Source organism: Leiobunum rupestre, chromosome 8 (assembly GCF_980474605.1).
Source record: "Leiobunum rupestre chromosome 8, qqLeiRupe1.1.hap1, whole genome shotgun sequence".
In the NCBI taxonomy this organism is placed as follows: Eukaryota; Metazoa; Arthropoda; class Arachnida; order Opiliones; family Sclerosomatidae; genus Leiobunum; species Leiobunum rupestre.
Window position 1 is genome coordinate 27009488 of NC_143391.1, and position 270940 is coordinate 27280427.

The 270940-nt window shown below is 38.3% G+C and overlaps 15 protein-coding genes and 1 long non-coding RNA gene across 24 annotated transcripts; 12 read left to right on the plus strand and 4 right to left on the minus strand.

Annotated features, from left to right (window-relative positions):
• Nucleotides 1-15762: 15762 nt before the first annotated feature.
• On the minus strand, nt 15763-34820 carry LOC149932951 (uncharacterized). 2 transcript variants are annotated; one of them, XM_090155655.1, is made up of 5 exons: nt 33939-34820; nt 26584-26697; nt 22606-22773; nt 17479-17751; nt 15763-17321 (listed from the first exon to the last, which is right to left on the minus strand). In XM_090155655.1, the coding sequence occupies exons 1-5, from the start codon at nt 34363-34365 to the stop codon at nt 16570-16572; spliced, it is 1734 nt and encodes a 577-aa protein (XP_090011781.1). In that variant the 5' UTR covers nt 34366-34820; the 3' UTR covers nt 15763-16569. The 2 variants fall into 2 exon arrangements, with proteins under 2 accessions (XP_090011781.1, XP_090011780.1); XM_090155654.1 differs by having other exon boundaries at nt 22606-22815.
• Nucleotides 34821-38294: 3474 nt separating this feature from the next.
• LOC149932952 (transcription initiation protein SPT3 homolog) lies at nt 38295-58921 on the plus strand. Its single transcript, XM_090155855.1, has 12 exons — nt 38295-38509; nt 41643-41728; nt 57123-57207; nt 57282-57374; nt 57456-57552; nt 57721-57860; nt 57926-58001; nt 58062-58183; nt 58248-58415; nt 58483-58575; nt 58644-58754; nt 58833-58921. Exons 1-12 carry the CDS (start codon nt 38375-38377, stop codon nt 58875-58877), a joined length of 1251 nt encoding a protein of 416 aa, XP_090011981.1. The 5' UTR covers nt 38295-38374; the 3' UTR covers nt 58878-58921.
• LOC149932953 (lebercilin-like) lies at nt 58884-60976 on the minus strand. Of its 2 annotated transcripts, XM_090155854.1 has the most exons (8): nt 60672-60976; nt 60470-60579; nt 60245-60411; nt 60013-60184; nt 59808-59945; nt 59623-59736; nt 59151-59549; nt 58884-59057 (listed from the first exon to the last, which is right to left on the minus strand). In XM_090155854.1, the coding sequence occupies exons 1-8, from the start codon at nt 60760-60762 to the stop codon at nt 58962-58964; spliced, it is 1287 nt and encodes a 428-aa protein (XP_090011980.1). In that variant the 5' UTR covers nt 60763-60976; the 3' UTR covers nt 58884-58961. The 2 variants fall into 2 exon arrangements, with proteins under 2 accessions (XP_090011980.1, XP_090011979.1); XM_090155853.1 differs by having other exon boundaries at nt 58884-59549; nt 60672-60967.
• A 227-nt stretch (nt 60977-61203) lies between these two features.
• On the plus strand, nt 61204-62682 carry LOC149932954 (MAPK regulated corepressor interacting protein 2-like). 2 transcript variants are annotated; one of them, XM_090155858.1, is made up of 5 exons: nt 61204-61415; nt 61483-61558; nt 61672-61787; nt 61847-61948; nt 62025-62682. In XM_090155858.1, the coding sequence occupies exons 1-5, from the start codon at nt 61364-61366 to the stop codon at nt 62093-62095; spliced, it is 417 nt and encodes a 138-aa protein (XP_090011984.1). In that variant the 5' UTR covers nt 61204-61363; the 3' UTR covers nt 62096-62682. The 2 variants fall into 2 exon arrangements, with proteins under 2 accessions (XP_090011984.1, XP_090011983.1); XM_090155857.1 differs by having other exon boundaries at nt 61241-61415; nt 61669-61787.
• Nucleotides 62683-81647: 18965 nt separating this feature from the next.
• On the plus strand, nt 81648-83491 carry LOC149932955 (osteopetrosis-associated transmembrane protein 1). The gene is made up of 5 exons (XM_090156143.1): nt 81648-82461; nt 82521-82621; nt 82682-82819; nt 82881-83046; nt 83124-83491. The coding sequence occupies exons 1-5, from the start codon at nt 81975-81977 to the stop codon at nt 83177-83179; spliced, it is 948 nt and encodes a 315-aa protein (XP_090012269.1). The 5' UTR covers nt 81648-81974; the 3' UTR covers nt 83180-83491.
• A 256-nt stretch (nt 83492-83747) lies between these two features.
• Nucleotides 83748-85281, plus strand: Had1 (beta Hydroxy acid dehydrogenase 1). Its single transcript, XM_090156142.1, has 7 exons — nt 83748-83892; nt 83958-84192; nt 84262-84423; nt 84509-84703; nt 84768-84873; nt 84935-84999; nt 85058-85281. Exons 1-7 carry the CDS (start codon nt 83855-83857, stop codon nt 85202-85204), a joined length of 948 nt encoding a protein of 315 aa, XP_090012268.1. The 5' UTR covers nt 83748-83854; the 3' UTR covers nt 85205-85281.
• Nucleotides 85282-85608: 327 nt separating this feature from the next.
• LOC149932957 (guided entry of tail-anchored proteins factor 1-like) lies at nt 85609-86831 on the plus strand. Its single transcript, XM_090155972.1, has 5 exons — nt 85609-85842; nt 85935-86100; nt 86164-86231; nt 86290-86404; nt 86475-86831. The coding sequence occupies exons 1-5, from the start codon at nt 85720-85722 to the stop codon at nt 86546-86548; spliced, it is 546 nt and encodes a 181-aa protein (XP_090012098.1). The 5' UTR covers nt 85609-85719; the 3' UTR covers nt 86549-86831.
• Nucleotides 86832-93677: 6846 nt separating this feature from the next.
• Sobp (Sine oculis-binding protein) lies at nt 93678-161869 on the plus strand. 5 transcript variants are annotated; one of them, XM_090155477.1, is made up of 5 exons: nt 93678-93959; nt 94427-94733; nt 125438-125759; nt 158344-158567; nt 159229-161869. In XM_090155477.1, the coding sequence occupies exons 2-5, from the start codon at nt 94602-94604 to the stop codon at nt 161107-161109; spliced, it is 2559 nt and encodes an 852-aa protein (XP_090011603.1). In that variant the 5' UTR covers nt 93678-93959; nt 94427-94601; the 3' UTR covers nt 161110-161869. The 5 variants fall into 5 exon arrangements, with proteins under 5 accessions (XP_090011603.1, XP_090011602.1, XP_090011605.1 ...); XM_090155476.1 differs by lacking the exon at nt 93678-93959 and having other exon boundaries at nt 94227-94733; XM_090155479.1 differs by lacking the exon at nt 93678-93959 and having other exon boundaries at nt 94227-94733; nt 158344-158558.
• A 10137-nt stretch (nt 161870-172006) lies between these two features.
• On the minus strand, nt 172007-174781 carry LOC149932959 (arylsulfatase B-like). Its single transcript, XM_090157204.1, has 8 exons — nt 174668-174781; nt 174451-174610; nt 174274-174386; nt 174104-174214; nt 173913-174038; nt 173339-173465; nt 172189-172518; nt 172007-172122 (listed from the first exon to the last, which is right to left on the minus strand). Exons 1-8 carry the CDS (start codon nt 174779-174781, stop codon nt 172007-172009), a joined length of 1197 nt encoding a protein of 398 aa, XP_090013330.1.
• Nucleotides 174782-200512: 25731 nt separating this feature from the next.
• On the minus strand, nt 200513-208140 carry LOC149932960 (arylsulfatase B-like). Of its 2 annotated transcripts, XM_090156174.1 has the most exons (14): nt 208113-208140; nt 207962-208055; nt 207339-207571; nt 204252-204418; nt 203889-204005; nt 203654-203813; nt 203477-203589; nt 203307-203417; nt 203116-203241; nt 202560-202686; nt 201456-201785; nt 201194-201389; nt 200844-201096; nt 200513-200748 (listed from the first exon to the last, which is right to left on the minus strand). In XM_090156174.1, the coding sequence occupies exons 4-14, from the start codon at nt 204273-204275 to the stop codon at nt 200569-200571; spliced, it is 1737 nt and encodes a 578-aa protein (XP_090012300.1). In that variant the 5' UTR covers nt 204276-204418; nt 207339-207571; nt 207962-208055; nt 208113-208140; the 3' UTR covers nt 200513-200568. The 2 variants fall into 2 exon arrangements, with proteins under 2 accessions (XP_090012300.1, XP_090012301.1); XM_090156175.1 differs by lacking the exons at nt 207339-207571; nt 207962-208055; nt 208113-208140 and adding an exon at nt 204475-204534.
• On the plus strand, nt 205066-211272 carry LOC149932961 (uncharacterized). The gene is made up of 16 exons (XM_090157205.1): nt 205066-205118; nt 205194-205276; nt 205332-205405; nt 206578-206804; nt 206873-206955; nt 207018-207191; nt 207268-207599; nt 208682-208854; nt 209551-209636; nt 209696-209760; nt 209829-209937; nt 210004-210121; nt 210181-210263; nt 210391-210543; nt 210608-210936; nt 210991-211272. The coding sequence occupies exons 1-16, from the start codon at nt 205066-205068 to the stop codon at nt 211270-211272; spliced, it is 2424 nt and encodes an 807-aa protein (XP_090013331.1).
• Nucleotides 211273-217346: 6074 nt separating this feature from the next.
• On the plus strand, nt 217347-220172 carry LOC149932962 (uncharacterized). The gene is made up of 3 exons (XR_016472933.1): nt 217347-217409; nt 217622-217704; nt 220048-220172. It is a non-coding gene; the product is annotated as an uncharacterized LOC149932962 (long non-coding RNA).
• Nucleotides 220173-221020: 848 nt separating this feature from the next.
• Nucleotides 221021-223017, plus strand: LOC149932963 (glycine receptor subunit alphaZ1-like). Its single transcript, XM_090157206.1, has 5 exons — nt 221021-221095; nt 221376-221602; nt 221682-221764; nt 222072-222239; nt 222305-223017. The coding sequence occupies exons 1-5, from the start codon at nt 221021-221023 to the stop codon at nt 223015-223017; spliced, it is 1266 nt and encodes a 421-aa protein (XP_090013332.1).
• A 1757-nt stretch (nt 223018-224774) lies between these two features.
• Nucleotides 224775-235351, plus strand: LOC149932964 (uncharacterized). The gene is made up of 15 exons (XM_090157207.1): nt 224775-224868; nt 224954-225021; nt 225084-225307; nt 225378-225460; nt 225542-225703; nt 225764-226018; nt 230050-230120; nt 230191-230295; nt 230364-230491; nt 230556-230638; nt 230704-230871; nt 230936-231302; nt 234635-234717; nt 234788-234855; nt 234920-235351. Exons 1-15 carry the CDS (start codon nt 224775-224777, stop codon nt 235202-235204), a joined length of 2244 nt encoding a protein of 747 aa, XP_090013333.1. The 3' UTR covers nt 235205-235351.
• An 11795-nt stretch (nt 235352-247146) lies between these two features.
• On the plus strand, nt 247147-252284 carry LOC149932965 (glutamate-gated chloride channel alpha-like). The gene is made up of 9 exons (XM_090157208.1): nt 247147-247191; nt 247256-247453; nt 247569-247651; nt 248070-248352; nt 250984-251225; nt 251288-251370; nt 251450-251587; nt 251651-251982; nt 252051-252284. The coding sequence occupies exons 1-9, from the start codon at nt 247147-247149 to the stop codon at nt 252282-252284; spliced, it is 1638 nt and encodes a 545-aa protein (XP_090013334.1).
• Nucleotides 252285-265021: 12737 nt separating this feature from the next.
• On the plus strand, nt 265022-270083 carry LOC149932966 (uncharacterized). Its single transcript, XM_090157209.1, has 3 exons — nt 265022-265288; nt 265378-265926; nt 265992-270083. Exons 1-3 carry the CDS (start codon nt 265022-265024, stop codon nt 270081-270083), a joined length of 4908 nt encoding a protein of 1635 aa, XP_090013335.1.
• Nucleotides 270084-270940: the final 857 nt, after the last annotated feature.

Here is a 270940-nt window from a genome sequence, read left to right on the forward strand (position 1 = left end):
TATGAACAGAAATAGTAATAACATATTAAGATAAATAGTAATAACATATTAAGATAAATAGTAATAACATATTAAGATAAATAGTAATAACATATTAAGATAAATAGTAATAACATATTAAGATAAATAGTAATAACATATTAAGATAAATAGTAATAACATATTAAGATAAATAGTAATAACATATTAAGATAAATAGTAATAACATATTAAGATAAATAGTAATAACATATTAAGATAAATAGTAATAACATATTAACTGAAATAGTTAAAAATATGAACAGAAATAGTTATAAAATATTAACAGAAATAGTAATAACATATTAAGATAAATAGTAATAACATATTAAGAGAAATAGTAATAACATATTAAGAGAAATAGTAATAACATATTAAGAGAAATAGTAATAACATATTAAGAGAAATAGTAATAAAATATGAACAGAAATAGTAATAACATATTAAGAGAAATAGTAATCAAATATTAAGAGAAATAGTAATAAAATATTAACAGAAATAGTAATAAAATATTAACAGAAATAGTAATAAAATATTAACAGAAATAGTAATAAAATATTAACAGAAATAGTAATAACATATTAAGAGAAATAATAATAAAATATGAACAGAAATAGTAATAACATATTAAGAGAAATAGTAATAACATATTAAGAGAAATAGTAATAACATATTAAGATAAATAGTAATAAAATATTAACAGAAATAGTAATAACATATTTAGAGAAGTAGTAGTAAAATATTAACAGAAAAAGTAATAACATATTAAGAGAAATAGTAATAACATATTAACTGAAATAGTTAAAAATGTTAACAGAAATAGTAATAACATATTAACAGAAATAGTAATAAAATATTAACAGAAATAGTAATTACATATTAACAAAAATATCAATCAAATATTATCAGAAATAGTAATCAAATATTAACAGAAATAGTTAAAAAACTATAACAGAAATAGTTGAAAGCTATAACAGAAATAGTAATCAAATATTAATAGAAATAGTAATCAAATATTAACAGAAATAGTAATCAAATATTAACAGAAATAGTTAACTGAGTTAAAACCCGTCCGGGGGCAACCAGATTGCGTCCTCACGGCTCGTGCCTCGTGAAAGCAATTATATTCCTTCTCTTAGGTTAGTTGGTCCATGTTTATATTTAGGTTAATAATTATTCCCTCGCAATATTAATTTTCAACCTTTTATACAGGGTGTCCACTAAAAAACGATCCAGGGCAAATATCTCAGAAACCGTTTTCTCTAGGAATTTAAAATTTTTATGTTACGTAGCTCGTGCAGGGGGCCAAAGAAGAATGATAACCTCGATGACCTTGAACTGTGTCTTCAAGGTCATCCAAAAACTATCTCGAGAACCGTAAGTGTTAGAAAGTTGGTTTCAATTAGAAAAGTGTTCCCCGTCACGTTTTATGCCCACATAGCGTGAACATGATCGGATTCGACCAATAGTAAGTCGAGAAAAATTTTACCAAAATCACAAAGGTCGTTAAAGGGAAAATTGCAAGACAGCGCTAATAACTCCAAAACAAGTCGTGCTACATTATCGAAATTTGCTAGACAATCGCATCATGGTAGGATATTTTAATATTTGGAAAATTGTATGACCTTGAACCATGTTTTCAAGGTCATACTAAAATTATCTCGAGAACCATTAGATTTAGATCAAAAATTCCAATTAGAAATTATAATTTAAAGTTATTAATACTTAAAATGTGACGAAGAACAACTTTCTAATTGGAATTTTTGCTCTAAACGTAATGGTTTAATTTAATTTGCCTATTCTAAAGATTTTGTTATGATTGGAAATTTACCAAAAATATTATAATTTGTGTTTATACTTCGTAATTTTACTAGAAAACATGTTAAATTAATGCTCATTTGTGAAAACGGAAACAATTTATAAATTTAATAATTTAATTAAACGATCCTACATTGCCATTATTAAAATTAAAATTTATCATTCTTATTTTTCTTTGTAAATAAACACGGTGATATTTTTAATCACTAGCTCGGGTCAATTATTAAGTCATTGTTAAATAAAGAAAAAAACTAGTAGAAACTAATGAAGAATGGAAAATCCTAATTCTATAAAATACAGTGGCCTTCTATGGGGAGTTATATCACGGCCAGATTCAGTGACAACCCTAATTTCTACTGTCGTATTCAACAGGAAACGTAATAGAATTTCAATACTAAATGAAAGATAGTTGACAGTAGTTAAAGGCTTTAATTTAATTATGCCTAAATAAATATTATCATCACCGTTTTTAAATGTAGAAACAAATAATGATAATCAGCTAGGCCTAAGTCATTAAGCGACTTTTAAAGGTGGGGTGGCGGAGTGGTTAGCACTTTCACCTCGCAGCAGGAGGAGCCGGGTTCGATCCCAGCTTGTGGCACTGGGTGAAAACTCGGAACAACTCCTTCCGCGTTGAGTTTGCAAGTTCTCTCCTCACTGGTTTAAGGGGTTTCCCCCGAGCTCTTCGGTTTCCCCTTCCACAAAAACTTGTTGAGGTTAAAGGTAATAGTTAGTGTAGGGAGCTGTTGGCTCGATCGTGTGGCATGCAGGGCTTGCCACCACCCTCCTACGCATTGTAACCCGGCCACCTGAATTAAAGGTTTCAAAAGTCGCTTGATGACTTAGGCCTAAGGTGGTGCCTTGGGTATTAGCCTATCTGATTATTATTAAAAGCCATTCATTCAGGGGGCCGGGGCAAAATGGGTAGGAGGGTGGTGGCAAGCCACGTGAGCCAACACTAACTATTACCGTTAACCTCCTCAAGTTTTTATGGAAGGGGAAACCGAAGAGCACGGAGGAAAACCCTTTTTATCAGTTTGGAGAGAACTTGCAAACTTAACGCGGAAGGAGTTGTTCCGAATTTTCACCCAGTGCCACAAGCCCATACAATTCTATTAGTTCCTACATTCTAAGATCGCTGACTAAAAACTTGTTATTTCTAGTTCTAAAACACAGCTTACTGGAGGTTAATTGGTTAAATTTCATCTAAGAAATAGTTAATTTAGTCTAAGACTTTTGAGATTTCCGCTTCATGGCTCTCAATTAAGTACTCCTAATTATTACTTTAGATAACAGTACTATTTCAAAGATGATCTTAAACATCAAATAAATTATATTTATTTTAATCTTTTGTTTACTTAAATCTAAATCCGAGACAAACAATGCTTATACGGTGTAGTAAAAACAATTTCTCAATTCTCTGTTTTTTTCACGGTTTCTGAGTGAGCTGATAATATTTTAGTATGATAGAGAGAGAGGGTTATAAAAATTCCTGGTGTGAACATATCATAGCAAAAATATGATATTTGGGTCAGAATAAAGAGATATTTAAACAAAAATGCTTTTACCAAAGCAGTTTAAAGGCAGATATATTGGGGGTGGACTAACGACGTAAGTTGGGACCTATCAAGGATCAGTTATTCATGATATTTTAGATTTAGAGATATTTTTTGGGAATAGTTTAAAGTATATTTTAGTTTATTCATAAATGTTTGAAAATAATTGTAGTCAATTTTCGTCACCCTTTCGTAAATTGTTATTCATATTTATCAGATGGAAATGTATATATTTTAATACCCTTAAGTTTGAGCCTTGAAACCATAGTAGTAAATTGATGAAATATTAAATTGTAAAGGATTGTGTTAAATAGCAGCATTGAACTTCAATACATAAATAATTTCAACACATGCCTAAATTTAAATGTGGCTCTGTTACATAATTTATCAATTAAAATAATGGACGAAAATTAACTTGCGTATAACGTTGCAAACTCCTTAGCCGTTTAATTTATTTTATGTATCTAAATCTTAAATATCATTATTTTCTGATCCTTTGTTAGGTCGCAACTTAGTCAACAACAACCCCCACCCCCTTGATACCTGCCTTTAAACTGCTTTGGTAAAAGCATTTTGGTTTTAAGATAGTGACCCGTTGCTTACGTTTTTATAAAGGCCCACGCACACCTCCCGACAAGTTGGATCCATTTGAACGATGCGACGACTTGTTCCTTTGCTTATGATTCACGAAAGATGACTCTCTCATCTGGAATTAATAAGCGGTTTTCAAAATGTTAGGCTTAACCTTTTCTATTGAGACAAAACAAAAATGTATGTTAAATCCTAAATTCCGGGAATCAAACTTCTTTAAAATGCTAAAAAGGAAATTACATTATAGTTCTGTTATTATTTTTGTTATAGTTTTTAATTATTTCTGTTATAGTTTTTAACTATTTCTGTTATAGTTTTTAACTATTTCTGTTATAGTTTTTAACTATTTCTGTTAATATTTTATTACTATTTCTGTTAATATTTTATTACTATTTCTGTTAATATTTTATTACTATTTCTGTTAATATTTTATTACTATTTATCTTAATATGTTATTACTATTTATGTTAATATTTTATTACTATTTCTGTTAATATTTTATTACTATTTCTGTTAATATTTTATTACTATTTATCTTAATATGTTATTACTATTTATGTTAATATTTTATTACTATTTCTGTTTTAAAAGCATTCTTTAAAACAATTATAGTCTTTACTAATCAACTACTTAATAATAACCATAAATTTGTAGTTTTAATAAATTGGCATTTTCCACACGTATCTATTCAAAATCACACACAGAATAGATTATTATTACTTTGAAATAGCATATTTTTTTAAGGGTCTTGACTCTTGAAAGTTGGAACCTTGCTGTTGCCTAGGCATCATTGTCCAGAGAACCTAGTGGCCAGAATTGTCGAACTATAATTTCAGAAATAAATTGAATAAATTTCGTTGCACTGAGTAAAGGGCAATTTATATGTGCCTAAATTGAGGACAAGTTGCGTTAAGCTTATTAGCTCGAAGTAAAATCAACGGATTAAATACTTGAAAATTATAATGTTCGTTTATTAAAAATAATATTAGGATAAAATTCGTTTGGAACTTCTCAAAGTGGAAACAAATATTGTCAATTTTAAAGCTTGCCTATTCGCAGTTATTCGGGGAATTATACGATAGTTATTTCCATTATAAATATTCTAGCTTTAAAAGCTTAATTAACAGGAAAACTAATTTCGTACTTCGAATTTCTACATTTGTTTTTGATAATCATCATAAAATCTTTGGAGACATAACTCATAATTTGGAAAATATTACTTTGTTCTTACTAAAACTAGTTAATTTTTAATTTCCGTTAAATATAATAGTACTAAGGAACAAATAAATATAAAATTCCAAAAATGTTTTGGCTATTCTTCACATTTTATATTCATATTATCATTTTGTTTCGTTCAATCGAAAGGATTAGTAGGGAAATTATTATTTTGAAATATTTGGCGCATAGGCTCTGTCATAAAAACAGAAGCGTTTTCCAATACATTTATTTAAGAAACATTGAAATCACGACTTGTACGATTTTGTACGTGTACCATAAAAGTAAGAAATATTTAATAGTTATTTTTAATCAAACGCCAGGGAAAGAGCGCTACACCTCTAATTACGTTTCTCTTATTAAGCGATATTAAGCTATTTAAGTAACTACGTGAGCTATTACTATTAAAAAAAGGGTCTAAAGTGAATCGGATCTGGTGGTATTTCGCGTCCATTTGAACGTATTTCCGCAGTCGTTTTCCGTAGGCAACTAGAATAATTCGCGGGGTTAAATTTCTCCCGGACTTTGTAGGAGTCTTAAATGGTGTTACGAGTAATTAATACGATTCGTGTTTGGCATCACGCGACCCGAATTTGATTATAGTATAAAGTGAAGCGCCATTTTAATCGGCTTACTCCGGCGGCTTCCAGAAAAAGGTTTCTCGCCGACGACCCAAATCTGATTTTGATTCCATTCACGCTTTGCGGTACACTTTTTTTTGTCTCAATTCTTTTCTCGGTGGTGGCGATACCGAGGCGGTGGTGGGGGTGGTTCTCCGTTTAAGGATCGGGTATAGCGTTCGCTTCTCGCACGGAGTAATTACGGTCTTCGATGTTGCTTAGGCATTAATTATCATTAATTATTCGGCGGTTCTTAACCACTCATTTGCGGGCTCTCTCAGGTGCACGCTTGCCAAAAGCCGCTGGTCACGAGAACGAGGTCCGGTAATTGCTCGAATTTAAGACGGCCGACGCTGATGCGGGAACGCTATGCAAATAAGCCTCCTTTGACTGCTATCCTTTCCACTAGTACTCGGTCGCGGAGGAAGCCGAAGCGGATAGAACACGCCGCCTGGATATGGATGGCAGATATATACGGGCCGCGTCGGCGAGAGTGAAGCCGCTCGGTGCTCCGTAGGACGCGGATACATCGCGCGCTCCTAATTAGTCTTATTATTCTAGCGAGCTTCGTACTTATCGGCCGAAGTCCCGCTTACGAGCCTTTGTAGGAGAAAGGCCTCTCGACAGAGAACATCGTCTAAATGCCCGAAGAGCTCCCATTCGCCATTTTAGTTCGGTTTGACGCGCCGATGACGAAACCGAAATATTATCTAATGAGACTTTCGCGTCGTCTGCTTCAGCGGCTCAATAAGAAACGTCAATCAGCGGCTAGGCCTACTGGAAAGCCCCCCGCTTACCAATGCCGACAATGTCCCTAACGCTTCAAGCTGAATGTAAGAGAACGATTATCCGTAGTGATAAAAGATTAGAGTGGTTTAAATTTGTTTACGTTTGTGTCGCCGTCTCGCGTTGATACCTTTAAGTAATTTTAAGTACTTCCGCCGACGCTAATTTTGTTAAACAATAGTCTGTTTTGCCAATGATCTTATAAATCGTAACGTGGCTAAGGACTAACAACTCTCCCCGTTATAGTCTTTGGAACTAAAAAATCTCCGCCGTCAGTAAAGGCCTATTAAAAATTGTAACTCTTTCAAAAGTAAATTGAATTGGAACTATTATAAAAAAAATCCTTGGTTTTTTTATGTAGGTAGTTATAATAATAATAATAATAATAATAATAATAATAATAATTGTTTATTAGTCGATGAATTCTGTTACAATAGTGGGGTTGGGCTAAGTCTTACTAGACTTTTAAGCCCACACTTTATTGGTATAAAAAATAAATAGATTTGTTACATATAAAAACAGTTAATGGTAAAGATAAAGCTAGGGTTATGAAAAGTTTGTTACATATTCTTTCGCAATTTTTTTTAAAGCTGTACATGTTTTTACATCATCTAACTGTAGAGAATTAAAAAAATTTATACCTTTGTGAAAAACAGAGTTTAGTCTACGGATAGTTTTCGATTTTGTCACTAGTAGTACATTTTTTTGACGAAATTCATAGATTGTGTTGTTATTTTGTTTAAATTCATTGTGAATTTCGTTATTGACTGATTTATATATAAAAATTATAGAGTTGTAATTTATTATCTGGGTTATAGTTAGGATTCCAAGGGACTGGAATATTGGGCCCGTATGTTCATAGTAACTTTTTTGGTCTATGACTCTGACGATTCTTTTTTGTAAGATTAATAGCCGATTTAAATTTCCTTGAGAGGTGTTACCCCAAATAAAAGTGCAAAAATTAAGATATGGGTAGATCAGGGTATAGTACAAATTTCTCATAATTTGTTTATTAAAGATTAATCGATTTCTAGAGATAGCGTAGATACTACTGGAAATTTTTTTAGCAATATGATCTACGTGTGTTGTCCACGTTAATCGGTCGTCAAACCAAAGGCCCAGGTATTTGTAATGGTCAACTCTCTCTAAGATGCGGTTCTCAAGTACGATTTTGATATTTGGGGGCACATATATTTTCTTATTCGACATAAACATATATACAGATTTTGATTTATTTAATACAAGGTCATTATCTTTGAGCCAATTGTTAATATCTTCCAACTTTCTATTTGTTTTTCTGACTGTTAGTATGATGTTGTCTTCGCTATCCAGTAGGAGTGAGTCATCCGCATATAGAGTTAATGAATCATCATTGAACAGCATTAGGAGATCATTTATATATAGGTTAAAGAGTATTGGCGAGAGTATTGACCCTTGGGGAATTCCAAAATGAGAGGCTTTACAATCTGGGACCTAAACGCGTTTACCCTCGTATTTATCTTTTTCAAACTAACTAGGCATCAATTTTGCCAATGAAGGAAGTGATAAGTGACGAATTTCCCGTTAGGAAACGTTAACGCAATCGCTCTGCGACAGATTATCATTAACATATATCGTTCAGTGTCACGCTTATCGCTATTACTTTACTTATGGTGGTACACTATACTGTCTGTTGAAAACCAATCTTCATATGTCGTGTAGACACTTTTTTTAAATCAAAACTTCAAAGCATCGATTGATTACTTGTAGGTTTTTGATAATTTAAAATCTGAAAATATGACTATTTATAATAAAATTCACTGTACTTGGTTCGAGTAATATATTCGTAATAAAATAAGTTCTCATCGTGACAAATTCACCTTGACATAATCTGTGTGTAAAATCGAAAATATCTTGACGTAAAAATAGGCCTAGGTCACGAATTCTTCTTATCAAACTGGTATTACGAAAACCCCTCGTAGAGGTAGAGGAGAAAAAAAATCAAAATAGATTTTTTTCCTGCGGCCTTGTAGCGGTAACGCTGGTCGTAAGACTGCGGCTAACCTTTCATTTTCGGGCCGCTATAGTAGAGCCATCCTTACGGGCTGTCCCCATTGTGTCCTCTTCGTTTCCGAATCCTCGGATTCAGCCGTACCCCGACTGGGTAACACAATGACGTAAAAGCCCCTTAGATATCTTAGCCCCGTAAAAAGGACCTATTCGTTTCATTGTGGAAACTGTCCCCCTTTTTTCGGCGACCCCGCTTAGGGAGGCCCCTTATAATGGGCCCATTGTGAGATTCGGTCGCTGATACATAATAAGAGCTGCCTATATCATCCTCCCGTCTATAAAAGTTGGATCCAGTCATCTCTCTCTCCTTCCTAAGAGAAGCTATTATTTACATATTCATACTGGATCACAATAGTATTTCGCTCGACGGGCTTAAAAATTCGCTATTTTTCGTTGAAATATTATATTTTTCCCATTCAAATTTCTCCTTTTCCTAAATATATCCGACCCGTACGTCGTCGACTGTAATATCCCGGCAGATTTATTTCGATTGGCTATCCTCGCGTTCTTGATCTAGTTTTTTTACCATGCCATTCGAACATATGTCCGCGAATCCAACTCCTATTTTCCACTGATCTAACTTTTCTAAAAGTGATATCAGTGATCATTAAAAATCTTTCGTATGCTAAATCTGTATACATTTAAAGATAGTACTAATGATATTTTGTACACCAAATGGTCACTTATTTTAACAAGATCTTTGCTACTTCAATGTATTGTCAAGTTGGTAAGAGTAAAATACTAGAATACCGTCTACAACCCCAAAATTAGGATTTTTGAGAATTTTCAACTTTCATGTTTCAAAGCTGGCGACCATCTGTAATTCTTGTTGTAAACTACCTCAAAAAGAATTCTTAAAAATCTTGCAAAATCCATGACGTTAAGAAATCTTGCTTTCTTCCGAGTAATCTAATCATGACGTTAAACCATCTTGCTATTGTTTTGAGTAATCTAATCATGACGTCAAACAATCTCACTATTCTTCTGAGTAATCTAATCATGACGTCAAACAATCTCGCTATTCTACTGAGTAATCTAATCATGACGTCAAACAATCTCGCTATTCTACTGAGTAATCTAATCATGACGTCAAACAATCTCGCTATTCTACTGAGTATTCTAATCATGACGTCAAACAATCTCGCTATTCTTCTGAGTAATCTTATCATGACGTCAGTCGTTCTTATTTGCCATTTTAAAATGAACCATTTTTGCGAAATGTCGAGAAATCTACCTATTTTAAGAATTCTAATTAACTTGACGTACACTATCGCGTAAAATGTTCAAGTTGCATTTATTTCGATTATTTTAAGTAATGTCTCCACGTTTTGGAACATTGTTATCGTTAGATGTAAGCCATGTCGCGGAATATCTTCGATCAGGCTAATGCTGGGCCAGGGAAGAAATCGTATTAAACAGTCGTTACATATTCGTCGTTCAATTTGCGTGGCGTCCTATTCCAGGCGTTAAAAGCAATACGTAGCCTATTCACCGCAGCGCAGTCCTCAGTCTGTCACACGATCCGCGGGTCGGTTACGACACCGAAACCCTTCGTTGCAATTGGCTTTTCAGGCGCGAAGTTGCGAGTAAAAGAAAGTGTAAGTAGGGGGGGGAGTAATGGGGGACGAAGAAGAACAGTTAGAGAAGAGAGCCACCACCGCCGCCTTAAGATTGTCAAAACGTTAAAGAGTGGCGTAAAAACACCCTGTTTTTTGCCGGTTTCCGCAATGTCCCGGCCCTCACTCGGATCTATCTTCATCACTCATAAGTTTCGGGTATACCCCCAAATAGGCGCCTATACACCCCCGCCCCCCCGTGACAAAAAATTCAGCCCTCGCGTGCCCGGCCCAAAAAAAAGGGTGAAACCGAGGAAAGACGAGCGTCGGAAAATTTCTGGCAAACAAAAACTTCAATCAGAGCGATGAGATTATCCATTTAAAAGCGAGCTGTAGACGCCCGACATCAGCGGCGAAAGTCAAAAGTAGGAGACACGGACCAGGGCGGTGAAAAAAACGTTTTTTTTTCTGCCACTCCCGGCTCCCCCGTTAGTTCTCAACCCTTTTCCATTTTTTAGGATATTCCTTTAAAAAGCCTACACTCATCTTGGGCTCGTATTTACAGCCCATCTCTCCTTAACCCCTCGTCTCCATCAGCCTGGCGAGCCTTTTCAACCCTTTCAGTATTCCGGGGTTTTTTGCGGGGGAGGAGTAAGAGTGGGGGGTATGCTAAGCGTTTTTGTTTTGGCGAAAATCCCGACATAAGCCTTTTCCGCGCCTCTCCTCTCGTAACGACGTTTCGCCCTTTTCTCGCTAGGGGTCGCGAAATGAGAGAAAATCGCGCGACACTCAGACGAATATTAAGAGGGGGCGGCTGGCCCCTTTCACTCCTTTTTTGCCTAGTTTTTAGAGTACTAAAAGCCTAGTCATCATTCAAAACAAAATGCGAAAGGGGGCAGGCGACGATATAAGTTGACCCCCCCTTTACTGTACGTCTTCTCTCTTCCACTATTATTTTTTCTTACCCTTTCGCCTCTAACTCTTTGAGTACGCCCGCGTTGGTACGCATTCCCAGCCCACCCCTTCTCTCTCCCTAGATAGTCCTCTCTGGTGGACATTTTTTTATCCATCCTCTCCTCGGTGGTATGGATGAGTTATCCGGACAATTTCGGCTTCTAACCTTCTTCCAGCTTAACCCTAAAGCTATCCTACTTCCCGCTTAATCTACGGTACAGACTTTACCGTCGGTATCAACCTCGACTAAACTGTCACCTGATAATGAAAACGGTACGCTCTTACACGCTTCCTTTCCAAGCGCGTACTGGTATTGAAGTGGTATTCGTATCCTTGTCTGCGTGGGCATGCCAGTCTTAATGTAGTCATATAATGTTTTCCGCCTCTTTGAAGTTCAGAGAGCGGCTGCGGAATGGCTAGTTTCAACTCTCTCTTCGTACTCGCGATGGAAGCCCGGGGTAAATTTGGGCGAATGTAAATGTTGAGAAATGACGCCACTTTGCGATAGATCAAACCCTTTACTTTGGCGTATAGCGAAGGAAGGGAATGTCGAATTAGCCATAGGTATACGCGACAGTCGTTCTGAAAGGGGTGAAAAGGACTCTTTTTTCGCGACTGATAGGGTGACTTACAAATTTTCGTTCATTTTTCGCTCTTCCATCTTTGATGGCTTGGAAGAAATCGTCATCTTCTGATAACTCGGAGTGCGAAAAGTTTTATTCAGATGAGTTACGACTGCCATGGCTATATTTCGCCTAAGTAGACTACGCCATTTTGTAGCGAGCTGAAAGCACTTATACCCAGGCCTGATGAGATCGGGGAGGAGCCGGTACAAATTACCAGGGCTCGTGCAGCCTCGTGAGGCCTGCTTTGAGATTTTTCTCCAGTAATAACGGTGCTCTTCTATTTATATATCGGAGGCCCTTTCCCTTAAAAATTGATGGTCAAGCGGTACTGTCACCCGGTGTGGTAACTACTGGTGTCACCCCTTGGGCTCTATTCTTACTGCACCATAAAGCAACATGAATTAAATTTAAGATAAAAAAAATGTATTACGCGAATGTCACCCTTTCTGAATGACAGTGGTCAAGTTAACGAAATTTTTACGTGGACTATCCTTCTTGGTTTTCATAAAATCATTCAACCGACGTAAGTTAATCAGAAACTATTACTTGTCTGTGGCATTCATTACGTCTTATAACGACTTTCAGAATACGCTGTTTAAATCGAGTGCGAAAGAAGTTAGAAACAGAATTTTTCAATTTAAGTAGTAAGAATTCAATTATAATATTTAAATTACGACTTTTAATAATTTGACCCTAATTTGATGTACGCGAAGAGTGAATTATCAACCTCGATTTCTTTGGTAAGTAAATCTCACGAATTATTTTTAATAAATTGTAGTCAGCCTTTCAATTTTAATAATTGAATTTAATATTTGATTAATTTAAAATTGTATATCCGTACGCGGTTCCCCGAACTCTCTCGCGAAATACCTCCACCAACGAGGAACTCAATATTTGTTTCCCAACAAATCATACAGAAATGAGGATATTTTTTTGCGGAGTTCCCCTTCCATAGTATATTTCTTCCATCGAGGATTCCTTAATGTTTTTCATATCAAGAAAGATATGAAGGGCATCGGTCGTTTTCGTTCCATTCCTGGCGTCGTGGCGTCCGCGTATATACTTACCTTCCTACTCACTCTAGAAAAAGAATGTCTATCGGGAAAAAAACCTTCATTTTGTTCGTCGTCGTCCGAGAAACCATCATAGCGTCATTTTTTTGGCGTCGGTGGTGGCGGCCACGCAATTGCACGGTGCGGCGAGCAGGGCAGTTCAATAATAGGGGGCAGCCGTTGATCAGTCGTTTGTTTTGACGTCTCCCTGTCCACTTCTCTTCCCAATATCTATTTCTCCCCGCGCTGCCAAAGAGACCCCGCCATTTCGTTCATACACCGATATAGCCATAGAGAGAGAGAAAATCCTTCATAAGTCTCCCCAACTATATTTGATGGTGGGAGAGAAAAATCGGCCGTGTATTATTGAACCAAGGCCCGAGCAACGCGATAAAAATGCGCCTATATCCCCTCTTCCCTCCGCATAAAGCCTCCCTCTCTCTCTCTCTCTCCTTCGCTTCCAAACAGGACCATCATCGGAAAGCTAGAAATAAAAAATTACATCCATAGCGGTCGGTCTCGCTCAATATCGGTTCTCTCCTCTTCCGCTCTTTCACTCCACCGAACAAAAAAAATAACTCCCAACTATTCCCGGTCTTGTTCGCGCTTTTATTCTTAGTCTCGAAGGTGACGCGAATCATTTCTGATTATAGGCTGAACATATGGCCGAGTTACACGTAGAACGGGTCTTACTAACACTCTAAATAACTAAATATAATAATAATAATAATAATAATAATCAGCTAGGCTTATACCCAAGGCACCACCTTAGGCCCCAAGTCATCTAGCGACTTTTAATTCCATTAATTCAGGTGGCTGGGTTATATCGCGTAGGAGGGTGGTGGCAAGCCCTTCGTGCCACGCGAGCTTACAATAACTATTACCGTTAACCTCTACAAGGTTTTATGGAAGTTTTATGGCCGGGTTTCATTGCGGTGGAGGGTGGTGGCAAGCCCCTAATGCCACACTAACTATTGCCGTTAACCTCTACAAGGTTTTATGGAAGTTTTACTGCCGGGTTTCATTGCGGTGGAGGGTGGTGGCAAGCCCCTAATGCCACACTAACTATTGCCGTTAACCTCTACAAGGTTTTATGGAAGTTTTACGGCCGGGTTTCATTGCGGTGGAGGGTGGTGGCAAGCCCTTAATGCCACACTAACTATTACCGTTAACATCTACAAGGTTTTATGGAAGTTTTACGGCCGGGTTTCATTGCGGTGGAGGGTGGTGGCAAGCCCCTAATGCCACACTAACTATTGCCGTTAACCTCTACAAGGTTTTATGGAAGTTTTACGGCCGGGTTTCATTGCGGTGGAGGGTGGTGGCAAGCCCCTAATACCACACTAACTATTGCCGTTAACCTCTACAAGGTTTTATGGAAGTTTTACTGCCGGATTTCATTGCGGTGGAGGGTGGTGGCAAGCCCTTAATACCACACTAACTATTACCGTTAACCTCTACAAGGTTTTATGGAAGTTTTACTGCCGGGTTTCATTGCGGTGGAGGGTGGTGGCAAGCCCCTAATGCCACACTAACTATTGCCGTTAACCTCTACAAGGTTTTATGGAAGTTTTACGGCCGGGTTTCATTGCGGTGGAGGGTGGTGGCAAGCCCTTAATGCCACACTAACTATTACCGTTAACCTCTACAAGGTTTTATGGAAGTTTTACCGCCGGGTTTCATTGCGGTGGAGGGTGGTGGCAAGCCCCTAATGCCACACTAACTATTGCCGTTAACCTCTACAAGGTTTTATGGAAGTTTTACGGCCGGGTTTCATTGCGGTGGAGGGTGGTGGCAAGCCCCTAATACCACACTAACTATTGCCGTTAACCTCTACAAGGTTTTATGGAAGTTTTACTGCCGGATTTCATTGCGGTGGAGGGTGGTGGCAAGCCCTTAATACCACACTAACTATTACCGTTAACCTCTACAAGGTTTTATGGAAGTTTTAAAAATAGTTGCTCATAAGGTTTGAGCTAATTGGACTAATTGGAGGTTCTGCCTAAAGTTAAGAGCAGTAGCGTAGCCAGGATTTCGATTCAGGAGGGGAAGTGGGCTCAAGATTGAAAAACAAAATGTCATACATCCATACGTTTGGTATTGTAGATGATTCGGACGGTGATGGAACTCGGCGCGAGTGCGAACTGCATCGGAGGAACTTTTCCTTGGCTGGTTGGTCCCCATCACTCGTATGTAGGGTAAGTACGTTGGGAAGAAGGCTGGCGCGTTCCTCAAGAGTGAGAGGATGAGAGAGTGCAGAGAAAAGAGAAAAGGAGTCGGGGTCATTTCCACTCGCCTCTCTCTTCTCACACACTTCGAGCTCTTTTTTCCGGTTGTCTCTTGACGACCCATAGCGGCCCTTCCTCGTGTCTGCTCTGACGCCAAGATTCGCATCGAGATGTAAACTTCACCTTCTTAGAAACTTTGGCTCGATCTGTCCGGTGATCGTCATCGCTGCTATATATATAAATAAAAGGTCGACGGGGGGGGGGGGGGGGGAGAAAGAGATGTTAGCTCTCTCTCCGCCGTCGTTTCTTGGACTGTAGCGTTTTAGCGAACGAAAAACAACCATTACCGAGGGTTCGGTCAACTGGGAGGGTGGTCGGTCGGTCGGGGCGAAATGAATCGGGAAAAGCATTGCCACGAAAATATGGCAGATTCCTTGTTTCCGCCAACAATAACGGCGGTCATTATTTCTTCGAACCCTTACGACCCGCCGACTCCCTCTATATACACCCAACCCGATAACTATTTGTAAGTGTCCGTCCATTCTCTTTCGGCCTTTTCTCTCGGTCGAATTAGTCATTTTCTTCGGCGACCCTTACGGGAACCAGTAACGCCACCCTTATAGACCATAGCCGCTAGAAGACGCGAAAAAGAAAACAAGAAGCCAAGCTTTGACCAAAATTGCGTTTCTTTTTTATTATCGAAAAACAAGGAGAATCTTCTTTTAGTTTTATATTGTTGTTGACCGACATTGATAGACGTAAAATGGGGAAAAAAATGTCGGGGGAAAAGAAACGAAAAGAAGGGCTCGAAATAAAGGTACATGATTTTAGCCTCGCTCGTGGGCGAATGCGTTTGAAATAAGATATACATACGTTATTTTATTTAAATTCCCGTACGACTGTTCCGTATTTGTAGATTTGTTATACACATTTACGAACAAAGTCATATTTAAAAAGGGTCCCTTTACATTAAGAAAATTAACATTTTGATAATTTGTGTACGCGGGTTAAAAAAGGTTTCGTTGCAATTTCTTTCGCGATCTCCGTAAAGTAAATTTTAAACTTTTTAATAGAGAAATGAAGCACCGATAGAATGAATAACTAGCAACCCCACCTTAAAATATATTTATTTTTGTATTAATTTAAATTTGAAGCGTTCTCTTTTTTCGCAACATTTTTCTGTAAAATATTTCTTGACGCCGCGCTAAGGTATAACGTAGAAATTGAACGTAGTAAGGAAGGGTAGAAATGAAATGCAGTTTGTTTTTCTCTTCTTTGAGCAAATACTTTTATGATATTTACATGTTCTTTGAAATGAACGCGACTGTTTTTTTTTTCAAAGTTTGTCCAGAGTTCCGTGTTTTTTCTCTTTTTCGCGTATACGGGTGACGGCACTTTGTGGGGGAAATCGGCAGATCTGTTTTGAAAAATAAATATAGCCAGTCTTTCTATTTTATCCGCGACACGGTGGTCGTATACGCGCGACTGAGGCGGACGAGACTAATAAGGCCGCCATAGAGCCGAATCCGCGTGTCCGTTCGTGCCCGAACTAGCATTATTGTGGGACCTGGTCGTCGTGGTCACTACCGCACTCGCGGCACTTCCGGTACTACTGTTACTATTTCCGCCGTGGAAACTCGGCGTCTCGCTAGCCAGAACCGTTCTTTTGGGGGACTCGTCACTGTCGGAGGTCATGGCCACGTCGCTGTCCGCGTTGCTGCCCGGGTTGGGCCCCGATCCGGGCGGCGGGGGCGACGTCGAAGAGGGTCTCAGCGGCGGACTATTGCTGTTGGAGGCGTCGTGCAAGCCTTGTCTTAGTTCGCTGCCCAGCATATGTATCGAAGGGTGCAGTTGAGACTGCGAGACGGTCGCGTACAATTGAGGATAGAGCAGGCTGTGAGGAACGACGGGTGGACTCAAGTACATTCCCGCCGTGCCGTTGGCGCCGCCATTGACGGGTCCGCCGCCGCAGTAGCCGTGCGTCCCGAGAAGTCCGTAGCCGGCCGCCGCTGCCGACAAGTAAGGAGCTCCGTTGGTCAGTATCGAAACCGTGGTTGAAGGAGGAGGCTGAGGACCGTACGTCGTGTTGGCCAAACCGGACAATCCTTGACGCAGTTCCGAGATGCGATCGGACAGGGAGTCCGCCGCTAAACGCGACACAATCAGAGAAGGATCAGCGTTCTTCAAAGACAAGGGTGACGTCGTGGAATCGCTCAGAGGGGCTGGTCCGTTGCTGGCTCGCTCCGCAATTCCTGATAACGATAGAACGTAACTCGGCGTTAATTATGGCGTTATATCTAAATTTCAATTCCGTATAACGTATTCATTTCATCCCCACGAGATTTAGAAAAGCGAGAAGACGCGATGGATACGTTTCGGAGTTGAGACGTGATAGTCGTAAACACTTACCAGCCGGGATAGGCACCGATGACGTGGGACAGGCGGCGGTCCCAACGGACAGGGGGGTCGTGCCCGTCACCGGCGCCCCGGAACTCGGCGACTCCAGAGCGGCGGCGGCGGCGGCGGGGTAATGGACGGCAGCGGCTGCAGCGGCGGCGGCCGCGGCCGCTGCTGCCGAGAAGCCCGTCGGCGGGGGTAGAGCCGATCCCGCTCCCGCCGCCAGATACGGATAATGCGCTCCGTAGTGAGACCAATGTTCCGCTCCTAAGCCCAGAGACGGATCTACGGACAACAAACACCCTTTGTCAGTAATATTCGGAAAAAATCAACACTTCACTATTCTACAATATAATACGGTAATATAATATAATTAAGCTTAATTATAACAATCGATTCCGCGTTACCAAAAGTTGTCAAATTTGGAAGCGGTATTGATTCGCGTGTCGGGGTTTTTCCTCGACAAACCATCGAAACTAAATCAACGTACAACATTTCTTTCAGCCCACTTGTGGAGTCGTCGCTTCGGCCGAATATAATTTCGCGGAGGGAGGCGAGTGGGGTCGCGTTTATACCAACGTCAGTACCTAATTCAAAGTTTGCGTGAAACCTCACCGTTTGTTTTGAATATATAACATTAGCTTTCCTCTTCGCGACATACATACGCGTACGAGAGACGACGGAGTATAGGAAAACGAGTCGCCTCGAAAGCGAACAAAAAGAAAATGGAAAAAATTTAAGCGCGCAACCAAAATTCGTGTTTCTCGGGGTAGCCGAAAGCGGGGGGGGGGGGGCCAAGAAGCTCTTTGCCTGGTGCTGGTGGTAATGTTAGGCGAGGATTTTTGGTCGTTTTGCCCGAACGATAAAAGCGGCTCTCTCTCAGGCTCATGGCTCCTATAATATGGAAAATAGGTACACGGAAAACCTTTTTACGTGGTTTGTATTAGGTAGCCGGCTTTACCCTATTTCCCCGAGTAGAACGGGGGGGGGGGCTTAGAGGGGGAGGCACCCGTAAAAAAGCTGCCGGGCAAAAATCTCTCTTAGAAAGGAATAGAGGATTCTAGTGAGCTTGTAGCTAAAGTAACTCCCGACGAAATCGCTTTTGAGGTTTTTGAGAAAGTTTGGAGCCCTTTTTTCGCGCGAAAAAGGAGGGCTTCTCTTTTTAAACTCTATTATCGGAGCTATCTTATACGTATGGGGTTTCTCTAAAAATAGCCTTGAAAGGTTTGCCTAGAATTACGTAGTCCCTATATCAGACCCATTTTTATATTATCCGTACCGTATCTGTATTAAAAATATCTCGTTCTGCGGGTTACGTTGCTTTAAGCGCAATGTGTTTATGCTATTTCATATTCTTTAAATTTGATATATTCACATTCTACGCCCGTAAATAAACTTTACCCTGAACACCGTTCAGTCAGGGCTGTGGACACCACGGAGTCGGAAATAGACGAAATCGTCAACCTTCTAGGTTTTTCTATCGAACGGAACTGGGAAGCTATCAATTTAGCTAAAAACATTCTATTTGAGTGGGGTAAAGCGAGACTATCCCCCTAAATTTTCATTGTAAATTTTGTAAATAACCTAAAATTCGTAAAACAATTTTAACAAACCGTAACGCCTCCTCCTTGGTTTAAAAGGGAACATGTATTTGTGGTTAAATAAATATTCATTCATTCGTGCTCAATGTTCTAAAAGGGACCAAATATATTTTTATCTTATTTTTAGCGTTAATAAATCATTCATTCATTCAAACCTAAACTAAGGTTTTTGAACTAATCTATGGTATATTTTTTGTACATATCTCTTTTATTTTTCATTTTATTTTGTTCCATTTTGATTTTTATTACTTATAAAAATGTAAATAATACTGTGGGTTTAGCTCCTCCCTGTTGTAAAGGGACCCCAATTTGGGGTGGGAAAATAAAGAATCATTCAGTCCGCGGTTAGAACACTTCTACAGGCACCCGGTAACATATATATCAAACCCCGGATTGGTCCAAATATTTCATACTTTGGGGGAGGGAAAGGCGGCAAAATTAACTTCGTCGCCATATTATTGAGCGTTTTCTGATAAAGCTTGGTTAGGTCGAGCCTCATCAAAGGGGCCAAACCGCGAGAATAGCGAAAACTGGAGAGACGGGGGTAAAAACAAATTTAGTAAAAATTCCCCAAAGCGTATAGTTTGAAGAAAGATGACTCGCGCCTTATTAGCCTTTCTAGCCTGGAAACGCGGCTCTACGAAGGGGTGGTCGTCTTGATCAGGGACGTAGAGACCAAAAACGTATATACTAGCGGGGTTAACCCCCGATTTTATTGACAAAGCAATTTGGCAAGCGGAGGTTGGGAGCTTTTGAAGCAAAATCAAGCGACGAAAAGAGTTCGGTCTCACTCGGTCTTTATTAGCCGCACGAAGCTCTCTGGCGGCGCCTGATAAATGATGGGCCAAGTGTTACTTTTTTCGTTCCAGAGAAACCCTTTGGCTCCTTGGGAGAAACCAGTTCCGTTATTAACAATCCGAAACTCGCTTCTCGGTTAGCCAGCTAACCTCCCTCGTTCCATTTTTCATTCCAGTCTCTTTTAATGGGCCCCCATCTCTCCGTCTTGACGCCCCCCGAAATCGGTGGCCCGCCATTTACAAATCCCGCGGACATCGATCTCTTATTGAATCTTCTAATAATTCCGCTGACTGATTTTAATTTTATAACTGGAGGGGATTGCTAGTAAAATAATATTAACGACTTTTCCATTGGAAAATCTCTATACACCCTCTTTCGTAACTGAAATAATTGTCCTGGGAAATTAGGTAGAACAATTTGGTAAGTTTTCTTTGGCGCGATCCAACTTATAAACTTTTCGATCTTATTTAAATCCGATTCTTAATTTCTTGGCGAATTCCCGGTAGATGTCGCGCACCCGCGAGATTACTTTCGAAGAAACAAACTTTAGCGTAAATTTCTCGCGAGAGTTTCTTCATTTTCGGCGGTTAATCCCATTCCCAATGACTATAGACGCGATCAACACTCTTTGCAAATCCCTTCCACTTTCCCTTTTTTTCTTCGCGTACAACGCGAGCTATCAAATTCCCGCGTGGCTGAGATCCCAAAAAATCTGAAAATAATCCGGGATAATGCTACTCCCGGAAGAAAACGGGGAGGGCAAAGAGCCAAAAACCGAAAAATTTTCAGGTGAGAAATTTGTCTTAAAAACGTTTCCGAAGCCAATTTCGGGACATTGGAGACTCTTTTAATGGGAGGGGGCGCTGAGGTATTACCGGGCGCGCGAATGAGAAAGGAAGTAGCGGGGGGCGGACCGGTATTACCATAGGCGCCTCTCCTAATTCATACCCCACCCCACCCGTCTCTTATACGGCGAAGATCTTGTGTTCTCTTAACCAATAAGATAATCGCGTGTACTTTCAAGAGCCGGCAGTCTGGCTAATCTGATACCCGAGTTAACCTTTCCGTAACGTCGACTTTACCCCTCATTACGGTATAAGAGCGAATCGCGAGTTAGTCCTCGAAATCCGCTATAGATTTTTTCACCGTCGCTGGTATGAGGAAAGAGGTGGAACTAATGAGGGTTTTTTCCCCAGCGGTATGGACGTCCACCGGAGGAAAAAGGATGGAGGAAAGAGCCGGTAATTTCGTTCGGATCATTCCCGTATTATCAACCGAAGACGTGTATCTCTCCATCCTTCCAACTTCTTTCTCTCGGCTCCGTTTTTTTTTGGAGCCATCGTCCGCCCCCCTTTTAAGAAAGATTTAAACGTGGAACTACCGCTCGTATAATAATGGGGGCTAATTCCGCGAAAGAGAGCCAGAAAGATATAGGATGCGGCGGCACTCTGTTTCTATCGAGCCAAATTAAAGAAAACGGATACGTCTTTCTTAGAGTGGAGGCCTCTCTGTACGGAACTTCCAATTTGGAGCGCCCGTATTCTGGGCTGCGGAATCATATGCTAATTCTAATGAATAGTCGTAGCGGTACCCCTTTTTTATATCGGTTCCATTTCTCCTTTTAGGTGAGGATTCATTTGGTGTGACGGAGTGTGGTTCCTTAAATCGTCGCCGTTAAAACAAAACCACGTAACTTGAGATACGTGGTTTTGTCAAAATTTACATATTTAGTTTCTACACCCCAATTTACGTATATAACATTAAAAACATTAATAGGTTGCAATTGAATTTCTTTTTTTAAATCGAGAAAACATTTAAACGTATCTTTGATATTCACAACGCATTTCGCGCAGAAGCACGTTTCTCGCTTATTTTCAGCTCCTATTTCACTTCATGACGCGAAACCACGTATCTCTAAAAATTCCCCTTTAGCAAAATATTTTTAAATTAAAATCCTCATTAATTCAATATTGAAACGAAATTATTTAACTATAAAATTAACTCGCGTGTAAAAACCTAACACGTGATTTCACAAGTCCCTGCAAAATTAAATATCCATTTTTCTCAAAAAGGCCACCGAGAAGATACGTGGTTTTGTTTTAACGGCGACGAAATGCCCATTCTTAAGCATCGACTCGTTCTATATTATGTCTATCATCGCGTTCCGTACGCTTATTTTTTTCATTAATTTGTCGGGTCGCGACCATAAACATAATAAAGAAATAGAGACATCTGTAAAAGCATAAATTTTTACCAAAACTTGGATATTTAATTATAAAACATGTAACCTAAGTCGAAAACGTACTACCCGTTTTTCAAATTCACCAGTAAAGTGTTTGCGTCTTATTTTAAACCCGATAAATATCCTTAAGTGTTAGATGGTGCTTTACACGGAGTACCACAGGAACAACTGCCGGCTTGTCTGCTAGTTATCACTCCCGTATATTTTTGACAAATCAAACTCCGCGACTAACTACTTAGATTTCGTCTATAAAACGCCTGTAGAAGTGTTTCACCCTCGGTACACCGGTGTCTAGAGTGAATTTCATTTACAGGGTATTTATTTATCCCTCGTGAGAACCGTATGTTGACGCGATATTTAACGTTTCGTCCAATCGATGAAAAATCAGTCGATTCCGGGTGATAAAGACTTAGGTCTTCAACGCGATTGTAACGCGCTAGACCATGGTGCCCTCGTATGTCTTAACTTAGGTAAATAATAAAAGGCAGCGGTTCCTACCTGGTGGCGAGCCGGGGGTCCTGGCGCTCAATCTCCTGCAGGGAAGCTCCAGGGCCCACTGTTCGGCCGTTTTCCTCCGGAGATGTTCCCATTCTCTCAAGGGGTCCAAGAAAGGAGGTCGCTGGTGTCCGAACGCCGAGGCGAAGGCCCTCAGTTGCTGTTGCTGCCCTGCGTTCATGGGAAGCGGAAACGGGTGAAACTCGCGGCACACTGCGGCGAAAACGCATATTTCCGGTTTTTGTAAATCGAGATCTGTTTTTTGATGTCACCTTTATACATTACCCCGACAATTGTTTAGGCCTATAAGGAACGCGACAACCTTCGGACCCCGAATAGAAGTCGGCTTCTATTTCGGAGGAGAGGACAAAGGGTAACGACAACAACAAAAAACTAACTTCAAAGAGTAAAACGGAAGGCGCGACGAATAATAACAATGTCGTAATAGAGACCGACCAAAATGCTTTGACATAACTAATATCCTCCTCTCGACGCCGGGTCGCGACATTGTTATTGTTGTAACCTAATCCCTAGAATCCGCACCCCTACAGCTACCATCGCTTCGATCTTTTCCCATTGTAAAATGTGTCTAGGGCGGAATCTAACCCCAATGACCTAATAACGACGCCGGGGTCTAGATTTTTTTCTTAATAATATACGCGATATACTTTACACTCTGATCAAGTATATTAGGGCTGCTAATGTATTATTCCATTGTTTCCTCCGTTGTTTACATCGAACCGTTATCGCTAAATCGGTAATAGACCTATAATTATCCTGCTATTTTATTTATACCTAATAATTTCCACTCTTCGCTCTGGGCTGCTGGATGACAAGGGGGGGGGGGTCGAGACGGGGGGGGGAAGTGGGCAGAGAGCGACTTTAATATCTCGAAAATCAATTGTAGGCCTAAGTAGAGGAGAAAGTAGCTACTTGTCGAAAACAATCATTTGTTATCGGTTATAGTCGCGATTTCGCGAGACCTACCTCCTTAACCTTAACTTAAAAAGGCGTGACCTAAAGAGCCCGAGAGGTCCATTATCAGTAAGGAAATAATACCCCACTCCCCGACCCCCTCGATCTCCCCTGTTCGTACTCCGCACTCAATCCTCATAAAGTAGAGAGGCAGTGGCGCTCGAGCCCGTCTCGAGGGGTGTAGTCTGCGTTGAAAGCGTTCTCCGTGACGCCGCGGCTATAATACATCCAGTAGACGGTAAAACTATAAGATTATATCAAGGTAGAGGGAAAGAAGGGGGGGGCAGTCCTGACGATCGACGGTCTTATAAAGTTCGCCAATATAAGCATGGCCCTGGTCCAGCACTGGTCAGAAGCCGATAAACAAGATCATTGATCGACTAGCCATCTGCTCCTTAGAGGGCAGCACCACCGACACTCTAAACTCAGTCGGTATATAAGGGGAGAGTTTCCCTCATGGTCTGCGGACCAACACTCTCCCGCCGTTATCCTCCGCCAAGTTCAGCCTCTTACAATCCTCCACGCTGCTCACTCTACCGGCTATTCCGAGTTACGCAGACCTTACCCATTCCCTCGGTTTCGACTGTACCGTCTTTGGGCTCTCGAGTGTATTGTAGAACCGTGCGCGTGTGAGGAGAAGCCGACGCACCGAGGGGAAAACTTGTTATTGCTGAAAAGACGGATTATTAGGTCCTATAAACTGGGCAGATTTTATACCTGTATGTCTGGACACTACCTTAAGATAAGCTCCCGCCGTTTTCAAGGGTGCGGAAGACGGTATAATAAAAGGAAGACTAGGGTGGGATACGGGGTGGTCAGCTAAGGGCGATCCACGTCCGTTTTTGTCCACCGCTGGTCAGTAGAAGGAGTCTCTCTCCCCACCCACTTCATATTGGACCCTGGACCACCGAGGTTTTTTTATAAAGGACGTTTTATTTATTAAATTACCGGTACTTGAAAACTTTGGAGGACGCGGATGGACTGCCGGACAATACCCTTATGACACTGGGAAAATATTTTTTCCCCTTTTCAAATTAATAAATAGTTGAAATTTCTTCCACAATTTTCTTTATAAATCGAAGCATCTCCAATAGTTTATTATTTTGGGGTTAATTTCGACCCTGAAATAATTTTATTTTCTTGTTTTTTAACGAAAAACATCATCGCTGGAAGCGATATTTTGTTTTGTAACGAGGGGGAACCCTTAATATTATGTTTATCGCCCTCCGTCTTGATATAAAGCGCGTTTTGGAAATATATTGTACACGAGGCCGTCCCCTTGTTTGATGTTTTTCGGCGATTTCTGACGAATTTCTCCCCAAAAAATGAAGAGCGGTCTAGACTCGGGTGGGCCCACCCCGTCTTTTGGCCTCATTTATCACAATTTTCCGGTCAAAATACGAAGCCCGAAATGGCCCGCGAAACCAAACCCACAGACCCCATTACGGCCCTGACTCCCATCTTAGAATCGAACGCCACTTCTTCCTGCCTTAGCCTAGCCCCCTCCCCACCCCCTTTATAGTAACACCCTTTTTCAAAGGCCTAGCAACGTTTTGGGTTTTATAGAATATCTCAATTCGCATATTTAAGAATAGCCGCGATTAACGTTAACGAATTATTTTTTTTTTGTGTTAGGATCAAATTTTAAAAATATATTTCTGTAAATAAAACTTAACACTTAATTCGCACGAACATATACTATTATCAGAAAAATACATTACATAACTTCGGGGAAATATCGTTTTTAGACAATTTAATAATGATTTATGATTAGCAGGATTTATTGAATTTCATTAAAAAGTCGTTTGATAACTTCGGCCTAAGATACTTGCCTTGGGTATTAGCCTAGCTGATTATTATTATTATTATTATTATTATTAAATTATTGCCCAATGTTGAAAGTTTCCTCGAGGTGTTTTCAATTTAATGGTCTCTCGTAGGAGGATATTATAAACTATTAGTTATTTACAGATTATTGATTATTTATCAAATTTATCGACTATTAAATATTATTTACATTTATATTAAGTATAATATTTTCATTAACTTCGAGAACTTATCTAGATTTTTAGGTTTGGGACCGTCTCGAAGCCAACCTAAGCGTCAAAACCATTTCTCGATACAATCCTGAATGATCTCGGGCCAAATACTCGTATTGCAAAACAATGGTTTGACCACACCTTTAGGCAGACATCGAGCCCCGTTATTTCGTTCCAATTGTAATCGACGCTCTTTCGCATTTGCCGATAGAGCACGCGCCTCGCGGCGGGATACCCGGGCGCAACGCGTAAATCTAAAGAGTTGCGAGACTCGATTTTTAACCCTCTAACTAAAGTTCAAAGGTGGGGAGGGAGGGGCTATTTGGGAGTGGAGAGAGCCCCAACAAGCCGCCGCTAAAGACGGGCCTAAAAACCCCCAAATTATCGAGTAGGGTCCCCCCGTTCCTAGCTCGTCTCTAATAAGGACCCAGGCTCTAGTGACTATAATTAAAGATATTCAATCAAATGATCTTGTTGTTTTGGCTCCGAAAATATAGGTACTCTTTTTTTTGCGGTGGTACATTTTTCCCCCAACAGAAATCTAAGGTAATTTCTGTCCAAATTACAGTATAGACTCGGAAATTTTCAACTTAAATTTTTTTTCCGGTGGAAACAATGGTAAAAATCGAATAGAAGTAAATTACAATGTTTAAAACCAAACCCAAAAGCGTCTTATACGTTTAATATTGATGCTCTTGTTTTCGCGATTCTTAAAAGAATGTAGAAGATTTAGAAACCGCGCGAGGTCAATAAATAATATTATCGTTCTAAATATGGTAATTTTAAAGGAATGTCTAAATCGCTTTTTTCCGAATATCATAAATTATAAAACTATGTGGTATAAAGCTATAGGGTTCATTTTTACCAATTTATTTCGAAGTTTATTTTAGTTCAATAGGGGTCGCGAAGGTTGCCATATTTCACATTGAACGTAACAATGACAACGACAAAAAGTATAGAAACTTACTGGTTTTACTTCTGGGTTCTCTGGGTCCGTCGACGGTGACTTTGATGGCTTTATTGTAGGTGGCCATTTGAGGCGGACAAGTACTAATGGTGATTGTCAACGTAAAACTCTTCCCTGTTAAAGAAAAATGAATAACGAACTTTAGATACACATTTATTTTACTGGCGTTGTGTGTGTGTGTGTGTGTTAAATATATATACATATACACGAAAGATTTATTCTTTTACGGAAAAGCTTCAGGTTGGGTATTTTTTTTGGAGGGCCTTGTCATTTTCGGGGGGAACTCTTATTATGGGATTAGTCGCTAGCCAGTAATTACGCGACCTTACCAAAGCCAGCGGTCCTTTTTTGCCCTTGTAATAATATGTCAGTTTGATGGAAAGAGCTCCCGCCAACCGAGAGATATATCTTAGAGTGTGGCTCTCGAAAGATGTTCGCCCGAAACTGGTCAGGCGGAAAAAGTTTGGACGTCGTAACCGTCAAAACAACTCCGTCGGAGGATTAGACCCCGGCGCTCGCGTTAGTTAGCCGCTCTCTCGCGGGTACCCTTCTCGCCGACTGTACCCTTAGGCTTCCCTTTGCTCAAAATGTCCGCTAACACCGGGTACGAACGAGAGACAAATTCCGTTTCCTCGACAACGGCAATCCCAAACCGCATTGACCTCAGCCCGCGACCAATCTCGGTTACATTCTTTACGTCCTCACGACCCCGTCGTTTTTGTCTTCGGCAGAAAGTAGCTCGTAATAGAAGTAATTTCAAACAATTTAAACGGAGGAAACACGTGGATATTTATCAGGGTTGCCACAAAATTTTCAGATTCAAATTCCCTGACTATTCCCTGGCCATTTTAAAAGATTTTCCCTTACTTATTAAGGTCAAAATTTTTCTTTTATATTTTACTTTTATCAGAAGTTAATCAATTTAGATGGACTTATATTTCAGTAAAAAGGTTATTGCAATGTGGAAAAAATTAGCCAAACATTCAAGGAAATAAATGATAATCGTGGAATTTGTCATCGATCTAGAGTTAAATTACCTTCAAAAAGGGACCAATTCTTAAAATTCCCTGACATTTCCCTGACTTTTTAGGCCCATTTTTAAATTCCCTGACTTTTCCCTGATTTCCTGGTTTTCCCTGACGTGTGGCAACCCTGTTTATTTATTAAAGATTTTAAAATTGAGCTTTCAACCCGTGGGTTTTTGTCAAACAATTGTTTTTAAGTATATATTTCCATGGATCAAAATAAAAAAATTAATGTTTAGAAGTAATTTAATAATAATAATCAGCTAGGCTAATACCCAAGGCACCACCTTAGGCCTTATCATGCCTTTAAACAGGTGGTCGGTTACAATGCGTAGGAGGGTGGTGGAAAGCATTACATGCCACGTGAGCCAACAGCTCCCTACACTAACTATTACCGTTACCCTCAACAAGTTTTTATGGAAGGAGAAACTGAACCGCTAGTGGGAAAACCCCTTAAACCAGTGGGGATAGAACTCGCTAACTCAACGCGGAAGGAGTTGATCCGAGTTTTCTCACAGTGCCACAAGTTGGGATCGAACCCGGCTCCTCTCGCTGCGAGGCGAAAGTGCTAACCACTCCGCCACTCCAAATAAAATGTAAAGTTTTCTTTACGCAATAAATATTCAATATCTACGTCATCGTAAATTGAATCGTGGAAGCTGGAAACTTGGGGACGTTAGAAGTGTCCCAACCGCCGATGTCGAAGGAGAAGCTAATGTTAATATCGCGTTTCGGTAGGCGGGGGTCATTTGTCATTGAAATAACGTCCCCGGTAATATACCTCCCCATTACGTACGAGGCTCGCGAAATGACGTAAAAGTAGGCCCATATGTTCCCGAAACCTCTACACCCATTTCTCAAACCGATAAGTTTAGTCTAGCCCGCCCGTAATCGCCGATACAATGGCGTCTAACCAACGATACCTCATACATATTCTCCATCGCGAAAAGGACGCTCGTAAATACGGTGAAATTTACGACGAAAGTTGTAATTTTACGATATAAGAAACTAATAGTCGGGCGGCCGAGTCGCGTATAGAAACGAACGGAAGTTCTAGCGTTATTAGGAAGCGATCATAAATGTAGAGGTCGCTTCTCGAGAGGAGGGAGAAAGAGAAGTCTTTAGAAAAAGCGGATTAAAGTTTCCGAGTCGGAACGTTTTTTCTGCCCTTCCTCCTTTGGACGCGCCGGAGAAAAGGAGCGAATCGAGCTCACCCCGGACGGAGTTCGACGTCTACCTACTTGACCGGAAAATGTAATTCGCGGCTCCGATTAATCACCTTGTCTTCTCTCCCCGGCTCTTTTCTTTCCTCTATACGCCGACCCTTCTAAACTGACGTTCTCGACGGAGTTAGGCTTGTAGGTACGGGCTACGGCGGGTAACAGTCGGGGAAGGCGGATGGTATAAAAGTCTCTCATTCGGAAAGCGTAGAAGGACATTTCTTCCGTTTTCTGCCGATCGAGTCCCCCGGCTGCCAAATCGAGCTCGCATTTTATCTAGTGGTTTTGATAGATTCGGACGATGTGGGAAACGTAACTTCCCCCATCTGGCGGAGCCCTTTCGGAGTGACTATATAGTCGGTGGCCGTTCCAAATTTTAAACGAACAACGAACCCGTCTCAAATTGAAACGCCCGACTCTCAATTTTCATTCGCTAATTCACTCTCTATTGTTGACCAAATTAAGGTCTTTGTTGCTGGCCGCTTCTAATTGTTTGGTAGTGTCGAATAACTTAAAAATTAATTTCACGGACTATAAGGAAGCTAATGGGGATCAAATTTGGATTGAGCGCGTTTGGTCGCGCGTTGGGGGAGTTTAAGGTAAGATTTAATTGGAAGGGTTAAATTTCCGAACCTTAATTGAACTAATTGTCACGACGCGCGCGGATCCCTGTTTACTTTAATTAGTCGATTTCGGCGTCATTTTAAAAGGTAGACTGTATTTAAATTTTAATTCGATCGGTGGAATATCGAAATCGAAAGCGCCAGTAATTTCCCAACGGCGTCGCTTTTTGTGGCGCTTTGTTCTTATAACTCGACATATGCATAATGAATAGAAGGCCGAGGCTTGGCGGATTAGGCCTTGGCGGACTAAGCCTTGGCAGCCGATCTTCCCAATAGGGGGAGAAGAGGGCACTGAGGAGAGGACAAAAGGGGGGCACTAGAAGAGGGAGAGAGACCTGGTAAGCACGAAGAGAGGAGAGGTATTTTGGGCTTTAATTATTCAGTCGATCGAGGTGGAAATAGTGTTTGGTTTTATTAAGATATTAATTAGATTAATGAATGTGGTTGAGCTGTTTAGTCCCGTGACATTTGTAGCCAGCACGCTTTGTTACAACAGCCGGGTACACACCTTCAATCGCGCCAGCGCCACGTTACCGCGGTAAATAGCTTTCTTGGTAAACGTATGTGTCGCCAATTTTGCGGGCTGGTTCGATTAAATCCTTAGAGAGAAGTATTTCACTAACGCGAGGATGTGGCTCAAAAACGGAAGTGCACTGATCTTTGAATATTATTACATTTCCGCTTGAACTCCAAAAATAGGGCTGGACTAATCCAAGAATATAATTGTTCTTAAATACGCGCTTTTCGGTGAGAGAGCCGTGAGTCCTTTTAAACTTTCTTTCGTCCATGATCGAAAGATATTTTGTGAATAATTATTTTCAGTTCAGTTTTATCGACCCTTAATAGGGTATAAGGTATTTTACGTAAAAAGAAAATGTCCGAATTTGCTTTTAGTTCATTTTAGTTCCTGTAAACACTAAGTTTAGCAAACTATCTAAATATCAAATCTTAAAAATGACGAGATTTTAGCAATTAAATGTTGAAATTTCTAACATTCATGTCGTACATTTAATCTCGTAGAAACACGAACCTAAAATTGAGAGATTTCCTCGAATCTCTGACGTCGTCAACACACACTCGCTGCGAGGCCAAAATAGGTCGATTTGAACAGTGGCCTTTGTTAAATCACACATTTCTTTCTTGGACGACACGCGATGCTTCATTAGACAACGATTTTCCGTGGTTCTATTTACCTCAAATCGTTCCCGCGTTTCTTCCGTTCAAAGCCCGGGGGGGGGGGGATTTTAAAAGAGTGTCTCTCGCGGCGGTCTTGAAGGGTCTTCTTAGATGAGTTTGGCCGGAATCTGGTCATTTAAAACAACCGGGGAGGGTCGAGACAAATTTATCTCGCGTTCGATCCGGACCACCGCGTAGAGGGTTAGAGGGCAGCGCGACGCGGACTTGACTCTCTCCCCGCCTTCCACCTCGAGTATCGGATGACATCGGAGGCGTCCGTAGCGTAATGCGTTTTCCTCGGCTCGCATTTGGCGTTCGCGGCCATTATACGGCGGTGTATGGGATTTCTGTCGGTGACGCGGGTGATAGGTGCGCGTCGGAGGAGTCATGCACTCTATAAATGACGTACAAGCGGCCCTCTCCTTTCTAATAGTTCCCTTCCCGCGCATTAAGAAAGCGAACCAATCATTCGGGTTCTCCTCTCTCTTCCTTTTGTAGATTCTCTCTGGCGATTCCCCTCGTATTAGTGGCCAAAAGGTGGCGTCATTATCCGGCGGGCCACTCAATTATCATTCCCGTAGTCATTTACCAATATAAATCCTCTTTTTGTCTCTCTTCGCCTTCCCCATTTCCTCTCAAAATCCTCTTATATTCTCTAAGACGCGATACTATCCTGCCTGTACGCCAGTTACTCCGCTCGCTATGATCGGAGTGCCGCTATAAGGAGAAGAGGAACTCTGGGGGATTGCGCCGACTGTCGATATAGACCTTTTCGCGGGGAGATACGTCATTTAGCCACGGTCGCCCGGGTCTTAATACCGAACGCTTTTCGGATACCAAATTCCGTCTCCAATCGGGTAATAATGGTAGCGAACTAATGTCTTTCCCTATTTAAATAAAATTGGACTTTGAGAGGTGGGTATGATTCTTCGAAAGTCTTTTCCAGAACCCATTATCGTGATCCGTATAAGCTACGAATCGGACTTTCGATAAATCGTCAATTCTGTCCACATTTTTAATTCAAGTTTAGAATTTAACTTTTCCGGATACGGCATTTTCTGGTTTAAACTCGCGTGGTATTTACATTTATTTTAAAACGATAAATTAGTCATAATTTTTTTTATTTAATATATCTCACGCAAACATTATTCAGTAAAATTTAAAGTTAATTTTATAAGAATAATTAAAAAACGTTATAATTTTAAAGAATTCGTGTACATTTATTCTTTAAGAAAAGTATATTGATCTCTGCGTATATATAAAATTCTTCAACATTATTTAAATACAAATATCAATAAAATGGGATGTATTTTCTTCGATACAATTATACGGGACTTAACTCTCTTCGGATAGTATTCGTTATTCATATTTGCGTATCATAAATCCTTGTTATATACGGGGAATCTTCTTTTCATCGGCGTATTTCTTTGATCAGGGTATTTCGGTATCAGCCAAACGGGAGTTTGGACGTTTTATGGTAGCTTTTAAAACGAGCTTCCGCGTGTATGCGAGAGATACGATAGGGCCATATATTATTAAAAGCATCCCGTCCTCCCTAACAATATAATACGGCGTTATTTAGACTTTCACTTTATCTTTTTTTCCTCAAGATTCCGAAGAAAAATATAAGCGTACATACCCAGCGTGCGTTTATCGAAAGTTGCCGTTTCTTTTTCATATTTTTGACAAGGTAAAGAATGGCAAAAATGGACGAAAAATAACACATATATATATATATATATATATATATATATATATCTTTATAACCGGACTCTTTAGCGATAGCATCGCGTACCAGCTGACATTGAGGTCGAAAGTTTAGCGGGTATGGGGAGTCGTATCCTCGAAGACACATTTCTCTGGTAAGCCGCCACTCGGGAGAAAGATGGAAATCTCGCTGGAGGATGACCACTTTTGGCCGAAAAAGTCATAAATTACGCGTTACGCGTCTTGACAAGCGGGCTCGCGACGGCTTTTAATGGCGGTTCCAGAGAAGCCAGGCTGCAAAGTGCTGCGCTTCCATTGTCCTCCCCAGCGAACCGCATCAAGACGAACGAAATGGAAAAAATAACCGCTAAAAATGGGCCCAGCTCCGCCAAAACCGAACTGTCATAAACGTTGCTTTATGGAATGGACTATTTATAGTCTTAATGGTGCAGCTCGCTTTACCGCGATAGTTGGTTGGTTGCTGTTATATGGCCAGGGGGGAAAACGGCTTTAAACGGCCAGGCCGGACGCCAACAGGCCAACGAATAATTACACAAAAGGCCGGCTGTCGGTTAGCCCGGGGGTGAAAGGGTTTTCGAACGGGGAGAAAAAAAAACCCTTCTTATACCGGTACTGACCATTTGAAGGGACCGCGACATATTTTACGACCAACCAGGGAAAATTGGCTTCCCAAAAAATTCTAGAAGAAAGGCCTAGGAAATAGTGTGGCCGCTAAAATAGTCACTTAAGAAAATTTAGAACCATTTTGAAACCACCCTTTCCCCTTGGCTATTTTTTTAATAGCTTATATCGGTTCGCGGAGGGAACTATTTTTCGAGCTTTATGGGGGAAAAGGTTTACAGCTGACGGCTGTTTTTCAGATCAAGCGAAAATTTATCTCGTTTCGAAGGGAAACTTTTATTACCGGCACCCAAATTTTATTCACGTGGTTTTATTTTTGAAACTTTTACCATCATCATAGTCACTCAAGTTTTGATATTTAACCGCTTAATTTTGTATTTAAAAAATGTACAGTACTTATAGTATAAATATTATTTAGGTTTTATAAATTTCACTGTACTAACCCTAATATAACATTGAAACGGAATTTTAAGACGAGTAGTAAATAAATACTCTTTAAAATTCATGACAATAAGATAATTAAGTACGTTAAAATAAGCGCTCGAATTAATTAGAGTGAATTTGGTAAAGGAAAAAATAACAATTTTAAATTTTGTATAATTACCGTATTCAAAAATTAAATTATAGAAAAATATTATTATTTTAGGCCCTAAATATTTTCGTATTTTTTAATACAGAAATTAACAGTGCAGTACATTTTCATTTTAAAATTACTTTCACAATGGACCACAATATCAATTTACGACAGTTTCTGAAAATGCTTTCGAAGAAATAATACGAATAGATAATTAATTATAATTAATTAATTAATAATATAAAATTTTACATAGGTGAGTATTTTGGCAAATAATACGCTAATTCCCAGGGATATTTCCGTAGAGAAAGTAATTGTTGGGGAAAAAGCTAACGTACCGGTCAAGAAATCGTATCGGGAGGAAGAGCGACAAAAACCAGGTCCTTACCTCTTCCGCTGCGTCCGACGAATCGGAGGTCGTTAAACTTGGCCACTTGGTTCTTCATGACGGCCGTGGCGTTGCGCAGCTCGGCGCAGTAGTTTTCGTCGTTGCCGGCCCGGATCGAGACGATGGTGCCGTCACTGACGTCGCCCAGAGAGACCACCTTGAAGGCCATGGGCAAAGTCTTGTTGGACCTCCAGTGCGTGGGCAGCACCGAGCACACCAAGTTGGGGCTGCCCGTCCTCATCAACTCGCCCGGGTGCTCGCTCAGCACCTCCGTCAGCGTCCTCTCACCCGGAATCACCAGTTCCGGGGTCGAACCCGCTGCCGGCGTCGAGCTGGACGACGAGGAATTGCCGTTATTGCTGGATGAGGTCATAGTGTTGCCGCCGGGGTCGTTGAAGGACCCCGAACTGTCCGAAGGTAAATGCATCGATGTCACGATGACCACCGCGCTACGACAACATCCCCGATCGCGACGTTGTCAACGCGTCACCGAATGTTCCGCTTATAAACCAAATCAAAGTATGTTTCGCTTCTGAAAGGCTCTTTATTGACGCAAAACTCTCGATCCCTTCTCGGTATCAATTCGTCGTTATTCTTTTAAAAATAAAATCGTATTTGAGTCGGTTTCGGTTTCGAGTTGGTGGATGAGTAATCGTTGGGAGAGCGATATTCGGGGTTCCGCCGTGCTCGAGTATCGAAAAGGTTCTGGCAATCGCCTCCTTCGGTTCACCGGTGTACGGGAGAGAGAGATAGAGGAGGGGGGGACAGAGACCCGTTGGCTTTTGTGGTGGAGTGCCGCAAAAACCACGTCCGACCCCGCGCCAACCGAGCCAGCAGTATGGGGACGCGCTTAGATGAGTTCCCCGAGTCGCGGCTGACCACGCTTCGTCCGCTCTCCGAGTGAAGCCCGCCAACGTGTATTCCTCCGCCGAGCCAATTGCGTGCCAGCAGCGGCGGCGGCGGAGAGAGATCCTCCGAAGAGAGGCGAGGAGGGAGGCCCGCTTTTTGCGCGTCAGACGCGAATGCTTTCATTCGACGATCCGCGCTCTTCTCTCGCGCGCCACGCGGATCGAGGGCCCCGTGATCAGATCCCCACTCTCCTTTATTCTTTCGTCAACCCTTTCTTATTCGAAAAATGTTTCCAAGTCGCCGCTGTAGTTGGCGGAATATCCTCTTCATTTATATTTCAGGACGCGTTTTCGCTTTATCTCATACGCTCAACAACAACGTCGTTAATAGTTTCCGTTTTACCATTTAAACTTTTATATTAACGGGCGGTGTACGTGGATCAATATTTTCCGCACTCTCTGTCGCTTCTGTTTTCCCAGCCACGATTTTGGTCGAGCGGTTTTCCCGCGTGCGTGTACGCTCGGTTTGGTAATGGTCGCGACGTTGGTTTACCAGTCTTCGCAGATTGCGTTCGGATCATTCGAGTCCGCTTTCGGGATTTTTAAGCCGTAACCGCGCCTTCTCGGACGCTGGCAAATTTGTACTCGGCTTTCAAATTTTGGCGGTGACGCCGCGCGTTGCGGGAGAGTATAATAATAATAATACTGAACCCAAAACCGACCGGTTCATTTTGTCACGCGGGTAGCGTCTGGCGCGGCCGAGAAGGGGAAGTTGGTTTCCGCAGCACGTGCTACGTAACGTACTACCCTCGGCTGACGGTTCCCCGCGAAATGGACCCGTAACCGCGCAGTCTTTACCCGTCTTATCCCCGTTTCACTTAACAGTCAAGTCAAACGCGCGGAACTCGCGTCGAAAATGGACACAATGAAGCGAACCTAAACCCTTATACCCAGTGGGTTCGCTGGCGGGGTTGAAATGTTTTTTACGCTCCCACCGAGTCATTGTGCCTTCCCTTCCGCGCGCCAACTTCATCCCCGCACCCCCCTCCTCCTGATTTCGCAGCTTCCGCAATGCAAGCTCTCCCTTTTTGCCCCTAGTTGAAATAGTTTCTGACTGTCCCCGTATCTTTTCTCTACCGAAAACTGTTGTTTGAAAGCTTTGAAGACACTATAAAAGTCCCAAATATTTTACCAAGAACTCGTAAATGTACTCGTAAAACATATTCCGAGTGTTTCCAACATTTATTCATTAAAATAAGTAATTATTATTTAGCGCGTCAGTTGTCAGCGGTTCTTTCCATAAAAAAAATGTCCCTATTGTGACAGCTTACATTGTCGAATGATAAATTTTTTAAACCAATAGGCTTCGAGCTTAGGAAATATAGCGCCATCTGCCTTAATATCCTTCAACTAAATATGTGAAGAAATAGCAGACGACTTTTGAATTTCTGTGTTTTTCGGTATGTTCAGCTGTTGCGCAGAGATAATTTTGAACGTGCAGACAGCTTTCATATATTCAATTTTAAACTCGGCCGGTAGGCGGTGATACTTACGACCAAAATGTAAACTACGCACGAAGCCTATTCTGTAGCTAAGAGTCTAATACTACGTCATCGAATAAAATAAGTTATTTTTTAAAACAAATCAATTATTTGTAATTATAGACGATATATTCCTTTGATTTTTCGGTCGTGTATTTTATTTCCCTTTTGGGGAAAATTTTCCCTGGTCGGGCAATAAAGATATCAAATATGTAGAGAGTTCTTGGAAGGGAGTCGGCAGACTCGAGTAACGGAATAATTTAGAACCATTTCTACATTTTCCCCGAGGCTTTCGGGAGGGGGGGGGGATGGTGTACTTTTTCTCTTCTTTCTTTTTAAAGCGACTCGCGGTTTCGAAATTCAAGTGGATGATGGCTAGAGAGTTAAGCTTCCTCTAAAGGGCCTATACTACGATCCGGGATCAACCCAAACACCGATCCGAGGCGCTAGAGCCGATAAACCGAATTTTAACTCGAACGGAATCGTCGACTAAATCTCGGTTGTCGTATAGTCTTTCTTAAAAAGCCTGGATATCAATTCTTTTCTTTGGAAAAGTACCTCGGGTCGCGCGTAACTGGGTACACGCGGTTCAAATAACATTATCTATTAGGAGTTGATGCTCAGTATAGACGATTCTGATGCAGTTCTTCTCTAGCCCGGGCCTGTGGGCAGATTATACAACGAATGTGGAAATACTCTTCGTGCGGTTTGAAATTCAAGATTGCGACTGGGGAAATCCGATTTGAGGAAAGATTCTTTTTGAAAACCTCTTCATCCCCCGTCTATTTTACTTTTTTCGGACGTTTTTCATATTTTATTTTGGAAAAAAAAAATCATTCTCAGACCTGTAAGTAGCGTTGTTCTTCAGTAAAAATGAACTGTATTTTTGAACAGTCCGAAGTAGCTTTTACCACCTGATAAAGGGTCTTCTACTGGCGCGTTTCCCGAGGAGAGGGAATTGTATGTAATATGTATGGCTGGCGTTTTAAATGCGAAAAGTCCCACGGCGCGCCGCGAAACGAAAACTTCAGCGCAAAGTGCCGCCCTGCAAATTCGTCGTTTTATAAATTTAGAAGCGCGCTTCTTCTTGTGGAGAAGGAAGCGCTGGGTTGCCGTTTAAATTTTCGAATTAAATCCGTTTGAATCTTTTGAACGGGCAGGCTACGCTGGCTGCAGCCTCCAGGGCTTTAGCCTAAAAGAGTGTACGTAGTTCCTCCAGAATCGCCCAGACGGAATTAAACGACAACTCAACGACTTAATTTTAATGAATTATCGACGCTTTTCATCCACGCGACAAATGTTCGCTTTATATTCTTTTGATCGCGGCGTCTCTTAGATTTTCCAAGTTTATTTCAACCCGATCCGTTCCCAGACTTTATAAATAAACGGAAATGTATAGGAATACGTGTTAAATTTATTGATTTTGTTCTAACATCCGTATATTTTTTTATACTAATAAAATTTATAAATTATGATGCCTTTGAAATAAAACTGTAGATATAAGGCATTTAGTATTGAAAAGTAAATACAAACCCCGGGGTATTACAATTAAATTTTCTATACTAATATATTTGAAATAAATAAAAATATCTTTTATACAGCACGTATTCAACGTCACTGGGAACCACGGCGTAAAATATTTTTGATATTAAGCTATTTTCCCATGTATTTCTGGAGTTGAAATCTTCCCCTTTGATTGAAGCTCTCCGGCCACACAAACGGTATTTCGACTTCTCTAGGAGCTATCGCCATCTGTGGGCGAACGGGAGAACTATTATGTCCATAAAAATAAGCATTTTTGTGAGTTTTAAGCAAAATTACGTTCAGTTAAGATATTTTATTTAAACTCTATTGCATATAGGCATCTGAACCCATTTTTAAACATGTTTAAATGCCATTTTTTGCTAATATTTTTGAAATTTATTTTCAGATTCTTCGTAGATGAAGTCTGGCAACGCTGCTCTGACTTTCCAAACAACAAATATGGCGGCGCTCATAGTGAAGTGACAGTCGATATTAATACTGTATTTTCATTTTTTTTAGAATTATGCCTACTCAAGAAAAGAGTAATTTGGGTGAAGCTGCTGCTACGAATAATATAAATAAACCTGCTAAACCCAAACCCAAGAATAAGAAACCATCTACGGATAGCAAAGACGGATCCAACGACCCCGAATATAGGGTAAGCATCTTTAAGCCTTGTATAGAATGCTTTTTATATCTTTCCTCCGTGGTTTTTATTTACGGAGAAAAAAATGGGCTTCAAATATATGCCAATTTTAATTTTTGGAAAATGTGATTTAGAGTTTTTTACTGGGTCTAGATGTTCAATATTTTGCGTTGCTAAGCTAGATAACTACTTGTATATTAAACATATGTACAACTTCAACAAGTGTTAGTTAATTAATGGATTCCACCCCCACCCCCCCCCATCGCTTCTTTATCTATATTCTTAATGGTAGAATTTGTTAAAATATGTGTAGGAGGATATTTTTTTTACAATTTCCATAATCTGGTATATCACAAGAAAAATGTTATGTTGAGACTTCTTGCGGCTTGTTTCCACTGAAGCCTATATAATAGTCTCCCATAGCTGGTACCATTATTTATCCCATATTGTAGCAAGGCACCCAACTTTTCCCATTTTCATCGGAATGACAAGGACTCTAGTAGGAAGAGGCAAGGCGCATGATGTATGAGGGTGAAAGGTCACGCACCATTGGTCAAGCAGCCCTCCCGTTCTCCCCACTCTTCCATAATCAATGGGGCTGTAGCGTAAGCCCCGCATATATTTGGAAGGAGACTGACTGCCCTAGCTCTGAGTCACACGCACAGTGTTTTTTATGGCTGCTGGATTTTTAATCCAATTTATTATAGATTATGGGTCTGAAACTTTTATTTATAAACATGAGGCTTCCAAGCCTATTATATTACATTGGTGCGTTGCTTGAGATGCGTTGGAGATTGGGAGGAGAGTATATCACATGGTGAAGGGAGGGTTCAGTTATACAGGCTTCGGTGCCTGAAACGTTTTGACACCGTCGGTACGCTATTATAAATAATATATCTCTGGCTTAAAGTTTCAATTTTTATTTGTGAAGTTAAGATGTTTTTCTTATGGTTTCATATATCAATTTTGAGAATGCTATTTCATTATCAAAAGTCTTATCAGACTTTGGTCATTATCAAATAGACTAGTTACCTATTAATATTGAATTGGAAAAGTGCGGAAAATAGTGTAAAATTCCGGCCTGGACAAAAGTGAATTTAGTGGCCAATAAATATTTTTACCACTGAAAATTATAAAATAATAAAAAAGATATTTTAACACAGAAAATTTTAAAATAATAAAAAAGATATTTTAACACAGAAAATTTTAAAATAATAAAAAAGATATTTTAACACAAACTTTTAAAATAAAAAATATTTTAACACAGAAAATTATAAAATAAAAATATTTTAACACATAATTTTAAGATTTGGGCTGCTTAAGGCAAATATATATGCATAGGAATGGTCAGATTCTGATTAACATTAGAAAATTTTGAATAGTCTGTTAATTTTTTTGAATAATTAATTCTAACATTGTAAGTTCAGTGTAAACTAAGACATTTTTACAAGAAACTTCTTAAAAATTTCATTCCAATTATTCTTTTAAGCTTTGAAATGCAATTTTTTTTATTAGCCACTATTTTTCACTGATCTGAACTTATCTCCAAAAAGGTGGTTTTTAGGAACACTGGTTATAGCAAGATCTCCCCTCGTGCTCTAACAATTTTAAGTGTAAGATAAAAAAAAATCAAATCAACACTGTAGGTATCTCATTGGTTCTGATTGAAGAGCAGGCTGGTGACAATCCCCCCCCCCCGTTAATAAATTCATTAGTAATAAATAAATCTTAATACTAAATTAACAAATAAATAATAAAATTAAAAAGAAATGATAAATTAAAAAGAAATAATAAATTAAAAAGAAATAATAAATTAAAAAGAAATAATAAATTAAAAAGAAATAATAAATTAAAAAGAAATAATAAATTAAAAAGATATAATGATAAATTAAAAAGAAATAATGATAAATTAAAAAGAAATAATGATAAATTAAAAAGAAATAATGATAAATTAAAAAGAAATAATGATAAATTAAAAAGAAATAATGATAAATTAAAAAGAAATAATAAATTAATAATAATAAAATAATTAATAAATTAATAATAAAATAATAAATAAATTAATAATAATAAAATAATAAATAAATTAATAATAATAAAATAATAAATAAATTAATAATAATAAAATAATAAATATACTTATAATAAATAAAATAATTAATAAATAAACATAATAAAATAATTAATAAATAAACATAATAAATTAATTAATAAATAAATCTTAATCATAAATTAATAAATAAATGAATTAAAATAAATAATTAATTAAACTTGAATAAATAATTAATTAAAAATGAATAAATTAAAAATGAATAAATAATTAATTAATAATTAATTAATAATTAATAAATAATTAATTAAAAATGAATAAATAATTAATTAAAAATGAATAAATAATTAATTAAAAATGAATAAATAATTAATTAAAAATAAATAATTAATTAAAAATAAATAATTAATTAAAAATAAATAATTAATTAAAAATGAATGAATAATTAATTAAAAATGAATAAATAATTAAAAATTAATGAATAATTAATTAAAAATTAATACTTAATCAATTAAAAATTAATAATTAATCAATTAAAAATAAATTAATAATAAATTAATTAAAAATTAATAATAAATTAATTAAAAATTAATAATAAATTAATTAAAAATTAATAATAAATTAATTAAAAATTAATAATAAATTAATTAAAAATTAATAATAAATTAATTAATAATGAATAATTAATTATTTAAAAATTAATAACAAATTAATTAATAATGAATAATTAATTATTTAAAAATGAATAATTAATTAATTAAAAATGAATAATTCATTAATTAAAAATGAATAATTCATTAAATAAAAATGAATTATTAATTAATTAAACATGAATTATTAATTAATTAAACATGAATAATTCATTAATTAAAAGTGAATAATAATTCATTAATTAAAAGTGAATAATAATAAATTAATTAAAAGTGAATAATAATAAATTTAAAGTGAATAATAATAAATTTAAAGTGAATAATAATAAATTAATTTAAAGTGAATAATAATAAATTAATTAATAAATAAATATCGATCCCAATGCATTTTGATTTCGACGTGTAAACGGATTTGGTCTTAATTAAAATATGAATTTGATCGCAGCCGTTGGATGGTGGTGGATCACCTGGAACGCCTGGAAACAAAGTGTCGCCGACGGAATGGTTCACTTCGGAAATACAGGATATGATGTGAGTAGTTGATTTCATCTTGTTTAAACAAATCGCACACTGGACCAAAACAATCTTTTGAAAGTAAAATTATGAGCCAATTCCAGGGTTGGCAAAAAACCGTTTCTTTCTTGAAAAGTCCACTGGTATGGTTTTTTGCAAGTTAAATCCGGATTTTTCAATAATCATTTGCCTTGTTATTAAATAAAATCGTGTTATTTTCCGTCCTCCACTATGATGCCCACCCGCTTTTGGCATCCAACACCAGCCTTGGAAATAAGTTTTATTTTAAACTGGTCCTCATGAATTATAATAACAGTAAATTACTGTTATTACGCTTAATTACAGCAAATTTGGGATAGTTCCATAGACTAAACTGTATGTTTCCACCAATAAAAAGCTCTTTTTTTGGCTAAGTATAGAAACGTTTCTTAGTGATTTTTTTTAAAACAATGAGTTTTTGAAAAGTCCGGATTTTTTAATGTGGATTAATTTCGTTTAATCCACGTGGATAAAACAGGACTAGTTACCACCGTGCCAACCCTGGCCAATTCCCATTAGATCTTTCATTGTAAACCTCCAAATTAAGGCACTAAAATAATTGCCAACGCTGACAAAAAGAGACGATTGATGAACCGTTCATATTTTTCGCTTATCGTTCGGTTTTGCGGGGAGTTTAGACTCTCGTGTTTAATAATTTGAATTCCCCCATTTCTACGTTTTTCCTCCCCGTTTCTTTTTTACGTTCAAAGGAATGTTTTTCGTTAAGAGTCGGCCGTAAAATCCCCAACTCCCATCGCTTATTCATTGCAGTTTTGCCCCTCAGAGGCCATTACTAATTCTCCGCCCGGGTTGTTTTTTTCTCCGCCGCGCGGTACTTAATTCAGTTTGTTGCTGCTAAGACTTCCAAGACGGCGGGACGTTACGCGCCGATCGGTAGCGTATACCGGCATCGGTTCGCGAAGCCCGGAGTAGCGTCGAACGCCGATAGGATGGATTTTTTCAAGTCGCTTCTAGCGAAATCCGTCGTAGCGTGAAGCGCGACGCTCTCCCGTCGGAGCCGGAGAACATCGCCAAAAATAAGGAAAAGAAGCGAACATAAAGAAAGCTATTTGTCATTTTTTTCCGAAGCTCTCTCTCCTCATCCCGAGAATAGTCGAGCTTAGTTTATTCCGTCGACCTTTCTCCAATAAAAAAGCGCCATTTTTCAGCGGTGGCGAGGAATGGGTGTTTACAAAAAATTCGGGAGGTCACGTGACAATGTTTTGTCTACGTCACTTAGCTGTATAGCTCTTGAAGTTAGAGAGCACGCGCTGAAGTCGCGAGACCCGTCGGAATTTTAAACCCGCGTGCAAAACGCGCGTACCAATAAAGAATTAAAAAGCTTAAGGGGGAAAATACAGTAAAAACCTCTTTTTCGTTCAAGCTGAACGTTTCTGTTTTATCAATTACATCATTGAATTATATTTTTCTTATTAGGCTGAACCTTCCTCTAGTGCTTAAAATAATTTTGTTAATTCTAAGATTAATAGTTAACGAGATATAAGGTCCTAACTAAAGGGTAGTTTGGGCGCTTGCCCAACTTGTTTAGCTTCGGGAGTCCGAATTAAAACGTAATAACTTAATTACTTTTAAAATTAAAATTGTAAAAATTATTTTAAGCACTAAACAAATGGCTGTTCTCTACTTAAATATTAAATTTATAAGTTAAAATACAAAATTAAAAGAGTTCAGCTTGAAATAGCGCGAAAGTAGACAATGGCGACTATAATCTTCCCCCTTAAGCTCGTGACACGGATCATAAAAACATTTTATACTTCTAAATTTTTATTGTTTTATTTTTTGTAAACACCTAAATGGTGGCTACCTCGCAGCAACGACTAATATTCTAATTCATTCCGTCATGACACGTCGCCGAGTGTATCTTCGCGGCTTCGTTTCAATTTGTTTTACTACCCCGTATTCCGGCCGCAGTTAGCGGTGTTGTTGGCAGCCGGTATAAGCTACGGATTGAGGCGCTACGTCTTGGCAATGGATGCCGAGGTTCTAATGACGATGCTTCAATAGGCCGAAATAATCTCCCTAGTTGCCGGCTCTGTACTCCGCGCTAAGCTAAGTAGGCCTCCTTTCGTACGCTAGAGAGGGATCGCCCCCCCCTCCTTCCAAAACGGCTTAGCGGCCCTCTTTAGCCATCCGTGGATGGAATGCGTAAGCTTGACACAATCTTGACATTTCTGACGTCACGTTGCCCGCGGCCAAGTCCATATCGGAACCATTGGCGCGATTGGCAATAGCCCCAACTGGGCCCGAGGGGGTAGAAAAAAGAGGGGGGAATGAAAATCCGAGCGACTGCCAGTGACTTTTTTTTTCTTCAAAGACGGTACTTGATATTACGCTTATTGGTTTTCGTCCTCTTCGTTACCTTTCGCCGTACTATCGGGTAACCCGTTTATTATTGGCGCGCAGTTTGGCGCCATCTGTGTTTGTTAGCCCCAAATTTAATCCGCTGTCAAAACTATTCGCGTTGAATGCGGGGGGATTCTTTTCTCTGTACGGGTTGCTGCAGCCATTTACTTCTTTCGGGGCTGCTCCTCCTCTTCTCTCGCTTCCCGCTTAAGCCCCGACATCCCAAATTTGGCTAATTATGAAGAAGAGACTCGTACGGATAAAAAATGTACAGTTGGGGGGAGGAGGGGGGGCTTTGGAGAAATACGCCAATTGGCAATTCCACCCCTCCCGACTCTAAAAATCAGATTTTTAAGAGAAGGATGTCGCGTGAAGATGGAGGGCGGCAAAAGAGGATTTGCGAGAGGCGACCGTGTGTACTTCACAATTAGCAGTGTTGTAGACTTAGGGGGAACGGCGGCAGGGGTGGTTAACGGACGCGGCACTCGGAGAGTGATCAGCTTAAAGACTGCGGATTCCACTCGCTCTCGGTAGATCCGGTCAAGCCGTAATGAGCTGTCACCCGTCGATTTTCTAGCGAGTCGAGAGAAAGGTCTTTTTTAGATTTTTCCGGGCGTTTGTCGAGAACACTTGTATGGCGTCATTAGTGGTGCCCCCGCTCGAAGCCAGCCAAAGCGTGTCACTCTCTTTAGCTTCCTTTTTACGAAGAATTCCGGCTCCCACACTCTTTATTTTTTTTCCTTCTCGTCTCGCGGATTAGCTTCGTTTCCGAGTTTTTTTCCTATCATTACTGTTTAGGATCTTTCGCCAACGCAGCGAGGGAGATTGGCTAAAGTTAATGCCTTCTCGGGTTTTGGAAATATTACTATTTAACGAAGTGAAAACCGTCAATTTCGTCCTATTTCTTTTAACCCGAAAAGCAAAAATCAATTTTTGTTTCAAAATAATAATAATAATAATAATACGACTTTTGACAAAATCAAAGGGGAGTAAAGTCGGCTTACCCTCGTTACGTCGGTGTTCGACGGGTGGAATACTTCTACAGGCGTTAGTAGGTGAAAAGTAGACCAGATCGCTCCGTTAATAACTATAAGAACGTTTCTTTATGAAGAATCCCGCGATACTAAAAACCATTCGGAATATAGCCACGGCCGTAATATAGAGTAGGTTTTTGGGGTGGCCATAGTTCGTGGCAGTTGCTTAATCCGCTGTCTGGATGATAGTCACGTTCGTCCTCGGTTTGTCTTATTTTTTCTTGCTCAACGTCGTTCGTTCGGGGGATTCGGATGGAGGGGTGCCGTAAAAGGAGACTCGTCCGTAGAGAGGTCTTTTAAACGTTGGCCCGCTGGAGTGAAAAGAGGACAATCCCTTCTTCGTCTTTTCCCGGCGAGCGCTGTCTTTCGTCGTGATTAGAAAATAAAACTTTTCCAATTTTTCTCCGCTTTTAAAAGCAGTTTTAATCCGAAATATTTTGGCCGGAAGGAGGGAAATAACGCCTTTTAAGCGGGCTGGTAAATTGATTTTTAGCGTGTTTTAAAATATTTAGTCTCGAGGATTAAGGGCAAAATGTATTTTAGTGGGTGGAAAACGCTTGTCAAAATCACTCCGCCCTTTCTTAAAGCCCGTCTTTTATATTTACCCTCTTTGCTTTTTTTCAACCTTCAACCCGATATAAGAGGATCGACCTTTTGTACTTCCCATAATTAAAATATTCATAGTTGGGGTTTAGTATATTTTTTTAACAATTTATTTGGTAACACTAAACCTTTTTAGCGTAGTCTAACAAAAGTGGAAGATTTATAAGGTCATATTTCGTAAACGTGGCCGTATTTACTTTAGGTATCTTTTATTTATCCTAACACACGCGTATTTGGATTTGGAATAAATCTCGAGGTATTATAGGCGTTTGAAATATACAATGTTTAAGGTGTTTTCGAGAAATTTGTATAGTTTAAAATAGGGTTTTTTATTTTTTTCCAAGGGAGGGGGTCTCGTAATCCATTTTTCGCCACTGGCGGGGCCGTCATAGTTTTTGACTATCTCGAATGGACAGCAGTAGCCCAAGTTGATCCCCTCTCCGCCGAAACTGGCCATCCCACTCCATCTTGAGCGTCATTTGGTATGCGCCCAACTGGCTCCTGCCAAAAACCGATACCGAGTTTCGAAACCTCTCCCCCTTCGATGGCCAAATATCTCTTCACCGGCCTAGCTACCAAATCCGCCAGTTCCGTCTTTTCCCGCTAGTAGGATATTTTTTTGTCTCTCTAAATGTTTTTGAAATACAACGTAGTTCAAGAATATGAAAAGTTTACTTCTTATTAATTTTGTATTATTAGAATAATTTATAAAATTAAATTTAGGAATTTACAATTTTAAAGAATTAAATACATTAACGAAACATTTATATGTATAAAAAGATACGATACATTATGACTGAGATTTATTAAAATATTTAAGTTCGTCCTTTGTAAATATTTTTAAATACTTTAATAAATTTCAGTCATGAAGTATCGTGTCTTTTTATAGATATAAACGTTTCGTTAATAGTTTTACCATGACTCCTAAAAATTTTAGATTAGAAAATTAAATATATAAACTATTATTTAATTTTGAATGTTCATTATTACAAAACTTACAAGATTTCAACATTCTTTATCCATTTAATATAATACTTTCAGAAATGAACAATTACGTGTGATGTTGAGACACGATCGCTTTTGGTAAAAACATTCTTGGGTCTCAAATCTCCTCTTCCAATAATCCCGAATTTGCCCTCCCACGTGAACTCGTCGGGTTTTTTTTATCGCAAATTATTCATTCAGAAGTTACCGTACTCGAAGCTGCAAATAATTTATAAGGGTGTCTGTTTCGGGCTCCAATTTGCATTTCAAATTACTAGTAATTGGCAGCAGCGGAAATTTCTTCCCAGTGCTTTAGATTATTCTCGCCCTCCGTTTTTTTTTTTCGTTATAGGTCTCATCCACTCATTCTTGGCGCTCTCGGAGTGGAAAGGGTAAAAAAAGAGAATTTTGACTAACCCTTTTTTGATGAGAAGGTTGGTGGCGTTGAGTTCTTCCTCTCTCCCGCTACATTTTTTCCCTCTGCAATCGTTGCCTTGTTAGATTCCAGCCCGCGTTATAAATCTGGTTAGGTTCTCTATAATCTAGGCTAGTTTAGAATCCTCCAAATTCTAACCCCTTCCGCGTCCAATATATTTTTTCTATTCCCGCTTGATAATAAAGGGGTTTGGGTAAATCGAACCCGCGACGAAAAACCGGCTTAGTACCAAACGGATTGTACCCTATCGTACGCCTCTGATCGAACTGTCGGGTAATATAGAATATTTGACGCTATTCATCCCACGCGTGCCCTCCGAATTCGTTAGGCCTACTCTGATGAAGAATGATCGAAATTTTTGCGTTAAAAATCTATTCATTTCACGCAACTCCTTAAAAATGCCTCGTACCAGCCGATAGAATGTCTTTCGCCCCTTTTTTCCGCGCTGAAAATAGCGTTTTATTAGTGGAAATAATTCCCACTTCCAACCTCGCATTCCTAGTGTCATTTGTAACTGCGAGAATGCATTTATTAATTCTTTGGGAGAATTACTACGTTGAGATGATTGAATCCCCCCCCACCTGGTTCGAGAGGGGGGAAGGAAAAACGTCACCGCCGTGTGCTTCCATTAGGGGTGGAAAAAACCGCCTTTTAAAAGAATTTAAAATCCAGTATGCAGGGCCGTCTTTGAGGCCCTGGGCACATAAGAATAATGGGGCCCTATGACCTTGACAGAGCACTATTTTGTTAGAATAGATTTTTTCGAAATAAATATCGGTTATCATTTGACGATCTGGCAGGAACTAGGGGGCCCTATCGATCGCGTGGCCCTGGGCAAGTGCCCAGAGTGCCCAGTGGGAAAGAGGGACCTGCCACTGTGGTTTAAAATCGGCTGTAACTGGTGGCTTAAACCGATTAAAACCATTAATAAATTGTAAATATAATAGTAAATAAATAAAGAATTGAATTGAATTGAATGCTCAAATTGCTTATATCTAGCCCTCATTACAGTACCTTTACATTGTGAGGTATAGCAGACTTAATTACCCGCTTTTATACTCTAACATGGCGGCGTATTTTCACGCGCAGAATGAATTTCAAGATCCCCTAATTGCTTATATCTAGCTCTCATTGCTTATGACAAAAAGTGAAGTTTAAGTTTAAGTTTTAGTTTTTTCAATATTTCTATTTCGTTTCTCAATTATTTTTTTAATAAAAAAAAGTGGGTTTAGCCATGGATTTTATTCGGTGATGAAATCCGGCTTAAACCAGAGTGGTTTAAACCAGTCTGGTTTAAACCAGTCTGGCTGGTCCTTGCCAACCCTGCCTACCACCTTCGGGTTACCGTCCCAACGCCACTACCACTGGACTATCGAGGCCACGAGTAAACTGGCCAGTGGCGTAGCCAGGATTTGGTTTCGGGGGGGGGCGGGGGGCGGCACCATTTAAAAAAATGTGCCCCCCCTGGCTACGCCACTGCCTTGGGCATCTAATTTATGAATGATTCGAACGGGTTCGCTGATTTAACGGGATATATTTAACCAGTTTTTGACAGTGCCGTAGCATTTCAAAGTCAACGGTAACCCAAGGGTTGTAGGTTCGATTCTTGGCCGAGGTGATATGATTTTTTACAGAAACTCTGGTATGGAAACACGCGCACTATTCCTTGATAAAAAGAAACCAGGCTGACCGCATTTCCTATATTTTCTTTTTTCTCCTACAATTTCGTTAAATTTCCTATAATACCCTATATTTTAACTCATAAGTCTGAAGTAATTAAAATAGTTGATATTTTAATTTTGTTTTCGAAAAAGTTATATTTTTAATCAATATTGTAATAATAAAGAGGGTTCTTACTTTCAATTAATTTATTTTTTCGGTTATCAACTTCATTTTGAAGGTTATACCCCTTTTAAACAATTTTGACGTAATTATATAATTAATTTTCTCCCAATTTTCTTTCTATATTTTCATATATTTCACTGATAAATTTCCTATAATTCCTTTAAAGGATTTTAAAATATTCTTGGGTTACCCTGAGAAACTTCTATAATTTTAATAAAAATAAATACGTTCTTGGTACCGAATTCTAAATCAGTAGATATTAAATTATGATTTTTTTTATTCTATCGAAGATAAAAATCCGGTACAAATTAATATCTATTTGATTATACGTAGTAGAGAATTGTAGAGCGTATAGTTATCGCCTCCTATTTCAGACCCCAAACAAATATCGAATCCTTATCGGAAATGCCGCTGTATATTTTCTAAGCGTGTAAAAAGTTTTTGTCGGATAATTATGAACGCCTCGCTGGATTTGTCGCAGTTTGTATTTGACAATGTTTTTCTTTAAGGCTCCCCTTTGCTAAAATAGACCGTATAAATATATATATACAGTTCACGCGGGGAAGAAATTCTAGTCGGAGACTTCAGTCTTCAATATACTGGGGAGTCGCGGCTAAAAAGTACGTTTGAAACCTATAAAGACTAGAGACAAACACGCGGAGGGGTAATAAGAAATGTGAGTTTTTCAGGGGAAGAGAGCGGATTTAAAGGAGGGGGGCTGTAACCGGGGCGACCCCCCGACCAAACGCGCCAACCAAGGAGAATGACTATAACGGTGAGCGGGATTACCCGACTGTTTCGGATAGAGTCGATGGGCGGCGACTCTCCCTCTTCGCCGGCTCGCGGCGAAGTGTCGGGTGGGCGAGGTACGGGCCGGTAGGTTAGCTAGTGGCGTTTCCCTTATCAGGGTAAAAGCAGGCGCTCGATAGTGAGGGAATCCCCGACGATGAATCACTTCTGACCTTTCATCCGACCAAAGAGAAGAGAGGCGCTCTCCCCCGCACTTCATCGTCGGCAGCCACAAACATTGAAGGCGACTTCCCCACCAACTATCTCCGGGACCCGTTTACACCTTGCTTTTTTACTTCGCCCCCACCCAGAAAAACCGCGATGAAACTGTTCAGGTTATTTAAAGACCAACTTTAATTACGAACTGACAATTAAATATTAAACTGATTATCACACGAGGTTATAAAAAGTAGTTTAGTAACGAACCTCAATAGGCTATAGTTACATTTCTAATTTAGATAGTCTAGTGTAAAGCCAGGCGCTCAGTGTACTTCGTAACGTCTCTGTCCTACCTTTCACAAGCCTTGCTTCGTAACGGAGACAATGGCTTGTGGAAGGCAGGACGGATACGAAAACGGAGAGCCAGTGGGCGCCTAGTCTAAGGCGATGCGAAGTACTGTCTAATTTGTTCACGTACATCGTGGTTACTTTAGGTGGTTTCGCCTGTTCTCGGACTAAAAGTGTACTTTTTTTACCCTAAAAAGTTTTATTCGTCTGTTCCGGGGATGATAATTACCCCGCCCCATAAACTATTCGCTTGTTCCGAGGTATTAGGGCTACTCTTTTTATTCCTTCTGAAAAGGAGGTGTAAAGGAGCAAATCGGATAATAATAATAACCCAAGGCATTATCTTAGGCCTAAGTCATCGAGCGACTTTTAAAGCCTTTAATTCAGGTGGCCGGGTTACAATGCGTAGGAGGGTGGTAGCAAGCCACGCGAGCCAACAGCTCCCTACACTAACTATTACCGTTAACCTCAACAAGTTTATCCGCTGAAAAGGCCACAGGCAGCCATTTTGGAAAAACGTTTTTACTCCGACTCAAACTATTCGCCACTGCACAGAATCGGAGTATAATGACGTCATAGCCTTACTCTCGTTACCCTACTCCGAAATCCCGGAACAAGCGAAAAGAAACCACCTTTTTCCTCTCAGATTCGAATTTGAATGCGAACGCTTCCACAACCAATATCGTTATAGGCGCGTAAATGTAAGCTTTAGGGGTACAGATAGCGCCGCCGACTGAGGAGAAAAAATCCTCGAAATAAGAGTGTGCGCGCCAGAGACAAACACACGCAGAGAGAGCGAGAGAGGGGGGGATTTACTCGGGGAGTTTTTGGTGGTGGTTGCTTGGTTAGGAGAACTCCCGAAAATAACGATAGTTTTATTCAGCAAAAAAAAGATTGAAAGCGGCGTTAACAGGCAGTTCGTCGGAAGGAGAGCCCCCTTCCCGCGATATTAGAATAGTCTACACGAGGAAGGAAGTTTCTCCATCCAGTGATCCTGCGGGGAATTTAAAAAGGCACTTTTGGCCACGCCGTTGTTGCCGGCTCCCCAGTGCACTTATCACGCCGTGTTATACACTCGTAGCCGTATCAAAGAGAGAAATATCTTATATTTGTTGACTACTGTAAAAAAGGGTTCTTTTGAACTCTTCTTACGCTCGCTGATCTGCTCCAATGCAACCAGAGATCAAAATCGTATCAAAAAAGTGTGTATATTCGTTTTATCCAAAGAAAATATTTTTTCTACCAGTTTTATCTATAAGATTTATCCGGTTTTGGTGGTGTTGTTTTCCTTTGACCATTTGACCACGGATGTCTAAAATCCACGATGACAATAAAAGATAATTTTTTTCCTTGTACCGAAAATGGCCCTATAAAACAATTTATGAAATTTTACCGATTTTTTTCTGCAACAAATTTGGTCTAAAAGCTGCAATTTTATAGGTTTTTGCTCGCGTTTTTTAGTTTCACCACATTGCGTAATTAAATTTAAAATTTGCCAATGAAACGTAAAATATTTTTAGGAAATTTTCCTTTAAATATAAAACGAATTTAAAATTTACATAATTTGGTACATTTGTGACGGTTTTTACACACAATCCTAAAGAATTTGTGTATTGGACCCGCGTACAGTGTAGCCGATGTATTTTGGAGATCGGGGGCCCACAATTTGGTAATATCCCATTTTAGTACTTTTTGGCGATATCCGACTTTAAATATACGTACTTTTTTAAATTAAAACTGACTTGGTTGAAAATTATATTTTTAGTTATTACTGATCATTTCTGAACTACTTTTTCGGTCGGATTTTAATTTCAAGTGATAATTTTGGGTAATTCGAGTGATATTTGAATTTTGTACCAATTGATACAGGCGCCATCTAACTTCAAAAACATTTTATTTTCGCTACCTTATTTCCAAAAACAGGTAACTCGAAAAATTTTTTTTTCGATAAAATTAATTTAAATTAAGGTGTTCGCATTTCGCTACCTTATTCCCAAAGCCAGGTAACTCGAAAAAGTTTCGATAAAATTCGTCTTGGTTTATTAAGTTAATACACAAGATGATAGGAAATTTGTTCAAATTTAAAATATAGTTAATACATCGGGGGGGATCGTGTGTACTTAAATGTCCGTGACGTCTTGTTGAATGTCGCAGTGTTACAGTGTAGTCCTTCAGGCTGGTTTCAACATTTGTTGTTGGTCTATTCAGACTATCATGGCGAATGAAGCGGACATCTGTTATTTTACCATATTATTGTATACGAGAAATATCCCGAAATAAACTATTCTCGGCTTCCTTTTATCATTGACGCGGTGAGAGAGAGAAGTATTTTTTATGCCGGTGGTTTGTTTGCAGTCTTTTGGGAGTCCGGCGGAATCATTCTTGGGCGCGTGGAAAAGATGGGGCGCTTCGGGATCTCCGAAAGAGAGAAAGAGATCAGGCTGGGGTGGTTCGAGCCCCTCGGGTTGCTTCGCGCCGTTTCCAAGACGACGCGTTCGTTTTTCTACACCGCCTCGATTCCTCTCCGTCTTCTTTTCTCGCTTTTGGCCCTCTAAATCCTTATTTCGGCTTACGATCGGGGGCCAGGGAGGGGTCGTCCCTAAAAAAATGTCCCGCCGACGGGACTCGCCACACTCTCGGATCAAAGCGAAATGAATGCACGCTCCCCTCTTATTAGTGTTTGAGAAGAGGGTAAAGTAACGCCTAGTTCTCGACCCGCGATTCCGTAACGCGCGCCTCGTACTTGCCACTAGGTACTCGAAGGAAGGCGTAGAAGTACCAGTTCCGAAATTGCGTCGAGCGACGAGCCTAAAGAGAGAGAGAGGAAGGAAGAGAAGGAACTTTCCGTTGCCAGCTAGGGATTTGAGGTTTGCTTTCATTTCCTGAGGTTTTATCCAACCTGATGGGAAGAAGGGGCGCTGGGGGTTTGATTCGAAGCCAGGGGGCATAAAGGAGCGGGGGGGGCGCAGTCTGGAAAGCTCCGTCGTGCCCTTGTGGTTTGGCGCTTTTTGAGAACTCCGCAGCCTCCCCATCCTTCTCTTTTTTTTTCTTTCAATACACCTTTTTTTCCCGGGGATTCTTTTTCTCCGCATCCGATTCCGACTATTGAGAGTCGACGCTCATCCGGTACTCGGAATGGAGACGGCGAGAGAGGTAGAGTCTCCGTTACTTCTCTTTTGACGTGGCTGTCAACTAAAGGAACCGGATTTGACGCCGCGGGAGATAGAGACTTGAAAATGAGTCTAGGCGCTCTACCTTGTTAGGATTGCGTATTTGGCCCGCGCGCGTCGACCGGGGTACATCTTCCCCGGAAAGAAAAGGAAATATTTGGTGCAAACGGATTTGGAACGTTTTCTTTCTCCGGATTTCCAAGTACTTATAAAGCGGGCTTTCCTCCCTCTTTAGTACCGTGACTAGCGTCACCTTTTGGCGAAAATATTGCGCGCTATAGTTGTTGGGAAAGAGATCTCAGAGTGTTTTTTATTATTTTTTTTTCGCGGAACCTTTTGTCTCCGTAACAAGCGCCATCCCTCGGATACCTTGTTTTGAGACGTAACAAACGAAGACAAACATTACGTAACGATACCTTCGTACGATTTTCTGTCGAAAACGTATTTGATACGTGACACAGTTTTCTGACTAATGTATCGGTAAACAAAGACATCTCTATAATATTATTCAACCCACTCTTAAGATTTGTTCTCTCCGTAACTTTGAAATATTCTACTATATAAGCTCTTTGATTTGCTCTCGCGTCAGCCAAACGCTCCAGGGTGGAAAGGCGACTTTACAAGAGGTCATTTTTTTTTAAAAATCGCGCCTATTGTATCGCATCTCTATCGGCACCTCTTCAAACGGGAGAAAGAGAGAGAGAGGTGGCATTTAGGCGCGCTAAATTCTTTTTACTCTTTATAAGGTTCAATTCCCGCTACACCGGAAGCCACTTATACGAAACGAAATCCCGGCGGCGGCGGTCCCGCGCCAAGACTCGCGATTAAAGTTCGCCGTCTGCCGCGATTCCTCGACGTCTTTTCAAAGAAAGCGCTTTCGCCACGCTGACGAGACGATACCTTCGGGAGACGAGAAGGGATCCGTCTAGGAGTTTCGCCGCTCGATTAGGCTCGGCCAATCTATAAACTCTCTCTCTCTCTCGGAATAATTGACTGTTCGTCGCTTTTGACCCCTTCGGCCAGTGGCTCGTTAGGAGCGGAGACGCCGACAAACAGGGCCACGGTAAACTGCCGCTAAATGGGAAAGGTTCCTCGAGTTTTAGGGGCGATGTTAACATTGGCCGTTAAATTACGATATAAGTCCCTTCCGCTTTCGAAAACTCCGTTCTATATAATACAAAGAGAAGGCCAACCCTTCCTCTCTGGAAGTTTGCTCTGACAATGTTTGTACGCTGTGTACTGATTTTCCCTCAATTCCTCGGAGGTGTTTCGCGTATTTACCAAAAGCCCTTTCTGCACTCCTTTAATTTGTAAGAAAGGGGCGGCTCGCCTCGGTGTATATATAGTTTTGGGGGCGACTGCTTTCCCTCGATTTCCCGCTATTGCTTTTAAAACAGGGCGCGTTTTAATTCGACTGGAGCCCGATGTTCCGTCGGCCGGTAAATAGCCTCTAATTATCTAGAACTAATTGGCTGATAAAACGCGAACCCCTCGAAAAACAAACATTTATACCCTCGCCTCTTTGCACCCTCTCGCGATCGCCTCCGAACACGTTCGAAGTGGACTATTAAAAAGGCTAGGAAACCTCCCAAAAGTGGTACTTTTCGCGAACGAATATTAGGGTGAGGGTTAGATCTATTTTTGACCTACTAACGCCTGTAAAAGTGTTCTAGTAGCGATGCACCGATGTTCTGGGAAAAGTCAACATTTCAATTTACCCTTAAGTATTTACAGCGTCAATTTCGTATCACTTGACTAGAAGGAAATATCGGGTTTACAGTACGCGTAACCCTAAAATAGAAACAAACTTATCTTCTTTTTCAACGGGTTTTTCAGTCCTTTTTTTGTAGCTTCTACCTCGCTATCTCGTTTTCCTAAGTTCTTATCCGGTGAAATTAGTTAAGCCCTTCAATTTGGGGTTTTTTTCGGGCCAATCTCTTTAGTCTTATATCAAGTTGGTCGATCCCCGCCGCGGGTGGGCGCGCAGGGAGGGGATATATACGGGGCCGCTTTTTGGTGTGTCAGCGAACTGAAGATGAAGAATGGCCGGTGTCTGCCTCGGCGCTCCTTCTAATGAGGATAGATGCGACCCTCGAGACCCTCAACATCGCGCCACTAAACTCCGACCAGCGGGGCCTCCGTCTTTCCATCCTACCACCCAGGGCCCTCCGTCTCTCTCATATATATATTGTCTTTATAGCGTTAGTCTACGGACGAACTTATCTTCTCGGGGCCCGCTGGCCTCCGCGACCCATTACTCTCCTCCCCAACCGCTCTTCGTCTACGCCACCCCTTTCATCCCATTCCGAATAAACTTCCCAGGCCAGGTTGGTCGGTAATATAACCGATATCAATAAATTACGGACGAGAAAAAGACGGCGGAAGAAAAACTGGCAACCGAGCTCCGTTGTTACTCGTGCCCGCAAGAATAAAAGTTTCCCCCAAACCAGCGGTTGTTTCGCGGCGAAGGACTATTTTCCATTTTGGCTTCCACCAACAAAGAAAAAAGAACGCTATATAACTGTAATCGATTTTTCCAAGTTTCAGTCCATCATTCCTTCTTTCGATTTAGTGTCGCGCTTTTTATATACGAGAAAAGTAAGAACGACACGCGTTGTAGATGGACCATACCGCGTTTCGGGTTGACAAGGGTCGGCGAATTTTTAAATTTAGATTAAGTATCGTCCCGGCGTTTGTTGGGGTAATTCTATTTGCTCCAAATTTGTCACGTAGACCTTTTCTTTGGGCGCTCTCCGTTTCTGGGAAGAGAGTCGGGGATGAGAACGGAAGAGCCAAGAATGTTTCCAAATTGAGAAGGGAGTTCCTCCTTCTCTCCGCCAACTTTTGTTCCTCTGACCGGGGAAGATGGATCACTCTGCGTAATTAGTTGTCTCTTCTACGCTCGCCCTCTCTGTTGCTGGTCACATACGCGTCTCTCCTCCGAAAACGCTCGGACAGCGATTTTTACTAAGGGCATCAATCGAAAGACTCCGCCCCGTCGTTGAATGCTCACCTCAACTGAATTTCTAAATTGTTTTTTTTTCCCCATCTTTTCTTTCTAACTCGAGAGACGCCAATTCGTTTCCGTCTTGTACGCAGTCCGGAGAATGTTTATCGTACAGTTGAACACTTTGCGCTTTTTAATTTTTATTAGTGGCGCGAATAAAATCTCGAATTTCGATTTCTATTGACGGATTTTCGACTCTTTTTACAGCTTTTTAATTCGATTTCTTGTTAAGGAAAGTCGCGCTTTTGGAATTTTCCTTTCATCGCTATCTACGAAGATTGGCCCGGAGGGGGTTTTTTTTATGACATCCGTTTTTACTGTAGCCTCTTTTTGGTTGAAGAGACGCGTTATCTTTAAAAAAATTCAAACTGTCTATCTTTCCTTACACAATCCGAGTAATCAGACCCTTCAATTTTCAGATTTTACTCGTTTTTTTTTATGGAACAATTTGCAACCAAATTTTGGCAGATTTATTAAAAAAACTTTTTTCCCTAAAATTTTAAATTTAAAATAGTTCTTTTTATATAATGTTATTTCGTACGTCAATTTTTTTTGTATCTAAAAAGTATAAACCTACTAGGCCAATTGCAATTTAACAAAATATTTTATCAGTAAAATTTTAATTTAATTTAAGGTATGGATTTGGAGACTGTAGTAGCCCCATGATCGAATCAGCCCAGTTGATTGAAGAAATCGTGAGACAGCAAATGAGTTCGTTGGTAATTAATTTTTGTTTTTATCTAAATAGAAGCATTTGTCTAAAAACTAATTATGTATTTACTTTTTTTGCCAGTTATTACAAGGGACTGACGTAGCTCTTTTACGTAATAATTATTCTAAAGTTGTGGGGCCTGAAGATATTTTATTTTTGATGAGAAAAGACAAGGTAAAATTTTAATTACTTTAAAATAAATTAATATCCTCATTATTTCATAATGATAATTATATATTATTCAAATGTTTTTAGGTGAAACTTTATAGATTAATAAAATATATGGAAGTTAAAGATTTGAAAGGGGTGTATAGAAGTACTAGTATAGATGAAGAGGATGTGGAATCATTAAGTAGGTTTATTGTTTAATATTAATTTTTCTCATTCAATAATATATTTTATATAGGGGTTCAACAAAATCTATAAAACGTATAGGATTGTAATCTAAGGCTATGTCGGGATTCCTACACATTTTCCCTACTTTTCTAATGCGTGGTTAATATCTTTGTTTCCTCTCTAGATGATAATAAACAAGCGGTGTTCAAAAGTAAAAGGTTTAAATTATGTCAAGATTTTATTAACAATATTGATACAACTGGAGAACTTTCTTCTATGTTTGACGAGGAAGTTTTCGATGATATTAAATTTGAAAGAAATCAGGTGAGATATAATAACGCTTGATAATAAAATGGTCAATATAATTAAATATAATCAGTTTTTGATAGAGATTAGAGCAAAGAACAAGATGCATGGATCAACAGCAGTATTTGGAATTTTGCAAAGCGAGACAATCTTCTTTTTGTAAGTTTAAAAAAAGATAACGTAATTTTTGAAATTAACGAGAGTATTTTTCATATCTAGCCAAGAAATTTCGATCTACAAAGTTTAGAGATTGGTTAATGAAAGATAACCCCATGGAAATTAAAATAACCGCATCCGCTGTTGAGCTTTTTAACTTTATGGCTTTTGAAACTGTAGCCCAGGTTCGTTTTTGTACCATATTAAAAACATACATTTTTATTTTTAATCACCTTAAACGGATTTTAGATCATAGATTTGGCTTTGTTAATTAAAAAAGAATGTAGACCCGAGGGTGGTGACCCACTAAGCAGGTCCTCGACTGGAATATCCTACAATCCAGAGTTTCCAAGTGTTCATTTAACCAACTATACGAATAAACTCATTGGACCTCATCGACCAGATTCTCCAGCGCAGGTTCGTGCGTGTACTTTTACTTCTATGACCTATTTCGTGATAAATGCTTTGGTTATATATTTTATAGACTCCAAGTTCACCACCACTTTCACCTTCAATGAGTACGTCTCAAGGAACCAACCCAAGCTCTAGTAAATTCAAAGCTAAAAAAAGAAGAAAGGTGCTCTGTGTAAAATAGATATTTCAGTATATTTTACAGCCTTATGATAACTTTTTAAATATCCGTAGAGTGAAACCAAAAATTGGTGTGATAACCTTTCTGGTTGCGTAGAGCCTCACATGATAAGAGAAGCGATTCAAAGATATTTCAGACAATCTGGTGCTTTTTCTCTTTTTTCGGTAAACAGTTTTATTTATAATATAAAGTTGTGTACAAACTTTCACATTTTTTCATATATTTAAAATTTTTTTTTCCAGAAATCTCAACATAGCATTTTATCAACTAGACTAATGTGCTGTTAATCAGTGTTATTAAATTTTATGAATAAATTTACTTTGTATAAAAATCTGGAAAGAATTATTTGCAGCTTTAAATAGGAATTGTGTTTAAAAGATAGATTCGCCGCCGGAACCCCGGTTATTGCGCTTATTTCTAATTATGTCTGGATTTATATCAAACATTGAATCATTGTCCTTGGTACTCTGTTTTGGGGTAGAGGGTTTTCCAAAAAGGGATATCATTAGGTCACTTTTTTTCTTGTCTGAATTAAACGTATAATTTTCGGGTTTGCTAACATCATGCAGTATGTTTTCGTTGCTGTAACTAGAGAGGGAGCTTTTTCTTCTTGCCGAAGTTCTATTAGGATTTAATGAAATTGCGGAATTCACTGATACATCGGGCATAATATCGGAAGGTGACTTTGTTCGAGGGTAGGTTCTTTTAATGAATGCCGCCTCCGGTTGAGTGTCTACCCCATTTGTTTCGGGTTTTTCCTCCATTTCATTTAACTTTGCTAGTAACGTTTGTTTTTTTGTATAATCTATATTTTCTGGTGGGTTTTTTAAGGTATAATTATCTGGTAGAATATTTTTCTTAATTGGAGAAGTAATGGAAGTCATTGATATGGGAGATTCAGGATGAGAATCCTCGCTGGAGGTAAGCGAATAGTCAATGGTGGTTTTTGATGATTTGGCCTGAAAAGATAAAATTAGTTTAGTTATTTGTAGCTCGTTTTAATGTGATAATAATATTGAAAGTTTGTTATACGGATGCAATTGAGTTTTCTTTAGGAAAAGTGCTAGAGTTGATCATGATTCTCGATGATGCCCTGGCAATTGACATAGTATAGATATTTTGTTTGTCTTGGTTTTTTCGTAATTCCTAAGAGAATTGTAGATTTAGTAAATCTCCACTATAAAATGAGAGTATTTTGAATAATTATGGAAACTCACTTGATAATTTTGCTGTATTTTATCATAATTCTGTTGCAGGGATGCCAATTTTTTCATAGTGTCTTTGTTTCTCGCAACTTCACCAACTAACTCTTGACGGTGGCTCTTTGTAAGTATTTCAAGTTTCTTGTTCAAACTCTGGAAAAAATTGATGGTGCTTGCGTAATATTTGATGAGTATCCAACAATGAAATGCTGAAAAATACCTGATTTAACGCTTCTTTATCTTCTAAATCGCTTTTCAAATTTTTAACCATCTGCTTGAGACTCTCTTTCTCTACCAGTTCGTTGTCTCCCACTAGCTTCTGTAACCTTTGTAGCTCTTTCTTTGTATTTTGCAACTGGGTGTCTCTTAATTTCAATTTGCTCTCCACCTCTCTTTAATAATTGAATTATTTTTAAATTGATGTATAGAATGAAAAACTCAAGTGCACTTACAGTAATTTTTCTTTAGTTTGTTTCAATCTATTTTGCAGACCTCGCACTTCGTCATTGTGATACTCAAATAAATTTGGAATGATTGATTTCGAATTTTCATATTTTGACAGCTCTTTTTCCTGTCTAGCTTGAACTTTTTTCAGTAATTTATTTTCAGTTTCTTTTTCCTATAATTAACTCGTGTCATGTATAAATTATCTATTTTATAATTGTATAGCTAATTACTTTTAATTTAAGTTTCAATTCTTCAACTCTGTCTTGAAGTTCGTTTATTTTATTTTTCTTGGCAGAAGTTAATCTTTTAGTTAATGATGACATTTTTGGTTCATTATTTACTTCATAGAAAAAAAAATTAGCTTTAATACCTTCAAAGGTATTTTATAGTTTGTATGTTATAAATATTTGCAAATAAATTTTTTATAATTACTGTCATTGTCACTTTCAAGAGAATCATCTTCAAAATCTTCTAAATTATACGCGTAATTGTTTTCTTCGTGGTTATAAGTTACATTGGACATCAATGGATTTATTTCAATCTTGTAAATGAAAATAGAAGGCCCCTTAAGGATGATACTGTGAATTACTGTCTCTAATCAAAACACCGGTAAGTCTAACACACCTCAAGTGTTTCTAGCAACACTATCCACTTCATTTTTTATCATTAATAAAATATAATGGTCCTAAAGGGCAATAGCTCCGAGAAATGTTCTGGTTGGTAATTTTGAGATAGCTAATCAATAAAATTACACAATATATAGCACATGTGCCATTGATGGATCAATATTAACAAGTATTTTTTTTATAATATATTTCCATTATATTAAATTGCTTTAGCAAGTGCTTTATTATAAATAAATATAAATGCAAAGGTAATAGCAAAATATTTTATTAACATTTTTATTTTAAGCGATTTTGGTATCTTTTTATGTATGTGAAACTTGAGTACGCTGGTTGTTTATATTAAGAAATATACCATTTTCTATTTATATTGTTTGTACTTGTTACAAATTTTTAGGACTTTCGTTTTCATTAGCCCCCCTCATAGCCCGTTCACCCCTTTGACCCCGGAAGGAAAATTTCATTTTTCGCGTTAACTTTACGAGGATAAGTGTACGCAGGATGTATGCGTTGTCCAACAGACCTAACAAAATTTTAACAAATACACGAAGAGGTTAGTTTTATTGAGATTTATCGAAGATGAATTAAATTTTTTAATTAAAACTGGTTAATTATTCTAGCTGGAATTACTCAGAAGTTCGACAACCTTGACGCGAACCCGATAAAAAAAACTGGAGAGCCTACAGCTGATATGAGGTGATTCGCGATTTAAGCCTTGCCATTTTTGTTTAATATCCATAGCCCTTGGATTTCATTTCAAAGATAATAAAAGTTTTCAGTATCTAATTTTCTTATATTCTTTTCAGCAGTTCTCCGAGACCCGTATTTTATCAAGTTAATGGAAGGCGGCCACCTCATTACCAAAAAAATACGCAAGAAGTAATAACTCCGCAACATGAAGAGATTATCAAATATATTCATGAAAGTATGATGCAATGATCTTTAAGTTTAAGAATTTGAAGTTGATATTAAGTTTTATTTTAGCATGGCAAAATGTTCGTAGTGAATTAGATTCTTCAAAGCCAGAAGATGGAAAAGTGCCAACTGTTGTTTATTACCAAGATAAAAGTACAAATGCAACACCTAGTAAGTTTGAAGTCCTACGTTGTTTACGGAGATGCGTGTAAAATTTTAAACTGACGTTTTTAAATGTTTATTTCAGATTTTCAGCCTTTTGACTTGGAAACATTTTGGGGGCAACGAGTCTTTCAGAACATAACTCAGTCGACATAGTGTTTTGTTAATAAAACAAGTTCCGTTTGTCGCAACTGAAGATTTTATAGCAGCGAGTTTAGTCGGTTTACAAGCTAGAAATTTCCCCATTGCATAGCCGACAGACTTTTTTAATTTGTTTAGAAACCATTCCACGTGACTTTTATTACGGTGTCAAGATTGTTTTTAGAGCCACTAATTTTACATAAATGAAAATACTTAAGCTTGTTATAATATAACTGAACTGAATTTACCCGAGAGTTTTCCACTCATTTGTGGCATCTATAATTTTTAATGCGCGATATTTCTTTTACTGGGATTTAGTTTTGTGGATAAGTTAAAAGTGGCTTTCCTGCATGGTCGGCATTGTTTAAATTCCTTTTTATTTAAATTTACATTACGATTAGAATGTAGGAAAAAAAAATTAGAGAACTTTTCAAAGACAATTTGGAAGGTGAAAAAAGAATTACTTTTGAAACATATTTGAGGGGTTTATAACATGTATTTAATGTTTACATGAAGTTTGGCTTTTTTTGAAGCATGATGAACCACTTGAGTACTGTTATCAGCCACGTGGACATTAAAATTTTTTTAATACATCTTAAAATGGATTGAACTTTTTTCACAATTGGAATTCATAAAGGCTGATGTGAACTTATATCCAGGGAAGAAAATCATAATGCAAGATGGTATGCATAGGGTGTGAACAAAAAACGATCTAGTGCTAATAACTCAAATGTGTTTTAGCTAGGAATTTTAAATTTTCAGGACCTTGGAACTATATCTTCAAGGTCATTCAAAATTTATATCCAAAACCATTAAAGATACAAAGTTGGTTTCAATTAGAAAGTGTTTCCCACCATATGTAGCTTTGGCCATTCCTAATTTGACCAATGACTAGTCGAGGAATTTTAGATAAAACAAGGTTGTGATGAAAATATGTTACTAGAGACCGGGTTGAAGGGCTAATAATTCTAAATGTACTCAGTTTAGAGTATCAAAATTTGCTAGACATACTCATCTGGTAGAGGGTCTTTAAAATTTGTAAACTCTGATGACCTTGAACTCCTAGTTCAAGGTCCTTCAAAGATTATCCTGTGAACCAATAGATTTACAGAAATGGTTCCAATTTGAAAAAGTTTCATCATGGTGGTTTGCACCGGTTTAAAGATATTTAGACTTAAAATTTTAATTTAAACCCTTTTTAAATTAAAACCATTTCTCTAAATCATTGGTTCTCGAGATAAACCTTGAATGACATTGAACCATATGCGTTAAAGGTCATCCAAGTTTGCAAATTCTAAAAACCCCTACCAGATGAGAATATCTAGCAAATTTTTATGGATGAGTACTTTTCGAGTTATTAGCCCTTCAACCTGGTCTCTAGTAACATTATTTTCATCACAACCTTCTGGTTTTGTCTAAGATCCCTTGACCTGTTATTGGTCAAAGTAGGTATGCTGGAAACTATTTAGATCTAAAATTTGACGGGGAACACTTTTCTAATTGAAACCAGCTTTGTATCTCTAATGGTTCTTGAGATACATTTTAAATGACCTTGAAGACATGGTTCAAGGTCATTAAATTTTACGTTTCAAATGTCCCCTTGAACGAGTTACTTGACCTGAAAATTTCAAATCCGTACTAAAATTAAATTTGAACTTATTAGCACTGGATCGTATTTCAGTTTACACCCTGTATATTAGCTGAAAACTATTCGTGAGTTCTGAACCGTTAAGAGAACGGCTTAGGACTAAGCTGTGACGTCACGCAAAAGTTCTGGATAGTTCAGAACTTTTGGACGAATAGTTGTGATTCGTACGATTTGACGTACGCAGCCCGATGTGCAGACGAATTTTAGAGATTTCAACCTTGAGTTCCGGCCAGTACTTGCTCTTGAGCAGGTACCATTTAGAACGGTTCAACAAGAGGTTCTTGTCTGCGAATAGTTTGCATTTGGGTAGTTCTAGAATTTTTTTTGCCGAATAGTGCGCATGGGGACTGGTTGAACGGTTCAGAACTCACGAATAGTTTTCAGCTAATATCATTTTCTAGCAGAAAATAAACATTATTTAGCAAAGATATAGAATGGGAATATGAAAATGACTATTATAAACGCTTTGTTCTAGAGGTAATATTTTTCAAATATTATATCTAAAACGCAATTTTTGTGTAGTTCTTTCATTAGCTGAAAACTATTCGTGAGTTCTGAACCGTTCAACCAGTGGCAGACCAGTGATTAGATTCTTAGCTAAAACAACAGTAATACCATCTACACCACGCGCACGAAGCTTATTTTAACTAGTGATCAGGTCTACTATGTGAATAACGTAGGCACTGATGCAAATAACCATTTACAGGTGTTGTTGACTCATTAGTGGTCTTTTCCACTTTCTTAACGGTTTTAGCTGTAAGTACAAAGCGAGAGAAGGCTGCAACTACCCAGAATGTGGTTTTCGGATTCATATTTTTCGAAAGGTAAATACAGCATTTCTTTGTTATTTTACGAGATGATAGATTATCTTTTGAATAATTGTTGTAACTTATCTTTATTATTAAAAAAAAAATAGTTTACGGTATTTAGGGCTAGTTAGGCTTAGCCTTTGCTTTCTAATTCTGTCACTCTTGTAAGCTAATGTTATGCAATTATATGTTATCCAAAAGTTACATTTTTCTTCTCTGTTTGTTTGGGAATTTTACCTTGGTCGCATATTCACCTAACTATTTATAATAACTTAGTTTATAGTAGGTTTTCAGTTGGCTTCTGTTAAAATTGTTGCTTAGAGGAACTGTCTTTGCCATAGGATTATATAAGGTATTAACCAGGGACGGACTGGCGAGGATTTTGACTGGTGGGCAATTCTTAGTCGCGGCCCCTAAAACATTAGTCTTGCGGCCCCCCAATACCACCATTCATGAGAACCCAACTACAAATTGTACTATATGAATATGCACAGTAAATGTACCATAATTATTTTATTTCAAAATTGCACGTGTATTTTATTAAAAATATACAAACAAGAGAAACACACCTAGCTTATTTTTAATAGTGATCTCATCAGCTGTGATGAATTTATAATATATTCGAGAATATCAGTAAATGGTATGTTATTTGTCATTTCTCTTTCAACTGACATTACCATTAATGCTTCTAAATTACTTTGGTTCATAGTCGACCTTAATCTATTTTTAATAATTTTCAACTTAGAAAAGGCCCTTTCGCAGCTAACTTGACTAAATGACAACGTTAATAAATATTCGTACACTAGAAATAAATTCGTGTAAGCCGCGGAATGTAGATTGTACTTGTAAAGTAGGTGGTAGCAGCATACGAGACATCCTACACATTCTCCTTTCGAGCATGCCAATGTTGTAGAAGTAGTGTCCAATATCGCAGGTTGCAGTTTAAAAGTGGTCGTTTCAGATAACAGTTCCTCTTCAAGGGAAAATTCAGCCACAGAACTATTATCACTGTCCCAATCACCTATTCACCTTCACCGTGGTCTCCGTAGACCACTTCAACTCTAGAATTAATTGTGCCTTTTAAAACTTGATATATACCTGTAAAGGAAAGAAGCTCCTTTTTAGTTCCACATCTATATATATTTATATAGAGTGGGACTATTGTTTTCGTTAGAATGTTGTGAAGTGTCGTCGTCGTCGTCGTCGTCGTAGTCGATGGCGTCGTCCACCTTTTAAACACCTTCCATATCTTTTGAACGGGGTGACATAACCCCGCCGTTTTTTCTAAGAATACTTAATATGGTTGCCTCTATCTGCAGGCCCTCAAGGGGTCGGAGTGTGCAATAACTGGTGGCTTTACCGGGGAGTCGGGGTCCGGCTCTTGTAACCCGTAAGGGCGGTGGCGCACTGGGAGATGTTAGCTCCGTCCAAAGGGTCCTATCTCCAACCTCCGACTTCGGTCAGGTGTGGGCTGGATACTGGGCTTCGGCCCAGGCTAATGGAGAGGGGCCGGGCAAACTGGCCGCCTCGGCGGATTGGGTTGCCTGCTGTGGGGCTGCGGGCCTCCGTATGAGGGCGCGGCGGACCCATCTCCCGGCCTTTTGGATCACACCGGGATCTCCGGTGCCAGCTGTGCCGGGTTATGCGGGCTGCTGCGTGCCTGCCGCTCCCCTTTAGGCGTTCTCTCCAAAGGGCTTGGCTCCCTGCCTTTGTAGGTGGGGTGTCGGCCGGCGTTGCTAGAGCATCCGTTCTCTATCCCACTGCTGTGTGCGAAGTGGCGGGCTGGTCGTCCCATTGTTGCACCTTCTGCTGGGTTGAGCGGCTTGCGTCGAGGGTGCGACCATCAGTAGTGGGGTTCTGCTACCCATGCTGGTTTTGTCACCTGTCCGGGCTTGTGGACGCTGGCGTAGGGCATTCTGATGATAGGCCTCCGCTGGTGTGGTTTCTTGATTTTACCGGTACAGCGGGCTATAAATTCTGACAACATGCCTCTATCTGCACAACCAAGTTTCACGGGTTAAATTTAGTTAGCGGCGATTTGCCAGCCCCTTCTATCCGACCCCCCTTAGACACTTTAAAAAAAAATACGCAGTCTTACAATTTTGGATACGATTGACTTTTAAATTCCGTTTAATTTTTAATCTATATTACTGCTATACCTCTTCATTGTGTGCACGTTTCAGCTCTGTCAGGTAAACAGGGGGCGCAACAGCCCCCCTTTTCCGATTTTGAGCGTTGATTTACGCAGAGTACGAAAGTTCCCAAAAATCTCCCGGGTAAAGCGTTATTAATAGATTAGTTTCTATTGGATTTGAGATACTGAACCCAAACTTAGAAAACAGATAAAGAAGCTTACGTCTGACGCTATGCTTAACCCTTTTGACAAATGCCAAGGCTTAGAGAAAAATGAATAATCTTCGTAGTTCCTATTGGATTTGAAATATGGGGCTTATACTTCGAATATAGATAAAGGTGGTTACGTTTGGCACTATACTTAACCATATTAACACGCGCCAAGGCTTATCCTACACGAATTTTCTTCGTAGTTTGGACTGGATTTGAGATACGGGGCTCAAACTTTTAATACAGTTAAGAAGCTGAAGTCTGACCCTATGTTTAACTCTTTTAACCCGCGCCAAGGGTTAGTGAGCGTATGCGAATTTTATTCGTAGTTCCTATTGGATTTGAGATACGGAACTCAAACTTAGAATACAGATAAAGAAGCTTACGTCTGACGTTTTGCTTAAACCTTTTGACACGCGCCAAGGCTTAGAGAATAATTAATTAATTCATCCATGTGGAACTAATATTACGGCCTTGGCCGACTTGTTCAAAAGAACTTCATAAATTTTCGCTAGCTTCGCAATTTCCGAAAGTGCTTCCTGTGGTACACCTGAAACTTGTATTTGCGAAAAGTATCGAGGGGCGAAGTAGTGTGCGTCAGTTATTAAATTTTTGTTATTTGAGAAACGCTCTGTTAAGCTCAATTGAAGCTGATTTTGTATTGCGCGAAATACTTCAACTCTGTAGAGATCAGTTGAGTTGTCAAGCTTCTCATCATCGCATATTTCATCGTGTTGTTTTTTCTTTCGTGAAATAAGTCGAACCCCAAGTTAATTTTCCACTAAAATGTCATCTGGCAACTCGTAGAAGTTAAGGTTAAGGTTAGAAATATTCGAAAATTTCGTAGCCTTTTCAACAATTTTTATAAAATCAAGCTGAGTTATTTGGTGTTTTAGGTGCTCAACCATAATCCCCGCCTGCAAGAAAATCCAAATTCTTGGTTTGCAAGTATTTTGCGACTGGTCCAGCTTCGTCGAAAATTGACAAGAACACGTGAGCCGTAAAAATTATTTTGAAATCACAAAGCATGTGCAGAAGAGAACTAGCTTGGGAGGTACATTTTGGATTGAATTTCTGTGATTTAATTATAAAATGTAGAGCACTAATTACAGCCAAAAAAATAGAGGGTCATCTACTCCAAACACCCAATTTAGAGCCTTTTCGCGAGCCCACCATCTTGTTTCTCCAATTTTCTGAAGGCGTTTCTTTAGTCCAAACCGTCATTCTTTTGTAAGAGTCACCAAAGAAGGTTGCTAGCCTATTAAGAAATCCGAATAAGTTCTTTGCTTCCAAATTGTCGCAAATGCAAAGATTAAGCAAGTGACTGAAACACCAAATATAAACGCTATTTTCGTTTTCTTTAGCTATTTGCCGTCAGTTATGACTGTGATAAATGACGTTGACTGCAAACGCGTTTTTAATCGAAATATCAAAATATATATCATTTGAAAGCAAAATAGTCAATTTCACCTTCTGATTCAATAATTTATCATTATTTGGCCAAAGCCAGCGTTATTTTCATTTATAGAAACGTTTTAATTTTCAATGGGCTTTGACTTTGAGCTCGTGAAAGATATTATTCGTCAAAATTACCTGGATGTTACACAGAGCGGTGAAAGCGCCATTTTCGTTTGCGACATTACGTATGAACTACGTTATTGGGACGATAATTTTTTATAGCACGAACGAGGTTGCCAGCCCCTTTAAGTTATTTTGGTTATTCAGTAAAGTAGGATAAAATCAAAGATAATTTAAACTCGTACAATAGATTCGAATACTGAGAGCTTTCCCATTGACGGTTTTGTTACGAAGCGTTTACCCTTTTCCGGCACGTGACCTCAGAAAAATCGGGCTCCATCGGTTGTGGCACAGCCAACTTCGATCACGCGCTGCCGCGCTATATAGCGCGTAATCGAAGTTGGCCGTGGTTGCGGTAAGGCGCAAACCATGGAGCGAATTTTTTCTGAGTTCCGGCGGGAAGTGGGTAAACGCTATCGGCAACTCGCGAGAGAGTGATTTCGAATCTAGGGTACGAGTTTAAATTATCTTTGATAAAATGAAATCTTGTGTTTGAAAATTTCCATGTTTTCACCGTTTAAAGATGAGGCGTTGAAAGTTATGTACTTTCAAGTTTTGGAAAGACATTGCCTTTACTTCTGGTCCTGATTTCCTTGAAAAATATAACGGTGAGATTTCTATGATTCGAGCAGTAAAATTGTTTTTAGTTGAGTCTATTGTTCATTTGTTCTAAATCCATTTTCTTTGTTTCACATGCATTCTATTATTTCGTTCAATAAGCACCGTCATTTGAGAAATTTAACGAAAGACGATAGTTAGAAAGATTTTCTAAATTAAAAGAGACTTAAAACGGTTTGAAATTCCTCTGAAACGTTGGATTTTATAAATAAATATAATGTGAATTTCAAAGAGTTTTATCTCTTTAAATTTAGTTTTTCACAATATGCTTCTCTTAACTTCTATTAGATTTTCTAAACAAAAACTACCCAGGCCAAAAATTAAATTATGCAAACGAATTAATCTTACCTTAACAACTTGAAATTTGAACTACTAACACCAAAGACAACTAACCACGTTTAACGAATAACGATCTGCAATAAGAAATGTGTCTGGATACTTTTCAAAATTCAGTTAAGTAGGACTCCCTACTCTATGTTACTTCCACTATGTACGTTGTTCGGATATTTAGGCAACGATTATTCTGCTGTATTTATAAAGATTTTGGCGTAAACTATCGGCTTAAGAAACCTAAACAAATATTTGAAGCAAGCAAAACATTAAAGGGATCCATCACTCACAACAGGGGGAGGCAGAGGGGTAACATAAAATCCAGACTTGCAGTGTGCTTCAAAACCAGTTTTTTTGTGACCCCTATGCTTTCCCCTGTTGTGAGTGAGGGATCCCTTTAACTTGAGCCGCCAAGAGGAAAAACTAGATGAGGCCCCTCGCGGTTCCTCTGTACTCAGCCCCATAGGCAATTATGGGGCCCCATGGCGCCTGGGACCCTCCGCATTGCGGGGTCTGCATTGGCGATATCTACGCCACTGATTGCAGCCCCTGACATGTAACCACTAAAACTTAGTAAGGTGACCGGCCCCCTAAGTTAAATTTCAGCGCGGCCCGTAGGATTTTGCACACCTGCCCACCTGGCCAGTCCGCCCCTGGTATTAACCAAGTATATTCTTGCTGGCTTTGAGGTCTACATTTAGCGTTGAAATAATACACAATCTATATACTAATTTAATGTATTAAATATAATTTATTATACGTTTGATTCGCTCGCGTTCTACATGTCGAACAGTCTCATCGGTGTCGTGTTTTCTTTTCAAAGCATTGATACTGATCTTGTGAATTTAATCCTTACGGCAGTCAATATGAACTTAAATTGAAGTGACCCATTATTCCGACTTTCCCATCATTGTATCTCACACAACCTTCACAATAGCTTAATTATCAAGAGATTTATTGCATAAATAACAAGAGTTAGCTGGGTGGTAAATTTTAAACGCGGTTACATGAGAAGCGGCGGGCGAGTTTTAAGTCAACGAAGGCGCCAAATTGTAAAACGCGTTTCGGGTACAACGTTAAAACCGCGAATACGACACAACGATTGCTCGTATGTAAAATGTCCATAGAACATTTTTTGTAGGAAATAGCTGGGCCCTAATGTTCGTAATTGTGTTTATAGCCGTACATACAATACTAACGTAGATATTCGCGATAAACAATTACTGTGCACCGGTTTCCCTCATAATAATTGCTGGTAAAACAACTATTTCTAACAGTAACCTGTGAAAAGATGTTTTGTTTGAGTAATTACTCCTAAAATATTTAATTAACCATTCTTCATTTTTTATTTAAAAAAAACTAGCTTTCTATGATTTGAAAGAAACGCGTTTTCTAGTGCGTTCTTAGCGATTGGAAATTATGGTAAAAAGAAAACTATTTCTAACACTAACCTGTGAAAAGATGTTTTCTTTTGTGTATTTACTCATACATGATTTAATTACGCAATTTTGAGCCATTCTTCAACTTTAATTAAACATAAGTCGCTTTAAAGATGTAAAAAAACCGCGTTAGTGTCGAGCTAAAGTCGCCCATTTAATCTTAGGCCAAATAGAGTGTTAGTTCACCAGTGTCACAGTGTGGCGCCACGGCCAACTTCGATCGATCACGCGCTGTTCGCGCTATAGCGGCCATATCATTCGCGTAAGTTCCAATGTAATCGAGTGAGCAGAAAAACTCCCGCTAGGGCGTTCAAATCATACACAAATTATATCTTTTTTTATATTGGATAAAGGGGGGAAATTCGAACCTTTCGAATCAAAACTGTGTTTTCGTCGTTTTTACCCAAATTTCAATCACAAAAATTTTATTATTACTAAAGTAACATATTTAACATATTCTACCGAAATATTAACGCCAAAATATACCGAATATTTTAAATACCGTGAGAAAAACGCGTTAATAAGCCAAGTGGATTTTTTTTTGGCGGTGTTCTTGGCGCTATTTTTAAAGCATGTATATGGGAGACGCGTTTTTTATTTACCAAACATTGATATAAATTATGTAAAATCTTAAAGTTTTTTGGTCCACAGTTAGGTAAGATTAATTGCTGAATAATTGAAAAACTTTAAAAATGTGTTTTAATGGTTTTTTTGCATACTAATTAGAGAAAATGCCATCTTGTTGTGTGCCAAAATGCACATCCAACACGCGAAACAGCAAACATTTAGCATTTCATTATATTCCCACGGATGAAAATCTTCGCAAATTGTGGCTTAACAACATTAGAAGAAAAGACTTCTCAGTAAATGATAAAAGTGCATCAGATGTTGTATGCAGCTTGCATTTCTTGCCTTCTGACTACTGTGAAGGTTTGTGAATATTGCTTTATCCTACCTCTCTCCGTGAACCTTTATACCTGAACCATTTTATTATAACATTTAGACATTATAATTTTAAAATTTTAATATAAACATTTACATTAGCTAGATAAATATCATATTTATTTTAGGTCTCAAAGTACGTAGACTGAAAAAAGGGAGTATTCCAAGTATTTTCCCGGGATATCCTTCTTATCTCCAGCCTAAGATTCCAAAAAAGAGAAAACCGTTACATCGCGGTTCAAATCCAATACCAAAGAAACAAGTAAAACCTTCTTTAGCCTCCTCAGAGCCAAGTTCTTCTGACATTCCCCAAAATTTAAAAGACCCAAATTTAGATGCTGAGGAAGTTTCACAACTTCAGAAACAAGACTATGTAGTAAAACCTTCTTAGCCTCCTCAGAGCCAAGTTCTTCTGACATTCCACAAAATTTAAAAGACCGAAATTTAGATGCTGAGGAAGTTTCACAACTACAGAAACTCAAAATTACAATCCATAATCTGCAAACAAAAATATGGCGTCAAAATAAAAGGTTGCGAGACCAACAAGATCAGATTGACACCTTAAGAGAGAAAATTATAATATTTCAAAATAAGCCATACCAGAAACTATCAGACATAATAGAAGATGCTGAGCAGTCTGGGGAAGACGAAGCGATAGTTTTATTAGATCTAATTAAAAATTACAAAGCTAAGCGTCCTTCATGGAATACAACTACTGTGAGACTATGTGCTGTCTGGAATATTGGGTCTCCGAAAGGTTATAAAACACCTAGAAAACTGGGATTTATGAAACTACCTTCTAAGTCAACTTTACAAAGATATGTTGGTAAAATTGATGGTCAAACTGGTTTTACTAAAGCGATAAAAGAGAGGCTAGTATCTGAAGCAAGCAAGTTAGACCTACACGAGCTCTTTGTATCGCTAATTATAGATGAAATGGCAATAAAGTCTCAAATTATCTATGATAAAAAATTGGATCAAATATTCGGATTAAAAGACACTAAAAAACACATAGAAGACAAATTTGCTTTTGAAAACTCTGATGAATTTCAAACTGAGCAGCAAAAAGAACCTGTTGTCGCAAATCAGCTCTTGCTTTTTTTAATAAATGGTTTAGCAACATCTTTCTCTATTCCAGCAGCATTTTTCTTTTCGAAGCAACTAACCGGGCATGACCTGTATTTGTTAACTCTTTCTGTGATTAGAGAAGTAGAAAATTGTGGCTTTTATATTATTAGAATTGTCACAGACAATCACAAGTCAAATGTAGCTATGATGAGAAAGCTCGGAGGATCAAGAGATCTAAAACCAGAAATTCATCACCCATTGGACAATCAACGCACATTATTCCTTAGCTTTGATCCCAGCCACATTATTAAGAACTGCAGAAACAAATTAATGGACACAAAATCAGAAGAAGGATCAAAAGAAATTTCAGGGAAATATGTCAACCAACTTTATGAAATGCAGAACCACGGGAACATCAAAGCCGTGAGGAATTTGACCAGGAAATGTGTAGAGCCAACAAATTTCGAGAAAATGAATGTCAAAAGAGCTATTGTCATTTTTTCACCAGAAGTCATTGCAGCTCTAAAATACTTAGAAAAATACAGTTTTAGTCACCCTAAAGCAGCACATTTCAAAACCGCAGGACCTACTGTTATGTTACAAACATTCAAATATAGTACACATTCCCACCACCAGGGTGGCACATGGAGGAAAGAGAGGTGTAGAGGGTTGGCAGGGGAGAAAAGGGGCATTCTTCCCTTGGAGCCTCATAAGAGGCAGTAACACTTTTGTATCGTTCCAATAATATCATATTGTATATTCAAAGTAATTAAATATTAGTTGTAAGTAATCGAATAAGTACCGCTTCATTCATTCAAGTTACAAACACAACAAATGGCGACGGAGATGGGATTGATGAAAAAGGATTAATCGAAATCGAAACTGGATGCTATTCATTCTGCCCACGACGTACAAAAAAAAAAGGACAAGGGAAAATCCATAAAGAAAAGGACAAAAGGTTGGAAATCTTTATGTAAATAATACTTCTGAAGTCAAAATTCCATTCCGCGGCCGAATAAACGACCACGGAAACGAGAAAAAGGCCTAATACAAGAAGACAAGGAAGCAGCAAAGGCTTAAACCACTAAGCATTTTCACCACGTGTATAAATCGCCGTGGACGAAACTACGAATCAACATTCCAATATGGGAGATAAAGGAGCCAGATTACCAATGTTCGACAGCAGAGAAGAATCATGGAATCAATATTCGATCAGGTTAACTGAATTTTTTACTGTAAATGACACTAAAGACGAAAAGAAGGCTTCATATCTATTCACTGTCTTGGGAGCCACGGAGCTGTCCCTGTTAACCAATCTTGTCCTACCTAAAGACATAATGACAGAAAAATACGATGATCTGGTAGCAAAGCTAAAGGACCATTATAATCCGACACCATGCAAGTACGTTGAACGATTCAAATTCTCGAGCAGGAACCGCAAGGCTGGCGAATCTATAGCAACGTATCTATCTGAACTCCGCCGGTTAACACGCTATTGTGGATTTGAAGGAGATAATCTAAACGAACGCCTGCTGGAACAGTTGGTACTAGGAATAAACGATGTCCAGATGCAGAACAAGATATTTGAAGAATGCGAAAAAAATGCGAAAATAACGCTTGATGAAATAACTAAAGCTGTCCAAAGCATGGAGCTTGCATCGCAAAATACCCGTAATGTGGCAATACCAAATCAAAATCAAAACTTCAAAGAGACTTCTACAGATAGCGTAAATGCAATATCTCATCATCAGCATCAACACCGATCGCATCCAGCAACTCAAAGCAAAGTCAGCAATCACTCGCAACAACCACAAACTAAGAAATTGGGAAACAAAAAGGTCCAGAAACCAGGAGGCACCCGCCCATCTCAAGGACCATGCATACGCTGCGCTAGACAAGGCCATATTCCAAGTGAATGCCCGTACATAGACGAAATATGTCACAAATGTCAGAAAAAGGGGCATTTGGCAGCAGCCTGCAGAACGCCAGCGGAAGAGATTCAGCGACATTCCACCAAGGCTCCACGTCACAAATTCCATAGGTCAAGTCATTACATTCATGGGGGCGATCAGCTAAATAATACCCTCGGAGAATACGGATACCCGGTGTACAACATCACGAGCCAATCCTCAGATAGTACAACATTCTCCGAAGAAGATAATCACATCCCGCCAGCGGAAGTCGCCAAATTTGAGGTAAACAACACGATTGTACCTTTCGATCTGGACAACGGCTCAGGGCATGCAATGATCACCCACGAATGGTTCAGGAAGCTAAAATCAAAATCTGAAGTCACTCCTTATACAAGTGCACCTATTCAAGCATACACGGGACACAGCCTGAACATCATCGGTAGAGCGAAAGTCACCGTCACGTACAAGGAGAAGACCACAAATCTTCCAGTCCTCATAGTGGAGGGAACCGGCCCAAACCTCTGCGGTCGCAAATGGCTGTACTCCGAGCTACACATTCTACCTTCCATTTATTCCATATCCAAAATAAACAAGGTTTCGCACAAGACAGAGGAAAACGCTACATTGAAAGCTATCCTAGACAAGAACGCAGACCTTTTCTCTCATGGATTGGGAAAACTGAAGGGAGTCAAAGTACATCTTTACTTAAAGAATGGCGCACGGCCCAAGTACTGCCATGCTCGTACAATCCCCAATGCATTGAAGGCAGACGTCGAAGAGGAACTGCAAAGGATGGTCGACATCGGCATCCTAGAAGCTGTTGCATTTTCCAACTTCGCGTCACCTATCGTTCCAGTCCAGAAGATAAAGAAAATTGAAACCCAGGAACATGGAAAATCAACACCATCTACCTCACGCTCTATTCGAATCTGTGGGGATTTCAAAACAACTGTAAATCCGAACCTGGACACGGAAATATACCCCTTGCCACGGGCAGAGGAAATATTTTCAAGGCTAGCGGGCTGCAAGTTTTTCACGAGAATTGACCTCAAAGAGGCTTACAACCAGCTCGAGTTAGACGAAGAGTCACAAAAATTCACTGTAATAAACACTACAAAGGGGCTCTTCAGGTACAAAAGACTTCCCCAAGGAATCTCGTCTTCTTCAGCGATTTTCCAATGCCACATGGAAAACATTCTACAGAACCACAAGAACGTATCACCGTTTCAAGATGACATCTTGTTGGGTGGCAAAACGGAAAAAGAGCACCTCTCACACTTGGACGCAGTCCTGTCTACCTTAAAGGACCATGGACTGAAATTACGCATGGACAAATGCCAGTTTCTACAACCCAGGGTAGAATTCTTGGGGCACCTATTAGACGCAGAAGGATTGCACCCGCAAGACAGCAAAATGCTGGCCATAATGGACGCCCCGGCACCCACCAATGTAGAACAACTACGTTCGTTCTTAGGACTTTTAAACTATTACACCAGATTCCTACCGAACAACGCCACCAAACTAGCACCTTTATACGACCTGCTACAAAAGGACACCAAGTGGTCATGGGCAGAGGCACAGCAAAATGCCTTTGACGAAGTAAAGAGTACAATAAAGAACTCGAATTTACTCATACACTATGATGTTACCAAGGAGGTACATCTAGCAACAGACGCTTCTCCAGTTGGGGTGGGGGCAGTGATATCGCACCTCAATGCGGATGGCATCGACCAACCCATAGCGTTTGCCTCCAGAAGCCTCACCAAAGCCGAGCGAAATTACTCGCAAATAGAAAAAGAGGCCCTTGGAATCATCTTCGGAGTCCACAAGTTCAGGGATTACCTATACGGAAGGAAATTCATCTTGCACACAGATCACCAACCCCTAGTCACTCTTTTTGGAGAAAACAAACAAATTCCACCCATGGCAGCAGCGCGAGTTCAGCGCTGGGCTTTAATCCTTGCCGCATATGACTACGAAATACGGTTTCGAAAGGGATCACTGAATGGGAACGCTGATGCTCTCAGCCGGTTACCTCTGCCAACATCAATGATCAACACGCCACTGCCATCGGAGTACGTCTTGCTCCTAACAGCGATGAATGGAGGACCCGTAAGCGCAAAAATGATAGAAGAAGCTACAAAAAGGGACCCAATTCTTCAGGAAGTGTGGATAAACATGCAAAATGGATGGAGGAACCGAAACATACCAGCAGAAATAAAACCATACCACAGAGCACGGGAGGAGTTGTCAAACGTGGACAATATATTACTGCGAGGAAATAGGGTTGTAATTCCAAAGTCTCGCCAGCCAGAAATGCTGCAGGAATTACACAGCACCCATCAAGGCATTGTCGCTATGAAGAGTTCCGCCAGAGCCACGATCTGGTGGCCAGAAATCAATCATGATATTGAAACCACTGTACGGGAATGTGAAAATTGCCAAAACAATGCACCCATGCCGAAGTCAACGCATCAACCATGGCCCAAATCCACAAAACCATGGCAGAGGGTCCATGCCGATTTCGCAGGCCCCTTAGAGAACAAGTACATCTTGGTTACCGTAGACTCATACAGCAAATGGCTGGAGCTAGATATCACCACGAATACGTCCACTGAAGCTGTAACACGGGCGCTTCGCCAACACATAGCCAGGTATGGAATAATGCAGACGTTGGTCACAGACAACGGAACAAGCTTCACAAGCGGCAACTTTCAAGAGTTCACGGAACAAAATGGTATCAGGCATATCAAGACGGCGCCTTACCATCCTGCCAGCAACGGCCAGGCAGATAGATCAGTACGGACGGTAAAGGAGAGCTTGAAAAAAATAGGAGGAGGATCAAACGAGGCCATTGATGCCGTAAATGAAGGTCTAAGCAACTTCACAACGGGCAGCCTGGAAATCCGTTTGGCAAGAATTCTTCTAAATTATAGAAGGACCCCAACCGTTTTCAACAAATCGCCTGCTGAGCTCATGTTGGGTAGAACCATCATAACAAGACTCGATCTCTGCAACCCAAGGATACAAAGAAGAAAGGACGAACTGGAAAAACCTAAAGAATACAGTCTCAAAGGGCAACAGACAGGAAATCTAGTATTCGCCCGAAATTTCGGAAAAGGAGAAAAGTAGTTGAAAGGGGAAATTAAAAACCGAATTGGGACAACAATGTACGAAATTGAAACAAGTTCAGGAACTACAATTCGACGGCACAAAAACCAGATCCGCCAGATATACTCTGAGCAACAAATACACACCCCGGAACCAGTAGCTAATCCAGAGAACCGAGAGATATCGCCTAGATGGACTCCGGCACTTTTACCGCAGACCTCAGAACCAATTGGGATACCATTGAGCAGCATAGAGGAACAGTACACAACTCCGGCAAGCATCGCTGAACTCCCAGCAGTCGAAAATTCTCCAGCCAAATCATCCACGCTGAACCCGGTCGACAGAGAACACGGCACAATAAAGGTCCGCATGGATTTCGTTCCATCATTAAGGGCATCCGAACCACCAGACAAGCCAAACCCACCGAGAATGGATACAAACCAATCAGACGGAACACCAAGCGAAACACCAAAGCCGAAAACCGTTAACCCAAAGGATACACCGCTCAAGAAAAGAATGCAACCGGAACGCACTAAGAAAACACCTGCGCGTCTCCGTGATTAGCGTACAAATAAAAAAAAGGGGGGAAGGGTAGTGTTATGTTACAAACATTCAAATATAGTACACATTCCCACCACCAGGGTGGCACATGGAGGAAAGAGAGGTGTAGAGGGTTGGCAGGGGAGAAAAGGGGCATTCTTCCCTTGGAGCCTCATAAGAGGCAGTAACACTTTTGTATCGTTCCAATAATATCATATTGTATATTCAAAGTAATTAAATATTAGTTGTAAGTAATCGAATAAGTACCGCTTCATTCATTCAAGTTACAAACACAACAACCTACCATCGAGTACATGGAAATAATTCAAAAATGGTTTGATATCCACAACGTTTGTAATAGGCATCACGGCATTGAATCTAGGAACCCCAACAAAAATCATTTTTTCTCCCTCAATGATGAAAGACTTTCATGGCTTCAGACAACCTTTTTGGAATATTTAAATCAAGTTATATGTGTTCACCAGCAACAAATATTAACTAATGAAACTTACCAAGCAATTAAATTGACAACCGAGTCTACAGTAGCCAGCACAAAATATTTACTGAAACATGGATTTGAATTTGTGTTGACTCGGAAACTAACAAGTGACCCTGTAGAGATGTTTTTTAGTATTTTGAGACAAATGTCAGGAGCCAACGACATGCTAGATGCTAGGGCAGTCGTTTTCTCCATAGAAAACATTCTTAAAAAGGGAACCATTATGTCATCAGTGATTTCTTCAAATGTAGCAGCTGATAGTTTTTGTGCAATTGAAGCCTACAGAGATAACTGCGTGGATGCGAGGATTGACCAAAGACCACTTGAAAATTCTAATAGGCAGATTTCTGAAGATTGCCTAAAAATTTTAGACACCCTTTTAGTGTACCCCGAAAACCAACGCTCTACCTTGAAATTAGCTAGTTTAGCTTACATAGCTGGATACATTTTGAAAGAACTGGAGAAGAAGGATTTATGTAGCTCTTGCATAGGTAACATTTCACAACCATGTGGTAGCTCTCCTCTTCTTAACTTAATCAAGGATGTAGACAGAGGAAACCTTCGATATCCCAGTCATCAATTTGTGTTGGTCATATCGACAATTGTTACTTTTGTAGAACATGCGTTTCCATTCATAAAACATTCTCAAGGTATGTACTCTGAAATCGAGTCGCATGTATTACCCAAACTAGAGATATGCCCTATATTAACTTCCCTTCACGAAAACCATGCCAAAACCATTGCCAAAATAATCTGTAAAAAATTAATTCCACCCATATTAGATAACATCACACGTACAGTTTCAGCACGATTTGAAAAAGTTAAGGAAGTTAAATACAAACCTCTTTCAAGAAAAATTCATAAATTGAATTAATTATTTATTTTATATTTATAATTCAGTATCCATTATTTATTTCGAGAAACATGTGGCTTAAGATGGTTTATGTTACCATGATGTTACTGTGCAATAAACTTTGAGAGCATCATCTCGTGACTACACATGACTATTTGTTTTACTTTTTAAAATTATAAATATAATAAAAAAAATTACAGGAATATAAAAACTATTTCAACGACATTTAAAAATTAACATTTACTTTGTTTTAATAAAATATAATTAAAAACGTGTTTTTAAATCTTGTTTTGGTGGTTTCGACACCAGTTTTTATATAGACGCCAATGTAAAAAATGTGTATGAGTGCAGCAAAAAATTTCCCTAGCGGGAAAATCCTTGCTCACTTAAAATACGCGAATGATATGGCCGCTATAGCGCGAACAGCGCGCAATCGAAGTTGGCCGTGGTGGCGCAGATGGCGTAACCAGAGATCCTGCAGTTATAGAGATGCGAAACTCCCTATACCCTAAGCAAACCATTTTTTTTTTCAAATTTTTGCCGATCGCAGCGACGCCTGTACGTGGGGAGTAATCGCAGAGATCCTAGGATTGTTACCGTTGTTTACAATTTTTGCGTCTCTCGGCTTAAACGGGCGCTTCCTTCCGGCCGAAGGGCGGCGCTGATGCTTGAATTTTTTTTGTCAGGTTTTCGGCGGAGTTTCGCATCTCTATAACTGCCAGGATCTCTGGCGTAACTTTCGTTGCCAGCCAAACGAAAAGCATGGGCCAAAGGCAGAGTTTTTAAAAGTTCTAATCGGACCACGCGACAAAATTTCAAAAATCGTTCTAGTTTGTTATCCAATTCCTATGGGTATGACACACTACACTAGACGCACCCCAAAAATTTGAAAATAGCAGACGCTAGATAATAGGCGCTACCATAGAAATCCCATAGGGTAGAATGCTGAAGCGTAACTGAGAAATAGCCAAACAGCAGTCACAGACGGTCGGCCCAAGCCGGGAGTAGTGGCTCACTCCTGTAATCCCAGGCGTCCGGGAGGCAGAGTTTGTGGAAGGCCGTGTGAGGACGACTACCAATCCCCCAACGGGTGGTCGGGATACTTCCGCCACGGGTGTCCCCACCCCTGTCCCCACGTATCCCCCCGTTGGCGTGGCCGTTACACATATCTCACCCTGATTAATCAGTTATTGTGTGTGTTCTGGTGTCTAAGGCCTCGGGTCGACACCGATGTTTGTGTATCTCAATAAAAAAAAAAAAAAAAAAGACGGTCGGCCCAGTGCCTCCAAACGTTTATGATTAAAATCGGTGCTATTTAAAAGGGCCCCGAGTCGTTTTTCGCGGGGGGGGGGGGGGGGGGGAGTTCCTTGTTACGCCACTGGATAGGCCAATCTTACCAGACCATTTATGTATGAAAGAACAGAGAAATATTCAGAATTATTTAATGGAGCTACTTAAGATATATGAAACCCAGAGAAAATAAGGCTACCTTTACGTTGCTATTCAGTTTTATATTTCAAATAAAATAAGTACAATTATTTTAACAAAATAATACAAATATTTATTGTTTATAATTCTTAACGTATTCAAGTAAGTTTTTATTAGTCGTTAACTGGGCTTCATTAATTAATAGCAACGGCTCACGATGATATTTGTTTGAGCTATTCTCTCCTTGAACGTTTCTTCTAATAGTGACAGCCTTTCTTCCTCTGACCACATGATGCACTTCTAATATTTCCCCAGCAGCAAATTTTTTTTTCAAGAAAGTTTCGCTCAGCAGTCGCCAGGTAGCGTATTCAAACCTTCGCCGCGGAGGTGGGGAGGTTCTCTTTTCGGGGAGGTTCTCTTTTCGGGGAGGGGAAGATGACACGCGGCCACTAAGGTGGGGGAAAACGGGGAACTTTCCCCCTTTGTTAGAGGAATAGGAAGCTGATAATTTCGGTTCATGTATTTCTGCCACTACGATACACGTGAACAAGTGCAAAAAAGTATATAAGCAGACGATATTTTCAAAAATATAGTTTTTTGGAAAAGATAGAAGACCAAAGACTATATAAGAATTTATATAGTCTTTGGGTTAGACAATCAGCTGACTCTGAGGCATGCACGAAGCAAGGTTCGTAAAGGGGGCGCCCTTTGGATTGTCGATGTTTCACGAGTTTTTTTATTTTCTAATTCTGTTTATTTATATTTTTGATTAAAAATGAGGTTACTTAAGTTCTCTCTTCTACTAGGTTTTAAGGAAACACTTTTTTTTTTCATTTTAAATGTATTACTTGTAATGGGAGATAATTTGAAATCTGAACAAAGGCTTAGTTTACAACCTATTGCGATTGATAAACATTCTTTTTCCTGGGTTTCGAATTATTATTTACAAAAGTTAAAACTAACAAATGAAAGCGTCGCGCCCAGCCCAATACCAGATGTTAGTGTGTTTTGCCACGAAATGCTTGAAAGTTTAAGTTTCAAGACCTCAAACTTTACATACTGTGCCATTGCTAATGCCAGACCAATTACATTGTGTAAGAATTGCGTGAATCTATATGACGACTTTCTCACCGTTTACAACAATATATCTAACAACAATGACAATGACTGCCAAAATGAATTATTGAATCGTGATAGAATTATGATTGTACAGTCAATGTTTCAGTTTGTAAATTCATTATGGAGTAAATCTCAATGTGAACGTAAGCTTATAAATTGTACAATATTATTATAGTTGAATACTATAGACGTATATTTTCAGATTGTTTCACTCGTGTTGGTAATGAAACTAAGTTATCAAATGATACTGAGGATTATTTCATCATGTTAAGCAACGTTGATAATTGTATAAACCAAAACAAGGTATGTTCAATAAACTAATAGTAAAATTCAGTTAAAATGAAAAACTTTTCTACTAAACAGAATTCAACTGAAAAGTCTAGTCGTGATGTTAAAAACGTTTGCGAAATCTGTCGAAAGTTATACATGGCATTAAACAAACAATATGATTCTTTGAACACTGAATTTAACAATCACGTGTGCATGGATATAGTAGATGCTGTAATGATAACTTAACTTTAACTTTGTAAAATTTTCTTATCTAAAGTATGCATTTGAATAGATGAATATAACTCACCATTTGTGGAGTAATAACTACCATTGCGTTCAACCAAACTTTGAAGGTTATCCTGTTCTTATTCTTTCGGGAGCGGTTTGTCTTCTTCCTCTTCTTTTTTATATCATAAACCGTTTGGCTTCTAGTGTTAAAGAATCTGAAATCATTTTACGTTCGTATACTTCTTTCTTCACATACTATGCAGTATTATTATAAAAAATATCAATAATTTATCATTTAATTTTACAGAGAAAAGAATGAGTTTCATTAATAACAGTCACACAAGTTTGCAAAGGATTATGTAAAATAAATTATAATATTGTATATATTTTTAAATAAGTCACAAATTGGAAATTTTAAAATATGGATTAATTTCTAGTCAAATATTTTTAAATAAATGTTAAATTCTAAGCGTTACACGTTAATATATATGGGTAATATTGTACAAGTCCAAAGTACAATTGCCTTCTTCAACTAGTGACAAACCATTTTACCCAGTTACAACCTTAGAAAGGGAAAAATAAATTATAGCAATTACTTAAATAATACACAGTGGATTTCATTTATTCAAATTGAGATAAAATGAGCAGGAACATAGATAAATGAATTTAAAAAGTTAGTCAAAATTTCCTTAATAAATATATATTTGGCCCAGTTGTGAAAATTTCTAAGGTTGCAACTGAGTATATTTAGTTACTTCTAGACATGAAACAAGATTGTATAAGTACATATAAAATGCCACACACCACCTAATCTCATTATCAAACTCCAATGAAAAGAGACTGTAGATAGTCAAAGCATTCATTGTTTTTTTATCTGAACAGTGTTTGTCTTAAAAGATATTTTTTTTTATTCCTCCCAAGGTCATTTACTTCTTATAAACCATTGCTCTAATCTTTGAGAGGCCACTTTGCAGTTAAAGCTTGTGACTGTGGATAGTCATAACTGTTTTTAAAATTAAAATAACATTTTAAATAAAAATGGCTTTGAAAAATGCCAAAGTTGGTATTGTGGGAAGGTTGGTATCATACATTAATTAATATTAAATTAATTGACCTTTAATTATTATTTTTTAATTCATAGTGGATTAATTGGTCGTAGTTGGGCTATGCTTTTTGCTGGTGCAGGCTATAATGTAGCATTGTTTGATGAGAAACCGGAACAAATACAAGCAGCTCTGACTGATATTCAAGATCAGTTGGAAACGCATGAAAAAAATGGTATGCTACGAGGAAATTTGAAAGCTGGGCAGCAGGTTGCGTTAATTAAACCTGCTAAGAGTTTGGAGGATTGTGTCAAAGATTCGGTTCATGTGCAGGTTATTTAAGAAATATATTTTGATTGAAAGAAATAAATGAACCAAGAATATTTTGTTTATGGACTCTAGGAATGCGTTTTTGAAAATATCGATTTGAAACGCAAACTATTCTTGGAGTTGGATAAAGTGGCATCGGACACGGTTGTTTTATCAAGCTCAACTTCTTGTTTCCCACCTTCAAAGTTTACAGACGAATTGAAACATCGGTCTCAAGTAATTGTGTCACATCCAGTACGTTTTAATTGTTTTAAACTTTTTGACTCTTTTTTTGTTTTGTCCTTGTATTACATTAACAGTAATAGTATTTTTAATTTAGGTAAACCCGCCATACTACGCTCCTATGGTTGAATTAGTTCCCGCTCCCTGGACTAGCGCTGACACTGTTCAGAAAACAAGAAACATTATGATTTCAATTGGTCAAAAACCAGTCACCCTAAAGAAGGAAATTCCTGGCTTTGTTCTTAACAGAATTCAATATGCCATTCTGAATGAATGCTATCGACTTGTTCAGGTAAAATTATATTAAACATCTTTAAATGAGCAGAGACGTTTATATTTTAATTTGTATTAAATAGGATGATGTAGTCACAGTTGAAGATGTTGATATAGTTATGTCTGAAGGACTTGGAATGCGATATGCTTTTATGGGACCCATGGAAACTGCGTACTTAAACGCTGATGGTAATATTAGACATTTCAATGATTTATCATTGGGAATATTCTGATTTAGTATTTATTTTAGGTATGATGGATTATTGTCGACGCTATGCTCAAGGAATCTATGATGTGTCACAAACATTTGGACCGGTATTGTTTTATTTCCATCTATGTGGTTTTTGGTATTTATGACTTTTGCACTTACCAGGTCCCATTCTTTGGGGGAGAAACCGCTCAAAAGATTCAAGATGAGCTGAATGCCAAAGTACCAATGGAAACTTTAGCTGAAAGAAGGAAATGGAGAGATAACTGTCTTATGCACTTGGCTCAAATTAAGAAAAAGGCAGGCCAGTAAGAGAAGTTGTTACCGTTGATGAATTACGAAATTGCTGTAATTTGTTTAAATAAATAATTTGAAAAACATTATATAAATTTATTCTTGTAGATTTGGATTGTTCTTACTAAAAATTAATGTTAGAGCTATTATTTGTAACCTCTCCTCCAAATTATCCCAACCCAACCCTTATGTATTTTTGCATCTTATTTGCTAATTCAGTGGCTAATTACCACTTATTTTTAATATAATATGGAGGAACAATTTTAGTGTTGGTCAGTTTAAACAAGAATGTAATATGTCGTAATTATACCTCAGAATTTGTTTGACAAGTTATGCTTTACAGTTTCTTGCAGTTAGTTTTTTAATTTTAAACCAAACCGCCATGAACTTTTCCATTTGTTTGGAATCTTGACACCTACTAGATGGCGACACTTTCTCTGAATTTCTATGCTGCCGAGTAAAAACGCTAAGTCGCAAAGCAATTTTTTTGAGCAGCGGCTTTGGGTGATTTGTTTTTATTTTTTCGTTCGAAAATGGCTGATTTTGAAACCACGGCTGAAAAATTTGATTTGAATAATGATAAATCTTATTGGTTTTTCTGGTTTGTAACATGTTGCAGTTTATTCAGTGCATTTATTCCGGCATTAGTAAAATTGGTACGCAGTTATTGGCTAATTGATCTTGGCTGGTTTGACAACAGGCCTTGGTCACACGAATTTTGAAAATTACCCCATTTCGTATTTTCTAGACATCTCATATAATAACAAGAGAAAGTGATATGGAAACGAATTTGCGACGTCAAGTGTGCGATTTAAAAGCGGAACTTGGTGGTATTAGCATGGTAGACGAATTTGCCAAATATGCGAAAATCCAAAGAAAAATAACCAAAGCCACTGGAGAGCTCTCGCACCAAGGTACTTTGCTGTAGCTATAGCTTTGCTAAGTACTGTATATAATTTTTTACTATGTCTTGTTAGCCCAAGTTCGTTCGACATATTCTTACAAAGTCCGATTTGCAGTGTCAGCCTTTTTATACTTCTTCTCGGTACCTATTTTCATGCTCTTCTTAGGAACTCCTTTCTTTTTGTAACAAATTTTTTTAGTCTGTTACATTTAGCTATATAATGTGGAATTACTATTACGAACCAGTGGTAATTTTACCAAGCAAATGGCTTTATCCATTGGGATCTATTTTATCACTTCCATCCGGAGTCGAAGGTAAGAATCTTTGGAAACTTAGTTCATTTGGCTTGTGAGAAAACTACATAGTAAGAAAATGCGTTTTTAGGAGCAGTTGGACTTTATCCATGGCTGCTCGTAACTGGAACTGTGGGACGACTAGCTGTAACATTTATTATTTAAGGTTTTACAATTATCAATGATTGACTATTGAGTAAGCCCTGCCCCGATGTTGTTACGTCATTTATAGGTCTATTTATTTTATCACCAATTGCACATCTCGAGTGTTGTTGAAAGTTGTTTAATGAACTGTAACAGTTTTTCTTGCAAATGTTAATGCCATCTTTTGTGTAAATAACGTTGATTGAATTCAATGGAGAGTAAACAATATTTACTCAAAAGGCAGCGGACCAATGATTTTAAAATAAGTTACGGACTTTTAACATATCAGTGTAAGCCTCCATTAAAAAAGAATGTTAACATGAAAAAGTTCTTCAGCCTGAAAAGGAATTATTCACAAAAACCAGTAAAACTGAAAATTGTTTTTGAATGGCATTATTATCCGCAATTCCTTTTTATAGTTTGCTGGATAGACTTTACATTTGACTAGCGTATATTGGAGCTGTTAGGTAAACGCGTGCTTCGTCCAAAGGGGTTGTTGAAACGTTATAAAAAGAAAAGACAGGAGTTCGTAAAAACAGGGAGCCGTTTTTGGAATCCATAGCGGGCAAGAGGGCCAATTACTAAGCATTCATAGTTCGAGGGGTAAACTACTTCAAGCGTATAATTTTGACCATAAATTTTAGAGCCAGAGGCCATTTTTTTTTCTATAATCAAAACAGGCGAAAGAGAACATTTGGCAAAAACAAATGGTTAGCCCGCCCCTCTCCCCAAAATTGGTAGCCGAAAAATCTTGACGCCAACAGTTCCGTCAACTTAATTTGGCACCGTTACGATTACGTTGAAGGTGGCTGTTTGGCTTATAAATATATTTGGGCGGATTGAAAGTAGTCGATGCCACGTAAGACTGTCTTCGATATCGTAGGTAGACCTACACCAAATAGGGAGCTACTCTTTGGCGATAAATAATTCTCACTGGGCGTACTTTTATATAAGAAGGCGGTATCAAATCTTTTTGTTTTATGGCATTATATCAAAGCATAATATCATTCTATTGGTTAGCGTTGCGGCAAATGTGGCGTAAACTCGTAATTTTCGGAGCGTGCCCTCTTTTGAACTTGGCGGGACTCGGTACGGGGCGATATTACGTATATCTATTTTCGTAAGACGATGTAGGTATCTTTTTGTTTACCTTATTTCGTAGGAGACGTTTAGGCCTACTTCCAACGCTCGCAAAAGCCAACGGCGCTAGTTGTCGTAAGACTCGTCCCACACGCTTCCTTTATTTCCAATGCAAGGGAGAGGACGCAAAATTATAATGCATGGTAATTTTTACCGCAAAATCTTCCTAGTAACATCTGCCTTCGCCCGTTTTTTTTAGAAGTTTAGTTTTTAAAAAAAGCGGCGTATTCTTCTCTCCCTCGGATCTCCGTATGGGTTGCCCACGTAAATCGGGGGTCGCCTTATGTTTTTTTTTTTTGAGGATAGAAAATAGGCCTTGGCCCTGTAGTCAGAGAAGCCGGGGAGGAGTTTCGAGAGCGCGGAAAGAGCCGCGGCTCTGCCCGTTAATTAGACCCCGCCGACCATGCACGACTACGAGAAAATTTCTGCCGGTCGTCGTGATGTTGGGTTACATTGGCCACGAAGAACCCTCCACTTACCTACCCCGGCTCTTCGGTTCTAAAAGAACGGAGAGGGTAAAGTCTGTACCAAACGTCGTTATCGCTTTCTCCCTTATATCGTATTATACGTCTATTCCCACCTCCCATCGGAAAATTCCCATTAAATTCGAAGCGCTGTAAAAGGTTTTCGCTACAAGCCGACGTAACGCCCTAGGTTCGTTATCGAAATATTATTATGGCTCTTTGATAGTCATAGCCAATGTACCAATAAGCTATAAGAAGCGCGCATTAATGGTCCCGTTTAATTCCCAAAAGCGCTACGAACGCGCCGACTATTTGAGATTCAAACGAGAGCCATCCCAAGAGCAAACACGAACTTTCGAACCGTGATCGGCGTATCAATAAACTTTCTTTAAAAAGGGGTTGACGTTTGCCAGTCGCTTTTCCAAAAGGCATCCGCTATTTTAGCATAATATCGGTTAGCTTACATTTTACTTCATTTGAGTTTCGGGAACATTTGAAATGCTAAAATAAGGTCCATTTCGGTTCCGCCCCCCTGGAAGACGTTTTCCCCCCGTCGCTAAAATAGATCAAATTTAGACCCGCGCTAATATTCTGGGGGAAAAAAATGAATAAATGTTCCTATCTTGGCTAACAGTTCTCGATTAATATCATAAATAAAAAAAATCTTTGTTTGCGCGTTTGGCCATTCTATTTCTCTATCGGAGATATTTGCAAAAGTGAGTAGCCGCGATGAGATCTGGGAAAGGTAGATTCGTTCGAGCCGGATCGACTCTCCACCTTTTCTAAGTCATGTTCGGAACTACATATAATTAGAGTTTGCATTTTGAAGGGGGAGGTTCTCGTATCGGCGGGGGCTAAAAAATCGAGAATGGGAAGGGGGGGTTTCCAACGAAAGTTTCTCTCGGGTTTTCTCGGAGGAAAAGGTAGGTTTTGACGTCGCCCTTACCGGAGAGATAAGTCAAAGGTACCGATTGCCTTTCTCGGCTTTTAATCCGTGTATCAGGTTAGCTCTTTAACTCGACCGGTAAGTTTAGGATACGCAATACTGCCGAGACTTTCGGGCATAACAAAAAAAATGCAATCCCCGTTTTCTTAGCGTATTCCAATACTCCGCCCCGCCGGCGTACGTAAAGGGAGACCGCCCACCCGCCGTTATTACGAAAAAAAAAGTCGGCGCGAACAAAAAAAAATAATAAAAATATTCCGCTTCGTGGTAAAGTTTTGAGTAAGGGGGAAAGACGGGGGGGGAAACGGAATGATAGTGACGAGTAGGAGGAGTGGACCTTCGTTGACAAGGAGTATTTTTTACATCCCCCCCTTACGAAGTTTGGGGTATTTTTCTCTCGCGCCTTGGGCGACTCTGCCGCCGGTCCTTCGGTCGGTCGCGCGAGTCTGGCCGGGCCAGAACCCTCCCATTATATCCTCTTCTGTCTCTTATCCCCCTCAACCATCTTCATCTTTTTTCTTTATTCATCTCCCGCCGAATGCTCTCCCCCCTCCCGGCTCAGTTTTACTCTCGCTCTGGGCTTTGGACGTAACTATGATCATCTTCTCCAACTTGTATCGGGGATTGTCTATTCAGATTCGTATCGGAATACACGCGTTTCCAATGTCAGTTATTTTTCAGCTTAGAATGACGTAGATTTTATGATCAGATTTATCATAAGTAACGTAGTACCTTAAATATGACAATTTGCAAAAATTATCAACGAACTGATATTACGCAATCAAGGTTTAGTTCGACACACAGATTATTATGTAATTATTCACAAAACGGAATATACTACTACCAAGTACGATAATATACTACTTAATTCGGTGTCAGTGTTGATAAAAGACTCGATAAGAAAATGAGAATTTAAACAATTGGAAGTGTCATACTTTTGTTATTACAGTTTATAAAAGTTAGAAAACGCCTATTAATTGCCCGATCGAAGTGAGGTGTACTATACTAGACTTGGATCTTTTTATCGCTTTGTTTAAGTACTTGAATTTCTAGACGACATAATTTAGCTTCGTCTAGGAACCTTGAAATTTTAAAATAGATCAATAGGCAGAATGACGTATATAGAGTAATGGCAGTGCTATGTCACACGACGTCACCCATACTTTTTCCTATTCATAAAAATTTGCGTCCACAATGGCGGCCATGGCCAAAGCTACAGAGTGCTACTACTCTATAATACGTCACCCATGCTTTTTTCAATTGGAGAAAAAATAAAGAATACCATCATGGCGGCCATAGCGAAAGGTACGGCGTGACGTCATGCTACCCAGTCTCTATTGCAGTGTCGTTTCTAGTGTCATTTCAAATAGGGCCGTGGTAGAGGGGGGGGGCAAAATCCCCGGGGCCCGGATGAAAAGGGCCCACATGGTGGGCTCGCAGCTGTAGGGCCCATCAAAGAAGCTCAAGGGGGGGGGGGGGTTGCAAATTAAAGCAACTTGGGAAAAAGTTTCAGGGCTCAAAGGGGGGGGGGGTGAAAATCGAAGGGGCCCGCGAGTAAGTTTGACCCGGGCCCTAGGATACCTCTGCACGGCCCTGATTTCAAAGTATAGATTTTGATTATAAAAACGGTCTTCCGTCAACATTTTCTTCGTAACGTCTTTTTGGAACAAATATTGAATGGATTGAAATCGCACGTTCCTAGAGTCTTACCAAACCAAGTTTAAAGGGCCTTAGAATCATTTAAAAAAAATCGGTCTGAATAATAAAAATAATAATAATCTTGCGACTTTTATTGCCTTTTAAATCAGGTGGCCGATTATGGCATATGTCTAGCGCGAAAAACTATAGGGAAATTCAACGGATTCGGTCTCTTTAATATACCCAAAATGAAAACGAAATAAAGTCTTTCGCGATTAAAATCCTGTTGCGATCAAATCTCATTACGGTTCGGAAACTATGACACGGTTGCCACAGTTCATCGTAATTAGGGAAAATATAAAATAGGCCTAAAAGGTCGTGGAAATTTAAGAATTTGTAGAAATTAAATTGAACTCGAAAATTTTATGAAGGTAATTTTACTAAAGTTCGGTGATAAATTGTAATTCCAACGTTCCAATAAAATGTTTTTTAGTAACTTTGTATTTTACTTTAAGCAAAAATTATTTAAGTTAAATTTTGTGTAATTTTGACCTTATAAAAATTAGTCAAAACGGTATTAAATCGAGGAATCTGAAAATATTCTGGCAAACAATAATGTGCTTGCGATTCACAAATATTCACGATTCCGAAGTTCCATAACATTCTGAAGTTTATTTTTGGTTCATACGAAAATTTAACGATCGTCGAATTAATTGCTTTGTAGATTTAAGTAAATCCTAATAATAATTATTATTATCAGCTAGGCTAATACCCAAGGCACCACCCTAGGCCTAAGTCATCGAGCGACTTTTAAAGCCTTTAATTCAGGTGGCCGGGTTACAATGCGTAGGAGGGTGGTGGCAAGCCACGCGAGCCAACAGCTCCCTACACTAACTATTACCGTTAACCTCAACAAGTTTTTTTAATATTATCTTTACTCTATACTCCCAAAACTGAAAGTAAATAGTATCAAAGCACAAAAATGATCTAATTTTCTAGAAAATTATAGTACACAAGCACGGCCAACTTTGATTACTCGCTAAAGCGTGGAAGCACTTGATCATAGTTGGCCGTGGAACTTGGAAGTGGGTTATTATTATAGTATTAGACAGTCACCCACTTCCGAGTTCCACGGCCTATGTCGCTCCTACAACATCCTTGATTAGTCGGCCGTATTGGCGAGTCGAAGAAGAATGTACAAACCAAGGAGTATAATATTTCCATTATTACAATACTAGAAGTAATAACAGACAGGAAACGGGTTTCTTAAGCTAACAGAAAAGAAACTTTCTAATATGTCTTTAATTATCGCACAAATATAGTAAAATTATCGCAAAAAGCGTATTGTATAGTACGCGATTGAAAATATAGTACGGAGAAAATCGAAAGTTAATATTATCGAAATGTACTATAATTATAGTACGGTTGGCAACGCTGCTCTTACGTCACAGTCTTTTACTTTTACAAGTCTACGAGCGCGCTCTACAGTCGCCAGATGAATATACGTTTTTCTAGCGCGCGTGATAATCGCTCGTGCGAAGAAAGCTGGGTCTTGATGTGGCGTAAGAGCAACATTTTAACAAGATGGGCAAGACCACTTTTTATTTATAAAATCAACTATTGGCAATAAGCGAAACTATAAAGTCCAGGGGGGCTGAAAAGATGGTAGTCACGAGACTTTGTGGAGAACTGCAGCGCCATCTATCCTAAGAAATATGAACTATTATTCAGTTTATTTTGCTAATGGGTGTTTAAATTGTGATCGATTTATTATTTAAAACATAGTATCGCCTAATTAAAACCTCGTTCTGACTTTATTCAACATTTTTAAAAACTAATCGTTATTTTCATAAAGTAACGTGGCATTCTTGTTTAAATTTTTCTCTTACGTCACAGTCTCTTGCTTTTACAAGTCTACGAGCGTGCGCTACAGTCGCCAGAGGAATATAGCTTTTTAAAGAGCGCGTGAAAATCGAGCGTGCGAAGAATATACTAATAAAGCTAGGTCTTATGACGTAAGAGCAACATTTTAACAAGTTGGGCAAGATCACTTCACCTGGAAAACGTGGAATTACTGGAAAAGTCAGGGAATGAATATGGGTATAAAAAGCAAGGAAAAGTCAGGGAATTTGAATATGGGTATAAAAATCAGGGAAAAGTCTGGGAATTTGAATATGGGTATAAAAATCAGGGAAAAGTCAGGGAATTTGAATATCGGTATAAAAACCAGGGAAAAGTCAGGGAATTTGAATATCGGTATAAAAACAGAGAATTTTAAAAATTAGTCTAAAAATCAGGGAAATGTCAGGGAATTTAATTTCGGATGCAAATAGGAAACGTTTACTAAAATGTAGGTTAAAAAATACCAAATCTTGGCACAAAATAAGTCAGGGAAACCTGGAAAAGTCAGGGAATTTGATTGTGAAAAAACTGTAGCAACCCCGCACTTTTTATTTTATAAAATCAACTATTAAAAACGCGTCAATCGAGATTGTTTATCGTTTGTTATTATTTAAATAAAGATTTAAGCACGCGCACCTATTTTAACGCAATTTAAAAATAAACGAAACTTCAGCTGATACTTTTATTGGTCTTAAACAGTTTCCAATATCGGGAAATAGGTTCTTTGTGGACGGTCACTTCGATTGCGTCTTAGTGAGACACCAGGGAGACGCCCCCAGCCTCTCTGACTTTTCCGTAGCGCCAGAGTGTATACTTTAGTAGTTGGTTCGGTCGCGGGTATCCCTTTGGGAAGTCAAGATTCTCCTCTCCGGCGACGTAGAAGGCGTTACGCCGAAGAACTAAACACAGAGGGGAGAGAAGGGGGGCAGGCGACCGACGAAGGAACCCCCCCCCCCCACCCCCGAGAGAGAGAGAGTAGTTATAACAAAGCGCAGAAAGAGAGAGGGCGAGCAACCGCAATATCTACCTTTCCTTTGAAAGTATAGCTGGCAGCAGACAGACGCGTTGTCGGCTCTTCATACGGCGCTAGCTTCGGGTTAAAGACAGGTGTTACTCCATTTTCATAAGAGCCGCCGCCACCGACTTCGTGTGGTTCTCTCCCTCTCTCAACCTTTCGCATCCCTCTCTCTCTCTCTCTCGGAAGCGGCTACTCTATTTTGCCGACTGACCACCGCGTGGCGTGGCGATCGTTGACGGGTCATCCGAGGGTGGTCTGTTTTTTTATCTCTCCCCAACAGCGGTTTATTCAAATCGCTCTCGCACTGGCTGATTCCGGAAAAAAGTGAGTCCCATGTTTATAAACGCCGCAGCTTTGTCAATTTTGTCTTATTTACGCGTCGAGCGTATCGTAGATCGCGCGATATATTTTTGAATTAATTAGGTACCGTTATCGTAGTTTTTATCCGCGTTCGATGGGGATGACGCTTTGCTATTTACTCCTTTTAGTCGAAAGGACGTTTGGCTCTGCGGGGCGCTAGTAGGGGGCGCAGCATCCCTAACTTCCGGAAGAAGTCCGTACGCATGCGCCGCCTTTTTCCGGCGGAGTTCGCGTCGGGCGATACCGGTACCGACTCTCCGGATCGCACCGTCTTAACCGTTATTACATAGGCGCGCGTTTCGCCCCCTCGGCTAAAAAAAATATGGCGCCCGTCGGAGCGCGGCGAAACATGTGTAAAGAGCGTGAGCAGCCAGCAGCGAAATCCGACACCTCGACTCACTATACGAACCTCTCACCTTTCGCCATTTTAGCGGAGGAAGCCGGGACCGAGGCCGCGGACGCAAGAATCCTCACTCTCCCGAGCCAGCGATAAGACGCGTTTCCGAGTCGCTCCTTCGTCGACGGACGCGCTTCTCTCAGCCGTAGCCCGCGCTCCGCCACCACTCGTCCCCGAACAGCCGGGAAAAGCCTCCTTCGGCCGGGGCGATGCATTCGCTGGCGGCCGGCCCCGGATTCAAGAAACGTCCCAGGCCCGAAATCCCGCCCGTCGACGCGCGAAGAAATCCGGCTTTTGGAATCAGAATCAAGGATGAGCCAACCGACGACATCAAGGTAAAGGTATTTTTCGAATTTTTCTCTCGTTTTATAAGCCTTTCTTCGTAGAATCTCTCGTCTCGAAGCACGCGCCACTATTTACCACCCCTACCACCCTAGCTAGCCGACAGGTTTTCAAAACTTTATCGATAACTACAGTAGGGTAGTATAACTTTTCGAAATCTTAAGGCCTTGTACCGAAGATACTTTCCGCACTTTGAAAGCGTTGAAATGTATTTCACCAACTTGATTAATACCCAAATTGTTGGTAGTAAACGTGATTATTGATTGAATAACTCGGTACCATCACCCGTTATAGTTTCGCAAAAGTTTTCCGCCTCCCCCCCCCGCTGATGTTTTCCCGTATCTCCGTATGGGGCTCTCCATCGCGCACTCCTCAGCCTCCCATCGCCTATAACGTAAACTTCCCTCCATCCTAGAGAAAAAAAGTTATTTTTAGAGCCGTGGCTGCAGGGTCATATGATTCCCGTTTGGGCTAGAGTTACATTTTTTTGACTAAGCATTATTTGGAAGCGGCGTGCGTTGGAATTTGGCCTACAAATTTGCCTATTTTCTCGCGCCCGCGTAACGGTAGGGGGCGCGAAACGTGACTGGGGGTATATCTTACGTAAATAAATTTGTCATTTTCCTTATAGCTATATCGAATGTTTATTTCGTTAATTGACAATTTATTCGGGTTGGGGAGCACGCGGATTGTACCCTCTCGTTGACTAAGACCGAAGTGTCAGTCGCCGCGTTTCGTAAGTCTTAACGGCAGCTGGGATCTCAACGTAGGCCTATAAAAACATTTCGGTTCGCGTCTACTCTTCCCTGGCGCATCTCGGCTTCTGGTAATCCAAAGCGGGCTGCCTTTTAAAAATAGCGTTCCACCATGCGATCTGTTTAGTGACGTAGCGTTAGCTTTCGACCCGATTTTTTCAATTGTTTTTCTTTTTGGCCTTTGAAATATAGTCGTGGAAATTTTTTTTTAAATAAAGGGAGGGAGGGGGGGGGTGTGGGGGGAGTGACGTCACGCTCGACTTTGCTTCGGGTGCTAACGGCGCTTGTCACCCTGGTGCCGCTGAAGGGGTACGCCACTCGCGTGTCACTTGGGAATGTAACAAACACAAGTCCGACAGATATTTTACACAAATAAACGAATAGTTCACGTTTCCTATAATATTATGTAAATCCATTGTTCTCTGGTTTGTTATAAACGGCTGCGAAAAGGTAGAGGTAACCTGTATTACTTTTTTTTACCTTATTTTATATTATGTCAGATTATACGAGTAATTTCGGCGCCAAAATTTCGTTCTTAAATTATTTTTTATTTCCATAATATTTTTTTTAATAAATAATTTACCTTTAATAATTTTCTTCGTCTGTTCAATTCCTACCAATTTTTTTACTTTAATTGAAATTTTCCGTTGAGAAAAAAAAACGCGTTTATTTCTTTGAAATTCGAAGTAGGAAGTATATTTATATTACGATTTTCATATAATTTCTTTAACGGGGTACAGCTTGTAAATTTGAATGATTAAAATATTTTTTCAAATTTTTTTTTTAATAAATTTGAGTAAAAAATATCTCGATTTTGACGGAATTCGTAACAGGTTTAAAAGCGAATATAATGATAGAGTCGTAGCTTGATTGTTGAGAAATCGTACTGATTTACATTCTTTCGCGCGCTCTCTCTTTTTCTCTATTGTCGAAGATGAATGTTTTTCGGGGGATGTGAACTCTTCCGCACGAGAGAACATCTCTTCCCAATTGCTCCCCCCTCCCTCCCCCTCTCCGTTTTAAGCCTTTGCAATCGTTTTATTTTTATTTCACTTTCTATCCAGTCTCTTCTTCCTTATTCTCAGTTTTTGCTATTTAAAGCGACGCTTCGTATGAAAAATGTCCCGAGTTTAATTCTATATTTGCACGCTGTAGCTTCTTTGTCGCTGTAAAACGTCCTCCAGTTTTGTTTATTAGGGGGGAATCTAGTTCGAAGGCGTGGTTCGCTTCACCCTCGTGCTTTTGTGTATTAGGGTGATATTGACGCGAAGGGGTTGCTGATTGACTGTATACTAAGGTTAGCTATCGCTCGTTTATATACGAAATGGTGGGTAAGGCTGTAGCCTTTTTCAATGCTTCCAGTTGAAGATTAACTCGACTATGAACCAATTAGGCGAATATTGATATTCCATTGTGTGAGCTTACGGTCCGATAATCTATATGCACTTAATAGACTTTGTTTTCAGATCTTGTTTCTCTTTTAAATAGCTTAATAGTTCATTCTAATTTCTGAATATTTATGACTATACATTTTGACTGAAGGGGGAAGAATACAGTAAAAGCCTATTTTTCGTTCAAGCTGAACGTTTCTGTTTTAACAATTACACGATTGAATTATATTTTTCTTATTAGGCTGAACCTTCTTCTAGTGTTTAAAATATTTTTGATAATTCTAATATTAATAGTTAACGAGATATAAGGTCCTAACTAAAGGGTAGTTTGGGCGGTAACGTAGTAACTTAATTACTTTTAAATTTAAAATTGTCAAAATTATTTTAGTCACTAAACAAGAGGATGTTCTACACTTAAATATTAATTTTAAAAGTTAAATTACAAAATTAAAAGAATCCAGCTTGAAATAGCGCGAAAGTAGACAATGGCCACTGTAGTCTTCCGCCCTTAAATATATTTAAAAGTAGAAATCTGCCGATACGGCTATATTTAAATTTTTAATACTTTGAATAATGCCCCAAATTTATCGGTACAATCCAGGATCCATAAAATCAATTTCATTGAAATCATAATTCGCATCGCGATTTCATCAAATGATTAGAAAACCATTCGCGTAAGTCACGCGTTAGAAATGAACAAAATAGTTTCTGTAACGAACTTAAATAACCTGAAATAATCAAATTTCATTAAAATTATCTTATACTTGAATTATTTATAAATTATTAAATATGGTTAGACATTATTAACTTAAAATAAATCTCATTAAAATAAAAAATATACTGATTTGTTTTTTTTTAAATTGCGCACCCTTGTAAAATGGTAAGTCATTATTAACTTAAAATAAAAGAAATTTCATTAAAATAAAAAATTAATTGATTTGAATTTTTATTTTATTTTACACCATTGTATATAATCATAATTAACATAATATTATAAGTTTGTTTTGGTTTAAACCAGTTTTTTTGGGTGTAAATCGGGGTTTTTTAAACACTGCTTTATTTTACTTTTAGTCTATTAACTAAAAGTTTTAGTTTTAGTTTCATTTTTGATTTTGTATAAATGCAGGGTGACCAGGAAAATATATAGAAAAATAGGAAATTTTGAAGCGATTGAAGGAAAATATAGGAAACACCATAAGCAAAAATATGGATTCTTATCGAAAAACAGATAAAATAAAGCGAAATATAGGATCAAGGGTACACGACAGCAGAATGTTTTCGGGTTATATACTACATGATAAAACCTAAGAAATTAATAGGAAGGTATTGAAAATATAGGAAATGTGGTCACCTTGTAAATGTTTTAGAAATGTAATCATTTCGGTAAGAAAATGTACAAACATTTTGGAATAATTTTTAGTTAATTAAAAAACCAAATGATTAAATAAATCACCTGGTTTAAACCATGATTTAAACCAGCCAACCCTGCTTATTGTTATTATGTTACTTATGATATAATATATCTCTTAGATATATATAAGCGGCTTAAGTCAGAGCTGAGAAACCGGATGATTGTAGACGAAGCTTCATTGCGTACCATCTACACTAAGAGCTACAAGTTATTCAAAAAATTTTGATAGAATGAATAGATTAACGATAATATCAGATTATTTTTCCGAACAACTTAAAATTATTGTTCCGATTGATTGTTCTAAATATAAAGGAATTAGTTAATTGCTACAGATACGTCATCGTCATTTGACATTTAAATAAAAACGTGACCTAATACGTATTTTAGTAATATAACAATACGCTGCTAAAATAATACTCGATACTCAGTAACAGTCAAATCATCAATCGGTTTTTTAGAAGAATCAATATCCAATATAGAAACGTTTTTTCCATCGATCGTTGGCAATTTTGAAAAGGGAAACATTTCGACCGAACGGATAAATTTAAATTGAACAATATCACGTCGACGGGGGCCTTTTGTTGAACTAAAACGCTAAATAAATTTCAAGGTTCGCTAGATATTATACAAATTTTTTTTAGAGTATGTTCAAAACATTTGGAAAAACAACGAAGTTTTTCAATTTCCCCATTTATTTGACCGACCATACAACAATTTAAAACTTAGAAAAACCAAAAAGTACAAAAATAAAATGAAAAATAGCGAAAACAAGTGCCTCCTACGAATTGCCAATAATATAAAGAATATTTTCCCCCGAGATCCACAGAGAGAGAATGTAAAAGAAATCCAGCAATGGGCCAGCATCAAATCGTGCACTTCGTTACCCTTCACCAATTTCGCCCATTGTCGAAGGATATTTTTGTATTAAGAAGAAAAAGGGGCCACACTTTCTCAATATTTATATTCCCACCCCGCGCACCATATATTACCACCGAATATTTAAAGGCGAAAATTTAGCGAGTGACTCGTAAGCAACCGCCTTCAAAAATTAACAAACATAAAAATTTACGTTTTTCTTCTCCCTACCCTTCTTAATGAAACTCCCGGATCTTAGAAAAGAATAGAAACGAGCACCTTAGAACCGCCTAAAATTTGGGGTTCCCCCTCGCTTACCTTTTTTTTCTTCTTTTGTGGTTCCTTCTCTCCTAATTTTTTTTGATATTCTTCTTCAAACGGAAAAATATGTTTTTTACCAAAGTCGTCTTCGCCGCCGTGTTGAGTGTATTAGTGGGAATATTTTCCGTTGGGGGGGAGCCTACCTCTGTTTATTGTTTAGTTTCCAGAGTGCTGTTTTATTACGCGCCCTTTGCCCCCCCCCCTACCTCAGTAATAGGGCGTGCTGTGTTTTTAGGAATGAAGGGGTTGCCATGGCGGGTGGGACGTGACTGTATGCTCATTTGCCTGCCAGGTAATTAGCGTGGTTTATTGTGGCGCGGTGTTGAGAGCCCAATTCAATGTAAGAATGTTTCTTTACCATTTCTACTCTTCGTACTGATTGAAAGTTTTGCCGTAATTCGTATATTTTTGACGGTAGTCATTAACCCTAGCCACTTACACTGTTTTCAAATTCATGATTGATTTAGGATACTGAAAGAAGCGAATTTTCAATCAAATCGAGGAAAAACGTATATAGTAATGGTTGTTAAATTTTAATTTAAAAGAAAAGATTTCAATCAATTTTTTTATTTTCTTTTAAATATTCTTCCTCAAACTTGATAATGTAAACTAAATTTACAATTAATCTTCATTTATTAGGACAGAGGTCCCACCAGGTCCCTCAAATACCGATAGATCCCTATTTTATCTTAAAGATCCCAAATAAACCCCAAAATCGAGATCTGATGATCCCTAAAGTATCCAATTTTCTATAAAAAGGGGGAAAAACTTAAATTATTTTTACACATCTATTCAAGGGCAGTTTTCATAATAATCAAACGCAATAGTTACAACTTACTAAGTCGTTTTTGTCATATTTAAAATGAAATTTTGGGATTCGATATAATAATAATAATCAGCTAGGCTAATACAGCTTTTGAGATAATTTAGTTCAAATAAAGATTTAATTTTGTTTAACATTGGGTCGTATTGGTTCCTTTTTTACCCTATTTATAACGTGAAAAGCCCATCCCCCCCCCCTTAACAGGGTGACCAGGTTTTCTATATTTCCTATATTTTTAATGCCTTCCTATAAATTCCTTTATTTTTAATGCCTTCCTATAAATTCCTTTATTTTTAATGCCTTCCTATAAATTCCTTTATTTTTAATGCCTTCCTATAAATTCCTTTATTTTTAATGCCTTCCTATAAATTCCTTTATTTTTAATGCCTTCCTATAAATTCCTTTATTTTTAATGCCTTCCTATAAATTCCTTTATTTTTAATGCCTTCCTATAAATTCCTTTATTTTAATGCCTTCCTATAAATTCCTTTATTTTTAATGCCTTCCTATAAATTCCTTTATTTTCACCTATTTTCCTATAATGTAACGGTCTTTTGAAAATGAAATCACTTTTTTGTACGTGTCATAAAACATCTAGTGAATACTCTGGCAGTTTCGAACAAAATCTTGAAATGTACGAGCTTTGTAAATCCGCTAAAGAGAACCAATAATGCAAGAAAGCAGTGTACAAAAAATTATCAATATTATAGATGATTCGAGTCAAAGTATACCGATATGCAATATTATTTTTCCTATATTTTCCTATTTAGTTTCCTATATTTTTCTATAATTCGCTATTTACTTTCCTATATTTTCCTATAATTCGCTATTTAGTTTCCTATATATTCCTATAATTCGCTATTTAGTTTCCTATATTTTCCTATAATTCGCTATTTAGTTTCCTATATTTTCCTATAATTCGCTATTTAGTTTCCTATATTTTCCTATAATTCGCTATTTTATTTACTATATTTTCCTATAATTCGCCTATTTTATTTACTATATTTTCCTATAATTCGCCTATTTTATTTACTATATTTTCCTATAATTCGCCTATTTTATTTACTATATTTTCCCATAATTCGCCTCTAAAATTGCAATTTTTCCTTTAAAATTTTCAAAGCCTTTCCCTGGTCATCCTGCCCAATTCAATTCCAGATTTCTGTACTTGTAATTATTTTAATCTGAACCATTTTTCATTTTTTTTGTAAATAGATTGAAATTGATTTAAAACAGACAATCCTGTCTATAATATGAAAAACTTAAAAGACCTAAAAAAATGAAATAGACAACAACTTGGAGTTATGGACTCTATTGTCAGTACATTTCTTGGAAAATATAATTTCTTATCGCGTATCTTCTATCTTGACATTGCATATTTGACTATTCTTCGTGCTGTTTGAAGTTCTGTTTTATGTGTTTTAGGTTGTAGAAAAATGTTTTATTCCCGTGGATTATCAGATTGGCAGGGCCCCCAGAGGTCCAATAATTCCTATAAAATCCTATATTTTCAAAAATGTCCTATAACATCCTATATTTTTAGTAAAATCCCCCAAAAAGTCCTATTAAATCCTATAATTTTGATATTTTGCCCATTTCAAATCCAACCACGCAGTGAAATTGCCAAATTTAGCTATGGGATAAATTCCTATACCAAGTCATTCTAATCTATACTCTTGTTATTGTTAACATGGTTAGCTACAAGTATATTTTTATGATAAAATGGTTAAATCGTTTCTATTTTTTAAGTGAAAATCAAAGATTTATTTCTCTAAATACGAGGGGCAGGTCACTTCCTTTTTGGGTGCGTCTTAATCATAGTAAAATGATTAAATCAGGGTAATCGTGATTAAAAAATCTACTCAAGATTAGAAAATTTAATCACGATTTAAACGAGATTTAATCATTCTAATCATGATCTAATCTTTTTAATTACATTTAATCATTTTAATTAGATTTAATCAATTTAATCGGTCGAATAGAGAATTTATCATTAAAATCAAAACTAAAGTACGATTTAATCATACTAATCACGATATAATTTTTTTAATCAGGATTTAATCATTTTAAACAGATTTAATCATTTAATCATTATTAAATCAGATTTAAACATTCTAATCGTGATTAAACGTGATTTAATCAACTTAATCGTGATTAAATTGAATTTAATCAAAATAATCACGATTAAATCGGATTTAATCTTTTGAGGGGTGCGTCGTTAATCAAGGAAGTGACCTGCCCCTCTTCTAAATATAGATTTTGTTTTTAAATGCATAAAGTTAGTAAATTAAATAGCATATATAGTCCTATAAAGTACTATATTTTTAGAAATATAATCCTTTTTTTCCTATAAAAAATTTAAGATTTGAGTGGGGTAAAAGCCATTTTGCTTTTAGCGTGACACTGGTGCTAAATCCAGACCTTCAAACTCGATTGTTTACGAGATAACCGGTCAGTGGCGTAACTAGGAACACCCCCCCCCCCCGCGAAAAACGACTCGGGGCCCTTTTAAATAGCACCGATTTTAATCATAAACGTTTGGGTGCCCCCTAGTTCTCGGGGGCGCTATTTACGCCACTGTAACCGGTACTAAAATAGGTTGGTTGTACGAGCCTAAATAGATAAACTCGAAAATAGGGAGCCCTCAAATCGTACCCGTATGGCGACGTGTTGCGCTGCTGGTCAGAATAATAATAACGGCAATGCGGGCTCCGCGATACGTCAATGAGTCACGCCGATCTGGAATTAATATTGGAGGAGGCGAACCCCCCATCGACGCGTCGGACGCCTAGAGATACTTATAGTTGAATAGCCGCGAAAGTCCAATTGTCTCTGCCTTAACAGAAAACGAATGTTTCTCCCGTAGGCAGGGGGCAGAAGCTGCTTTCAAAGTAGGCCTTACCGATTCACGATGTTGCGTGTTTTTTCTCGATCGTCGCGGTATTATTAGAAAGATGGGGGGGGGGTCCTTCCTCAGCGGAGATTTGGCTCTTTCTTTCACGAGCCGATAGCATCCACTTTGTGGAGAAGCGCTCGCCGACATCCTCCCTCATCGGACGCCGCGCTCGAAGCGACCGATAGGGTACAGTCCGCTCTTCATTACCAGAGAATCCACCGTCATCTAACCTATTCGATCGGCGGCAATATGGATCCATTGGGTTCACAAAAGCGCTCGCAGCCTTTTTTTACCACCGGTAGCTCCCAGAAAGAGACAGAGAAAATATATTACCTCTGGGTCCATCAATCATTTGGCAGTCAAAAGTTAGAGACCCCCTCCTCGAAAAAGTTCGTATCTCGCTCTTCGTCCCCCCTTTTAATCTTTTAAACATATGCAACAATCCCCCATCCCTCCCAGTGCCGACTACGCACCCTTATTTCTTCCGTTTTGCATTGACGTTGTTCGTCTTCGTACGTTGGATCGCTTTTATAGGAACAAATTGTCTGAGCGTTTTAAAAATTAAGCTTTTAAATATCGTAAGAGTTCGGTTTCGAAGGCAACTTGATCGGGTGTATATTTAGATAGGATGATGATTAAAGGTAGTTTTTCGGATAATATTTAAAGGGCAAATAATAAAGTTCGCGAAATAAGAGGGCGGTTGGGATTCCTTTTTCGTGGAAGCCCCAGGTTTAGAATATCGAGGTGGTTTAGAATGTCGACTAATTGCGGCCCCGGTCATCAAATAGACCTCCTTCTCCCCGATTCTCCGCGTTTGAATATTATCGCAATCGTACAATGTGCCGAGATAGCGTTTGGCCTTGGTAACCTTCGAATCTACAATCTTCTGGGCTGCGTTCAACAACTCTAAAAAAGATCAGCGCTGAGTTCAACGGTTTTTTGCTGAACGGGTTTTTTGACTTCCGGTTTTGACGTCACGTTGATCATCGGAGACTCAGCGGAAACATCGGCTGAGCGAGATGGTTTTTTCGTTGCTCATCGGTGTCGTGACGTCATTCGACAAAGTTAAAGGAGGGGTAGCGGACGATATTTTGTTCGTTAAGTCAGCGAACTATAAATCGTACAACAACTTTGAGATTTTTGTGACGTAGCGTTGATTAAAAGAACTCAACGGTTTTCCTCCGTTGATAGTTGTTGAACGCAGCCCTGGTTTCTGTTTACGAGCCTAGTATAGAGTGTGGGTAGTGGGCAAATTAAGAAAAGCCCGGTGGACCCCGATATAAAATTCCGTTTCTATACTTGAGAATTTTCTAAGAATGTCTCATTCCCGTCCTCCGTCTACTCTCCATCCGAAATTCGAGCTCATCTCTCATTCGTTTCAATCTCTTCGTTCCGGCATCCGTCTCAACATCATTTCCCCGTTTTGAAAAGCTCGCCTTCATCGATTGACCATTTTAAAAACTTGTTGAGGTTAACGGTAATAGTTAGTGTAGGGAGCTGTTGGCTCGATCGCGTGGCATGAAGGGCTTGCCACCACCCTCCTACGCATTGTAACCCGGCCACCTGAATTAAAGGCTTCAAAAGTCGCTTGACGACTTAGGCCTAAGGTGGTGCCTTGGGTATTGGCCTAGCTGATTGTTGTTGTTGTTTATCATATTTTGCGTCTCCACGCGCCAGTTCGTTTTCTCTCGAGATTTCCTCCCGTGACGAGGTTCCTCATCTTCCGAGAATAACGTCTCGAGTCTGCGGTCCGTCTATCGCTTTTCCTCGTTACCTCGCGCTCTTTGGCAATATCGTGTTTGCAGTGTTGCCAATGTGTGGGATAAATCCCACATTTTGGGATTTTTGGCGATTTTTTGGGCTGTGTGGGATAAAGGGATTTTTAAGCGAAAATCATTGATTTGGTGGGATTTTCGGCCTGAATTTTTGAAAAAGCACTATTTCCAGAAATTCATAAACCGAAAATATCAGACTTCTATTTCTCTAACGCTTTAAAAATTATTAGAAATTTGTATTTAATTTTTTTCCCGCGCTGGCCGACAAAACTTGAAAATATTTGGCATGTTTTCCGCTGAGTTTTGGGAGGGGGCGTGGCTAAAAACGTGTAGGGGGTTTGGCTGGAAATTTTGGAACTGGACTGTGGGATTTTCGCTCGTCAAACATTGGCAACACTGCGTGTTTGGGAAACTTCCGAATTCGTCCCTGGATCGAACTCGTTGTTCCGTTTGTCGTCAGTATTTACATCGTGATAGCGGTGGAATTCCACTCTATCCATCCCTCCGCTGTAATTTTGGTTTTCTAGGAAGTGACGAGGCGGAGATGAAGATGGGGCATCCGAGGATGGATGCTACAGAATTTCTTCTCTTTACTCACCCGGTCCTCGGCTTCTCGTATATCTGGGAGCGTTCGCGATTGGACAGAGAGAGAAAGAGCCGGCGACTTCTCGGGTTCCACGTGGTCGTATTTAGCTGCGAAGCCACGAACAACGCCGCTCCGGCCCCGTATCGCCTTACGTATACCGCGACCCTGTATATTGTACCGTCTCTCTTTTTCAACTTAACGCGCTGTACTGGATCCGTACCGGAGTCGTTGGCTCCGCTCGTATTGGTTTCGAGGCGCGTACCGACTACGGGCGGAGAGAAAAAAGTTTCATCGCCAAACTGCGCTAGTATATTTTATATAGGGCAGCGCCGCATCTTTTGGCGCGCTGTGTGTGTAACGAAACCGACGCTGAATGCTGAAATCCAATATCTTGGATGAATTAAGAAACCCTCGGATACCCCCTTTTAGTCTCCCACCCGCGTCCGTCGCGGGCTTGAGTTCCGAGATTTGACCCCCTCGGTTCCCCTTTCTCCCGCGTTCGGCTTCGGTTCGAGTTGCGCTTTCGAAACTCTATACGGACGAATCAAGGACGACTCGAACCCCCACCCAACAATATCCCCCCTCAAGTATTTACAGGGCGCTTTTCCTTAGCACACACCATCATCAAGCCACGTAATACAATCAAAATAAATTTCCCCCATTTCTGTATTTCGTAAACTGGCAATTTCGGTTTCGTCAAGTATTCCAGGGTTGCCACACGTCAGCGAAATCGGGGAAAAGTCAGGGAATTTAAAAATTGGCCTAAAAAGTCAGGGAATTAAATTTTCTTTTGACGCTTTTTGAAGGTAATTTTACTCTAGATTTATGACAAATTGTATGATTATCATTCATTTCCTTGAAAGTTTGGCTAATTTTTTCAACATTGCAATAACCTTTTTACTGAAATAAAAATCCATTTAAATTTATTAACTTCTGATAAAAGTAAAATATAAAATAAAATTTTTGACTTAAAAAGTCAGGGAAAATCTAGGGAATAGTCGGGGAATTTGTATCTCAAAATTTTGTGGCAACCCTGTATTCTTAAATTTATCTAGTCCCAATAGACGCTTAAATAAGACCCGTTCGGTGATTTGCCTCGAAGTAGTAATACAGAGAGCCAGGACGCGCTGTTTAATATTTCAATGTAGAAAAGCTCGTTAAATTTCGCACGCGCCTCCTGAAAGAAAACATTCCCGCGCGCTAGCAACTTTATCCTTACCAATAAAACTAACATAAACACGTGACTATTTTATTCAGTTACTCGCGCATGCGCGTAGTGGAGGAAAGAAAAAGAGAGCGTTGTTTATTGAAACGCCTATTCCTTCAATTCAAGCGCTTAGTAAATTAATTAAAAAAAAAGAATGCAATACGAAACATTTGTTTATACGAAAAAGAAACCCGGCCACTTAATAATAATTTATATTCTTGGCCCTTTGGCGTTCAACAATACCTCCCTAATTATTCTAATAAGAACCTTTCTTTACCGGGAAAAAAAGGTTTCGCGAAATCGGCACGAAGAATCGCGACCGTTGCTAAGAAGTACGGAGAGGTGTAATTTTGAAAAGTTTAGTCTCCGATAGAGAAAAGTTTCGTGGAAATGGCAAATTCGACACCATCCAGGGCCGGGATTGCAATCGGATCTTCGGCTTCGCTTCTTAATGACCTCGCTTATGCCGGCATAAATAACTCGCAAAAAGCGCGCTGGAAAAATTTTGCCGCCATCCTAGCCGATCCGAGTAATCTAATGAGGGGAATTTCGCAGCGAGGTATAGAGGTAGAGGGAGCGAGCTGACTACGAGCCTGTGGCCGACGACGCCTCTCCTCCGCCCTTTTTGGACCAGCCAGCCGCGTACACCTGATACTTTTATACATAACATCGGGGTGAAGAGATCGAATATCTCGCTCTCTCTTTTCGGGTATGGAGCCAAACCGGGACTCTCGCGGCCGTCCTATACGGATCTCGGCCGCCGAGAACTTCAACTTTGGAGTCTCGAGAGTTTTTGCCCGATGTTTTCTGCACTTTCTTTTTTACGCCTGGGACATATTTTCTTAGGTCTTACGTAGCATCCTTTACTCACACCCCCCTTTTCTCTTACCACCCCCTTGTATTAGGTTACTGGCAGTGGCTCCATTAAAAAAATCACCACCAGAATATTCTAGACTGAAATTAAATACGACTCTCTATAACAGCGTTTATTTTTTTTAGATCCCTACGTAGTTGAGGTTTGGTAACAGTATATAGGGATTGAACTGTTATCGATAATTATATTGGCTATTATTTAGTTAATTGTTTTAATTATTATTAGGGATGCACCAAAGTTATCTATCATCACAGTAGCGTATATGATAAAATCATTATAAAAGTGCACCATTTTATTATTAATTTTCATTAAAAAAGTTTGCAAGAGCATTTTCTATTACAAATCGAATAGTTAGTTAATTGAGAATTTTCTTTTTTTTAAGTTTTTACTGAAAATATTTTTCTTATACCGGTATCTGTCAATATCGGCTTGGTTTATGGCGTTATTGGCCGATACCGATATTAGAAATTAGGCCGATATAACGGTTACCAGATTTCAAGCGTTAAACCTGAAATAAAGCAAATATCCAGTACTTGAAATTCATTAATTTACATCCAGATTAAAAAATATGTTAAATATGGTAAATTGCGTAAGTATTTAAGGTATATATAAATATTTATAATTGCTCCCAATGAAAAGTTTCTCGAACCCGTTCGACCTCCGTCATTTGAAAGCCCCTAAAATGGTAATTAAGCTCATCCTATTCCCAAACATAATAAAATTGTGGAAAAGGAAACTATAGCATTATATATTCGCTAATATTACATTCACAACGAAGTGAGAGAGAGAGAGAGAGACGTTGGAAATAATAAACAGATTGTATAATTAAGGCGAGTTGAAATATATAGAACCATAAAAGGAATTGTGGAACTGGGGGGGTTGTTTCCACTCCTAAAACCTCCCTGTTATTAAGCCGGAGAAAGATAGGGTAGATATTTCGCGTCGATAACAAACCTGGAGTGTTTCAATTTTGTCGTTATTTAAATAATAGGGCTCAACCACGGACGAAAAAATATATAAATTTAATGATCACTGCGAGCAAAGAAAAAGAGATAGGTTCTAAGAATTTGAATCTTGTCGCGTAACAGAAAGAGACATTTTCAGCGCTGTTATATGGCCACGCATTTCGCGCCAAGAGTCGCGAGAAAGAAATACAGTTCCTAGGACTATAGTGGGGAGTTTTCGTGATAGAGTTTCAAACTTAGTTGACGGCTGCGAAGAAAGTAAGGGTGACGGTAGAGTCCGCGCGTTCGAAGAGCGAACACCCAACTGGTACGATATCGTAAGAAGTTGAAAGATCTCGCCTTTCTCGGTAGCTCTCCTCTTACCTATAGTTGGTCCGCGTGTAGTATGGGAACAGCTGTAGAAATTCAAGACAAAAAGTGACACCCGAAACTGGCTGATGCGAGCGGCTTCTGATATTTGAGGCCACGAGAAAACCCTTCCCTTCCTATATGTCTTTAGTTCGCGTTTCGCCGTACTTATGCTCTCCAGTATATCACGTGACCACGACCGTATATGATGGATCGTATATATTTAAACTAAAATTCGCGTATTTATTACGGCGACTTATATCGTCCTAAGACGCTTACGTTATCGGTAATCGTGTCTGTCCGCTTGTTGGCTATTCGAAATTATGACTGTCAGCTTCGAATGGCGCCGATCCGATATCCGAGGTGTACGTTCCGACGAAACCAAACCCGATTGGTTGTCTCTGTATAAATAAATTAGCGATAGGCCGAGACGCGATAATCTTGCTAGAACGGTTCGAGATTATTGTCCTCGAAATGGAACCTTCGTACAATGTCGAGATATCATTCTCTTCGATACGAAACGCTATCCGCGATATCCTATCGAGCCTGTTATTATATTCCAATTTATCCCGCCCTATTAGGAAATTAAAAGGAGAAATATAATTTTAGAAATTTATAACCGGAGTAACAATTTGGAAGAGCTAATATTATATTAGTATATAACGTATCTTTCAAAGTGAACAGTCGAAAATGTTATACGTTTCGAGGGCTTCCAGTTAGAAATACGTCGTAAAGGGATTTTTTAAAACACGACACGACTTACGAATAATTAAAAATAATAAAATTGTGGTTCTCGTTTTATTCCAGAATTAAATAAAAAAATGGGCGTATCCAAATTCAACTTTGATGGAAATTAACAATCTAAAATGTGTTATATTTCAGCCAATTAAAATGTGTGAAATTCAAATTTATTCCGACTTGATCTAAATTATTTAATCGAATCAAAATTGGATTAAAAACTATAAGTCTAGATTTCGGTTGGATCCGAATTTGGACATTTGGGTCAAGTAATTTTTAAATTTTTCATGGGTAGGTGTAGTAATTTTCAGTCGTGATGCTGTTAGACGTGAAAACTCCTGCGTGGAATTTGCAAGTTCTCTCCCCACTGGTTTAAGGGGTTTCCCCCGAGCTCTTCGGTTTCCCCTTCCACAAAAACTTGTTGAGGTTAACGGTAATATTTGGTGTATAGGGAGCTGTTGGCTCGCGTAGCATGCAGGGCTAGCCACCACCTTCCTACGCATTGTAACCCGGACACCTAAATTAATGGCTTCAAAAGTCGCTTGATGACTTAGGCCTAAGGTGGTGCCTTGGGTATTAGCCTAGCTGATTATTATTATTATTATTATTATTATTATTAAATTAGAATTTGCCGCCTGCGAAGATATTAGTTATATTGTCTAGATAGATGTATCTTAATAAATGCTGGTATTATTGACAACCTAAACCTGCGATCCAAGTCGCTCTATTAAATACCATCTGTAGCATTTTATTCGTGTCGGAATTCCACCGCGACTCAAATTTGTTTGTTTGCGAGCGAGGAATGCCGTCGATTGAAGTGGCTTCGGGTTTTGGGCTGGCGACGCCGCGGGATCGGAGCGATTTATAGAACCCTCCAAGTTGTAAACCCGATAGCATCTCTCCGTTCTAATTTTAGAATCCTCTCTCCTCTCCGTTCTTCTTTTTCCGCCGACTTATATCCCGTTTCATTTGTAAAACTCAACCCCCGCGGGTCGCCTTCTCCGCCGAGCCTCGTTTCTCTCGTTAGCTTTCGTCGAGAAAAAGCGCGTTCAGAGCTCCTCGGACGCCATCTAGCGGCCATTTGACCGTATTAACTAAACTCCTTTAATCTTGGCGCGGGAAAAATTGCCATTCTTTTCTGGCGTGGCACACTTTTTACCCCAAAAATGGATTAGCCAGTTTTATTTAATAAGGAATAAATTGGATTTTGGCGCTGGCGCTCATTGTGTGTGTTCGCGGGCTTCCTTTCGGAGCTAAACACAATCGGAAAAAATCTCTTTCATCTTCTTCCACTCGCCCCTCCCCGTTTTTTCCCGCCCCTTCGCCGTCAAGCGTTTTCAAAGTGCTCCATTCCTCGACGTGGTTGGTCCAGTTCAAAGTTGTCCGTATATAGATTTTGAACTGCTTAAAAATACAATAAACTACTCTTATATGCAAATTTTATATTACGGAATCATTAGGGTCAGCTATATTTACCACATTGATATATTCTGGTATCTTTACTTTCATTGACGTTATAACAATTTTGAAGGGTTTTTTATTATTAGTTATTTTCAATTCATACATATTTGAATTCGGTGTTTAGTACCAAGAACATATTTAGGTTTTTGAGAATGTACGTCTTGGGCCCACTAAAGGCGGGCTTACCCGACCCGACCCGATCGGAGCCCGCCTCGAGGCGCGTCGGGTTTTCAATATCGAAGTTTTTGGCCTGCCGGGTCGGGTTTAATTTTATAATTTTTCTTTCGGGTCGGGCTTTTTTTAACGGGTCTAGTTGGGTCGGGCTTTTTACATAAACCTGACAAGGTCGGGTCGGGCTTTTTATATATTAGTGATCGGGCCTTCAAGTTTCTATTTTATTCGCAACAGCAAATCTCTACACACAGAAAGCGAATCATTATCACGAGTTAATCATGCCCTTGGCACGTTCACTAATTTTTAACCGTTTGTCAAAGAGCTCCAAGCGCCCTCTACTGACAAAATTTGAATTTGGGAAGCCGCTTTAGCATTTAGTACAAGCGTATACATAAACATAAAAAAATAAGGTTTTTCGGGTCAGACCGGGTTTCAATTTTATCGGGCCGGGCCATGGCGAGCCAGGCCGGGTCGGGTTTTAGAAATGAATAATTTTGTCGGGCAGCGTCGGGTCGGGTTTCAATTTTATCAGGCCTAGCCGGCTCGAGTCGGGTTTTCTAAATAATTTTGTCGGGTCGGGTCGGGTTTTCGAATTAATTAATTTTGTCGGTCCGGGTCGGGTTGGGTTTCAATTTTGTATTTTTTAATCGGGTCGGGTCGGGTCGGGTCGGGCTTTACAACTAGCCGGCCCGACCCATCTCTATCTACCATTCAAGGCCCGCTAGCCAATCTATCACAAGGAAACGCAATTTATCCCAATTGTGTTGCGCCATCTAGTATAGATCTCAACAAATGCCGTTGCAATTTCGATTTCCATTTTTTGTCAGGTCCCAATAATTTATCTAAACGGGACGACTAGTACGTTCTTACTAACCTAAATAGTTCTTTCTAGTATAGAGCTTTAAACAACGGGTCCAAATAGAGCGATCCCGCCTTTTAGTGTCATGGCTGAGTGTGGGATCGGCTTATTTTTTTTTAAACCTCGAGTCCTATAGAATGTCTTAGAAGTTGCATTGAAATTCCTGTCGCTGTTTACAATTTTAGAAGCCCTATTAGTTTAGCCTAATAAATATACAATTTTCGAGCGCGCGTTATTTCGTCGTCGTTGAGAGAGATTTTTTCGACGCCTTAGCGACCGCGAAGCCCACTTTTCGAAGATGGTTTATTTGGGAGCTTCTCCAAAGGCTAGAATTGGGAGCTCGCAACGTCTCCGCTACCACTGATATATCTCGGAGAGGAGGACCGTCGTCGGGTTGCCATCTTTTTCTCTCTATTGCCTTTGGTGCCTTTCCAAAAAATCTTTCTCGGCTCCCCTTCGCAGATTGAATCTGCTCGCCCGGAATCCGATTCAATCTTTAGGCGGAAACGCTTTCGAAAAGTGTGTGGTCTCCGCTCTTTCCGCATCTCCGCTCCTTCGTCAGTGCCTCTCTCTCTCTCGTGGACGTCCGTCTCTGGGATGCTCGAATTGGACCTATAAGACGCTCACCCGATAGGCCAGACTCCCTTACCATAGCGAGGAATGTACCCTACTTGACATTTTCAAGCGAACCATTAGCTGATACTATTTACATCGCGCTGCTTTGTAAATCTATTTCTCCGTCTGATCTCGCGGAGAGGGAGCGTCTCCCGTTTCGTCTCTGATCTAATCTGAGATTCCAGCGAGGGGGGCCGATTCGCTCGTTAATGACGGAAACGCCACTGATGAACTTTTTAGGAACCATTTCTATCGTTTTCCTCCCTTCCGATATTACGATATAGGAATATTTTTATTACTATTCTATTTTTAGAACACATTACTTTACCTTCATTTCTTAAACTTAATCGGAAACGTGGTCTAATCGGTAGTGGCTTCGTTGATACTTCCATCAGACGATGCTGGTAAATTGCCTTCGCCATAGATGTAGCCGCTTTTTGACCCTCCCATTAATAGTCATAATAATAATAATAATACAGGGTTGCCACCGTATCTGGAAAACCTGGAATTCAAGGAAAAGTCAGGAAATTTGAATATGGGTGTAAAAATCCTGGAAAAGTCAGGGAATTTTAAAAATTAGTCTAGAAATCAGGGAAAAGTCAGGGAATTTTAAAAATTAGTCTAGAAATCAGAGAAAAGTCAGGGAATTTTAAAAATTAGTCTAGAAATCAGGGAAAAGTCCGGAATTTTAAAAATTAGTCTAGAAATCAGGGAAACTTTTAATAAACTATAGGTTAAAAAATACCAAATCTTGGCACAAAATAAGTCAGGGAAAATCTCCAGAGATGGTCATCAAAAACCTGGAAAAGTCAGGGAATTTGATTGTGAAAAAACTGAGGCAAAATAATATAATAATAATAATAATAATAATAATAATAATAATAATCAGTTGGGCACCACCTTATTATTATTAATAATAATAATAATAATAATAATAATAATAATAATAATCAGCTAGGAAAATACCCAAGGCACCACCTTAGGCCCAAATCATCTAGTGACTTTTAATGCCCTTAAACAGGTAGCCGGGTTACAATGCCCTTCATGCAACGCGAGCCAACAGCTCTCTACACTAACTAATACCGTTAACGTCAACAAGTTTTTATGGAAAACGCCCATTCCCGATATATTAAACAGATATTGAAATTACGCGTAAATGTAATTTTTAAATGTTTTTCCGAATGCTATAGTATACAGCCCGTTTCTGCATTATCTCAAGATCGATCATCGTCAATAAGGCACCGGCTGGCGTAAATTAAGACCCTTGAAATTATATGACTCGTTTTGTCGGGCCAGATTCACTCTCTCTCTGGCGAATTTAAGAACTAGGAAAGATGAGGAGGGCTGCTGAAAAAAACCTTCAAACAGGAACTATGCATTAGATCAAGTGCTCTTTTCTCAAGATTACGGAATTTCGTCCCCCCCCTGGCTCGCCCCCTCCGTCCCTATTATCCCCCCCCCCCCCCCGGCAACACCCGAGGCACAAACACCCACGACTGGGCACTATATTCGCCACACTCAAATTTACACCGCGAGGAGGCGCGCGCGCGCGTCTACATTTTCGTCCGCGTTATTCCGCAAAAATCTGCTAATACGTCACCCGAGCCGCGCGGTTTCCAATTACTGACGACTTTTTTTCTTCTTCGCTCTTTCTTATAATAATATACATCCTTCGTTTACCGGACAGTTGGCTACTTACGCCGTCCTACGCAGACCTTACCCGTATAATCTCCTTTAATTCTATTGCCCGTCAATGCCCTCTTTATAGTATAGAAATAGTCCTATAACTTTCGATTAAACCCGGAGATGGTGCCGCTGTATAATTTCATTCCTTATAACGGTTATCGGCGTAGCTTTCCAGTCCGGGCTGTTTCGTTGGGTTTATGGGCGAGTTAAGTTTTGAAGTATTTGTCCGAAACCGAAGCGTACGTCCCCCGGTGAACTTAACTCTCGGATAACCGCGGGTAATCGAAGCTGCAACGTACGTAGACGCGAATACCTGTCCGTATCTCATCCGTTCTTCCTAATGCGTAAAGGGTTGAAAATGACGGAAGGTATAGCTTCCAATAGTATGGCCCGTATGGCGGACTATAGCTAGGACGAAAGGGATTAAGTTGCCGTTCGGGGGTAGTGTTACCGCGTCCCAAAAACAGATCCGCTCCTTCGCCGCGGCCTTATGGGCTTTTATAAAAGCTCGAATGACGGCTCCGACTTTAGTTTCAAATTATGGGCGAATGCAAATCCAAGCTGCCGTTTTATATATCGCCGACGACCCGAACCTCTTTTTATCATTTCGCGGCCGCCATCACGCGCCTTTTAAACTTCTTCATCTCCTTTTTCCGTTGGCGAGTAAGAAGACCCCCGAAAGGCTCTCGTCTTCTTTGCATCGGTATAAAATAACAAATAAAGCCCCCTCCAGCCTCCGATTTTTCGAAGCCCGCTTCCCTTTTCACTTTGATTACCCACAGTTTTCTAATGAGTGTCTCGCAAAAACCTCGATCACTGGATCGAATGACTTTTACTTTGGCGTAGCCCGCTGCCTGGTTTGGCTTAGCACCCACGGGCTCGCCAGGGACGGATGGATGAGAGTCCGCTTCTATATCTTCTCTATCAACCCAAACCTCTTTCTTTTTCGGGTTCTTCTCGCGGAGGGGTAACCGGAGACTCGCGATATCCAAGACAGCCCCGTCTGCAGTTTGCTATTCTTCTCCCGCGCGCCTTTTATATTTCTTACTTTTCATCCGCCTCTATCGAGGATTCATTTTAATAAATACCGGTCCATATTTTTACCGAAATGAACTTCCATCTTCTGATTAAATGTTTACGGAATTATTTTTCAATTTTAATTTTTTTGGGAAATGGCTTTCTAAGGATTTATTTCACATTTAAATATGTTAAGCCTAGTCAAAGAACCAAATTTGTCCATTGCCCATTTTTCCTAGCTCTTCTAGTTTGTCCAGTATCAGTGGTCAAAGTTGGACAAAACTTAGTCTTTTTGTTAAAAAAAATTATCGTTATATTTGTAGTCTCGTGCGTTCAGGTTGACTGACATATTAACTTTTTCCATATTTAAAATCCAAACTACGTTACTTTTTTTTCATTCATTTTAACTTATTATTCGATGAATTTTCGTACGTCGAATTATTTGTAAATACTTTCTATAAGAAATGGTTTCATAACGAAAATATAAGAAGAAACCAAAAGAGTATACTAACAAGGAGACATCCCAAAGTGTAACCCACCGATTTTGTTCAAACTCGGGGGATTGGTAGACTTCGTGTATCATGAAAAATCCTAAAGGGAATTTATTCAATGGGTAACAGTTTTGCCATGGCAACGAAAAATGTTTTTGACAACATAAAATATTAAATTTTCCCATTGAAAATAACAAGGGATTTTGACCTCAAATTGATCAAAAGTTGATCAATTTTGATGTTTTTTTTTGTCAATTTTTATCTATTTTCTCTATTTTTGTCATTCTCCAAATTTTGAAATTTGTTCAAATTTTTCACAACCGGTCAGAATGCCATGTTATTTTCAATGGAAAAATTTCCATTTGTTGTTGTCAAAAACATTTTTCGTGGCCATGGTAAAACGGTTGCCCATTGAATAAATTCCCTTTATGATTTTTCAAGTTACATGAAGGTCTACAAATCCCCCGAGTTCGAACGAAATCGGTGGGTTACACTTCGGGATGTCTCCTTGTAAGTTTTGTCCAAGACGATAAACACGACCATACTTGTGGTCTGTTGATACGCGGGTTGATATGTTCCGCGGCGAACTATTATATATATTTTTATATTCATTTATTTTTTTGTTACTATTATGTATTTTTATTTTCGGCGGTTTGAAATAATATCACGTCGCGTTATAACTTTAGGACGACCTGTTATATTCAGGAGATCAACTACATCAAACTTATTTTCCAGAAAAGAACTAAGTTATCCTTGTAATTTTTCTCCATGTTTCTTGGTTTTGTTCAGGACTAACATCCTGGAAAACTATTTTAGCTGACCAATGGGAAAATTAAGTTTAACGATGTTTTTCCCAAAATTGGGAATGTACAACTTATTTATCAATGTCAGTTTCGAGCCGAAATATTGAAGAAACATTTAAATTTTTACCTTGATAAAATATTCCCAGGATTGGCTAATGTCATCAATATATTATGGGTTTGGGTTTGACAGGGACGGTATTCAAAAGAGTCCGGCATCCCTAAATTGGCTTTGCTCCGAATTACCCCAAAATAAAATGTCAAAATATCGCACATGCACCGCGAACCGATAAACAAAGAAAACACACTACAATAAAACTCAAATATGGAAAAGTAAAGTAAGGGGTGAAAAAGGTAAAGACTAAAGGTCGGGACAGCAATTGACCTAAAAGCTTGGGGACTTATTAAGAGCTCTACCCCTTTGCCCGATTCTTTCCCACGAAAAAGAAATCTTTTTGAATCGAAATTCAATGCCTACATAAATGATTTATTTTCTATCTAATATTTCTATCAATGTGCATTAAAAAATTCGTTACAAGAGTTGTTAATTTTCCGGAAAAATAAAATGGAGAAAAATGACCAGAAACCTTTTCGCAAATCGGAAAAATAAAAAATTTAACATAAATTACTTTTTATGGGTTTTTAATGTTTAACTTTTTATCGATATAAAATGTCTAATAATAGTAAACATCAGTTTAACTAGTCTAGAGGTTTAGTTTTACTTTTAGATTCGAAAAAATTGGTGAAAATTCCGCTTTATTTAAATTTTCGAACAATATATTAGACTAATCATGGAATGAAAACTTTTTATATTTTTTTCGGAAAAATACGGAAAACTTTACGGAAAAAGGCCTCGGTCATTAAAAAAATCTATTTCATCACTGTGCAACTAGCATGGAGGAGATAAAGTTGGTATAACCTTAATTTACCTTTAAATATTTTTAAAAGGTCTTTTAATATTGTTCAAGGAAACGGTGCATTCTGTTTGACGTCAACTGGCTTCCACCTTTAAATATGACGCCGCCCGCTTATACTGTTACTTTCTACGAAATGTTTTTAAAACCAAGTCGTCTAATATTCCCGTATGGTTAAATTTAAGCCCTAATAAGGGGGCGGGGGGGGGGATATAGCTTTTGGAAAAATAATATTATCCTCCGAGTTTGTAAGGAGAGCTCGACTTACAGGGTTCTCGGGTAATAATAAACGCCGGTGTATTGTGGCTACTTTTTGCAGGTGGATTGTAGCGAACCGGCGTATTCAACCTTCTTTAATCCTAAACCTTTCGCTCTTCGGTGTAGGGCAGGGGGTTCGTTATTAAAAGAGAGATCCAAAATAGGCCGGTATTACGTCTTAATAACGCGAGATATCGAATTATCGAGAGACGAAAGCGCTGGCGAAGGGGCCGAAGTAACCTCCTTTTCTGTAGTTTCGGTTTTCAGATTTTAGAAAGCTACCTCGTATAGGGCAGTCCCGATCACGCGCTTTGGTCTAGATTTACCCAAATAGCGGAATTTATTTCGACGTGTTTGTTGTCGGGAAAAATGTCTCCGGTAACGTAGCGCCATCTACGAAAAGGCCGCGCAAAATATTGTTATTCGAGACGCGTTCTCTGGCTACCGAATTGCGTCGTTTACCTGGTGGGAAAAGGCGCGAAATTAAGGAAATCCGAAGCCGATTTGGCGTCTTACGAGGCCCATAAAATTTGATTTAGCGACGAGGATTTTGTTATTCATTCTCCTCGGGATTCCGCGGATTGGGTTTCCGCCTTCCTCGTTCAAATATAAAGTGTCGCGGCCTTATAAACCCTCCATCTCTCCCTCTATCAGCGTTACAGCGCGCGGTTGCTACCGTATTTCGCGCCGGGAGGGGCGCTTATTGTTATTATATTGTTATAAGTCCCCCCCCCCCGTTTCATCCCACGGTTTTGTCTTTTCTTCACGCCCTCTTTAGTCGAGAAATGTTACACGGCTAATTAAAGTTATTTTATATTATTTTCCCGTCGGACCATACTACGCTCGGAAATGTTTCACGGCGTTCGCTTCGTTTCCATTTTTACATTATATTTCAACGGCCGGATCCGATTTCCTCGTTTTAACACACATTTTTGGCGTGCTTGTTTACGCTAGGATTAAATATCACCGAATTCCTAAATTTTCTCTCCGCGAAATTTTGATTTGTTTTTAATTACAATTTGTAGACGATTTAAGGGAATGGCTACAGTATTATTAACGTTATATAAATAGTAATTTCATCTTTTCTTTAGCGCTTGAAATTGTTTTGACAATTTAAAAGTTAATAGTTAATTAGATTCGCAAAAAAAACTATTTTTACGTCATTACTTTGTATCTCCTTATCTAATCAAATTTATTTTAAAGACTAGGGCATTTTTTATTATCCATCTAAACCAAAAATTTTAACAATTTAAATAACTTTTTTTATAAGAAGGACGTAAGATAAATGTATGGGGTTTGTTTCTATCTTTTTTAAATCTTAAAATCTATTCAGCGCATATTTTCAATTTAGATCCCTAATTATTTTATATAAAAAAAATAAAATGGGGGTTTTAAATAGCGCTTTATCCATCGTTATCGATACTTATATCTATTACTTTCAACACTTTTAATTTATCTAGTGAATACAGCGTGACACTGAGGGAGTCCTTAACCCCATCTGGTGGCGGGAAACGGTACTAAACATTCGTAGGTTTTCCCCCTTAAAATATTTCCGACATTTCACAAACCTGGAACTCGTCTTACGCGTAGACGCTCGAGTCTGTATAATTAATCACAAAATCTCTCGCAATTCAAATTCCAATAAACGGCGAGCTCTTTCTCATTGGTTTTTAAACTTTTAAGGGTTCCGAAAACTCGTTTCTGTCCCTATTAAGATCGGAGGCGACGCGAGTGGGGTGGAAGATGAAGAAAAGTCTCCGTTGTTGGCCCATAGTGCGCAGACCCATAACCGTTCTCCTATTATAAAACGAACAACTCATAAAACGCTCGACGGGAGCTCAAAATGAAGACTCATTAATCATAAACTACGCTATGTAGACACTATATATAGCGGAGTCTGCGCAACGTCCAATCTTCAAAGAAACTAAGCGGGGACTCGCTTCTCATTCGTGTCCGATAGATTGGTACAATAGCCTCGCCGCTAATACCGGGGGAACCCGTCTAATATACGGAGAATAGATTCGGCCGGCGATTCGAGATATTGCTCTCTCTCTCTGTGTGGGATATGTCGGGAGGGTAGGATCAGTCCAGGCGGGAGAAGATGACTGCGTAGGATCCCTTTGTTGGGGAAGGGCAACAACCAGGGCGTTAGATTGAAATTATAACGACATTCCCAAATTTATGCCCATACCTCGGATGTTATTGTGGGCCTTACGATTTGATAGCCGCGACATTTCGTAACTCGTTCTATTATACTAGAAGTTAAGCGCCGGCCGTTCGTTCGTTACAGGGCCGGCGCTAGGATTTTCGGGCCCCAGGTAATTTTTACTCCAAAATTTGGTGTTTTGGAAATAGTCAGAAAATTTTAGTTAGGCACCCGTTCTGGCGGGCCCCTTTCGAAGGCCCGGGCCCGGGGTACTTTTGCCCCGCTTACCCCCCCCCCCTAACGCCGGCCCTGCGTTCGTAAATGCCCGAGGTTCCACGAAGCTATTCGGACGTTCGTTAAGGATTTTGAAAGCGTTTCGAAGTTCGCGTTTTTGTCGATGTATCGCGCTTAAATGGCCGAATGTTTCTTTGACGTAAGAAAATAGTAGGTATGCACCGCCGATATTAACAGTTACAGGGTCAGGGTTGGCTGAATTAAATCAACTTGATTTAAATGACGATTTAAATCAATGATTTTTTAAAAAAATTATTGATTTAAATCAATTTTTATATAGTATTTTTGAAAAAGAAAAAACTTCGCCAATTGCTATAATTCCCTACGCATGTTGCATTGGATTCTACCTGTTGGTGGGAATTCCGCCGAATTTTTTACGATTATTAGCTTGACTAAATTCATTATACATTTATATACAGGGTTGCCACAAGTCAGGGAAAACAGGGAAAAGTCAGGGAATTTGTAGAATTTGTAAAAAGTCAGGGAATTAAATTTTATCTTGGCACTTTTTTAAGGTTATTTTTTAGACCAGATCTATGACCAATTCTATGATTATCATTTATTCCCTTGAAAGTTTGGCTATTTTTTTCAACATTGCAATAACCTTTTTACTGAAATTTAAGTTCATTAAAATTTATTAACTTCTGATAAAAGTCAAATATAAAATAAAAATTTGGCCTTAAAAAGTCAGGGAAAATCTCTTAAAATGGTCAGGGAAAACAGGGAATAGTCAGGGAATTTGAATCTGAAAATTTTGTGGCAACCCTGATATAGATTAAGTCTTTAAAAAATTAAAACATTTGTTTTAGGTAAAATTATGATACTAAATTATATAAAATCAAAAAAATCCATAAAAATACGATTTAAATAAAAAATATAGAGTTATTTCAATTTTTTTAAATAAAAAAATTGCCAACCCTTAACAGTTATGTATAGTGTATATGATAAAATCATTGTAAAAGACGGTTCAGTACACTGTCATACCATTTTATTATAATTTTTCATGATAAAAAGTTTGCAAGAGCATATCCGATTGTTTCTTTTCATTTTACGTGATTCATATTTTCTATCACAAATCGAATATCGTTGTTTATTGGTTACTCGTAACCCGCTGCATAAAAAAATGTATGATCTAGATTCGGAAGTCTGGCGTACGTGGCGCGACAAAACAAATAAAATATAATCATTAGTTAGTTAATCGAGAATTTTCTTATTTTGAAATGTTTTTCTGAAAATATTTTTCTAATACCGGTATCGGCCAATATCGGCTTCGCTTAAGCCGATATTAGCCGATACCGATATTAGAAAAATAGGCCGATATATCGGTTACAAATATATCGGTGCATCCCTAGAAAATAATTGTCGGAAAATGTTCCTTATTTTTCCGAAAACAAAAGTAAAAAAATAAGGTTTTCATTCCATGATTAACTTAATATTGTTCGTAAAATCAAATTTTGGTGCATTTTCGCCTCATTTTGTCAAATCCAAAAGTAAAACTAAAATAAAAAAGTAACATGTTTCCATTTTTATTTTTTTGATTTAAAGAAAATTTTCCACAATTTGTAAAATTTTCTGGAAAATGAACAACTCTAAAAAATAGTATTTGGTCTGTGTTTAATAAACTGACGTAACCCTGTTTTTTTTTTCGGATTTTAATTAGAACGGAATCGCGAGGATTTTGGGTAAAAATTCCATCCTGTAGATCGTTGATTCCCTAAAACTGTCCAAACTTTGTCCGGGTTTCGCGAGTTGATATAAAAGGGAGAACCGGCGCGCTCTATAAACTATGTCTGACATACGTGTCCTGTTGAGAAGGCGCTGTACGTCAAAGCGGCCGGGCTCGGCTCTTCCGAAGGGGCTTTTGTATGATTGACGATCTGTTTTCCCTTCTCCCGATATATATCTGTATTATTTATCGCGCCAACATTCTTCCGCTGAACTATATTTTCCTCTCGCCGCGTCTTAGCGGCCCTTTTAATTGCGTTTACGCTGGTAGCTTTCCCGAGTTGCACTTCGATAACTTTGCTCTACTCCATGGCCCACTCCTACGGTTCATTTTGGCGATCCCTATGGCATGGAATGAACCGTTGCAAATTTAGAATTCAATCTTAACTCTATTGTATACATTTTACTGCCTTTTTTGGAAAGTTAATAGCCAATATAACAAAACGTGTACTCATTGTAGCACGAATCATTCCAAACTATAGTATAAATTATTGAATGTATATAATAGTGGTTATTTAGGAAAAACATACTCATCATAGCGGTAAACATTCCAAACTATAGTATAAATTATTGCATGAATATGATACTGGTTAAGTAGGAAAGCTAGTAGCCAATTTAAAAAAAAACGTATTCATCACAGCAGGAAACATTCCAAACTATAGTATAAATTATTACATGAATATGATACTGGTTAAGTAGGAAACTTAGTTTCCAATTTAACAAAACATATTCATCATAGCAGGCAACATTCCAAACTATAGTATAAATTATTACATGAATATGATACTGGTTCAGTAGGAAACTTAGTTTCCAATTTAACAAAACATACTCATCATAGCAGGAAACATTCCAAACTATAGTATAAATTATTACATGAATATGATACTGGTTCAGTAGGAAACTTAGTTTCCAATTTAACAAAACATACTCATCATAGCAGGAAACATTCCAAACTATAGTATAAATCATTGCCTGAATATGAGATTGGTTAAGTAGGAAAGCGAGTAGCCAATTTAACAAAACATACTCATCATAGCGGGAAACATTCCAAACTATAGTATAAATTATTGCATGAATATGATACTGGTTAAGTAGGAAAGCTAGTAGCCAATTTTAAAAAAACGTATTCATCACAGCAGGAAACATTCCAAACTATAGTATAAATTATTACATGAATATGATACTGGTTAAGTAGGAAACTTAGTTTCCAATTTAACAAAACATACTCATCATAGCAGGAAACATTCCAAACTATAGTATAAATTATTGCATGAATATGATACTGGTTAAGTAGGAAAGCTAGTGGCCAATTTAACAAAACGTATTCACCACAGCAGGAAACATTCCAAACTATAGTTTAAATTATTGAATGTATGATACTGGTTAAGTAGGAAAGCTAGTAGCCAATTTAACAAAACGTATTCATCATAGCAGGAAACATTCCAAACTATAGTATAAATTATTGCATGAATATGATACTGGTTAAGTAGGAAACTTAAGTTTCCAATTTAACAAAACATACTCATCATAGCAGGAAACATTCCAAACTATAGTATAAATTATTGCCTGAATAGTTTTAATAATTTGAACAAGTTGTTAATCATGGTATAAATCATACCGTATCAATGTAGTGCTTAGCTATACGATGGTATATTTATTTGTAAGGCAGATATAGGCGTGATCGTCGTATAGAGGTGTGAACTGCGCGGATATTAGTTCCTTTTCTATATAAAATCCGTGGCGTGGCGCGCGGAGGAAAAGGAGGAGGTGGACTCGAGCGACCCACAGATGTCCCATTTTGAAGCGAAGAAAAATGACAACGTGCAATCATTGAATAAGCTCTCCTCGCGCGTTGTCCGTTTCCAATTATACCCAGCAAGACCCACTCTCTAAAAGGAATGTTCTTTCATTCCACTTTTTTTCATTATCTCTCAACTCTCCACGTACACTCTCCACGAACTACCGCTGGCCGCGTATATACCTCTCTCTCTCTTTTCTTAGGTTCCTTTTGTCTCGGACAGTCTATAGTTATGTTCCCCTCCTCCTACTTCGGTCACTAACATTAAGAAGGGTGATGACCATTCCGAGCTTCGGACTGCCGCAGTCCGGCGAAGGAAGGACGGAGCGGGACCGACAGCTCTCCGTTGTCCGTGAAATATGGCCGGACCCGCCCATGGCCGACTCTTCAAACCCCCTCATTCCACCCCACGTTGGACCTCAATGATTTCGACGAATTGTCCATCGTAGTCCGGCGGGGTAAAAACCAACGCCGTTACCTGCCATTCTTACTAGAGATAGAAGTCGCCGAAAGTAAAGTTTCTCGTAATTCCAGATTAGTCCCCGAGTCCGAACGATTCTAGGTTGCGTAATGATCGTTATCTTAGGAAGAGAGTGAATTGCAGTAGAAAACGCTTTTCCGAGAGCCTATCAATTGACAAGGGGCATTTTCCAAACGTTTATTTTTTTTGACGCTACGGTCCGTCATAACTTCACTTTTTTGGCCACGGTACAACACTAGGGGGCAGCACCCTCCCAAACTCCGTTATTGCGTTATAATTATTGTAAGGGTGGGCAGAGATGATTCTCGGTGCGCCCCCCCCCTACCTCGTCCGCAAAAACGGGCCACTATTTTTTATACGGTTCTAGATCATCTTCGGACATCCGTTGTGTCTCCCCTCGCTTATGGCTCTTTGGTATAAAATAATATCGGGAAGAGGGCTGTTCGATGTGTGGAAAGCGAGAGAAAGAGAGTGAGCGAAAGTGATTATTTATTGATTTTAAATTACGAGTAGTGGCGCTCGCTTCATCTCTTTTGGGCGGCGGGCGGATATCGAGGGAAAGGCGTTATTTCTCTCTTATAATGGGAAGGTTTGGGAACTGGCCTGGCGATTCTACGGAATGGTGGGGCCCAATGCCCCGCTGCCCGTTTCCTCCTTCGAGTGAAATAATCCTCGGCTGATAATGGAGAGAGCCGAGCTATTTCCAGATAAAGATGGCGTGTAATACCTATTGGAACTCCGTCGAGGCTTTTCCGGAATAATATTAGGCTCGGGTATTGCCGATTACGAATCACCTTAATAGGCATTTGGCAGCGTGACGTAGATAATACGTCACCCACGCTTTATCCTATTGAAAAAAAAAACCAAAAAAACATACCAGCATGGCGGCCATAGCCAAAGGTACGGCGTGACGTCACGCTGCCAAGTCCCTATTGATACAAATACCAACTACCACGGGATTGATTTTATTGGTTATTTGACTTATGACGTTGATTTATTTTTGGTCTTACCAATTTTTGCACCGTTTCGCACACGATAGGACTACGCCGAGACGACGATGAACGAGTTGTTGGGCTGGTACGGCTACGACAAAGTGGACAGCAGGGACACTCAAGGCTTGAACTTGACTCATTTTCGAGGGACGTCCAACTCTCCCGACCATTGCGGCCTCGGCAGTGGCTCGGACGACGCCGGGTCATCGTCCCGGGAAGGCGCCGCCTGCGCCAGCGAAGGTGGAGGTCCGCTCGGTTCCTTGACCGGTCCGGGAAGCCGACCCCCGACTGCCGGGCCGACTACTCCAAATGGGCCACCCTCGACGTCGCCTAACCCGCTCGGCGAGGAAGGAACGGGTTCGGCGGAAGGTTAGTCATACTTTCCTTTTGTTTTACGCTTATTACGAACGGAACAAGGTAATTAAATTATTTAGCTTGCTTATATTTGACTCTTCTCACCTACAATAATTTCAATTACCCATTTAAGTATATAATTAGTAAAGCTTATCTATTTTTAAATATAAATTCTTGGGCGCATTGCCTCGTAAATGCAACCCCCCTGGTATTCCACTTCTCCCTGAGCATCGGGGTGCTGATTGAAGAACACTTCTACAGGCGCGAATACCCCGATTTAGAATTTACACGCGTTTCCACAAGTTGATTTAACAAAGGTATTATTTTACCAGTGCAAAACGTATCTACTGACAGCTCATATTACTTAACAACACCCAAAAATACCCCGAGTATTTCGCAAAAAGGTTAACCGTTTAAAGTGCACTTTATTGGCAACTAAGTGCATAGTTCGGGAATAGTTTCGGGGCGCTAAAGAGCGAGATGGCAGAACGCAGCGCGTGTATCTAATTAGGGCCGTGTTACATAATGAGCTAGCTATACAGTGGCAAATTGCGATCCTGTATAACGTAATATACCCCAATGGCGCGGTCGTGTCTCTTCGCCGGAGAGGGGGGGGGGGCGATGATGGAAACCTCTCCCCCCCCCCTACATTCGCCGTTTTGAGAGTCTGTCGTGGCAGCGGTGTATTCTTTGGCGGGTCCACCCCGTTGTCGGAGGAGGCTGTTGGTGGGAGACGTCGCCAGAGAGCAGCACCTTCTTTGGCGCCGATGTGACCGCCTCTCTAAGCTCGCTTCAATCCGCGTAACTCCCTCCATCGGCTATGATAATCGCCTTTAATAAGAGGCTGCATTAACATTTCCAAAAGGCGAAGGGGGGGGGGGGGGGCGCTCTCCGTAGACGCGTATCTGCCCCTAATGTGTCGTCTTCGCTCGGACGACGACGAAGAAACGATAATTAAGTTCTTGCCCGATTGCAAAGTAGACGCTCACCCCTCACCGGACTCTTCCGTCAATATTTGCCATTGGCCTCTCTCCGCTTTGACTCAACTGTCCGCTAATTAGCGACTTCGTATAGTCTTAGCGGCCAACAACAAAACATATAAGTAGCGTGGTAAACTTCACCTGCGGGTTTCTACCCACCTCTCTGTCCTAGCGACAGTGGCGCCTCTATGGGACTATTGAGGATCCGCCTTTTCATATATTCCGCATTTGGGTACTTTAATTTATTTCACTTTTAAATATTTAGCCCCGTTATTAATGCTGGCTTATTTTTCAACTGTAGTTTATATATCCCGTATTTAATTATATCAAAATATATTACAGGGTTGCCACAAGTCAGTGAACATATTCGATAAGGAATGTTAAGAATTTATAAAAAGTCTGGGTGATAGGTTCTGTGATAGATTCTATCATTATTAGTTAGTTCCTTAAACGTTCTGGTCGTTTTTAAACGTTGCAATTCCAACGGTGCAATAAGACCCTTTTACTTAAAACATAACCCGCAGTTAAAGTAAATACATTAACATCTGATAAAAGTAAAATATAAAATTAAAAATGGTCTACTTTGGTTCTTTAAAAAGGCGAAGGAAAATATCTAAACATGTTTAGGGAAAACGGGGAAAGTCTATAATTTTGAATATTGCGTGAAACCTGTATTATAAAATAGGCGACTTTAAATTTAATCGCCATCAATTTGATCGAAAATGTTTTTTACCAACGTACACGAAATATTGGAAAACTTCGTTTTGAGGCGAAGGCTGGCAGAGCATGGGACATGGATATGTCAGGGTGGCGGTGAATGAGGGGACCAGACGAAGAAATTTAATAAATGGCGCCGTCGATACCCAAGGGGTCACGGGCAATTTAGCCTACCACGTGACCACGGTTTTCTTAAAGGGGGAGGGCACTTTTTAATTGAGTGGAGCGCGCTACCATCCCCCATCGCATTCTTTATATCCATCGTTTTTCCCGTCTATACATTTAATTGGTATCTATAGGTTTTAGGCTATTTTTTTGGCTCGTTTCATGATGTATAGAGATAGTGTGGGTCTTTTCTGGTAAAAAGAGAGGTTGATTGGCTAATTAGTGGCCCACTGGCTCGAACCCGGATCTTTGTCCGTGTCTTTAACGCTATCCCATTGCGTGATGCCACTGTGTGTTCGCTTCTTCGTCTCCTTGAGATATAGAAAATAACTACTTTTCAAGAGGCGTGTTTCTTTACTACGGTAGCTATTAAAAGTAGTATATATTTTTTCTCTTTTTAACTTCTAAGAATATTCGTCATTTACGTAATATTTTATCTTCGGACTTGACTCTAATAGTCTTCTTATTATTGTTCATTCAACGAATTTACGTCGATTGCGCCTTCAAATATTTTATTTTCGCCGCTCGCGCCTATTATGCGTTAATTTCCCCACCATTTACGATTTGATTTGCTGGCGTACGCTCGTTTTGGAGGCTTTTACGATGTAAAAATATAATATACCCTTAATAAAACTCTTATATTCGTGAAAAACCGCGATATTTTTGAATAGAATTATGATTTCTTAAAAAATATTTTCGCGAATTTTCGGAACTATTATTTAGAGATGTACTGGTATTTTTTTCTTAGAGCAGGGGGCGGAGAAATCGGGAAAGTTAATTGCGTAGTTTCGGATGGCTAACTTTCGGAATTGTAATTTTGGCTCGTATCTTTTGTGTCGCATCTTTATGTCAGCCCCGAAAACTTACGTTTCCTAAGAAGAATTTATTATTTTCTACGTAATTTTTTTATTTCTCAAAAACTCGATAAATAAAAAAGTTTGGTATAGTTCGAGCCTAAATAAAGGCGTATTTTTCTACAATTTTAATGAAAATTCTTTTAAAAAAAAAGTATTAAAATGGAAGACAATTTAATTTTTGGCGCCTCACCAACTTGTTCAAATTCGTATCCTTTTCCCCATCCTTATCATCGATTTTGGGCTAGCAAAAGGAGGGGTGAGAGAGAAAAATAAAATTACCAACATAACCTAACAGCGGGCGTAGCATCCGAGGCTATTAGTCGAAGCTAAGGACGGGAGGGGTAACTATCATGACCAAGATAACTTGACCGTTTCCGAGAATTACTTTCCTTCCAACCCGCCCTCTCGTCAAATCCAAAGTTGTCGAAAGCAATCTGAAGGTGGCGTTGCGGGCGCTGAATCGAGAAATGGCGGGAAAAATGAAATATTGAATTTGGTCTCCCTCTACGCTTTTCTCCAAACCTTCTCTATTTTTTGTTATCCCTCCGACATATACCGAAAATGACGAGAAAATATTTTCTCGTCTTCTCCCAGGTTCAACCTCGTATTTTTCGAGGCTGGGCAAAAACCATTATCGTTATTTTCTCGTTGGCAAATGAGTCTCTTTTATCTTTTTCTGGCTCCGAGCCTCCGCTATCCCGGGTGATGTATACATACCGCGAAGGGGAAAAAAAATGTTCTGGAAATGATTGTAGCCATCGACATTTTTGGGGACTTAAATTGGTACACAGGTGGTCCGCGTTCTCACCGCTTTCTATAGTACGTACCTTCTTCTACCTCCTCCTCCCCCCCTCACATCCAGCGTGCCACCCTTTTCCCCAAATTTAGAAGTCTTTCCAGGTGAGATATCAGGGACGCTTGCTGGAGACGCTCAAGATGAAGAGGAGGAGAAAATGGAGAGAAGGGGGACGCGGAGAGGCAGGAAGCGGAACAACGTCTCTCCTCCCTTCAACCCTTTTTGCGTCTTCCCCCGTTCTACCTACGCTTGCTTATATTGATTGTATAACCTCTTTCGGGAAGGGTGGAAAAATACCGAGCGTTTCCCGGAAATTAAATACGAAGCGTCAAATAAGAGCGCGCGCTGCTAATTACATCCGATTGTTTGGGATTATTAATTAGTTATATAAAAGGATTACGCAAACTATATCGTCAGATGGTATCGTTAATGACGCGTTTACTGGCGTAATATGGAATTTGTAATACAAATTATTTATGGGTTCTCGGAGATGTTTGTTATCGGTTCTTAGCAATTTCGCGACACTTAAAGTCGCGGCGGTCGGGTACGTGTCGGGGATGAAAGATAGTCGCTACGACGGCCGAAAGAGGTCACTGTATAAGTTTCCGTTTTAATAGAATAGACCGAATTCCGTGGAAATCGCCGACCGGACGTAGCGCCCATTTGATAATCGCGATAATGAGTGATGGTCCTTGCTCTTTCTCTTCATCCTCTCTCTCTCTCCGCTCTTGGTGTTCCTGGATGCGGGGATGCGGGATCAAGCCGGGGATTAAGCGAGGGAGAGAGAGAGGATGAAGAGAAAGATGGAGAGAGCGAGGCAACCATCCTTTGGCCGGACTTCCTTCCCGATCCGACAAACTTTTACATTAGATTCTCATTCGTCTTCGGGGAACACGGCGGGCGGATGGAGCGGCCAGCTTTTGTTGTTCCCCGGAGCACGCGGACTAGAGTAGAATAGGCCTTGGCTTGTTTCTTTCCACCGAACAAGGGCGAATTTAATGTTCGGCACGCATCATTTAATGAGCCGCGGGGATATTTTGAATCTGAGGAACCCCCAAAGCGCCGTGTCTCCCAAGACCGGGATTCGCGCGTCTATTTGGGGTTATGGAAATTATGATGTAATCCTCGACAACCTGTCGAAATAATCACGCCTCGCCCGTTGCGTGAGTGACTTCGTCTACGATTCATTAATTTGATGTTATTTTTTAATAAAAGCGCCGCTATATTCTTGTTTTTTTAGAGGCTTATTTCGGTTTTTGATATCACTAATAAAAATCTCCCCGTGTTTTTAGGGGCCACCATGTCCGGTATGGGTTTGTCCACTACCCCGCCCCCTCCCGTTGCGCCATCAAACGACTCGCCGCCGCCGTATAGACGCGATCACCATTACTATAAATTACCAAAGTTTCCGACCCTCCCCTTTTCCGTGGCCTGTCCAAATAAAGTACTCCAGCCGCCAAACTATTTTGCGCCCCATAAGTCATCCCCGCCACACACGAAAAATAAAATTACACCGAAAAAAATATTTAGAAAAACTACTAGGTTTACCACTTACGTCATTTGTGCTACCAATTTTCGTCTATCCATTCTTGTACGTTGACCAGCAATTTCCGTCTATCCATTCTTGTACGTTGACCAGCAATTTCCGTGAAAGAATAATCTATTAAACGAATTGTATTTAATCTTCTAAATATTTCACTCCCTTTTTGGGTTAGAGAGGGATTATTGACTCAGTTTTACGCGCAATTTTGAAAATACCGAACCCAATTTGGCCATATTGAGGTTAAATTGAAACAGAAATTTCAATCTGAATCACGATTTTACCGATAAAATCTATATCAATATCTGAAATGAAATTTCGGTAACCTATCATTCAAGTGTAAAATTTTAGGTTTTGATTTTCGATTTGAATTGTACTTTTAATATCGTTTCATTATTTTTCTAAACCGGTTATCGGTAAAAAGATATTCGTACCGATATCGATGTGACATCGGTTACCATATCTACGTAGTTGTAGACCACACTTTAATAAAAGATTCTTCAGAGAAAGAATATTAAAAAAATCTCGTTATCCTCGTTTTAATTTAATACAAATTAAAACGAATCACGCGTATCGATAGATAGATATATATATAATAGTTTATATAGGGAAGCCGCGAATAACTCTCAATGGACATGCCCCGGAGACACGCATATACGTACCAAAAAGCAGGCTGATAAAAGCCTGCAAAGTTTTTAATATAATTAAAGGAAGGCGAACGTCTATTTTTTTCTTTATTTCGATGGCGGCGCTGGCTATAATAGAGAGTAGATATTAAATTGGAGGATTCGGTAAGAGAGACGGAGAGAGGAAAAAATCCTCGTTGGCATCCCAACTTCACGTTCATTTTGGGAGGAGAGCGTTTTGGGGCTCCTCGGCTGCAGGGGCGGGGCACCTGGATCTCGCTCGCCGCGAAGAAGGGGCAGGGAGAATCACGACTCGCGCGCCCGGGACGACGAAAAGGATGCTGCGCTACGGGTTCGGAACCCCCGAAAATGCTACGCCGCGCGACCCGAGAGCTATCGGAGGATCAGACCGCTCACCCCGCACTATACCCGCGATCCTCCCTATTTAGACTTCACCCCGTCCCCGCCTTTCCTCCAAACAATTGAGTGAGCCCCGGGTTCAAAAGAAAAACGGGAGGGGGGACTCGAAAATATCTTATCGACTCATCCCCGCCCGCTATAAATTTATCTGCTCCGGAGCTGTCACTCCCTTCTGCCAGCGGAAAACTGCTGTAGGAAACTTCCATGCTACTTTATAATTACATTAATTGTGGCTTGCGCGAACCATCCGAGGTTATTTTTCGCGTCCATTTTCACGTGTGCCTTTGGCCTGAAAAAATACAGCTTTTTTTCCTACCTCGACTGTAATCTATCTCTTAAAATGTATGTATAAAAACACATGCCTCGGATGATTATATAAGTATTTTAGCCGAGAGTTTGGGAGGGAGATTGCGCTAAGAGGTGAGCCAGCCAGCAAATACCCACGATTTTCGGCAATATATATATTTTTAATAGCGCCGTGACCATTGGTTGCGATATTTTTTAAGCCAACGTTTTCGATTTCGCCGGAGAGTTATTTCACTATCATTTAAGGCCCCCTCCCCGCTACATCGTTTTTGGGTTTATTTCATTTTGATTCCGTGCCATGGGTTCGTCCCCTTATAATGGCCCTTCTCGATTTGGTGTTGGCTAGGTTTTGATACTAGTGATTTTCTATCCATGGAATCGTATTTTTATTGGTTGGGTTATTATTTTAAAGGTATTGAAGGCGGGGATATTTTAATCTAGCAGGGGAAGGTACCTAGATTACCCTATTTTTTAGAAGGTCCCTAAACCACCCTATTTTTGCAAGGTGACCACATTTCCTATACTTTACAATATTTCCTATATTTCGATTGCCTTCCTAGAACTTCATATAATTTGATAATTTTCCTATTTTTCGTACTTCGCGCTTAGCTTTCAATATAATTTTAAAGTGCGATAGAAGGCGCTCAAAAACAGCCAGCCTTAAAGCACTAATTTCATTGGCTATTACGGCTGGCTGCTGTTTTAAAATTAAAATGTAATATTACTTAAAACATTTATCTTTTCACAAGTCTTTGTTGTATTTTCGTATTATTATAATAATAATAATAACTAGGACGTCTCAAAACCCGGAGCCGGCATTCTCGACAAAGAATTGAGCGGAGCGTGGGCGCTACCATAATCGTGAATTACGGAGTTGTCGAAGAGTTGTATAACTTGAGTAATGTCGTAGTTATGTTAATTAAACATTAATACCAAAAGAAAACTAAACGAATTTTATTAAGCTACAAACAGTTTATTAGTACAAATAAATATCTTGATAATAAAACGTAATTAGCATAAAAGCAATAAGTGTATTTTTTGAACCAACTTAAAAAACAAGCAGTTTATTAGTCCAATCTTTATTTTTCGCTCCCCCCTCTCTTTTCTTGTCCCCCCCTCTCTCGCGGCGAAGGTCTCCCTCTCCTAAATAATATTTTATTAGTCCAATCTTTTTAATAATTTATAATAAGTCTACTCTTTATTTTTCGCTTAAATTGTATCCCCCCCTCTCTCGCGGCGAAGGTCCCCCTCTCGTCCGGACATTACCGCGAATTTCCCTCTCTCTTCTCCGTCTCGTTCAGAGTCCCTTTCTCTTCTCCCCCAAGTGCGACACACACACATACCCACACATATACCCACACACACACACACAGCCAACTTTCCCATTGAAGTCACCACAGTGAGAGCTCCACTCACTCGCTTCGCTCGTTCGCTCCGCTCAATAATTTACTTTATTGAGACCATTTTGTAGAGCAATACATTTACATCACCCCAGTCCACATAAGTAAAAACTTGTGCGTGGAGGGGTTAGTAATAGCATTAGTGTATAATATTGTAACATAAGTGTGACGTTTCCTATTCTTAACATGCAAAGGTTTTACTGAGAGTTATTCACAGGACAGACTGCATTACGGGCTTCGTCGCCGTTTCGCGTCCGCTTGTTAACGCGTCACTCGTAGCCTTTTACAGCGCCACGCTAGGGGGATATTTTCTTCTTGTGATGACGTCACTCCGTTACTAGCTCTCAGTAAATTATTCCCCAAAGTGACAAACTTATGGAACATAATTATAGACTTATGGCAATAGGTTAGATAATCAGCCTTTGATAGCGGCAGTTATACACACAAGAAATGTAATATTACAATTAAACTAAACTAAAGTTTCTTTAAAAGCATTTGTTTTATCTTTATTAAAATTATTCCTATAATTTCCTAAAAATTCGGTTTGAGTCTATTTGATCGATTCTAAAATGATCGAACGGGTCCCATTTGATCGAATTGCATTTGATCGAATGGCATTTGATCGAACGAAATTTGATCGAAAGCTACTGTAGGGTAAAACTACTAGTTTTTGGAGTAAATCGAAAAGGCAACGGTGCATACGCGCCTACGGCGCGCGTACATCAACCTAACCTAACCTAACCTAACCTGACCTGACCCTATTTATATATATCAAAAACAACGGGCCGTTATCGTCGATGTCATAAAAAATTCCATCATATAGTGTATAAAGTAAAAATCTCTTCATCTTTGTGGCTTAATACAGTTAAAGCAATGAATTATTCCATCATTATTCCTTCTGCACTTAAGCAATGAATTATTCCATCATTATTCCTTCTGCACTTCATATTGACATTCGGTAAAATATAAACATACCAACTGGTACTATAAATACTTTTGAATTCGATCAAATAGTATTCGATCATTTGAAGGTTCGATCTTATGAAACAAATGACAAATGGGATTCGATCAAATGGAATTTCGATCAATTGCAACGTATAATGATCGACTGTCGATCACATATTTTTCGATCAATTGCAACGTATAATGATAGACTGTCTATCACATATTTTTCGATCAAATGGACCAACACCAAAAATTCACCTGAACGTTCCTATAATTTCCTATAATTACCTAAAAATTACTGCTATAATTTCCTGTATTTATCTAAAAATTACTGCTATAATTTCCTGTATTTATCTAAAAATTACTGCTATAATTTCCTGTATTTACCTAAAAATTACTGCTATAATTTCCTATATTTACCTAAAAATTACTGCTATAATTTCCTATATTTACGTAAAAATTACTGCTATAATTTCCTGTATTTACCTAAAAATTACTGCTATAATTTCTTATATTTACCTAAAAATTACTGCTATAATTTCCTATATTTACCTAAAAATTACTGCTATAATTTCCTATATTTACCTAAAAATTACTGCTATAATTTCCTATATTTACCTAACAATTACTGCTATAATTTCCTATATTTACCTAAAAATTACTGCTATAATTTCCTATATTTACCTAAATATTTACTGCTATAATTTCCTATATTTACCTACAAATTACTGCAATAATTTCCTATATTTACCTAACAATTACTGCTATATTTACCTAAAAAGTACTGCTATATTTACCTAAAAAGTACTGCTATATTTACCTAAAAATTACTGCTATATTTACCTAAAAATTACTGCTATATTTACCTAAAAAGTACTGCTATATTTACCTAAAAATTACTGCAATAATTTCCTGTATTTATCTAAAAATTACTGCTATAATTTCCTGTATTTATCTAAAAATTACTGCTATAATTTCCTGTATTTACCTAAAAATTACTGCTATAATTTCCTATATTTACCTAAAAATTACTGCTATAATTTCCTATATTTACGTAAAAATTACTGCTATAATTTCCTGTATTTATCTAAAAATTACTGCTATAATTTCCTGTATTTACCTAAAAATTACTGCTATAATTTCCTATATTTACCTAAAAATTACTGCTATAATTTCCTATATTTACCTAAAAATTACTGCTATAATTTCCTATATTTACCTAAAAATTACTGCTATAATTTCCTATATTTACCTAAATATTTACTGCTATAATTTCCTATATTTACCTACAAATTACTGCAATAATTTCCTATATTTACCTAACAATTACTGCTATATTTACCTAAAAAGTACTGCTATATTTACCTAAAAAGTACTGCTATATTTACCTAAAAAGTACTGCTATATTTACCTAAAAAGTACTGCTATATTTACCTAAAAATTACTGCTATATTTACCTAATAATTACTGCTATATTTACCTAAAAATTACTGCTATATTTACCTAAAAAGTACTGCTATATTTACCTAAAAAGTACTGCTATATTTACCTAAAAATTACTGCAATAATTTCCTATATTTACCTAAAAATTACTGCTATAATTTCCTATGAAATGACCAACGGAGTCTATCAAATACGCGTATGACCACTTGACACGTCGTTAAAAATTAAAAAATATGTCAGTAAGAGGGCGGCGAATCAAAAGGAAGTCAGACTTGTAGTTGCAACCAACTTGCTTCGTTTCCCGTTGGATGGTGGGTAAATTTAAAAAACAACGAAAAATAGTATAAGAGTTATTCTACCTTTGAATTGCAATCCATAGGTGGCTCTTGAGGGGTAAGACACTCAAGAACTCAGGTGTACATTTGCTATTGGAACTCTTATGAACTCCCGCGAACTCTCGAGAACTCTCCCGAACTCTCCCGAACTCTCGAGAACTCTCGAGAATTCTTCCGAACTCTCGAGAACTCTCGAGAACTCTCGAGAACTCTCGAGAACTCTCGAGAACTCTCGAGAACTCTCGAGAACTCTCGAGAACTCTCGAGAACTCTCCCGAACTCTCCCGAACTCTCCCGAACTCTCCCGAACTCTCCCGAACTCTCCCGAACTCTCCCGAACTCTCCCGAACTCTCCCGAACTCTCCCGAACTCTCCCGAACTCTCCCGAACTCTCCCGAACTCTCCCGAACTCTCCCGAACTCTCCCGAACTCTCCCGAACTCTCCCGAACTCTCCCGAACTCTCCCGAACTCTCCCGAACTCTCCCGAACTCTCCCGAACTCTCCCGAACTCTCCCGAACTCTCCCGAACTCTCCCGAACTCTCCCGAACTCTCCCGAACTCTCCCGAACTCTCCCGAACTCTCCCGAACTCTCCCGAACTCTTCCGAACTCTCGAGAACTCTTCCGAACTCTCGAGAACTCTTCCGAACTCTCGAGAACTCTTCCGAACTCTCGAGAACTCTTCCGAACTCTCCCGAACTCTTCCGAACTCTCCCGAACTCTCCCGAACTCTCCCGAACTCTCCCGAACTCTCCCGAACTCTCCCGAACTCTCCCGAACTCTCCCGAACTCTCCCGAACTCTCCCGAACTCTCCCGAACTCTTCCGAACTCTCCCGAACTCTCCCGAACTCTCCCGAACTCTCCCGAACTCTCCCGAACTCTCCCGAACTCTCCCGAACTCTCCCGAACTCTGCAGAGTTCGAACAAGTTCGAACTCCCGGTGTACACAAAAATCCTAAGTGTCTTACCCCTCGGTGGCTCTTATTAACTTAACATTTCGTATATTGGATTTTACGGTCGCTCTTCTTTTGCCTTGACAATGGCACGGCGCTGTGCCGAAACTAGTCGGTTTTTAATAAACATCATACTTACGAAATAACGTCGTGGTTTTATTTTATATTTTTTAATTTCGTATATACTATTCTCCACCACTATCCCCATTTTGGGCTACGTGTTTTGAGATTTTTAATGTTTAGGCTTAGTTTCTCTTTTCGGTGTAAAAGTCGCGAGCCAGATTTCCCGCACGGTACTGATGAATCCCAAATAGGACGAAACCGGTCTATCATTGGAATTTCTATTTTAGTTAGTTTTTTCAGTTTTTTACTGAAAAATCTATTTGGTCCGAGATTCGCGCCTTTATGTTTGCTCGAAGACCTATGTGGTACAAGTTATTTGTAACTTTTTTAATTTCAAATTTGTTTTAGGTTTAGCTTATTTGTCCCTTTTTATTATGGACTATTCTACCTTTTCGCGTGTTTTATCAGTTTACCTTGTTCATTTTCTATATTTTTGTTAATATTCGTTGGTTGCAATACGTTTTCCGGTACGATAGGTAAGGGGTGTATTTTTAACAAAATTTTTGTTTGACAGTAATTGCAATAGATTTTGCGTACAATTTACTTTTAATTTAAAATATACTGTTTTCCATGATTTAGAAAAAAAATGACAAGTTGTAAGTTACAATAATTTGGCACCGAAATTTAAAATTGTTAAATATACTCAAGACCTCCTTTGAGAGAATAAATAACGTTGCTATTATCTTTATCCCGTAATCCGAATATTAATTTTCTAAAATAAATGAATTAATGTTTATCCTGTTTTTTTAAAGAGTAAAAAATTGATTTACCATGTTTTTTCCACTCTAAATTACGAAGCTATTTAGATTCTAGACAAAGAAAGTTCAGAAATATACAAGGCGCTATTGTTGGTGGAAATTTTTTTATCTGGGCAGCCACTAAATGTACACTATACGGAAAAAATAATTTCATATTATTTCGGTCGTTTATAACCTGCCCATAGCCGCTTTTTATTTTTTATTTTTTGATAAGCTATTATCCAAAATCCGAAACCTCACCTTAAAGCGCCTCCAAGACCAAGGAGACCGTCTCTACTTCGAGCGCCGATTTACTTAGGTGACTTTATCGAGCGGGGTATAGCTTACCGGTACGTTACGGGCGTTCCATATTGGAACAACAGTTTGCCCCGAAAAAACGGAAGGTAGGAAGCCTCCCAACTATTGTTTTCTATACAGATTCTCCCCCCCCCCCTGCCGTATATTTATGTTTTATAACACCCATAAATACGCGAACTCGTAACCGCGTTTTGAAGAGCGTAATAGCCCCTAAATTTTGGTTGTTTTTTTCTTTCGCGTTTAAATTGATGGGAGAGAAGAAATGGGGGATGGTTGGTTAATGGGGCAACTTTTCCGCGAGGGGTAACGTCGTTGGATTTGACCCCTTCTTCCTTTTAACCCCGCCTCTGGCTTGAGTGTCGAATCCATCCGTGACCCAATAACCCCCGCGGCAACCTCTATAACATACTCGCAAAGGGTATTCACCACCAACCGTTTCTTGTTTGAAGCGTAAACAAGGTTGTAAATATTATCAACGTTTTTAACCTACGAACGTATTTTTTTTTGTCTGACCTTGAACCCCAGAAATTAAAAGATGATAAAAATTTTATTTAATTTTTGGGCGTTTTTTTTTCGTATATAGCGAAAATTAATTATATATTTTTCAATTTTTTGGTAAAAAAATTGTTTTTACGTGGTTGATCGTGGGAAAATATCGTTTCCGGGCTTCTCTGCCGGTGTTATAAGAACTGAAACGTAAAGCTTTGGCTAAGTTTCTTCTTTCTATTCGTCACTGAGAACTTCTATTTTTTATGCCGAAGGGGCATTATTTTTTATTAAGAATAAAATACCACCCTTTTAGCCACTTCGTAGGTTTCGTTATATTTATAACTGCGGGTAAACCGAAAATAGTCTACGGAAATAAAAGTGGTATATAATTGCTTTAAAGTTACTTTATTTCATACCATTTTATTTATTTTAAATTTATTTGCGTATCTCTGGTTTCTTTTTATTTAAATATTTCTAAATTTCTAAATTATTTTTTTTAAATTTGTGTATTCTTGGTAATCACCCCGAATAGGCTTTGCCTCAGTGAAGTTTTTTGTGATGCAATAGTATTATAATGCAATTGTACAAGATTGCTTAAAGTCTCCTCCCTCAATTTTTTTCCTTAAATTATTTTTTCGAAAGAGGTGGGCCAAAAATCATCATCCGTGAATTTTGACGATCTAAACTTCCAGTTAGAAAATTGAAAATTTCACCAAGAAGTTTCGTATAGGCACAACTGCCTTAAAATGGTTCAATGACAAGCTATGGTCTAGTGAAATATCATTGAGAATATGTACAGGTCGTTCAGGGCCGTGTTAAGGTTCTAGCGAGACTGATGTTAGTTAGCCTTATTGTTAATTTTCAACGCCTTTAAAAAAAATTAGATATATCTAACTACTTGAAATTTGAAGTTTTCAGGTAAAATTTATGTTTGCACAAATTTTAGTAGAGTGGCTATTGGGGCATTCGGTTGTTAAAAATAGTTGTAAAAAAATAATCCAGACATGCATTTCTCTTTTGCGGTCTAGAGGCGAAGGTACATGCATTTCTCTTTTGCGGTCTAGAGGCGAAGGTACATGCATTTCTCTTTTGCGGTCTAGATGCGAAGGTACATGCATTTCTCTTTTGCGGTCTAGATGCGAAGGTACATGCATTTCTCTTTTGCGGTCTAGATGCGAAGGTACATGCATTTCTCTTTTGCGGTCTAGAGGCGAAGGTACATGCATTTCTCTTTTGCGGTCTAGATGCGAAGGTACATGCATTTCTCTTTTGCGGTCTAGATGCGAAGGTACATGCATTTCTCTTTTGCGGTCTAGATGCGAAGGTACATGCATTTCTCTTTTGCGGTCTAGATGCGAAGGTACATGCATTTCTCTTTTGCGGTCTAGATGCGAAGGTACATGCATTTCTCTTTTGCGGTCTAGATGCGAAGGTACATGCATTTCTCTTTTGCGGTCTAGATGCGAAGGTACATGCATTTCTCTTTTGAGGTCTAGATGCGAAGTTACATGCATTTCTCTTATATAATATAAATGCGAAGGTACATACTTTTCTCTTATATGGTCTAGATCAACGATGTTTAACCGGGGTACCGCAAGTTAATAAGTCCCAAGGATTATTTACAGATAAATATATCCCAGATTAAAGAAGCGTATATATACATAGTTTCTATTTGTTTTAACTAGATGGCGCTACTGACACGTATTCTGTAAGTAACTTCGTAGACTAAGATGGAAGCTTCTCAATATTTGCAGAAAATACGCTTATGTTATTAAACTAATAACCTTTTTGTCAGCGTGTTTAAGGGATATTCTGAAATGTCAGCTATTCCGACACCCAATGCTTCAGATTACTTCCACTTACTAACGCGAAGCTTCTTTTACGAGCTACATACTAATTAAGGCTGTTACCGAAAGTAGAAGAACTTTCACTACAAAGTACGCGAAAATCTATGTGTACTCGGTTGCGGGTTAAGGAAGACAAAATATGTTGTACATTTGGCGGAAAGATACTAGCACCTAGGAGCAACAAACACAACACCCCACACAAGGAGAACGCAACCCGTCAAAAGTCGTGGATTTTCTTGCGTACGCTTTTCATTGGCTAGACGCTTTAGCGCCTGCTGCCGTCGGAAGGGGAAAATTCGGAAATTGTCTCCCCCCCCCCGCCCGTAAAACGTTCAGCGTAAAGGCTCGTGACGCTTGTCCAATGAAATTCGTACACAACCCTTCGTTAGCGTGTTTAAAGGCTAGCTGCGTTCTCCTTGTGTTTGTTGCTCCTAGCTAGCACGAAGTTCCGGTAAATCGTCGGAGGGAATTTCGAATTTCACATATTTTCTGTTGAATTCCCAAAGCAGGGTTGCCACACGTCAGGGAAAACAGGGAAATCAGGGAAAAGTCAGGGAATTTAAAAATGGGCCTAAAAAGTCAGGGAAATGTCATGGAATTTTAAGAATTGGTAAAAATTCAGGGAAAAGTCAGGAAATTCAATTTTATCTTGGCACTTTTTGAAGGTAATTTAACTCTAGATCTATGACAAATTCCACGATTATCATTTATTTCCTTGAATGTTTGGCTAATTTTTTCAACATTGCAATAACCTTTTTACTGAAATATAAGTTCATCTAAATTTATTAACTTCTGATAAAAGTAAAATATAAAAGAAAAATTTCGGCCTTAATAAGTCAGGGAAAATCTGTTAAAATGGTCAGGGAAACCAGGGAATAGTCAGGGAATTTGAATCTGAAAATTTTGTGGCAACCCTGAAAAGGTTCCTACGCGTGTTTTATTAATCCATTTTAGAAATGACTTATGGTGTAAATTTCTAAGTGATCAATAAATATTTAATGTAGGTTATTATTTTTAAGCTTCATTAAAGCATTTTTTTAGTATTATGATTCCTTAACAATCATAAAATGTACGTCAACGTTGTAATCTAATAATCAGCCATGCATGACCGGTTTTATACTTAGCCTGGACTTGCCAAACGGAAATTGTTTAAGTATGCGTCATTTGTACTACTAAAAATAAATTATGACAACTGATTTTAAATCTTATCTATGTTAATTAATTTATTAGTTATCACTTTGAAATATAACGCAAAAGACGGTATTTTCCAAAATTATATAACGCGTGCGGGTATACTTAGAAATTCAACCGTAAACAGGCCATATTCTAAATTCTATCCTCAAATTTACAGGACATTCGTTCTAATATCTTTCCACCAAATGTACTAGATATTTGGCCTTTCTTAAAACGCAACTGACAAGGAGACTACCCGAGGTGGTTTTCACCGATTTATGTTGAAACTCGGGGGTTAGGTACACCTTATGGTAGTATGAAAATTCCCAAAGGGAAAAGTTGCAATGGGCTTTAGTTTTCCTATGGAAACCGAAAATGTTTTGACCTCCCCATTTAAAAAAGCATGGGATTTTCTCGATTACCCAAATTTTGTTAAAATTTAACCAAAATTTATCAATTTTACCCAAAATAGGTCAAATTCATCTTTTTGGGTAAGTTTTGATAATTTTATTTTTTCAAACCGAGAAAATCCCATGCTTTTTTAAATGGAGATATTTTGTTTTGAGAGATCAAAAACATTTGCGGTTGACATGGGAAAACTATAGCCCATTGCAACTTTTCCCTTTGGAAATTTTCATACTATCATAAGGTCTACCTAACCCCTGAGTTTCAACAAAATCGGTGTGTTACACCTCGGGTAGTCTCCTTGTGAGTATACTTCCATATTCTTAGGTACCTTAATTAATTCTTTATATAATTTAATATCTCATATTAATGAACATTGCGATAAATGAAAATAAAAATTTAGTTTTCTATATATCCACCAAAATATCGGTGGTTCCGCGTGAAAGTTGAAAATCAATGTTCTATATGTACTTCTCAGCGATAAAATATACTTCTGATGTTAATAAGTTTTAAATGAATGTAGACTTCTTTTGGCACGTATGTTTCTCCCTGGATCATCGAAACTTAAGTAGACGCCTTTGAATCCTGTTGGGTAGAAACTGTCAGGATTTTTTAAGTTTGACGTATGGGGGGTAGAACGGGCACCAGGATCTGATCGTCCCAACGAGTGCCTTTTCATTATTGCTCGTTAAAAACATTCTTAATTGTAGCTTATATTTTCTCCCCTTCTTGTAAGAAAAATAGGAGAAGGATACTAATCCGAAGCCTAACTCAACCGAAACTTAATGACGCCCGAATATGAAAACCATCCTTAGCGCGAGCTGGATAGCCAGTAACTTGATTCGGCGCGAATATTTTGACCGCGGCACCGGTTTAGGAACAACATAGTGTTCCATCATAATTTTCCAATCCCCCTCCTCCATCACGCAGCCCCCTCTGCTGGATTTAATATTCTAAAATATGAAAACTCTTTGGGGCCTCGCAACCCCGTATTGAATCTCTCGGCTCTCTTACGCGAGGCGTCATTACAAATTGCCCGGCCATTATATCGAATGATTATCTTTTCTCACGATGGGAGGAGGCACGCCGAAGAAGGTGGCCCCGTGCGGGGGGGCGTAATAAATAGAGGGAGGGTGGCCGGGACTTTAATGAATGCGCGACTTTAAACGTCGTTGCCGTAATTGCGTCTGTTTAAGAAAAAAAAACGTTTTCGCTCAAAAATGATTTATTCCGTAAATATGTTAAGGATGTCGAAACCTCCTAAACTCTCTCCTCTCTTCCCCAGATACGTTTACTGAAAAAAAAATGTAGGTAATTTTTCTAGCAACTATATTTTTAGGACCCTTTTTTTTAACGTAAGAAAATGGTTTCGAAGAGATAGGGCCACCATTTCTCTATAGGTTTATAATTTATATATGTAAGAAAAAACTACGCGCCTAAGTCACGATTTTGAAGAAGGTCCCTCATTAATATTAGCGGTAGCATCGCCCACTGCCAAACATTTCTTTATAACCCCCCCCCCTCTCTACTCTCTACTTTGGCTTTCTTCCGCTCGCTAGTTATACACTTTGATGATTAAAGACTATTCTTTATATCACCAATTAAATGGGGGAACTCCAAAATTTTCCTGTTTTTTCGCTGGTTTTTAGAAATTTACGTAGTTTATTTATCATAACAAAGTTTTGAATACATACCTTCTAAATAAAGACTATTTTTTAAAATTGATTTAATTATATTAAAAATATTCTTTAATTAAATCCGATTCTTGACAACGGTTTTGACACCCAATCCCTAGGGGATTTGTGTGTATTAGTTTAACAGTACTGTTGCCGCCGCCGCCGTTCGTACGATTTATCGCGGTACGTTAGAGCTACAAAGACACATGATACGACTGTCGATTGGAGATATCATGCCCTCGCCGGCATTATTGTTGCCCCCGGAAGTGGAGCATTTGAGCATTTTTGTGATTTTTGGCGATTTTTGACTTTAAATCTACAAACGTTTTTTAAATTAAGAAATTTTAATTTTATGTGAGGTTTCTGGCCCATTCACAGGATCGCCACAACCGGCGTACGCGCTATTGCCGTATTTGAATTTCGTACCAATTGATACAGGCGCCATCTAACTCGTTCGCGTTTCGTTACCTTATTTCCCAAACCAGATAACTCGAAAAATTCGGTTTGCCTAAAAATTAATATAAATTAACATGTTTGCGTTTCGCTACCTTATTTCCAAAACCAGGTAACTTTAAAAATTCCTCTTGGGTTTATTAAGTTAATGTACAAGATGATTGAAAATTTGTTCAAATATAAAATAAATATTTTAAGATATTTCATACATCGCGAGGATTGTGTGTGCTTAAATTTCCGTGACATCTTGTTTATTTCGGGGGTACTTGATTTTGAAGGCTATTCAAAATTTTGTGATGAGAAATAAAATATGGCGTTATGTTATTTTCATATGTTATATATATCATTTGATCGCCCCAGGCATTTTGCTCAAAAACTATATTACCTAGAAATTTAAAATTTTCAGGATGTTATTTGTAAATTCCGGCAAAATCGTGACATTTTTTACGGTTTTGGAATTTTTGTTTTTAACGCTAGGTGGTAGATGAAAACTGTAAATGAACAAGTTGTAGAGCATACTCGAAAACTATAAATTAAATTGGTTTGGTCGGAATAGGTCAATTCGTCACTGAGATATTAGGTTATGGAAAATAACAAGTTGGTAGTAGGTGACCTAAGCCTTTTCACCACTAATTTAAAAAAAGACATCTAAATTTTAATGTTTGTATGACTGCTAAAAAGGAACGTTTTTTAAACTAATTTTTTTATTGGTAATTAATTTTTAGAAAAAAAAAGGTTTCCGTAAGTGTTACATAATTTTAAAAAATTAGATTGTAAGAAGTCTACAAAAATGTCTAATTTATGCCCACTGAATTTCTCAAAGCTTTTTTTGCATTTGCACTTCGTTTAAATTTAGGTTTCCTTTTCAGAATATTCACACCAGAGGTATATATTTATATATATTTTATCATACCAGATGTGCTTTTACTACTACTCTTACCCGCTCACCGGGGCTGTGGACGCTAACGCGGGGTATTATGATGATATTACCTGTTATATAGAATATATATCCCAGGTGCACCGGTATATCCTAATACTAATTCATTACTTTTACCTGCTTTAAACATTTACTATCGCGAGCTCATCACTCATTTTCAAAATACCTCTTAGAAGAGCTTTTTCGGGGCAAATACATCATATAATAACTTTTCAAAACAGTTGCATTAGCGAAATATGGTTTATACGTACAAGTAATTACCACTACGTGTTATTTCTACCTAGTTTTACACGAGTTAAAATTTAAACTCTGATGCGGTATGTGTATGCTTTCGTGGTTTGGCGGGAAAATCTCTCTTATTGAAACAGCCTCGATAATGCGTAAGTACTTGTTTAATTTTCATGGCCTAGATAGATACTTCTCACGTAAGAGCTGTTATGTACTTTTGGTATTACCCTTGGGATAAAAATTTTAAAGCTCTTAAGTAAACCCTAAAAATGTTTTTAAAAGACGGTATTCGAATTTCATATTAATTTAGTTGTAAAAAGGGAAAACCCAACGCCGAAAGAAAAAAATAGAATAAGGGTTGCCACACGCCAGGGAAATCAGGGAAAAGTCAGGGAATTCAATTTTCTTTTGACACTTTTTGAAAAAGGTGGGGTTGGCGGAGTGGTTAGCACTTTCGCCTCGCAGCAAGAGGAGCCGGGTTCTATCCCAACTTGTGGCACTGGGTGAAAACTCGGAACAACTCCTTCCGCGTAGAGTTTGCAAGTTCTCTCCTCACTGGTTTAAGGGGTTTTCCCCCGAGCTCTTCGGTTTCCCCTTCCATAAAAACTTGTTGAGGTTAACGGTAATAGTTAGTGTAGGGAGCTGTTGGCTCGATCGTGTGGCATGCGGGGCTTGCCACCACCCTCCTACGCATTGTAACCCGGCCACCTGAATTAAAGGCTTCAAAAGTCGCTTGATGACTTAGGCCTAAGGTGGTGATTATTATTATTATTATAAGTAATTTTACTCTAGATTTATGACAAATTGTATGATTATCATTTAGTTCCTTGAAAGTTTGGCTAATTTTTTCAACATTGCAATAACCTTTTTGCTGAAATATAAGTCCATTTAAATTTATTAACTTCTGATAAAAGTAAAAATATGAAATAAAATTTTTGTAATTAAAAAGTCAGGGAAAATCTCTTAAAATGGCCAGGGGAAACGGGGAATAGTCGGGGAATTCGAATCTAAAAATTTTGTGGCAACCCTGAGAATCTTTTTATTTTCAAAATTAGACTCGCTAAAACGCGTAATCCAGGTTTGACATTAGCTAGAACTGGCGAGTAACGCAATCCTCTCCTCATTAATTGGCGAGTGAATTTCCGAGCAAACCGGTCCCCAGTACGAAGCAGCTGCATGCTTGCGTATAGAGGAATCTATCCCAGGTAACGCTCGACTCTGGCACGGCCTATAGCTATTAGCGTCTATTCCGATATCCAAATCTTCACCATCGCGATTTAATTGTAGCCATTGGCGTGGTCTCATTGGTAGAAACTCGGGGCGGAGCTCGCCTAGAAATACGCGACGCACCGAGATGAAATTAAGAATATCATTTTGGATATCTTCTCCGTTACCGCTCCCCCCTCCCCCCTCCATCCCACGTTCTCACGACTTTGGGAAAAGGACAGCCTCTCTCTGTGTAGGAACATTAAATATGTTTCGCGGTTGCCCCCCTCCCGCTCGAACTGCGAGACTACCTTCATTATAACAGTGGGCGCAGGGGGGCATCGAGGAGACTGCGCAACGCCTTACGAAAATGATTATATGAAAATTGGTCCGAAAAAACGGGAAGTCGCTATCATCAATTTTTGGGAGGACCCTGGGCCTGCGCTGAGAATGAAAGACAATTAGTTTTTTTCTTTTTATATCATCAACTCTCTTTTTCCCTTGGCTGGAATTTCTGGGGGGTTGACAGTATCCTTAAGTAGAGTCGCTCGGATGTTCGTTCCTCCGCCATTGCCGCTATTGCCATTTAGATCATTAAGAGAAATTTACTCGATTTCTTTTCAAATGAGAAACTGACTTAAAAGAGAAACGAAATTGCGGGTAAATTAAGGTATAATTTCCTAATTACGCCTGGATTATGGATGGACAAATGTTAAAATAACGTAGTTTGGGGAATCAATTTGGTTACGTCCTTGGTGTTATCCGCGCCCAGATAAATTAATTCCTTACTAAATTTAATAATACGTGGATATTCTCAGTTTTAAGGCGAAATGTTTTATCCAGTCTTAATTTACGCGTTCTATTGACTTCAGTGCCATCTTCTGGTGGTCAAAATTGTTAGTTTTTCTCCTGGGGTGTTTTAGTCTACCGACAAATATTGGTTATATATCATTTAATCTAAAAAAGTTTTGACATCATATATTTAGAATATCTATCTTTTTTTGGAAAATTAAATAAAATGAAGTAGCCGTTATTTAAACACAATTAGTGAATAATATTGGCTTAGGTCAGGTAAGGTGGCGATTTTCCTGCTGTATTTTAATTTATTTATAATATTTCTCTTTTTTTGGAAATTAAATAAAATTAAATAGCCGTTTTTTAAACACAATTAGTGAAATATATTGGCTTAGGTCAGGTAAGGTTGCGATTTTCCTGCTGTATTTTAATATATTTATAATATTTCTCTTTTTTTTGGAAATTAAATAAAATTAAATAGCCGTTTTTTAAACACAATTAGTGAAATATATTGGCTTAGGTCAGGTAAGGTTGCGATTTTCCTGCTGTATTTTAATTTATTTATAATATTTCTCTTTTTCTGGGAATTAAATAAAAAGAAATAGCCGTTATTTAAACACAATTAGTGAAATATATTGGCTTAGGTCAGGTTAGGTGGCGATTTTCCTGCTGTATTTTAATTTAAAAAAGAAGAAATTTATGCGTTCATTATTTATTCAAATACTGATCAATTAGTATATTACTGTACTATTATTAAAAAAAAACCCCAAATATTCGGTTTTCGGTCGAATGGGACTGTTTGGTGGAATGGACTACCATCCAAATATTTTCAACTTCAGACTGAGTACCAAAATGCTTAAACACCCATATTCCAGTAAAAAACAAATCCCAACTATAACAGAATGTATTAATCTCAATTCCACACCACTTTATCGTTATTTTTACTTCTGACGATTCTCGCATTACCATTCCTGGGAATATAAGTATAATTTGGAACCTATCTTAAAGAGTTAAATTTTAAGGGATATAAATGATTGTAAGAAAGTAGTCAATTATATCCCCGGCTACGGTATCTCGGGCCGCGGGCACGGCTCTATACCAGCCACTTTCCTCCCCCGGCTCTCGAATCTTTTGAATAAATGTTTCTCTAAACTGTTTTAACAAATACCCCTATTTTTTTTCTTTTTCTCACTCCGCGTATTTCGCGTATGAGAGCAATATTTTTTTCGATAGATGGCGCCCGTGGTCCAATTGGTAGCTCTGTCAGATACGGCGATAACGGTAAAGTCTGCGTTAGTACAGCCCGTGTTAAATGTTAAGTAATGGAGATTGGGTTGGTAGGAAAGGCGTCCCCGACGCATCTCATTTAGTATCATCAAACATGAAATCGGTGACAGGCAGCGTAAAAAGTGTGTTTCTCGGATGCATGGTAGCCAGACCGGGGGGGGGGGCGTAAAGAGGGGGGTTTTACGCGGAGAGAGAGAGAGAGTCCGAATTATCACGTGGAAGCCCGTTTAGTCTCGTGATAACTTCTAAAAATAGGCGTTCCCAGGTGCCTCCCGTTCCCCCCTCCCCGGCTTCGAGGTGCCCCGGGCTTCCTTTTTTTTGACCGAATTTCGCGAAAGGCGCTGTTTTTTCTGCCCCTTTTCGGAAGAGGGGAGAATTAGAAATAATGTTTAAGAAAGGGGAGGTCTAGATCGTCATTGCGAAGTGTTTGAATTAGTTAGTCGGCCCCCGTATTTAGCTTTTTTCATCTATTTTTTTCTGCCTCTTTCGCTCGAAGGAGAATAAATTTTCTCTTTTTTAATTGTTTCTCTTTCCCTAGTTAAAGATTCACTGAAAACTTGCCTCACTCTTTCCACATTTTTCGTTGCGAGAGGAAAAGTGTTCTTTTTTTAAATTTCATTCTTAAAGGAATGGTTCAGGTTGGGTAAGATTTGGATTTATTTGAAAGATCATGTTTAAATAAACTCAAAAATATCAGTCGTAAAATTGTATCTTTTTTTAATGACGATAAATTAATTTTTAAACGAGCCAAATTTACCCGCCAAGCGATCTGCCATTTTGTTTCGCGGTGACGTTTTAGGACTTAAATCACGCGCTGTTCGTGCTATAACAGCGGTCTGCGGAGGGAAGGTGATAGAAAATGGCAGCTCGCTTGGCGGGTAAATTTCACTCGTTTAAAAATTAATTTCTCGTCATTAAAAAAAGATACAATTTTACGACTGATATTTTTGAATATATTTAAACATGATCTTTCAAATAGACCCAAGTTTTACCCAACCTGGACTTTTCCTTTAAGAATCCCCGTATCAGGCAATACACGATCTTATTTTCAACATTTTTAACTTCTTAAGTCGGTTAGTGAGAAACTGTATGGATAGGGTTTTCTTTGGAGTAGGGCAGAAAAATTAAATCTGATTCTTTACTTCACCCTGAACGCTGGTGTACCGCTGGTTGATTTTTTCTACTGACGTCTGTGAACTAATTTTGACTACGTATTATTTTTTCTTAGCCCAATTGTCATTTCTAGACTCCAGAACGATTTGCGTAAATGTGTCATCTAATTAGACATACCTTAATTATTTCAATTTATTATTACTGAACGATTACGATTCAAAATAATACAAAAAGATAAAGAATTTTTTTTTTTAAAAATTTTGAACAATTTTTTAAAATTAGTGGATTTTCGCTTATTTAAAAAATTGTTATTATTGAAAAGCTTTGAGATAATTTATAGTCTTATTCCTAAACAAATGGCGCCACCTATGGCCAACCTGCCAAAACGGTTTTACGTTGTTACTACTTATTATCGGGATAAGAAAATGGTACACGTAAGCTACGTTTTTATAGCTCTTTCGTGGTTGCGAAAATGATTTTGAAACTATATATTTCAATTCATCATTGCTAATAATTATTGTTTCGTCGAGCGTATCCAATTGACGCGTTTTTGCTTCGCGCGAAAAGTTAGTTATTTTGTTCTGTTTTACGTTATCATCGTCGAACAATCAACGCCACTGAAACAAAGCGTCGATCGGCTGTAGCTCGACCGATATCATGTTCTACAATAATAACGGCGACGTGCGTTACGAAAAGGGAAGAGAGAGAAAGAGCGATTTAGATTAAAAGTCTATCAAGGTAGCCCCTAAGTGCTGTTGAAAAGCTTCTAATGGGTGTAAAGAAAAGGTCCGCTAGATAGAAGGAAATTTCGAGGTCCGCTGACCGCCCTCCCCCGGCTGCAGACTCTCCCTCCCCAAAAAATGCGGTTACGATTCCCAGAACGTCTGAGAGAGAAAGGGAAGAAAATCAAGAAATGGGAGGGGTATCATTTGATAGATCTGCAGAGTTGGGAGGTACCGCGCCGCTACGCTTTTTACATTTTTGCAATTTTCATACTTTAACATCCCTCGTTAAATTTCATCTCGACGTAACTATCACAGTAGGTATGTACGAAATGTTGTCGTTGTATTGTGGTCTTCATTTTGAACAAAGGACATGGGCGGATTAACATGGGAAAATCCCCCTCCTAACGATTTTGATTAAATTTTGCACAGATCAATGTTATAGATGTGACAAATAAAATTCAAGATAAATTTTCGCATCTTTCTTATATTTTCAATGGGAAGATGGGAACAATCACACATCCGATGATATATCTAAAACCGCTAATCCCCTGATTAAAAAACTACTCAAGGGTGTTGCTCGTGATATTTGGAGGCAGTGTTTGTAATTTAGTCAAAATCTTTAAGGCCGTTTTCGATATATCACCGGATGTGTGATTGTTCCCATTTTCTCATTGAAAATATATGGAAAATGCGAAAATTACTTGCCCCTGTATCTCTTGAAAACATTTTTTGTCAGATCTAAAACTTTTGCATCAATTCTTACATTGATATATAAAGCATCTGTGCAAAATTTCATGAAAATCATGAGGGGTGGGGGCTGGGATTTTCCCATGTTAATCCGCCATTGTCCTTTCCCTTGAAATCTTCGAGAAATATGAGTTTGATTTAGGTAAAACTATTTAAAAAAATAATCGATTTTAAATTACCTGTTAATATAACTATTTATACAAATTTAGTAAGTTTTGTAGCAATTCCAATTCATAACGAACTGAATTACATGTAGTCATTAAATTTAATTCAGATAAAATTAAATTATTGTCCAGGCACTTTCAAATTAGACGTAGTGAATTTTGGGTAGTTTTGCTGTAAAGTATACGGGATTTTCACCAATCTAGGTAAATTTTCCATAATCACTAATAAGTTTAAATCTGTATACCATCTATATAGAAAAAATGGCAATAATAACTTACATAGACCATAGAATAAATGAACTAGAGAACTAAAACACTTCTAGTCTTTGCACTTTTGGAAACGTATTCAATGTCTACTCGCCCAAACCGAAAACCAAAATAAAGAGGTTAAAGTTTAACGGATATAAACTGCTCTGGTCAAAGAATTCACCTCCACGGGAAGGCTTGTGCGCTTTTAAACGCGATTAATATTCTCCAACTTCAGTTTCCCATCTATAAAGGTGATGACGAATTGGAATATGCGTAATTTACGTCACATCCCTTTATTAAAGGTCCACACCGGCGTTTGGAAATTTGGCCTCAATTTAGCACGTGGTAGCAGGGACGACCAATCCCATTCTGAAAACTAGCGCGTGGAAAAGGTCAAATTCTATTGCCGGTGTGGCCCTTTAAGAAAAATACACTAATGACGTACTTGTAAGTGATTATGTTACATAGGGTTTAAATATGAATAGGATAAATTGGGAGTTATTTGAGGTTTAATTTGATCTTATTTTGGACATTGAAATCAATAACGGATTGTCAATGAAGAGACATTAAGGGCTACCTTTAAGCCATCACCACCATCTTGAGCAAATGGCTCGCACAAACCTTATATACTCAAGAGCCTTTAAAAACAAATTTATTAACCAGTACGCGGCGTACCACTGCATGGTTCTTTGGCTTACAATCCTTCATTGAATTATAAATAACAGACACAATTTTAAGCACTAGATAACAAATGTGTGAAAATTAATTTTCCTAATGTAGATGTTAAAACATTCAGTCAATGTTTCCTCAAAGTGGAGTCTACGTAAATTGTATGTTGACTAGAGTCTACTCTGTGTAAACGCTGATTATACTTAAATTAAATGTTGACTCACCACGAGTCTACGTTGAATCAACGCTGATTCTACGTAAATTTAATGCTGACTCACATCGAATCTTCGTTGAATCTGCGTAAATTCCATGTTGACTGACATATTATCTACGTTGAATCAACGCTGATCCTAAGTAAATTTAATGCTGACTCACATCGAATCTACGTTGAATCAACGCTGATCCTAAGTAAATTTAATGCTGACTCACATCGAATCTACGTTGAATCAACGCTGATCCTAAGTAAATTTAATGCTGACTCACATCGAATCTACGTTGAATCAACGCTGATTCTACGTAAATTTATTGTGGATTTACCACAAATATACGAAAATTTAATGTTCATTCGCCTTGAGTCTACAAAAATTTAATGTTGATTCGCCTTGAGTCTACAAAAATTTAATGTTGATTCGCCTTGAGTCTACAAAAATTTAATGTTGACTTACCACGAGTCAACGTAGAATCAACGCTGAATTTGCGTGGATTGAATGTTGATTCGCTTTGAGTCTACGTGATGGCAGTGTTGACTCACGTAGTCTCTGTTCAATCAACGCGTAGTATATCTCGATACAACGTTGACTAAACCTGGAATAACTGGTGGAGTCACAAAGGCATCAATGGGGAGGGGAACGATTTAAACATAACAGATATCGTTTCGGCGTGAAACGTCTTAAGCCATGATCACATTAGTGCTTAAAACCCAGTTTAGGTCGGTTTAAATACCAGTTTTGACCGCAGACGATAATTCTTGGTCGCTTCACTCCGGTTCGCTTATACAAAAATGTTTTCCAAAACAATTAGTTAATCATGTTTACTATACATACAGTAATATTATTTGACATTATTTAGAATTTTATTCCCATTATTTTGGAAAATCCGAGCAATTTTACTTCCCCGCCTTGTCGTTTTGAAAGCGATTCTAAGCGAACCGACTTGGACGAGTTGCTTCCCGAACCAACACGAAGCGATTTCTCACGCTGGTTTTGAAAACTAGTTATCTAAAACCAAGCGATTTTAGGGGTAAGTGTGAACTTGGCTTTAGTCGCGCTCATCTTGTTCGTGAAACAAACCCGCACGTAGTCCACAATCGGGATATATAAAAATATATATGCTATAAGGATGAGGGGGGGGGTCTTAGTGGCGTGATTTGAAATTCTACACCACGCCGCATTCGTACCGAGACCATTTATACATATTAGATTCGAAAGTCGAAACCGGAGTTAAGAAATCGCGAGTGCACAGTCTCCCCGAGAAAAGAAAAAACATCAGACGCCGCCACGAAAGGAAAGGCGCTCTGATATTTTTTATAAGTTTCTTTCGTTCTCTCTCTCTCTTTCTCTCTCTCCTCTCACTCAAACCGATAAATAAATCATTCGGAGTAGGAAACGCGAAGATATACGGCAGATAATACGGCCGAAGAAGGTCCGCGTTTCTTTAACTTTAATTGAGCTAAACAAGGGTTTAATAAGAGCCCCCGGAACCCGGCGGATTGGGGGTAACTCCTCGCCGCAATGATATCTCGGAGGTAGGCAGTCCGGGCCAGGTCGTGATTTTTGGGCGCTCGGCACTCCCGCTTTTTGGCCCAAAACGTTTTACCCTCCTCCGTTCAAAGGCATCTCTACAGCCACGGTGTCGCCGAGAGAGCGAACTCCACCGAAAAAAATCTGAGCAATTTATAGTGATTACGCGTTCATCCCCCTCCAATTTCGTAGAGCGAGCGGTTTCTCGTTTTGTACCCCCTCCCCCTCTTCATTCTCGGAGCGCGTTTAAAAAAGATTTACCCTCCTTAAATTTTACTCACACGCGCGCTCTCCGGGGTTAGCCCGTTTATATTCGTACAAACGTTAAGATCGAGATATTTTTTCTCCCCATCTCTCTTTCCATTGCAAGTCGAATCGTGGAATCGTGACTTTCCATCCGAAATTTGCCAGACGGATGTCTTTGCTCGGGCCGCGCTGCCCTCCTCCCACCGTACGCTTCTAATTCGCTATCGTTTTCGATAACAGCCTCCTCCCATTTTTAGAAAGAAAAAATACGGAATTATCGGGGGATGCCAAAGAGAAGAAATTTCGCATTCCTAATTTGCTCTTTCTCCATCCTCTCTCTCTTTCCTTCGGTTCGCTTTTGCGCCTTTTTTGCTTCAAATTAAAGGTACCAATGTTTATACGAAGGCCAAGCGGGAGTATTTTTCTCGAAGACCGAAATTATAGTCTTTTTGAAGAGGACGAAACGTGTGCTCGAATAGCGTTTAAAAGTTATTATTTCTGTTCCTCTTATTTAGGGAAAAAAATTACCGCTTATTTCCCCCCTACGCTAACTTTAATCCGATAGCCAAATGGACGAATTAGAATTTAGGTATTTGCCGAAATTACTCCTCCTTTTTCGGTGTTAAAAATTTCAGCCACGGATCCTAATCATTTCGATATCGGGTTCCGCGCGATTCGGACTCGCGCTTCGACGGAATCGTCGGCTTGGAATATGTGTCATCGAGTGTTAATTAAAGAAACATAAGTAATTCGGAATTTATATTTCGGCCCGTCTCGCGAGACCCGTTTCGGCAGTTTCCATCGGCGATTATAATATTTCTAATGGAGCTAATTAACAGTTAAAAAAATAATTATTATTCATTGCCAAAAAATTTAAATTTCTTTCGCCGATCCTCGCGACTAAAATATCGATTTATTTAATTAGTCCGCGCTCGGTATCTTATAACGAAAAGAAAAAACGAAATCGGGATAATAATTAACGAAAAACACACCCCAATTAACTCTCCCTCGAAATTGGCATTTTTTCGTAAGGTGTGTACAAAATATATAAAATTCGAAAGGCTATATTTATCGGAATCGAAAAACGTCGTTAAAAGTGACTTTTCTTTCGAGGGACATTTTTGGGCGCGAGTTTTATTTCCAAAGTGGGCTGCGCCTCAACACGTAAATGCTCGTGTAAATAAAGTCGTTGAATTTTTATAAGCTCATTACGAATGCGAGCTCGCGTATGGAAAGAAACGCGGAACGTATAAATATACGGTAGCTTGGAATAATAATCGGTATAATTTAAACGTGGTATCTCGCCGATAAATAGGCGAATCTCGAGATCTTTTCGTCATTATTTCGGTGGCTCGTCTATTACGGCGTCCCGCGGCAGTCGGTCCGACCGGGACGCGATCGCTATAATAACAATTAAAGTCGGGACAGCCTCCGTCCTCGTGGCGTATATTAGGTACGCGCGATTCGCTCTACCGCGACTGGAAGATGCTGACTACGCTTTGGCCAGGCGTAGCGACAGACGCGCTGCTCGTCTAAACGTACGAAGTGGAACCACGTCCCCCTTTTATCCGCGCAAAAGATGCCATTGCGAGTGGACTCGGATGGCGTCGTGCCCCGGGACGCCGCTGCTCTGGCGCTGTTACGGATCCTGGGCCCGTCCTGTTACCCGCGTCGTCGACCTTCATTAAGTACGTACACGTCTTCGGACGCGCGCCCCTCCTCGCGTACCTCCACCTCCTCCCATAATCCGCTATACACCTTTCTTTTTATTTCCATATTACATCTCATCCTCGCGCCGCGCGAGACGTTCTAACAGAGGGGAACCGAGAAATTCGCCGTTTTATGGACGATCTTTTATCTCTCACTTTTTCGGTAGTTTATAATTAGGGGGCTAGGCGTAAGACAGGCAGCTTTATGGGGATCAGCGTCTCTTAAGGAACCGTATATATTTTCTTATATGTCTCCCACCCAATTTTTTTTATCAGCGTATATATATATTTTTTCTCTCCTCGGCGTATAGTACGCGTCGTCTTAATGTACTTAGCCAGGGGTAAGAATCAATTTAATAGCGACGTACGTAACCGGCTTTCGGCTTTCTCTCTCTCAACAAATTCGATAGATCATCGTCGGGCCCCCGCGCCTTAGTTGACGATTTAGCGGAAGGCGTAGACGGGGGTACGGTTTGTACGGTCGGGTTTCCTCATTGTCTTCTTCCCTCGGATGGGTGTGTTCCAGTCAAAACTAGAGGATTAGGCCCGGTTCGCACGGCGCGACTCCCACTCTCCGACCGTGCACTTTGATCGCGATCTCGAGACGACGTCGTACTAGTCTAAGCAGAAATTAAATTAGTTTTAAATTATAGCCGTTGCGGAAACCGGGCTCGCGACCCGTCGTTAATGCCTCGATAAAAAATATTTTCCAACGACAGCGCGGTCCCTTTTCTTTCTAGTTTTTACGTTTGCCCCCTTTTTTTTTGTCTTTTCCATCTTTCGCGCGGAGGGCTGGGTTGTCTCCGAAAATCTTCTTATAGGGATTGGTTTTAATTTCGTCTTTTAATTTGGAGGTTCGGAGCTGTTAGATTGGTCCCGCTCAAAAATAAGCGCCTCCGAGTATAAAAATATATCTCTCTCTTTTTTATGGACTGGGAAAATATTTTCGGGAGGGCGAGCGGAGATGAGAAAATGGCAGGTTGATGTAACAATTAGGCTGTCGCCCATATAATTCGTCGCTAGTCGCGAATGTGGGAAGATATGGCTCCTGGGATATTAGCTCGTTTTGGCCGTCGCTGGTGGATACGATGCGTTCACGAGAAGATTATAATGTAGCAGAGCTTCGTAATTATCTCGGCTTAGTCAAATTTGTTCATTGGTGGTGTTTACTTTACCGTCATTTTTAATTGTTTATTTCCATTCTACTCCCCGAAGCTAGTTTTTTTTACAAAATTTGTTCTTGAATAAAAATTATGAAAAAATTCGAGTTAGCGCTTCCGTTAGATAGCGTCAAATTGTAAATTGTGACGGGCAATTTAGTTCGAGTGTGAACGGGGACCCGGGACTGGTTATACTGAATAAACACTTTATGGTGATCGCGTTCTTTAATAATTCCATATCTCCTCCCCCTGGCGACTTCGTCCCCTGGCTTCAGCCACGGCGGGGTATCTAATATTTCTCCCGAAGGTGGGGGGACTCGGAAGGGGGGGTCCCATTTGGCGGCGCGTTTCGTATCGTAAAATGGGGTGTGGTCAGAAGTGGGATGGTGCCGAGAAGGATGACCTTCCATCGTCCCGTCGATTACGGAACCCAGGTTTCCGCAGCGTCGCGCCAGGGGATGGGCTTAAAACACACACTGTGTGCCGCGAAAAGAGAAAAGAAATATCATCTTGAAGATCTCTCTCTCTCTGCGAATGTGCTCCGAGTGTATGTAGTATTGCGAGCCGTAGACGGAAACAGGCAGCCAGTCCTCCCCGCCGAAAGTCGCTTCATTAAATACCTTTGTATCGAGAAAAGGGGATGCCCGGATCGGATCACGCCGATCAAAAATAACGAGCAACCGGCTCCGCGTTTGTCCCTACCTTTACCTGACGAAATGCCGACGATCGGTACGATAATATTAAAGTTTTTTTATCGCTGATATTCAAATCCCAGATTGACATTAAGGAAATATCGAAGTTATTTAATTATAGAGCGTCTGTTATAATATACCAGATAGTTTTTCTTTTTACGTTGCCTCGAAGGTATAATAACTTTGGATATTAATATATTTTTTTCTCCGCGTATTTGGATATTCTAGATACGACTGGTCTCCCCTCCGGTTGCATCGTCTGCGCGTGGTGTCAGAAGGTGGGCATGAAACTCTTCACGTTAAAGACGTCCAACGGCAGCAAGGCCTTCTGCAGCGAACTCTGCTTCACGCAGTGTCGCCGGGCTTCTTTCAAGAAGAACAAAGTTTGCGATTGGTGCAAACACGTACGTCATACCGTCAACTATGTGGACTTCCAGGTAGAGGTGTGCAATGTTCGTCAATTCATGAAATTTCTTTAGATTAAATAACCTATTGCTCATACTATACGCTGCTCGCGAATCCCCGTTTTAAGTCCAGATTTATAATCCCTCGACTTAAATACGGAAGAACGAGCGAATGGACTATGCGAACAGAATCGATACTCTTTGGAGCGATTCTGCCCGTTTAATCCCGCGCTGGTCGGTCAGCTTAAGGAGGCCCTCCCGTTAACGTTATAGAAGATGGAGAAATAATGATCCTTAATCACACAATCACGACGATCCGCGTCGAGAGAAAGAGAGCCGCCTTCTTTTATATTTCAACGAACGAGCGGCACCGGCTCTTTCTCTCGGCCGTCGAAATTAAAATAATTTCATCATTTGTACCTTTTATTCTCACCCCACTCTATCATCATCCGCATCTTTCCTCTCGACTAAATAATAGCCCGCTGTAGCATTAACGCGCCGCTTACATTAGTCGAATTTTTACGATAATAATTAAGATTTTAATTTTAAACGGCGTTTCCGTATCGCGTGTCCTCCTTTCCTAATGCCGCCCGCTTTTTAAATAGCAGCCAAAAAAAACCGGACAAATCGGATCCATTAAATTTTCATTAAAGACGTATTTTTAATTTGTCGCCTTTTCTTTCTTTCGCGGCCGCGACGATGATTGCAGGATGGAGACCAACAGCTTCAGTTTTGCAGCGACAAGTGCCTCAATCAATATAAAATGAACATTTTCTGTCGGGAGACGCAAGCTCATCTACAGATGCATCCTCACTTGCAAGAAGCGGCCAACAAGATCAGCGGCGCTGCGGGCGGCGGCGGGGGAGGCTCTTCCGGGGCCCTCAACCTGATCACGCCCGAACTGTGGCTTCGAGAGTGCAAAGGATCTACGAACGGCCACAGTAACGACGGTTCGGACGATCGCGAAGAGATTCTTCCCGAGAACCTGTCCGTCAACCCGACGGAAGGAGCTCCGTCTGCCCGGAAATCGGTCTCCCCGTCTTCCCTGAGTGTTGTTCCTAATTTGAGGGTCGAGACGGACCTCCACGTCCAGGCGCAGTTGCCCGTCCCCAAACCTCGCAGTCACCATCGCGACAAGGATAGAAGTCGTCGACTCAAGTCTGGTTTTCGCCATAAAGAGAGACGAGACCATCGCGCGCGTACCGGGTCGTCGTCTTCTCAACTTAGAACCTCGGCCCGATCGCCCAGTAGTACTTGCAGTACTCCTCTCAGCAATAGCAGCGCCAATTCCCACAACCACTTGACGAACGGGCCGACTCCCAGTGTCAATGGCTTGGGACTGATGAAGCAGGACCATTCTTCCGGAGGGCCGCCTCCTTCCTTGAACATACCGGGTCTTCCGCCGTTGGGCCCTCCGTTTTCCGGAATGGGCGACGGATTGAGGTCCCCCTTTTTACCTCCCAACATGCTTCCCAACCATTTGAATCTTCTGGCCCAACAGCAAATGGAGACGTTGTTGAGGCTGCAACACAATTTGGGTATTCGACCCGGGATTCCGCCGATGCCTTTACCTTCCGGTATGTTTCCTCCTCTGCCCCATTTCCCGGGCGCTCCTGGGCCGAGAACAGTCAGTCCACCTACATTGGTTAACGCGCCTCCTCCCCTTCCGCCTCCCATGCCGCCCCGACCGCCTCCGCAACATCATTCGAATCACGGTGGAAGTAACCACCACCCGCACAAACAGAGTCAACACCACCACGAACACTCTTCGAAATCGTCCAAGTCGAGAGATCATCATTCGAGTAGTCATCGGTCCTCGACGACACCGTCGTCTTCCGTTAACAACGCTAATAATACCAACCCAACCACAACCAGCGCCACCAATAATCAACCTATCGGGCAATCCTTACTTCCTCCCGTGACGGTCATGGTTCCTTACCCGCTTTTGATACCCATCCCGGTACCGATACCCCTAATATTCCCGGTGCCCAAAGACTTTGTTGAGAAAATGAACAAACAGAAAAAGGATAAAATTAGAGAAAGTACGGACGACAACGAAACGGCCGTCAACTTGTCGAATGGCGGGGCTGCCGAGAAATCCTCGAAAGAAGGCGGAACTAAGATGTCTCCCAAGTGCGATAGCCGAAACCTTTCACCCAGGTCTTCCTCCAAGAGGGTGGACTCGGTCATTACGAAATTGGTGAATTCTAAACGGGACAAGGAGAGGTCCACGCCGCCCATCGACAGCCGCGACGTGTCACCGCTTCCACCGCCTTTGTTGCCAGCCTACGGAAGGTCTTCCACGTCCGTTTTGGACTTGGAGGACAGTACCGAAGACGCGGAGTCCTCGACGCCTCTGCCAGACGGATTCAGCTCGGTCGACGACAACAGCCTATCGGACGACAGTGATCTCGGCCAGGATGACGACCCGCTCTTGGACGACGGGAGGACTTTCGATTCGTACAAGGTCAAGCTCAAAGAAGGCAACTTAACGGCCAGTTTGGTTCGAGAGACGATTTCGCCCCGCAAAAGGTCGCCCGAGAAAGTGACAGACTTGAACATCGATTCGCTCAAGAGAAAATGCGTCTGAAGAAATTTTTTATTTCAATCTCTCTATTATTTAGTCGGAGATACGTTGTTTTTAGGCCTAGAATTAACTATGTTCGTACGAAGGTTGTTATTTATTATACTTTCTCCCCTTCATTTCCGACGTAAACAAACTACAGGCCTCGACCAGATTGCGCTGAAACGTTCCGAGATTGCGAAGAACGCCCGTAGCTTAACTTCTTATAAATGACAATGGCTATATTTTGTTACTAAAATACCAATCTCCCGCGTAGAGGCAACGTTATAAAAGAACTCAAAAAACCGCTATAGTTGTGATAAAAAAAGATTCGATAAAGCTGGTACAAATAAGTGAACCTTGTTCTTGTTGTAAGTCTAGGCCTATTTAATTTAATTACAATTTAACCGAGTCTGAAATCAAAGCGTAAATTAATTTATATTTAAAGCCCAGATGGTACATCTTTTAAAACGAAGGTTTAAATACACCCTGAAACAAAACGAAGCGCGGTATTAAATATTTTATGTGAATTTACAAGTTGGTTTTTGTTCGGTTGTTTATTTAATATAAGGAGTACCTCTATCTGATGTAATAATAGATTCGAAATGACGAAATCGATTGTTGTATAATTTTCGATGGCTACTAATTATTATTAATGAAAAATTGCAAAAAAAAAATCTATATGAAATATTGTACAGGTGTTTAGTTCTCTCGGGACTTCGTATGATATAATCAATCAATTCTCGGTGAATGAATTTATATGTAAATAAATATCGTTTAAAGTTCATTTGATTTCAAAGTCTTTCGTTCATTTCTATTCGGCTTATGCCTACTATAATTTTTGCAAGAGGTGCCATTCCTTTTGTTAATGATTGGCTTAATTTTACATTAGCCGCGGAATTTTTATACGAAGAAATAGCCGCGTTAAGGTAATTTGATATTAGAACATTTATGGAATGTTTTTCTGGCTTACTGATTTTTAAAAAAAATGCGCGGGGAGGCAGCGTAGGAACCATGGGGTGACTCATTCGCCTTTCAATTAACCTTTTCAATTATCATAGGAGCCACCTAACGGCTAACGAGCGAAGCAGACTTTTCGTGTTTAAGAAGCAGCCAACATTGGCTTGCCAGTGGGTAGTCAAGGTATGCTACCAAGAAATGTTAAAGGAGTTCCCAAATCCTACCAAGAGGCCCTTAAAAATTAAAATAAGCGAAATATTTTGGTGGTTTACTTTTAAATTAAGAATAAAAATTTTAAACGGAGGAAACACATGGATATTAAAAATTAGCAGTTTAATTAAAACTATCCTGAGCTTTCGACCCGCGGGTCTTTGTCCGTTTAAAATTTTTATTCTTATAAATTTTCCATGGATCTTTTCAAAAATTTTAATATTTACTTTTAAATTCCGTAAATTCTACAGATAATTGCAGGGAGCAGATAAATTGAAATTTTGAACTCAAACAGACAATCACCATATTGAGTTAGCTTTAGCCTTTCTAAGCACAGGAGATTCCGAATTCGTCTTCGACGTCATTGATCTCACTCCGATCAAAATAGAAATGGAACATGTTTCTAAGATAAGAGCGTTTTATTCCAGAGCTGAAAAGGAACTCTCGAAAGCATTTGCTCCGTGCCCACCGAGAGCATTTGAACACGCCAAAACGTTCTCCGAGGGCGATCTCGGTCGGTCGAAATTGCAGGAAGTTCGCTTTCCAAAAGTAAAATTAAACCTCTAGCCTAGTCTAGAATAAAAACCGCTATATGTTTCAATTTTTAGTCTTCCGATTTGTGGAAATTTTGCCGGAAAATTCACATCTCTAGTATGATCCACAATTGGAAAATTTGTTGTGGACAGTGGCGTAGCTGATGGTCCGCAGGGCCCGCGGTGCTGGGGGGGGGGGGGGGCAATAGAGATTTTTGCGAGGGGGGGCCTCTGAGTTCTCAGCTACGCCACTGGTTGTGGAAGTATTTTTTAAAGAGTGATAAAATACGCGAATAGTCCAGAATGAAAAGGGACAAAAATGCTAAACCCTAAATAAATTTGAGGAAATTAAAATAATTACAAATAGCTTATATCAATAGGTCTTCCAGCAAACATAAAGACGCGAATCTCGGACCAAAAAGATCTTCGAGTAATAAAATAAATAAAAATAAAATAGCCAGAAATAATAATAATAATCAGTTAGGCTAATACCCAAGGCACCACCTTCGGCCCAAGTCTTCTAGCAACGATAGACCAGTTTCGTCCTATTTGGGGCTCATCAGTATCGTGTAGGAAATCTGGCTCGCGACTATTACACTGAAAAGAGAACCTGAACGAAAAGCCGAATAGGGGGATAGTGATGGAGAATAATACATATTATATTATTATTATTATTATTATTATTATTAATATATGTTATTACTCTTTGCAATGCCAAGGTGGTTCTAAGTATTTTTTAGTTGGCCCGATTTGAATGTGCTATATTTTCTGCATATTTTTACGGCTTTATTTAGCTTTATTAGCTTTCAATAAAGGTTCCGTTAATTAATTAAAATGTTTCGAAGTTTACATTGCATTTTCCCTGTTGAACTTTTAGGTGGGTTAAGACTCTAGAGCTAAAGCTATATTTCCAAAAACACTTGAAATACTGAAAAAGCTGGGCTTCTATCGATGTGTTTTCGGTAGCCTGTTGAAAATCCCATAGAGGACGTTCGGCAAACGCCTTTTTTTTCAATTTTCTAGTGAATTTAGAAATTTAGCTTTAAATCATGACATAGGAAATTAAAGGTAGTTTTCTAGTTCATGGTGGAACCTGTGAAATTTATTCGCAAAAATTGTTTTGACATTTTGCAATGAATTTGCGCAATTTATCCACCTGAACTTAAACTATTTGGTGGACACGTGGATAGGTTGGTTATAATTTCCACCATAGTCGTAGCTAGGAGCAACAAACACAGCACCTCACACAAGGAGAAGAAAACCCGTCAAAAGTCGTGCATTTTCTTGCGAACAATTTTCATTGGTTAGACGCTTTAGTGCCTGCTACCGCCTGAAGGGGGAAATTCAGAAATTGTCTTTCTCCCCGCCCGTAAAACGTTCAGCGTAAAGGTTCGTCCAATGAAATTTGTACACAACACTGCCTTAGCGTGTTTAAAGGCTAGCTGCGTTCTCCTTGTGTTTGTTGCTCCTAGGTCGCTGTAAGTACCAGCTCATTTCATTTTGATGTACTGTGTTAAATGATATTGTTGGACGATTTGTACTATCCTGTATGTACAATGATGTATGCTCAGGTACAGTGATGAGGATAGCCAGAGTTCCTACACAGTACTGATGAGCCCCAAAAGGCCGAAACCGGTCTACTGTTGGAATCTGGCTGACTTTGATATACAATGATGTATGCTCAGGTAGACAAGCGCCCAGGGGTCCATAAGCACCGTGATCAGTGGCGTAAGTATTCTATAGGGGCGACCGACCAATTTGTCAAAGAAATTGTTGATTATAAAATGTAATTCTTGGAAAGGGTGTCGAGGAACCAAATTCCATTGACCAGCCTTGTCATCGTAGAACATTTTCAGTCAAAAACCGCCAACTTTTCCCAAAAACCACACACCTTTAAAACACACCCTTAAAGTCACAAACCGCTAAATCTTCCGGAAAGTCACAATCCAACGCCAAAAAACTACTCCTAAAGTCATTAAAATATTTATTTACGTAGAAACACATACGTATTCATTACAGTTGTTCCATTTTAAGTTGCGGTCCTATTATTGTAGCTATGCCGCTGCGTTGGTCAATGGCACCAGATAGTTGCTCTTCTGGGTTAGATGGGTAAGTACCGTAAGTTGATTTATTTATGGTCGTAGCTCATAAAATTCATGCTACAGTTTATTAAAATAATTTGGTACACTTTTTTTTTCTGTTTGGTAGACTGCTATTTCCATATTAACCAAAAATACAACACAATGGGGAAATTGATAAATGGCAGATAAAAATCCTTCTAAGTGTTTAATTTTTGACGTTAAAAGCAATTTAACCTGAGGTATTTGGTAAGCCAAATGTTGCTATAATGTCGGATACCTGTCGAAACAAAACTAGCAATAGATTTGTGCTATAATTCGGCTATATATTTAAATCAACTAAACACTTAATGTTTTTGAATTTTTAAAGCTAAATCATATTTAAAATAATGTGCTCATTAACTTGAGCGAAATACCAGTCATGTTGTACCGCATTACAAGAAGAAAAAACAGTGACAAACAAGTCATGTTCAAACACCATTATATTGAATGGAGTTTAAAGTTTAGTTTAGTTTGCGGGAAGTTTCGTCCAAAGTTGTCTGGAAACTTCAAATCAGACGTATGTAAGAGAAGCCTACGCTATAGGACATTGCAGATAAAGATAGAGAGAAAAAAGTTTCCTTCTCCCAAAAAAAAAGAAACTTCGAAGTAGGGTCATTTGATGGAACCCGCGAGAGAACGACGATAGAGAAGTCCTTTTTTTGGCCTCCATAAAGTTCTCGTGTTTGGTCGTTCGTAAACGGAAATTGTTCTCGGAGGGAAGCGCAGCACTCGGACATTTCAATCCGGAAATGTTTCGATCATTTTCGCCGCGCTTTTTTGCTGCTTGTTCGCTTTTCCTCTTGACCGGCCCTTCTACAAAAACGGTAAACCTCAGAAACGGGGGAAAACCCGCGAAACAAATAGATATTTGGAGAAATTCACAGGAGGGAAGTAAAACGTATTTTGCTCTGTAGACCAAGATAACGTAAAGGTATATGATTTTGCCTTTTCAGTATGCATAGTGCCGCGTAGCGGCAAATGTGAGAAGTTCATAAACTGCTAAATGTTCGTCTGCTAATCAAGCGATAAATAGAATAGTTAATAAGGTTATCGCATTGGCCTCTACGTGGCTCTATATAATCTGGAAAGGTTAATTTAACGTTCACTCTCCCATATTCTTGGGTCTTTTGAAAGATTTTTGCTTTTTCATATTTGAAATAGCACCGTGATCGTTATAAATTTGAATATTTGTTCAAGCTAAAAGCAAAAAGCTTACAATTTGCCTCTAAATCATATTTATTTATAATGAGGAAACAGTGGCAACACCAGGAATTTCATGTCAGATAGGCCAAGCAAGCTAGTATTATTTTGACCCTTAGAAGGATTTTGGTGTCACTTTTTTATTACCTAAAGCTTGAAATATATGGTAATTCACACTTAATATTTCAATAGACCTTTCCATATAAATGTTCGTTACGGTAAGTGGGGGAAGGAAAACGGTTTTTGCAAGGATGATTTAGATCAACGTTATATATATTACTTCTTGTTTTAACCCTCGCTTGACCCTTGAGCTCGGTGTGTCGTCTGCTACTTACTGTAAATATTTACAAAACACGGCGGATTAAAATTAATCCAAGTGATATAGTTAAATTTGTTATATCAAATTTTTAAAGTATAAAAGTATTTCGTTTACTTAACTAGTCATAAAAGGAGATTATTTAAATATTTAAAATAACGAAAAATTTAGTATGGTTTCGATGATGTTTAACCTTGGATTAAAAACGTGTTACTGGATATTGCACTCTACCTTCGGCAATGCATTCTCGGGCGCCTTACGAATGGCCCCAAAAAAAACGGGGCGGGGTGGGGTTGTCATGGAAATGGTGATACAAGTAAATCTGGGCGCATGCGCGTAACGTACAGTGATTTGAAAAAGTTACTGGTTTTTTCGCCATTTAGATCCTTCTTATGATTATTTTGTGGTAAATATAGAAATTACGAGAGATTTATAATATTTGCGCTAACTTCAAATTAAGCAAATACTATTGAAATTTAATATTATGGGAAGAACTAAGCACTGTGCTTATCCCAAATGTAACAGCGACCCCAGGTATGATAGGAAACCACATATGTTAGGGGTATCCTTTTTCGCTTTCCCATTGAAACTAATACCTAAAATTATTAAGACTATATAAAATCTTACAGTGCGTTATAAATACAAAAGAATAGAAGTTTGATTACGTTTTAACGTACCTGAAAACTGATATAACGTTTTTGATCCAAGCTGTGTGTAATTCCCGAGGGGCAGCTCACTCCAATGATTATTAGGACACCCCTCGTATGATTAAATCATGATTAGATTAGATTAAAATTAAATCTGTAGCTTTGGCTGTACAAAGATTAAAAATGATTAAATCATGACTAACTTTTTAATCATGATTATTAGGACACCTTGTAACAAAGTGATCTGCCCCTCGGTAATTCCTTAAACCTAAAACGCCGTCTTGTTTGTATCACCAAAACGCGAAAATTCAATAGATGGCGCGAGCGGCATCTCAGACTTTTGAAAATCACTAAATTCCCGGAGTGCAATATCCAGTAACACGTTTTTAATCCAAGGTTTAACAGTTTATAGCTTTGTGAACTAAGGCTTAACATTTCATTGACAGCCACAGTAGTGTATCAGGTAAAGATTATTGTTTATCATAAAGTACTAGCTAATAAGTATCTAAGAATTAACAATACTTTAGCAGAGTTGATATGAGTATTGCAACAATAATCCATTTAATTAGTATTGAAAAGAAATCAGTTTGAACTCCAAAATCACTAAGCCTAACCCAAACTCCGTGTAAAATGTTTGGGAAAATCTTACTGGAAAATATAAAAAGTACAGCCAACGTTTTGTTTAGTTTTGGCGAAATTGGTGGTGGGTGACGCAAGATCAGGTTCTTTACAAACTGGAACAAGACAACACCAACTATTTAACACCTCAGCTATGTGCAAACTTTGTAAGGCATCTCAAGAAGATCTATCCCATGTCCTACTTCTTTGCCCTGCTATGGAGGTTGATGAAGACATATTCATATGGCGCGTCCTTAACCAGAAGACTGAGTTAGCGGACATTCTAGATTTTAGTAACGATAATTCTGATTTTCCTATGGTTAAATATATTCTGACATTCTGGAAAAAAGAGACGGATAGAAAATGTCGGGAGTATCACTAGTTAATTAGCAATAGATAAGTCTACTTGTCACCTATATCTCATGCTTCTATCCACTTGTTTCGCCTCCACCATCATAGCCAGATCTATGCCTAATCACAAATATAATTGTTTATGTATGTGGACATATATGTGTGTATATATTCAATCAGATTGAATATTAATAATAAAAAATAATTAAAAAACACACAAGAGATAATAACTTTTCTTTATATATATATATCTAACCTTTTCAAACTTCAAACTATTAGTCCTAAAGAAAAGTTATTATCTCTTGTGTGTTTTTTAATTATTTTTATTATTAATTTGTTGTTTATGACTTACTGAGTAGGTGTATTACTTATTATCATTTATTTATGCTACTGATTGTGCTCCCACGATCAACAAATAAACCTTTATCCTTTAAACCTTTAGAAAAAAAAACAGAGAAAGCACGTAGAAATATTTTATGGAAAGGCTTATTGTTGTGCACCGTGTTAAGAAATTTAGTAGAATTCGAAGAAATAAGCGAGTTTCAATAACCGCACCGCCATCTATCGGCTTTAAAATTAACTATCAGCATGGTAATTTTCACAACAAATGGAAGCTTAAGCTGACTTCACACAAAGTACCATCTTCGACTGAATTTTCGACTGCGAATGTGTCAGATATTATTGAAATTCGCTTATTAAAATAACTTACAAAAGTGGTCGCTAATTAATTTAAAACTTTAAGGGGATCTTTCGAATAATATGAATATATTTTAATTTTTAATTTAAGTTTTCGCAAATCATATAATTATCACAGTTCTTCTCACAGTTTTTCTAAATATTGTTGTCTAATTTAATTTTTTTTGTAGTAATTATATCTCTGTCTCGACGTGATGGGTCACGAACCTTTTGTCGGGCAACTAAAAGAATTTAAGAACTTAACTATCGGACAGCAAAAAGCAACATAGAAATTGATAACTTGAAAACGTTAGTGCTTCAATTAAATCATAGATGGCGTTTCTGAGACAGATGGGTAAAAATAATACTTTCACTTCAGTGCATCGCTTGCGAAATTCGGTAGTATCGAAGGTGATGGAAGCTACCGGCCCGTGGTCACAAAGTATTGGTCATTTATTCTCGAGGCACAGATGAATTGTAAAATGCTTAAAATAGTTGATATTTAACCCTTAAATGTCTTTAAAACGTCCTAGTTTTTAAAAATGTTTATATGCAACACTGTTCGGCGATAGTTTTCGACTATTTATAACGGTTATCATCTTTATTATGAATTGTTATACCCTTTTTTTAACAATTTTGACAAACGTTTTCTCTTATTGTATTACTAATTTTGTAATATTTTTCCTTTTTCTCCCAACTTTCTTCCTAAATTTTCCTTTTTTCCCCATTTTTCTTCCTATAATTTTCTATATTTCACTGATAAATTACCCATAATTCCTTTAAAGGATTCTAAAATATTCTGTGGTCACCCTGTCAATATCCCTACGCAGAGTAATTTTTATATTTTACTTCTTTAATAGACTCGTAAAAATTTTGAGCCATGAAGTCCATGATGCGGTGTCCACATCCGCGATTGGGCATGAAGATTCAATCCCAACGGAATCTGCGAAGTCACATGTTCATTTTAATGGCCTAAATGGAGGTAAGTCCTATTTTGCGGAAATAATATTTTGCATACTTTGCAAACTAGTGCGAACTGGCTATTTTCAAGAATAGCGCCCCCTCCTATATATTTGTTTCTATTGTGCTATAATATAGTATTTTTCGCAAGGAATCTATTGCCGTTAAATCTTTTTTCGGAAATGAATACTTAAGGAGATATTGTTAATTAAATATTATCCAAAGACTATACATTGGCACCTGATGGCGCCGCGCACTCACTTCGCTCGAGCGCTGGGGGTGCGCGGCGCCTCCCCAACCCCATACTAAAAAAAGTCAGGTGAAATCTATAACGCGACCTAGAGGACAGTACCAAGCCTTACGCTTCAAGTATATAATTTTAAATTAACTATATCTCCGTAAGTATTCATTTCCGAAAAATAATTTTAATGGCAATAGATTCCTTGCGAAAAATACTATATTATAGCACAATCAAAACAAATATATAGGAGGGGGTGCTATTCTTCAAAATAGCCGCATGAGCTATGTTCACAATAGTTTTGCAAAAGTATGCAAAATATTCTTTCCGCAAAATAGGACTTCCCCTAAATGGATAGTTCTCTCTGGTATAACAAATACTCACCCGCGTAGACTATAACTTGTAGGCATTGAAAGTCGAAATCAACACAATTAGGTATGTGGCAACGCGTGCCCTCATTAAAAAAGGGCAACAATAAAAATCTTTAAGACTCTAATATTTAAATGTGAATAATATATTTATATATTATATATATATATATATATATATATATATATATATATATATATATATATATATATATATATATATATATATATATATATATATATATATATATTTATATTCAACTACTACTTTACGTTTTATAATTTGAATTTTTTTCATCGATTTTTAGTGTAAATTTACAACTCCCGGATAGTGTCGAGTTTTCCTAATGATTTCTTTATGGTTGGCCCCCACCCTAGTCGAGTTGATTAGTATATTTTTATAACAATTCTTTTACGCTTGTGGCGCCATCTGTTGCGCGTAAAGTGTAATAATGTTTGTGTTTTATACTTTATACTTATCAAGCGTTTCTATAATTATACGGAAATTAAACACAAAATCGCGGCCAATTTAAAACGTAGAAATTTCCGGTTCATAATTAGCATATATATCGACGTATTTCATTAATCGCTCGAAATATTGAGCGAGTATGTCGGTAAAAACATCATTAGCCAGAAAACCAGTTTCGGTTTCGCATCCTATTTGAAAATGATCATTTTGTTTTTAGTCGACCGATATAATTATGTCTACGCTTTCGCCAACATTAGCTTACATTTGTGTCACAACGAATATGGTTTTGACGATTTTATTCAACCAATTTTGAACCCTTTTTTTTTAGAATTTCGTAACAAAACAACACATTCTTCAACTATTTATTTTCTATCGATTTCAAAACGTGAACAAAGAAATATGTATAGTTATTTTTTTTAAATGGGAGAGTTATTAGCAAGACGCTGTAGCGTTACGTAGTAACTTTTAATCGATTTTTATTTAAAGTAAATCGCTGTCGTTGATTTAACCGCCAACAAAAAAATGTTTAATTATTTTCGTCTAAAATTATCTCATCATAGTTCGACCCGTTTGAAATGCTTCGTGATATTTCTGACCATTGGATTTTGGTCGGCCCAGTTGGTCCATAAGAATCCGTAGCTGTCTGGGTCGCATTTTTCATCGGGGTTAAATTCGAAAGGCGGAACGGAGCCCTCTTGATACCGTTCGAGGATTTTTTCTAGTTCGTGCACAACCTGAAATGTATTGAATTTCTCGATTGAATCATTTTCAACCCAAATCGCTTTTTAGCGTGCTGAGGCTCTAAAATGTACTAAGACAACGCCGTTACTTGTTCGTTTTGTTTCGCGATGTTTCGATATTCACACGGGTCTTTCTCGATGTCGAACAGCATCACCCCCTCGACTTCCGCCAAAGGGACTGGCCCGCACGTCACGTTGAATTCGTTGTAGAATTCTTCGGTCGGACCGACGAATTTCCTTCCCGTCGCTTTTATTGCCCGCGCCACCAGGGAATCGTGGGCCAGTTGAGGCAAAGAGGGTCGAAGATGGTCGGTTAGCACCCCTCTACCAGATACTCCCATCCTAGAATTTTATTGTTCATTATTATTATTATTTAAATTGCGGTGTAGGCTTGGCGGTAGCGTAGTCAGAATTTCGTCCAGGTCAATGGCCTAGTTACCATCGATTCGTGAAATAAGATATGTCGGAGTCTAGATCTCCGGTGACTAATTTCCACGATTCGTTTCTGATTCCTCTCATTTAGAAAATGGGGTCGATGTTCAGGAGCACGTCCGTTCTCGGTGATTTCCCGTTGCTCACCAGCGATTCCCACACGCTGACCCCGTCGATTTTACCCAAATTCTTAACGTCGCCACCTTTAAATATTGAAACGCAATTATTTGTCCGTATGAGAATACAAAAAGAGGGTTACTGAAGGCTACCCGCTGCTTGATAAAAGGTTGGCAGCCAGTCCGTGATATGCATCAGCTGTCTTCTGGCGCTCTCTTGGGAATCGCTGTTGGAGACGGCGGAACTCCAAAGAAGGCCGACTCCTCGAACCCCACCTTCCCACAAGTCGAACTTGGATCCTCGCAGTGGGAAGTTGGACGACGCGCTTTCGAGGTCCGGTCCGCAACCGACTTGCGAGCAGTAACCTTGAGACTGGGCCCCGTTGTCCGTCGTCAGCGCCACGATGGTGTTGTTCAACATTCCCTTTTCTTGAAGGGCCTTGAATATCTCTCCAACCGAGTCGTCCAGGCTCGCCACCATTGCTGTTACAAATTACAATTTTAGAACGGTTTCAGTGGACACACGTCGTTCTATCAGAAGTGCATAATATATCTCTTAGGAGACAAGTATCCATCTGCCTATCCCGATAATATTATTCGCTTGAAGCATGTACCTACGCAGGCTCCCGTTAATTTTTCAAATAAATCTGTTGAGGAAAAATATTATGTGCGGGGCTAAGGTCGTCATTTATCGATTTTCTAATACAATACACTATTTTACGAAGTCGGCCATTTCATTACAAGCCTAATTTAAAATAGTACAGGCAAGGACACCTGCACGTGCTCATCAGCTCGAGACGTCGCGTGCACTTGACCGCGTGAAGCGGCCTTGCATGCGCTATTTGAAATCAGACCCGTAATAAAATGGCAGCTCTCACAAATAAGAATATAAAAGAGTGTATAGTGCTTTCTATAAAGTAACGTGGCATTCTTGTTTAATTGTTGCTCTTACGTCACAGTCTCTTGTCTATGAGCGCGCGCTACAGTCGCGAGGAATATAGATTTTTCTAGCGCGCGTGCAAATTGCTCACGTGAAAAAATTCTAATAAAGTTGGGTCTTGTGACCTAAGAGCAACATTTTAACAAGTTGGGCAAAACCACGTTTTATTCTATAAAATAAACTATTTCATCTTCAAAAATACGGTTTATCAATAGGAAAAAGTCACTTCGCATTTCCATTTTTCACCTATTAGCGAAGAACTAGACTCGGGGAAATTAGCGCCCTGCGGAATCTGCCTAGCTAGGGATACTTCTCTCGTAATAGATATGTTATGCACATCTGGTTCTATGAATTTGAATTTACCGGCCATCATTCTCCTATTGTAATCAGGAATATGTGCAAACCTCGAGATGTATTTCTCGGGGGCCTCCAAAGGGGAGTATTGGTTCCCAAAGTGGACAGCGGCGTGCGCCAAGTAGAGGAACAGTGGCTTAGCAATGACCAGAAAATATTGTTACTGGAAACGGCGAATTACTCAAGCACTATCTAATAATAATCGGCTAATTCCCAAGGCACCACTCTAGGCCCAAATAAGCTAGTGACTTTTAATGCTATTAATTCAGGTGTCCGGGTTCAATCGCGTAGGAGGGGAAACCAAAGAATTTGAAAGAAAACTTTTCTAACCAATGGAACGAGAATTTGCAAACTCTACGCGGATGGAGTAGTTCCTAGTTTTCACCCCGTGCCACAAGTTGGGCTCGAACCCGGCTCCTCTTGCTGCGAGGCTAAAATGCTAACCCCTTCGCCACCGCACTTTAGTTCGGCATATTTAACACATAAAAACTTGCCAGTCGAGTTTACTAACGTGGTTTTTATCTTACCTTCAGAGACAAAACCCTCGACTCTCTAACTTAAAAATTGATAATTATCCAATTACCATCGCTGTATCGTGATTCCTGATCGTGTCAGTCGCTTTACTCGTGAAAAGATCCGTCGTGTAGTGGCCAGTTTCGTTCTCGACGGGTTTCGTATCGTCGTGTAGGTCCAAACCCCAGTACGGTGCCTGGTTCATCGTTTAGTTCGTGTTTCAATATTATTTTCAATAGGCCTATAAGGACGTTACCTTACTTCTAAATACGTGTGATCGAAATATCCAGTAACGGCGTTCCAAAATCCGTAGAAGGAATCGAAACCTCGCGATGTTGGCAGATACTCTGATTTGTAGCTCCCCAAATGCCACTGAAAAACCATCGTATAATCTTTATTTTTCAATTTCTTGGCCAAGGACAGTAACGCACTTTTCCAATTCCTCGAGTAGAGTAGCCCAAATCTTTTAAATGTTCCGGTAACATTTTGAACTTGAGAGGAATTCCCAGAGGACATCGTCCCAAGATGACCAAAGTCTGCGTTCCTGTTAATTATATCTCGGTTTTACAAATAGGAATTCAGACTGTATCATTTTTGTATATCTGAACCGGTGTGTATGGGATAGTATCCGGTCATCAGGGCTGCTCTGGAAGGAGTGCACAACGGTTGAACGTAGTACTGGTCCAACACCAAGCCATCGCTGGCCATTGCGTCGAGGTTGGGAGTTGGAATCTCCGGAGAACCGTGAAAGCTCACGTCGTTCCAGCCCTGATGGAACATTTAATTACTAGATATAAATATTAATATCGTATACATCCTCTTTACCAAGTCGTCGGCAACAATCATGATAATGTTGGGTGGTTTCGTTTCCGAGGAACTTCCGTAGTTGGCAATCTCAAGGAGGATAGTGGATATTACCAGAATACCGACTGATTTCATTTTCTATATTATATATCATAAAATTAAAAGACCATGATAAAATCAGTTAACGTTTCCGGAAATAGATAAAACCAACCAGAAATAAGAAAAGTTAGTTATTTTTAAAAGTTCAACTATCTTACCTTTCTCGTCGGGATTATTTTCACTTATTAGAATCGCATTCATTCGCAGCCGTTTTACTCCAAAGTTATCAGCTTGAAGGAAGTCATTGAACTTGACTGATGTCGTTTAAGGGAAACATTGAGAAATTTAAAAAAACGCATGTTTATCTAGAGTTCTATAGCTTGAATTGTTAAGCACTCTTTGATTTTGTAATTACGAGGTCTTGTAATAAAAATAGGCGAAGCTAATTTTGATATTGCTAATGGTTATTAAGATAATTGTACCGAATTATGACTGTATTGCCCATACACCGTTTATGCCGAAACTGGCGAAATCGTGCTTCACGTGGTTTTTGTATCGTTGTCAGCACAGTTAAAACTATAATTGTGCGAAGTAAATTTTATTTCATCGTTTAGTTAATTTTTAATTGACCTTGTAAAAGTACCTAAAATTATTAATATTTTGGTAAACTATTTAAATACTTTGAAAATCTATAACACTCAAATTAATGGTAAATTTTTATACTTATTTTCTGTCAAATGATAAAATAATTAATCAGTTATCTTAAATTGACATTAAAATAATGAGCATTAAACTTCAATAAGAATGCGCCTGTTCCTTTAGAAAACCGTTCACCCTAGGGCTTTGTGAAAGGTAAGCTGCTTTGGAAAATTTTTTAAAGAAATTTTTTTGGCAGTTTTAATGAATAAATCTTACATAATTTGTGTTGGAATACTTGAATTTTCCCGCACTATATTCTGACCCGTGGTTTCTTGTGTTTTGTTTATTCTCTCTCTCGACCTCCTCGCCCCGTGGACTTAGAATCCCGATAAATGTATAACTATACGCTTATGTTTTTGTTGTATTTTCGTTGCGTATTAAAAGGCAGTTCTCTTTATAAACGTTAACCGTGTAGATGTGCTATTAATTTTTAGCTAAGTTTAATTTGTAAATCTGAACAATTTGTTACATTTGCATTACATACTTGGTGAGAAACATTTAACAGTAGAAACTAATTTGATACATTCTTGGATAACTTATATGACTCAAGTATTAACGGATATTTATTAAGGCGTTATCTCATATAATACGGGCTTACTTAAGGCTCAGCTCCTGCGTTAAATTCGCGAATCATGGTCATCGCCACCTCAAATAGGTGCTTCTATAAAATACGGGAGGTCACGTGTAAATGGTTTTTCTACGTCATTAGCTATGGTTATTGAAGATAGAGAGCGCGAGCTCGAGTTGGTATAGATTTTGGAATTTGAAGTCACGTGCGATACGCGCGTGCCAATGAAGTACTAAAAAGCTTAAGCTCGTGACGCGGAGAAAAACATTTCAAACTTTTAATTTTTTTATTGTTTTATTTTATGGAAACATGTATTAGCATATGTAACATAAGTATGCCACTAGCTCTATTTCTTCACTAACGGTTTGTTTCACAGATATTGCGTCATCCGTACCCTACGTAATATTTGACGTCATATTTGATATCATATTTACGTCATTGAATCTCAAATTCCGATAATGCCGTCGCCCAATTAGCTCTACATCTGATAAACCGACGGCCATTATTTTAGTAAACAAACCAGTTTGAACAACCAAGGCTTAGGAGCTAAAATGAACTACAATATGGTGTCAAGTTCTGTAAATGTATTTAATTTGCAAATTAATGAAGTTCTCGGAGACTCACGTTCTAAAATAAATTTGCATTGTCAAATAAAAGAAGCAGGTTTATTGGAAAAAGTAGTTGAAATTCAGGTTTAGCTTTTCTGGCAAGGTTGGAGTCTTTGCAGATTCTTTTAAGCCTAGGCCTAACTCTTCTGGCTTGATATATATGGGTTTTAATAACGCTGGTGGAATATTCCACTTCGACGACTTTTTCCATTTTCGGAAAGCGATCACTTATTGATCATTTCCCTCACCTTTTTTTCTAAGTTACTCATTATTTAACTTCATCCGCACAAACCGAGCGAGTTTATAAATTTCAATAAAGCTACATTGGGCTGACTAAAATTCCGACGCAAAAAATTTCCTTCTCAATTTCGAGGTTTTTCATTGACTTAAATAAATATGTTACTAGCCAATAGTGTGACTCTCAAAATTACTAGGATGAATAAAAAGGTTAAAATCTAACGTAGTCCACCATTTTACTGGTCCGTGGTGCAACAAACCGTTAGTGAAGATTTTTGAATGGAATAAAGCTACAGTGGCATACTTATGAGTAATTATGTTACATATGGTATTAGGATACGCCCGTGGCTAGAAATAGGACAGAAAAGAACGTTACACATCCGAGAAATAGAACATTTTCAATGGATATAACCCCAACCGATAATTCTTCCAACTTCCGCGCGTTTTATTTGGGTACATTTGTTCGAATTTCATTCGTCCGAATGATCATTTTTCCGAATGCCGGAAAACAGGATCGTATGTCCGAAAACGTATTTTCATTTGCCCGAAAAATTTATCACAACTTTTGTTGGTGCTTTAGTCGTTTAATTTATGTTAACTTTACTGGAGAATTTCATTTGTTCGAATAATCGTTTGTCCGTTTTTTCGAACACTAGGAATTGTTTTTTTTTTTAAATATTAGGTGAAATCTATTCGCCAGTCCTGGACTGCTCAAAAATTTCCCGAAAAATGGCGGCCGTAATGGGCATGTTACTTAATTTATTAAATTAAGATATATCAAGCTCAAAATCCTCATCTGATGATGAAATGGAAGTAATCAGAAATGTTTTAAGTACGGCACGAAATTTCCGAATGAGTATAATGAATTATTATAGTTAAATTGTTAATCGTTATCATGATATTGAATTCAAGAGTATATTTAGAGTTAGGCCTATCATTTACGAAGTCAGAAAACTTGGTAGCTCAGAGCATCTGAACATTTTCCAGGGATGTTTCATTACTTAATATTGTAATGGTTTAAATAAAATTGTAACATAATTATAGGGAGTGGAAGACAGGTATTGTCACCAGATAAACGTCTATTAGTATTCATCTGGTTTGTTAGACATTGGAGTGTATCATTCCATGAAACTTCAGACAGATTCAACATAACATAAAACAGTGTTAGAAACATCTTAAAAAGACTCAATAATTTTTTTTATTATGTGTGTGCAAGTATAATTCGATAGCCAGAAGATAAAGAAGGCTTAAAGGGACGGTTTGAACAGATATCAGATTTACCTAATTTCCAGGGGATTTTAGTGAACTCTTTAATCTAATTCAGGGCATATTTTAAAACAAACCTTGAGCAAAGGAAAAACATTAAAATTATTATAACCGTAAATTGTCAATTTGTATAGAAAATAAAGGATATTTACCATTGATCCATCACCCAATAATGTGTTAATTTGTTTTATGGTTGGCCTGTACTTGTAGACTCTTAAATATAGCGATAAAGTAAAATGAAAATCCATTTGGAGGCAAACCAATTTTATTTGTTTTTATTATTCACTTTCTTACATTTTAATCCCCTCATAGTTGCTTACTTCTTTGCCTTATTTACAAGACACAGGTTTATCCAGTTGTTGAAAACATGTAGGAGTTGTTCAAATTGTTCCCAAATCTTCGTTGGGATTTCTGAAGGCAATAACTAAAAATTCAAAACCTTGTGGAGGATATACCTGTCTAGTTTTGAAAATAATACTGAATTTTTGGCATTTATTAATATCACAATGCTTGTTGCAGTAGATATACATTGACTAGTTTAGCCAGCTGTAGAAAACTTGTAGGAGTGTAGACTGTACGCGATAAAACTATCTTCACTCCTACAAGTTCGGTACACATTTTGTACCACAGGCTTAACCCATCTAATTTCTATAATAATACTTGTTAATTTCACAATGCTTATTATACGCAGTCAGTCAAGAATGAATTATTGTTATCTGAGATTTAACTGAGAATACGCCTGAGACTGCAAGGTGCGCGCTGTCTCTCCCCCTTAGCCGTGAAAAACAAAATTAAATATAATCGATTTAGTTTAAGGATAATGAATAAAAACTATTAAATAAAATTTACAGCGGCCTAAGAAAATACAATGGGCACACAATGTATGTAAATAACATCGGATAACTTCCATAGCGACAAGTGTTAGCTGAGACTAGATTCTACGCAGAGCAATATGCAGACGAGTTTTCAGTCATTTGGAATTGGGTTCTCGCCAGTACCTGCTTTTGAGTAAGTACTGCTCGGACAGTCCCGAACGATCCGAAAACCTGTTCTCGAGATCGTATAGTTTGCGCCCGAACTGTCCGAGAATTCTATATACGGCGAATAGTCTGCGTCGGGACAGTCCGAACGGTTCTGGACTGACGAATAGTTTTCACCTATTGTTAATATAAGAAAATAGTAACATTAACGTGAACCTAACCTAACCTAACCTAACCTGACCTAACCTAACCTAAAATATCCACAATATTCAACGCAATTCCCACAAAAACCAGCAATAAGAAAGACTTATTAGCGACAGAATTCGGACAAGTGATGTTACCGATTCGGACGAATGAAACAAACAAGTTGTCCAATTCGAACAATTGAAAAATTTGTTAATTCGGCGGTTCGGACGAATGAAATTCGAACATTTGTTCCACCGTTCGGACGATTGAAATTCGAACAAATGTACCTACCCCGCGCGTTTTATTTCTTTCAATGTTGTTGGTTTTCTTTTTAGCTTATTGGTGTTACTATTGTTTCGGTAGCAGTAAGACCACAACGATTTATTCATTATGAAATATACTTTATTTATAAAAATACAAAAATAGTGTGAAGCGCGAACTGATAGACCCGGCCGGCTGTCCAGTCGTCTCGTTAGAGAAGGCTCAGCCTCTTCGGCTTCTGTCTTTTCTCTTCGGCCCTTTGTTATGACGGACTATAACGTGTACGACTGTACGTCTTATCAATGATGCTTGGTCGGTCCGTCTACCTATCCTTAGTTAGCATGTGACCAAATTTATCGCTCTCGAATCTACAAATGTGTGACGCGAAATTTACACTCCGTTTGACTATTTCTTAAAATATGTAAATAGTAACAGAAAAGAGACCGAATTTAAGCACATTTTAAAAACAAAATAAATTTATGAACGTGTACTTCTTTCAAAGTCAAATCTTATGTTAGACTCGTGTTACTTATTAGTTTTCTTCGGCTCGAAATGTGTTTTCCCATTCTTACACGGAGATTGTTAAAACTTAAATTAGACCTTTTGCCTTTTATCTATCCTTCGATTAATTTTTTTATCGTTCGCCCTTTTTGTATAAATAATCATCGAATTAATTTATTCGTATTTTCTTTTGTTTTTCCCATCGACATGTAACTATATCATAGTTGTAAATAAACCGTTGTTGTTTTAACCTTAATGTATGCCTCTTCAATTACTTGAGTTAAATAACCAGTCGAGTTCCAATTTAGTCATCTGAGTTGTCGCCCCCCTTTCCCTTTGGTAAAACGTTATATCATTAAATTGGTGCCGAAACCCGGGATTGTTGAAACTTGTGGATTGCCGGGCAGCAGATCATGGCGGATCGACTGATCAGGATGCGAGGAACAATAAAGAGCGTAACGAGCAGGCTGGTAAACACTCTGGAGGCGGAAGTAACTAATCAACAGGCGGACGAAGCTAAAATTGAGAAACTGCTGAATCAAATCGGACAAAAAAGCTGTTACTGGAGCAGTACGACAAGGAGATTCAAAACGCTATAATTAACGTTGAGGATCTGGACTAGGAGCTCGAGGACTCTCTTGCGTACGTGGATCGGATCATTGAAGTAAAAACAGAAGCGCAACAGAAACTCCGACAACTTCAAACTGTTCCTCTAGCTTCCAACGGCAGAGGGACAATTACCCAGACCATTAAAAAAAATTTACGTATCTGCAGTCTTATTTAGAAGGTCCGGCCTTGAGAGCTGTCATGGGGTTGCCGATATCCGAAAGCGCATATGACGAAGCTATCAGTATCCTGAAGAACAGGTTCGGCTGCGAAGATTTAATCATCGACGAACATATGAATAACCTTCTGAAGCTAGAAGTGGTGAAAAGTTCAAACGATGTCCTGGCATTGCGAAGGTTCTACGATGCTCTGGAAGTGGAGATTCGAAGCTTAAAAACTCTGGGTGTTGGATCGGATACGTATGGTGCTCTATTCCGAACCATACTGAAAAAACGACTTCCACGAGATCTCATTTTGGAGTTCACCAGACAAAAGAAAGGGCAAGTCTTGTGGGATGTTATGGAGCTCGTGGACTATCTCAGAACGGAAGTTGAAAGTCCAGAACAAGCTGGTGCCTTCCTTGCCTTCGATTCGGGAGGCAATAGAGAAATTAATACAAGAAGATCGGAAGAGAAGAGTAGATCAAATCGTAGTAGAAATTATGTTTAATTCAGAGAAAACGGCATGGTATTAGAAGATAAAACTTATTTTATACAAGACGTTTCGAGCCGAGGCTCTTCTTCAGTCGTTCGTTAGTTTTAATTTGATTTAAAATTTTACCACGCGCCATATTCAAGTTCTAATATCACGCGAGCAGAAGGTCAGCGTGTTAAAAAATAAACAAAAGTTTTACTGATTTTAACAATTTACGTGTGTAATAGAATCAATGTAACCGATAAATCCAAAGTATATGTAAGTCAGTGTGAATTATTAAAATATAAATATAAAATAAAATAAAATTTTAAATCACAATATTACCCCAATTAGTTACTTCTTGACATCCTTTATCTAAATTTAAATTACCTAGTTTACGAATATACAATCCTTCATAGAATTTTCTTTTGTACCAATTGGTTTCCCGTTTTAAAATTTTGTAATCATCCCATTTAATAGAGTGGTTTAACGTAGACCAAATATGTTTTGAAATTCCGTTATTCATATCGCCCTTAGCCACGCAGGATTTATGTTCACGTATCCTGTCTAAAATGGAACGTTTTGTTTCACCAATATACGTTTTTCCACATGAGCAAGGGATTTCATAAATAACGCCTCGAATGGCGGAATCTTCTATTTTAGGTTTTAAATGAGAAATTTGATTTTTTAGTATATTAGTGGTTTTTGATACTAAGTTTATTTTATAATTTTTCAAAATACGTTTAAGTTTCTCTGTGGTTTTAGGTATATAGGGTAAAACTAAAACCTCCTCTTTAGGTTTACTTTTCATATCAGAAGGCATGCTGATTAAGTTTCTGTCAAATATGGTTTCTATAAGTGTTTTTGGATAATCTGATTCAATTAACTGATTTTTAATTTTTAATTTATCCGCAATTGGGTTATCAGATATGGATTCAATATGGTGTTTTAAACCTTTTACGACTGATGTTTTTACATGGTTGGGGTGGTTTGAATTAAAGTTTAAAAAGGTTTTTGAATGAGTAGGCTTTTGGAATAATGAAAAGGTTAGTTTACCATTAACATTTTTAATAAATAGGTCTAAAAAAGGAATTTCGTGGTTAACTTCTAGTTCAAGAGTGAAGTGAATAGAGTTATGTAAATTATTTAAATCATTGTGAAAAGTCGTTAATGAATCCAAGTCTCCCTTCCATACAAAAAATATATCATCCATAAAACGAAGCCAGCAAGCCAAATGATTTTTGTCCATGTCCGACCCAAAAATGGTATCCTCTAGATTTTCCACGAAGAGATTTGCTATAACCGGTGATAATGGATTCCCCATTGCTAGGCCGTCTTTTTGTTTATAAATTTGGGAATTAAAGTCAAAATAAGTACTATTTAAACATAATTCCGAAAGCTTAAGAATTGTATTGATTTTAAGAGGAGATCTTTGTAATAAATTAGGGTCATTTCTCAATTTAGATTCCAATAATTTAAGGGCTTCATTTATAGGGATACTACCATACATATCGGTTATATCAAAACTCCCTAAGACGTCATTCTGGGATAAGACAGGGCAATGGGATTTTAGTTTTTTAATACAATCTTCAGAGTTTTTTAAACAAGAAATATTGTTTCCAATTAAAGGGGAAATTATATTACATAAAATTTTTCCCGTGTTGTACGTTGGGTTTCCATATGAAGCTACTATAGTTCGTAGTGGGTTATTCGGCTTATGAATTTTGGGTTTTCCATAAATATGAGGGGTCTGAACATTGTCATTATAGAATCTAAATCTCTCCTTTTCCGTAATTTCTTTTGATTTCACCGCTTGATTTATAATAATCCTAAGTTTCCTATCAATGTCCTGAGTACAGTCATTTTTTAGCTTTAAGTAATTGTTCTTATCTAAAGACTCAGCCATCTCTGATTATATACATGATCAGAGACATGTATCATCATTTTATCGGACTCGTCATGTTGGCAATACTTTGGCAAGAGTATCGAATCAACTAACCTTCTTGAGTAAATGTAAGTCATGGAATTTGATACCTAATGGATTACGAATTAGATCATCCTATACACCCACGTCGGGTGGGAATGTAAGAATTCAACGCGACACTTATACTCTGGAGAGTAGCATCCTTCATGATAGTATTCTAGCCCTAAGACGAAAGAAAGCGGACCTTCAAAAAGAATTTAAATTTCTCTCTAACCGCCTCTCCAACACCCTTGATACTCAGATTTTATCAATTTTACTTGACGTTATCTCACGTTCTAACTCTAAAGAGTTCCAAGAAGCTAAATCTAAACATATCCGAAAATTCAACGAACTGTGCCTCAGACACGCTACAAGTAATCCGAAATCGAGACATCACATTGATCATCCATCTAACCCTTCTATAATCACCAACCTTTCTAATCGACAATTGACAACCGGCGAAACTTCGCTACTAGAAAAGGGTCTTAACTTCAAACCAACACAAACCAATCCCAATATCAATGATATCTATGCTACAACTGAAAATTTCTTACGCACTTCAAAACAATCCGATCAAGATAAACAGGAAATAAGGAGTCTAATCAAAAATTCGTTCAAACACGAGAAACAAGTGAAAAACTTAACTCCATCAAATCTAAACAAAATTGAAAGAACAGCTCTCAAATTCTTTAAAGAAAATAAGGACATTATTGTTTTAGAAGCGGATAAGGGTAAAAAAGTAGTTGTTATGGATAGACTTGATTATGTTCACAAGATGGCTGAGTCTTTAGATAAGAACAATTACTTAAAGCTAAAAAATGACTGTACTCAGGACATTGATAGGAAACTTAGGATTATTATAAATCAAGCGGTGAAATCAAAAGAAATTACGGAAAAGGAGAGATTTAGATTCTATAATGACAATGTTCAGACCCCTCATATTTATGGAAAACCCAAAATTCATAAGCCGAATAACCCACTACGAACTATAGTAGCTTCATATGGAAACCCAACGTACAACACGGGAAAAATTTTATGTAATATAATTTCCCCTTTAATTGGAAACAATATTTCTTGTTTAAAAAACTCTGAAGATTGTATTAAAAAACTAAAATCCCATTGCCCTGTCTTATCCCAGAATGACGTCTTAGGGAGTTTTGATATAACCGATATGTATGGTAGTATCCCTATAAATGAAGCCCTTAAATTATTGGAATCTAAATTGAGAAATGACCCTAATTTATTACAAAGATCTCCTCTTAAAATCAATACAATTCTTAAGCTTTCGGAATTATGTTTAAATAGTACTTATTTTGACTTTAATTCCCAAATTTATAAAGAAAAAGACGGCCTAGCAATGGGGAATCCATTATCACCGGTTATAGCAAATCTCTTCGTGGAAAATCTAGAGGATACCATTTTTGGGTCGGACATGGACAAAAATCATTTGGCTTGCTGGCTTCGTTTTATGGATGATATATTTTTTGTATGGAAGGGAGACTTGGATTCATTAACGACTTTTCACAATGATTTAAATAATTTACATAACTCTATTCACTTCACTCTTGAACTAGAAGTTAACCACGAAATTCCTTTTTTAGACCTATTTATTAAAAATGTTAATGGTAAACTAACCTTTTCATTATTCCAAAAGCCTACTCATTCAAAAACCTTTTTAAACTTTAATTCAAACCACCCCAACCATGTAAAAACATCAGTCGTAAAAGGTTTAAAACACCATATTGAATCCATATCTGATAACCCAATTGCGGATAAATTAAAAATTAAAAATCAGTTAATTGAATCAGATTATCCAAAAACACTTATAGAAACCATATTTGACAGAAACTTAATCAGCATGCCTTCTGATATGAAAAGTAAACCTAAAGAGGAGGTTTTAGTTTTACCCTATATACCTAAAACCACAGAGAAACTTAAACGTATTTTGAAAAATTATAAAATAAACTTAGTATCAAAAACCACTAATATACTAAAAAATCAAATTTCTCATTTAAAACCTAAAATAGAAGATTCCGCCATTCGAGGCGTTATTTATGAAATCCCTTGCTCATGTGGAAAAACGTATATTGGTGAAACAAAACGTTCCATTTTAGACAGGATACGTGAACATAAATCCTGCGTGGCTAAGGGCGATATGAATAACGGAATTTCAAAACATATTTGGTCTACGTTAAACCACTCTATTAAATGGGATGATTACAAAATTTTAAAACGGGAAACCAATTGGTACAAAAGAAAATTCTATGAAGGATTGTATATTCGTAAACTAGGTAATTTAAATTTAGATAAAGGATGTCAAGAAGTAACTAATTGGGGTAATATTGTGATTTAAAATTTTATTTTATTTTATATTTATATTTTAATAATTCACACTGACTTACATATACTTTGGATTTATCGGTTACATTGATTCTATTACACACGTAAATTGTTAAAATCAGTAAAACTTTTGTTTATTTTTTAACACGCTGACCTTCTGCTCGCGTGATATTAGAACTTGAATATGGCGCGTGGTAAAATTTTAAATCAAATTAAAACTAACGAACGACTGAAGAAGAGCCTCGGCTCGAAACGTCTTGTATAAAATAAGTTTTATCTTCTAATACCATGCCGTTTTCTCTGAATTAAACATAATTTCTACTAATATTCACCATGGTAAATAATAAGTTTAATATATACGATTATATACATGATCAGAGCCATGTATCATCATTTTATCGGACTCGTCATGTTGGCAATACTTTGGCAAGAGTATCGAATCAACTAACCTTCTTGAGTAAATGTAAGTCATGGAATTTGATACCTAATGGATTACGAATTAGATCATCCTATACACCCACGTCGGGTGGGAATGTAAGAATTCAACGCGACACTTATACTCTGGAGAGTAGCATCCTTCATGATAGTATTCTAGCCCTAAGACGAAAGAAAGCGGACCTTCAAAAAGAATTTAAATTTCTCTCTAACCGCCTCTCCAACACCCTTGATACTCAGATTTTATCAATTTTACTTGACGTTATCTCACGTTCTAACTCTAAAGAGTTCCAAGAAGCTAAATCTAAACATATCCGAAAATTCAACGAACTGTGCCTCAGACACGCTACAAGTAATCCGAAATCGAGACATCACATTGATCATCCATCTAACCCTTCTATAATCACCAACCTTTCTAATCGACAATTGACAACCGGCGAAACTTCGCTACTAGAAAAGGGTCTTAACTTCAAACCAACACAAACCAATCCCAATATCAATGATATCTATGCTACAACTGAAAATTTCTTACGCACTTCAAAACAATCCGATCAAGATAAACAGGAAATAAGGAGTCTAATCAAAAATTCGTTCAAACACGAGAAACAAGTGAAAAACTTAACTCCATCAAATCTAAACAAAATTGAAAGAACAGCTCTCAAATTCTTTAAAGAAAATAAGGACATTATTGTTTTAGAAGCGGATAAGGGTAAAAAAGTAGTTGTTATGGATAGACTTGATTATGTTCACAAGATGGCTGAGTCTTTAGATAAGAACAATTACTTAAAGCTAAAAAATGACTGTACTCAGGACATTGATAGGAAACTTAGGATTATTATAAATCAAGCGGTGAAATCAAAAGAAATTACGGAAAAGGAGAGATTTAGATTCTATAATGACAATGTTCAGACCCCTCATATTTATGGAAAACCCAAAATTCATAAGCCGAATAACCCACTACGAACTATAGTAGCTTCATATGGAAACCCAACGTACAACACGGGAAAAATTTTATGTAATATAATTTCCCCTTTAATTGGAAACAATATTTCTTGTTTAAAAAACTCTGAAGATTGTATTAAAAAACTAAAATCCCATTGCCCTGTCTTATCCCAGAATGACGTCTTAGGGAGTTTTGATATAACCGATATGTATGGTAGTATCCCTATAAATGAAGCCCTTAAATTATTGGAATCTAAATTGAGAAATGACCCTAATTTATTACAAAGATCTCCTCTTAAAATCAATACAATTCTTAAGCTTTCGGAATTATGTTTAAATAGTACTTATTTTGACTTTAATTCCCAAATTTATAAAGAAAAAGACGGCCTAGCAATGGGGAATCCATTATCACCGGTTATAGCAAATCTCTTCGTGGAAAATCTAGAGGATACCATTTTTGGGTCGGACATGGACAAAAATCATTTGGCTTGCTGGCTTCGTTTTATGGATGATATATTTTTTGTATGGAAGGGAGACTTGGATTCATTAACGACTTTTCACAATGATTTAAATAATTTACATAACTCTATTCACTTCACTCTTGAACTAGAAGTTAACCACGAAATTCCTTTTTTAGACCTATTTATTAAAAATGTTAATGGTAAACTAACCTTTTCATTATTCCAAAAGCCTACTCATTCAAAAACCTTTTTAAACTTTAATTCAAACCACCCCAACCATGTAAAAACATCAGTCGTAAAAGGTTTAAAACACCATATTGAATCCATATCTGATAACCCAATTGCGGATAAATTAAAAATTAAAAATCAGTTAATTGAATCAGATTATCCAAAAACACTTATAGAAACCATATTTGACAGAAACTTAATCAGCATGCCTTCTGATATGAAAAGTAAACCTAAAGAGGAGGTTTTAGTTTTACCCTATATACCTAAAACCACAGAGAAACTTAAACGTATTTTGAAAAATTATAAAATAAACTTAGTATCAAAAACCACTAATATACTAAAAAATCAAATTTCTCATTTAAAACCTAAAATAGAAGATTCCGCCATTCGAGGCGTTATTTATGAAATCCCTTGCTCATGTGGAAAAACGTATATTGGTGAAACAAAACGTTCCATTTTAGACAGGATACGTGAACATAAATCCTGCGTGGCTAAGGGCGATATGAATAACGGAATTTCAAAACATATTTGGTCTACGTTAAACCACTCTATTAAATGGGATGATTACAAAATTTTAAAACGGGAAACCAATTGGTACAAAAGAAAATTCTATGAAGGATTGTATATTCGTAAACTAGGTAATTTAAATTTAGATAAAGGATGTCAAGAAGTAACTAATTGGGGTAATATTGTGATTTAAAATTTTATTTTATTTTATATTTATATTTTAATAATTCACACTGACTTACATATACTTTGGATTTATCGGTTACATTGATTCTATTACACACGTAAATTGTTAAAATCAGTAAAACTTTTGTTTATTTTTTAACACGCTGACCTTCTGCTCGCGTGATATTAGAACTTGAATATGGCGCGTGGTAAAATTTTAAATCAAATTAAAACTAACGAACGACTGAAGAAGAGCCTCGGCTCGAAACGTCTTGTATAAAATAAGTTTTATCTTCTAATACCATGCCGTTTTCTCTGAATTAAACATAATTTCTACTAATATTCACCATGGTAAATAATAAGTTTAATATATACGATTATATACATGATCAGAGCCATGTATCATCATTTTATCGGACTCGTCATGTTGGCAATACTTTGGCAAGAGTATCGAATCAACTAACCTTCTTGAGTAAATGTAAGTCATGGAATTTGATACCTAATGGATTACGAATTAGATCATCCTATACACCCACGTCGGGTGGGAATGTAAGAATTCAACGCGACACTTATACTCTGGAGAGTAGCATCCTTCATGATAGTATTCTAGCCCTAAGACGAAAGAAAGCGGACCTTCAAAAAGAATTTAAATTTCTCTCTAACCGCCTCTCCAACACCCTTGATACTCAGATTTTATCAATTTTACTTGACGTTATCTCACGTTCTAACTCTAAAGAGTTCCAAGAAGCTAAATCTAAACATATCCGAAAATTCAACGAACTGTGCCTCAGACACGCTACAAGTAATCCGAAATCGAGACATCACATTGATCATCCATCTAACCCTTCTATAATCACCAACCTTTCTAATCGACAATTGACAACCGGCGAAACTTCGCTACTAGAAAAGGGTCTTAACTTCAAACCAACACAAACCAATCCCAATATCAATGATATCTATGCTACAACTGAAAATTTCTTACGCACTTCAAAACAATCCGATCAAGATAAACAGGAAATAAGGAGTCTAATCAAAAATTCGTTCAAACACGAGAAACAAGTGAAAAACTTAACTCCATCAAATCTAAACAAAATTGAAAGAACAGCTCTCAAATTCTTTAAAGAAAATAAGGACATTATTGTTTTAGAAGCGGATAAGGGTAAAAAAGTAGTTGTTATGGATAGACTTGATTATGTTCACAAGATGGCTGAGTCTTTAGATAAGAACAATTACTTAAAGCTAAAAAATGACTGTACTCAGGACATTGATAGGAAACTTAGGATTATTATAAATCAAGCGGTGAAATCAAAAGAAATTACGGAAAAGGAGAGATTTAGATTCTATAATGACAATGTTCAGACCCCTCATATTTATGGAAAACCCAAAATTCATAAGCCGAATAACCCACTACGAACTATAGTAGCTTCATATGGAAACCCAACGTACAACACGGGAAAAATTTTATGTAATATAATTTCCCCTTTAATTGGAAACAATATTTCTTGTTTAAAAAACTCTGAAGATTGTATTAAAAAACTAAAATCCCATTGCCCTGTCTTATCCCAGAATGACGTCTTAGGGAGTTTTGATATAACCGATATGTATGGTAGTATCCCTATAAATGAAGCCCTTAAATTATTGGAATCTAAATTGAGAAATGACCCTAATTTATTACAAAGATCTCCTCTTAAAATCAATACAATTCTTAAGCTTTCGGAATTATGTTTAAATAGTACTTATTTTGACTTTAATTCCCAAATTTATAAAGAAAAAGACGGCCTAGCAATGGGGAATCCATTATCACCGGTTATAGCAAATCTCTTCGTGGAAAATCTAGAGGATACCATTTTTGGGTCGGACATGGACAAAAATCATTTGGCTTGCTGGCTTCGTTTTATGGATGATATATTTTTTGTATGGAAGGGAGACTTGGATTCATTAACGACTTTTCACAATGATTTAAATAATTTACATAACTCTATTCACTTCACTCTTGAACTAGAAGTTAACCACGAAATTCCTTTTTTAGACCTATTTATTAAAAATGTTAATGGTAAACTAACCTTTTCATTATTCCAAAAGCCTACTCATTCAAAAACCTTTTTAAACTTTAATTCAAACCACCCCAACCATGTAAAAACATCAGTCGTAAAAGGTTTAAAACACCATATTGAATCCATATCTGATAACCCAATTGCGGATAAATTAAAAATTAAAAATCAGTTAATTGAATCAGATTATCCAAAAACACTTATAGAAACCATATTTGACAGAAACTTAATCAGCATGCCTTCTGATATGAAAAGTAAACCTAAAGAGGAGGTTTTAGTTTTACCCTATATACCTAAAACCACAGAGAAACTTAAACGTATTTTGAAAAATTATAAAATAAACTTAGTATCAAAAACCACTAATATACTAAAAAATCAAATTTCTCATTTAAAACCTAAAATAGAAGATTCCGCCATTCGAGGCGTTATTTATGAAATCCCTTGCTCATGTGGAAAAACGTATATTGGTGAAACAAAACGTTCCATTTTAGACAGGATACGTGAACATAAATCCTGCGTGGCTAAGGGCGATATGAATAACGGAATTTCAAAACATATTTGGTCTACGTTAAACCACTCTATTAAATGGGATGATTACAAAATTTTAAAACGGGAAACCAATTGGTACAAAAGAAAATTCTATGAAGGATTGTATATTCGTAAACTAGGTAATTTAAATTTAGATAAAGGATGTCAAGAAGTAACTAATTGGGGTAATATTGTGATTTAAAATTTTATTTTATTTTATATTTATATTTTAATAATTCACACTGACTTACATATACTTTGGATTTATCGGTTACATTGATTCTATTACACACGTAAATTGTTAAAATCAGTAAAACTTTTGTTTATTTTTTAACACGCTGACCTTCTGCTCGCGTGATATTAGAACTTGAATATGGCGCGTGGTAAAATTTTAAATCAAATTAAAACTAACGAACGACTGAAGAAGAGCCTCGGCTCGAAACGTCTTGTATAAAATAAGTTTTATCTTCTAATACCATGCCGTTTTCTCTGAATTAAACATAATTTCTACTAATATTCACCATGGTAAATAATAAGTTTAATATATACGATTATATACATGATCAGAGACATGTATCATCATTTTATCGGACTCGTCATGTTGGCAATACTTTGGCAAGAGTATCGAATCAACTAACCTTCTTGAGTAAATGTAAGTCATGGAATTTGATACCTAATGGATTACGAATTAGATCATCCTATACACCCACGTCGGGTGGGAATGTAAGAATTCAACGCGACACTTATACTCTGGAGAGTAGCATCCTTCATGATAGTATTCTAGCCCTAAGACGAAAGAAAGCGGACCTTCAAAAAGAATTTAAATTTCTCTCTAACCGCCTCTCCAACACCCTTGATACTCAGATTTTATCAATTTTACTTGACGTTATCTCACGTTCTAACTCTAAAGAGTTCCAAGAAGCTAAATCTAAACATATCCGAAAATTCAACGAACTGTGCCTCAGACACGCTACAAGTAATCCGAAATCGAGACATCACATTGATCATCCATCTAACCCTTCTATAATCACCAACCTTTCTAATCGACAATTGACAACCGGCGAAACTTCGCTACTAGAAAAGGGTCTTAACTTCAAACCAACACAAACCAATCCCAATATCAATGATATCTATGCTACAACTGAAAATTTCTTACGCACTTCAAAACAATCCGATCAAGATAAACAGGAAATAAGGAGTCTAATCAAAAATTCGTTCAAACACGAGAAACAAGTGAAAAACTTAACTCCATCAAATCTAAACAAAATTGAAAGAACAGCTCTCAAATTCTTTAAAGAAAATAAGGACATTATTGTTTTAGAAGCGGATAAGGGTAAAAAAGTAGTTGTTATGGATAGACTTGATTATGTTCACAAGATGGCTGAGTCTTTAGATAAGAACAATTACTTAAAGCTAAAAAATGACTGTACTCAGGACATTGATAGGAAACTTAGGATTATTATAAATCAAGCGGTGAAATCAAAAGAAATTACGGAAAAGGAGAGATTTAGATTCTATAATGACAATGTTCAGACCCCTCAATTAAACATAATTTCTACTAATATTCACCATGGTAAATAATAAGTTTAATATATAGATCAAATCGACCATACCAGAACTCGAGCCATCCGTCACGAAATCGTACAGCATCAGCAGCCGCTCTACAAGTCGGAGTTGAACCAAGAAATTGTATATTCTGCGAGAATTCATCTCACACTACTGAGACCTGCGATTCCGTATCTCTGTCGAGGAAAAGAGAAATAATAAAGGAGCAACGGTGGTGCTACCTTTGCATGAAGACGTCACATCGTGCACGCAACTGTCGGTCAAAGCATTCTTCTTGCAAGAATTGTATCAAGAAGCACCATTCAGCCTTATGCGACCAGAGACTCAATGAACTTGGAGCCGAAGATGTTCAGAAAGATCCAGAGAACCTTCCAGAAGTAACTGATGCCTCTACTCTTACTTCAATTACCCAAGATACGACTTTCTCCCTCAATAGAGCGCCATTATTACGTACAACTTTCGAGGGCAAATTAAAATCGTTTTAATAGATACCCACACTACGATAACAGCATTATATCAGCAATAACTTGCCATCAATTTTCAGTTGGCACACTATAGGATATTTGGGGTGGTCAGGGAACGATTTAAAGAGGCAGCGAGAGTTATAAAGAACACATCCCCCACCACACTTTGTGGTATCACAGTCCGAACGAAAAGAGTCATAACCCTCAATATGGTAGAGGGAAGGATTAATGTTATCTTTTAACCAAGTGTCCGTAATTGTAACACAATCAGGAACGAGTTCCCACACCAATTTCCTCAATTGAAAAACGCTTACATATGAGGGATCCGGTATTAGTGTATATAAACGAAAGATATGACATTGGCGTAAGAACAAAATTAGAGGCGTTTGGGTTGAGTGACGAGGAAAAGACTGATGCACGAGGCGTAAAAGATATGGCATTAGGATTGTAGCATCAGTTATATCTACCGGCACAACATATGGTTGTCAGTAATGATATATTTATAGTTGGACGTTCCATTGTTCCAATGCGAAGCCTGGAGGTAGGGTATGAGCTGCGGAACAGGCTGCATGTACAGTGGGAACGAGGGGGCGGTGGTGGTTGGGGTGGAGTAAGGCGAAAAGCTGTCACTTTCGCACTGCGCGATATAGCAACACCCTCCGGCAAATTGCTAGGGTCGAGTCTTGCTTGCACATCCTGTTCTTCAACGCCAAAGAAACCTGTTTTGAATTCATGTTTACGGAGGTTTAGAAGCCATAATCCGTTAGGCGTGATATCCAGTCCAAAAATGTTGGACTCGAGATCCTGCAGCCGTAATTTATAAATAGCAGTCATGGCTGGGGCTGCATGAAGGACAGTCGGGGGAGAGCAAATGCCACTCCCAATACCTGATGGGTGCGAGGCGGTTAGGTTTTATGGGTATCCTTCTCCGGTTGTTTTGTTTTTGTTTTTCCGGACTACCGTCGTCCAAGATGTTGGCGTTGGCTGTTGCAAGGTAGGTGAATCAGGAAAGGTTGGCACAATTTTGCCAAGGGTGGAAAAAATCGGGTGGAAAAAACTAGATTTTTCCGCGGTTTTTCCACCTATTGTTTTCCTGTTAAAAACCGTGTATAAAATCGTACTTCCATGGTTTTTCCACCTCTAGTGGCAAAATTCAATAAAAAATAAATAATAAAAGCAGTATATTCTTCTATTCTATTCACTCTTCGTCTGGCCTTTTTCATCTGTCCTATTTGTAATGACCAAATTAGTCACTTAATAGATATATCAATGATTAATTCAGCACGAAAAGAGTTTTTTCCATTTCCCCCGGTTTTTACCAGTTTGTCCCGGCAAAAACCTGTTTTGGCCGGGTTTTTGCCAATTCTGGAATCAGGTATGGGCGGGTGCAGATCAGAACCAAGAAGTTCAGGATATTCTCCAGACTGAAAAGTTTCAGTGGTAAAGGAATGAGGTAGAGTTGCGCGTTTTGCCAAATGAGCTGAGCGAGTGGCAGGGGGAGGGAATCGCCCCGAGGAGAGCTAGTTGACTTTGGAGATCCTTATTCTCGGTTTCAAGAGACTGGAGGTGGCTTGAGGCTATGATTAGCTCTTTTTTTAAGTTAGCGAGTGCCAAGGTAAAATGATACGGAAAACCTTCACAGGCCTCACAGACCCACCGCATACTAACTGTTTTCAGAGCTAAATCTGCCTCGGGTTTACAGACATTAAAATTTTAATATAATTTGGCCCTAAGGTTTATTTATATTAATGGCCTTAATGAGCTTGATTTAAATGCCAAACCCATTACGGTGAAGAGACTATGTTGTGGTCGTGGGTAAGACATCTCAGGCGACGCTCGAAGAGTTGAGTGTTTTTCGTCCAGCGAGAAACGTCGAAGATTCGTGGAGCGAAGCCATCTGGATGTTGATGACTATGTGACGGTGATTTTCCGACCGATGAAATGACTTATAGCATATTCGAGCTCGGTGGTTCAGTAGACAACCGAAAGGTTGTTCTGACAAACCTCAGAGACGAAGTTTTTGAAAAAGATGATATCTCTGGGCTTGCTCCATGGCTTTGTACCAATAGATCACGTGACCCGTAGGTCACGTGAATTTAATTTTTGATTATTAGGTCCAATCAGGGCTGAAGGTGGAGTTGTCCCCGACCAATGGTCAAAAGGGGTAAGAAATTTAAAACCACTGGTAAACGCGCACAACACAAAATTTTGCTATTGACAGATATCTACGATGGCATTTAGGCAGGATGGCACTGGCATCCCTAATCCCTGCGGCATCTTCTAAACTATCCTAACTAAGAATTTCCCCGTGCACGCTAGAAAACCCCCAAAAATACAACCAATTATTTCAAAATACAACCTATTGACAGGCACGCAGTGTGTAACCTTTCTTAATATGATATTTTATCAATAAATATGTTTTAGATACAATGTGTTACGTGTACTTCTTATGAGATCGTACACAACATTGTTCTTAATTCTAAATAAATAGTTTTAAATTTTAAATTTCTGCAGTTCTTTTTTTGATGTATTGCCAGTCCAAGAAAAGATAGTTTAGAGAACCGACAATCTTATTCACAATCCGTTTAGTAAATTCATGTACGCGAAGAGTCTGATGTTTTCACTCCGTCATTCTATTCAGGTCAAAATCAATTTTTAACCAAGTTAAGCTCTCCTATTCACAAAAAAAGTCACAAAACTAAACAAGTTTCTAGAAGATAATTCCGTTATACCCGCCTTGCAGTTTGGATTCCGGCAGGGTCGTTCATGCACTTAGCAGCTCATACATTCTTCCCACAAGTGGTCTACCGTTCTCGGATATACACGTGGTTTCATTCAACTGGTCAATGGCGTTTGATTCTGTTGGTCACAAGTGGCTGATTTATAAACTTAAGAGGGCTGAGCTGTTCTCGGAGAACTTTTGCAGTGGTTTCGACATTATTTGTCAAATCACCTTCAACCGTTGATCTATCGTGGTTATTTCAGCACTTAGCGTCCCGTGCGTTTCTGTGTTCCTCAGGGATCAATTTTGGGACTTTGACTTTTTAACATCTTTGAGTCGGATCTACCACACGCTGACTCCCAACTGTTCTCTGTATCAGTACGCGGCTGACAGCTATATATCGCTCTCAATTCGATCTGCCACAGACCGGAAGACCTTACAATTTAACGCCAGTCACGTATTTCAATTGGCCTATGGTACTTACTAGAGAGCTGTCCAGTGATGACGTCACTTATACGATAAACGAAGTTCCGCTGACCCAAGTTTACAACCTGAAAATTATCGGTGTGTGGTTTAGAACTACTGGTTTCACAAGTGCTTCTCCCACCCTCTTTCGCTAGATGTGTTTATCGGTTCTAGACTACACGTCTCCTGTATGGAATCCTTCTCCCAAGAAGGACATTACAACGTCTGAACGGATACAGCCCAATTTTACTCGCTTTTACACAAAGTCTCCGCGCCCACAGGGGCGGCTTAAGGGCCGGGCAACCCGGGCAACTGCCCGGGGCGCCGTTTTGAGAGGGGCGCCAAAATTGAGTTGTGCGCCTTTTTAGTTTACCAAGAATTGGATTTCTTTATAAAAATTTTAATGAAAGCATAACATAATTCGAAAAATCCTTAGCTAATTAGAAATACAAACCGTTTTCCCAACCAAAATGTCCAACATCGTCGATGATTGTTTTTTTGCGACTATTTATTTTAAAATAGTAAATAAACCATAAAACTACGGTGCTTAGTTCTGACGGATAAAGCATTTCCCTGGTATTTTAATTATAAACCAGGGTATATAATATGAAGAAGAAAAAGTGGTTGGGCGATACTACAAGAATAAAAGTGTGTCAGAATTTTTAGCCCGGTGTACCTAGCAACAGGGGCCATACCACCGGAGGCCTATCATCATAGTGCCCTACGCCAGCGTCCCCAAGCCCGGACAGGTGACGAATCCAGCATGGGTAGTAGCGTGGGTCTAGCCAGTAAGAATTTGCCTGTACACCGATTACGTAATCATTAATGAGTTCAGATGATTACGATGAGTACAGAATGATTACGATGAGTACAGAATGATTACGATGAGTACAGAATGATTATGATGAGAACATAAGGATTACGATGAGTACACAGGCAACCCAAAACTTTAAAATTGTTACAGATGAGTAATTGAGTACGGGATAATTCCAATGAATAAGCGTGATTACAGATTATTACGCACTTTACAAATGATTACAAGTGATTACAGATGAGTACGCGTTATTTCATAATGATTACGGTGATTACAGATGAGTACGAAGATTACAAATGAGTACAAAGGATTGCAGAAGAATACGTAATCATTACAGTTAGGGTGTACACCGATTACGGGAAGTCGATAGCCCCTCGGGTAGTAGTACCCTACTACTGATGGTCGGACCTTTGACGCAAGCCACTCAACCCAGCAGAAGGTGCAGCAGCAATGAGCCGACCAATTCTCACTACAGCCGTGCGAGTAAGAGTGGATGCTATAGCAACTCCTTCCGAAACCCTACCTACATAGGTAAAGAGTCATACCCTTTGTAGAGAGCTCCTAAAGGGGAACGACGGGACACAGCAGTCCACATAACCCGGCACAGCTGACCACGGAGATCGCGGTGTGACTCCAAAAGGCCGGGAAACAGGACCAACGTGCCCTCACACGGAGGCCCGCCGCCCCACAGCAGGCTACCCAATCCGCCGAGGTGGCTAGTTTAAACGGACCCTCTCCGTTAGCCTCAGTCGAAGCTCAGTTTCCAGCCAAACCTGGCCAAAGTCGGAGGTGGAGATAGGACCATTTGATCAGAGCTAACATCTACCAGTGCGCCACCGCCCTTATGGGTTACAAGAGCCGGACCCAGACTCCCCGGTAAACCCACTAGTTATTGCACACTCTAACCAATTTAGGGCCACAAGAATAGAAGGAACCCCAAAGTAATACAGTACTTATATGTACTTGCTAGCTATTTCGTTGTCATTTATCCAGCTTTATGATAAATAAACTAGCAGGCCATTTTCAAGAATTCTATTTGTTTCTTAGACTATTATCAGGGAGTAGTAGTCCCTGCTACTACTCCCTGCTATTATGAACCTGCATTTAATATTCTAAAATGCATTTAAATCGTTTTCGATGGCTAGTTCTTAAGCAGTCTATCAGTACGATTTAATCTGTCGTGTGTCCGTAGTTACAGTTAGTCTCTCTCTTCTATTTTACGCGCACGCGCCGAAAGCCATTTATTAGTTTCAGTTTAATAGTTTTTGTTAGATAGATATTAATTGAGTCACGTTGAATTGAATTAAGATGACCGAGAAATACAAGCATTCTGGTTCTTTAAAAAAAAGTAAATTAAGAGAAGCCGTTAAAGCAGAAAAGCAAGCGACAGCTTTAAAAAAGTTCATAAGTGTAGGCCTCAAAAAATCCCGCAAAAAGTTTTTTAATTAAGTTGTTAAAGCAATTAAGGTAATGAATAAAAGAATAAAGTTTACTAAGAACAACCCGTGAGTTAAAGATAAAAATAATCCCTGGATATTTTTATTTTTAACTCACAGGTTCTTTGTAAACTTAATTCTTTTATTTCACATTTTAACCGTGATACTATTCAGTATGGACATTATAATTAATGTACTTAAGGTATACTAGTCTTGCCACCTTACCTAGTGTTTCAAGCTCCATGTAAAATGACCCTGTACCATAAAGAAGGTATTAGATATGTTTACACAAAGTATTTAGAAAGTGATTAAAGGGATTATTTATTGTTATGAAAACCGTAAATTTATAACACGGTCATGTTAATGTTTTTACATGTGGTCAGAAATGTATATCCCGGTGCTCCAAGCGATCATACAGCCTACTACACCGCCGGTCTCATCAGAATGCCCTACGCCAGCGTCCACATGCTCGGACAGGTGACAAAACCAGCATGGGTAGCAGAACCCCACCCAGCAGAAGGAGCAGCAATGGGGCGACCAGCTCGCCACTTCGCACACAGCAGTGGGATAGAGAGCGGATGCTCTAGCAACGCCAGTCGACACCCTACCGAGAAAGGTAGGGAGCCAAGCCCATTGGAGAGAGCTTCTAAAGGGGAACGGCGGGCACACAGCAGCCCGCATAACCCGGCACAGCTGGCACCGGATATCCCGGTGGAACCCCAAAAGGCCGGGAGATGGGTCCGCCGTGCCCTCATACGGAGGCCCGCAGCCCCACAGCAGGCTACCCAATCCGCCGAGGCGGCTAGTTTAAACGGACCCTCTCCGTTAGCCTCAGTCGAAGCTCAGTTTCCAGCCAAACCTGGCCAAAGTCGGAGGTGGAGATGGGACCATTTGATCAGAGCTAACATCTCCCAGTGCGCCACCGCCCTTATGGGTTACAAGAGCCGGACCGCGACTCCCCGGTAAAGCCACCAGTTATTGCACACTCCGACCCCTTGAGGGCCTTAATGTTTTTACAGGGGGGGGGGTAGTTTAATTTAGTTACAAAATAACAGGGGCGCCAAAAATCCCCCTTGCCCGGGTGAAAAATATTTCTTGAGCCGGCCCTGCGCGCCCACACACAGTTTTTCAAGCTGCAATGTGTAACTATCGGATGGCAAAAAGCAACATAGAAAGTGATACAAATAAATAAATAATAAATTATAGATGGCGCCTGTGAGACCGAAGGTACATGTTCAATTTAATGGCCTAAATGTATAGTTCTCTCTGGTATAACAAAAACTCACTAGTGTAGACTATAACTTGTAGCGGTGCCTACGTTATTATAAAGGCGAAATCAACGCAATTAGGTATATGGCAACGCGTAGCCTTATTAAATTAACGGGCAACAATTAACATCTCTAATATTTAAATGTGAATAAGAGGAATTTCGGTTAACTTAATCATAAATGTTCAGTCTTTACCTATATATTTATATTCGAATATTTTTAGTGCCGGGTGATTTTTGTTGCGTATCTGACGAACTACATTATGTTTTATAATTTGGATTTTACACATTTTAGTGTAAATTTACAGCTCCCCATATTTTAAAGTTAGTGTCGAGTTTTCCCAACGATTTCGTTGTGGTTGGCGGCCTTCCCTCCAGTCGAGTTGATTAGCATATTTTTTTAACCATTTTTCTTACGCTTGTGGCGCCATCTGTTGCGCAAAAAGTGTAATAATGTTTGTGTTTTATACTTTATACTTATCAAGCGTTTCTATAATTAATTATACGGAAATTAATCACAAAATCGCGGCCAATTTAAAACATAGAAATTTCCGGTTCATAATTAGCATATAAATGGACGTATTTCATTAATCGCTCGAAATATTGAGCGAATATGTCGGTAAAAACATCATTAGCCAGAAAACCAGTTTCGGTTTCGCGTCCTATTTGAAAATGAGTATTTGGTTTTTAGTCGACCGATATAATTATGCCTACGCTTTCGCCAACGTTAGCTTACCAATTTTAAAAATTTTTATTTAGAATTTCGTAAAAAAATAACACAGTCTTAAACTATTTATTTTCTATCGATTTAAAACGTGAACAAAGAAATATTTACAGTTATTTTTTTAAAAATGGGAGGGTTATTAGCAAAACGCTTAGGCGTTACCTAGTAACTTTCAATCGATTTTTGTTTAAAGTAAATCGCTGCTATTGATTTAACAACCAACAAAAAATGTTTAATTATTTTCGTCTAAAATAATCTCATCATAGTTCAACCCGTTTGAAATGCTTCGTGATATTTCTGACCATCGGATTTTGGTCGGCCCAGTTGGTCCATAAGAATCCGTAGCTGTCCGGGTCGCATTTTTCATCGGGGTTAAATTCGAAAGGCGGAACGGAGCCCTCTTGATACCGTTCGAGGATTTTTTCTAGCTCGTGCACAACCTGAAATGTATTGAATTTCTCGATTGAATCATTTTCAACCCAAATCGCTTTTTAGCGTGCTGAGGCTCTAAAATGTACTAAGACAACGCCGTTACTTGTTCGTTTTGTTTCGCGATGTTTCGATATTCGCACGGGTCTTTCTCGATGTCGAACAGCATCACCCCCTCGACTTCCGCCAAAGGGACTGGCCCGCACGTCACGTTGAATTCGTTGTAGAATTCTTCGGTCGGACCGACGAATTTCCTTCCCGTCGCTTTTATTGCCCGCGCCACCAGGGAATCGTTGGCCAGTTTAGGCAAAGAGGGTCGAAGATGGTCGGTTAGCACCCCTCTACCAGATACTCCCATCCTAGAATTTTATTGTTCATTATTATTATTATTTAAATTGCGGTGTAGGCCTAGCGGTAGCGTGGTCAGAATTTCGTCCAGGTCAATGGCCTAGTTACCATCGATTCGTGAAATAAGATATGTCGGAGTCTAGATCACCGGTGACTAATTTCCACGATTCGTTTCTGATTCCTCTCATTTGGAAAATGGGGTCGATGTTCAGGAGTACGTCCGTTCTCGGTGATTTCCCGTTGCTCACCAGTGATTCCCACACGCTGACCCCGTCGATTTTACCCAAATTCTTAACGTCGCCACCTTTAAATATTGAAACGCAATTATTTATCCGTATGATAATATAAAAAGAGGGTTACTGAAGGCTACCCGCTGCTTGATAAAAGGTTGGCAGCCAGTCCGTGATATGCATTAGCTGTCTTCTGGCGCTCTCTTGGGAATCGCTGTTGGAGACGGCGGAACTCCAAAGAAGGCCGACTCCTCGAACCCCACCTTCCCACAAGTCGAACTTGGATCCTCGCAGTGGGAAGTTGGACGACGCGCTTTCGAGGTCCGGTCCGCAACCGACTTGCGAGCAGTATCCTTGAGACTGGGCCCCGTTGTCCGTCGTCAGCGCCACGATGGTGTTGTTCAACATTCCCTTTTCTTGTAGGGCCTTGAATATCTCTCCAACCGAGTCGTCGAGGCTTGCCACCATTGCTGTTACAAATTACAATTTTAGAACGGTTTCAGTGGACACACGTCGTTCTATCAGAAGTGCATAATATATCTCTTAGGAGACAAGTATCCATCTGCCTATCCCGATAATATTATTCGCTTGAAGCATGTACCTACGCAGGCTCGCGTTAATTTTTCAAATACATTTTTAGAGGAAAAATATTATGTGCGGGGCTAAGGTCGTCATATATCGATTTTCTAATACAATACACTCTTTTACGAAGTCGGCCATTTCATTACAAGCCTAATTTAAAATAGTACAGGGAAGGACAGCTGCATGTGCTCATCAGCTCGAGACGTCGCGTGCGAAATCAGACCCGTAATTAAATGGCAGCTCTCACAAATAAGAATATAAAAGAGTGTATAGTGCTTTCTATAAAGTAACGTGGCATTCTTGTATAATTGTTGCTCTTACGAAACAGTCTCTTGTCTATGAGCGCGCGCTATATACAGTCGCGAGGAATATAGATTTTTCTAGCGCGCGTGCAAATTGCTCACGTGAAAAAATTCTAATAAAGCTGGGTCTTGTGACCTAAGAGCAACATTTTAACAAGTTGGGCAAGACCACGTTTTATTCTATAAAATCAACTATTTCATCTTCAAAAATACGGTTTATCAATAGAAAAATGAATTTTTTACCTATTAGCGAAGAACTAGACTCGGGGAAATTAGCGCCCGGCGGAATCTACCTAGCTAGGGATACTTATCTCGTAATAGATATATTATACACTTCTGGTTCTATGAATTTGAATTTACCGGCCATCATTCTCCTATTGTAATCCGGGATATGTGGAAACCTCGAGATGTATTTCTCGGGGGCCTCCAAAGGGGAGTATTGGTTCCCAAAGTGGACAGCGGCGTGCGCCAAGTAGAGGAACAGTGGCTTAGCAATGACCATAAACTATTATTACTGGAAACGGCTAATTACTCAAGCACTATCTAATAATAATCGGCTAATTCCCAAGGCACCACTCTAGGCCCAAATAAGCTAGTGACTTTTAATGCTATTAATTCAGGTGTCCGGGTTCAATCGCGTAGGAGGGGAAACCAAAGAATTTGAAAGAAAACTATTCTAACCAATGGAACGAGAATTTGAAAATTCTACGCGGATGTAGTAGTTCCGAGTTTTCACCCCGTGCCACAAGTTGGGCTCGAACCCGGCTCCTCTTGATGCGAGGCTAAAGCTCTCTTTAGTTCTTAAAATTTAACACATAAAAACTTGCCAGTCGAGTTTACTAACGTGGTTTTTATCTTACCTTCAGAGACAAAACCCTCGACTTAATAACTTATAAATTGATAATTATCCAATTACCATCGCTGTATCGTGATTCCTGATCGTGTCAGTCGCTTTCCTCGTGAAAAGATCCGTCGTGTAGTGGCCAGTTTCGTTCTCGACGGGTTTCGTATCGTCGTGTAGGTCCAAACCCCAGTACGGTGCCTGTTTCATCGTTTAGTTCGTGTTTCAATATTATTTTCAATAGGCCTATAAGGACGTTACCTTACTTCTAAATACGTGTGATCGAAATATCCAGTAACGGCGTTCCAAAATCCGTAGAAGGAATCGAAACCTCGCGATGTTGGCAGATACTCTGATTTGTAGCTCCCCAAATGCCACTGAAAAACCATCGTATAATCTTTATTTTTCAATTTCTTGGCCAAGGACAGTAACGCACTTTTCCAATTCCTCGAGTAGAGTAGCCCAAATCTTTCAAATGTTCCGGTAACATTTTGAACTTGAGAGGAATTCCCAGAGGACATCGTCCTAAGATGACCAAAGTCTGCGTTCCTGTTAATTATATCTCGGTTTTACATATAGGCATTCAGACTGTATTATTTTTGTATATCTGAACCGGTGTGTATGGGGTAGTATCCGGTCATCAGAGCTGCTCTGGAAGGAGTGCACAACGGTTGAACGTAGTACTGGTCCAACACCAAGCCATCGCTGGCCATTGCGTCGAGGTTGGGAGTTGGAATCTCCGGAGAACCGTGAAAGCTCACGTCGTTCCAGCCCTGATGGAACATTTAATTACGGTTATACTATATAGTACTAGATATAAATATTAATGTCGTATATATCCTCTTTACCAAGTCGTCGGCGACAATCATGATAATGTTGGGTGGTTTCGTTTCCGAGGAACTTCCGTAGTTGGCAATCCCAAGGAGGATAGTGGTTATTAACAGAATACCAACTGATTTCATTTTCTATATTATATATCATGAAATTAAAGACAATTATAAAATCAGTTAACGTATAAAATTAACTATTTTTGAACACTGCCAGTTTCTCTGCGTAAATTGACATATAGTCGTTTCCGGAAATAGATAACACCAACCAGAAATAAGACAAGTTTGTTATTTTTAAAAGTTCAACTCTCTACATTTTTGTTACGTAAAGTTACACTAACTCAAAATACTTTTATTTATCGAAAATTTGAGAACATTTCTTACCTTTCTCGTCGGGATTATTTTCATTTATTGTTTCACGAAATGAGAATCGCATTCATCTTATATAAGTTCGTAGCCGTTCTACTCCTAAGTTATCAGCTGGAAGGAAGTCATTGAACTTGACTGAAGTCGCTTAAAGACTCGATATGTTTTCCTTGCAGCGTTTTTACCTTCAAATAATTAGAGAAGTCGAAAGTGGTTTTTTTACGTGTTTTTTTACACTTACACTTTTTCTATTTTAGTTACGCGAATTATCCTCGTATAAATTGGGTTATTGAATAAAATATCTTCTCTACCGCTACCGGTCCTATTTAAATGAGGTTTTTCAAGAGATGAAATAAATTTCCTTTGTTAAAAGTTCAATTTAACATTTTTATATTATATATATATAATTTTTCATATATATTTTTAAAATTTCTTTCGTGAGAACAAAATATGAATATAAATTTTATTCGCCAATGGTATGAATTAAGAAAATCCACAGGAAAACGCCTAAAACAATGTAGAAGAAACAACAGATACGCTGGGTATAGTTTATATTTATGAAGGATAGCGTGTTGACCACAATACGGGTCAAATGATAATCAAATATTAATGCTAAGCGATTAATGGCTAGGCCGAAGCCGATTCCAATAGCTGATTTCGTGTTTTTAGGGAATTTACAGTGTATGGGAGTTAATATTTCAAACGGATGTTTTGAGTGTGAAGGGAGTATAGGAATCGATTTTATGTCTTCTTTATCATTCTGAAAGACGACGGGTCGTTTTAGTCTCACTTTTGAGGGTCATTGGTTGCTTCGCGTCTATTTGATGCCATTATGCGCTTTCCAATTGTTCAAAGTTGTATCTGGGTTCTTGGTTTATTTCCGGGGTAAGTCCGCGTAATGACTCGTCGTTCTCGGAACATGATTGATACAAATTCTTTCGTGATTCGATATATTAACAGGTATTTGGGACTCTTAATTGATTGGCGAAATCACGAGCCGGATACATGCGTTGATTTTAAAAACTACACTTTACCCGTTGAAAGTAAATTTGTTCGTCGGTCACTTTATTTAATAAATATAATTATCAATTAATATAGACGGGAGCAAACCGATCGATGTTTTTGTGCGACTGGCGATTACCGATTTGTACGAAATTAGCGAAGCTAAAATGGTGAGATATAAGTTCGTTGATCACTTTTTGCAACTTAGAAGTTTCTTTCGCGTGAACTTTACTTCCTATAATTTGAATCAAGAACGTATTTATCTTACTGAGAACGTACGGATCTACCTTCAATGACCGCTAACGTTTTACCCAAACGTTTGTCTCAAATGATTGGAAACAGAAAGAAAGTTTCAACAAAACGTTTATAATTACTTACGTAAAAGTTAAATTTAACTATTAATTTAATAATATTAATAATACTAGAATTTAAACAGAAATTACAGATTTTTTTAATTCGTCATAAACATAAAAATTGCAGAAAACACAAATGAATTTGTTTTTGCTATAAACAGTTACACATTTTGAAATCAGTGGCTCAAACCGCAGTCTTTGATCACAAATATTCGTGAAAATATAAATGGTTTTATAATGAGCGTGCCGTAACTATAGCTATAGTTATATATATATATATATATATTTAAATAGATATTTTTCAAAATGTCCGCCAAAATGGTTACGTGACTTTTGCGTAAAAGTAACCAAAACTTTTATTAAAAAGAAATATTTTAAAACAAGTCCCCGACAGTTGGCGTTACTGTTTCAGTCAGCTCTAGATGATCCTTATTGCTTCTTTAACCGAGGCGACACGTACGTTCTCAGCAGCGTAAATAGGCTGTTGGTTACGTTCGACACCTTTTCCTAAAAATATTAATGTATTTTTTGACGTAAAACGTGTACGCATTTCTTATCTCACTTCTGTTTTCGCAAGTTTTCGCTAATTGCCAGCAATACGAAAGCCCTTGGGACTAAAACTTATTTCCTTGGTTATATTATCATCCGCGACAAATTAAATCGAAAATTATAATTAATTCCAAGAATGAATTAACGTTAACTGAGAATATAAAGATGAAAAACCACGCCTCTTAACTTTTCTCAGCTATATTATATCTTCTAACATATTACGGTTTCTTTTATCCTATTTTTGGTCTTACCCTCAAATTTTGTTCCAATATATGAAAAAATAATTAAGGATAAATTTGGGAACCATATTGAGCAAAATTTAAAAAAAATCTGTTTTAATTTTTATTGATATTTTGAGAGATATTTATGAGTCATGGCTACCTTATTTATAAATAAAACATTCCATGTTTTTTAATATATCCGAAATTACCCGTGTTTAGGACTTTGGAATCCAAACATTTATATTGGAAACTTGGAAGGACCCTTTGTTGCGCTTAGACGGAATCGAAATTGAGCTCCCCGAAAAGGTACCGAAGTACATCGTCGACTGCATCTGGCAACCCGACATCATTTTCCCAAATTGCAAAGAGGCCCGTTTGTATCAAGTCAGTATTCCTCATACCGTCATTAAAGTCATCCCCGGAGGGTATCTTTATCGCTACAGCAGGTACGGATTTGATACTAAATCCGTTCTAGCTAAATCCCTATAGTTACGAGTTTATCGTTTAACTTCAGGTACCACCTTGTGGTCAATTGCCAGATGGACTTCAAGAGATATCCCATGGATACTCAAAAATGCCCTCTTAATATTTCGTTGTGTAAATATACGTTTTTAAAGTGATGCTATTCAACTTTAATATTGAGTAAATGGTATACGCAGTTTATAGCCGTTCGCTGGAGGCCGATTTAAAATGGATGGGTACTCTGGGCGCTGTCAATAGTCCTCAGTTCATGAAAAACAAACCAACGATTCATTTTTACGAGGGAATTGAAATTCTGAAATTTTCCATGAACAAACCGACCATTTCTTCCACCCTTTACGAATCCGCGAGTGGTATTTACCATTTTATTCCATTTAGGGTCGTTTCTTGTCCTTCTTGTATATATATCATATTTCTATTTTGAAACAGGAATGCATACTATTCTGCAGTGCCATTTCGTTTTCATTCGACATTTGACTGCCAGTTTGGTCAACACTTACATTCCGAGTTTATTGGTGGTTTGTTTGTCCATGGTTTCATTTTGGATCGACGTAAACGCCGTCCCCGGACGAGTAACTCTAGGAGTGACCTCTTTATTGACCCTAGCCACTGAAATCGTACACGCCAGGAGTCTCATTCCACCGGTTGATTACATGACTGCCATGGACATCTGGCTCTTCGGGTGCTTAGTTATGGTCTTCTTGTCGTTATTGGAGTTTACCATAGCGCAAGTCTATTCCAGAAAAAAGAACAGGAAAAAAGTATTTACCGCAATTTCAATTGACACTATTTATTCTTCGGGTCACGTTAGTTGGAAATTCGAGTTTCCGATGAAAATCATCTCGCGTGATCGGGTATAACATTTAAGTTAACCGAACAAAATTCCATTCTTGAATAACTCATATGACCAAAAAACTTGACCCAAGTTTAAACGGATATTTATTAGCGCGTTATCTCATATAATATTGGTTTAATTAAAGTGTTGGTTACACGAAAAATCGATAGCAATAAAAACGAATGAATGCGGGCTTGTTTTGAAGCCCTGGACGTTCTCTATCCAAAAATGTGATTGTCGAAACAAATTTCCAAGCCTAAGTGTACTAATTTTGAGTCCGAAACTGACCTTTTTCGCTCCCCAAAATCCTGAAATTTTCCGCGAAATTTTCTCCACCGTAGCACGAGCAATTTGGGGCAAAATCGAAGCTGTAGTTTTATTCCTAAAATAGAAGGAACTGAAGTGGAGCTATTCTGTTTACCTGTAGAAGTTTTCAAACCAGAGATTTTTAATCGTAATATTAGGCTTATTATCGAAATAAAAAATAAAAGTCTAGAAATTATCTTTTCAAATCACGCGGCGCATACATGTATAAAAAGTGTTATTATTTGGAGAGCGCGCTTCCTAATATTTCCGTGTAGTGGGTCTCGTGCGTTTTCGCTCGACCTCAACACAAACAAAAATTTGAGCGCGCTCTCTAATTTTAACTGCACGATGAATCAAATTGCACGAGCACCGTATAAAAAATTCTGTTAGTAGAATCCCATGGTTCAATAGGTTTTTTTTTTGTTTTCGTCCACTGAATTAGTAGCACTATAGTGGCACCAAGAATTTGTATGCAAGCCTAAACTCTATGTTGGGTAAAGCGACCAATGAGATAACTCGTTGTTAATGACGTCAATGACCACGGCAAAATTTAAAAAAAACATTTCCCGTTCTTTTAATTATATCTAATTATCTACGAAACGTGAAGCAACGAAACTTTATATTCGGGTATTTTAAACGTAATTTCTTCGTTTAAAAGTAATATTAAGGCGGTAACGAATAATTTGCAACTTACTCTTTAAGGCTCAGCTCGTGCGAGAAATTCGCGAATCATCGTCATTGCCACCTCAAATTAGGATGGCCTGGAATACAACCGTGGCTAGAAAGAGGACAGAAAATAACGTTACTCATCCGAGAAATAGAACATTTTCATTGGATATAACCCCAACCGATAATTCATCCAACGAAGACAACGCGTTGGACAAATTTTCGCGCGTTTTATTTCCTTTAATGTTGTTTGTTTTCGTTTTAGCTTATTGGTGTTACTATTTATCGCTCGCGAATGTTCAATTGTGAAACGCGACATTTCAACTCCGTTTGACTATTTTTTTAAATATGTAAATAGCTACAGAAAGAGACCGAACTTAAGCACACTTTTATAAACCAAACACATTTATACTTATTTCAAAGACTCGTTTTTCTTAAAAGCTTTCTTCTTTACAAAATGTGTGTTCCACATTCTTACACGGAGATTCCATTAGCAATTGCCGTGAAAGTACATTTACAATTTGTTAATAGCTTTCCCTGAAAGCATATTATTTTTGTTTATCACCTTATTTGCAACTTATCGTATACCAAACGGGATTTAATTCGTCATGGAAGTTACTGGAGTGTTGGTTTCGAAAAAAATAAGAGATATTTCCAAAGCTTGCTGCTTAATTTTATTCACCGAACTATATATTTCATTTGGGTAAGTGCTTGAAACTGAATTTCAATTTTAATTTATTATGTTTAGTTATTTTCAGTCGTTCTTTAAAATTGCTTAATATGTCGCGAGTGTTGCGAACATGCTCCACTATATGCGCGACTTAAAAATATTTTCTTTATAATCGCGCCCACCATTCACGTTTCGTGATTTTTGAGATTTTTAAAGTGTGAATTTCTGTTCTAAGATACGCTAAAGCTGATCAAATTAACTGGAGCGCTCATAAGCCCAAATCGTGCTTGAAAGACGACAATTTTACCCGATCAGATGAAGGTATTTTTTGAATCTGTCTTATATATGGTCTGCCTCACAAAATGCGTTCTGATTAACAGCGCCTATTGATGTGTATGCCGGAATCAGCCTTACTAGTATTTTTGACGTCGAAGAACAACGCATGGTATTACTCGATTCCTTGATCCGCCTACACCTTAAAATATCTAATTTTAATTATTTTGAACCATGTAGCAATTTGGTTTGCAAATCTATTTGCGGGCTTTATGGAAGGAGCCAATGCTGAACTTAGACCATTTGAACATAACTCGCAACTACGTTATTCCCGATTACATAGCCGAATGTAAAATATAAATCAATTTATTTTCAATCCGTATCCATGGTTTAAACTCTCTTTCCTTGTCCTCAGGTATTTGGCAGCCTGATTTGATTTTTCTTAACGCCAAAGAGGCCGTCTTATACGATGTTACTCAGCCCAACATTGTTCTGAAATTGATCGAGAAGGGATTTATTTACCAATACGGAAGGTAACGAGCTATAAACTAACTTTTAACCGAATCTCACCAAAGAGCTCATTTCGTTATAGATATAAACTTCTCGTGATATGCAATATGAATTTTCGATACTTTCCTATGGACATTCAAATATGTTTTTTGGATATTGGATTCCGTTCGTTATTCTTTTCTATAACTCCGCTTGTTTATCACGGAAAAGTCCTTTCACTATTTCCCACCTTCAACGAAGCACAACACCCCATAGAAAATCAATGTAAAAACGGCTCTTTGCTATTTTACAGTGGCCAGCAGAAACAACGAAGCCTCTTTAAAATGGATAGAGGAATCTTCGGTGAAATTAGGAAAAAACTTGAAACTTTACAGCACGATGCAACCGATGCAGTTCACTCTTAAAAATGTCAGCGTCGGCAAAATAGAGTTTCATTACACTTCCGGTAAGTAAAGATTAATTTATATATTTCCCCACAATCGCTCTTATCAAGGTATATATTTCAACAGGAAACACTACCATTTTGAAATTACTTTTCCATTTCGAACGCAATATCGCGGCCAGTTTAGTGAACACGTACATCCCCAGCTTCTTGCTGGTGTGTCTGTCATGGGTCTCATTTTGGCTGGATGTCAACGCCGTACCAGGTCGCGTTACCCTTGGCGTCACGGCACTCCTGACCATCGCGACTCAAGTGGTTCACTCCAGAGACAACCTTCCGACTTTGTCTTACATGACGGCCGTTGATATCTGGCTGTTCGGATGCTTGGTGATGGTATTTTCGTCCTTGATAGAGTTCACTATTGTTCAGTCTTGTTTCCGGAAACATTCCAGAGAAGTAACTCTGTCCCATTCACTTTCTCATCGTAAAGACTAACATGTTCGATTGCAGAAAGAAGGCATTGTAGAAGTAGCAAAGCCACGAACTCCGAAGGTATCTTGCTGCACTGTCAAATGCTCCAAAGATCTCTTGATTCAAGGCGGTCGACTTGATTCAGTTTGTCAGTTGCGGCATCTTTCTCGTAGCAAATCGACGTACTCGACAGCTACAGTCACGAGACAAGACTATCTTTTGGATCGTGTATCGCGATACTTTTTCCCTTCTGTTATGTTTATATTTTCTTCCGTTTATTGGACTTACTATTTGTACTCCCCTCATCAGGAAATACGCTAGGACTATACCAAAGAAAAAACAAGTTGACACGAACACTTTTTCATTCGTATTATTGAATAAGTTTGATTAAATTTGGATTTCAAACTGTACAAGAAAAATTCCCCTGTAGTTATCGATTCACTGGAGGGTCAGTTTGACACGGTTGAAACTAATAACTCACGCCAAAGAGCCCGCGCATTGAATTGATTTCTCAATCAGGACTCGAATCAATCCAACCACTACTCTAAAGTCTAAACTTGTTTTCGAAACCCAAATTGGGCTTTGCGCAGCCAAATATGACTCTGTTTTTAGCCAATAAACCCCATTTTCAGTTAATGAACACCCGAATGATGTCATTAAAATGATACGACAAACTATATTTGGAAATTTCATTTCAACTGGTGACCTGTTCCCTTGGCGAGACAATAGACATTAGTTTGGAAAGTTACAAACAAAACGCTTAAATGATGCTGCTGTAAGCCACGAAATTGCTACCAACGCGAATTTTCCTATCAAATTTAGTACGTTTTCTCAGGCAGGCGTAGTACGTGGAAACAAATGAAAGCTTATATTTGAGGGAATAAAATGATTTGTTTCTACAGAGGAACGGTTTAGTAGTTTTAACAGACGCTACCTATAATTGTCGAATCGTTAGGGAAATATTAGTGGACTTTTACATTATAGTATAGTTTATGGTACACGGATCAATTGACGCTTCGGTTTCTCCTTTCCATAAAAACTTGTAGAGGTTAACGGTAATAGTTAGTGTAGGGAGTTGTTAGCTCGCGTGGCATGAAGGGCTTGCTACCACCATCCTACGCATTGTAACCGACGTCAGTCATCGGAAAAACCGACTCCTCCAGGCGATGACTTCGGTGAGTAACCGATGACTATCGTGATCTCAAAACCGGAAACGCGACAAAGCGTACAGTAGGAAACCGATGTCACCGATTAGTAATCGGTGAGTCCGATGAGCTCTGGTGAACGTACGTGTTTAAGGCATTAAAAGTCGCTAGATGACTTGGGCCTAAGGTGGTGCCTTGGGTACTAGTCTAGCTGATTATGATTATTAATATTATTAGTATTATTATTAAGAAACGTAAATGTCCTCCCCACAAGTTCGTGAACTTTTTAATTAAAGTTTGCTTGTTTGGACCTGAAACTTCGTTACCGTTTGAGTACGCTAAAATACAGAGGTATAATGGTCTAGAATCAATTACAGAAAGAGTTCTTAATCTATTCTATTATCGGTTCGTTGAGTCTTGGCATTACCGTTGCCTTTCTTTTTTATTTGTGTCGAGCTGAAATTTTCGCTCTGAAAATTTCGGCATCGATTAGTGTTGAAAGAAGTTGCCTTAAAGGCCAAGGCGTTGGAACCTTTTTGTTAATGTGGCTGACTGAGAATGGAAATCGTGGGAGACGGTGAGTGGATTTTCATGTTCAGATGTATATAAGCGCTCTACCTACGTTTTATTGAAATATTTCCCCTTTAATCATTTTCCGTTTGTTATTTACTTGAAACCCAGTACCATAGAGAGAAATAAACGAATTACCGTCCCAGAATCCCGTTAAAGATGGATGGATCTTTTCGAAAATTTCTAATTTCCTTTTTATCGATTCCTTTTCTCGAAAGGTATGTTGGTGAAATCGAAATTTGTAAATAAGTTAACATTTATTAAAAATCGAATATCGGTCAGCGCGTGTTTAGCAGATTACAATTGGACGGGCCTCAAACCGGCCATTTGCGCCGATGATATCAATTACTCTTTAGGGGCAGGTAAATTATCGGGGAATGCGATGTTCAGGGAATGATCTTAACCATTATTTTCTCTTTAACAGGTAAGCCCGTTGATGTATTTTACAAAATAGTCGTGTTGGATATATTTGATATTAGTGAAGAGAAAATGGTTATTGTTATATCGATTTAGTTAGTCGCTTCTGAAATTAATTAATGAGCTTTCTAACTATTCAGGAATTCGGCCTTCATTTGATAGTGCTCGAGTTTTGGAAGGATCCTTCGTTAAAAATCCAGGAAATGGCGTGGTCTGCCATTAACATCCCAAAGACGTTGGCTCAATGTTTGTGGCAACCCGATCTGATTTTCCCCAACTGCAAAGACTCTTTTCTCTACAAGGTCACGGTGGACAATATGGTCTTGAAACTGATCCCCGATGGATATCTCCTCAGATACAGCAGGTTCGTTCTTATTCTCGTAGTGGCACTTTAATTTCATAAATTACATCACGGGAACGTTGTCTTCGCGCAGGTTCCATCTGACTGTTAGCTGCCCGATGGAATTTAAATCATATCCTTTGGATACTCAAACGTGTCCTCTTAATATTACGCTTTGTAAGATACTCTTTGATCCCTGAATATGGGAGATGGTTCATAGGATATCCCCTTTACTGTTTAGTTTCGTCCTTCAAAGACCGCGTGATTCTTCATTGGATTGATAATAGTTCCGATGTTGATATTTTGAGCTCTATGGGAGATCCTGTCACTTTATTGAAAACCGTCAAACCTCAGCAGTTCGATTTGAAAAACATTGTCCACAGAGTCGATACGATAATTTTTTCAAACGAGGGTATATTTCATATTCCTTTAAACAATTTATCGTCTCCACGAAACTTATTTTGGTTCGTATTTAATGGTAGCTGTAGTCGAGAGTTGCATACTTGTCTGTGAATTCCAGTTTGAGAGACACTTGACGGCCAGTCTTGTCAACACGTATATTCCTAGTTTTCTCGTCGTCTGCCTGTCGATGGTGTCCTTCTGGTTGGACGTGAATGCGGTGCCCGGTCGGGTCACCCTGGGAGTGACGGCTCTTTTGACCCTGTCCACTATGATCGTTCACGCCCGAAGTTCGCTCCCCTCGGTCAACTACATGACGGCTATGGATATTTGGCTCTTCGGTTGTCTCGTTTTCGTCTTCTTCTCTCTGATAGAATTCACGATGGCTCAGTCTCTATCACGATCAATTTGGGCAGCGGTCGGTGTACTAGAAATAAATAATTTATTAGTTCATTAAGTAACTAAGGTTCGAACATATTTTTAGAAAACATTGTCCATTGAACAGCCTAATAGTCGAAGAGTTAAAGTTTGGCCTTCGGAGAAGACAATGCGACCGGAAAAAATCGATGAGAAACAGACGACCACAGTGACCCGAATACGGAACAACGCTTCTACGTCCGTGCTGGATGAAAACATGTGTTCCCTCGTTGATATTCGATTAAGAAATACCACTCCTCAGATTGATACTGTCCAAAAAATCAAAACACCACTCCCTGTTCAAAGAGTTATGGACAATATTTTAGATCGGATGTCCAGAATTTTCTTTCCCGCGAGTCTTTTTTTGTTTATTACGATCTACTGGTTTTATTTTGTAAAAGGTAATTCACAAGGATAAAATGGTTTTGATCTTGCAATTTTAATAAAAAAAGTATTATGTGTGTAACATTTAAGTTTCATTAATTCCAGTCACGCCACAAACACATATTATCATAGACCATGAATATAAAGGGACTCGCTTCTTTAGCTAAAAAACGAGTAAGTACAGGGAGTCTAGAAATCACGTGATATTTTATTTGACTTCGGCCACCTCGCGCAGTTGCACGAAAATCTTTGGCGGGGCTTTTTGAATTGACTTGAAGTAGCATTTCCGTGTCAAAAATAAACCCTAGGATCGGCTAGCGTGACGAGTTATTTGAAGGACAAAATGTTTTGTAACCATTTGCTTCCAATCACTCATACCCGAATTGATTGATTTGCACTTAGAAGATCTAAAGAACCGATGTGATACCGGGCTGACTTGATTTGGTTTAGGGGGAAGGAACTTATTGATAGCGCATGAGAGGTTTGAGAGCAACGCCAAAAGTCGTCTCAACACAGCTAGTCATTCTCCCTAAATATAAATAAATTCAATCTTGTCAAAACTAATCACAGTTCAATAATTGGATAATTTGGAATTCTTCCCAGAACCCAGTAGAGGCCCACCATGGCTTTTAAAGGAAAAGTTCGCGAGTTTGATGCAATTCTATTGGATCACGTGTTCGGGATTGCATTTCAAAACATGTCAACGGCAGTGGAAGCTAGAATTCACGGTCTCTTCGATACTTTATCCTTGTTTACTTTTGGGATTATAAATGATTCTCTGTATATTCTTGGTTCTCGCACATATTTAAAATGCATGCATGCTAACTATCTTTAAGAATGACGTTATTATTATTAATTAATTTTATATGAACGATAACAGTTCTCTGGGGAAATCGTTTTTCAACATAAACAATAAACAGGAATGTGTTTTAGTATGATAGAGTAGCGGTAGCGGTACAAAACTAACTCCTGCACGAGATCTTAAATATTCAAACAACGCCCTTGTTGTACGTGATTCTCCTATTTCTGTATTTCTGTACAGGTTGTTTTCGATTGGTTTGGCACAAATGCGGGTATTTGTTCTACGCGTCAACGGCTCGGTTATAGTATAGACAGCCCAACTAGGCTGTGGCTTGGAAAAACTATTCGGCTTTGAAAACAGTTTAATAAAATCGGCCATAAACGAAAACCTCCAACCGTCTCTAATGTCCTTGACAGCTAACGACCGTCTTACTCTCGTAGTGCGGCTAGCCACTGTACCAACTTTGTAGTGGAGCGACTGTGGAAAGGTTGTATATAGAATAACCTGATTTTATCATCACGGGCAATGCCAGTCAAACCGGACTTAAACCGATGTTTAGGATCCGTTTATTAAACCAAAGATAACCTTTTTATATTGAAATATATAGAGAAGAATGAACTTTGGTTTACCAAACCAGCTTTGTAACCCTCTTCTTCAGAGGGTTTTACCCTGTTAGGGATTTATACTGTATCTATGATGAGTGATGGGTTACCTAAAACAACACCCAAAATAAAAAAATTCTGGCTCTAAAACTAAGCCTAAAATTTCAAAGATTGCCATTTTCGAAGTTTGGATAGACATTTTCAAGGTCAAGATCTATTTTCTATGTTTTGTTATAAAATGTCAGAATATTTATGGGCTAAACGTTTGGAAGTTGAAATCGACATATTTTAAATATCGTCCATCTAGGCACCCATGATCTAAATGTTTTACTCTATTAACCGAAAATAGATAAAAAATGATTGCAATGGGCGTACAAATATCTATTAAAAATTTCACAGTGATTGTTTTTACGTTTGGGCAAACTGGTCACGTTTTAGTCAGTTAAGCGTAGTATCATCGCGGCCGCAAAGGACTTTTAAAACAATCGGCCACCTTTAGTAGAGCGACCGCGGCTCCCAAAGTCAAATCTAGTCTCGACCCCTTGATATTCTACCCACCTCCCCACGGGCCACCGGCTTCTGTTTTACAGGATAGTTTGGACAGGGCACCATATCTCTAAGTACGCATTTTTATTAGATCTATTTGAATCATTTTGACCAAACGAAAACGGCATTGAATGGTCTCTAGCCTTAACAACAACAGCCGGCGCATTTTCCCCGTTTACTCCGCAGCTAGTTAGTCGCAGGCTCGAGAAACGTTTCGTGACGTAGCTCGTGTCTCTTCGATTTTTCAATCCATCTGTACGGTTAGGTGTAGCGAGTTTTACATCATCAAAACACAGCACTGAGAACAGTTACGGTTAATGATAGTGATATATTGGAAATACTTCTAATTACGTCGCAGTCGAGGCTTGCTCGCGGGGCGGTATTAAACCAGTTGAAAAAGGTAGTTGGCGCATGTCCTTTAAAAGTGGAACTCTTAACCGTGTAGTGCAAAATCGACTCTGTATTTTGGTCGTTCGCTATCTCCCGGAGTTGCTGGCAGTGATCCATTTCGTTAAGCTTATTGTATAGCGCAAGTCAGTTGTCGTTTTAAAGTGCTTTTGTACCGTGTGTTGATTTAGGCTGAGTATGTTGCGTTATTAGTTCATAAGCCATTATCAAGCTGAATGGGTTCCGCGTGTGTTTTTAGTGTTTACAGTGCGCAAGCCAATTTTATTTTATGTCAGCTACAGAGCTGTAAAGGTTTCTAAGCCACCTACAATGCAGCGGCCCTCGACGTGATGAGCTCTAGCTCTTGAAGGTATCATGGCTGAGAACTTGTTCTTTTTCAAATGGCTCCTTATGACCGCAATCGAAGTGCAATATTTCATCAGCACATGGTATCGTGTCCATTTTTGTTTACGTTTGTGATATGTCAAAAATTGGTTCCTTTAAAGGGCCCCACCGGTGTTTGAAAAATTCACCCAGAAAATCAGGTAACAGACGACGTTCCGTAGCTTTCCCTATTCGCGCGGGAAACTGACGAATTTGAAACGCCGGTGCGGCCCTTTAATAAATTAACTGCTTATCTGAAATTCGTTGAATTTTACAGCGCGAATGATGATTTGGTCGACTGGTCCAAATATAAACCCAAAGTTTGCGCCAACGACGAGAACTACGAAATGGAAACTAAAGGTAAAAACACAACGTTGTCTTATATTATAGGCAATCTGACATTTTAACGTAATAAACACATGGACGTTTAATTTAAAATAATGAAATGTATTATTAATTTAAGTGATTTTTTGACCCGCCGGCAGTAGCGGCGCCAGGATTTTTGGGGAGGTAGGCCAACCACTTGGAAGCCGCCCAAAATTATGGAGGTCCCCCCACCACAATTATTTTAAATCCGTCCACGTGGATTATTTAATTTATTTTAAGCAAGTGGTGCAATTTTTGGGTAAAATGGGTACGTGACGAAAAAATTAGAACCAATAACACTTAACAAATGAGTGGATATTTTACTTATTTCTATGACTGAATTCAAGTCTATCAATTTACATTCATTCCTTCGGTACTTCGCATGTACATCCCTTACATAAGCACTTACAACTTTACGAAAATGAATGAATGGACGAATAAATACGGGACGGCTCTCCGGTAGCTTTGTTCAAGCTTTTCTCTGTAGTATCAACTTTGAGGTGACTGGACGGTTAAGGGGGGGGGGGGCAAAAAAAAGGGGGTTTACTGGGGCGTACAGGTAGCGTCATCTACTAAAACTTTTGGATGTTTTATTTTGACTATTGCGGTGAAAGGAGCGTCAGTAATTACGTCTAAACTGCGCAGTTAAGGCCTCGGTTATTTGTCAGTCTTCCTTTTAATACTCAGATCAAGTGGATCAGTGTCACCAATGTTTGTTGTTTTATTTTTCTACGAAAGTTAAATTTATTCTATTTATTATGTTACGAAAATATATTTATAAAAGTAATATTTACCACAGGCTTTCGTTTAGGAGGCATCTAAAACTATAACCTGAACTTTAAGCAGACTACGGAAAGGCTTCACTTTAGCATGTGACCGAAACAGCCTATCACGAACTTGCCCCGTTTCTCCCGCGCGCCACCAATTGAGAGAAAGAGTAACCAAGCGGTCGCATCAAACTTCGTAGCGTAAAATCGTACACGTGAGCCGTCCCGTATTTATTCGTCCAAGGGTACACTAACAAGGAGACGACCCGAGGTGATAATCACCGATTTGGTCCAAACTCGGGTAAAGTGTACACCTCCATGTACCTTAAAAAACCTGCAAGGGAAAAGTTGCGACGGGCTTTCGTTTTGCCATGGCAACCGAAAACGTTTTTGACAACATGATTTGGAATTTTTCCATTGAAAATAACATGGGAATCTGAATTTTTTTTAAAATTTCAAAAACGTTAAAAAAATTAAATTGATTTTAAAAATTTAATTTAATCAAGTTTAAATGCAATATGGTCAATTGGGGGACCCTTAAAATCCTTCAGATTCCCATTTTATTTTCAATAGAAATAATTCCAAATCATGTTGTCAAAAACGTTATAATAATAATAATAATAATAATAATCAGCTAGGCACCACCTTAGGCCTAAGTCATCATGCGACTTTTGAAGCCCTTAATTCAGGTGGCCGGGTTACAATGCGTAGGAGGGTGGTGGCAAAACGAAAGCCCGTCGCAACTTTTCCCTTTTAAGGTACATGGAGGTGTACACTATACCCTAGTTTGAACCAAATCGATGAATATCACCTCGGGTCGTCTCCTTGTAAGTAAAGTAAGTTTAAGAACCATTTATTTGTATTTAGAAAATTAAAGATACAATTTGGATATAGTAGCGCTCACCAAAAATTAAAACTAAAAAATAAACTACTGTCAAAGAAAAGTTACTCGTACCTTTGAAAGGAATAAAAACAGCAGTGTCGTTAAGCGAATCACTCGCGTTGAATATTGAAAAATTAATAAATAAATAAATTATTTCGCAAACAAATTACAGAATTTTCTGATATTAAATAATTTGGAGACCCATTTATTAAATTTTGGAGGCCCCTTAATAGAGGTCGGCGTTTGAATAAGAAATTATACGATTGTTTATATTTATCCATAACCGAGAATTATTCAGAAATATTCGAAAAAAAATATTAATTTTGCATGTTAAATCGTTGTTTAATCGTATAAAACAAATAATACTAATTTTAATGAATAATTGAAATTTTTGCGGTTAATTTATTTGTTCCGCCGACCTCTACCCCTTCAGATGACTTTTGGAGGCCCCTATCAAAATTTCAAGTAGGCCCAGGCCTACCCCGGCCTGTTGCTGGCGCCGCTACCACCCGCCGGTCTTTGTAAAATTATTTGATAATAATACATTTTTTCCCCTGTTAAAATGTCAGTTTACTCTAATTTTTTTCGATAAAAAAGAATTATAATATGTTTGTTATACGGGATGATTGTATTTTCTCCCCTCCAAATTGTTGATTTTACAAAGCTGTTATTTTTTTATTATCACAGGAAAAATAGTTGACGTTTATTACAAAGTTATCATCACGGATTTGTTCGACGTCAGCGAAGAGAAAATGGTTTGAGTGAAATATATTATCCTAAATTATCATAGTAAACCCCGCTGATGTATGTTATATATAGTCAATTTGTAAAAATTAGTTGATAATTATTCTATAAATTGTCCCATTGACCCTGAGTGACTTAAAGTAAATTAATTATCGTTGTAAAATAGACCATCTGGTTTGTTTTAACGACCTTTTTAACTAAGCGTTTGATGCTGACAGTTGATATTTTTTCGATAAATGTAGAACCCCGGATCTATTTTAAAATTCGTACAAATAAGAAAGTTTTATTTTAAGTTAATCCTGTGAAAGGTTCTCTCAAAACCATTTGCGAGATTTGCGAAAAAATTGTGTTTTTTAAATTTTTATGAATTCAAAATGCATTAAGCTGAGGATGCCAGCAACAGGTGTTTGTTTATAGTTGGTCGCGTGAATCGATAGGTCTGTTGGTAACTTTTTGCATTAATGAGGTATATTTACAATTGAACTTATGTACATATAGAGTGCAAAACAATAGATTTAGAAATTGACAGTTATATACGATCGTTTGTTAGATTTACATTGTTGGTGCCAAATAAGCTTCAAAGGTCGTTTGAAACAAAAATTCCCTCGTCGAAATTTCAGAGAACGATTTTTATGGAAGTTCACGTTTCGTTCTGAGCCGTAAGGGGAGGGTGAAAAGGAGCCGGTTAAATATTACCCCCTCCCCCCGTGTATTCTACTGAATTATGGGTAGACTAATTCACCGTGTAACGGGGAAAAACTTTAGCTCAGGGTAGAGAAGTTGGGCGTTGAGTAAGGGAAACTTTCGTACGTGTATTTCAGCCCGCCTGAGTTTCTACAGTACTTGAAATTTACTGTTATGATTACTTTAGCGGAAAAGGCTCAACAGATACAGTTTGAAAATTAATCGCTGTAAAATGGGTGCAATTGTTACTTTCCTTTGCGAGAGAAAGGTGGCGCTCTATACTGTACTTTCAAAAAATAGAATGATTGTTAGTCGATAATAACCGAGTCAATAACATAAGAGAAGAGCACGTACCCCATTATTAGACAACTCCCACAGCGATCCTTGCCGCTCTCTCTGCCTTCGTCTGAATTGTCAGGTAATAAAAGTATACGAAAAGTAGATGAAACGCCTGTAGAAGTGTTTTAACAGTGTTACTTTGGTGTTTATAGGGAAGTTTTCCACGAGGCGTATCACGCTTGTTTTTATGATTTTTAATATTTTTTTGAATTAAATATTAAATTCTGCCAAATATTACTTGAAATTAGGAATTTGGAGTTCAGGCGTTCGTGTTCGACATCTGGAAAGATCCTTTAATTAATTTTACCGAAGACATTACGAAATATCAACAAACTATTCCGTCGACGGTGGAATCGTGTCTCTGGAAACCGGATTTGACGTTTCCAAATTGCAAGAGCATGCTCCTCTATTCCGTCACCATTAAAAATTCCATCTTAAAACTGGTGTACGGCGGCTACATCCTTAGATACAGTAGGTGAGATGAAAAGACTCGATTCCCTCCCCTATTGCTATTTTCCGCTGTTAAATACTAATTTAATTTAAATTTAATACAGATTTCACCTGGTCGTCAGTTGCCCTATGGAATTCAAATATTATCCCATGGATTCGCAAACCTGCGAATTGAAAATAACCATGTGTAAGTAAAATTGGAAATAAATAACCCGAAATCATCCGGTTCATTAATTTCCCGTTATTTGTGAAAATGATAATCTGAAAATAACACGAATCGAGTACCTAAATAGAAAAGGAGGCTGAGATTCAAGGCGCTGACCGAAAGTCGTTTTTCTTCCGAAATAGGGCTCAAAAACACCTTCTTGAGGCAAGGAAATTATTGCCCTTTCACCAGTCCTGCCCATAAACAAAGTCCAAATTTGGTCTAACGCTTTTTGTGATGCGCCTTACGATGTGTTTAAACACCTTGTTTTACCTAAATTCGTTTTTAGTTTCTAACTTTGAAGACAAAGTGCAAATCCACTGGGTACATGAATCTAGCGTTTTCTCGATGGCAGGAGACATTGGTAAAAGTATCACGATGTTGAGCGGCGTTAAGCCTTTGCAGTTCTCCATCAAAGATCTAAATCCTAAGAAGTATCCCTACAGTATAATGAAGGGTTCGTGTTTCTCTTTTAAACATATTTCCAGAATAAAGCTACTGAAGTAGTTTGAAATCTTACAGATCTCAACAGCACCGTTCTTGTCTGTGAATTTTTATTCAGTCGCCATCTAACGGCCAGTCTCATCAACACGTACATTCCTAGTTTCTTGGTAGTCAGTTTGTCCATGGTGTCTTTCTGGTTAGACGTGACAGCCGTCCCTGGACGCGTCACCTTGGGAGTGACCGCCATGTTGACCTTAGCCACGGAGATCGTCCACGCCCGAAGTTCGTTGCCCTCGGTCGACTACATGACGGCTATGGACATCTGGCTCTTCGGCTGCTTAGTGATGGTCTTCATGTCTTTGATCGAGTTCACGATGGCTCATTCCATCCACCGCAAGCCCAAAATCATGCAGAGGGTCGTCAATCTGCCAAACGCGGCTCGAAACTTTATTCCTGATAGCGTGGCTAAGCCAGTGTCCACCATATTCAAGAAACTGCCCGTCCCGTACGCCTGGGCGGCCAGCAGGGATAAGAAAGCGGCCGAAAGTAGGCTGCGGAACCGCGAGATCTCTCGTCCTCCGCTATCGGCGATCCGGGAACCCGAAAAAACCCCGGAAGAACTGAGAAAGGAGGAACAACGTGAACTGAGCAACGCTTTCTCGGACGTTTACATTCCCACTCTTAGAAAGGACAATATTTTAGATCGAATTTCCAGGGTCCTCTTTCCCTGTAGCATGTTGATCTTTTCGACCACTTATTGGTTATACTACGTCTCCAAAATGGGTCTATGAAACTCTTCTACTTTTTAATAAATCGAATTTATTTTGAAATAATGTTATTCAATGTATAGAGATTACGAAATTAAAGCGTTATCATTAATACGAAAATGTATCTCAACTTATCGTTTGTAAGACGTCGGGAATTTCAAATAACATTTTACCAAATTTGGTGAATTTGGCTAAATCCAATAATTACTATAGTGTTGAAGGCGCGTTTTAAGTATTTTAACGTTTCGTGAAAAAACATACAACTATACATATTGCAGCGTAGCAAATTCAGGACAAAATTAATTGAAAATATAGAGCTACCTTCTTATAGAAATAAGTCTACATTTTAAAATATACACCTACCTTTTCATATAAATAGGCCTACCTTCTTTGAAAGCTAGGTATGCCTATGACTGTCTCCTCCAAGGCTTGGAGGAGAAATAGTCATAGGTATACCTAGCTTTCAAAGAAGGTAGGCCTATAATTTGAAAGGTAGCCCAATTTATCTAAAAAGGTAGCAGAATTTATCTCATATTTTGAAAGGTAGCCCTATATTTCGAAAAAGGTAGGTCTATATTTTGAAAGGTAGGTGTATATTTTAAAAGGTTGGTTTATATTTCTAAGAAGGTAGCTCTATATTTTCGTTTAGTTTTGTCCAGAATGGCTTTCCATATATTCATTAACTTAATGTAAAATAAATCTTTTCTCTGCTCCGGTAGTCAAAGCTAATATTATATTCCACGAATGTGCAAAATATAATTTTCGCTGGGAAACCAGCTTTACCACTTAAAGCCAATTTACGTAGAGGTTTAACTATAAAATTAAAACGGTTATTAAAAGTAGTTGAGGACTTGCACGCTGTACTGAAAACCTTTTCATTATAGCATTTATATTCGCTTGGAAAATTTCACTCAAAATAATTCCCATGAAATTCTACATTGGCCAACTTTTACGGCGACAAAATAAGTCACACTTATAGATCACGATGATTTAATAATCCCTAATTGTATTGTTTCGTTATAGTCTCCTCGAGTTATTGATTAGCGTTTATAAAGGTAAGAAAGTTGAGTTAATTAACCTGCTTACCCTATAATGCTTTTATTTCGATCGACAATCAAAATCGTGTATACGATTAACGGGAAATCTCTACTTACGCTGTACAAATACGCGATTAAAATAACACTTTTTGACGAGATTTCTTCGTACGAACAAAGGTAATAGCTTTATTATTGCGATCGTAGGCTTAGTTGATTTTCACACAAGTTTTTCTTTCTCTATATTCGGCAACGGCTTAAAAGGTTTATCGAGTAGTCTAATGGTACTTTACATTTGTATTCCGTAGAAACTTCCGAACAAAAACTAGTAATTATTTCCCAAATAGCCGTTGTAGTTCCGCTATTAAAGATATATTTTTAATTCTATTTACTTTTACGTAACTAGCTCCGAAAGAACTCGAGTATCAGTTGAACGCTAACCTTTATTTTGGGAAAATGAAGCGGCTATCACGGTGTTACCTTTGCTTCTGTCTCTTTAATTTTCACTATTGGTAGGTGTATTTCTTTTTATTCGTTCTAGCCTATTTCTATTTTTAAGACGTTAGTTAAACAGTAATTAGAGACTACGCATTTTAAACTCGGTGAAAAGGAACGTAAAACCTATTTTACGTTAATTTTACAATCCCAATCTGAACGTACATTTTAATATAGTTAAAAATTGTTTAGGCGCGGTTTAAAGGGCGTAGTCTGAAAAATAGTACGGTGTGGTGAGCTTCAGTGATAACAATGTTACCGCGTAGTTTCGAAGCCGTTGATTGGTTGTCTAGTAAACCCAGCGTGTGCGCTACCGACGAAAATTTTACGTCACCGATGGTTCAAGGTTGTAAACGTTTCATTTAAATATTTATGTTCAACTTCCAATACTTGACCCGTTATTTGACGAGTTAAATCTTTTAACCGAAAAGATAATCCCGTGAAGGTCTACTATAAACTACTCATTACGGACTTGTACGATATAAGCGAAGAAAAAATGGTAGGAAGTCATTCCGTAACATTTGAATCTCCGCGGAGTTAAACTATATGTTGTGTGTGCAGGAGTTTAGCGTTCAATTGTACGTCTTTGAGTTTTGGAAACGCGACTGGCCGGAGTTGAAAGGGGTCACCTCGGTTCCAGTGACGATTCCGTCCTCCATCCAACAGTGTCTTTGGCAGCCCGATCTGATATTCCCCAATTGCAAAACGTACCACTTGTACAAAGAGACTATTCCGAACTGCAATATGAGACTCCTCCCTAACGGATACGTCTCGCGTTTCAGCAGGTAACTTCTGTCGTTGAGCGCCATTAAAGTTTGAGAAACTTCTTCATATTTTGTTCTTGATTTACGATAGGTTCCATTTAGTGGCTAGTTGTCCGATGGATTTTTATCGTTATCCGATGGATACTCAGCGATGCGGCCTCAACATCACCATGTGTAAAAATTCAAGTTTTAAATTTTTGTAGAATGTATACGTATGAAATTTGAATGTTCAACGGGCGACTTTCTCTCCGACAGTCGCGTCCTTCACGGATGTCGAAATGAATTGGATAGACGACGCTCACGACGTGATTCTGAAAAAATACAAACCAAATATTGATATTTACGAAAATGTCGGTCCCCTTCAGTTTACGATGGATCACCCAATAGGACTTATCCATTATAGAAAATTACCAACGGGTTTGTGAGTTTTTATTGTAACGCGCGAGTCCTTCAACAACGCTTCTTTGATAATTACAGGGACTGAAATGCGCTACTTGGTGTGCATCTTTACCTTCAGACGGCAAGTTGTATCGACCATCCTTAATACGTACATCCCTAGTTTCTTGGTGGTTTGTCTCGCTTTCGTGTCCTTTTGGCTCGACGTCCAATCCGTTCCAGGACGCGTCACCCTAGGCGTCACCGCCTTGTTGACCTTGGCCACTCAAATCGTTCACGCCCGTAGCGCCCTCCCGCAAGTCAGCTACATGACCGCTATGGACGTTTGGCTTTTCGGTTGCTTGGTTCTCGTGGTTTTTTCCCTCGGAGAATTCACGATGGCGCAGAGGTGGTACTGGAAGGCAAACGACACTTCGGTAATTGGCGTGATATTTGAGATGGACTTATACGAGAGATAAAAGTTATTTTTACTTCCGTAGAATTCTGATTATAGAAATGAAAGTCATTCTAATTCGTCGAAGTTGTTCGTAAACAGAAGAAAACCCGAATTCAAAGGATTAGGTTTTTCGAAGCCGGCGTCTGACAATTTGTTAGACCGAATATCGAGAATTTTATTTCCGATGGTTTTGTTGGTTTTCACCGTTACCTATTGGATTTATTACGCAAAGTACAGCGCATAAGTGATTCGTGTAAATTAAAAGAGATGATGCTTAAACAAATTCTAATCAATAGTTTTTCACTGAAAAGTAAAGAATAAAGTCTGCCATTGAACTTAAGCTTTCTTTCTCCAGATTCCATTTTTTATTTGGATTTCTGAAAGTATGATTATGCATTATAATTGATAGTGTTGTAAAAGAACGGGATAAGGTTATTCTTATGTTATGGAGTTACAACACGATTAGATTTCTTAGCACTATCAAGTATGTTAACTCCATCAAAACTTCTAATTAAAATGGTAATTATTTAATTAAAATGGAACAAAACAAAAGAAAAACTTTATCGACTGACGTGTGCCCGCCTGAAATAATTTGCGATTCGAAACTAGGTTAATTTTAGTTTAATATACATTTTCTGAAACTGTGGAGTGAAAAACTGTGAATGTTATGAAATTTAATTATTTAATAAGTATTGACCTGAAAAATTTAAATAATAGGAAAATGTACAGTCGAAATTATATGAAATAATTTTTGTCTAGGTTTTTTTTCTTTTTCCATTTTTCAAATTTGAAATAGAATCCTAATCAACCTAGTCAACCGTAAACGTGGGTCTCGCTAATTACTCCGTGACCAGTAAACTATCAGTCGATAAAACTCCACCCTTTTCTACTTGTGTTTAATTAATGACTCGTGAGGCGTTACTGCCTGAAATAATCTCAATTTCAACATCAGGGGCGGGCTAATGGAAAAATACTTCAAGACGCCTAAACTCTCTGTAGAGAGAGAGAGATATATATATATATAAAAAAGCAAAATCAATTTTCGTTCTCTTTATATATCTTTCGAAACGGAAATTAAATATTCATACTACGTAAACCGAACAAGTTGGCAAGCCAAAATATACTTATCCTCGGAAGAGTTTGCCATTGGGCGTATTAACTACTGGACACGGCACTCAAAGATATACAGCCATATTCAGAGCGTCCTCCTAAAAACGTAAACCTGGTCCTATCCCGACCGGTAGAATATTTTTTATTATAATTAAAATAAATATTACAAATTTTATTGCCATAAACAAATATCAATAGAACAAAAAACTAACTTTAGACCAAAAACTTTATTAAATTAACAAAGCAAAAAAATGAGAAATTGAAAATACAAAATTAACAATTATTAGAACGCCCACGAAACGTAAAATATATACGTGCGATAAACTATTCTAAAGACAAAAACCAACCCTACGTATTAGAGGTCTTAAACAATCAAATATATACGGAAAACCAAAGTTAAAGCGAAAACAAAAACTGTAAGTAAAAGCATTAATAAAAACTGCGTGGGCTCACAACGACAACCCATCAAAGCCGGTAAAAATTAATGCAAATAAAAAAATCGTAGACGTGAAATCTCCCTCACATTATCAACATTTTCGATAAACTAAATAAAACCAGAAAAATAACTAATAGAAAAATATATAATAATAACCCAACCAAGCAACAAGTTAATTAGGAATAAAAAAAATGGTAGTCCAAATAGACGGTTTAAAAAAAATAAACAAGCTTGCCAGTCCTCTTCCCGAAGGAGGGTTTTGCTTGAAAATAAAAAGGGGGGGGGAGGAGGGGGGACATGTGACGCAGATCCGACGCCAAAAAAATATTTATTTTCAAGGTTTTTTCCGTTAAAATTCAATCTTCGAAAAATCGTCAGCGCAGCGTCTGCTTAAGCAAATCCAAAGGCTTACAGCTCTTTTAAACCTTAATTTTGTGTTCATTTTGGCTTAATTTCCAATTAGCCCTTCAACGTTAACCAAAATAAAGATTGTAGGTTAAAATTGTAGGTTAAAATAAACACTTCGTTATATTTGCATATATTTAAAACTTTTATTAAGATATTACCTTTTAACTGATTTATTTTGATTCATGAAGGTTTTCCGTCTATTTCAGTTTATTTCAAATAATTATCGATAATCCATTGAAGTTTACAAACAAATGTAAGAGATCAAATGACTAAGATACGATCTAGAATATGTTTTGAAGGGCAGCCATGTTTAATAAAATAAAAATCGTGAATGCGCATGCGTGTACTAGGATCTAAAGCAAACCAATCACGGTGTCCCTTCCCTCTAAGATATCCTCTAGACCCAGTTTTCGACGGTTACAATATTTGAATGGTTTTTCGTCTATACCCAGTATAAAAAAATTGTAATAGCAGAAATAAGCAATAAATAATATATAATAATAACTCAATCAAACAACGAGGTAATTCAAATACTTAGAAATACAGAAAAAGTCAATCCAAATACCCACGATAATAAAAATTGCAATAGAAAAAACTGAAAATGTATCACACATTTAAAGCCGATAAGAAAAAAGCGGTTTCGTATTACCAAAACGACGTAACCGCAAAGCTACGAACACAAACCGCAAAAAAAAGAGATACGTGGTTTTGGAAATAAGGCGTTTCAGAAAACATTTTACCAAATCCCAAAACTGCGAACGCGGTGAATTGCACTTTGCCCCGAAACTGCGAACGAGTTCCCGCAGCGAACAACAGACAGACACACCCCTCACACACACACACAAACAGACACGGTGATTGTGAAACCCCTCCTAGGGAACTAGTTCCCTCGGAGAGGTAAAAATAAGGTTACCTTGGTTAGACTATTATTATTTCAGACAACAAAGTTAAACGGCGGCGAAAGACCCAGTTCGGCGCGAAACGAAGGCGATCATATTTTAGCATATTCGATTTAAAAGTGTCGCGGCGTTGAAGAACAATCTCGGAATTGTGTTAGGTGAGACGCGAATACTAAGCCCGGTTTTCATTTTCCCCGATGACAATCCGGAAACAATTTCGGATCAATGTCATCCCAATTAGAAATTAAATGTGATCTCGGAAAACTTCTAAAGACAAACGGCGCGAGAGTATAGATTGGGCAGAAAGTTTGATTTAACACGGCTTTTTGGCAAATCTTATACGACAACGTTTAATAATACGAAATTCCAAGGTTTGCTCTTTCTATTCGCACGTTCACAAATAATGCTTAGTCCATTGGGGTATAGCAAACTGACGTTGATTTGGATCTGGTTTATTCTAAGGTATCTTTTCTGTTTTTAAGGAATTCATTTTTCTCAAATACATCAAACCGTTTTGAACGTGATCAAATTTAAATTTGAATTTTCTGTCGATCTCTAGTTAGAAGTCAGTCGAAGATAGTAGATAAAATGATTAAGTTCGAAGTGAAGTTTCCCAAGTATGAGCCCCCATCATTTTGAGCGCCTTTCTTGACCCACAGTAGTTGGAGGGGAGACCTTAGAAAGCTTTTAAAACTGATAACCTCATATAGATAGATTTTAAGCTTAAACGCGTGGTTCGTAACGGTTTGATGATCTATTAATAGACCATAATATTTATTCGTATCTACGTTCCTTACTATTGTATCGTCGAAGGTGTAACTGCGCTATCGATTGGAGTATTAGCAAGCCAAAATTGTGCGCCAACAACGAAAGTTACTCCTTAGTTCGAGGTAATGGTTCTGAGTATTATTGTAAAGAAATATTTATCGTAAACACAAGCACCTAATTATCGACGACTGCACGAAATACCGCAAAAACGGTACACGATTTATAAACACCGTTAACCTTAACGCCATAATCTTTTAAATCGACCCGAGGAATACGAAATAAATGGTAATAATACGAATTTCAATTGCAGGTAAAAATGTGATGAAAGTTTACTACAAATTGATGATCACCGATCTTTTCGACATTAGTGAAGAACGAATGGTAAGAAACTTTAATCAAGATTGTCCGCTTAGAAAAGTCAATTTTTCAAATTTAACGAAACATTTTGTAGGAGTTTGGATTACAAACGTTGGTCTTTGAATTATGGCAAGACGAAAGTTGGACTGAATTGGACGAGGATAATATTGGTCTTAAACCCGAAAGCATTCCACCGCAAGTAGTCCCTTGAGTTTTTATTTTAACTTATAGGCTTTCACCCTCTAATGTAATATTTCCTTCCGCAAGATTCAAAAATGCTTGTGGCAACCAGATCTGATCTTTCCCAACTGCAAGAATTCGGAGCTCTACGATGTCACGGTGAAAAATCTGTTCATGAAAGTACTTCCGGAAGCGTTCATTCTAAGATACAGCCGGTAACCGCCAATACTAGTCGTACTACTAGATCCTCCTTAAATTTAATTTCGTTGAATTTGGTAGCTACCATATGACTGTCAGTTGCCACATGGCCTTCCAGCATTACCCAATGGACACGCAGATCTGCGGTCTTAATATCACGCTATGTACGCTAAATATCCATTCATTTTGGGTTCGAATTGCGGTTAATATGATCTTCTCTCGATTGCAGTTTCTCATTTCGAAGACGAAGTTGATTTGCAATGGTTACCGGATGAAAGCGAACACCCTTCACTCGAAATTCTGAAACCAGCCATCGACGTTATTGACGGCGTGAAACCCTTGCAATTTTCACTAGCTCGAGTTAAAGCTATAAGAACGCGGGTTATGCTGTCGGAAGGTAAATCTTCCAAATTTCGTTCGCGTTTACAAAGATTAATAATCGAATTTTATTTGATTTGAAGATACGTACACTATTATTCTGGTCTGCGAATTCACCTTCGTTCGTCATCTGACCGCTAGCCTGGTCAATACTTACATTCCTAGCTTCTTGGTAGTCTGTTTATCCATGGTATCATTCTGGCTCGACGTTTCGGCGGTGCCCGGTCGGGTCACTCTAGGAGTGACTGCCCTTTTAACACTTTCCACCATGATCGTCCACGCCAGGAGCTCTTTGCCGTCTGTCAACTACATGACCGCGATCGACGTTTGGTTGTTCGGCTGTCTCGTTATGGTGTTCTCTTCTCTAATAGAGTTCACCATGGCTCAAACTTTGTTTAGGCGATCTGTACAGAAAATCTCCAATGCGCCCACAAATGTGATATTTTTTAAGTAATTTATATCAGCACCGTCAATTTCTAATTCTTTAATTTTTGTCCATACCCAGCCAGAGAATAAACCACCATCCTGGCCTGTCAATAAAGAAACAGTCTTAGATTCCACGATTCCAACTATTATTAAGGAAGGGCAAGCGACGAAATTCAAAATACCGTTAAAAGTGTCGCTCCAGCTTTGTGGCAGAAGGCCTGACGCTTCTCGCCCGAACAAAGACAACATCTTGGATAGATTCTCGAGATTCATGTTTCCGTTCATTCTTATTTGTTTTTCGACGTTTTATTCCGTTTATTACTATAACAACGCGATTTCGAAGCAGATTTAAAGACTGGAAACGTATCAATAACGTAATTTAATCGGCTAAATAAAGTTTGAAAATGAACAGAATGTGATTGGTTGGTTCAGCGCGGCTGTCCCATGCCCTTTTAAAGGCCAAAAGTGAAAATTTTAAGTTTGTTTATATTATATTATATTATATTATATTATTTATTGCTAAAATTAATTCAAGTGGTACATGTAAATACGTTTTAGGTAATATCTGATAAACAAACCAAATGGTGCTCTTAAAAATTGATTGTTAATTAGATAATTTGCTTTAGTTTATTTATTTACAATTTGTACAAAGAAATAGTTAAATTTCAGGGTGTACAATATTTATAAATATTAAAACTTTTAGCCATGGTTTATTATAAATTGTTAAATTTCAAAAAAGCTCCGAATAAAATAAAGTTTTTTTCTAAGTCATGAAGTAGCAGCTTTTTTAAAATTTAACAATGTACAATATTTCCTTTTTACCATGGTAAATACACATAAAATTATATATTGTTCTGGGAAATTCAATAGTCCCATGGCGAAACCAAATATTTGGTATTTACATTTATTTTCCATAACTAAAATTTTTATTACTCTCAAGATAAAACTAATGAAGTAAATAATTACTTTTTGGTTAGAATCTAATATCAAATATTTCCATGTAATTAAGTTGGATGGGCATTGTTTCTCAAAAATTAATAACTATACTGCCATGGTGAAAGAATGGATTGGTATTTAGGAGGTTTAATTTACCAGCCTGGTAAAACGATTTATCATTTTCACCAACTAGGTTTTTAAGTGCGTAATTCTCAAAGAGTATTATACTTATATTTAATGAAGAAATTTTTTTAGTTTAAATTTTTTTGTACATTTTTAATTTACAACTAATTCAAAATATATCAAAATGTCGTTAAGTAGTTTTTGAAGAGCTACATGGTTCGGGCTGAATTTTTTAAAATGATTCTGTGTCCCTTTAAGTACAAAATACGTGTTTTATGTTGTTGAACATGAGCAGCAAAAATATCGATGATTATTTTGCTCCAAAGTGGATTCGATTAATTTCATTAATTCCAAACTCGATTATTTCAGCAATAAAATGTACGTTCTTAAAAAATCTATTCCTTCGTTTCTAACACTATTGTATGAATTTATTTAAATAAACCAAAAGTGGACTAGAGGCAACTTTAATTTTGTTTTTGTTGTGTAGAAAATGCGTTGTATATATAAGCGAAATTCAAATTTGGTCAAGTTAGCCAACAGCTGGACAGAGTTGTTATAACGTTATGAAAAATAATACCATTATTAGTTTAAATTATAAAAGTTTAGTAATTTTTCCATCTATTTATTACTGTCAATTACACAAGTTGAAGGTTTTTGTCAACAATTGAAACTAGCGGTTTAACTTAGACAAATGATAGATATTAAATAGGTTAAGCAGCTCACGTTTTGAACGGGAAATATCGAGGCTTACACAGTGGTTTACTTGTTTTATTCAATAATATTTATTATTTGTCTAAGGTAGAAAACACTAAAGAACAAACAGAGCATTCGTGCGTTGTCTAGTACTGATAACTAAGCACATTATTAATCTGATCACCTTATCGGTTCTGGTTCAGGTTCTGGTTCAAGTTCCGGTTTGGAGGGCGATAAAAATAGTTCTTTAAAACTTGTTATTATTGATTATAAACTTGTAAATATTTTTGTACATATAAAAGTTGTGTAAATAGATCGATTCAGAAAGTCAGTGGATGAAAAAGTCTTTCCACCCCAATTGTAATGATCCACTTCCCTTACGTCAAAACGTCGTCTGCTCTATCGTCTTCTCTCCCAAACTTACAAGCTAGCTGTACTATAATTGCACCTGGCCAAAAGTGACATAATTACCATTATGTCACTTTTGACCTGGCTAAATACCCCACTAAAATATAACGAATTTGCAAAACCACAAAAAGATTCGAAATAGTACGAAATGACCCTAATGTGTGACATTCGGTTATTTTCTGTCTATAAGACGCTTATATAAAACCTATTCATCGATTTGCCTAGAAGTAGTAATACAGATGACCACGACATACTTGTAAAAGCGCGATATTTTAAAGCGCGCGCAGGTTAATATTTCAATATAGAATGACTTCTAAAAGAAAGAAATGAGCGCTCGCTATTAACTTTAGCCTTACAAACAAAACTAACATAATTGATGCTTCTATAAAATAAAATGAATAAAAGGTAAAAAAAGAATGTTTGATAATGATCGATTTTGATAACAAAACAAGAAAAACCCGCAGTGGCGTCACCAGGATTTCAAAATTGGTGGTGCTTAAGCCATAAGCCCTGGTCAGGGGCGCTCTATTGAGGGAGAAGGTGGAAAGCCTCCCCCCAAAGAATGGTTTTAAAAGTTTTTGATACCCTTTTTTTAGGAAGCATTTAAAAAAAATCAAAGAAACTTTTCGCCAAGTGAATCGGAAAAATTCTGAAATTTTAGGAGGCGCTTTTTGGAAATTTTAGGTGGCGCTTCAGAACTGTTTCAGGTGGCTCAAGCACCGCCCAAACCACCCTAGCGACGCCACTGAAAACCAGGAAATTGGTATTTTGTAGCAAAGTGGCCACCTCAGTCCCGTTTTTTTAGGTGCAACGTTACAGTGATATATTCGCTATTCGTAGGCTTGGAATTGAGAAATCAATGAAAAAAACACGTTACACCGCCCAGAATTGGTTAAAAACTTTGTACGGAGACTGATTGATCCGAAAGGCGTGGCGAATGAAAATATTTTGCACACTGTTAATAACAACCAAACACTAGTGTTTGTGACTCTATAATCTGCTCTTAATTAATTTATTGCCCACGGTGACGAAGAACAAAATTAGAATGGAACAGAACTGCGTAGTAGTCGAAAAACTCAGCATAAAAATGAAATTTATCTTCGCTAATTTTATTATCTTCTCGTTAATGTAAGTTACATTAAAATCATTTTATGTATTTGTGGTATTTTATACGATAGCTCATTGTCAATTTCTAGAATCAACGTTTATGGCCAGGTTCCCGATTGGAAATACATCAAACCGCCTTTCTGCATAAATGACGATAATTATAAAAGACCCAGTGAGATAATACATTAGGTATACGACCCCATCCACAGTATACTTTGGCTAATTCTGTCGCTTTTTTGAAGGTGAACCTCTGAATATTTCGGTGATTGTGATGATTGTATCGTTATATGACATCTCGGAAGAAAAGATGGTAGTATGACGTCGCGTGTGATTCATTATCATTTTATTTTATTCGTTTTAATTTCTACGATAAGGAGTTTGGGATGCAAGCTGTGCTTACAAATAAGTGGAAAGATCCATACATGAACACTTCGGGACTCGCAATGGGAAGGCTACTAGAGATTCTACCTCCTCATATTGAAGACTGCTTATGGAAACCGGACACGATTTTTTCTAACGCCAAAAAGTCGGAGCTTTACCAGGACACTTTGCCGAATACAAACACTCGACTGCTATTTGATGGTGACATCTCGAGATCTGGCAGGTATATAGTTAACATTAAAAGTAAGATAAGTAGCGTCACAAGAGGGGTGTGTTAGGTGCCGAGCGCACCGAGTGACACTCGCACCATAATTTCAAAATTTATTTCCAATTTTTTTGAAATTGCGAAACTTCTACCACTTGTGTTTATTTAATTTTTGAATATAGAAACATTTTTGTTGAATTATTTAATTTTTGTGTAAACAAATGTTGATTGTGTAGGTACTACTGCCTAAATACCAGGAGTATATAATATGTCTTAGGGATGAGTATCAATATTCCTATACTGCTATTGTTATTCGACTGAACATGTATCTTCGAAGTGAAATACAACATAATATATATTGTTTATTATAAATTATTAAATCGGATAAAATATGGCTTATAAATATATTTTATATTTTACCCGCGAAGTATCAGGTGACATCGTTTTAGTGACGCCACTGGGCAGGATAACTACTAATCGATACGGTATTTTTTTATTTCTGTCTGATCAGATATAAACTCACACTGAGCTGCAGCATGAACTTTCACTTCTATCCTATGGACTCTCAATACTGTTCTTTACTGATTGGTTTCTGTACGTACAATATCACTTTTAAGATTCTAAAAATTCAATTTGAAATTGTTACTCTTCAAATTCCTATAAATACAGATTTGACTTTTCTTGGCTTCTAGTTACTTCATCCACTAATGAAGTTAACGTTTCGTGGTACTACGAAGGCGTTTATATTATAGGCAATTTTATACCGCTAAATTTCCATATCAAATTTATTGGTACTAACGTAACCGAGTACGACTTCAGTAAGTAACGATTTTTCACATTCTTTGAACCGGTTTACAAGTGCGCGTTGAACAAAAATACTAAACATAGTTTAATCTATTTCTTACACTGTAGAAATCATGAAATCGCCAGTTCTCTATGCCAACTTTGTATTCGTTCGATCACTCGTGGCCAGCATCGTAAATGTGTACATTCCAAGTTTCCTGGTGGTCTGTCTGTCGATGGTTTCGTTCTGGCTGGACGTCAGTGCCGTTCCAGGACGCGTCACTTTAGGCGTGACCGCCATCCTGACCTTAGCCACTCAGATTGTTCAAGCCCGCTCCTCATTACCTACGTTAGACTACATGACGGCCATGGACGTCTGGCTCTTGGGTTGCATGATCACGGTATTCCTGTCACTCATCGAATTCACATTGGCTCAATCCTGGACTCGAAATTACGAACGTGTGAAAGAGCCGGTAAGCCAAATTGATTCCCGGTTTTCAATGTAGAATCATGTTTGACTTTAAACCTTTTAGAGTGTTGTTCGTCGTATTTGGGAATATTCTCCTTCACCGTTCTGCTATAAATTTTGTCGAAGCGCATCTGCAAAGGTCAAGCCAAGAAAACCCACAAAGAAAGCAGTTTCTAAAAGCCCGAAAAATTATTCAAAATTCAACGCGGATAACATTTTGGATCGCGCGTCGAGGGTTTTCTTTCCTTGCTCGTTCATCGCTTTTACGATTATTTATTGGGCATTTTTTTACACCAAAGCTTATTTAAATTAAAAGTTTAGCTATTCTAACGTGTTTACTTTAGATTTACTTCACCATTTTGATCAAATAGAGTTTGAGTCCCTTTTTATAATATACACTGCGTTCGAACTCATAATTTAAATTTAAAGCTTTGTGAACCGATACTTAATAATCCACTAGCCTTATCAATGCGAACTTAGTACTATAACCCTTTTAATTCATGTAATGGCGTGTCTACAATTGGAATTAAACAATGTATAAATATTATAACGTGGAACCATTTCTTTATTTTTAAAATAAATGGCCACCAAATACAATTTATCCATGGGAAAAATCCAGTATCTTTGTTTTTTTCATGAACCCTTTGAACATGGGTGGTGACGTACCATATCACTAGAAGTCACAAAGTTTGGTGGTTTCAGAGTACAACAAACCATCAACTCCTAGATACTATAGTATCCGTTTATTCCCATTCGACCGAAATCCCATTCGACCGAATCCCATTCGACCGAATCCCATTCGACCGAATCCCATTCGACCGAATCCCATTCGACCGAATCCCATTCGACCGAATCCCATTCGACCGAAAGAATTTTAAAATGTAGCCCAATTGGCGGGGTGATTTGGTATTTTATTTATAAGGTATGTACTATCGAAGATCCATATTTAGGTTAGGTTAGGTTAGGTTAGGTTAGGTTAGAATTGGTTAAGTTTACTATTTCAGTTTTGGTTCAGTTACTTTTCTTGACTAGGTGAAGATAAAAATATAATTCATGCTCATTCCATTTTATTTTCAAATAAATGCATAGTACAAAGATATTAAAATGGCATAGCTAAATTCATAGTAACTAAATTGAAAACATAGCAAAAGCCAATTTATATAGCAGCGTTCGGTCGAATGGGACACAAAAAAGCGTTCGGTCGAATGGGACACATAAAAACCGCACGTTTCGGCGGAATTCGGTCGAATGGGACACCTCAAAAACCGCCTTCGGTCGAATGGGATTTCGGTCGAATGGGACTAAAGCTTAGTATCTAGGAGTTGATGGTTTCGGAGTTTTCAATATATTGAAAACTCCGAAACGAAAGTTGATAAAATCTGATGATGAATGTGTAAGTACATTTTTTCTAGTAAAATGTTCACGCATTTTTTAATTTATGTTATCAATACTCTTTAAGATAAAAACACGAAGATCAATTCACAAGAAGAATATTGAACAAAAAGAATTATCTTTTAGCGAGTGTGGGCAAGATTCAGCACATGCTATTTGTTTGAACTGTACTTTAGAGAAATTGGGCCTGTTGAGGTAAATAAATAAACCCACTGATTTGAAAGACCTAAGACCACCACATGGCTGGTCTATGGAATGAATAAAAAGCGGTGTAGTTTATTCTAAATTTCAAAACAATTACAAATAAATGGACCGTATTTTTGGGGAAAGCATGAATAAAGAAATTAGTGCAATTCGGAATAAGCAAGTAAAGTTTGAGGTTGACAAAAACAAATCATTAATTTTAAAGTGTAATACCAATATTTATGAAAAAAGCCAATAAATACACCTATTTCCCAGGAAACGAAGACCAAGAGCTAATAAATATGTACAATCGCCAGCCAGAAATTTACCAAAGCAAATGAAACCAAAGTTACTTTAGTATGAGCTCTGAAGATTTAATAAAAAATTCAGAAAACAAGATGTTATCAATGCACAAAGTACACTCAAGTTTAGGAAAATTACGTAATAGAAATAGTTTGAAAATTTCTGGCAAGGTTGAGAGAGCAAAGACCTACTCGAAGCTTGTTTAAAAATAAGAAATACCTAGTTCCAAAAGAGAGTGGCAAAAAAAAGCAATCAGTAGCTTGTTGTTAATGTTAAATCCAGACTTAAAGAGGAACCAACAGGTTCACTTACATCAGTTTTTTTAGACAGTAGCTGCTAGCCATGGAGAACTCAAAATATGGCATGCGGGGAACCCAACATTTATTAAGTGGTGCATTTATGTGAAAAATAAGGTCAAATCATCCCATGAAGTTCTTAGAAAATCAAAATTTATCGCACTTTCCACAACAAGAACCATTTACAATTTACTCGATAAACAGTAAATCATGTTTTACAACTGAAATGTTTGAGGATATGGTTAAAGAATTTGAACTGGAAAACTTTCCAGATCATCGGAAGTATTTTGTTTTATCGCTAGATGAAGTGAGTGTAAAGGAAGATCAGCTGTTAAAAAGGCCTACCAGTCTTGTAAAAGGATTTATTGATGTCAATGAAAAACCATCTAGATGACTGGGAACTAACTCCAATAAGCCTCTAGCTTCACATATTTTGCAGTTAATGATTAGAGGAGTTATCAGCTAATTAAGATTCCATTTGCCCATTTTCCACCTAAATGCGCTTCTGCGGAAGTATTAAATAGCGTTATTTGGGAAGCAATCCGAAGACTTGAAACAAGCGGTTTTCGGATTATAGCAGTTTTAGGGGAAGAAGCTTCAAGCAATTGGAAAATTTTCCGCTTATGTCAAACTTATGAAGTTAATGAAGCCGTGTTTGCGATGGATGAAGAAAGACCTCTTTACTTTACATCTGATGCTCCACATTTAAATAAAATTGTCCGAAATGAATTCGCAAACTGTGGAACTAATTCTAAATCTCGTTCACTTTGGAAAAATGGAGAAGAAAACGTTGAAAGTTATTCTTCAGCTACATTACCTACAACTAAGATCACAAGGAAAATTTAAATCTCGTTCACTTTGTAATAATGGAGAAGAAAACGTGGAAAGTTATTCTTCAGCTACATTATCTACAACTAAGATCACAAGGAAAATTTAAACATCTGAAAAAACTAACTTATTCTCAGGTGTATTTGAAGTTGCTCAAAAATGAAAGTAAACGTTGTAGCCCAGGTTTTGAGTGAAACCGTGGCTAGTGCTATTGAAACCCACCAACATATCGTAATACAGCATAACTGTTTCATTACTTAATAAGAAATTAGGAACGTCATTTTCGTCATGGCCTTTTTTAACTTTTCCGTTTAAACCTCAAACGCAATTCCAATTTGTAGCATAGTCATCAGATGCCCAAAAAAATTGTAAAATTGTTTGTATCACAGCTTTTCTGAATTAGCAGCGCCATAAACTTCACATTAGACTGAAACAGATCATTAATTTATTTCTTTCCGCTGCAATAATTTGTTTATTAATCCATCTGGGTTGGGTATTTTTCAAGATTTGAGAAGGTCCCTATTTTTAAAAGGTGTTCCATGAGATTCTCTCGTAAAAGTAGGTTTTGCTATGAAATTAGATACCTAACAATCTCAGTGACCATAGCTCGATGGATGATAAAGTCATTACTACCATCAGCTATTTTCACCAGTGTTGTTATAAATGATTGTTCAACTATTTCTAGTTAAAAATTAAACAATTTTAAATATTAACATAGTAAATCAAAATGCCCGACAAAGGTTTAATGCCACTATTTTATTTTACCTTTCATATCAGTTTTTTTTTAATAAGGCCAGACCCTGATCGTCGTTTGGAATTAAAAAATGGGATTCAATATTTAAAATAAAACATCATAGTCGTTCGGAATTCGGCAGATGCATACCGATAGGGGGCAGAGAGGGCATGTTGAACCGGGTGCCGCTCTGGTCTTCTGGAGGGGTGCCAAAAGGCCGAAAGTTTTTCCAACTATATATACTTTTCTTATATTGAAATATTCCTAAAGGTCCTTTAGATGCGTTTCGAATTTATGTGCGCGAAGAATTTGCTTTTTAAAGTTCTTACTGACTGAACGCTGTCGAAGGACGAACTCATCTGGATTTCGTAGGGAATTTAATAAGTATATATTGTGAAGCCTGGAAATTGCCGGCTTATGTTTAAACCATGTACGAGAGTCAAACAGAAAAATACTCTTTATTAATAATAATATATAAATAGCGAATGGCGCCGGCCCACTTTATGGAAAGCCTGATACTGCCCGCGACATGACACGTGCGACGGCCAAATCTAACTGTAGTGCTATTTTCGCTCATTTTCCTTCCTTTTTCTCAAAAAACGGGGATAAAATTATCACCCAAGAGAGAGACGGAGGGACCAGAGTCTAACAAGCCTAGAAACGAATGTTCCAAAGCTTGGAACCGTAACAATAGGGGATTTTTCCCGCCAAATGTTCCGTCAGCACACCGGTTGACCAAGGGAGTGCAATTCTGAGTAATCGGAAGTCCTCCCTCGTTACCGGCTTTCCAAACGTCAGAATTTTGCCGAGGCTCACTGTGGTGCAATAGTAAGCGTCACCGGTAACTTTACCCCGCTCTTAACCCTTCGGGTCAGAGGTCGCCACTTTCGGAGAATTCCGAAGGTGGACGATAGAGATGAGTCGGGCCGGCTATTTCTAAAACCCGACCCGACCCGGCAAGGCAAAATTCATTAACACTGAAACCCGACCCGACCCGACCCGACCCGACCCGCCAAAATTCTTTAAAACTGAAACCCGACCCGACCCGACCCGGCCCGCCAAAATTGAAACCCGACCCGGCCCGGCCCGATAAAATTTGAAATTTTTTAAACCCAACCCGCCAAGGCCCGATAAAATTGAAACCCGACCCGACCCGATAAACTCAAGGGCGTATTTAAGGGGGGGTTTTGGGGGTTCAACAGAAAAATACTCTTTATTAATAATAATATATAAATAGCGAATGGCGCCGGCCCACTTTATGGAAAGCCTGATACTGCCCGCGACATGACACGTGCGACGGCCAAATCTAACTGTAGTGCTATTTTCGCTCATTTTCCTTCCTTTTTCTCAAAAAATGGGGATAAAATTATCACCCAAGAGAGAGACGGAGGGACCAGAGTCTAACAAGCCTAGAAACGAATGTTCCAAAGCTTGGAACCGTAACAATAGGGGATTTTTCCCGCCAAATGTTCCGTCAGCACACCGGTTGACCAAGGGAGTGCAATTCTGAGTAATCAGAAGTCCTCCCTCGTTACCGGCTTTCCAAACGTCAGAATTTTGCCGAGGCTCACTCCCTTTCCTGGATGTACATCCATTTAATTGGACGGCCTCCCTCGCTAGTTTCCCTGCTCGGGACATTGGCGTTTGATATGTCCAGGCTTCCTACAACCATAACAAACTTAATTCTGACGAACCTGCCTAAAACTTTCTAAAAGATTCTGCTGGGAAGTTTGCTGCATTGGTTGAGGGGCGACTGCCGCACTCGACCAATTAGCAGACTGACTCTGAATACTATAATGCCAATAAGGATCCAAAGCAGCTAGGCCTACTCCCATAACACCCAGAGATATCTGGCTAGAATTAGCCGGCACTCCGGTGGCTGCTAAACTCACCGCGCCACCAGTAACAGGGGGCGCTCGCCCAACCTGTCCTAAAGTTCCCCCGTAAGCCAGAGTTGGCTCTAGGGATTCTAAAGCGGTGGGCGGGGGGCGATAAATGGCTTGCGCGAGAAGGTCAGATTGAATAATCTTGGCCTCCTGCTACAACTCTTTCAGGGTGGCGAATGCCTTTCCCCTTAAGTGATGACTGTATCTCGGGTGACATTGCCGTAACACTCGAGCTACCTTATTAGCTTCGGTGGCGTTTCCCCCAATACGCCGGTAGTATTCAGCTATAGAGTGAATATACTGCGTCAGGGGTTCATCCGCACCTTGAGTTCGGGTATCTAACTCAATTTGGATACGCCTGGCATAATTGGTGGCTAAATATTCGTGGCGAAATGCCTGACGAAAACCGTTCAAGGAGGGAAACACTCATTGGAACGACCACCAAAGTGCAACGGGTCCCCGCATGCACGACGGTAGTACCTGCAAGAGGATATCCCCTTCGCTGTACCCCGTAACCGCCTTATACCGGTCGAGAGCCTCCAGGAATTCCAACGGAGACTTCTCGTCGGCCGGACCCATGTAGATCGGCGCTTCTACATTTAACTTAACCCTCGGGATTTGGGCAGCGCGTGCTACCGCATCCCGGCTGGTCGCAAAACCGTCCAAGGCCTCGCGCAAAGCACGAGCCATGACTTGCGCCATATCCTCCTGGGTTGGGTTTCCAGCACTAGTACCCCCTTCATTTCCCAAAACCATTCCGGACCTGGTTTTATTGTTTAAGACCTAAACCACGACTCTAAAAACCCTAGAGCCGCCTAACCCAAAACCCTCCGGAAAACCCACTGGGAAACAAAGGTACCCACAATACACTAATATAAAAAATACACTAACCCATAACCCAAAAATTACACTAAAAATTTAAAATAATCTAAACTCTCGTACAATCAACAACTCAAGCCCCACGTTGGGCGCCATTTGTGAAGCCTGGAAATTGTCGGCTTATGTTTAAACCATGTACGAGAGTCAAACAGTAAAATACTCTTTATTAATAATAATATATAAATAGTTACCAAATGTTACAAGGCATGGCTACTAAGTAAATTCTCTAGAAGAGAGAATAGTCCATTGTCCCTACGTCCCTTATATAGCGGGCCCCTCGGATGACGCCACCGGTCACCGACCCAATTGGCTGAAGAAGCTAGCCCGACAAGAAATCTTTGCGGACTCACTGTGGTGCAATAGTAAGCGTCACCGGTAACTTTACCCCGCTCTTAACCCTTCGGGTCAGAGGTCGCCACTTTCGGAGAATTCCGAAGGTGGACGATAGAGATGAGTCGGGCCGGCTATTTCTAAAACCCGACCCGACCCGGCAAGGCAAAATTCATTAACACTGAAACCCGACCCGACCCGACCCGCCAAAATTCTTTAAAACTGAAACCCGACCCGACCCGACCCGGCCCGCCAAAATTGAAACCCGACCCGGCCCGGCCCGATAAAATTTGAAATTTTTTAAACCCAACCCGCCAAGGCCCGATAAAATTGAAACCCGACCCGACCCGATAAACTCAAGGGCGTATTTAAGGGGGGGTTTTGGGGGTTCAAACCCCCCCCCGAAATGCTGATGACCGGGGGGGAGGGGTGCCTAATAAATATCAGTGAAACTTACGTCAGCACCCCCCCCTTGAAATTTTCCCTCAAAACCCCCCCAGAAATAAAATCCTGGATACGCCCTTGGATAAACTTGAAGTCAGAAATTTGAATATCGCATGAACTGTGACCCTCTCAGTTTCCCACAACAACGCTTGTCACGAAGTGAAAAGATAGAGCCGCGTGGGAGACTCGGGAGAGGGGGGAATCATAGGTAAACCAAATTAAAATTTTGGTCCACTTCAGCGGCGCCAAGTGAGGCGTTTTAGAACGTATGTCTCTCTACGGGCGAGTAAATCTAAGAGTGAAAAGGCGCCAGGGTATATAGACTAAATATTAAGTATTTTTTCCGATTAATAGACTATGTAATCTGTACTCTGTTGTGAAACTAGCTCTCAGTAAAAAAAATTGTGATGGCAAAACTAGCGTTTCAACGTTTTTGAGTCTTATCATGTCGCTTTTGTTAACAAGCAATAATGAAATAATTCGCTTTCTGCATGATGAGATTAGCGGTTGCGAATAGAATAGAAACTCGGAAGGCCCGATCATTAATATATAAAAGCCCGACCCGACCTACTCAGTTTCATGTAAGAAGCCCGACCCGACCAGACCCGTTAAAAAATAAGACCGACCCGGCCCGGCCCGAAAAAAAAAATTTAAATTAAACCCGACCCGACCCGCCAAAAAGTTCAATATCCAAAACCCGGCCCGCCCCAAGGCGGGCTCGGCTCGAGTAAGCCCGCCTTTAGCGGGCTCAAGACTCATCTCTAGTGGACGACGCGAGCGAGGATGAGTCATCTTGGCCTTTCCCAGCAGCGATGGCCCAAAACAACGAGAGAACTCTCTGAAGTAAAGGGAAAGGCTGCTAGGGACAAAGCCTACATTTGCGGATGCAAATGCGGCTTTACAATATTTCTCAGTAGAGCAAAACCAATGACGTAATATGTAAGGGATAAATGAATATTTATTTATAATTTATTTTATTAATGACATACATCGGGGCTGTCATGTAAAAAATTTGAACAACCCCTTGGTACGCCACTGGGACCTGAATAAAAAGTTAAATGTTCTATAAAAAAATATGCCTCCTAAATAAGCTGAAACTATAGTCGGTCGATTTAGTTGTTTTTAACATTGTGAAATAAATACCGTTTTTTTAAATGGTAATTTATATATTTTAATGCACAAGTAGCCTAAATAATTAACACGTTATTCATACTTTTCCTTAAGAAAAGTAATGATAATTTTAAATTTCATGTAAAATTGGAAAGATTTCTAGAACAAATAAACATTCAATAATATAATTTTGCTATTTATTTCTTCAGTTTTAATTAAAATAATAAGTTATCTATTACCAACGGTAGCCATTGCATTTCGGGATGATTTTCAAGTAACCCAACCCGACCCGAAATAGATCTAGTCCAAAAACCACCCGCTAATAAAAGCTTTAACCCGAAACCGACCCAACAATTTGTATATTAATTTTATAAGCCGAAATATACCCCTCCTCGGAAGAATCGTCCGTAGTGGTATTAATTTCTCGAGAGGACCCTTAAAGATATATCTCCGCAATTCAGAGTTATTTACTAAAAACGTAATCCCAGTTCAATCCCACCCGGTATAAAATTTTAATTATAATTGAAATAATTGAGACGAAACAACCGAGTTTTATTTATTCAGAATATTAGAATTTAAGTAGTTACAGCAGTAATTTAGACGTACTAAAACAACGCACAATTGAATTTACCCCTATTTACAGTACACGTTTATTAGTTAAATATAGTACGAAGCAAATTTTAATGAACGAAATATCTACAGAGGGTATTTGTAATGTTCATGTTATTTCAACACTCGCCCTTGAAGAAGATACCGTAGAATAGCTATATTCGACATCTGGTAGTGGACGACTCGTAGACTTCCTGTTGACGTTGTGACACATACCGCATGAAAAAGACCAATGCCGTCCAATTTCCAATATCATATAATGACTCGCACACCCAGGAAATCAATGACTGCATTAGGAATCGTAGATATCCAAATATCCACACCAAATGTATTAACAAGAAGCAAAAACCTTACCATTAACAAAGCACAGAAAGACACTTGACTAAACGACAGCTCTTATATCAATAAACGTTAAACCAACATTAATACAACTATATCTAAGTCGATAAGAAAACCCGTAAATAAATTACAAAAAACTAACCAACAAGGAGACGACCCGAGGTGTTACACACCGATTTTGTTCAAACTCGGGGGATTGGTAGACCTTCATATAACTTGAAAAATCCTAAAGGGAATTTATTCAATGGGGTATACTATGGCATTGAAAAATGTTTTTGACAACATAAAATGGAAATTTTCCCATTGTAAATAACATGGGATTTGGACCGATTCCAAGGGTCCCCCCCCCCCTGTGAAAGATTTTAAAAAATTTAAAAAATTTAAAATACCAAAATTATAAAAAAAAATTAAAAATTGATCACATTTTGCTCAATTTGAACCAAATGGGTGAAAATGAACCGATATGGCTTAAATAGGAAAAATTTCAATTTTATGTTGTCAAAAACATATTGAAATTGTTTTGAAAGGGGTAATTTAAAGTTTTCTCAAGTAAAATATAAAATCGAATATATACGCTGTAATAAAAATAACATGTTACATAGATCTATTTAAAAAATACAAAATCACGCGAAAAAAACACTTTTAATTTGATTGTTTCATAGTGTTTTTCTACAAGCACACGCCTTAAAATTAACTTCGGTAAACCGTTAAGCCTGCTGTTGTTCGAAGAAAATTGACTAATTTAAACTTTACATTGTGATTTGTTAATTTTTAATATTGAAGTATAATAACGAATTGTTTTTAAGGTAAAATCAGTCAAATATAATTTGGTAGCAAAGTGGTGATTTTTAGGTGTCGCTTTACAATGCTATTTGACTAAGCTGATAAATGATAAACCACTGAAACGTTTGCGTTACACTCCCCAGCCCTAGTTGAAGGCTTTTTGTAAGAGGCCTTATTCACTTTTATATATTCATTGATCCGAAAAGCACGTTGCGTGAAATTTGTTTCAGCGCCATTAACCAAAATATGGGACTTAATTATTTTATTGCCCATGGCAATTGAGACCTAAATTAGTCTGGATTAGAACTGCCAAGTAGTCGGAAGTCTCAGCGTAGAGAATGAAATTCGTTTTGGCTAAATTTATTATCATCTCACTTTTTCAGTAAGTTATCTTCAAATCATTCTGGGTATTTATGGCATTTTTTTACGATAACCCATCACTCAGAAGTTCAGAACCCATTGACAATTTCTAGAATCAACGTTGATGGTGAAGTTCCCGAATGGAAATATATAAAGCCCCCATTTTGCATAAATGACGAGAATTATAAAAGACACAGTGAGATAATATATTAAGGCTACCACTCTTCTCAGAATACTTCGGCTTATTCTGGCGCTATTTTTTAAGGTGAACCTCTAAATATTTCGGTGATGGTGTTGATTGTATCACTATATGACATCTCGGAAGAAGATATGGTATTATGAGGTCACGTGTTAATCGTTAGAACTGCCATTTTATTCGTTATAATTTTATGCTAAGGAGTTTGGGATGCAAGTTGTGCTCATAAGTACGTGGGAAGACCCATACATGAACACTTCGGGACTCGGAAAGGGAAGGCTATTAGAGATTCTACCCCCTCATGTTGAAGACTGCTTATGGAAACCTGACATTATTTTTTCAAACGCCAAAAAGTCGGAGTTATACCAGGAGACGATGCCAAATACGAACACTAGATTGGTATTTGGTAGTTACATTTCTAGATCGGGCAGGTATATTGTTAAAATGAAAAGTAGAATGACAGTTTACCGATATGCTAAAACGTCTTTTTACATGATAAACTGTGTCTTCTCAGATATCGACTCACACTGAGCTGCAACATGAACTTTCACTTCTATCCTATGGACTCTCAATACTGTTCTTTACTGATTGGTTTCTGTAGGTATAATATGAAGTTTCAAAAGAGGCTGTCGAAAAACTTTCCCTTTTGAAATTGTTATATTCTAAAATACCTATAAAAAGGATTTTCCTTTAAAAAGAGCCTCTCTTAACTTATAGTCTCTTCATCAACTAATGAAGTTAATGTTTCGTGGACGGGAAAAGGCGTTTATATTACAGGCAATTTCATACCTCTAAATTTTCATATTAAATTTATTGATACTAACGTTACTTTGCGCAATTTCAGTAAGTAAGCTTTAGTTTCGTTTCCAAAGGCGCGTGTAACAATATTATATTACTACACGCACCTATGGAAATGAATGTTTTTTATCATTAAATGAATTTCTCATATTGAAGAAATCATGACATCGCCACTTCTCTATGCCAATTTTGTATTCGTTCGGTCCCTCGTGGGCAGCATTGTAAACGTATACATTCCAAGTTTCCTGGTGGTCTGTCTGTCGATGGTTTCGTTCTGGCTGGACGTCAGTGCCGTTCCTGGACGCGTCACTTTAGGCGTGACCGCCATCCTGACCTTGGCCACTCAGATTGTTCAAGCCCGCTCTTCATTACCTACGTTAGACTACATGACGGCCATGGACGTCTGGCTCTTGGGTTGCATGATCACGGTATTCCTGTCACTCATCGAATTCACATTGGCTCAATCCTGGACTCGAAATTACGAACGTGTGAAAGAGCCGGTAAGCCAAATTGATTCCCGGTTTGGAAAGTAGAATCATGTTTGACTCTTTTAGAGTGTTGTTCGTCGTACTTGGAAATATTTTCCTTCACCGTGCTGCCACAAATTTTGCAGAAGTGCCTCGTCAAAAGTCAAGCCACGAATACCCACAAAGAAAACTCTTTCTAAAGGGCCTAAAAAGATTTCCAAAATCAACGCGGATAACATTTTGGATCGCGCGTCGCGGGTTTTCTTTCCTTGCTCGTTCATCGCTTTTACGAGTATTTATTGGGCATTTTTTTACAATGAAGCATATTCGGATTGAGAATACGGCACTATTTTGAGGAAATTGAATTAAATTATTTTCATTTGAACTCATGATTTAAATTCAGCGGTGGTGGAACGGGTACATTGCAACGCCCGATTTGAAAAAGGGGTACAATTAATTAAGCAATGTATTTGTACCCACCCAAAATTGGTTTGGTCTTATACTTTCTTTAGCCGCTTAAGATGCATTGACGCGAGCATCCTCTAAACAGTTATTTTCCAAATTTTTTTATCCTATTATACTCGAACCGAATGCAATGTAGATTTTCCCCTTCTTTATATTAGGGCTATACTAACGCGACAGAATATAAACGCTTGTGAACCAATACGCAGCATTTCATTGGGTCGAAATCTTCTATTTCATCGAAGCGAATAGTAATATTAACATTAATACGAATTTATTGCCATTTTCTTAATATTTAAAACTAAGAAAAGTTATATCTTAATTTTTCAATTTTTAAAATAAATTATTCCTAAACTTAAAAATACAATATAACACTCCGAAAAAATTGCATACAATTGTAACCCTGAAAAAAAATGATCATAAAAATAGCATATCTAGCTGTCGGTAAAAATTGCAAACTAAACGTAATATTAATTTAATTTAAATTAATTTACTTTATTTCAAAACCAAATTTAAATGAAAGAAGAAGATTGCAAACATTTAAGTGTACGTCTAGTTTTAACCAAGCTTTTTATTGTACAATTAGTGGAATTTTGTTTTAATTTTATCGTAATATATGTACAGTAGTACAGAAATATATTGCCCACCTATAAACAACCGAAATTTCCATGGTTTATATAAAATCATTCACATTTTTTTCCCCTGAAAACCACATGGAAATATGCGAAGAATAGTTCAAAAAACCTAGCTAATCATTCCCGAAACTTCCACTAGACTTATCAATGTGAACGGTGTACTATACCACTTTTAATTCATGCAATGGCGTGTTTGCAATTGGAATTAATTAACGTACAATTTATAGGTAGATAATCGTTTTTGGCGCGCCCAACTAACGCGTAACCAGTTCGTTATTATTTTTTTTTTATTCAAAGAAGAAAGGGCTGAATTGAGTCTGAGAAGACCGCGAGCCCGGCGGAGACACCATCTGATTAATCAGGGCGAGATATGTGTTACGGCCACGCCAACGGGGGGATACGTGGGGACAGGGGTGGGGACACCCGTGGCGGAAGTATTCCGACCACCCGTTGGGGGATTGGTGGTCGTCCTCACACGGCCATCCACAAACTCTGCCTCCCGGACGCCTGGGATTATAGGAGTGAGCCACTACTCCCGGCAACCAGTTCGTTATTTTAAAATAATAAAAGTTTTCGTCATTGTGCATTAGAATAAATGTGCGCTTTATTTTATCGATTCACTTTTACATTTACTATAACCAAGTACTGAGCCTCGCATGTTAATCTCAGGTAAACATCTTTAAAAAATGCGGTCGAAACGTTTTCGCTGTACCGGTGTTTGGTTAAATATTCCTACTTAACGACTTCTCCGTTAGAAATGTAATGTTCACTTGATCTCAGGCCATTTTATGAAATGGAACGTTCCTCTTTTCAGTTTTCTAAAGAAACTTGTTCGTGATTGCAGACAAAAAACATTCAGTAATATAGTTTGAATATTATTTTTTAATTAGTTTTAACTGAAAAACCAACACTTGTTTTTTCTTAGTATTAACGGGAACCATCGCGTGTTCTTCGGCTTCGTAAATAAGGGCAAATAAGGGGATTTAAGTGATCAAGATGCTTTAACTAGACCAGTCGGGACACGCCATGTTCAAGCGAATTCTCGCGTTAAGTCTAATTCTTCGGTATGTGTAGTTTCGTAGCAACCCATTCTTTAATTACCAGTCTTATCTCATTTAGAGTGTACTCAGTTAACATCGATTGGGATGAGCTCAAACCAAAACGATGCAATGATTATTCCTTCGAATCTCGTATGTAATAAAAGTTTCCTTTAAAAAATTCAAACCTTCACGTGTAAATTAAGAGTCTAGCACGGAAATTACGTTTAAAAAATGCAGTTTTATCTTTCAACGTACCCAACTTATCGATTAATAATTTTTATAAGAAACATTTTGTAAATATATTAAATTTTTACGCTTTATTGGCTGCTTAAATATTTTTGAAATATATTTTAAATATTTTATCATTGTGAAATGAACTTTCGTCACCTTAGCGTCGAAGGATCAAATACGTTTGTGGGTTTTATTACATATCACGGCCATTTATGATATATCAGAAGAAAATATGGTAGATATAAGGGCCAGCTTTCAAGTTTATTCAATTAACTTCAGTGTATTTTTTTTTCTAGGAATTCAGTTTACAGCTCTATTTGACCGTCATAAGAAAAAACCAAGAATTGAACGTCACCAAGTATATCAGTATGGTCGATAAAGTAGAGGCATTATTGGTTCCCACTTACATTTCTAAGTGCTTGTTCCAACCCGACATTATTTTCGTCAACGCCAAAGATACTCAGTTGTATGACGCCGTCGTCCCGAATGCCTTCACGAAAATATGCCTCCCTTCAAACGTCTTCTCGCTGACATACAGGTGGTCGGCACTTATTGATCGAAAATATCACAGTACTTGTCGGCTAACGAATTTTTTCCAAGGTACAAAATCGTGGCGTGGTGTAGCATGGATTTTCACGTTTACCCTCTGGATTCGCAGTATTGCTCTCTCGACATTGGATTACGTAAATGGTTTTCGATCTATTTATAAAATTATCAGTGGTAATGTTTGATTTAGTTTATACTTCTTTTTTTCTCACAAAGTTGCAAATACCGAAAAAGAGGTGGATTTAAATTGGTTAGATGGTTTCGATAAATTTATATTTCACAACCCCGTGAAGCCGCCCAATTTTCTGGTTTACAAAGCAAACGCCACTACTACCCGCGTTGTTAACAGACACAGTTGGTTAATTTTTCTTGAAACTTGAATCCGTAGTGAGCTTATAAAGTATACACATATTATAGCGAAGGACGCTAAGCAGTATTTGCACGCCAGTTTCTTATTCGTCCGCTGTTTGACGGCCAGTCTGGTCAACGCGTACATTCCCAGTTTCCTGGTAGTTTGTCTCTCGATGGTCTCCTTCTGGTTGGACGTCAACGCCGTTCCTGGTCGCGTCACGCTGGGAGTTACTGCCATCTTGACCTTGTCAACCGAGATCGTTCATGTTCGAAGCGGTTTGCCTACTTTGGACTACATTACCGCCATGGATATTTGGCTGTTGGGTTGCGTCATTATGGTCTTCATGTCTTTGATCGAATTCACATTGGCACAGGGTTGGGACAGGATGACTAATGCTGTCAGTGTAATATTACGCTCCGATCTTCGCTACTTTGTTAGGTTTTACGTAAATGTTTCCATTCGTAGGAAATCCTTGAAAACGGACCGGTTAAGCCGTTCTCCAAATTGAAAAAATCTCTAGGACGTAAATTGAGACATCGGATAATGGAACATTTAGTCAAATGTTGTTGCGGAAGGAAAACCTCGAACCAGGACAACTTGCTGGACCGAGTTTCGAGAGTCGTCTTTCCCACCACGATGATCTGTTTTACTTGTTCTTATTGGTTGTATTTCTACAATATCGCTTATGAAAACTCCTAAATTCCATTCTCGTAATTGAATTACGATATTGAAAATGGACAAATTATACACGTTCGTATTTCAAACTTCTGATAATAGCTGATAAAATCTTTTTCTGCTTTTCTTATACCATTGAATCTAAATAATATTTGATGGGACCGAAAACGGCTGTTTTGTTTCGAAAATTTACAGGGTGGTTTTTTGCTCACGACCTTCAATGAGAAGTCGCTAAAATATGAGACCTTTAAACAGATTTATGTGACAAACAAAACATGTTTTTGTAACACGGCGGTGCTCCAAAAACCTCAATTTATTTTCATAGCGTTGTATTTATAATCTTAACTTTCCGTCAAGATTTTGAACTCATAAAACAAATTTAACTCAATCATTCCAATTTATCCGTCGATATTTTCAATGTGAACTCAGCACTGTACCACTTTCATTTTTTCAAGTTGAATGAAAAATAATATTAATCTTGTGTAAACGAAATTTTTCGTTGTAAGCCAAAACGTGTGGTACAATGTTTTTAATTCAAAACAATATTTGATTAACGTCAATGCGAAATCGAATTAATGTGACTTTTTTTATCGATCCACTTTTACGTTAAGATTGCTTCGATATGAATTTGGAGTAAATAACTGGAAAGCGCGTTCGAAACGTTTAACCTGTAGAAGTGTTTGATTAAATATTCATAATTAGCTCCTTGCCCTTTGAAAATTTATGTTAATTTTAAGCGGTGCCGTTTCGTGAAATTGAACGTTGCTGCTTTTAGTCAGCAAAGCGAACTGGTTTTTGATCGAGCTAGTGCAGTTTTATTTCATTGTAAGCTTAAAGTGAGTGAGGAATTGAGTTCTGAAGTACTGAGAGTTTGTTTGTGAAACGATTTTTTCAAAACACCAACGTTTAATGGATAAATTTTATTTTGTATATTACCACATAAATATTATTAATAATAATAATGGTAATTGTTTTATAACTTTCTTACTATACACGGAAGGCCCCATATGTTATTGGGTGCTGTTATTAGGACGTTTCTATCATTAATACAGTGACACATTAATTATGTGTAAATAAAGGGAAACAATTCGATAATTATATAGTCAGTGGTGCGTTGCTTTCCATACAAACAGAAGGGGACATGTTATTCGGAGTTCTCCTGATAGGTCTCATTTTTCGGTACGTAAATAATAATTATGGATCAAACGGCAGATTTATTTCATTTAGAGTGTACTGCTGTTTTAGTATAATTTTCTTTATAAATTTAATCTTTCGAATTGAAATTAAGCGTGTAGGTCTAACGAATTGATTATTAAACTCAATAATTCCAAACACTGTTGTATAAAAAATTTAGATTTTCTGAATGTTTTGATTTTTAGATGTTCTATCTAGGTTCTTTAACTCCATAAAATGATCTTTTGTATTTTTAGCATTGAACAAATATATTTGTTGGTTTTGTTACATAATACTGCCATTTACGATATATATAATGCAAGGCTCTTGCTTGACTAAATGAACTTTGATAGGAATTCGGATTGCAGCTCTATTTGTCCGTTGCCAGGGAAACCCAAGAATTGAACGTCACCAAATATATCCCACTCCAACCCAATGCCAAAGAGACTCAGTTGTACGACGCTGTCGTCCCGAATGCCTTCACAAAAATGATTATCCCTTTAAACCTCTTATTGTTGACGTACAGGTGGTTGGCACTTATTGATCGAAAATAACAAATACTTGTCGGCTAACGAATGTTTTTCCAAAGTACAAAATCGCGGCGTGGTGTAGCAATGGATTTTCACTTTGTGCGAGTCACTGAATAAAATAGTCACGTGTTTATGTTAGTTTTATTTGTTAGGCTGAAGTTGATAGCGTGCGCGCATTTTTTCTATCAGGAGGTCCTCACGAAATCGAACGAGCCCTTTTGATGAGCAGCTCCGGACCGTAGCGGTTCCACCTACTGACCCCCACTAACTCCCCTTGCTCGGTAAAGCAGCGTTCAGACTATGTGAAAATATTACGTTAGCATCGGTCGTGTCGTTTCGGTTATGTTGGTCGCGTCGGTTCGTTCATTTCACTGTTCAGAAAGGAACCAACCTTGCACGGAGATTAACATAAAAGGTGATTGTTCATCCAATCAGAGCTCAGTAATAACGGCGGAAAAATTGAGATAATTTTTTATCCACCTCTGATTGGTTATAGTATTTCGATGGTTCTAAAGGTCACCACTACCTAGAGTCAGCGCTGATGAGGCATAAGGCTAATTGTCTGCTATGAAATTTTTTAGCAGTCCGCAACGAAATGAAAAAATGTAAACGACACGCGCGAAAATTTTAAGTCTCTGTTGAGAAGTCTGAACGGTGTAAGGAATCGAAAGAAACGACACGATCGACGCAAACGTAATATTTTCACATAGTCTGAACGCTGCTTTAAACCTATTTTTGGAAATTGTTGTAATTTATATCCGGGCCTCTAAAAAGGGAACCTTTTTCGAGGCTTGGGGCAAGTTTGGATTGAGACTCTGAAGAGAGAGAGAGAGGTCACTCTCTCCTTTATTGTTAAATAAACTTCGTTATTATGTGTAAATAGTACGAGTGTAATTCTTTCGCCGTGGTTATTTTACTGTAGCCGAAGACATTTTATAAAATCAACTATTTTCGATTTTTTACCTCGTGTTTGGTTTTTAAGCGCTTATTTAAAACTACAGTATAATTATCCGTAACTTGTTGACTTTTTAAATCTTATATAAATGCAAATGCCAAGTACAAGAGCATTTAAAAATATTACGTTAATAATGATCGTTTTAGTAAAAGGATTGGCTTAGCTGACCAAACGAATAAAGTGTTCTAAATTTAATTAAGTCATTTTCCATTTTGTGTTGCAATGGCGTATACTGCTAGTGTTTGCTTGATCTTGGGAACGAATTTAGCTAGATCACGTGTCTTCTTAATTAGTAGTTTTCACTTTAATTTAAAGTAGGGTGTCAAACCTACATTATTTGAAAAATCGTTAAATAAGTTGAAGTGGTCAACCCAATTTAATTTGGCGAGTAATAAACATATACGTGCGGTTAAACTCATCATTGAACGACGTGACGAATGGATTTTGGGAACACGCTACATTTTGAAGCGCGATAACGTGTTAGATTTTTTCTCGTCTCTTAGTAAATGTCAGAATCGACGACGTTACTATAAAGAATCTAAGTAAAAACGTTAGAGTGAAGAACTTCATGCTTATGGTAAGAAATTTAAGGAAAAAAATAACACTTTCATTGTTAGCATGAATAAAGGTTTAATTAAAAATATAAAATCTAGTTTATATTTTTAATTAAACCTTTATTCATGCTAACAATGAAAGTGTTATTTTTTTCCTTAAATTTCTTATAAAGAATCTAGCCATTCGAAATGATGGCGTTAAAGGCTCTAGTTCTGTGCTGTGGCATTATTCCGTGAGTCTTATTTTTGTCTTGTGAAAATATCCAAAGATGAAGCCCACGCTAGAAAACGAGCATGGGAAAACAGTCGACCCGCAAAAAGACCACGTCTACACTCTAAGAAAAAAAGGCTCCATGTAGGTCGGAAAAAGGGTTTTCAAAAATGTCCCTTATTACGAACCCTTTTTTGGCCTAGCTAGAACCTATTTGAAAGGTTCCATTTAGCATCACCAAGGGTTTTTATCGAACCCCTTATGGTTTTATTTAGCACTGTCAGGGGTTCTACCTGACGCCGCCTCGGGTTCGATTTGACCGCCATCACAGTTCCATCTAGCGCCGAAGGGGGTTCCAGCTTAAACCGCTTACGGTTCCACCTTACACCATCATGGTTTCATCAAGCGCCGTCAGGGGTCCCTCTTCGCACCCCTACGGTTCTACCCGACACCGCCTCCGGGTCGATTTGACCACCATCACGGTTCCATCTAGCGCCGAAGGGGGTTCCAGGTTAAGCCGCTTACGGTTTTATCTAGCACGTCCAAGGGCTCTTCTTCAAACACACCACGGTTCTACCCAACACCCCATAGGTCCTTTATTAAGCATATACAGTTCTAGTAAGCACCTCTAGGGGTTAATGTTTAAACCCGTAACGGTTCAACATTTCCGCTTAAGAGGCGAGGTTCATTTTAAGCCTTCCACAGTTCTAAGTACCACCTCAACGTATTAATTTTGAAAAGCCAGCATCTCCAGGGATTCTATTTCAACACTCTATAGTTCTATTTAGCACCTTCAGAAGTACAGTTCCGCCCTTCACCACAAAGAATATTCGGCCGTATTCTGCATGACCCCGCAAGTAAGAAGGGAAACGCCTACTTGCTTCAGCCCTACCATTCGACGAGAGCTTACCGATTTCCCTCTTCTTTCCCCTCTTGCTTGGCCAATTGAAGGGCTGCTTTAGTGTGACGTATTACTTGTTTTGAATTCCCAACTTCCGGTTAAAAGTTTCCGACATTTTTAATATCATTTGTAAAGTGAATTTTGCCGAAACTGCAATGGGAGTTATTGCTGCTGTCGTGAGAATTGAAGCGATAGGCTTAGCGGAAGAAGTAGAAATTTTTATCGAAGGTAGCATGGAATTGAGAATGTTTAGCTAAGCGCATCATTGGAGAAGCAGGTATTTAATATGTACGTTACAATCATTGTACATAAGGTTTTAATTGGCGTTATTTTTTACAGCTAAGGCTCGTTTCAACGTGTTTTGTCTAGTAACCACGAAACTGGGCTACGTTCAGTAACGCTCATCAACTCATGCGGCTTTCCGGTACAAAATTATACAATTGGAGAGGCAATGGTACAATACTCTTTGTAAATTATGATTACCTTAGTAATTTGGAAATACAAATATTTTTATTTGCAGATGCATACTGCCGAATGAACTCTGCGCACATCAATAATACACATTCGCATGTATATTTGGGTGATATCTTTGCACGTTGGCTTAGTGTCCTAACCCACAAGGGCTGGGGCTTAAAAATACGTCAATACGAATGATATGTACTGTAATGTTTTTTTTTTACTGTTAGGGCTGATGTGTCGATGGAATATAATTTTATCCTGCTGTCGCTTGCATAATTTTTCGAACTTTGAAAACTTCCCCAAGTCCTGTTACAATTGGCAAGAATATTTTTCAACCAATAGCACTAAACTCAGTTAATTCCTTAGCATTATACTTAAAGGTAATATTTATTTTATCACAATTGCTTTTTACTTAAAAAATTTTACTTCTCCAGAAGCTTCATTAATCTTCCGAACGTCTCACTCTCTCTGGATGCAGTCAGAAGGCTGAATGTAACAATTAACAATTATCTCCTCGCATCATTACCACTCTTTATATATTGCAGATTTTTCACAGAAAGCCCCTATTCAGATGTAAATACTACAAGGTACTCCTGCGTACGACACTTATGCAATAATATGTGCAAGTGTTTTCTTTTAAGTGGTTCATTTTTAAGTATGTCTGCCACCAGTATGTTATTTCTTGCATCAGTTTTTAGGTTGTTCCATTATTTTAAAATCAGATGAGGAAATTTTGGGGGCTAGAAAAGCAGATTAACCACGAGTGCAACTGTTTCCCAACGATTATTCTGCTTATAGTTATGAGCACTGATTTTTTGGCGCTGAAGCTCTTCACATTTGGGTTCCTTAAGATGGGGAATAGAGGCTTCCTCTTCCTCCACAGTATATGAAGGGTCTTCATCACCCATTTTTAAACAATTGCTTAGTGCTTACAAAATAATGTCAGAAAACCGAATTGAGTCAAATATTTATTTCACAAATTTCTACACATATTCCAAACAATACTAAAAAACTTTATTTATTTTGGTGATTGGGAAAAAAAAACCTGTAGGGATGGCGAATAGGCGAGCAGTTATTTCCATAAGTGGATTTAAGAGCCATCCCTATTTGAATACAAATAATTACAGCAACATAAAAGGTGTAATGATGTATTAGCCTAGATGATTATTATTATGATTATTATTACACCGCCTACATTTCGCTGTTGGAACAGAGCTCCAGCCGCTTAGTAGCTACTGATAATACAATCGCTAGTACGCTACTCCTACAGGTTCCTATTTCGACATGGCTTATAGGTGCATAATTTTTTATGGCCTACAGGTTCATAATTCTTGCTAGAATTTAATTCCATAAAGTAAACGAACTAAAGAATATTCGTCACTTGTTGGTAACTTTACGAAGCTCTTCTTTCGTTTTTCCCGCGCAACTGAGTGGTCAAAGTTGGCTGTACTTTTATGTAAATTTTATTCAATAAATTGTACACTAAAGCTGAATATGTAATAAAAATATTGTAAAAAATAATTATATATTGTTTTAATTTCAAACAAGATTCAGATTACTATGGAAGGCTATTTTTAATTATTGTTATTATCCTAAAAGATATTGTTCTAAAGTTAATGAAATTTAAAGTAGATGGCATTGTTTTAGGGCTATTACTTTTCGGTTTGTAAGAAGATGGCATTACAAAAGTTTTGAATAAAAAATGAAAAATAGATGGCATTGCAAATTATCTTCCCTAAAATAACACTAGATGGCACTGTCCGCTTAATTTTGGTGTAGGGGGCGCTTTAACGTTATTTCCGGATCATGGGTCATCAAGAGTCACGTCACACTAGTGACGTCACTGCAGCTCTTCAATTGGCCAAGCAAGAGGGGAACAAGAGGGAAATCAGTGAGCTCTCGTCGAATGGTAGCGCCGAAGTAAGTAGGTGGTTCCCTTCTTACTTGCGGGGTCATGCAGAATACGGCCGATTTCTTCAAATCCTACAAGATTGTATTGGGTTTGCTTTAAATTATATACCTTAGCTTTGTCAGCCTACTTTTCTTTATGAGTTTTATTCCAATTAGCACGATAAATCATGAAAAAAGTATTATTATAAGTCAAAATAATAATATTTATTTTTCTTTCATGTACCTAATTTTCCAACAACGTTGCAGACAGCAATTGACATTTTTTGGCGGTATATTCCAAAAATTACCTTTTGGAAGTACGCCAACATTTTACAAAATATTTTGGGGTATTGGAAAACGAAGTACGAAGCAAAAGACAAACAATTCCCTTTTTAAATTTGAGATATCTTCATCCGAAACAATAGCGTTGGTGTGACGTGCTTCGGTTGAGCCTAAAAGAAAAAGATCAGATGTTTGGTATGAACTAAGAGTTTTTTTTATCAATGATGTTGAGTCATCCATCATTGATAACAAATTCCCTCCGAAATAAAGAGAGCATTTTTTATTACACAATTATTTAGGAAAATTTTAAATATGATACTTAAAAATTGTACGTTTAACGCCCTAATTACGTATAATCTAATACTAACACGTTAATTAAGAAATTACTCAATAAAATTGGTTGCAGCTATTTGTGCATAAATTACTAATAGGGACTTGGCAGCATGACGTAGGTTATACGTCGCCTATGCTTTTTTCAGTTGAAGAAAAAAAAAGAAACCAGCATGGCGGCCATAGCAAAAGGTGTGACGTCATGCTGCCAAGTCCCTATTGAAAATTTGAAAATCGACAGTACTTTATTTCGCACAGTATTAAAATCAGTTCAAGACCGACTATAGTTTCTGCATGTTTAGGCCTAGTACCGTTGATTTTAAAATTTTTTATTTGTAGGAAATTACTCGTAAATTACTTACTTCGTAGAAGAAAATGCTTTTTCATCCCCTCAATTCTTTCTTCAACTTTAAACGCCGCTGAGCCGATCTAACTGTTCACAAAAACCGCGAAACAAAAATGGTAGACCGTAGACGAGAATTTGACACGAGAAAAATTAAACAAGTTTGCAAGGCAAAATTTTTCCTCTGAAGAATTGTCCCTAGTGGTATTAATTTCTCGAGATGACCCTTAAAGATATATCTCCGCAATTCAGAGTTATTTACTAAAAACGTAATCCCGGTTCAATCCCGCCCGGTATAAAATTTTAATCATAATAAAAATAATTAAACGAAACAACCGAGTTTAATTTATTCAGAATATTATAAATTAAATAGTTACAACAGTGAGTTAGACGTACTAAACAACAACAAAATAACCAATAGAAAAATATAAAAGAATATTCAACCAAGAAACAAGTTAATCCAAATACTTCGAAATCAAGAATAAATAAACCCAAATATTGAAAGTTGAAAAAATTATGTGAAAGGAAAAACGAAAAACAACTTACCGTTAGCAATACACGGCTTACAACGTACAATAAATGACCGTATATGGAATAGTTAGGACTATTTATAAATAAAAACACGCAAACCCAATTGATGAACTGCATTAAACATCATAATCCGTCGAGAAAACATTTAAAATAAATTCGAAGTAATGACGACCCAGTTAAAAACCTGACCAACATAAATGTAAGAGCACGATGTATACAACTCGAAATTTTCTTCTTAGATGAACTATTACCCTTGAAAACTAAATACGCTAAACACACAATAGATATAAATATACGACTGAAAAAAAAAATAAATTACAAAAAACTAACTAGGTGGACCACCCACGGGTTCTAACCTTTAACCATGTTATCTCTGCTGACTGCGCTAAAACAAGATTTGACCTTTAAATTAAAAAATACATTTGATTGTTAAAAAAAGGATAGTTGTAATAGATGTAAAAAAACATATATTTATATTTTATATTGGATTACCGAAATTGAAAAATAGAGGGCATAGTTGGCCTAAATACTATATATACCGGTGTAACAACACCTATGACTCATTCGACAAGTAAATAAAGACTTCTTGAACTACTCGTTACCGGATCTGCTTGTAACTATATTAAGGGGGAAGAATACAGTAAAAGCCTATTTTTCGTTCAAGCTGAACGTTTCTGTTTTAACAATTACATTAGGATGAACCTTCCTCTAGTGCTTAATATAATTTTGATAATTCTAATATTAATAGTTAACGAGATATGAGGTCCTAATTAAAGGGTAGTTTGGGCGCTTGCCCAACTTGTTTAGCTCCGGGGGTCCGAATTAAAACGTAATAACTTAATTACTTTTTAATTTAAATTTGTCAAAATTATTTTAAGCACTTAACAAGAGGCTTTTCTACACTTAAATATTAATTTTATAAGTTAAAATACAAAATTAAAATAGTTCAGCTTGAAATGGCGCGAAAGTAGACAATGGCCACTGTATCCTTCCCCCTTAAACCTTGAATTAAAGTCCATCAATTTGACGATATGAGGTTCGACCTACATAGATAAGGTATTGCGAGCCTAATGTAGGCCAAAGGACACTACTACGCAACGACACGAAGCCACGGGGTTAGTAGTTTGACGCGCGAAAGCTAACTAACCATCTAAAGCTTATAAATTCATAGTTTAATTATTTACTTTTATTTGAGGTTCACCTTCCAAATGACTTTTATTTCCCCTACCGTTTACTTTACATAATGGACCATTATAATTTCCCCTTAAAATTTAGAGGCAAGTTAAATTATCATTTTTACAAGACTTATATAAAGGCTGTTAATAGCGACATTTTAGTAGTATATTTTTATAAAATGTAAAATAAAAGTTTCTTAAGAACATAATCAAACTAGGGTTCCTATTTTACCGCAAATCCAATGCTTAAAATTACATCATTAAAAGTAATTTTAAAAAATAGAACAAAGTTTAAAATACACAGCTTTAACTTTTGTTACAAGTTTGCGAGGTCCGATTCGTATAACTATGCACTTTGTTTCGATAACGTTTATTTGAATTCCAAAATCTTAGTATTCTTAGTACTTTTATTTTCCTGAGTTATATTGATTATTTGTTGTCTAAAGCTTGACTCCTTAAGCGACCATTCCCCAATTTCAGGCTCACTAGCAGCGGGTAAAAAACCTTAAAATTAGCTTTTCACTTTATTTCAAATATGCTATAGTGAAAAATTCAGAAAACAGAAATTTATTATAATAAGGCCTACAGATATCGTCTGTCAACAATTTTAAAAATACGATATATGTATTATACCGTAGTAAAACATTTTTTCTGATTTAAAGAATTCCTTTAGAGTTAGCGACATTTTTCTCAGAAATATACACGTAGTTTTCCTGAACTTAGCATACGACAGGCGTAGCCGTAGGGAGCACAGGGAGCACGTGACCCCGAAATGTATGGTTGTGTATGCCCAATGAAGGAATTTTTTAAGAGCAGCCACCATACTAGGGGGCCTAAGCTATTTCCACCAATGGGAAATCCGATGAAAAGTTAGTGCCCTTCTTTCTATTGAAAATGTGAAAATCCACTTTAACACTGGTTGAAATAGCTTAAAACCGATTAGTATTTAGTGGCGCCCTCTAAACGGTTGCTGCTCTTAAAACCTTCCTCCTTCGTTTGGTTTTTTTCAGTTGTGTGCCCCACCCCGAACCAAAATACTGACTACGCCACTAAACTCAATCAACAGTCTCTAAATTCGGAGAGTCTACTATTGAAATTAACATTAAAGTAACCATGGTAATTGGATTACGTCTTATTTTACAAATAAATAAGTCGGTAAAAAATGTGGTAACCCATATTTATTTGTTACGTTTAAGTAAAACTTACTCAAGACTTATGTTAACCTAATAAAATTAATGTTTTTGTACTAAATATCACACTCAAAAAAGACTTAATTAACGACTAAAAATGATTAATTTTGACAGCATCAATTTCGTTTAGATGAAATTGAAAAATCGGTTAATTTAAGACTGCAATAATCGTAATTTTAAGGTTAAATGCAGCTTTAAAATTAAGAACATGGAGACTCTTCAATTAGGTTTAATACTGCAGCCTCATTAACCACTAAAAAAGAAAACAAATACTGGGTATAATATTATTATTTTAAATATGAAATAGTTTTAAATTGACAATACCAAGTTGTCATTGCAAATTTTGGATTCGGGGTCCCTAAAGTCGATTTGTGGGCCCCTAGTGAAATGAAAATAGGCTATAGCCTGCCCAACCTACCCACGGCGCAGCTACTGCCTTAATTCGATTGAAAAAAGGTCTAAATACCCTAGATAAAACCTAAAATGTGCAGTGTAAGTTATCTTTATTTAGAATAAAATTTGAGGCTCAAATAAGACCTTTTTCATTCTTAAATAAGCCTGTCATAAAAGTATATATTCAGTATTAAATAAATCAGAAACGTTCCCCTTAAAAATAGTTTTAAATTAGGTTTAAAAAAGGGCTAAATACCCTATATGAAAACTAAAATATTCAGTGTAAAATATCCTTATTTTTAACTTAAAGTGGTCTTAAAATAAGATTGGCATTACAGCATTTTTAAAAATAAATTTAACACTCAAATAGGACTTAAATAGCTATTAACTACGACCGTTTTTTTATCCTTTCCCGTTAAGATCAAGTGTAAAATAGGACAAACATAAATCTCAACAGATAAGATCTAAAAGAGTCTTGAATTATGTTTAAAAATAGAGCCTTAATAACAGTTTTAACAGAAATGAAATAAAAATATGCAGTGTAAAATATCCTTATTTAAACCTTAAAATAACCTTTATATAAGATTGGCAGTACATTGTTTATAAAACTAAAATTGACGCTCAATTAATGAATTTAACTTATCAAAATGTTTCTCTTAGCACTTTCAACAAAATTTGTTAGTTAAAGCAATTGTTCTTAATTTTGTGCCTTATGATTTCCGTTAAGCTGTAGGGGCGTAGACAAGGGGGGCTTCCGTGTTCCAACCCCCTTTGGGCGTACCTTTGACTTTACTAAATGTTCACCCTCTTCTGGACCCCTCTGAACCTTTACATAGTGTGAACCCCTCCTGAGCAGATTTCAGACTACGCAACTGTTACGCGTAAGTTCCAAAAATATAAATCTTAAATAATTTGTTATGAAAACTAAGCATTTTAATTTAACTTCCCATATTAATATAATTAATATGAAAACTGAAAAATAATTATTACATGGTTCTTGATCATCAAACAGGGACTAATTTCCAGGAAGTTTTTGGATTACTTCGGAATGTTTTCTAGGCTATTTGATGATGGATACTGAAAATATTGCTTTCTTGAAGTACGTAATTTTATCACTAACCCATTTGGTTATTAAATCACTTCCAAACGCCACAACCTATGCTTAATGTATAACGATGAAATTTTCCTGGATTTAAACGCTGAAAATAAACCATGCTCTCCCACCAGTAAGTACAAAACACACTTACAACACGGTTACTTAAATCTAAATACCCACTACGCTGTAAAAAATAACGGTTTGGAAAGGGGTTTAATGCAATTTCGTAAACCGTTTTGTGGGTAAATTTAAACCATTTATGATTTATTAATTAAACGCAAAAATGGTAAGACCGAACTGGTTTTTGAATAACCTATAAAAAATTTCATAATGGACTTAACAATTTCTTATTGGTATAAGTGTTTAGTTTATGCTTGTAATTTAATTTGATTTTTTTACCTTTATCTAATCTATCTATATTAAAAAATGTCATTAAATAATTTTTTAGTGTAGTATAAAAGTGGAATCAATTTTAACATGTAAGCAGTGCTTTTCGCTTCCTTGAACTACGATGTAATTATCCATCAATTTAAATGTAAATAAACGTATTCATGTTTTAAGTATTCAACGTCTTTAACAATTTGTCACCACTGTCACGTCTAAACATTTGGTCCGTCGAGCCGGATCCCCACTACAACAGTTGAAGTTACGCCTCAGCCGAGGGGATTCGTCACCTATCACGTGAGCAGCAGACTGGTGAGAATCGTCGTTTAAGCAAAGAAGCCTGGTCAAATTCATGTCAACTAGAATGGATGCCCTTCTCAGCAAAAGACGAGCTATAAAAGGTCAAATAACAAGACTGGAGAACGTCAAACAGAAACATATCGCGCAACCATTCTCCAACATTGCCGTGCAGACGTATCGGGACAAGGCCGATAAATTACAGACCGAGCTGGAGGATTTGCAACACTTAATTGTAGACAAAAGTGACGACAGCACTTTCAACGACATCGAAGAAGAATACAATCTACTCATTGAAAGAGCAGAAGCGATTTGTTTCTTTTTCAACGAGCTGGTGAATCAACAGACAGCGGCGAATTCTACGGGTACATCTCAAACGACGTCGGACATTCGGCTACCAAAATTGGAACTGCCTATTTTTAGCGGGAGCTACGTCGAATGGTTGACGTTCACAATTCATCGCTGTCCGGAGCCCAAAAACTGCAGTACTTGAAAACGTCGTTACGAGGGGAAGCCGCCTTGCTCATTCAATCCATTCCTATCACCAACGGAAACTACGCAGAAGCCTGGGACATTCTCATTAACCGATATAACAACCCAAGAGAAGTCATCGATGCGCATATCAAGCGATTATTCAATCAGCCACCAGTTCGGGACGAATCGGCATCGGCTCTTCGCTGTCTAATCGACACCACTATGGAATGCACACGAGCTTTAAGAGTCTTAAATGAGCCAGTCGATCAATGGGACGCCATTCTCTTGCATATAATCAAGGAAAAGGTTGACAGAGAATCTCGCAGGCAATGGGAATTATCACTCAAAGGCACTAGCCGACCATCATTCCAAGAGCTGATAACATTTCTGGAGCAGCGGGCACGAGCGTTTTTGGCATCTCAAACTACAAGCCACTCTCAGAAGCACAAATCAATTACACCATACTCGAAGAAAAATACGCTAACTCATCATGGTTCAGTACAAGACGCCTGTATCATTTAAAAGGAACACATTCCGTCTACAGATGTGAGAAGTTCCTAAAGGCTACCACGGAAGATCGCTGGAGGATCACAAAGAACCATTCACTCTGTTACAATTGTTTGCGACCTGACCATCAAGTCACCAATTGCAAGTCCGGGACGTGTAGAAAATGCAATGGAAAGCATAGCACATTATTGCATCAGGATAAGCAAGAAGGAGCTACAATAGAAGATGCAAGGAAACCAGTTGAGGTCAATTGTCTCGTTTCAAGAGAATCCTTATCGTTATCGCAAGTTATACTAGCGACAGCCATCATTCGAGTTGAAGCTTCAAATGGAGAATTCCAACCAGTCCGTGCCCTTTTGGATTCCGGGTCACAGGCAAGCTTTATCAGCGAGCAATGCTGTAAAAAGTTGCATCTCAGAAGACGTCGGCTAAATGTAGCAATTGGAGGGATCGGCGGAGCTGGAGTAGGAACATCTCGAAGCAGTGTTCTTCTAACAGTAAAACCAGAGGCTGGGAACAAGTCGCTCGTCGAGATCAACGCCTTGGTACTCAAGAGAGTTACGGAGGACCTACCAAACCGTGTGATCAATCCTGACGCCTGGTCGCATCTCAAAGGCCTAAATCTTGCCGATCCCAAGTTTCACGTACCTAGAGCAGTTGACGTACTGTTGGGAGCCGATGTATATCTGTACCTGGTTCAAGATGGCACTTGTATCGGACAACCTGGGACCCCGGGAGCGTTCAATACTATTTTCGGATGGGCTGTGTGTGGTTCCCTCGACTCTCATAAACCAGTCAAGTTCACGCCAGACATTCGAATTTATCACTTGACCATCGACGATCAACTGCAAAGGTTTTGGGAACTGGAAGAATTATTCCCGAAACAACTACTTACCATAAGCGAAGCACAATGTGAAGAAAGCTTCGTCAACAATTATCGCCGTGACAATGAAGGCAGATACATTGTCAGCCTTCCTATGAAGAATGACCAACATAAACTGGGAGATTCAAGAAGGATGGCTGTTCGAAGATTCTCATACCTTGAAAAGCGATTACAAGCATACCCGGGCCTTGCTGAACAATACCGCGCCTTCATGGAGGAGTATCTCAAGCTTGGTCACATGAGACTAGTGTCACCAGAAGAAGCTGTAAGGACTGAAAGCTTTTACCTTCCACATCACGCCGTAGTAAAGGAAGGCAGTAGCACCACTAAGTTACGAGTAGTATTTGACGCCTCCGCCAAGTCAACCACTGGAGTTTCACTTAACGTTCTCCTGCTGGTTGGTCCAAAAACTCAAGATCTCATAGCTCTACTACTTCGTTTCAGACTTCACACCGTGGCCCTAACAGCCGACATTGCCAAAATGTACCGTCAGATCCTGGTACAGCCTGAAGATGCTAATCTACAGAGGATCGTTTGGCGAAGTAACCCAGTAGAACCGATTCGGGACTATCAACTACTTACCGTCACATATGGTACAGCGGCGGCACCATTCTTGGCTACAAGAGTACTCAAACAACTCTCATTAGATATGAAGGACAAGTATCCGATGGCCTCTCGAGCATTATTAGAAGATTTCTATGTCGACGACCTGATGTCAGGTGCCGAATCTACAGAAGAAGCCCTTCAACTGCAATCAGAATTGTTGCAATCCACAGACGAAGCTGGGTTTCAACTACGAAAATGGACTTCTAACGATCCAGCCTTGCTTCATTCAATACCCGTTGAAATGCGTGAAGGTCAATGGCCACTGAAGATAGACGTAGACGAATCAGTTAAGACCTTGGGCCTTCGATGGACACCGGGAGCAGATTTCTTCTCATTTTCAGTATCAGGTTCTAACAAAAACTCGATAACGAAACGAATTATTCTCTCCGAAACAGCCAAAATCTTTGACCCCCTGGGGTTATTGTCTCCAGTTACCATCCAAGCGAAACTACTATTACAAGATCTCTGGAAACTGAAGCTGGGCTGGGACGACCAGTTACCTGAACCTATCTCTAACAGATGGAGGACATTTCAGTCGGAACTTCCAGAAATCGAGTCTCTCGTCATTCAACGTCACATATCTCAACGACAAGCAAGTGAAATCAGTTTACAAGGTTTTTGCGATGCTTCGGAAAAAGCCTACGCCGCTGCAGTCTATCTAAAGACAAAGAACAGTAAAGGAAACATCAAAGTTCAACTCATTGCGGCAAAAACCAAAGTGGCCCCTTTGAAGCAAGTATCATTACCAAAACTCGAACTCTGCGGAGCCTTACTATTAATCCGACTGCTAAAACTTACTTCAGATGCCCTGAAGCTAATAATTCCAGAAATCCACTGCTGGAGTGACTCCATGACAGTATTGGCTTGGATAGCCTCGCCTCCACAAAGATGGAAAACCTCTATAGCCAATAGAGTATCCGAAGTACAGACTGCTCTTCCTCAAGCACACTGGCATCATGTAAAGGGAGAATGTAATCCTGCTGATTGTGCCTCGCGTGGGATCTCAACTGCTCAACTATGTCAGCATTCACTATGGTGGCATGGTCCCCGATGGCTGATGGCTTGTCCGACTTTCAAAGAGACAACTGTACCTGTTGAAACCGAAGACTGCATACTAGAGGCTCGTCCACCATCTACAACGTCAAACCACTACACAATCGACACGACGTTACTTGATGCACATTCGAACTTTATTCGTTTGGTTCATGTAACAGCTTATATACAACGATTCGCTAAAAACGCCCATGGTCTCAAATCAGACAGGACTATTGGCCCATTGACAGCTACCGAAATCGATTCGGCGCTTAAACACTGGATAAAAGTAACCCAAAAACAAAATTTTAATGAAGAAATCCATTGCCTTATTACAGCCAAACCAGTTCCATCGAAAAGCAAACTACTATCATTGAACCCCTTCTTGGATTCAGAGGGAATTCTTAGAGTTGGTGGCCGAATCAGATACGCCAAAGTCCATACAGATCAAATTCACCCTATTATTCTTCCAAGACGAAGCAAACTGACCGACCTAATAATCACTCACGAACATCAGAAGCACCTCCACGCTGGTTCTCAATTACTTATGACAGTTCTCCAAAGAAATTACTGGGTTTTTGGAATCCGACACGCTATAAGATTTCACATCAGACGTTGTTTGCGATGCACTCGCCAGAAAGCAACTATTGTTCAACAAATCATGGGTGATTTACCAGCAGCCCGAGTAAATCCAGCCAGAGCCTTTCTGAAGTGCGGTGTGGACTACGCCGGTCCATTCCAACTTCGAGTCATGAAGGGTCGTGGTCAAAAAACATTCAAGGCGTATATATCACTGTTTGTGTGTTTCACGACCAGAGCCATCCATCTCGAAGTAGTAAGTGAGTTGTCTACCGCCGCCTTCCTTGCAGCTTTGAAACGATTCGTAGCCAGACGAGGGAAGAGCTCGGACATTTACAGTGACTGCGGGTCCAACTTTGTCGGTGCCAGTCGAGAAATGCGAGAGTTCCTGAAATTCGTGTCCAGTTCTGCAAACAACTCGTCTATCACGCGCTGGACGTCAGACGAAGGTATCAACTGGCACTTGAATCCGCCTGCAGCACCACACTTTGGAGGACTATGGGAGGCAGGTGTAAAATCGGTGAAATATCTGAAATATCACCTAAAACGAGTTGTCGGTTTAACTATTTTATCGTACGAAGAGATGAATACGTTACTCTGTCAAATTGAGGCTTGCTTGAACTCGAGACCTCTATCTGCGCTATCTACAGATCCAGATGACCTTGTGGCATTGACTCCTGGACATTTTCTCATTGGCGGTGCACTAACGGCTATCCCAGAACCAGACCTCACAAACGTCAAGGTCAACCGCTTAACCCGATTTCAGATGGGTCAACAGCTTCTGCAGCATTTCTGGCGGAGATGGCAGAATGAGTACTTAACAAGGTTACAACAGCGTCCAAAGTGGCTGACCGTACAGAAAAATCTACAAGTAGGAGATCTCGTCATTCTTAAGGATGAAAACCTTCCACCTCTTAAATGGAAGTTGGCTCGCGTACAAATCATCCATCCAGGGAAGGACGACTGCGTTCGGGTTGTAACTGTAAAAACGGCTGATCGCGAAATCCAACGACCAGTAACCAAAATTTGCTTACTACCAGTAAACTAATAAAAATTCACAAGTTTGTTTTGAAACGCAACATTTCAAGGACACCGGAATGTTTAGTTTATGCTTGTAATTTAATTTGATTTTTTTTACCTTTATCTAATCTATCTATATTAAAAAATGTCATTAAATAATTTTTTAGTGTAGTATAAAAGTGGAATCAATTTTAACATGTAAGCAGTGCTTTTCGCTTCCTTGAACTACGATGTAATTATCCATCAATTTAAATGTAAATAAACGTATTCATGTTTTAAGTATTCAAGGTCTTTAACAATTTGTCACCACTGTCACGTCTAAACAATAAGTTAACTCTAAATCGCGGAACAAATTAATTTCAAAAAAATATTATTTGAACGTTCATTCATATAAACGGCACCCCATACACAACTTGGTATAAAATCCAATTGTTTTTTATTTTATACTTAGGAATTCGAAACGAAAATATTAGTATTGTTTCCTTTAGTTTTCTCGACAAATGAGAAGATCAACGGCTTGAAAAATGTATCTAGTAGGTTTAGGATTTACAGTAAAATTAGTAAAAATGAGTATTTATTTTGTACGAATGAAAAATGCTTTCAAGCTGTCAACAAGCTAATATCTTGAAATATTTTAAGATTAAAATACTGTTTAAATGAAGGCCAGATTTGCTGTCATTTCTGCAGTTTTAATTGAGGTTACAATGTGCACTATTTTTACAGTTTTAATTGAGGTTACAATGTGCACTATTTTTACCGTTTTAATTGAGGTTACAATGTGCACTATTTTTACAGTTTAAATTGAGATTAACATGCATTATTTTTTCAGTTCAAGTTGAGACTAATTAATAATATATTTGCAGCTAGTAATAAGTTTAAAATAAC

What these genes read in the sequence shown, in the direction of transcription:
- LOC149932952 (XM_090155855.1), top strand. Translation starts at nt 38,375, where the DNA reads ATGCCTACTCAAGAAAAGAGTAATTTGGGTGAAGCTGCTGCTACGAAT. An exon ending in GACAGCAAATGAGTTCGTTG is followed by an intron (nt 57,208 to 57,281) that starts GTAATTAATTTT and finishes TTTTTTTGCCAG; the next exon opens with TTATTACAAGGGACTGACGT. An exon ending in TTAAATTTGAAAGAAATCAG is followed by an intron (nt 57,861 to 57,925) that starts GTGAGATATAAT and finishes AGTTTTTGATAG; the next exon opens with AGATTAGAGCAAAGAACAAG.
- Sobp (XM_090155477.1), top strand. Translation starts at nt 94,602, where the DNA reads ATGCATTCGCTGGCGGCCGGCCCCGGATTCAAGAAACGTCCCAGGCCC. An exon ending in CCGACGACATCAAGGTAAAG is followed by an intron (nt 94,734 to 125,437) that starts GTATTTTTCGAA and finishes CGCACACGATAG; the next exon opens with GACTACGCCGAGACGACGAT. An exon ending in TCCAGGTAGAGGTGTGCAAT is followed by an intron (nt 158,568 to 159,228) that starts GTTCGTCAATTC and finishes CGATGATTGCAG; the next exon opens with GATGGAGACCAACAGCTTCA.
- LOC149932953 (XM_090155853.1), bottom strand. Translation starts at nt 60,762, where the DNA reads ATGTCCAATGTAACTTATAACCACGAAGAAAACAATTACGCGTATAAT. An exon ending in CAAACTAAAGAAAAATTACT is followed by an intron (nt 60,185 to 60,244) that starts GTAAGTGCACTT and finishes CAATTATTAAAG; the next exon opens with AGAGGTGGAGAGCAAATTGA. An exon ending in ATAAAGAAGCGTTAAATCAG is followed by an intron (nt 59,946 to 60,012) that starts GTATTTTTCAGC and finishes AATTTTTTCCAG; the next exon opens with AGTTTGAACAAGAAACTTGA.
- LOC149932964 (XM_090157207.1), top strand. Translation starts at nt 224,775, where the DNA reads ATGTTACCGCGTAGTTTCGAAGCCGTTGATTGGTTGTCTAGTAAACCC. An exon ending in CCGAAAGCATTCCACCGCAA is followed by an intron (nt 230,296 to 230,363) that starts GTAGTCCCTTGA and finishes TCCTTCCGCAAG; the next exon opens with ATTCAAAAATGCTTGTGGCA. An exon ending in ACAAATGTGATATTTTTTAA is followed by an intron (nt 231,303 to 234,634) that starts GTAATTTATATC and finishes GTCAATTTCTAG; the next exon opens with AATCAACGTTTATGGCCAGG.
- LOC149932951 (XM_090155654.1), bottom strand. Translation starts at nt 34,365, where the DNA reads ATGCATTTACCTTCGGACAGTTCGGGGTCCTTCAACGACCCCGGCGGC. An exon ending in AGAACCCAGAAGTAAAACCA is followed by an intron (nt 22,816 to 26,583) that starts GTAAGTTTCTAT and finishes TTTTCGCCGCAG; the next exon opens with TGTGCCGCGAGTTTCACCCG. An exon ending in ATCGGTGCCTATCCCGGCTG is followed by an intron (nt 17,322 to 17,478) that starts GTAAGTGTTTAC and finishes TATCGTTATCAG; the next exon opens with GAATTGCGGAGCGAGCCAGC.
- LOC149932961 (XM_090157205.1), top strand. Translation starts at nt 205,066, where the DNA reads ATGCGCTTTCCAATTGTTCAAAGTTGTATCTGGGTTCTTGGTTTATTT. An exon ending in GAAAAAAGAACAGGAAAAAA is followed by an intron (nt 207,600 to 208,681) that starts GTATTTACCGCA and finishes TTACTCTTTAAG; the next exon opens with GCTCAGCTCGTGCGAGAAAT. An exon ending in TTTTACCCGATCAGATGAAG is followed by an intron (nt 209,637 to 209,695) that starts GTATTTTTTGAA and finishes TCTGATTAACAG; the next exon opens with CGCCTATTGATGTGTATGCC.
- LOC149932959 (XM_090157204.1), bottom strand. Translation starts at nt 174,781, where the DNA reads ATGAAATCAGTCGGTATTCTGGTAATATCCACTATCCTCCTTGAGATT. An exon ending in GGAATCACGATACAGCGATG is followed by an intron (nt 173,466 to 173,912) that starts GTAATTGGATAA and finishes GTCATTGCTAAG; the next exon opens with CCACTGTTCCTCTACTTGGC. An exon ending in AACCTTTTATCAAGCAGCGG is followed by an intron (nt 172,123 to 172,188) that starts GTAGCCTTCAGT and finishes CAATATTTAAAG; the next exon opens with GTGGCGACGTTAAGAATTTG.
- LOC149932966 (XM_090157209.1), top strand. Translation starts at nt 265,022, where the DNA reads ATGGATGCCCTTCTCAGCAAAAGACGAGCTATAAAAGGTCAAATAACA. An exon ending in GTTTCTTTTTCAACGAGCTG is followed by an intron (nt 265,289 to 265,377) that starts GTGAATCAACAG and finishes GCCTATTTTTAG; the next exon opens with CGGGAGCTACGTCGAATGGT. An exon ending in CGCTAACTCATCATGGTTCA is followed by an intron (nt 265,927 to 265,991) that starts GTACAAGACGCC and finishes AAGTTCCTAAAG; the next exon opens with GCTACCACGGAAGATCGCTG.
- LOC149932963 (XM_090157206.1), top strand. Translation starts at nt 221,021, where the DNA reads ATGGGTGCAATTGTTACTTTCCTTTGCGAGAGAAAGGTGGCGCTCTAT. An exon ending in TACATCCTTAGATACAGTAG is followed by an intron (nt 221,603 to 221,681) that starts GTGAGATGAAAA and finishes AATTTAATACAG; the next exon opens with ATTTCACCTGGTCGTCAGTT. An exon ending in CGAATTGAAAATAACCATGT is followed by an intron (nt 221,765 to 222,071) that starts GTAAGTAAAATT and finishes ATTCGTTTTTAG; the next exon opens with TTTCTAACTTTGAAGACAAA.
- LOC149932965 (XM_090157208.1), top strand. Translation starts at nt 247,147, where the DNA reads ATGGTGTTGATTGTATCACTATATGACATCTCGGAAGAAGATATG. An exon ending in GTCTTCTCGCTGACATACAG is followed by an intron (nt 251,226 to 251,287) that starts GTGGTCGGCACT and finishes ATTTTTTCCAAG; the next exon opens with GTACAAAATCGTGGCGTGGT. An exon ending in GGGACAGGATGACTAATGCT is followed by an intron (nt 251,983 to 252,050) that starts GTCAGTGTAATA and finishes TTCCATTCGTAG; the next exon opens with GAAATCCTTGAAAACGGACC.
- LOC149932960 (XM_090156174.1), bottom strand. Translation starts at nt 204,275, where the DNA reads ATGAAAATAATCCCGACGAGAAAG. An exon ending in TGATTGTCGCCGACGACTTG is followed by an intron (nt 203,814 to 203,888) that starts GTAAAGAGGATA and finishes ATGTTCCATCAG; the next exon opens with GGCTGGAACGACGTGAGCTT. An exon ending in GGAATCACGATACAGCGATG is followed by an intron (nt 202,687 to 203,115) that starts GTAATTGGATAA and finishes GTCATTGCTAAG; the next exon opens with CCACTGTTCCTCTACTTGGC.
- Had1 (XM_090156142.1), top strand. Translation starts at nt 83,855, where the DNA reads ATGGCTTTGAAAAATGCCAAAGTTGGTATTGTGGGAAG. An exon ending in AAAGTTGGTATTGTGGGAAG is followed by an intron (nt 83,893 to 83,957) that starts GTTGGTATCATA and finishes TTTAATTCATAG; the next exon opens with TGGATTAATTGGTCGTAGTT. An exon ending in AAGATTCGGTTCATGTGCAG is followed by an intron (nt 84,193 to 84,261) that starts GTTATTTAAGAA and finishes TATGGACTCTAG; the next exon opens with GAATGCGTTTTTGAAAATAT.
- LOC149932954 (XM_090155857.1), top strand. Translation starts at nt 61,364, where the DNA reads ATGTATGCGTTGTCCAACAGACCTAACAAAATTTTAACAAATACACGA. An exon ending in TTTAACAAATACACGAAGAG is followed by an intron (nt 61,416 to 61,482) that starts GTTAGTTTTATT and finishes TAATTATTCTAG; the next exon opens with CTGGAATTACTCAGAAGTTC. An exon ending in GAGCCTACAGCTGATATGAG is followed by an intron (nt 61,559 to 61,668) that starts GTGATTCGCGAT and finishes TATTCTTTTCAG; the next exon opens with CAGTTCTCCGAGACCCGTAT.
- LOC149932955 (XM_090156143.1), top strand. Translation starts at nt 81,975, where the DNA reads ATGAGGTTACTTAAGTTCTCTCTTCTACTAGGTTTTAAGGAAACACTT. An exon ending in GCATGGATATAGTAGATGCT is followed by an intron (nt 82,820 to 82,880) that starts GTAATGATAACT and finishes GCATTTGAATAG; the next exon opens with ATGAATATAACTCACCATTT. An exon ending in AGAATCTGAAATCATTTTAC is followed by an intron (nt 83,047 to 83,123) that starts GTTCGTATACTT and finishes TTAATTTTACAG; the next exon opens with AGAAAAGAATGAGTTTCATT.
- LOC149932957 (XM_090155972.1), top strand. Translation starts at nt 85,720, where the DNA reads ATGGCTGATTTTGAAACCACGGCTGAAAAATTTGATTTGAATAATGAT. An exon ending in TTCCGGCATTAGTAAAATTG is followed by an intron (nt 85,843 to 85,934) that starts GTACGCAGTTAT and finishes CGTATTTTCTAG; the next exon opens with ACATCTCATATAATAACAAG. An exon ending in CCTTTTTATACTTCTTCTCG is followed by an intron (nt 86,232 to 86,289) that starts GTACCTATTTTC and finishes AAATTTTTTTAG; the next exon opens with TCTGTTACATTTAGCTATAT.